This window comes from Neolamprologus multifasciatus, chromosome 1 (assembly GCF_963576455.1).
Source record: "Neolamprologus multifasciatus chromosome 1, fNeoMul1.2, whole genome shotgun sequence".
Lineage (NCBI taxonomy): Eukaryota > Metazoa > Chordata > Actinopteri > Cichliformes > Cichlidae > Neolamprologus > Neolamprologus multifasciatus.
This window is the reverse complement of record NC_140439.1, coordinates 19,646,041-19,894,129: the sequence shown is the minus strand read 5'-3', so window position 1 is coordinate 19,894,129 and position 248,089 is coordinate 19,646,041. Positions and strand designations below refer to the sequence as shown.

At 40.5% G+C, this 248,089-nt stretch overlaps 10 protein-coding genes and 1 long non-coding RNA gene across 21 annotated transcripts; 7 read left to right on the top strand and 4 right to left on the bottom strand.

Moving 5' to 3' along the window:
- The first annotated feature begins 7,344 nt into the window (after positions 1-7,344).
- Positions 7,345-9,202, top strand: lyve1a (lymphatic vessel endothelial hyaluronic receptor 1a). Its single transcript, XM_085163119.1, has 6 exons — positions 7,345-7,524; positions 7,623-7,806; positions 7,893-8,032; positions 8,453-8,632; positions 8,738-8,810; positions 8,907-9,202. The coding sequence occupies exons 1-6, from the start codon at positions 7,437-7,439 to the stop codon at positions 9,049-9,051; spliced, it is 810 nt and encodes a 269-aa protein (XP_085019245.1). The 5' UTR covers positions 7,345-7,436; the 3' UTR covers positions 9,052-9,202.
- ampd3a (adenosine monophosphate deaminase 3a) lies at positions 8,847-18,296 on the bottom strand. 2 transcript variants are annotated; one of them, XM_085163102.1, is made up of 15 exons: positions 18,179-18,296; positions 15,682-15,904; positions 15,006-15,180; positions 14,411-14,576; positions 14,092-14,311; positions 13,859-13,988; positions 12,915-13,109; positions 12,646-12,777; positions 12,391-12,554; positions 12,185-12,311; positions 11,504-11,667; positions 10,634-10,754; positions 10,229-10,402; positions 9,969-10,079; positions 8,847-9,847 (listed from the first exon to the last, which is right to left on the bottom strand). In XM_085163102.1, the coding sequence occupies exons 1-15, from the start codon at positions 18,201-18,203 to the stop codon at positions 9,671-9,673; spliced, it is 2,304 nt and encodes a 767-aa protein (XP_085019228.1). In that variant the 5' UTR covers positions 18,204-18,296; the 3' UTR covers positions 8,847-9,670. The 2 variants fall into 2 exon arrangements, with proteins under 2 accessions (XP_085019228.1, XP_085019235.1); XM_085163109.1 differs by having other exon boundaries at positions 18,184-18,263.
- An 8,412-nt stretch (positions 18,297-26,708) lies between these two features.
- Positions 26,709-29,676, bottom strand: adma (adrenomedullin a). Its single transcript, XM_085163069.1, has 4 exons — positions 29,528-29,676; positions 28,835-28,937; positions 28,602-28,727; positions 26,709-28,477 (listed from the first exon to the last, which is right to left on the bottom strand). The coding sequence occupies exons 2-4, from the start codon at positions 28,927-28,929 to the stop codon at positions 28,204-28,206; spliced, it is 495 nt and encodes a 164-aa protein (XP_085019195.1). The 5' UTR covers positions 28,930-28,937; positions 29,528-29,676; the 3' UTR covers positions 26,709-28,203.
- A 3,301-nt stretch (positions 29,677-32,977) lies between these two features.
- Positions 32,978-144,444, top strand: sbf2 (SET binding factor 2). The gene is made up of 44 exons (XM_085163075.1): positions 32,978-33,047; positions 49,608-49,693; positions 70,574-70,711; positions 74,288-74,422; positions 74,820-74,930; positions 76,030-76,135; positions 80,952-81,084; positions 82,934-83,042; positions 83,399-83,512; positions 84,929-85,006; positions 85,303-85,416; positions 86,210-86,338; positions 86,476-86,574; positions 86,727-86,931; positions 87,043-87,152; positions 88,370-88,519; positions 94,317-94,385; positions 105,854-106,024; positions 106,323-106,594; positions 107,600-107,772; positions 108,046-108,119; positions 111,028-111,223; positions 112,058-112,185; positions 113,358-113,533; positions 113,664-113,797; positions 113,892-114,093; positions 114,346-114,542; positions 114,731-114,871; positions 115,552-115,564; positions 116,404-116,474; positions 117,487-117,561; positions 119,778-119,956; positions 121,642-121,818; positions 122,269-122,370; positions 125,626-125,811; positions 126,874-127,000; positions 127,310-127,437; positions 132,693-132,917; positions 133,003-133,110; positions 133,225-133,415; positions 135,048-135,135; positions 135,206-135,337; positions 135,944-142,985; positions 143,217-144,444. The coding sequence occupies exons 1-43, from the start codon at positions 32,993-32,995 to the stop codon at positions 136,040-136,042; spliced, it is 5,706 nt and encodes a 1,901-aa protein (XP_085019201.1). The 5' UTR covers positions 32,978-32,992; the 3' UTR covers positions 136,043-142,985; positions 143,217-144,444.
- Positions 70,718-73,604, top strand: LOC146525645 (uncharacterized). The gene is made up of 2 exons (XR_014874583.1): positions 70,718-72,952; positions 73,004-73,604. It is a non-coding gene; the product is annotated as an uncharacterized LOC146525645 (long non-coding RNA).
- Positions 144,445-145,099: 655 nt separating the features above from the next.
- Positions 145,100-155,962, bottom strand: LOC146525643 (switch-associated protein 70-like). Its single transcript, XM_085163048.1, has 12 exons — positions 154,445-155,962; positions 152,320-152,460; positions 150,689-150,862; positions 150,379-150,603; positions 149,943-150,089; positions 149,720-149,828; positions 149,352-149,533; positions 148,534-148,641; positions 147,943-148,109; positions 147,487-147,685; positions 146,884-146,980; positions 145,100-146,215 (listed from the first exon to the last, which is right to left on the bottom strand). Exons 1-12 carry the CDS (start codon positions 154,538-154,540, stop codon positions 146,097-146,099), a joined length of 1,764 nt encoding a protein of 587 aa, XP_085019174.1. The 5' UTR covers positions 154,541-155,962; the 3' UTR covers positions 145,100-146,096.
- A 927-nt stretch (positions 155,963-156,889) lies between these two features.
- On the bottom strand, positions 156,890-171,569 carry ipo7 (importin 7). Its single transcript, XM_085163041.1, has 25 exons — positions 171,363-171,569; positions 169,045-169,126; positions 166,211-166,364; positions 165,944-166,102; positions 165,694-165,850; positions 165,486-165,575; positions 165,297-165,391; positions 164,811-164,895; positions 164,564-164,698; positions 164,229-164,328; positions 164,064-164,140; positions 163,819-163,935; positions 163,396-163,485; positions 163,116-163,281; positions 162,867-163,027; positions 162,182-162,310; positions 161,390-161,456; positions 161,147-161,272; positions 160,964-161,061; positions 160,727-160,822; positions 160,328-160,548; positions 159,105-159,313; positions 158,796-159,002; positions 158,590-158,706; positions 156,890-157,991 (listed from the first exon to the last, which is right to left on the bottom strand). Exons 1-25 carry the CDS (start codon positions 171,444-171,446, stop codon positions 157,894-157,896), a joined length of 3,120 nt encoding a protein of 1,039 aa, XP_085019167.1. The 5' UTR covers positions 171,447-171,569; the 3' UTR covers positions 156,890-157,893.
- Positions 171,570-173,678: 2,109 nt separating this feature from the next.
- tmem41b (transmembrane protein 41B) lies at positions 173,679-185,773 on the top strand. The gene is made up of 7 exons (XM_085163057.1): positions 173,679-173,903; positions 176,352-176,469; positions 177,891-178,019; positions 178,569-178,662; positions 180,578-180,682; positions 183,265-183,403; positions 183,490-185,773. The coding sequence occupies exons 1-7, from the start codon at positions 173,807-173,809 to the stop codon at positions 183,657-183,659; spliced, it is 852 nt and encodes a 283-aa protein (XP_085019183.1). The 5' UTR covers positions 173,679-173,806; the 3' UTR covers positions 183,660-185,773.
- Positions 185,774-186,914: 1,141 nt separating this feature from the next.
- dennd5a (DENN/MADD domain containing 5A) lies at positions 186,915-220,784 on the top strand. 6 transcript variants are annotated; one of them, XM_085157668.1, is made up of 25 exons: positions 186,915-187,179; positions 195,866-195,937; positions 196,733-196,842; positions 197,733-198,417; positions 203,061-203,248; positions 204,029-204,340; positions 205,458-205,673; positions 205,771-206,005; positions 206,352-206,441; positions 208,311-208,461; positions 208,582-208,675; positions 208,868-208,972; positions 209,348-209,479; positions 209,753-209,905; positions 210,015-210,102; positions 210,193-210,280; positions 212,914-213,042; positions 213,563-213,684; positions 213,771-213,916; positions 216,459-216,577; positions 216,668-216,849; positions 217,096-217,178; positions 217,925-218,048; positions 218,372-218,540; positions 219,275-220,784. In XM_085157668.1, exons 1-25 carry the CDS (start codon positions 187,080-187,082, stop codon positions 219,456-219,458), a joined length of 4,077 nt encoding a protein of 1,358 aa, XP_085013794.1. In that variant the 5' UTR covers positions 186,915-187,079; the 3' UTR covers positions 219,459-220,784. The 6 variants fall into 6 exon arrangements, with proteins under 6 accessions (XP_085013794.1, XP_085013801.1, XP_085013804.1 ...); XM_085157675.1 differs by lacking the exon at positions 195,866-195,937; XM_085157678.1 differs by lacking the exon at positions 206,352-206,441.
- Positions 220,785-221,386: 602 nt separating this feature from the next.
- Positions 221,387-225,130, top strand: sinhcafl (SIN3-HDAC complex associated factor, like). Its single transcript, XM_085158077.1, has 6 exons — positions 221,387-221,545; positions 222,656-222,817; positions 222,974-223,073; positions 223,160-223,274; positions 223,862-224,012; positions 224,122-225,130. The coding sequence occupies exons 2-6, from the start codon at positions 222,690-222,692 to the stop codon at positions 224,297-224,299; spliced, it is 672 nt and encodes a 223-aa protein (XP_085014203.1). The 5' UTR covers positions 221,387-221,545; positions 222,656-222,689; the 3' UTR covers positions 224,300-225,130.
- Positions 225,131-225,286: 156 nt separating this feature from the next.
- On the top strand, positions 225,287-246,852 carry scube2 (signal peptide, CUB domain, EGF-like 2). Of its 5 annotated transcripts, none has more exons than XM_085157822.1 (23): positions 225,287-226,520; positions 228,234-228,350; positions 228,496-228,621; positions 228,806-228,940; positions 229,649-229,774; positions 229,865-229,981; positions 231,212-231,301; positions 231,929-232,045; positions 232,141-232,263; positions 232,800-232,916; positions 233,097-233,219; positions 233,525-233,641; positions 234,858-234,947; positions 235,076-235,198; positions 235,740-235,907; positions 236,227-236,433; positions 240,533-240,703; positions 242,160-242,327; positions 242,824-242,985; positions 243,076-243,273; positions 243,567-243,719; positions 244,351-244,430; positions 245,684-246,852. In XM_085157822.1, exons 1-23 carry the CDS (start codon positions 226,448-226,450, stop codon positions 245,828-245,830), a joined length of 3,048 nt encoding a protein of 1,015 aa, XP_085013948.1. In that variant the 5' UTR covers positions 225,287-226,447; the 3' UTR covers positions 245,831-246,852. The 5 variants fall into 5 exon arrangements, with proteins under 5 accessions (XP_085013948.1, XP_085013956.1, XP_085013940.1 ...); XM_085157830.1 differs by lacking the exon at positions 225,287-226,520 and adding an exon at positions 226,852-227,191; XM_085157814.1 differs by lacking the exon at positions 225,287-226,520 and adding an exon at positions 227,225-227,840 and having other exon boundaries at positions 236,230-236,433.
- Positions 246,853-248,089: the final 1,237 nt, after the last annotated feature.

Here is a 248,089-nt window from a genome sequence, read left to right as displayed (position 1 = left end):
GTTTCTGTGAGCAGTTTTCCTGCATCTTGACTCATGTGTGTAGAGTGTTCATAGCATCAGCATCATGTTTTTGTTTATTTGTTTTGTTGGGTTAAAAAATAATTAAATAAACTTGTGATCATATTTATGGATCACCATAGCACATGCCATTGGCCAAATGATTTATTTATGCAGATGAAAAAAGTGAGTGTGAATGTGTCTGACGTCACAGTGTTTGTGCGCTGTGTAAAAGTGATTGCCTCTGATTGTGAGAGCGGTGATTCTGCAGGTCACCAGCTATTGAGAAAAAAAAAAAGGTACAAAAGAGACAAAATTTACATTGTAAATGAAAAATAATCATAGGAAAAAGGTTTTGTGTTTATCAGCCAAGAACAACTACTATCTCATTTTCTGCTTTTAAGAAAGGAGAGTTCACAAAAACAGAGAGAGAGATGTGTGTTGATTAAGCAGTGATGACAATAATGACAATGTCTTAGTTTGTCACTTTCAGATGAAAAGCAGACCTGAATCAATTTTCCACATGCAGCGGTCGGAAGAAAGTTATAGTTTAACATCATTGGAAATGTTCAGGCCAAGTTTCTGGCTAACTTATTTACAGCTCCATGTGTCCCTCAATCTCACAAGCGAGCTCTCACTCCTCCCTGAAGACAAGGAATGCAGCTCCAAAGAGCAATAACATGGCAGATAAAGAGACAGCAGCAGAGTCCTGAGCAAAAACTCCCGAGCAAAGACTCCCAGCAAGCAGCAGCAGTGTGGACAAACAGCATCAGAGAAGAAGAGCAAACCCATCATCCTGCCTGATTGGATGAATGGCACTGTGTTTCCAACAAGCTGCAACTTCACTGTGCATGTGAAAAGAACGTTTGAGGAGAACTGAGGAGACTGTTGGAGTTTGACATTTGCCACCTTTGGAGAAAATGGCAAGAAGAGACAGTGAAACACAGGACAAAGCTGAAGGAGAACTGCCTGCTATTGGACTGTTGAAGTGGGAGAGGACAACAGAGTGACAGCAGTGGTGAGAACACATAGGAATTTTGTTTTCAATATGGGAAATCAAACTTGGGGTTAGCAAACCTGGGGAAAAGAAAACTGACTGCTTAAGTTGGAAAATTGTGAAGGAGTCTGAAACACTGCAAAAAGAAACATACAAAATCACACACACAAGCAAAACATTCATTAACCCTACTAACACAAACACAAGAGAGCTCATGAAGATTAGACAACATCTTGAGCATGTGAGTCTGTTTATCATCTTGTCCAAGTCACCTCGTGTGATGAGAAGTGATGCAAAGACCAGTGGACTCATAGCACATCAGTTAAGAAATGATCAAATAATAGCAGAGAAGTGTGTAGGAAAGGCAGCTTTAAGAACATGCTCTGCTGGAGATGCAGCTCCACAGACATGCATTAAACCTGCCTAATAACACAAACACACATGCAATGAAGATCAGCGTGTTGTCTCTCATCAGTGTTAAAATAGTGTGAATTTAACAGACACTTGTTATCAAATACTGAATTTATCCAATGCTGACAATTGACTCTCTAGGTTGCAGGACAACAGTTTAACTTTTGTGGAAAAAAACGATTCTGGTTTGATCACCCAGAAATCAGACAATAAATTTAGTTGTTAATACAGTAAATTGGGAGATGCTTCCTGCTTGATTGATGCAGAACAAATAATTTACTGTATGAGGGGAATTCTATTTTTGTGATAACATTTTGAACATGAATTTCTGTTGTCCTGCCAACTTAGTGGGTTAATAGCTGATATGCAAATTTGTTGATTGTTCTTAGATTAAGGAAAGGTGACTGAATTCTAGCACGAGTGAATGAGATGTGTTGGAGTTTGTTGTGTGTTGAGTGGAGACTCTAAAACACTGAGTTTCCTGTTTTGATGTGCGAGTGAATCCTGTACCTAGATACACAACTCTGAATACGTCAGAACAAACTTCTTTTGTGAAGTGCATGACAACATGTCACATGTTTTATGATGAAGGGAAAAAGGAAAACTGAATAAAATGGGTCTGTGGCCTAACTGAGTGAAAAGCACAGACCTGGCTTATGTTGTGTGTTGTGCAGCTGATGGTTGGTTTGGAGTGAATCTAGCTGATGATTTTTCTTTTGTTGTGAAGTTGAGCCTGCCAATTAGTATGATGGTATGATAAATCATGCTAATGGTATGATTTACCCTCCTGAGATGAGGAGCTTGTGTCATGACTTAACAAGGCCTTTTTATTTTGTTACTTTCACTGTGCACTGAAAGTTTTGTTCGATAATCTCTGTTTGAGTAGATCTGCACGATTAGAACAGAAAGCGCTGTACGACACGTCGTCGAGAAAATTGTTACAAGTGAGCTTCTCCACATTAAAATGGGCTTGGGAGAAAGTCACTTATCTGGGACAATTAGAAAGTAAGTTCCTGCCCAAAAAGGATTCAGCGAGGTAATCCGATCTAAAGTTCTTCTTTTTCTTTTTGAAATGACGTCATTTTGCTGAGAGTGGAAACTAAATGCGACGATAGGTTCCACTATCAGCAAAGAAAGAATGAATGTATGAATGAATGAGTGAAAGCTGACAAGACTTTACTGATGTAACACGACTGTGCGAAGTTAACCCCCACCTGACAAAGGTGCAGATGAATCTATGTGTGTTTCTTTTTAAAGGTACAGTAAGATGCCAGCAACATTCGAGGTTGCGTGACAATTTAACCTTTTAAATGCCACTTTCTGTGTCTGTGCATCTACCAGGGGTGTTATTCACTACCTTGTGTTGCTCACAGAGGAAACTGTGAGAAAGAGTGTATACATCTGCGCAGCGCTAACATTTGCATTTTCTTTTCTACAGCATTACAGTTCTTCATGTGACTTGATCATGTGATTTATACCAGGACAGCTGGTTGATGTTTTTTCCTACTACAGGATTTCTGGGTTTATGTGTGAAGAAAACTGTGTTTATAGGTTATGAGTGGTGATGCTGTTGCACTGAGTTTTGGGAAAATGTGAAGGTTACTTTGACAATGTGAATAACAAGTGAGAAATTTCCTGTGTTGAAAACTAGTGTCACTTCTTTCCACAGCTATGGATGGTTAACTTTATGGTCCTTTTATAGCACCTCTGGAACCTGTCGACCTGCGTCTGACCACCGGGATGGTCAATGTGTGTTGCTAATGTTTGTTTTTCTAAGAGTACATGTAGAGGATTCGGCAGAAGCGGACAAGTGACATAAGAAAAACAAATAAGTTTTTTGAGCTCCTAGTGATACATGAGTGGAGTGACTTTGCTTAAGGGAAGTCACCGATTACATTAATATTAACTGAGTACATGGGATGATCCATGTCTGAGGCTAATTATGGAAATAATTGTAGTTTACTGATTTGAGAAAACCTGCACATGACACTTGTCTTGCTGATGTTGAATGCTTTATTACTCTTATGATACAATTGTTTACAAGTGTGAAGTTTGATTTCACTTCCAGATCTTGTTTTCCAGGCCATGATGGTGTGTATGCAGGCTCCTGGCAGAGCCGGGTGTTAAGCAAACTTAATATGCAAAACACACTAACATCTTTTATTGCAGGGTTATGGAGCTACTCCAGAGGAGACACCCTGTTGTTGCCTGAGACATGATCTAGCTAACCTTTTTTCTTTAAGACAGGAATCTAGGTTTGATGAGTTGACTCATGGGAGTGTCCATGAGTCAAGAGGAGGGGTCCAGGATTAACATGAAACAATGTTTTTTTATTATTGTTGTGTGATTAACAGTTCATTTATGGGTATTAAACCTATGCAAGTGGAGCATCCATGTTCAGATGAGGCTTTGATGGCCTATAAGTGAAGTTCACTGAACTAAAGAATGTGGTTTGATGATTGTTGACATGCTCTCCAAATAGAAGTTTTTCCTCCTAGCAAGGAAATATAGGTGCAGCAGTCAGAGTATTGCTGAAAGGGATCTCCTGAGAAATCTCCAGAGGCCCAGTGAGAAACAAGAACCATTCCAGGCATAGCTGACAGCCCAGGCAGTGGTTGAGGTCAAAGGTCGAGCTGTTTGGGCCCATCATGAGATCAGATTCCGGAGCCGCAGCAAGGAACTGAAGCTGCGTTGGAATGAGCGCTGTGCCAAGGGGGCTTTCCAGAGGCCAACAGAGGAGATTGTGGACAACAGACGGGCACCTGAAGGATGAGGGGAACGTGCCAAGCTCCATCGACAGCGCAGGGGGAGTCCAAGGATGACATCATGATTCTGTGAAGAGCACAGGAACCAGAAGCTATGGTGGTGATGACAGCAGTTTCCTATGAACATCACCTAATGCTGTGTCACTGTACTGTGCATATGATGACACTCTGAAGACTGCTGGGATCTTAACAGCAGCAAGATAACTGGACCCAGCACCCTTTCCACAGAGGGTTTTTTCTGCAGAGCATGGACAATGGAGGAGTCATAAGTATCCCCCTCGCAGGACGAAGGCCTGAAGTGAGGTGATGGGGGTTGATAGAGGCCATAAAACTAGAGTGCTGAAGAGGTCTGCAGCTTTCAAGATAACTGAGACCCATGTTGACAAACAACAAAACTAACTGGTATGTTTGAATGTCTATTCTACATACATTTGGACTCTGGTCCTATGGACAGTGATGGAAACAACTGGAAGAGACATTTATGACGCCCTGCAGAACTTAAACCACTCTGCAGAGAGACATGTGATTTGCACGCCCAGAGGAGCACCACCAAGCTGAGATGTTTTTGAAAATCTTACTTTCTTATTTTAACTATTAACTTAACAATTCATTTGTTTGCTCGTAGGATGCAGTTTGCCATTGGATGACATCAATGAGGAATGGGATAACTGCTAATACATTTGTTAAACTGTGTACTTTTACAGTAATTTAGGGTGATTGACATATGCTGTGTATAAAAATGTTTGCATTGACACTGTCAGACATTAGATGATCATAACTGGGAACTTTTCTAGCATAAAGGTCAAAAAGGGGGGAATGTTAGGTTTTGCAATGTTGATTGTCATTTATGCTTAGAAATATCTACTTATATATGCTTAGAGGTGTATAATCAATTGTGTAGTGATAGGATGTGTGATCTTTAGCAGGCTGCAAAGGCTTGGTGTAGATTCCAGAGTGTTCTGGAATCCACACCTACATCCTGGGAGCATGGGAGGAGGTCGTACCTTGTTTTATTGTTTTATGGTAGGATAAACGTGGCTATATCTGTTTTAGTCTGAGTGCCTTTTGTTTAGATGAACTGGTGGACTTTCCAGACCAGTAGGTTTAGGGAAGTCATTTATGGGGTCACGCTCTGACCCCACAAACACACACACACACAATCCTTTGTTCACATGTTTACCTATGTAAGATGTTATATGTTAATGACCCTATGCATATTCATGTAACCACAATAAAAGGAGTGCTATGGGGAACCTGGCTGAGAGTCTGACGGGGGTCAAGTGGTGGAACGACACTTGGCTCCAGGCAGGTCTCCCTCATGCATGAGTAACATGAAGAACTTTGCCTACTTTGGGTCTTGCTTTGCTGTGTAATTATATTGTCTTCAACGTTCCAGCGAATAGGTTTAAGCTACAAACCTATCAGCTGTATTTGATTCTCACCAAACACCAAACATGGAGCTGTGCATTAAGACCAAATATCTCCACTCTGTTCCAGAATAATCTGATATTCCCGTATTGGTGTTGTTCCTCGATCATCATAATCAATGCTGGTCCATTGCAAGTATCCAATCACATTGTTATGATATAGTTTTGCAATGCAAAAAAAAAAAACCTGCCAATGTCCACAAATTTTTTTTAAAAAGGGGGCAGTTAGGGTCAGAGTTATGGTTGGGGGTTAGAATGTAATTGTCGATAAGGTTAAGGGGCTATAGTTATGGTTACGGGGTCTGCGTTAGCTGTGTGGTGTGATGGTATGTATCTATCAACACTGCAAAACTAGACCATGCTTTGTTCAGATGCAACTGTGCAAACAGAGGCCATGCTGCACAGGAATACACAGGCAACATCAAATACTGCAAAGACATATTTTACTTGCACATACACAAGATTAAAAAAATAATCACCTTCCTTTATGGGCTTCATATATATGGAGTTTAAAGAAAAAGAGTTTATTATTCAAAATATATAAAATAGCCCTCTCAAGTCTGTGCAGCAACAATTCAGACTGAGCCGGCAGAGTCGAGAGGCAGCGGCAAGTAGCTGGACTGTAATTAATTTATGTCTTGACTGTTTATCTGGCATAAAAAATAACACTTAAAAAATTACAAGAATGAAACAAACACTGTCAGTTGAAATGTGCTATTATCTGAGTGAACATAAACAACTTCTGGCTATAGTGTCCTAACTGGTAATTTAGGATACTTTTGCTGGAAAAATGTCTAAATTCTTTCACCAAGACCTGTTGGGAAATTCTATTGTGTTCCCATTTGAAAGTCTTATAGTCTAATTTAGTTTAATTCAATAACAACTTTAAGGATATGCAAACCCCACTCTTAGAGAGGTGATATGTACGATGAGCATTCTTGCTCTAATCCAGATTGTCACCTCACATCTGTCAAAAACCCTGCTGCATCTTCGTCAGCAGGCTCTGCGTCATTTCCTGCCATCGGGGCTTGCGGAGAAATGTTTTTGTGGAAATGGGAGGCCGCGTGCCAAAGGCTCATCTGAGGAGACCAAAGATAATAAGCGCACACATGACGGAGAATTTCCCAGAGAGAGGAAATCATCAGGACAGAAGAGAATCTCTCCTCGAGTGTATTACATCATGGTTTTCAGAAACTTTCACAACTCTACTGCAAATCCCACCTTTTGTGCTTTCACTTTATACTTTTAATATATTGTTTGTACAGAATCATAGAATAGAATAGAATTACTATATACAGAATCTTTATTTTCATCATACAAAAAGTACAACAAAACTGTACGCAATCCTATTCAGTGCAAAGAGAGTAAGCAAACTATTTTATTAAACTTTCTTTTTCAATGTAATAAGATTCAAAAGAGAATTCTAATAAGTAAATGTGAGTGTTTATATAAAAACATTTGTGCCTGTAAAAATACTGGTTGCAGTTGAACCTGAAACATAACTTATTTATCGAAGTTTAACAACATTTCACATTAAAAATGCTGAATGGGAACACGTGTTCACTGCTTTTCCCCTTCTACTGAATTTCTGCAGATTAGTGTTTTTGATGTATTACTTATCATCTCCTGAGCCCTGCTCCCAGAACATAGGATGGCTCTTGATCTGACCCATGTGCACTACTTCCTTCTTCCTTTTCCGTTATTCTCTGGCAGTGACAGAGTGCACACATCCCAGTGAGCATGATCACCTCTATTTAACCATGCCTTTTGGCTCAGAGACACATAAACCTTGCAGCAGCAGTGATACCCAGCATTCATCTGTCTTTACTCTGACCAGTCATGAACATCATCTGGCTTTGCCTCCCAGCAGCGCTGCTCGTTACTTCAGCCTTGTCTGTTCAAATGACTGACATAAGGAACCTCAGAGGTAAGTCATTCCACATATTTTCTAATATGTACAAATATATATATATATATAAATTATTGTACTACCATATATAGTAAATATAAATATGCTTTTTCCAGTTTTCCCAGGATTCAATCAAAGTATTGCAGGAGTAATGCTGGTCACGTCTTTAAATGAGCTCAACCAGCCTAAGTATGCTTTCAATGCCAGTGAAGCTCGCAGGCTCTGCTGGTCCCTTGGACTGAACATTGCTTCAAAAGCACAAGTACAGAAAGCTCTTTCTACAGGTTTAGAAACATGCAGGTGAGACCAAAGTGAGAAAAAAAAATCACCTCAGTATCACCTCTGAGTAATATAACGAGGAGCACCTAATGTAATATTTTGTTCAGGTTTGGATGGATTGATGAACACTTCGCAGTCATTCCCCGCATCCACCCAATTCCCAGCTGTGGCAGGAATAAGAGCGGCTTGGTGCCCTGGCGAGCCAGCGTAAAACAAAAGTTTGATGTGTTTTGCTTCAACGAGACAGGTGAGTAACTTTGCACCTGCATTTTACTTATGAAGAGACAAAAGATATTTAAAAAGTGATTGTGCATGCTGTTCACTGCTTTCTGTTATTCAAAGAATAAAACAGGTCTGCTGTATAGTCGATGTAAATAAGAATACATTTGTATTAATGAATACTCTTAACACAAGCTTTGATGCTTTATGGTATTCGCATTGGATTTTAATTCGTATTCAGCAGCATTTTAGTATATTCCACATAACTAGGATGGAAAAAAAAAAAAACATTGGAGAGCATTTTTATCGAAGGTTTTTCCAAATACATACAATACACTCCTAACACTTTCCAAAATATAATCATCATTTCAAAAAGGAGGAAATACAAAAAAAAAAAAAAAAAGGCAAATAATCAGAATTGTTTGAAAATCGTCTAATGTTTGCACAGATGCAGCGATACAACAGATGGATGAAGTAACTGACAGTCCTTTGAAGAGCACACATGACGTGGGTCACACACACCACACCACAACACCAGCATCCACATCTTCCTCCTCGACTCCTGAAACCCTCGACAGTGAGATAGAACCAGCCCGCTTTGCCAGCAGCTCACAAAGCTTTACTACAGGTATGGGACTCGTAATCTGAACTCTGTCACAGTCAGTTAACACAGCACAAGACAAATAGACAGGCAAAGCCTCCTTATCAACAGTGTGTATGTTTCATATTTTAGGAAAAGCTGTGCTCATCTTCTGCTCCTGTGTGCTTCTTCTGCTTATAACAATCATCCTGGCATACCTCAAATTGTAAGTGCTTTTTTTTTTTTTAAGAACACAATGATGAAGTTTCTCTTGGTGCATATTATTACATCTTTTTCCTGTCCATCTGTTAATAAAAAACAGAAGACATTGCTCTCAGAAGTCAGACGTGAAAGAGCAGAAAGAGTACATCCAGACAGAAGAGTGGATCTGTGTGAAGACCCCTACAGAAACCAAGAAAGCTGCTGAGGAAGATGAGAGGATAGAAGTGGGCGACGACGCACAATAAATGTTATTCTGATGAGAAACTGTTTGTGATCCTCGATTTGTGTTAAATTAAGAGACAGAATGGCTGTAACATGATTTCTTTTTGTATTCTGTTAAATGGTGCATTTTAGCCACTGGAGGGCAATGTTTGTAATAAAATGATTTTAAATACTCGTACGGGTTTGGTGTTCTACACAACAAAAACTCATAATAACAGCTTTTCTGCTGGTTTACCCACTTCTTAAATCCACATTATTCCAGTTTTTACTCTTCAGTATCTCTCAAGCTTTTTTAAAAAAGGCACTGAAGCTTGTTTTAAGCAAACTGTTTGTTTGTTCTCTCATTGGTAACTCTTCTAATGTCTGATATGGGTTGTGAAAAGTTTCTATGAGATCTTGTGGGCTTCCACAGCTTTGCCTTCGAATACTTGAGCATCGTCCCTTACAACTCAATTTTAGGAAACCCATCTGCTATTAATTCGCAATTAGTTAAGTATTGCTCTTTTAGTTTTAGTTTTATTGAAGTTTTTATTCCATCACAGCCAGCCAGAGGCACTTTTTACAAAAATAAAATAAAATAAAGGTAAATGTAGATATCTTAGAGTGCAACATGCTTTGATTCTGTCAAATGTGAGGTCCTCTTTACTCGCTGTGGGAATTCATAGATTCAGCCTTCACTGCATCAACAATGAAGCTGAGTTCATTGCACAGTGTTTCGTGTCTGTAGGCCATCCGGACCTGGGCGACGTTGGTCTTACGGATATCGTTTCCTTCAGGTCCATCTTTCAGATAGTTCTCTCCCAGGAAGTGCATCTTATCCTTGCAAAAGTAATCACAACAGTAGGTGGAAGAAAGGATGATTAGATCTTGTGTGAGTTGACCAATGCCTGCTTAGACAGAATTTATGTTGTCTTTTTTCAAATGAAGGATGTGACCACACCTGGTGAGAAAACCCACTCTGCAGCACACTGTTCCTGGCTATTTCACACACATCACAGGTGCTGAACTTCCACAGCTGAGCTGCTATGGCGTACTCCTCCATCAGTGGTTCCTCAGAGGATACACAAATAGCAGATAAGCTTTATTCAGACTACAGAAATGAATCAAAATAACAAATACTGTATTAGTTGGGCAAACAATGATTTTGAATCACTGAATGATGACCTGAAAACACAGTTTCTTGTAGATTTTTTTTTTTACCTTGGTGTAGTGGAAGAGCATGGGATCATCTGTGGACAGGGACACACACAGACCTTTGTGCAGGAAGTCTTTCAGTGGGCTTTTGGAGTATTCCAGGAACAGGCCATTGTTGCTGAGTGGAGACATTGCAATTGGTACCTGAGCTAGGTAGTACAGGTACTGCAGCACTGGGCTCTGTAGGAAGTTTGACAGAGGTGCTGCTCGTGAACGTGAAAGATGGGAAAACACACACAAATGTACACACTGTCATTGTGTGTTTTATCTTAATGCTGAGTGAGTTGGTGTCCGTACTATAGCGGTGACCTTTGGGATATTCTGCAGTTCTTAAGCAATACTTTGTGAAATTCAAAATGTGAAATCTTCTTTCTGGTTTACTGATTTATAACTCGGGACAGTCGTGAGTACCTTCCTCAGGTTGAGTCCATGTGAGATGTTGTCAGCAGTGAGAAAGGCAGAGACCAGATGAGTGAGTGATCCAGCTTCTCCACAGTGGGGACGGAACTGGAAGGTGTTTAGTCCACACTCTCTATACAGGACGCAGAAGAGTATAATAAGCAACTATGTCATCACATAACAGCATTTAATCATCTTCATCACACCAAGTGCCGATCAGCTGTAACTATATATTAATATGTTCTCCCAGCAGCTTTAAGCATCAAGTAGTTCAGAACTGGCTTTCCTGTAATTTATTAGTCCCTCTTCCACTGACAGTTATACAAAGTGACAGAGTAAACTGTCACTGCTAGGTCAGGGTCTAACATGTCCTACATCCATGTCAAGTCTTCCTTCATCTACGTGTTTACGAAAGAAAAAAGGATGTATTCTTATTGTCACACAAAGGAGTTGTCAGTTATTCGGCAGGGCAGATACCTCTTATGCCTTCTGTGCGTTTCCAAAATTAGAATATTAAAAAATGAATCAGCTTTTATTTTTTATGGTCTTTACTGCTGGTACAACCTTTCTGAACATCTGAGATAAAACATTTAAATTGGGGCTTAAAGCATGTCTGCAACTTCATCTTAACCTTAATTTCTTGTCTGTGTTTCCCCATCTAAAGATTAATCATTACAGGGTAGAGTAATACAGCTTTATATCATGATATACACATATAGTTGACATGTTTTAACCGTCTTTGCATTTTTCTCTCTTTCTGTGCAGAACTCTGAATTACCTTGGGTTTCATATACTTATATTGAGCCACCCATTCAGCAGACATCAAGTAAATTCAATCAGCCTGCTTCTGATGCTTCACCGTACCTGGGGAATGATACTTACTTTCTGAGGCTGTTGAGGACTATGATGTTTGCGTACATGTGGAAGATGTAGTAGCTGTATGGAGGATTTTCAACGGAAGTCCACTGTTCTGGTTTTGGGCTCCTGAAGGAGAACATGTGATCGCTGTGTTTGGACTCATCGTCCACGCTGTCAAAGCCAGACACCTGCATCCACAAAAACAGTCATTTTCTGCTGGGATTTTTTAATGAAGCCCGGCAGGTATTAATATTAAATGGTTATTAGTCATTTGTTTCCACAAACGTTACCAATCAACAGTCAGTTATTTTTATATTGTGCAATAGATGGACAGACGTACTGGGCCACCTGCAGGTTACACCCACAGGAGCTTATACATCTGTGGCAATGGGACTAAAAACACCTGTACTTCAATATTAAGTAGTGGAACACAATACCTTTGCCCATACAGTGTATTTCTGAACAATTTTACATTTTATGAAGCCAGTTTATATTATAAAGACATGTTTTCATATTAATGCGTCATTATATTTTGATTTCCCTAATGGGTGCATCTGCTTACCACTACAGTATAGTCTGCTATATCACCCAACTATTATTACACTGCACATAAATGCATCATTTGAAGACATGAAGTACATTTTTTTGTGCAAAACTGATCCTCATAATATTAGCTGAGATCTGTTTTGGTATAACAAATCTTACATATTTGAGGAAAATGTGAAGTTCTTTGTGCTTCTGTGGGTTGACTGTGGCCTCAAACAAAGGAAGGAATATGTTCTCCAGCATCTTGGCAAAATTGGGTATCAGCTTCTTTAGCTTGAAAATATCACTGCAACATAAAAGTATATTTTAGATTTCACAAAATGCATTTACATTAAAAGCCTGCATTTTAAGCATGAAGCACTTACTATATTCTGGGCACTTGAATCATCCACCTCATGTTTGGAGAGTATAATTTGTGGTCAATAAACCACTTGGACAGACTGTACCACTCGTCAGGAGACCTTCCGTAGATGGACAGGCGTGGCTCTACGTGCTGATACTTGCTCTCCTCCAGGCCACGGGCCACTTCCTAAAAAAAAATGGTGAGAGGAAGAGTGCATCAATTTTCTTTGCATCACTCCGTCTTGAAATGGATGACATGCTACAAATGATGATAGTACCTTTATGATGCAAGCAAAATACTCTCCATTAACAACATTGTCAGTTTTCAGGAAGATTTCGCGAAGCTCACTGGCTCCCACTGGGTTATACTTCGCATTGAACTTATCAAAGCGGTGGAAGGTTTGTCTCCCCTGTAAATGTAATAAATCATAAAGTGTGATTCAGAATCCCAGAACGATGCAAGCAGCAGAAAGACAAAATCTGAAATTCTTAAATATATTGTGTTAATGGAATATTTGAATTCAAAAGAATTGACAATATTTCTTACAGCATGTACATCGAGAGAGTCCACAGTAAGGTCATAGGGGTCCTTGTTGAGGTGCTGGAAAACCTCTTTGAGTGTCATTCTTTGTCCACCCTTTTCTAAAACTACACGTTCTGCATCAGTCTGATACGTCTTCTGGATGAAGGTGAGCAGATGTTTCTGAGACATGCATGCAGCTGCATGAATGTGCGTGTCCACCTGCAAGAAAGAAACACTATGTTCAGTCTGCACGCATTAATATCCTATATTTAACCCCTCCCAGTTGGGCATGCTCAGAAGGTATTCAGGCCCAGCCATCCAAGAGGCAACTAAAACAGATGTCTGAACCACCTCAACTAGCTTTTCCTTTCCAGATGGATCTCAGAGTGGAGGTGATGCTCTGTTGTGACAATCGGAGCAGCAGCACTGAAAATGTGCTTCACTTTGTGCCAGAGATGCAGAACCAGCTCTTACTTTGGATAAACAAGGATTGGATGGCCCTGGAACACCATACCTTCACTACCCTTAAAGATATGCCCAAGTGACCCGGTGGTAAGTCTTTCCAAGTCCATAAAAGACTGGCTGGTCAAGCTCCCACGATCTCCCTGATTTCAAAGTCAGCATTGCTCCTTCTGAATCCAGTGTTCAACAATCCTCCCCTCTAGCACCCTGGAATACACTTTCCTGGGGATAACTGGAGCACAGTTAGTGTAATTGGTGAAGGTTCCCCTGAGGCTTCAGGCTATGCCTCCTCTACAAACGACATTGCTGACACATTCAGAAGTTCTTCAAAGTGCTTTTTGCCAACCAATTAAATGATAACAGCTTTTGTGTTATTAAATGCTGGACACTTTAAACAAGTGCATGTTAATCTGGGTAGTTTGCAGAGCATGCTTTGATATCTACACTCACTTTAAAGTTCAGTCAGACGTAATGGTTGCCTCACTTCCCAGAGATGGAATACTAACCTTTCTAACATTGTAGAAATCTCTGTGAGGCACACGTTTTAATTCCTTGAGCTCAGCCATCTCATTGAGCATCTCATGGAGGTTGAATTTTGAACTCAAGAAATTTAGTCTCCTATGACAGTAGGTTTTCCTGAAAATTAAAAGTGACACTCAGTTCATTCTCTAAAAAGTGCAGAACGGAAGATAACCGGTTTTTCAACCAGCATGTCTGCATAATTATTTTGGAAACTTACGTGGGTCCATGTGCAGTCATGGCAAGCACATGACTCAGCTCTACAGCAAAGGTCTCCAAGTCTGGGTAAGGAAGGTCATGAGGCTGGTTTTGTTTGAAAGCCTCTTCATTATCATACACATAAACTATCCCATCCTTCGTCTTCAGTTTATAATTTAGATCCTTGGGGATGTTGTCCATGCAGTAGGGATCCTCCCCAGCTTCTGGACATGGGCACATGTCTGGTGGTCGCAAAGGTTTTTCCATTACTTTCATATAAATTAGAACAAAGCATGTTTTTAAATGTTGTTATACATACAGCCCAGCTTCGTACATCATACCTGGAAGGACCTCATCTTCTTCGTTCCAGGTCGTGTTCTGAGCACTTCGTAGGAACTTGCTCGTCGTTCTGCAGAATCTGTGATAGGCTAGCTTTGAGTATTTCTCTCGAAGAAGCAGAGCTTTAAACAGATTTTTGGCGGCCTGATCATAGTCGTCCAGTGTGATCTGAGAGGAGGATGAGCATTAAACATAAATTCAAGTCTAATTCAATAGTAGTAATAGTGAAGGCTACACTGGATCATGTGGAGGGACACTGTGCAGTGACTGGCTGCTAGACTTTGAAGCAACAATGCTTTGACTGGCATCTAAATTCATCTTTTATACTTCAAAATGTAGACAGTTTTGCACTTTTAAGATTTTTAATTAATTCCTTCAGAGGGTGGCAGGAAGACATGCAGTTGTCTCTACTTCCAATAATTCGATTTTTTGGATACTGCACACTTAAATCATGCTACATTCAATTTGAAGATATTGTCGTTTCACATTTGCCTGAGTTTTTTTTTTACTATTTAATATTCAAATTCAAAATATTACATATGGGATGTATGTATTTTTGTAACTACACAAGTTGGCACTTTAAACGAGAGTACTTACACCAGCACAGTAATCTCCACTAATAGTAACCCTCTGATAATCAGGGCAGTTTTCTTGCACAGATGAGCTGGTGGAGCTGGGGGACATGAATGGTGTCACTAGGCGTGCCCAATCTGCATTGGCTGGGACTTGTAGGCAAAGTGACTTGGAACGAATCATCCTCAGGCTGTTCCTCCTGAAAAGTCAGCAACTTGATTAGCATTTAAGCTCACTTAAATGAACGAGTCTTTACCTAAAATCATGGTAATATGACTCATTAAAAGGGGCCTATTATGCTCAGTTTTAACTTCAGAGCCGCTTTGCATTATTTACAGTTTGAACTTTGCATTTGTGCACAATCTGTTTTAGTTCATCCCCCTTTACCCCCACCTTCCAACTTTATTGAAAACAAAAGATTTAAATAACAGGTGGGTGTGGCTTCAGTGCTCACAGTCAGAGCTGTGTGCCTAAGGAGACTATATTACATCATACAGAATCAAGACCACAAAAGAAAAATCAAAAGGAGCAGACTGAAAACTTTAGGTCTTGGCTCACGTATATCTAACACCACATAAATAATAAGCAAAACTGAAAATATACGTCTTATAAAGGGACTTTTGTTTTGTTTTTTTATACTAGGATAATTTTGCTTGCATGAACAGACTGATCTGCGGTTTAGAGTCCAAGCAGGACTTACCTCTTAAGAGTCTCCTCTGACTGCTGCTCTGCCAGCTCCTTAAGCAGTTCATGATCTTTGGCTTGCTGGAGGCCAATTGGGCAGTCCTCAGGCATCGTGAACATAGACAAGGCATTTTTGGTTTCTTCTTCTTTTAATGCTGATGCATATACTTTCTCTGCAAGCAGCTGCGTCTCTTCCTCCACCTCACTCAAATTCACCTTTAGAAATTGACGAGGCATGTCTGCAAGAGACCAGAAGCCACAGTAAAATGGCCGGCGTCTCTGACTGTAGAGTGCAAAGGAGGTCTGCGGTACTTGTCAGGACGTTAAATGCTCTGACTACTGTGTGGTGTTTTGTAAACAGGGAAATCTACCTGTGCATGTGTTTGGGGACAGAGCATTCATTATCGCAGGTCCTCTCTCGCCGCAGCTGGTAGACTTTATAAGTATTACTGCGGCCAACAAACGCAATAAGTCGTTTATATTATAGTTACATTATAGCCGTTAATATCCCTGCTCTTATTTGCACAGTTTTTCCTTTTTCTGTTTTTAATATTTTTTTAAATTTTTAATAACTTACTAACTGTAATGTATTTTTTTCATTATGCTGCAAATTGTTTTTTGAATCTGCGTGCTCCATCTGCCTGTCACTTTGATGCTGGAACACCCAAATTTCCCCAGTAAGGGACAATAAAGGATATTTCTATTCCATTCCGTTTCATTATCCAACTATTGCACAGCATCACCACCTAGAGAGTTCTGAGTGAACTGTTTGTTAAAATGTTCAAAGCTAAAGTTGATGTCATGCACAATGTTTTAAACACTTCTTATATAAAGGAATGCAGTCAGCGTAATGCAGTAATATTTAATATCATTGTTAACTGCAGTAACATTAATATTAAATCATCTAATTTTCACGACATTTTCGGCTCAATAATGATTGCGGTGCAATTATAGCTTCTTCATTCATCAAGTACTTTTCTAGATATGCATGTATTTATTTATGAAATATTATAAGTTATTTTATGAATAAATGTTGTATGAAAATGCTGCGTTGTTGTGCTTTTAATGCCTCTTAGTATATTTTAAATTTAGGCTGAATTATCACACTCCTCCAGGATAACGTACATCCCTACAAAGTGGGTCTTCAAACTGAAAAATATGCATATATGTAAAAACACTTTCTCAGTTATATTTAGAATAACATCTGGAAACTCGTGAACTTTGTTCAATTCAGATTAGATAACGTACTGAGACTTTTTACGGTACAACTTCCTCTCAAAGTTGAATGAAAATGACATTTTCTTCACTTTTGTAACCAAGAATTTCAAATTAAAGATTAAAATTTCTTTGTCTTGTATTTTTGAGAAATACAATTGTTTATATTAAGAACTCACATAAGCTATGTACAGAAATTAACATCAGTTATTTTTTGCAATGTGAAGTTTTTCTTTTTTAATTGTGTGCACTCAAAAATGGGACTTTAGTACACACACACACACACACACACACACGCACGCACCTCTAGGCAAATCAGAGTGGGTCGACCTGAAGACTTCTAAAGTTATCTGTTTACGGTACTTCAAACTAAAAACTTGACCTAACGGACAGTGTCTTGATTATCATTGGAGTGGTGAAACAACAACAGAGAAAGACTGCGTGGTACATTGTAATCTGAGACTGCTTCTGTTCTGCCAGGGTGTTTCCAGGAAGCTCATCAATCAGGACACACAGTATCCTGAATGCATCACCATCACCGTGGGCCCTTATGGCTCTACAACAACACTTTGGAAAGAAAGACTCAAAGCCACTTGGCTGATGGGTTCATGAATCATTAAACTTCCTTTCTTGCCACACACACCTAAATAATTTAGATGAAACCCATGCTTTTGTTTCATAAAAAAAAACTGTAGTTCAGTGCTTCACAACGAAGGGCAGTGAGGGTTAAACTGGGATTCCTCATTTCTGAGTGATTTCTTTTTTCAGGGCTACCTGTAAGCAAAAACTACTAAAGGCAACATATTTGTGTATAAAAAAGAATAAACAAAAAACTCATAAGTGTGAAAGACAGTATATGCATTATTTGGCAGACTTTGCACAAATTATAGCAGGACCTGGCCTGTGCTTGCAATACAGCCTAATGTTCAGTGTGCTAAACTGCCCTCGCCCATATATCAGAGTTAAATAGAGGAGTGACCTACGGTGTAGTCTTTGTAATAATTATATTAAAATGAATCAAGTTAAATGAACATGAAATAAAATATACATAAAGATGAATGCTTTTATAGACAGCACCTGCTGAAACAGCCATGAATGCTGCCTTCAAACAACACCAACAACAACGTTAGCACCAAAGTTCAACCTAAACCTGACCTCAGGCAGGTGTCAGAACACCGGCCTCAAGCTGGCCTACATCCTTTTTAATAGCGTCTGCATGTCCATCGCCTTACACGACATTACATTCTGATAGGAGATCAAATTAAATCTGACCAATTCTGCACTCTTACTCTGCTTACCTGACCGTTCACCTATGCACGCCATCTGCACCGCGTGACTGACAAAAGAGGGGGCGGGTCTGCGAGGTGGCTTTTGGGGAAAATCTGTGCCAGGGTTCACCGGAAAGGTCGATGGGTTAACGACGTAAGTCGAGCTTGAACTCGGAGTAAAGGGGGTGTTGTGCCAAAAAGTGATTGTCTGCCAAAAACTGATTGGCAAACATATGTCAAATGCATCCCTTATGGATGACATAAAGTCATCTTGAGCCACAAACAACATTCGTGTAACAAGGTAGAAGCCGCAATCAGTTTTTGGCAGTGACTTTTATATAACCTTTATTTATGCAGTTAAAAAATCTCATTAACATTAAAAATGTCTTTTGTAAGAGTAAGTTGGCCGGGAGGACAGCAGAAATGGCAGCAAATATTACAATAATTCAGTAAAAATATTTTAAGTGGGGATAAAGGACCGGATTGGTTATAATGTAAGTACAATAACACATAGTTGTAAAGATACTTGAAAAACTGATAATTTTTTAATTCTATATATAACCCCTTTGTAAATCCTGTTCACCGAAGTCTATTTACGAACATATGTAAAGATATTACACATAAAAAAAAAATACACAGAAACATTGGAAATCAGTTTCTGGCAGACAATCACTTTTTGGCACTGTTGGTCACCGCGGGAGCTCATGCTGAACACACAGACTGGTCCATAGTTTCGGTTTAAAATCGTCTGTCTGTATGCTCTATCTGCGACAGATTATTTACTGGATAAATGTGTTCTATAGATTAAATCTGTTGAGCCGCATTTTACTAACATAACTGCTTAAGTTTTTTGTTTGTTTCTTGTGTTGTTTTGGGCTCAGTAGCTTTCACTTCAGTGGGATTTACACACTCAGATGCAAAAATGCGTGAATGTCCTTCGTGTTTGTTCCTAGTCTGCTCTCATGTCTGTTTGACATTTGACGCGTTTGATGCTGCTGTCATTTCAGATAAAAGAACACGGATTAGAAAAGCATCAGTACAGGCCAATTCTGTAATTCTATCATTTGCATTATAACATGTCTGCCAAAAAATGACTGGCGATGTTTGAATGCGTTTTTCCCCCATAGACTTTTTTTATGTTGATGAATAGAATTTAGTCGCCATGATTTAGAACGTTATTCTACCAACTCTGCGTCTTACTTTATATTGACCCTGTGCACGAGAAAATGCTAACTTCCTGGTTTGAGACCGGATCTGGGGTTGTACATTTCCGGTAGCTTTACTTTGCGGTCAATTGCTACCGCGAAGATATACTCCAAAATCATGTCCAAAACTGGAAAACGGAAAGATCGCGTTAAGTTACAAAGAGGAGTAGCATATGCTAACGTGCACATAGTCAATTCAGATTTATTTATTTATTGCGACTTCTGGTGTCATCTTCTGTAGATTTTTATTCTCAATGAGACTTAATCTGGGTGAATAAATAAAAATATATTGCTTTGTTGAACACTGATTGCAGCTTCTACCCTGTGACAAAAATGTTCTCAGAATGACTTGTTATCATTCACGAGAGATATGTTTGACAGATTATAGGTCAATAAGTCAAGAATCACTTTTCTTTTCTTTCTTTTTTTTTTTGACTCACAGCCATTTCTTATTTTTCTCAAAGTGAAAACTGAATATTTATAGCAGAAATAACTTAAACAGTAAATACCGTAAGAGGAGTCTTTTATACTAAAGTGTACTTAATAAAGACAAAATGAATGGTCTAATATGTAGTAATGATATTTAGAATGTGGTGAATGAGGCATCCAATCAGAAATAAATCTACTGCTGAAACCTGGACATGTTAACCTGCACAAAACACTGAAAATAATTTTTAAACCCACCTGTTCTAAAGCACAAGGCTGGCCTGCTTACTATTTGGCTATTATGTTTAGTCTAGCACACCAAATATCCATTATAATAAGTACATTTAATCCTAACCTTTGGGTAATAATACCAACATCTACTCATTGTTTAACAAAATTTGAACTGTTTACTTTTATTTAACAAGAGATGTAGGGTTTTTTTTTTTCTTTTTTAAAAAAATATTTCAACCACTTCAGCTTTCTTTTTGGATTCTTCCCCTTTTAAACTTTTACTTGCTATTTTAATCAATTTGGATTCCTTTCAGGTTCCTGCTTCTCTTTCTTATGATTTTCTTAAGCTAACTTTCTCATTCAAAGCTGCTGTGGTCCTAGACGCTGACACCCATTTGGAGCTGCTGAAGCCTACAGCACTCTGTTCTGGTAAAAGCTGTATGATCCAATCATGATCATGCAATCACGGAGAGAGAATGAAAATGTGGTGGAGAGATGTGGAGAGAATAAAAAAATGACATGTGGTTTTGGAGAATTGTTACACCTATGCCTTCTATAGATAGTGAGAGCTGCTATGATGTGGTTTGGACACAGTGGCATTAACAAAAGGACAGCAGGTGGAAGCTGGAAGTGGAAGACTTAGAAGATGCTAAGATGGTAAGATGTTTTTCAGTGGGAGGGACAGCTCAGGTTGAGCAGTCTGGAGACAAAGTTAGAGACAAGATTGAGGATGTAGCGAAGAAGGACATGCAGACGGTAGGTGTGACAGATGATCTGCTGTAGTGACCCATAAACAGAGCAGCCAGAAGAAGATAAAGAAGAAGAAGAAGCTTACACCATAGCAACCTCACAACCATTTAACCTGTTGCGATAACCTTCAGTCACTCATAGCCTTATCTGAACGTGTTGTCATCTCAAGTTGGATTCTAAAGAAGGTACGCGCAGATTCAGTGATACCTTAAGAGATGCTGTCTGCAGTTTAGGAGTCTACCATATCTTTCTATTTAAAGGAGCCTGTGGCATCATGTTGGCAGTGCTACTAGTACTGAGAATGTGTTAAAACTGGCCGTCAACAAAGGGAGGGTTTCAGTCAAAGTTAGACATAGCCTGCTGCTCTTTTACACTATTCTGCTTTCTGTCCATTGGGAACACATGCTCTCTGATACAAACACACAGCTGTGTGTCACCTACTGTACGTTGTGCACACACGGAAATGGTGAGAGGAAAAGAGACTCCTGCTTGCATAACCATCAGAGTCCTTTTTAGTCATTAATTCAGTCTTATGAATGTGCTGGAAAAAACTGGACCCCTCCTAATATTTCACATTTTCATAAGTCAATATCCTCCATCACTACTCAGTAGATATTAAAACAATAGACAGACTGATCTTTTTGGCAGTACATTAAAATAATTTTCACATTATACAATTCTGATGCTGTTGCACACGTGTTTATTAAATAACAGCAATTGAAAACAGGTGTGGCACAATTTCTGAGCACCAGAAAAGCCTTGTCCTCAGGTAGACAACGTTTATAGGCTAGTGACTTTAACTTCTAATGTTATGAAAGTATTTGAAAAGATCATAACTCAAAGGTTATGTAAAGAGGTTGAGCCATTTTTGGTTAAGTATCAGTTTGCTTATATCTACAATAGCATCAATATTCTATTAATTCATTTGTTTTTCTGTCAATTAAACCCATAAATGAACAGCTTGTGGCAGAATGACAGATATGTTTGTTGAGACGATTTTTGAGGTTAAATGGGTCTTTTCTTTATTATTTATTTATTCTAACATCAGCGTGCCCTTGTCTCGATTTGTGTTGATGTCATTTGATAAAACAGTTACCTGATCTAGGGTTATTTTCTCTTATGGGAGGCTTATGTAGTCAGACTGATCCCCTGTATGAACTGTGAGTTCAAAGCAAAGATGATGATCATATCAGTTTGCTAGGTTTTTAAAATAAAAAAGCAACAGATACATATGCATGTAATATATTCATATTATGATTAGGAGTCTATATTATATACTACACCACTGCATATTTAAATTTTTAATGGAGGCTTTACTGATTCATTGTTTTATCTTTTAAAGTAGATTGATGTTTGTTTCCTTACATTAATAAAAACTAATTGTATTTATAATTTTAAGATATTTAGCAAATTACTATGAATATGCCTGCAGCTAACTTCCACTGTACCGCTGCACTGTGATCAATCTGTCGCTTAAATTACAAATGTTTGCAATCTATCTGTGACTCCTCAGTGCAGGAAAACATTTTGTTCTAGATCATAATAACCTTTCCGTGTGTCTGGAAACACTGGATCAAATGTCCGAGAGTGGTGTTGGTCTGCAGGCAGCATTATTAGATGCTAATGTGAAGAGTATTGTAATGGTTCTCGCACTGGACTGTGCTAATGTGGATCTGTGCACCCTCGTATTTGTGAGTCTGATTTAAAAGCACTATAATGTGGAAACATGTATCATCTCCTACTACTTGTGTAAGTCCCCTAGGAGGTTTCAGGAGGCCATTAACTGAGCACTCGCACACCTATCTCAGATTCAGCTCGCTATGTTCTTCTGTCTTTATCGTTCCTTTTTTTTAAAAAAAATGTTTCTCAGACACCTCACTGCTGTGGCTGGCTGAGTCCCCAAATTGGTTCTTTGTCAACGCCACATCTGACAGAGAGGTCAATGACACAAGAGAAAGCCATTAACCACATTGCAGAGAGATAGACATGAGCGAGGGGTGGGGGGGAAAGAAAAGGACTCACTCTTCCCTAAGCTGGGATTTGAGTGCTGTTTTAAAAGAGGTGTGTCTTCTCTTGTCATCTTTCTCAGTGGCCAGGGTAAGGAAAACAGTACAGATATAAAAAAAAAAAAAAACAAAGCACTCAACTACTAATATCAAGCTGCTCTTCTTTCAGCAATTCTATAACACTTGTCAGATAGACTTTCCCGTAAGTCTGTGTTCTATTTATGCATCAGTGGTTTAGATATGGATACACATAAACTTGTTACGAGTGACAAATGATCGCATACAATGTAACAAATCTGTATAGAACTAATCTGTATCTATATGACGGGGAGAAAAATGGATACAAATGTGAAGACCTAGCAGGAAAAATTAAAGTGATTTTTGCCGTTCAGTCTTTATAATGGTGGCCATCTCAGCTACTAGACTAGTATGTCAAATAAGTCCACTCACCTCTTCAGGCTCTGCTGTGTCTGAAGTGAGTTGAAACTGTGCTCAAGGTCTCTCAGAAACATCTAAGTCATGCTGTGCTCTTGTTGCTGAGAAAGTATTTGATTTCTCACCCACCAGCCAGCAGCACACATCACTCCATCCTTAACTCTTTCATGGCCAAATCTTAGTGCGAGGATATGAGCTAAAACCGAATCCTGAAGTCTGCCATTAATGGACCTTCCACAACTTTATGAGGCAGGTTAATTTTAGTAGTAATTGCATTCACAGCAGATCAGTATATGAATTGTTAGGTTTTCCCCCAAATGTCTCGCTCCTTTTTTAGAGGCAGAGATGTCCTCTTGTGGTTGATTTGTTGCACTGCAGGATATTTTGCTGAGAAGTGGCATGGCACACACATCACATCAGCAGTTCTCAAACTTTTCATAGCATGTCTAACTTCAAGAAGCTAGGAAAAGGGTGCCTACAATCGCAAACTCAGTCTTTTCTCCAATCACTGATGAAAAGTGTGACCTACACCACAATTGAGAACCACTGCCTTAGATAAACACATGGACCTACAAAGAAAGTAATGGTTTTCACTAAAGGGGGTATTTTTTAAAGCCTGAAATCTCATTTTCTTAATAAATTTACATAGCATCCATCCAAAGATCATCCAAGAAAGAGTCTTCTGGTTGTTATCGTGTACGAATTTTGGCCTCAGGTTCTTGTGTTTACCTGACAGTAGTGGCAAACAGTGTCCTTTTCTGCTGCTATATCCCGTCTGCTCCACGGTTTGACATGTTATCTGTTCAGAGCTGCCCTTTTGCTTACCTTCTTTGTATTGAGTGGTTGTTTGAGTTATTGCTCCCATTCTATCACCTTAACCTCCTAAAACCCGAACTCTTTCATGGCATGCATTTTTAATTTCTCTTTGCTATTGTGACTTTATAGTGTTTTGTCAAACACTATAAAGTCACATGGTAAATGGGCTGTATTTGTATATTTGGGGTCCCTAAGGACCCCAAAGCGCTTTACTAATGGGTGGCTGTAGCTCAGGTGGCAGAGCAGGTCAGCCACTAATCAGAAGGTCGGTGGTTTGATCCCAGGCTGCCTCCTCGCTGCATGCCAAATATCCTTGGGCAAGATACTAACCCCATGTTTGCCTACTGGTGATGGTCAGAGGGACCGGTGGCGCCTGTGTCCGGCAGCCTCACCTCTGTCAGTGCGCCCCAGGGCAGCTGTGGCTACAATGTAGCTTGCCATCGCCAGTGTGTGAATGTGTGTGTGAATGACTGAATGTAGTGTAAAGCGCTTTGGGGTCCTTAAGGACTAGAAAAGCGCTATACAAATGCAGGCCATTTACCATTTACCATTTTACACAACCAGTTATCCACACACATATTTACACACTGGTGATGGCAAGCTACATTGTAGCCACAGCCACCCTGGGGTGCACTGACAGAGGCGATGCTGGCGGACACTGGCGCCACCAGGCCCTCTGACCAGCACCAGTAGGCAACGGGTGAAGTGTCTTGCCCAAGGACACAACGACCGAGACTGTCGGAGCTGGTGCTTGAACCGGCAACCTTCCAATTACAAGTCGAACTCCCAACTCTTGAGCCATGATCACCCCAGTAATGACGTGCAAAACTCTTTATTTGGTGTCTGAACACCGCAGCATATTTCTTGAGTACAAAATCAAAATGAGAAACAACAATTGTGCAGCTTTGAGCAAAATGGCTCATTTGAAAGCGATTTGAAAGAGCAAAACTTAGTATCGTGGTCTGACAACCCAATATGTGATGTCCCCATATGTGGACGCCAGTTCCTAGGAGGTTAAACTCTCGCCGTGCATCTCTGGAACCAACAAGGTATTTTCACCCAGAGAACTGTCGCTCACTGGATATTTTCTCTTTTTCAGAACGTTCTCTGTAAATGGTTGTGTGGGAAGATCCCAGAAGATCACCAACAATCATGTTAGGTTTAAAGTCACTTTAATCACATTTCTTCCTCATTCTGATGTTCAGTTTGAACTTCAGCAAGTTTTTGTGACCATGTCTACAAAAATGCATTGAGTTGCTGTTATTTGACAGGCTGTTTAGATATTTGCATTAAGAAGCAGTTGAATTGGTGTATTTGATAAAGTGGACAGTGGCTGTAAGTGAATACTGCACAACTCCTCACATCGCCTCACAAGAGGACTCAGATTTACTGGTGTAACCACAAACGGGTCCAGTCCCAGATTTAGACTGATAGTGGTGGAGATTATGAGGATAATCCTCTCAGCTCAGGTTGTCAAGGTACTTTTAGAGTCGGCTTCAGAGGCCTAGCTCTTAGTCTTGGGCCTGTATCTTTTTGATTGACATTATTATTATCAGATGTGTTCGCCTGTCCCCTCTCCTCTCGGCAGTGCCTCAAACAATGAAAGTATGTGGATCTCATTGTTACCATAATTCTTTTCTGCATTTTCCAGATGAAAGTCAGTTGGATTTTGGTATTAAATTTCAAATGGTGAGTGGATCTTAGCTGACAACAAGCAGGACCTAAAATAATTCTCATGATAGCTCTTTGAGTTTAATAGCAACACCTGGAGTTTAGTCTGCAGTAAGCTGTGAAATGTGTGTAAGGTTTTATACCAGCTGGTCTAGACTCATCAGTTTGCTGATGCCATCACCATGCCACAGTCAGACTGGTGACGCCAGTGACAAAACGTCTCTGGCGTCACCAGCTGATTGGCTTACTGAAGGAGTGACACCGTTACATGGTTAGAATTCTATTCTTAGAGTGATTTTGCAGTGATGAGAAACACTTTACAGTTTTACTTCCTGCAGGTTTTTTCTTTTGTCTTGGAATTTAATTCCCAGACAAAGTGTAAGTAAATTAATATTTAAGAAATCCATCATTTGATTTACCACTAGATGGCACATTTGCTTTGCTTCAGTTTTATTGCACTATGTGTGGCTCTTTTGCTATTCTGTAATTTGTGGTTCACATTTTGTCTTTAGTTACTGTTCTATATTACTTATTAAATGTATCAATTGGCTACACTTCAAAAATAGAAAACAAATCTAAATCGTTCAAATGAAAACTTTTTACAACAAAAACTATATTAATAAAAAAAAACTGTGAATGCTCACAATCAGGATAGGCAGAACTTAAATTTCTAATCTAATAATATAAAAAAGGAAGCTTCTCACCCAATACTGTTAATTAATAATTTCATTCAGCTGACTAACCTAAGTAAATAAATAATACCAATTTAAATTGTGCCATAATATTGCAGTTATGGCCATCAAATATCTCTAGATGGCAATAGAGGACACATAACACCGCAGTGATCCTCACTTTGTTTCTACCTGCACTTTCAACAGCTGTAATATGGATTTCCACTAAATTAAAAGGAGTAGCAATAATCTTTGAGCTGATATGAAAGACCCATCTTTTATTCCCTCTGTGATTTAAATGAGTGTTAAAAAGTGCACATTTCATTGTTGTGAATACTTTTGAATATATTAAATGGTTTATGAGGGGTGAAAATGGGACATCTGAATGATTTAAATCGGGTTTGGTCTTTGTTGTGCTGGAACGGGAACGTTTTGATCGGTGCTGTGTTTGAGTAGCTTTTGGGATGATATGGAAAGAATGTTAAACCGGAACCCCCCGCATCAGCCGACTTGTGTCCCAAACATCTTCCATTGAACACAGATGTAGCCAAAGCCTCAGCCTCCTCCAGTGGCTTCAGGGCTGCTCTGTGGTGTCAAGAGAGCCAGCAAATGTGAGCTGAACCTAGCAGGAATGTGCCTGGCAACCTGTCTGCCCTTTTTTTTTTTGAGTGGGATCATAAATAGGGGGATGCAGCAAGAGAAGGGAGGGGGGCTCTAATGAGAACCTTTAAACACTTAACAGAGTCCAGGTGCTCTTTGTTTTGCTGTAACAGTGTGCCCTTAGACAATAGAGTGCCACTTTGAATTCACGCGAGCCAGGAGCACAAAGAAAGGAGAGCCAAACAAGGTTTAGATTTTGTATGCAAAATGTTTATTGAATGACATTATTGCTGCGACACAAATAAAATAGAACACATTTACAAATATATAATATACCTCTAAAACAGATATCCTATTACCACAGTTTGCAAGAGTAATGACAAATAGCTACAATGCCCATATATATTTCTTCCTGTACAAAAATAGCTCTATCTGTATAAGTACTTTACTGTAACTTCTATGTAATATTTAAATAAAGTAATTCATATATACACATACCTGCAATAAAAACAAATATAGATTGCACTTGTGTTTTTTTTTTTTTTACAAACAATAACATTTCAAGTATATTTCAGTCCATTAAGAACTGGCACATATATCACATAATCTAAGGCATTTTTCCCTTATACAGTGTCCAAAACTTGATATAAACTGATAGCTTTAGAGCTGTGGAGCCTATCTTCGTGTTTGGCATTGTGGTGAAGATGTCTTTTCCTGATGATTCATTTGACTTTAAGTCCAAATGGAAAAGTGCAGACAAGTACTGACAGTTTCATGGAACACAATGGCACAAATCCTTAAAGGATAGCACTTATCTCTTAAGTCTTAAGTCTTGGCCTTGAGGAATAAATGTGTTAAGTCCCAGAATATTAGAAGAGTCCTCCCCCTTGATCGAGAGGATGAGTCCACTTTGCCAGGTATTAGCACTCTTCCTTTTCCTCTGCCATGCAGAGAGCAGCACCTGTAGTTTGCTCCATGCTGTGCCATCCAGTGTCTATAAGCAGCTGCAGTTTTTCTTTTTTCTTTGAAAGTTGTACATTGCTGAGCTCATTGCAAGGCTCGGGCTTTGGACAAACTCAGCTGCAGCCAGTTTTGCTCTGATTCACTGACTCAGTCCTCCAGCCTGGAACAAATGTGCTGGAGCATACTTGGCTGTAGTTTGAGGCACTTCAAGAATTTTAAAACAGAGCGCACAGGACACTACTCCTTTGCTTTTGTTCCCAACTCCCTTTGCAAAGTGGTGCTCATGTCCGTCTGAGGAGGGCCTCAAGCTTGTGAACTTGTGAGTCAGCCGAGCTCCACACGGGCCTCAGCCTGCCCTTCTCTAGCCTTAGTGAGACTCTGTATGATGGAAGGGAGCGACGCCTCCGGCCATATCCGTGTGGGCTAATCTTGTGGGCAGGGGCATTCCCACCCCTTGACTTGCCCATCTGGTGCAGACGATCTGCCAGGTCGTGCACTGTGCAGGTACCCAGGGAACAGCCTGAAGACCTCTTGGTCCGGACGTGGATGTCAGTGCTGGAGGACAAAGGGAGAGGACATGAGTCTATACTGTTCAATCCTGAACTGTTAATAGCTGACTTTGGATTTCTTGAATTTATATTTACTTTATAATAAGACTGTCAGAATTGCATGATCTTACCTGGAATGTGGCAACAACGTATCCCTGATGTCTTCTGGTCTGACAAGGTGCTCAGCCTCTGCTCTCTTCTCTACTGATATGGTGTCAACATCTCGCCTCAGTTTGCTTCCTAGCCATATGCTTAGCCTGTAAGAGGAAGGGAAAAATGCCATTAGTCCAAGATAGATAATTGAAATGCTGAGTGTCACACCCTGACTCGGGTTCAAATGAAAATCATGCCTCAGTTAACTCACCTCTTTTTCAATTCAGGATTCACTTCAAGTTCCACACAGTGTGCTACTGTTGCCAGCAAACAGCAGCAGATGAAGGACTGGAAGATCAATTTCATTTTGGCTCCTGTTTGGAGAAGGAAAAAAAATCAATAGTTAGTTACTCGTACATTTTTATTAATATTTAACTATACAATTTTCCTGCTCTCCTTCTATCCATAGATAGACTCCTTCATACTGTAATAAGTGTGCTTGCTTACACAAGAGTCCAAAAGCCAAGTTATTTGCACATGTCATTCATTTATTTAGAAAGTTAAGCTAAGGTCAGATCTTGCTGGGCTAAGTAAACCTACAACCATGCTTTGGGCCCCTGGCCAGTACTGTGAAGGACACAGTCTCCCATTAAGCAGGCAAAAATAGTTCACAAACAAATGTAATTCAACGCAGTCACCTGATTAAATAGAACAAAACAGCAAAATTATGTGCAATAATGTGATAAACAGCACATGGTATGCTGCCCCTGTTGGATGCTTTGCACCTTAAAGGCAACTCCTTAACAGACGCACACATTAAGACCTGAACTGCTTATATAACCAGACAGATAACCTGTTCTTGTCTCTACACTTGTGCCCTGACCTCAAAAAAGCAAGGATAAAGCCATCAGCTAGTGGCATAACAAATCTAAGCAATGTCTATTTTAAAGGCAAGTGCACATACCTTAGTCTCTGTTCTTTAGTTGGATGAGAAAGCTCTTCTTCTTCTAGAATCAGCTGGGAAAGAGTACTCCACAGGTTTCTTGAGATTGCTTCTAGTTCTGTAAGGCAGCTGTGTCACTCTGCTAATAGCTCCTACACACCAGACGGAGAGCCTTTTATACAAAAATTGTAGGAGGGGCTAATGAGTGACACACTCAGTCTCTCATCCTTTCCCCCCCACCCCATCCAGTACACTACTGCTGCGCTGTTGTTCATGTACTACAGCAGTTAAAACTTCAGGAATGCATTTGAAAAAGCATTAAACATGAAGCATTAAAGGAAATTTAAGAGTTGCTGTCATTGTGTTCTTCTTTCATGCTTTCAGTGAGTCACAGCACTAGTTTTTTTCCATTCTTTTTCTTTTTCTTTTTGCACCTCAGCATGACTCTTAAAAATAAAATAATGTTTGTTTGTTTTTTTATTTAAGTGTGTGTATAACCAAATGGGTAGTCATTATTTATCTAAGTCAAACAGTGCACTCACTGTGCCAGTAAGCGTACAACATGTTCGCGTCAGACAGCTGCTTTCTATAGTGGGTGTTAATCACAGAAAGAAAAGACCTTTTCCTTTGTGGTTGTAATATTTGAACTTTAGTTGTAATATTTGGACTTTACGGTCACACGGCTATAGTTTTTGTTAATGCTCTTTTCAGTCCATCTGGCTAATTCTTTGAAGTGAAATTTAAGGAATGCTTCATCGGACTCCTTTTCAGGGCACTCCCTGATGTGCTGAACTTCCACGTTAGCTTGAAAATGTACTGGATGATGAATTTGAGACGTTGAAAGAGACACTGAACATAATAAGGGATTAAATAATACACGTATTCCCAACTATAAACAGAGTATTCTCTATGTTTTTGTTTGTACGAGGCAAATATTTGACTATGGGCTTACCACAAATTTATGTGGATAAATGTGAAATGGAATTTTACAATTAACTAGAAATAAAGTTACAAAAGAATTGTCACGTGTGAACAATATTAACTCAGTGTGCCAGTGTGAGTGAGTAATCTCACCTCACTTTTCACCTTAGGAATGCAAGTTCACACAGGTGATACCAACATGTCTCATCAGTTTGAACTTTATTATATTTATATCTTTTTCATTATAACTCAAAATTTGCATGTTGCTTTTACACGAAAACACGGGAAGATGTTTTAGATTTCCACAGCGTGGAAAATCAAAACTGTCTGTGGGATTCGTGAGACAGATGCTTATTACGAGCCCCTTAGGGAGGATGAAAATAAATAAATAAATCACATAAAATTGCATAAAAAATAACCAGCTGGGGAGACTAAAACTTTGTTTATCTCATCTCACTGAGCCACGGCTAGTGAAGATCTAGTGTGTGTCTGTATTTGAGATGAGCACAAAGAGGTTATATGCACCCAAGAATGACCCTGTGTGTGAAATGCTGTAAATACCAACTTTTCTCTTTTTTCAGAAGAGAAATTCCAGTACAGAAATTTCCACAAGGCACTGGATATGGTGTAAATTAACATTGCAGAGAAGGTCCAAGTATTTCTTTCAGTTTTGATACTTGTTTCACTTTCAATTATGGGGAAGAAAAGCTCAAACTGAATTAAAGGCGATGTAACGCTTGAAATTCCCCTGTAGCGCACCAGCATCCTGTAATTCCTATATCATTATAATTAAAAACTTTCTTGAGTTTATTTATAACTCAGACAACCTCATTCTTTGGTGTCATATTTCAAACTAAAAAAAAATACATAAATGCCAAACACATGTGTTGTAAACCAGCGAATGTTTTGCAAGCACTTTGCAATGATAATTGCCTCCAGCGGACAAATAATTCCCCTACCAGAGTTTACAACAAGAGATGGTGCAATCATGACAACAAAACTCCTCTAGTGCTTTTTGGCTCCTTATATAGCAATCTTTTGAAAGTCCTTTGTGATGTTGTCCTGGTAAAATGACCCGACAGTTTTTGTACAACCTTACAGTTTAATACATGAGTAGGTCTGTGTGTCAGAAAAGCCTAGCAACAGTTGTCATGTTTGGGAGGAGAGGGAAAAAAAGAGGCTGTCAGCCCCCAAAGCACAAATTGCAAAGATAAGTCGTAATTATTACCTTGAAATATCCATTGTGCTGTGTGGGGTCTTTTTACTTAATGATCATTCTTGTGCTGTGATAAACACTTTATAAAAAAGGAGTTTTAATATGTTCTGCCACAGGTTCAACTCTTTGACTACCTGTGTCCTTTTTCTAGCAGATGAACAGCACGAGGTGAAAAAAAAGGAGAAGAGAGAGAAAATTGCTTGCTGTGTTCCTGCTATTGTTGACAGCAAAGGTGGTGGTGGTGGATGCCTGTCTCTCTCACGCATATATTACTCATCGACACGTGCTACTTGGCTTGGCCTTTTCTCTTTTTTTTTTCATGGATACTAAATATGTTGCACAAACACGATATTTGACCCCTTTTTTACACAAAAACAAATAAAAAAATTAATGTTACATTAAATTTGTAAGTCTATGGAATAGTCCCTGCATGGGGATTTTTAATTTTTGAAGTTGGCGTTGGAGTTCGTAGCATAAAAAGTAAAAATAAATCAGAAAATCCCCAGTTTTAGCTTCAGACAGAGCTGACTAGTGGCCAATGTGCACTTAAGGTTAAGGGTTTGTACACACTCCACTGGTTAAGAGATGTTACATCACAATCAGCATGCTAAAAAAAAGAGCATAGCATGGATAATAAAACAGCATGTGGTGATATAGTAACATGGAAACTTCTGCTGACTAAAAATCTGATGCAAATATTTTACATTACTAAGTGAAAGTGAGTGCGTGTGTTTCTTTTTTTTTAATTGTTTGTATTTTAGCGCAGTACTACTGTATATATCTTGTCTCTTCTGTTTGCCATTTATTTTATTCCTGATGTCTTTACTATTTTTTTTCCTGCACGGTTGGCTGGAGCACCCATAAATGCGTTGTACATGTGCAATGACACTAAAGGGCTATTCTATTCTATTCTATTTACAGAGTCTCTAGCAAATCCAAGAGTGGCCTAGATAAAATTCCCTATTAGAATTGCTTGGTTTCTTTTCTGTTATACTGTATATTACTTACAATTGTGCCTTGAGCTGACTAATGCTGTGATTTGAGGCCGTTCAAATAAAAATAATTTTCCTAAACTTCACACAGTTATAGCAAAATATAGTATTCTTTTGGTTTTGGTGGCTGTAGGTTTGGCTGCCCTCGATTTATAAAAAGAAACAGTGCTTGAGGGCCAAAACGAGCCTCTACTGGAGCACAGAGCTGTATTTGTAAACTCGAGAGGGCCCACGCCCATGGATGTATCCCGCTCCTGCACGCAAGCGCAGTGACACTCCTTCTGTCAAACATGGCTGTGCTTTGGAAGAAGGAAAAATGCTGAATTGTGTTGGTAAATCTCGGGAAAAGCGGCAGACATGGCTAGATTGGCTGACTATTTTATTGTCGTGGGATACGATCAGGAGAAAGCCGGTAAGTTTGGCTCTCAGATTGAGCTGGCGGAGCTGAGGTTTATGTCCAGGCCGTCAGTCAGTGTGTGTGTGATGATGTTGATGCTAGATAGCATTGCGCTAGCTTAGCCACACGGCTACAAGGCGAGACTGGGAGATACTTTTTCTTCCTTTTTGGTTTTTACCCCCTCCTCCTCAACCAGCCACACGCTCAATCCAGCGGGCGTGTGTTTACACAGAAAGCACACGCCTGATGTTAAGTCACCAGTGGATGTTTACACACGAGGAGTTGGGATATTTGACTTGGATCAGCTGAAACTTCTCGTGGATTCAGAAAAAAAAAATCTGTCACATCCTGCCCTGTTGATCGTGAACCTGTTATCAGGTCTAAGGGGCCATTCAGCCATATAAAACCAAAATCTAGCTCCTCCTTTATCATATTTGTGTGTTTACTCAAGCCAGGTCAGGATTGCTATTGGTAGCCGGTTTTGCTTCTATGTTGTGTATTCTTTTTTTCTTTTTTTAGGGGGGGGGGGCTCCAAATTTGGGTAGGGAGGGGAAGGGGCTTGGTGTTGCACCTCAGCTGTCCTGCATGCTCTGTTTCCGGTCTGTATTTACCCGTTGTAGCCACATTTGTCAGCGAGTTGTTGTGTTGTATTTATTTATTTATTTGCTGGAAGAATGCTGAAGTGGTTCATGATGGGCGTAACATTATACAGCTGCAACAAAAGGGCAGTGCCTGCTCTGGGCCAGTGTCCTTTTCCCTCCTCTTCCCTCTCCACTGTTGTGGGACAGGAAGCTCCTCATGCTTCCACTTACAAGCTGTGCCTCAGGTCCAGCCTCGCATTCTTTTCATCCAAGACAGGAAACAGCTTTGCACACATTTCCAAGCATTCATAGATAAATCCATGAAAACATCTTGGCATTGCACGCATTGTTCGTGCTATGCACAGGGCACGAATGGTACTTTGCAGTTTATCACTTCTCATGATGCACTGTTATCCTGTGAAAGTGATGCATAATGAGCTGCCTGGAGAAAGTTAAAAAAACGGATCTAATCTGCATTGAGGATATAAAAGAAAATTTCCCGGCCACTTTTTCAATGGCATCCGTTCAGTGCCATGTGCTTTCAGAAGGGGGCTGGAGCAGCTGAATCCCCTCAGTCACCATCGCTTGCTATGCATAATAGGTAAACAGTGCTTTTCATCAGCTCTGTGCACCCCGGCGCCAACTGACAAATGAATATTTTGTGCTCCGGGGACAAAATGTTCCTAGCGTCACCCGAAGAGTCTGAATGGATTCACATTCAGATGGTCTCGCCACAAGAAGACGCAGGGGCCACGAGTTAAGTCTTTTCTTTGCCTGCCTCCTGATGAAGAACAAGTCAGCTGCAGGGAGAAAGAGAGAGCTGTAAAAATCCACTAGCATGAGTTGTGGCTGATTATGTCTTATCTCTGTGGAAGCCTCTCTGGGGGACAAAAATATTCCCGAAGTCCTGAATGAATTGTATTCCTATTGGGCGATGGTTTGGACACCAGTCCTGCAGGAACGCCCGTGTCTGTAAGCAGCAGAACTTGAAAATCGCACTGCCTTCTATATTTGTTAGGAAAATAAACAGATGAATTCTCCACAGCAATAACTTGAGTGAGAAGAGTGTTTTCATTGAAGGCATGCTATTCACGGTAATGTGCAGCAGCTTGTCTAGACGGCAGATTTTTCCTGGCCACCTCACTCATTAATTCAAACCAGGGATCCCTACATGGGTCCTCATTAACCCTCCTGTGCTGTGCTGGCATTTGCTCCACTGCCCTGACCCACTTCTCATTGTTAGATTACTACGAATGGATCTGCTGGAAATAACACAGAGCCCACAATCTGTTGAGTTTTAGGCTGGCTCACAGTTTGTAGTAAAATTCGACTCCAGCTTTTAAAATAATGAATCGCTGTTGGTTATTATTGTAATAGTATGACATTAATGCTTTTAAAGTCAGGTAAGTATTTAAATTGGTGGCAGTGGAGCTTTTCTAATGCAAGCTCATGCATGCAAGTAGGTAAGACTGAAGTTGCAGTACTTTACACTGTATTTTTTGTTTACCGTAATTCCACATGTATGCTGTTGTTTGTTACTAAGGTCTGCCTTTTGTTTTTCTTTGGAATCGCATGACCCAGTTTCAGTAACTTGCTTAAATTGCTGTTTTATTTCTTTTCTGTGTCCCCTGAGTGTCAACATAAATCCAGCTAGACTATTTGTGATATTTTCATTACCAGGCAGATGACCCAATTCATGAAATATATTTCAGATCACGCTTATTGTGCGATTGGTCCACCAGACTGAAGTGATTTAAAACAAGCAATAAAACACTGAAGTTTGGCCCTTTCTAAATCCAGAGTTTGTTGCTGTTGGTTGAACCTATAGCTGGCACACACTTTTGTCATTTATGTACCTCTGACATGTACCTAAAAAATTATGTGCAGTCGTCAGTCTGATAGCAAGGAATATAACCGGCAGATTCCTCTTTTAGAAATTGGACCTGAGTCTGTGTCCCTGGGGGCCAGTCCCATGAGCCATAAACCCTGGAATTATTTTCACGAATGAGTTGGAATGTGAAAGCGCCGCGTTTGAAGGATGCAGCCTGTATCGAACCCGCAGTGTATCCTGGCTTTTTCCTTTTGCATTAAGGCGCTGTTTCCCATTACTGGCAAAGGTTTATATAGGGTTTGGCGTGCGGTTCCCCATAAATTGCAATTTGCCAAGTGAAAAAGAGGCATCTGCCCAGCTGCTTTTCTGAAACAATTTATTGGTGGTGTATCATCACTTTTTATTGAATCAAACTGCTTTTGGAATGTGTTTCACAGACACAGAGCCCAAACTTTACGGTCTGGATTTTTGAGTTTGGACATTGGGCAACGGCTTATGTAACAAGCACAGTCCTGAAAAAAAAAACAAAAACAAAGAAAGAAGACCTTCCATAAGAGCAAAATACTTCCATCTACTGCTATCTTTTAAAGATAGGATAATGCTATAGGTACCCTGATAGATGCAAGTCTGCAGCTTTAGATGTGTGATTATCAGGCATACTAGTAATATGAATCCACGCAGCCATCTGTTTTTGGACTCCTTGTCCAAACTTCCTTGTCTGAGTCGTGGGGACAGCAGTCCAAGCAGAGCAGAGCTTTTCCAGCTAATCTGTGGAGATACAGAGGCATTCCCAAGCTAGCCGAATTGTGACTTGGGTCCATTCTTGGGCCTCCTCCCGCTAAGGTATCCAAGAAGCATCCTAGATGCCCAGACCTCCTAAACTGGCTCTTTTTGAGGAGTAGTGGCTCTCCAAAACATCCAAAAAACATCTTCACCTGATCACTGATAATACCCAGACACCCTTCACAGGAAGCTTATTTCTGCTTTTTGTATCCATACTCTTCAGGTCACTTGCAGCTCATTTCCATCGGTGAGTTTAGAAATGTACATAAACAATTCTCATTCTCTAATTCTCATCCCTTCTGCTTGGCACTCGTCTGCAAACCACCTCTCCTCAAGCTGGAGGTCACTGCTCAGTGAAGCCACAAGTACCACATCATCTGCAAAATGCAAAATTTTAATTCTGAGGCCACACACTGGAAACCTTCTGCTACTGCCTGGAAAGCTCTGTGCCAGAGTCCATCCACTTGTTAGTTCAGCCTAAGATTTAAGAGTAACAACTCTGAGCATAGTTAAAGACTAGTTTATAAGTTGGAAAAGCTTTGGGTTCCAGAGTATTTCCCCTCTTGGATTTTCTCTTTTAATGATGACCACAACATTACTGCACACAGAAGCTGTTTCTCTGATTACGGTGGGATCACGGTCAGCAGAAACACATTAAGGCTGGTTTCAAGATACAGACTAGATAAGAGCATTCCTGGCAAAACAGAAGCAAAGGTTCTCTCTTAATTTCAATGTGGTTTTACAAGAATTATAATAATAATGGATTGCATTTATATAGCGCTTTTCGGGGCCCTCAAAGCACTGTACAATTCCACTATTCATTCACTCTCACATTCACACACTGGTGGAGGGAAGTTAGGCTGCCATATCTTGTAACCTTCCGGTTACAAGACGAACTGCCAACTCTTTGAGCCACGTTGTGTTTGTATTGTAATGTCATGAGTGGGTGTGTTACAAAAGTTTCGTATGTTCTGTTCTATTAGGTTTACCTACATGTCTGATTAGGCAATCAGTGATGGCATGTATTCAGCCGGTTGCTGGGTTGATGAGATTCCCGTGATATCCCAAATGGGAATGATGCTCAGCTAGTTGTAAGAGTAAAACGTTGTTAGATGTAGATGTCAAATGTGTATCTCAGAGATCTCTATCAAGGATAAATGGCTGCTCCCAGCTTTAATAATAGTGCAATATAGAAGCTGTAACCTGGCAAATGGGAGAGTATTGGGTTTTGGTTTAATTCTAACAAACATAACTTCCAGTTATGCAAGAAATGCGAAGCTGCCAACTAGAAGATTTGATCTAAATTGTAACTATAAACTTACTTAAGTATATTTGGAAAAACACAGTAAGTTGTCTTCATATCAGTAGCGTGGAAATTTTGGAAAAATAGTTAGATGGAAGTTTTTTTTTAATAGGTCAACCAGCTATAATTCCATGGCAGTTTTTTTCTGTCCAAAACTTCCATGAATTGACTTTTTGTTGCAACATTTAACAAGTGTGTTTGTGCTGCCTTTTGAACCCACTTTCAAGGGAAGCACATTGGCCTTTCTTTAAAAATGATGTCACTTTTACTGTTAAGAGTTTTAATCTTTTGTCCCCTTTTTTGCTCAGTTATTTGATCAGGTTGGAAATGCTTTATAAACGCCATATATTGCTGCTTCTCAGGTTTATCTTAATGGCCGTCTTCCTAAACTTTCGCTTAACTTTGCCATTAGACCATTTCTTGTTTTGCTTATGTTGATCGGCACCACGCAGGGTTGTAGTTTCATCTACAGAATCACATCCTTTTTCCATTCGAGCACTATTTGACATGCAGTCATACATCCGTAGCTTTGTGGTTCCTTCTTGTCTTCTGTTTATGCCTGCGTAGTTAAGGAGCTTGTTAGAGACTGCATGAAATATAGAACTTTTCCTGGAGCTTTTTCTATTTGGAACAAAAACTTTTGTTTTTGGAACAAAAACTTTTGTTCCAAATAGGAATTTGATAATAAAACAAGTTAGGTTTGGAAAAAATGACGCAGGCAGTTCGTTCAGTGGGGCTGATTGACATGGGCCGTTCGTTTTATCATTAAGTGCATATTATCACAAAAAAACAATGCTTTTACATTTATATTACTGTGCTATGTCTTGAGCTATCCTTTGTTTCTTTTTGCATGATCATACATGGAAATGGGTTGAGGTCTCGGCTCTGGGGAGACTGATGCTATTCCACCGTCCGTTATTCATGTATGCTTTTAATGCAGTGGCGCTGTCGTTTGGGATTATTTTCATTCTGAAAAATGAAGCCACTGCCAATCAGATGCTTCCAGATGGAGTAGTATGCTGGTTCGAGATCTTCATGGCATTTTTCTATATTCATAATTCAATCAATTTTAACAGGACCCCCCCCAGATCAATGGCTGAAATTCAAATGACAGAGCCTCCACTGTGTTTTACAGAAGGCTGTAGAGGCTCACTGTTGTACCTCTCTCCTGACCTTCTCTGTGCAATTTGATGATCTTATAGCGTGACAAATGCAAATTTGGACTAAGAATTTCAAATGTGTCACTCCATGAGAGTTGTTGCTACTGATTTTCAGCCCAGTTCTCGTGTAATTACATACCCCAGCCTTTTTCCCTTTGTTATGAATGGCTTCCACTGTGATGATTTGTGTGTGAGGAACGTTAGATGGGTCAACTAAAGGGCCAGATCTGGAGTATAAAGGTGGTGATACTAAATATGAACTGTTATGATTACTGTGCCTTTTTCTTATTTTCCTTGCAGAATATAAAGAAATGAGGGATGCCTTAAAGCTTTTGCACAGTACTGAGAATTCATTTATGACAGTAAATGTGCACAGGAAGGACTGAACTGAGCAATGGGTGCATAACAGTTTGGGACGAAGACACACTGGGCCTTTATTACAAACTTTGTTGCAATATTGACATGGCTTTATCTGGAAGGCATTTATTCCTGTGTAGGTGATGTTGGATTAGTAAGTACTAGCTGTGACTACATAATTGTATCGTCAGTGCTCCACTGACATTCATGGATGTTAATTTCACGATGTGGATTATAAAGTGCTGCCATGTGTCGTTTTTCTTTGTAAATCAATAATTATCTAAGTTATGTGGTCTGTTTTGTTGTTAGTAGTAACAAACACATTGAAAATGGTGGCTGGATCTGTGTTTCTGGAATACTCTTTTTTTTCCTTTGTTTTTGTTTGTTGTTTTTTTTTAACAAAGTTTGCTGAAAGTTTGAGGTTTGTGAATAATAAATTTCAAAATGGGCTTGCAGTGACTTTCTCCATTTTTCTTCTAGTTTAGTGACAAGATAATAATGGTTACCAAGGACAGTAGAATATAAATCATCTCAACATCAATCCGCACTTCACAGTTCTTTATTTTTGTCATCTATCTTAATGAGGGGAACACAAAACAGCCAGTTGTTGAGAAGATTTATAGCGTTTCAAGTGTTTATTTTTATTTTTTATTTTTTTTTAGAAAAGTTAATTACAGGTTACACCTTTAATATCCATCTTTTTAAATATCTGCTGTTCCAGTGTATAATTAGTTACTTGATAAAATAAATATTTGTTTCAACTTTAACATTTGTGACACTGCTCCTGTAATCGTGAAATCCTTTTAGGTCCTTATGTAAATCCCGTTAGCAGAAAAATTAGGCTCTCCTGCACCCTGATTACCAGTCTTTGCATTTTTCATCACCAAGAGAGACTGTCTGTTAACAAAGTTTTGAGTTTATGGCTCTTGCACTGAGTAAGATGGCAGATGTGGAATTGACTCACTTCTGCTTTTACTCTTGGATTCGCTGCCTCCATTGATTGTTTTCTTTTGGGCTCCACATTTGGCAGCGCTTCGTTTGGAATTAAACTTTGTGGTGGAAAGAACCCTGACCACAATGGGGGAGTTCCTTCCTCTCCGTTGAAGTTTAAAACTGATATGTAGGGAAACTCCACTGGCTCCTGTTGCCCCAGTCACAGTGTGTTGAAAGGTGTTAAACAATTAGAGCATTGTGATTTTTGTGGTTATGCAAATTACAGTAAAGTTCATGGCAGGGACCATTTTCGCTGTGACATTTTAAGGATAAATATATTGAGACAGATGAAACGGGTTGGTAGGATACAGCTCGATCAACACAAAATACTGTAACACATTGGAATGGATACAGTATTGATCCTAAATAAACTCAGTGTGTATGTATTGCCATTGTTATAAACAAACGAGTCTCAAGAATTATATCAACACATTTAACCGAAGGCTGTAAAAGAAATTGCACCTAATTGTTTGATGAAAGCTAGAAAAGGGAGTAATTCTTTGGATTGAACTGCTTGCCACCACATGCACCGCCTGAATCATGAGTAAGACATTAATATAAGAGAGCAGCACAGCTTTTAGTTTTCATGAGCTGAGTGAAAGTGGAACTGGTGAGAATTTGACTGATTAGTTTATTTAGTTTGTAGAAACCCACTGGGGACCACTTGTCTGTGGAGTATCGAAACTGGTTTAAATTATTCTTTGAGATGGAAAACAAAGCTTTCAAGCTGTGAGCAGAGAGGAGGCGGACAAAACTGTAATCCACATTTGAGGAAGTTGCTGTCATATGAAAAGTTTTCAAAGATCTCTATGCAGTCCTGTAAGAAACTCAAGTGCTCCACGTGATTCACCATCTTGAATCACCTTTAGCAGATTTTCTGTATTACTTTATCAAGCTCTCTCTCACTGAAGTGGCCTATGCCTAACTCTCTTAAGGTGCTAACACAGCATTGAAACACCTTGATCCTTTTATTTTCAGCCATTCTTTGATGCTGTGTTTGGGATCATTGTCCTGCTACATAACCTAGTTTGGGCCATGCTTTAACTGTCACACAGATGCTCTCACGTGACTCTAGAGTACTTTGGTATACAGAGGTGTTTGTGGTTGACTCAGGACCCGTGGCTTGGAAGCGAGCCCAAATCATCACACCTCCACCACTGTGCTTGACAGTTGGTACGAACTGTGTGTGCTGACATGTTTGGTTTAAACCAGACATGGTGCCGTGCATTATGGCCAGGCATATCTACTTTGGTCTCGTCAGTCCAGGACATTGTTCCAAAAGTCTTGCGGTTTGTTCAGGTGCAACTTTGCAAACTTAAGCTGTGTTGTTCTTTTTTAGAGAGAAGGTCTCTCTAATCTCCGTAATTATTCGGTCTGTTTCTAATTGTACTGTCATGAATGTAACATTTAACATGCTAACTGAGGTCTGTGGAGGTTGTAGCTCTTGAGTTAGCACTGCACGGTCTGACCTTGGGATGAATTTACTGGGACTCCTGGGAAGATTGTGTTATTGTGTTAACACACAACTGAATGCTCCACACCTGCAAACTGCCAAAACCTCTGCTTTTATAGTCACACTTGCTAATGACCAGTCAATTAAGTGCATTTGATTAGCAGCACTTGGCCGCTAGGTTAGTTTTTCACAGGAATTCACAGATTCTTATGAAAACTTTCTTTTGCACTGACTGTAATTGTCTAAAGCTCCTCTCCTGGCTTTTGACCTGGGCATGACCTAAAAGGAATTTATCTTTTTGCATGTTTGTACTAAGCTTCCTGAATTAGCTGTTGACCTCAGCTAATTATGACATCAACAGTTGTCTAATCTGTGGTACCCTTCACCATGCAAATAAAACCAAAGCTCACTTCTTTGCATATCTTGAACACAGGACATCCAGAACAAGTTAGTTTCCTGATCGTGGTCAACTTTGAGGTCAAACTGGGCCTCCCTGTACTACAATGATGATGTTACAGGAAAGATTTGGCCTTTTACAGAATTTGCGTGCAAATGTTTTCATACAGGAGATCTCTATAGTAGCTGAGGATTTGAAACCATGTTTATCGTCAGGTTAACTGTGACTGAGCATCGTCGACTGTGGTGCTATTCAGACAATGGGAGCTGGTCCCCACACTGTGACTGTTTGAATAAAGAAGATTGCTACCATAGCCATATTTCTTCACATCTGGAGACTATATTGTCAACCTAAACTCTTATGGATGGAGCAGATCCAGCAGAATGTTTATGCTCAAACGATAATTACATATTCACTGTAATAGCTTAAAGTAAATCATGTTTTTAGGTTTATGCATGGAATTTCTCCTTATATTCGGGTAGTGACAGTAAAGTGACAGAAAGTGAATTAGCCATACCTGTGAACCCGTTCCAGAATGGTCCACCTGTGTAAGTGCCTGGGCCAAAATGAGGTTAGACGGTGACGTGCATGTTACGTAAACTGGCAGAGTCCACTGGTGGCCTTTCCATACATGGTAAAATGAGCATCTGGCTGTATTTTATCAACAGTAACAGCAGGAAGATAAATCAGAAAGATAAATTGAGGTTTTTTTTCTTTTTAAGAGGAGAAACATCTGCTCTAATCAAGAAAGACTAACAACTTTTTTTTCCCACTTGTTGTTGGGACTGTGCTAAATCACGCAATTGAGTAATAAATTATTAGGTTCATTCGATCTAAGTCACATATTTCTGTGTGTGTGTGGAGAAAGACTGCATGAAACTCTGCAGAGTGGCTATAGAATTTAATAATCCCTATAAAAATGATTTAGTGAACTGTGAGAAATGTATTAAAGTTAATAATAGAACGGTTAAAGCATGTTTTCATTCGTCCTGTCACAGTTTTCTGTTCAGTAAAATCGCCCATAGATTTAATCAATACCCGATGTAGAGTCAGATCCAATATCAAATCCAAAATATTGTATTTCTTGAGCTGCCCACAAAGCGATGGGGATATCCATGGTCTTACAGCACTTCCGTGCCACCTCTTACATCTCCTCTGAGATAGCGGCTCGAATCTTTTGCCCTTTGTGATTTGCATTGCAACTATTTACTGTATAGTCAATTTTAAGCAACGTTTTAAACAATAATCATATTTTATATCAAATATTATCGTGCATGAGCTTCAGGCTGCTTACATAACACTCCGGGTCATTGACAGGGGAGCTTCAAACTAGGCAGTCGAAAAGTGATCATTTCGCAATCTGAGTGTGATGACTGTTTCCTAAATATTTCCACGGATTTCTCGAGTTTCTGCATTTACAAACAAAATACCTGTTGCAATTGTGTCAGTGACCACTGACAGCACTGACTCTAGCAAATCTAGAGTTTAGTTTAAAGGCGAGATTATACTTTCCGTGTCTGCTAGTATCCACTTTGGTCCTCGGGGCAAAAAAATTGCCTGTTTCAGATGTGCTTGCCTGTTGTGTGACTGCGTGGACTCGTCCGGAGAGAATATATATTCCAATGCACCAACTGAGCATGCGCCCCCAGGCGGTGGACTTGAAGGAGACTTCAAAGAAGTGTAAAAGGAATGACTACTCAGCCATTGAGTCTCCAGCCATTTGTGTCCAAAGTGGACTATAATCAAGGCGTAAGGATTGCTTAAGTGGCCGATTAGATTTGACCAAATGATGATCCTTTTTTTACGCTTGTCAAACAAATTAGCTACAAACTACAAAGAAAGGAGTTTAAAGGAGTTTAAAGCTAAACATAAAGGATTTTAGGAAGACAACAAACAAACAAATCTTTCTCCTGGACACTTGGAATATTTTTGTTTTTTTTATAAGCTGTTACCGTTTGCCACAAACCCTTGATAAGAGTTTGCTGGGGTCAAAGTGTCAGTTTACGAGATCTATGCTTTTAATGTTTTTTCTGGAATGTGCATATCTCCTTATTAAACACTTACTAAAGGCTGTTTCACCAATATTTAGTGTTCCTAGTAAGTTAGTCCCCGAAGACTTTTAAAAATTATTACTTGTATGTATCGTTTATTTCACGTTTTGTTTTTTCTGTTTGTTTGTTTTTTCAGCCCTCTTGTTGGGCCATACCACACGGAGGTTGTGCTTTATTGAGCTGGAAATGCGCCGTGCTTTTAAACGTACACACGCGTGCCGTGGGCTTGGGCAATTTTAGTTCATGCCAAAAAACTGTAAAATAAATAAATAAATAAACAAGCGTTGATTTTGAACTGTATCCCCCCCTCGTGTCGTGCCAGCGGATGTTCAAATTAGCATGTTCGCATTCAGGCCTGGGTTCTATTATCCTCTCCAATGGGGTTCTTTATAGTTATCAGGGGGGCCGTATTTGAAAGCACGGCTTGTTTTAATACGAGAGTGCAGCCTCGTGGAATGCGAGGAATTCTGTCATTTATTTTCATCTGCGGTTGAAAATTAGAACCTGGAGGACTCGAAGCATGTGATTTCAATTAGAGGAGCTGTAAAAACCTGAAGACGTAACGGTCAGGCAGACTGGTGTTCTTCCAGCACAAGCCATGATATATCTGCACATGCTTTTCCGTGGCAATAGTGTAAACAACATCAGGCTTCTCTTTCTTTTTAGCCTGTAAATGGAAAACATCAATGCTTTCTAAGTTAATGACGCAAATTATTTTTGTCACTTAACTCTCTGACTTGGTATCAGTGGTACACAGCTTTCCTTGCTACGCTTGCACAGTGTTTTTAAAGAACTTCAGGTAGGTCCTAGGGTTTTTGCCAATGAACTTCAGGGCCAATGATGACCAGAGTGATAGCCTGTACAACTTGCCAGTCAAGGCAATAGTTTGTATTTCACACCTTTGCAGTCTTTTTGAATGAATGCATGTGGAAATTTGATACATTCAGCATTTCAAAATGAGAAAAAGCAGACCGAGGGAGTTTCTGTCTGTTTGATTGATTTTTAAAAAATGAATGCTTAATGTAAATGAGTTCATCCAGAGGCTAGCTATTTCCTGCACTGCTCTGTCGTATTCTGGTATTAATCTGAGCGTGTGTGAGGGGAGAGCGTGTTGCACAGCACATGAGACGCAGACTAAGTTGTTGATCGCTGTATGTGAATGAGGCTCTTCAGCTCGCGGAGCACGTTTTACTTTCTCTTAATGCATTAAGTAGGAAATAAACATGTCTGTGGCTGTCTCTCTCTCGCTCTCATGCAACAGCAGCTGGTAGATAGATAGCAGGACGTTACCTGAGTGTGAGGTTAAATCCATTCCCTAAGTGGTTCCAGTCAACTCAAACAGTACCATTGACTTAGGCAGTCTCACTGTCTTCTGCCTCCTTTTGTACATAGCTTGTGTGATGTTAGATTAAGGCTTCTCCCCCCCCCCCCCCCCCCCCCCCCCCCCCCCCCCCATACCGTCTGTGTTGCAGGTCTCCTTCAACTTGTTGTGGCTGAAGATAATTTTTACGACTCTCCCTGCATGTTTCTGAATTAATCTAAACATCTCAAGTGCCTAAAACCTTTGCGCAATACTCTGCATACAATTCCGAATCCAGGCCATCGGTCCCATTAAGGCCAAAGTGCTTCAGCATGATTAATTAGTTGCTGTCCTTTGCAGCGGTCTACATTTCATGGCGTTGCTGACAGCAGGCTTGAGGCGCTTGGTGCATGAATGCTGCAGCTGTAGGATCTCATGTCATTCTGATAATGTATTGCAGTTGGGTTTTTTTTTTTTTGCTGTTTGCTCAAGCAATTCTGCTTCCCTTGGCATATGACCTATTGCCAAACTGTGACACAGGGGCTTCATAAGCAGTCTGTTGAATAGCTTGCTGAGTCACAGCATTTGACTGTGTTGCTTTAGGACTGCTGAAGTGCACTGAGTCGGTCTTACACTATCACTGGTGGCTTATGTTGATTGTTTTTTTTGGGGTTTTTTTGTTGTTGTTTTTTTTTGGGGGGGGGGGGGGGGGACTGGAAAACCTTGATAAGAAATGGAAATTGTTGCACATCAAAATGTATTTGTATAGTGACGCAAACTGACTCTGATGGGACCAACATTTTTAAAATAAATAAATAAATAAAACAATTTTAAAAAACGAACATTGCATTGTATTCAGAAAGACTTAAAATAAGTGATAAAGACTAAACTCATAAACTCATCAGTTCGGGCTCACAGACATAATTTCTCATCTCCAGAAGCTTTGCCCATCTTTCACTTACGGTCTCTGATATCTGACTTTTGAACTCCAAATGGTGGCCGATTGGTTAATCTGTGCCGAGTATGCAGGAAAGTTACAGATTCTGGTCGTGCAACAAGGTCAGTTGACACTCGGCACGCCATAAAACTGTCAGGATTCAAGGCTAGCATGCTATAGCTGACGGACAGCAGCTGGTGCGTCGAAACGTTCCAAGTGGAGCTTGCCCAGGAGAGCAAGTATGGAGACATAAATAGATCTCTGACAGTAATTGTCTCTGAAAAGGCGTGAGTGCATTTCACGAGGCGTATGCATAGTGTTACACCCATATTTCATAGGCTGTCGTAAGCTGCTAGCCTAGCTGCAGCACAGGTACACATACAAACGCAGACTTTCGAAGAACCTCCCTGCTTATTCCTATGCTGAGCTTGACAGGTGCTGCTTATGGTTTGGCGCTCTTCCTAACAGCACGGGCAGAATGCATTTACCATACGATGCTGTGCAGTGTCCTCACACATCCTAAGATGGAATATCGTCAAATCCATCCAGAAATGTCCTTGTGTGGCTTCTTGAGGGTTTTTCTTTTTCTTTTTTACTGTCTGAAATTAAAGTTGCAGGTTATAAATTATGTTTAAAAGGCACATTGCTTGGTTTTGATTTCCCTAACCATTGTAACTGTTTCATATGATTCTAGTGCTAGCCAATACTTACATCATGCTTTTGATTGTGGCATGTGGAATTTTTTTTGTTTTTAAATTTTTCCATGTAGTAAATTCAAAAATATTTTTGAAGTGTGTTTTAATTATCGAGATTCTACAAAAAATGTTCAGCGCCATATGTGACAGCAAAAACAACATTTTTTATTGATTGCATAAACTAAAAAACCTCTGTAGGGCTATTTATACAGTTTAGTTAAAAGGATTCCAAAAAACGAAACACATGTATTCAATTTCTGTCTGTTTCTTTCGTACTCCTGATAAAAGGCAATTTTCTCTTGGCCAATGAATAGAAAGGGTGTCCTAACTGTCAGAGAGTGACTAAGAGTTTAAAATAACGTGAAGATGAAGTCATGGGGTCAGGCAATACATTGTGACAAAGTGTATGTTGTGAAACAGTTTTTGGCATGTTAAGTGGGGGGAATTTTTTCCTAATTAGATAAAAGCTGCTTTTTTTTATTAGCCTTCAACATTGCTAAACAAGAATGCTGCAGTCATATATCAAGTCTTAAATACATATTGTTTTTGCATAAGTGAATTATTGCATCTAATTTTGGTTTTGGGGTTTTGCAAGACCCGGCCATATGGGGTCCTGGGGGAAATCGGTGAGGGAGTTATTTCAGCGGTAAAGCTTTAGATGGTCAACCTCACTAATGGGAAGTTCACGACAACTGCTATAGATCGGTATCCAGCTCTCTGTCACCACTAACAAACCCTGCCATTCACTTTTGTTATTTTCCTAAAGAAATTGTTGATGTTGGCAGGAAAGCATATATACATATGCCTTACAATGTAATGTACCAATAAATGCCATCCACACTTAGAGTACATAGTGGGGACAGAGAGCTGGATACCGATCTATAGCAGTTGTAGTGAACTTCCCATTAGTGAGGTTGACCAGATCATTCAGTAATTTCATGTATTCACTTCACAGTAATATGCATTTAAGATTAATTATGGACTTTAGCTTGGAGCAGTGGGTTTTTATAATATGAATTTAAGTGGAGACTGTCCTCACTGTACATCTTCAGTGACAAAATTACCACCTAGGGTTTGGATGCTTTTAGTCTCCATAAAAGCGTGTAGAAGTTTACTGATAAATAACTTAAAGTATTCTCACACACACCATAAGCTTAATGTTGTCTTAGTATTTGCTTGTCCATACGCTATCACTGACACAGGCCTTCTGAGTCCTGTGATCTGCTTTGTGTTAATGTTGTAATTTTCATGTCTCTCTCACACACGCATTCCTCCTTAAACATCTTGCCTTACTCAGTCTCACCAGGACTTTTTTCATTATTCTATCCACAACGAGTTTTTCACCAACTTTGCAAGAATGCATTTCAGAGTTATTGAATTGGTTTTGGTGATAATACTGCAGTGATGCTGGAAGATCGTTCACAAAAAGATAGGTGGTATTCATTAACCATGATTTGATTCTTTTAGCACACCGTCTCACACCGACCTAATTTATTTGAAGCGTATCTTCAGTTAAAGCAGATAAATTGAAGGAACCAATTTTTTTTCCCATGTGGTTAAATATGTTTATTTAATAAGGTAGTTTTTTTTTTTTTTTTTTTGTTTTGTTTTGTTTTGTTATTTTGTATTAACTGGTATCCGGAAATAAACTAAAATAATTTACTGGTACTGTTATGATTTTACAGAAAACATAGCCACATTTGCTGACTTGTCTCAAAAAAAAAAAAAAAGGAAATACTGAAAAACAGACAACACTTCCAGTTCCTGAAGGGGTTGATTTGATGAAACTCGGTAGTTCATGTTTTGTTTGGCATGAATTGCTCCCCAGTTCTCTGATACATTTATCCTCATCCTTTCAACCTATTTGACTTTCACGCATAATATTTTAAATTTCTTTTTACAAATGTATTTTCTATTTTTTTTTCAGTACGATCTTTTTTTCAGTTCCCTTTTACAGGTAAAAAAGGGAGAAAAAATTCTTGTTATTAATTCTCAGCATTTTCTCACTTCCTGGTTGTTGTGAAAACACTTTTAAATGACTTTTCTTAGAAATCATCAGAGGATTTGGGTTTTTTTCCAGATAAAGGCGAAACTAAGTAATGACCTTTTACATCCACCATGACCACGTTACATCCTTTCATGCTGACTTTCATTTTTTATTTGTTGATAAAGAGAAATCTTTAAATGGAGGTATTGTTATATTACATATCAACATGTTGCTGAATTGGTTGACTTATATACATAAATACATATACATTAATGACTTTTTTCTGTTCAAGTAAACTATTCCAGCCTTGCTACATTAGTAGATTATTTATCTGTCATTGATTGTATATCAGTAACACAGATTACAGCTCTGTGTGACACTGAAACAGGTAACACTTCTCCAGATGAAATAAAGGTTTTGTCGTAATTTTCTATTGCTCTTTAGTTGTGCATGAGTATGTGTGTGCGCAGGTATGTGTGTGTATTGTTTCTGGATTTCTTTCATAAATATGTGTTACTTTTGTTGTATGAAAGTTCTCTTTGGAAAAAAATGTTGCCGTTGTTGATCCACTTTGGTATTGACATTAAAGCACGGGTGTGCCTTCTTGATGCCGTACAGTGCTTGAGACTTGAACAGTAATTTTACACTGTGAATATTAAACTAAAGCTTGCCCTGTTTAATCTATGTTAATGCACTAAAAGTGTTCTGTAATGATTGACCAGTCTTTGTCTTTGCTTTTACCTGCAGGTTCAGGAGAGGGATGTGGAAAGATAATTCAGCGATTTCCCAAAAAGGACTGGGAGGGAACAGCTTTTCCTCAGGGGGTGGAAATGGCAAGTCATGATACCTACTTCTGTACTCACAAATGGGCTCAAGGGTTCTAAAAGTGTTGATCTCTTAGTGCCAGTTTACACTCACCTGCTATTTAGCCTTAATTCTGTGTAGCATAGTTGCAACAAGGGGGTGGAAACATGGCTCAGAAATTCTATCATCATTGATACAAGGCAGGATGGATTCATGTTTTCATGTTGTTTACACCAAATGCTAACCCTACCGTCTTAATGTCATAACAGAAATTTTCCCATTTTTTAAAATTGTCCTATTGTGCTGAGCCCTTTGAAATCGTAGCCTCAGTTCCCTGTTCTTCCACTACTACAAGCCGTCTGGTTTATTGTGGTTTGATGTGTTGTACATTCAGAGATTCTCTTCTGCATACTTTGGTTGTAGCAAGTGTTTGAGTTACTGTTGCCATGCTGTCAGCATAAAAGCAGTCTGGCGATTCTCCTCTGACCTCTCGCAACAAAAAGGCATTTTCACCGCAGTATTTTAGATAAACTGAGCTTTTATGAGTAACGAGGGGAAAAAATCTAGAAATTTGACCCTTCCTTTGGCCTCTGTTACCACTACCTCCACAGCACGTCTCATTAAGAGAACTGTGATATTTCACCTTTAGTGTACACTTGTTTTGCTTTGATAGTTAATTCTGATTGACTGGTATCTAAATATTTCCATCTTCATGGTAACTAACGATTGTGCCATTTGAAGTGCTGACCCCACTTTGTGTTTAACGGTGGACCTTGTTGAATAACACTACATGCTTCCTGATTCAATGTTAGGAAACGTGTTTTGTGGAAAGCGCTGCATCATAAGAAACATTTGTCACAGGGAAAAAAAGAAATCTGAAGTATTTTCAGCGTCAGATGACAGATGACACCCCAGGGAATTTTCTCTTGCCCTTTGGAGCTTGTGTATCAGATATTGGCATTTCCTGTTTCAGCTAAATTGTTTACTCCAGTTTGTTTAAACCCTTTTCACAGTCACTAATTGGGTAACCCCTTTCGTCTCCTTTTCACATTTTGCCCACCCTGCTATCTGGTCTCCATTTCTGATTCTCTCTCCAGCTTCCTGTTAAGTCATGTTAAGGGAATAGATACTAGCTTGTTCCCCTCCTTTTTTCTTTTGCAGGGTGACTAAGGGGTCTGTGACTGGGGGTCTGTTTTCCTTATATGGACAATATATGGATGAACAAATATTTGCTTCTCAGCACTGGGAAAACTGTCAATCTCTGGGGTAACATTAGCAGTTAACAGTATCTTACTGCACAGGACACGAGCGCCTGCGTTATATCTGTTTTGTTCATTTATATTAGCTACTGCAGATAAGCTTTTAATGACTAAGCTAAATGGTTCAGGCAGCCAGCAGAGAGGGAAAACAGCAAAAGGACTTTGCATCCAAACGCAGTACTTGCACATGATGCTGTCCTGCTCATCTGTACATTGTTTCATTTTTTTCTCACTTCACCGAGGCAGCGCCTGCTCTCCTCAATGCTTGACTTGAATGTAACAACCAAACGGTTGCACAGCTTTGTTGCCAGATTTCTTCTTTTTCTGCAAAACAATATTAAGTTTTAGCTCATGTATAATATTGTTGATCCATGTGTTTTAAAATAATAACAATAATTTAAAAAGTAGGTTTTATAGAAAGTATAGAACTGAAAATACTAAAACTGTTAATCCTAACTACCAGCCTGTTTGGGGTACTTTGAGAATAAAGCTATGCCACCCACTTTGAGACTTCTTTGTTTTTGGGCATCAGTCAAATGAAAAGTAGCCTCCTTTGATAATCAATAAAATATATAGCCTCAAAACTTAATAACTTAAATAATAGTGAAACTTTCAAAAATTGACCAGTTTCAGTTTAATTTTGACTGAAGTTCAGCTGCAGGTCGGTTTTTTTTTTTTTTTTGAGTCAAAGTCACACTGAGCCACAGGTTCGAAACCCCTGCCTTATAAGGTAAAGATCACTGTAAATCAATACTTTGTTATCTTGTCATGAAAGTGATCATTGCCAGGATGAACACATCAATGGGGCCAGAGAGGTCGCTGCATGGTTTTACAATATTTGACTCATTCTGTGATCACATGCAAAACTCAGGTTTTATCTTTTTATTGCATTTTGGTAGGGTGTAAAGTTTGGAGCACACATGCTCTTCATCAGACCAACTTCTTCCTGATTGTCCTCTGATGGAGAGCAGGTCGACGCCAAACGTTACACCTTACCAAATGCAATAAATATATAAAACTGCTCTGCTCTTGTCAGTGTGTTTCATACATATTTCAGCCCGTCACCTGCCTCGCCTTTTGGAGTGGATCTGCATGTATTTTTCCTATCTTGTGACTCATGCTACGGCCTTTTGCTGCCACCAGATCTCAGCCCTCTTGAACACTTATGAAAGATTTTAGACCACATCTGTTAGGCAGCTTTCTCCACCCCATCCCCATCATCAAAACAACAAATAAAGTGAATATTTTGTGGAAGAATGGTATTCAGCCATCCAGAAGTGTTTCAGGGAGATACTCTATGCCAAGATGCATTAAAACTGCTGTCAGGGTTGGTCACTCGACACCTTGCTAAGACACTCTGTTGTTTTTTGTTTTGTTTTTTCCTTTAAATTGTGACCCTTTTGTAACTTCACCGCATACAAGTTGCATAATGTGGGTCAGATATCTATGCCAAGATAAACTTAGTTTATGCAAACATTTGGCATTCCACAAAAAGTCAGGTTTAGATGAGGTAAGTTTTTCATTATGATAGTCATTTGTGGAGTGGAGTTTATAATTTATTCTTTTCATATAATATATCGATATAATATAAGATTTAAAAGTTTAACATTATAGTTCTGTCTCCATCTTTTAGATGATTTACGAAAAAAGGTTTGTTTATCTTTTAATGATTGATTAAACGATGGCTGTATGGCTGCAGCTGAAATCTTTAGGATCTCTGTCACGGTCAAAGAGACGCTATTATTCAGACTTTTGTTTACGCAGCGGTATTTATAAGGCAGATGAGGACAAGTGAGGCTGTTATTCCGCCACAAACGGACATATTGTGAGTGGGCGGTTTGAATGGCATGCAGGCGTCTTCTTGTGTAACTAACTGAGCCTGCTGGTGGCCGACAGGAATGTCTCATTGGGAGTCATTATTTAGATACGAGCAACCGTGTGTCATGCAGCAAAGCTCAATGCTCCTCAAAGCCGACAAACCACATCGGTGACTGGCGTAGTTCAAGAAATGAAATGAAGAGAATGTGTCTAGACTGGCGAGTTGTTTTTTTTTTTTTTTCTTGAGTTCAAACCCTAGTTTACTCTAAGTGTGTCTGAGAAAAAGAAACCAAGGTGGCTCTGTTTTCTCTGCATCATCCCTTAAGTATCCTGTCAAAGATTCATGGAGTTTAAATTTAGCAACACTGAAACACGTTTAGCTGAATCTATTAGTTTAGTGGTTCCAGATGTCATTGAGGACCCGCATAGCATTCTTTTTGGGCTTGTGTGGGTGTGTGAATTTTTATCTTTCCGGAGTGATCCCCACCAATGCTTCTTCATTATGTGTCAGCCTGGACTCAAATTAAGACATACTGGATTCCCAGTTTGCAAAGCAAGCATAGGAATGATGTTTCTCACTAAAGGCACTGAAAAAAGGACGGGTTTTTTTTCCTCTTTTTTTTTTTGTTGCAAAAATCACATTTTGTACTTTGAAGATATGACAGTATTTGCAAGTTTAGTTTGGACTGTTGAATAACATGTTGAATAGGATTCATATGTTCAAGTCTTTCAAATCTTCCTGATTAGAAACAAACAAAAAAAGCACCCAGAGGGGTAAGCAAGGACAGGAAAGAGGGGGTTGTTCCAGAAATTAACTTTCCTACTATGTTGTGTGTGACAAACTTTGGTCAGGGGCCAAATGACTGAAATTCCAACTTTGAAGCTTTAATGAAGATACACCATAGTGTTTAACAGACCCACTCAGCAATTTGCATTTTGGCCCTGTTTTGAGCTGGTATGTAAACCATTATTATTTGCAGATTTTCTCCACTCCATGAAAAAGAAAATTGCTTTTTACAAACACTAAGGAGCACATCAGTGGATGAAGCTGAGCACGAAAAGCATTTTGCGGTCACAACAGGCCCCCAGCAGACTAAATAACCACAGATGAGGAATGCACCAAGAAAAAGCGTTTACAACTTGCGCTCGGAAAAATGTGTTTCTAATCTTTGCAGGCAAGTGATGATGATAGGAACCAGCCCAAGAACTCATCTGGTATGGATGAGCCAGGTCTGTAGATGGAGGTCAGTGCACCTAGTACATTTCCATCACCTCGCTTTTCAGAATTGGGTCACATCCTTATGCTATACTGTAAATTAGCTAACTTTGAAGGTAGTGCAACTTTAGGACCCCCCCTAGGAGTTTTCGCAATCCAAAAAAATGTTTTATTTATTTATTTTACCAAATTTCAGCAATGATAATTGCTGTCTGGGTCATTAGCAAATAAACAGAAGTAAGTAACAATTTTTCCTTATAGGGTGATTAAAAAAAAAAATTCCCCAATACTGTTGGTAGAAACAAATCTATGTTTGGTTTTCGTTAACTTTTTCTGTGAAGGTCCTCACTGAGTCGTCATGTGACAGAAGCTAGCTAAGCAGAAGGTTGTAAATATGACTGACACAGCGATGCAAAGGTTAACCTGAATCCAATGATGATGCAGAAGGCTAAATGTGGCTCCCCATGTGATTATTGATTTTTCGCTTATTCTGTTCAAAATGAATGTGGTGAGCTGTAATAAGTCTAAGGCTGCTTATTTTCATATTTCTAGAGTAATTTACTTGCACGCAGCTAGCCCATCAACATATTCAGTTATCCAATTGGTCTTCTTGTGGCTTTAGACATGCGTTTACAGACGCTGGCTTATTTAAGCCAAATAGGGAAAAGACCTATTCATTGGCAATTTAAAGGAAAAAAAAAAAGCCTGGTCCTACAGTAATAGGTAGGGAAATGTGTTACCAATTAACTTTATGTTTAATAGTTGCAGCCCTTGCTGGTCAGTGCCAGAAATACTTAGTTTAACTAAATATTTATTCGTTAATAAACTAAAGTAGTTACCGGTCATATTCAAGATGTTAAAGCATTACCCAGCACTAGTCCTGGTGGGAAGCAACACTGTCAGAGTATTACTTTGGCAAAAATTGAGACCGTCTGGTATTATTTTTGAACTACTGAGTTTTCTTGTCTAATTGCAAGCACCCTTTAAATCTCAGTGCATGTTAAGGGCCATAAGCTGCTCAGTTGTTGACACCATATTGGTATCAAATTAAGGTTTTTTTATTCTTCCTCTGTTGTTCCCTCTCAAAAAGCCTTCTGCTTCCGACACACTCTCTCCTTTCTTGTTTTATGGGCTCTATTAATAGTACTTGTAAAGTCTACACTGTCAGACAACCACATGGACTTAAAGCTGTTTGATCTGATCTATCTATTTGTGAACAACAAACACAAAAGCTTGTCCAAGCTTGCTTTTGCTGATTAAAGTGCAAAGTGCTGGTTAAAGTTGTTATTTATGCCTGCAAATTTCACCTTAAAAACCTTCATGTCTTCTACCTGTGCCAGTTTATGATGAAAAGGTTTCTCTCTGTTGTTGTTGTTGTTGTTTGTTGTACAAATGGCACATAAAAGAAATCAAGTCTGTTAAAATCGATTATAATGATCCCACTCAGACAGCCTTTATTTCTCTTTTCAACAGGTACGAATACAGGCTGCTCACTGTAATTGAAATATCAATCATGAGTTATTAATTATGCACATATTTTAAAAAAAATTATTATGTCATTACTGGCTGCAAAAAAAAAAAATCTGTTGCTAAGTAAGATGACGTTCATGGCAAGAAAAAAAATTCAAGATTCTAGTGATTAAAAAGATCTTTATATAAGGTGACAGACATAAAAAGAGAGAGTGCATATTATTATTTTGCTTCTAACGACACAGACGTTCTGGTAATTTGTTTCAAAGTTTTCTTGAGGTTTCCAACGGGTTTCCAGGCTTATGAAGGTCAGTCAAGCATAAAAAAGGCACCTAACTCAATGCATAAACCAATGTTGTGTCTACACATAACAGGCAGCTTAGCAAAGAACCAGTTCTATCCCTGCTAGTAATAAAGTGTAACAACACATCGTTTATTCCCATGTATTTTATTTAATCTATAAAAAATGCCAAAGATAACACAGTGAGTGTCTGCAGCTATCTATAAAACATGGTGGAGGCTCTGTCATGGTTTGCAACTGCATTCCAGCCAGTGCTGCTGTAGCTTTGCTCTAGTTAGCAGTGAGAGCAGCACATGCGGACATTGACCAATCAGCTGAAAGGAAGAAAAATCTGGTCAAAATGTGTACTTGCAAGTTGAAACTCGCACACAAGTTTTTTCCTTTGTATCTGTAAACAGACCTAACAAAAAAATTGTAACTTGTGTAAATATTTTTCACGAACACAAATCTTTTTTACACAGAAACTCTCATCTGTGGATGCACAAACATAAAATTTTGAGATATTTTGGTTTACAAGGTTATAAAACTCAGTTCACAGCTATGCAGTCTGATTTACAAGTACAAAATATTTATGATCACAATTTGAGCCCTAATCTTGTCACAACTGATGGACTTGCAGAGTTGCAGCTTAGGTAGAACTGCAGTAAAGTAATGTAAGATTTGGATCCACCATGTGATAACATGAGGAAAAGGTCTGATTAGCAACTGCTTTTTTTTTTTTTTTTTTTTTAGCATAGCAATTATCCCAAACACACGGCAGCTAACATCCAAAGAAGAGCTTTGGATGTCCTTCAAGACACCCAGAGAACTATTCCTGAAGACTACTTTGAAAAATGCCCAAAAAAAAAAGCTTACTTAAAAGAATTCAAGCTGCGTGATAGATTAAAAGAAGTCACGGCAAATATTGACTTTCAGGCTCCTTAGAATTGTACAAATGATGTTTTTGTTTTTTTATTTCCATTTATGCTCTCGGATGTTTGAATAGATCACTTGCATTTTCCTAGCAGTATATAAAGAAATCAGGGGTGGCTCAAGACCTTTGCACAATCCTGCATGTACAAATCATTATGTTTTGTGTACACGACAAAATCCAATCAAATAGAATACAAAATCAAGTGATTACCTCATTTCAATTATGCATTTTTTAGGCTGATGGGACTGGTCACCACCATCCACAGTGTATGAAAGGTCACATAGTTTGAGGAGTTCATATTCTAGCACAGCAGTCCCCAACCTTTTTTGCACCACGGACCGGTTTATGCCCGACAATATTTTCACGGACCGGCCTATCGCGGATAAATACAACAAAATAAAACTAGTACCGGTACCGAAAAAAAGAAGATTTATTCATAACACACGTGAAAAGATCCAGGAAAACAGAGTTAACGATAAAAACGATACCAAAAAAACCCTGAAAACCATACATTTCACACCTGAGCCTCAACTCTCGCGGCCCGGTACCAAATGACTCACGGACCGTTACCGGTCCGAGGCCCAGGGGTTTGGGGACCGCTGTTCTAGCACATGCCATCGCCTCCAAAGTGACCAGATTAGCACCTAATTTTGGATTTTGGAGTACTGCAGCATCAAAACACCAATATCTTTCAGAAGAATCCCTTCAACAGAGTTTCACAGGGGTCACTAAACCTGTTCTTGCAATGAGTGGTGACCCATCACTTTATTTACACATTGTCTTTTTTTTTTCTTTTTCTTTTTTTAAATCCTCTCATTTTTGGCTGATCTCTGACTTGACCACCTGGTATTAATTTGGTTGAATAAAATTATTTAGAGGCCCATAAAAAATCTCTTATATAATACTTTAACTCAAGTGACATTATCATCCCCTGAGAGTTACATACACAACACACTGTGCAATAGAAATGAATAGGTCTTTGTGTTTATGCTCGACTTGGGTTTTCATCTGTTTATGTGTGTTGGGTGAGGTGAAGTATCTTAACAACTATGCCTGAGAGGTCAAACACATTCCTAAGCACCACAAAGTTCAGTGTTGAACATGAGGGTGAGTCTATTACATGTAGCCTGCGGACAATGTTCTGTCAACAGACTCATTCCTGCTGTCTCCTCTCTAATTCCCAGTAGGAAAACAAAGTATCTCCTCAGAAGATGTAGCCTCAAATCAGTGTCCTTTGATCATGTGCTAGGCACACGGCTCGCCACATTGCGCTCAAGTTGGGGCTCTGCATTTTATGCAAAAAGACAAAGTGAAGTTTTAGTGCTATATAATTCAGTGCTGAAATAATTAGTCAGTTAATGAGAAATGATTGTCGGCAGATGTAACAATTGCTTATTACTTAAAATAATTTATTAAATAATAAAAATATTTGCGTATCCCAGCCCTGGTATGTGCTTCAGTGTGCATTTTTATTGTTTTTAGGTTTCTGACTGATTGAAATAATTATCGTGACCTTGGGGCATTTTTTTTCTTCCCATTTTCCACAATTAATTTAATCTTGGCTTTAATTGCATCGTTCTAATACTTTCCACAGCAATAATTTCCTTAAATTGGTAAATGAAAGACACGTACACAAATGGCGCCTACAGTGTTCCAATCAGTCAAGCCAGCATGAAAGTGCCTGAAGATGTAGCATTACAATAAATATTCAGACGACATTATGGTCTCACACTAGCCTGAGTCATCTCTGGTATGCATTTTCGTGGTCCTTAAAACTAAAATTAGATGTTTTCTTGATTGACACGAGGGTCGGTCTGTCACGCTGAGGTGAAGTGTTAGTCTTCCTCATCTCTCCACAACTCTACATATCTGCTGTTTGCCCAAAGTTGAACTTTCTTATCCCACTGACCCAATATAGGGGTCAGTGGTAAACCTAAATTCATTCTTCAGAACAGTCCTTGAAAATTCTGTTGACAGGATATGCAGCATATGCAGCACATCTAGGCTAAAAAGTAGGAATGAATAAATCAAGTAACTATGATATAAATGACTTTGTCAGGCGGTTTCAAATGTTGGGATGTGGAGTTATTGCAGCAAATACAGTTTTAATCTTTTAACCTTTTTTCCCCTTTACAAGCCTGTGGTTTGGTTAACATTTGTCCCAACGACACATTACTTTGTTACTTAGTAGTTTTTTGCAGGTTAGTGATACTAATACCATACCTCTGAAAATACTTAATTCCATAGGCATTTTAAGCAGTATACTGTATGTACCAAGGATGGTTGTCAAAAAAAAGATACTTTGTTACTAATTGATACTAAAAAGTCACGGATCGGATTAGATACTCCTTTACTCATTTGTAACGGTATTGAATCCAAAAGCCTGTAGCTAACACTCAGCCCCTCTCCTCACTAGCAGCTGAACACATAAACAGTAGCACAGCAAACTTGGCAAAGCATCTTACAGACCAACACCACAGTCTTTATGAGGAATTTTATGAAGTCAAGCCCAGGTATCATAAACTTCCCTGTCCAGTACATACTTTAACATTAGCTGTTTAGCTATTTCTAATTAGCTGATAGCCACATAAGGCATCCGTTAAGTAAGGTAGCATGCACTGTAGCAGCTAATGATGTGGGGACTGAGGAGCAAAGATTATCAGTTGGTCAGTTCTGATCATCTGCTGTGTTAAACGCAAGACATAGTGTTATATTAACTGGATACCTCAAATATTTTTGTTGAAGGGTGTTATACTTCTGAAAGTCTAAGATTGAAATCAAGAAAGGTTTACTAGCAACAAAACTAAATCGGTGACAGCCTACCTTAAAAACTCCAACTGACTTTTCCCTTTTTTTCCCTCTCTAGCTACACCTGTGATTTCTAAGCATCTTAGAAATTAGTTTGTCTATCCAAGCTGTGGTTTTGCATTGGCTATGCTTCGATACTGAGACAAGGTCTAAATTCTGACACTGAGTTCTAAAAAGTATAACTGCTATTTTATGAACTTTTTTTTCTTGTGTTTTTGGAAATTCCTTGTTTCAGTTTACAAGTTGTAGGGATTGTAGTGCATATGGTGCTCTCTGAGGCATTGCAATTAGTGTCCTGCATTCAAACAACACTAAATCACATGTGCTCCTACAGTAGGCTAATCCAAAGCTAGCTGATAACAGAGAGACACTAGGATAAATTGGAGAAAGGTTACTGTACTCTGTGTTCTGTTGTTGAAAGGCTGCATTTTTCCTGTGGCATATACAGTAAATGCAAACACACAGAGTACCTGCATGAAATGCAGAGAAGTACATGTATTGTAACAGCATATGATCTTACAACAGAGATTTTTGGGATTTTTTTTTTTTGTTTCTCTGCTTGTTGTTGTTCAAACATTAAACTTCAGGGCCCATCTTCCTTTAAAGGAATGTGACCTGACTTGACCAGACTCACATGTGTCATGTCTCTTGTCTAGAACTTTAACTTGTTGAACTCTTGCTTTTCCTCCAAATCCCTGCTGTAATGAGGAACAAGGCTTCACTTCCAGAAAAGATGCTCAAGTTATTAGAAAAATGTGAACTGCAAGTGTCATGTGTGGATAGTTTATGTCCACTGGGCCAGAGTACAAATGGGGAAATTCTAACTGAAATTTAAAATATGGTTTTAATTAGAGATATTCTCAGGAAGACGAAGTCTTGGACCTGACTGCAGCAAGACGTGGGCTGCGCCCCCCCTTAAGTAAAAGTGTTCCTTGAAATTATAGTGAAACTCAAATTTAGTCCACTGCACAAAAAAACAGAAAGTACTAACTTAAACTGTGTTTAAGTTATTTGTTGTTATAACAAAAAGACAAAAAACCTGAAAAAAAAAATTTCTCTGCTGATCCATTAGAGTTGTTAAGATATCTGCCACCGTTTCTTTTTAGTTGCTGGTAGACTTTTCTCCACTTCAATTTGGGACTTTAAAAAGTTTTAGGCTTCTTTTAAACACCCTCCTGGTGAAAGTACTGCTACAACATCACCCAACACACAAACAAACAGGGTCTTTAAGTCTTATGTTTAAGGTTAAAATGTTCACTGTAACTATTTGTTTTCTTGTCATCTTGCTCTTGTCCTGCAAAGGACTTAAGCAATGAAAATGGAAAAAAAAAAAAACCTCAATGGAAGTGTTTTTCAACTGGCAGAATCATATAGATGTGCTTTACAATGACTAAACAATAGCAACCACCTTCGTAGATTAAATCTGTAATTTATTTTTGAAGCAAACTCCTCCCGTACTCGTTGTTTTCTTTTGACTGTTATGTGTGTGAAATATATAAGAGCAATATTAACCGTATTCCTAGTTCTACTCACCTCATAGAGCTTGGCAATATGGCTAAGAAAAATCTGACCTTGATATAATATGATATGATAAAGAGACTGAATATTTATTTGTAAGACAACAAAGCCAATTTTTGTGCAAGAATAAAAATAATTTAACAAAAGGAGTACAGCATGATAACAGTGGTATGCTGGGTGAACTTTACTCCCTCTAAGAAGCAGCAGTTTCGACCCTTATGGGAAGTAAGTGACTCGTTTACCTGCACTAAGCTGCAGTTGTAGTGCAGCGTATTGAGGTTCAGAGATCTGCCACAAGTGTTAGAAACTGTTATTGAGAAGAATTGCATGCCATTTTTTTCTGCCTCAGAGAGGCGATAAAGGCCCTGATTGTCCAGTGTAATGTTGCATATCCTCTCCACCCATCTAGGAGCCAAGATAAAAGTAAAGACACTTCACAGGAAGGGTAACGTGAGTGCACACACAGCGATTAGAACGAGAGCCCTCGAATGTTTTTTACTGATAAAATATAGTCGATTAAAAACACAAAAACATGATTACTTGTTTAGCATTGTTCAAGAATATTCAATATTCCAACTATGGTAATATAGTATATAAAATAAAAATGATCTATTAAATAGCACCCAATATAGTGATATCTATGTCATATATGTATGCCCAGGTTACAGGTTAGGCAATATAATAAGCACAAATGAAAGAAGCGTACTCTGCTTTAATGCCTTAAAAATCTCTTTTAATGCATCAAGTGTCTTAAAGTTTAAGATTTTAGCCAAGCATAACTGAAGCTTTTTGTCTCATATCTAACCAGAACACCAAAGCTGTTTTGTTAAACCTCCTAGCATCTGGGCTTAGGTCAAGTTCAGTTCACTTGAGAGAAGACTCACCCTTTCAGCTATGAGGGGTCATTTATCTAACCTCTCTGTTGGTTGGATAAGCAAAACATGACAAAGCTTTACTGCATTGTTCATAATCAGCAGGCCTTGTTAGTCCGATTTAGGCTTATTGCCAAATAACTGACTTATGAAAGAATGAAACCTAATTATATCACCTTATGGATTGGCTCATGTGTGACATGTCGCACTGCACGTCAGTCTTCTGATGTTTGTAAAACTATGAGAGAGAAACTAAACAGTGCATTCCAAATAGCAGGAAGCCCTTCCAGCTAGCGGGAAAATGGGACCATGTGCACATCAGGAAGATCCACAGATGAGTAATCAATGCTTTATGTGCCAGTGAAGCTAAACACATCAGGAAACAAAGCTGGAGTTGTCAAGCAGGCAGGACTTTCCATGATATGAGCTAACCAGGAAATGGGAATACACAGGATGAAATCGAGCCACGGTACACAGGAGAGCACACATACTTTTAGATAAAATACAGGCAGAGCTTTTTGACTTGTCCACTTAACAGAAATGTTATTTCCTAATCGACTTCAAGTTTGAGAATAACATGGAAATACTCGTTCCGAGCAAACAATACATGAAAGTGATGATGGTTAATAACAATCTCACGTGCCACTGGGACCTACGCAAAAACAATAGCAGTGAAATGGTGCCAGTTTTGGGATACCACGGCTATCTTGAACCACCCACATGCTCGCTCCAAACATTCCCCTACGTGGTTACATGTGAATGAAAGTTGCTTGTAAATATGTGAATGACTACTTGATGATGACTACATCAGTGGCTGGTGACATAGCTTATAGCTGCAGAGTCCCTTACTTCCTCTCACTTATGAATTCTACTTACGTGCCTTAAATATTTATCTTTGAAATATCTCTCTATCACTCTCAGGAGTGCAGGTGTACAGACCCAGCTTCTGAAATCAGTCTCAGCGTTGTGCTTTTTCAGACATGATTTTCCAGCAAAATATTCCTATAATAATCTGAACTCCCTGTGCACAACTTGAACATATTTGAAATTTCAGGTGAAAAAATACTGAAACTAAGGGGAAAAGATTAATTCCAGTCACAGAATAATATGTTGCACTAATGAATTCTTTTTTTTTTCTTGTAGTTTCTTGTAGACTTTAGGGCTCTTTGCATAGCTCTGCTGGGTGGTTGATAAACTCTGGTAGTCTCTGTGGGGTTAAGAGCTGCATGTCCTGCAGGGAGCATGGTTGAATGGTCACACCCACAGTTTATACAGCATCTTCACTATAAAACCAAACTTGCGGATGTATTCGCCACATTCAAACGAACGGTTACCAGCTGATTTTGTTCTGGTATAAAGGAGGATAAATATTACCATTAACCCACAGCCCACCATCTCATATTGTGCCTGCACTTGACTGAATAGTATCATCACTATCCATAAAACCTCACACAGGATATGGACGCTGCATGTTTTGGCAACCCTACAACCCTGCTTTCATGATTCAGCCCCAGAGGTTGCCGGTTGCTTGGGTAGAAAAGGAGATGTTGGTCACCACATCTGAAGTACGTCGCAGATATCATCTCTTGTTGTTTTTTGAGAACAACACCAGACCTTCTGTAGCAAGTTTATTTCTTTTTTTAAGGTTTTGCATTTACTCCACGCACTGCATTAGTGTATAGTTAGGAGAGGAACAAAACATGTTGTGGTTGGAGGACGGCAGAAGTGAGAGCAGAACCTATGGTGAGTACTGATATTTAGCCAGGGCCCCTACAAGGCAGTGGAGGAAGCACCTGTTACAAAGCTATTATCTTTCTGAGCTGGACGGCCATTGTACTGATCGACAACATCAGGATAAAGCTGTTTACCCTGCTCTTTCATGCATCACTCCATGTGCTCAGAAATGTGTTTTGATGTTTTGTGTTTACTTTTTACAGATAACCGTAACAACCATGTTTACCTACTCTTGGGTTAAAAAAGGGGGCCTGTAGTAATTTGGTGCTTTAAAACCTTAAAAATAAGGCCCATTACAATTATTCAGTCCATCTGTTTTTATATGCACGTGTCTCTACACGGCACCAGCAAAATAAAAAGTTCAGGAGAGGAAATCACAACGGCGAACAGAAATATCCTCCTCCTGATTAATGTAGCCCTCCCCCACATGCTCATTATGCACATAGAGACGATGATTACAATTAATATTTTTGTGATATTAGTGGTGATTTATTTAATGCCTTAATGGGACATCGAACTAAATTTTTACCTTGATTTGCATAGTGTTTGCAGTCACATTGACAGCAAAATCCTTGAAATCATCCACCCCCTAATTTTTAGCTTTTGTTTCCCACGTTCTAATTTTAGTCTCCTTGGTGTTCCTGTCATAAAGGATGCTGTGGTAGACAAAGCTAACCCGCCGCACATCTGACCTGTGGACACGGGAGGTGTTCAGGATGATTTTTATATGCAGTGCTGCAAAATTAGGATAGATCCTGGACTGTCTCAGTTGTGAAGATGAAGTGCTCCAAGGTCAGATGCACATCTGCAGGCAGTCTAGATTTAAATGCCAGATGTGAGTATGAACCAGATCCCGGGGAGGTATCGGGGTTCTTGGTAGAGTAAATATAATCAGAGTCCCGCTAGCTGTTATGAGAGGCACAAGTAGATTTCAAAACGTACAATAAAGCCGTATTTATAAGTGTGTCACTGTCTTTAAAGAGGATGATTTAGGGAGAGGATGATCTTATGTAATAAGTATGACAGTTATTTGGAGCAAATTGTGGCTCGCTGCTCGCTGAATCCTAATGAAGCCTAATCCTTTGTTCCACAAATATTTACTATATGTCAAGCATATCTCTGTAAATATTGAAAGGAACAACCAGTTCTGCTAAAAGCTTCGCCTTTTCATTGCCACATTCTTTAATACAAGCATGAGTACCCAAGCCGGGTACCCATGCTTGTATTTTTCCCCACGGCTGTCACAAATGTAGGAACCTGACAGGTTGTTTCGGTCTGCTGGTGTCTGTTTTTCACCCAGCTGTCATTACGTTACTTTAAAGTCGGGCAATATCAAGAACTGTCTGTAACTTTTGTACGTTTCTCTGGAAGCCAGCTCGAGTTTTTGCATTTTACGTATTGAAAGTCATAGTCAGCTTTCTCGAGTGCAGCATAATATGTGCTGTACTCGTCTACCAATACGTCACTTCTCATTTATTTACTTTGTGAAATCCCAAGCTGTAATTTTTGTTTAATGCAAGACACCTCGTTTGAATTGTGAAACCCTGTAGTGTTTAGAAGACTTTGACATCAGTTTAATCTTGTTTAAGAATTCAGTATGCTGACAAGTGATTAACATGTTCATACATGACTTATCGAGTCTGGTTGTTTCTTTTTCGTTTTGTATACAAAGTGCCAGGACTTTAAACGGTTGATTTTTACTGCTCTTTTTGTCCATTTTGACATATTCCATCATCACAATGGGAGAATTTATTAGATTATGATTGTTTTCATACTACTCAGGTGGTTTTAATATCATTTTTCCCGCTTGATACTACTATTAAATAGTATGGGGAAAGTCCATGGACTTTCCTTGGATTCCGACAGGGAATTTTTCTACTCTAGAGTACATTTTTATGGCAGATTCCTGACTGAACTATGATTCAACCTATTTATTCTTGGAAGATATAGAGTCTATTAACCTACTTTTGACTGAATTGGCACCGGAGAGTCAATCTAAACTTTGGGATCCCACATGCCAAACCGTGAACATCCCATATTAACTCAAGGTGAGGCTGAAGTAGTAAGGTTTGGGTACAGGATGAACTGACAGTGGGTTGATTTATAAATAGGAATGTTTAATTCTCCAGTGGGATGTTTAGTTTTTTTCCCGTCTCTGCATTTCTATTTTCAAGCTGCTTGTGGTGAGCTGCCTGGTTTTCATTTATGCAGTGTTTTTGAAGTAAAGTATTTGCCCTCAAGCAAAGCTGTCCTTTGCAAGCTTGTGGTGGGACTGTGCGTGGCATTAAAAAAAAAGATTTTTGCTTGAAATACATGTTGTAGCAGGGTCCTTTTCCAGTGTTACATTTCTTACACATGTGGTATTTATGAAGCACGGAATTCTGTGTACATTACTGCATTAGTGTTTGCCATATTTGCTAGATGAGTCTTACTTCACTGCCTGACTTGACATTTTTACTTTTTTTTTTTTTTACATGCTGTGCTCTATCATGGTTGTCTAAAAATAATCTATCTTTAAAATGAACCATATGTCCCCTGTATTACATAACAGATCTGTAAAGTAAACCAGACTTTCAAACTAGCAGAGCTGAGGAGATCAGATGTCACCTCAGAGGCTTTTGTGATGCATCTGTGCTGCAGTAAAGTGAATTAAGTCACTGTAACCATGGAGAAGTGTTTGGGAGTTATGGTGTGGGAGGGTTTTTTTTTTCTTTTGTTTGTTTTTTTGTTGACCGTTTCATTTCCTGTCATCATCTGGGTGTCCTTGAGTGAAGGAGATGAGGTGTGTGTGGGGTGGACGTAAGCATGTTTGTTCGCTCGCAGCCATCTCTGGTTGTTTTGTCCGTTGCTCATCCTGCAGACCTGATAAAGATGGAATCCTGGCTAGGCTGCACGCCGCTGACCTTCTCACCCCCTGGCCAGCCCCTGACACCTTGCACTTCACTTTCCGTCATTGTGTTGTCTTCCTGGCATGCTTCCACAAGAATGGGGAAAGAGCAAGGTAGAGGGAAGAGGATGATGGAAGCACGTGGTGTAGGGCACATCTGCTGTTAGGTTTTCCTGGTAGCATTGTCTTGGAATTCTTTAAAAGTTGAAGTTGTTTTTTTTTTATGTGTTTCCTTTCAGTGACACCTGCTTTAGGATGTGAGAACAGTTATTTTTGGAAATGCAAATGTTAGTGTGTGTGAACTCAGCTTCTGTGTTTTGTATGTGTTGTCATTTTAAAAACCACCCATATTCCTGCATTTTCTGGGTCTCTCCCTCTGTCTCATACACAAAAAGTTGCCTATATAATTAGAGGATTGTAGAGGAAAATATTTTCCTTTTTCTCTCATCCACTTTGGGTTATTCTTGTTGACGATCAGATTAGAGGAGACAGCTCGGTCTATACACATTTTATTGCTGCGGAGAGAAAACATGCGAGAACTTTTGGATGTAGTAACCTAACCAGAGTATGAAATAATTCTCTCGTGGAGGATTTGCGGGATAGAGTTCATTTGTGGTGACGGGAACTCTTTCAAGGTTTTATGACCCTTCAGAGTCTGTTTGTATTTCTCCTAGTACAGGACTCTGAAATGTTGTGTTCATAATGAAAACACTTAAACCCCACTTTCCAGTCATGTTTCAATTGTGTCATACTGGTGGAAAACAAAGCTGACTTAAAGGGGCGATATCGTTGACTCTTTTTCCTTAGTCATCGTTAGTAATGGCGGCTGCCCCTGTTTAAGCTGGCCGCACCAACCTAAGCAAGCTTTAATCACTTGTCATAATATAAGAATGTTGCCGTGTCTTGTTCAGGCAATGCAGCTGTGTTCCTTCTTTTTTTCTCTCTCTCGCTTTTGATTGGTGCTGTGACGATGCTTAGCAGGTCAGACTGTATATCTAATATCACTGACTGAGGTGGTGAATTGTGGTGTTGGGAGTAGGTCATGCTGGGCTGTAGCACATGATGCGACGTGGTAGGTTTAGCTGGAGGGCTGCAGTCAGCTCGCCTCTGACATCAGCAGAGCAAGTGTGTCCCAGAGATCCTTTGTCATTTGAGTGAGATCTAATTTTGGACCAGGAGATGTCCTTTCTCTTAGCTGTATAAAGGCTAAACTGTTAGCACGTGTTGCTCTGTAATTGATTCCCGTGTCATGCTATAGGTCAGTGTGTAGCCTATGTCTGATCCTGTCAGTCAGTGCTTTCACCTTTTGTTACCTTCTGCTTGGTCTCTGGAATCTATCTGTCCTATATAGCAGTTACTGTTTCTGTTTGAAGAATGTAGCATAGAAGGAAACAAATGCAGTTTTGCAGGCAGACCTAAACCTCTACATAAAAGTTCGGTTTGTGGTTAGCTTCTGGATCTGAAAAGTGAATCCAGCAAGGATTTTCCCCAATTCTGAATTCCTGCTAATAGCCTGCAGGGGGTAACTCCATTCATGGCAAAGAACCCCCCACCCCACATTTTATTCACTTCCTTTTTAAAGAGGAATAACTTAAGAAAAGTCTTACTATCGGTATATCCACACTTAATTACAAATCACATAGGATTTCTTCGGATTGATGTTTTACATGCAGTTGATTTAAAATGACAACATTTGTGAAAAGCATTGCAGACCTTCAGAGATGCCCTTCCTTTCTATTAGGTTGCAGAGATACAGCATCAGTATACTCAACTTACTTGAAATAGTTTTAATCAAGCAGACAACAGTCACCATATGTGAACACCTTAGTGTAGGATCCAAACTCAGTTGTTGCACAGGCCTGAAACTTGTAGCGTCATAAGCATTGAATGTTTAAAACCTCGGAAATGAGACACGTTTTTATAAAAATGCAGCTGCGTAGGATACGTGGAATCACTTTCTTTGTAGAGTCCGAATTGGATCCAGCTACATCAAAGATACACAGTCATGTTTTATGTAGACAGTGATAAGTTGCATGTAAATTGATGTCTGTCTGGAAGCATTGGTCCCTGAATACCATGAAGTTTAAACACCAAACTCAGTCAAGTGTCTTTGAACCTGTGCCAGCCCTGAAGTGTCTCTGCAGACCTACAGGAGAGAAACCCCTGACTTAATAAACACTTATTTAACATTATGGAAGGCAATTCATCATTTCACCATCACCTTTTCATCTGCTGCCTGCATGTCACCATGTCATAGTCCCCATCTCACACATATGTTCACCACTACGGAAACACACATGGAGAAATACAACACACACACAGACACACACACACAGGATGTTATTATCTCCTGTGATCTTCTGAGCTATGTGGTCCCAAATGTGTTTGTCTCTTTTTTGACAACAATGAATGGCATAGTTGGAATACTTTAGGACAGGAGCACAGTTATCCGCACTTGTCCTTGGATCCTGTCTGGCCCGAGCATTCATGCACAAACACACACACACACACACTCCTCCCCACAATGCAGGTTTAACAGATTTCCTGTGGGCTATTGTATCTGCTAGAAGATGGCATCCTGGTCTGAACCTCCAGGTTGAACAGGCCCCTTGTCCCCCTCCCATCTCTCTCTTTCCTCCCTTCCTCTCTTAATCTCTGTTTTCCATCCCTCCCCTTTAATTCCCTTTTCTCCTTTTTTTAAATTTTTTTTTTTAGTTGACCTCTTATCATTTGCTGCCCAAGAGACACTACCTCGTGTACAGAGCCAGCTATCTACCCATCTGTTCATCTGTTTTTGCCCTCAGCTGCCCCTCCTTAACCCGGTCTCCTCTCTTCCTCCATGTGTCCGGTGATCCCCTGCGTAACCCCTGAGGAGCAGTCTAAACACCATTTTCAAAACCAGAGCCAGTTGGGCCTCCTGCAAAAACAAGAGAAGGATCAGACACAAACACTCAACTCTCTGACCAAATGCCTGCCTGCCCCTCATACTTTGGCCCTCTGTTCTCTCGTGTGCCACGTGGCTTATTTATTCCTTTTTCTTTTTGTTTTTGGGAAGATAAACTATTCAAAGTTTATCTATAAGAACAAATAATTCATCTATTTCTCCAAACAGTGGGCGGGTTTATTTTCAGCTTGAAGAATTGCAAGTGTTTATGTGAAGGCAACATCAACAGCAATTTATGTCTCTAACTATAAAGTCAATAGATTGATAAACCGGTTTTGTCTAACTAAACAACGTATCGGGAAAAGCTTGTTTTTTTCCCCACACTTTGCAGATGTTTTGTGTCAGGATTGGAGATGACTCACGCTGTTGTTGCTCTGGGACCTAAAACCAGTTTAAAATGCTTCTTATTATTGTAATGGTCTCGCTCTGAGTTTCTGTGCCCACAGTTTTCTAAAAATGGCTCAGTTTTGTCACGCATAGAAAATTATTGATTTGTGTGATACTTAAATCGTCAGTAAACAGGAATGTCTGGAAGTCTAAATAATAAGTCATTCCAGGAAGATTTTGGGAGAACAGGACTCTCTCATACCCCGGACAGTCTGAATCAATAAAACGGTGTAACAGAGAGGTCTGCCTTTCAGATGTGTTGTTTTCTTAAATGATGATTCATACAAAAATCTGAATAAGAAATTGGAACAGTAGGATAAATAAATATTTGTTGTTATTCTCAGTTTTAGCTTTGATTTAATGTATAAAGTTGCTTAATTCCTGTTTTTTGTTTTGGAGGTTTTTTTGTCCCTGTAAGTCTTGTGTGCGACATTTCCTCTCATGCTCAGACCTTCAATTAGAACAAGCACCATCGCTGACGATTTTTAAAGAAAATACATTCTCAACATGCCACTTCCTGCTCTGTGGCATGCATAGGAGATGAAATTGCAACCCCAGAGCAGGACATCCTGTCTTTGCTCTTTATGGGGGCGTTGGGATTCAGCTAGGACCTGCTGCAGTATTTCACAGTAATTTGAAGGTTTGATTGGTTTACCAGCAAAAAGTCTCAGTGACCACTGAATTTATTAAAAAAAATCAAAAGTAACCAAATGTTACTGTAAGTGAGATGTGATTCTGTGGATTCCTCTGTGACGTCATTTTACTGTTTTTTGGCTTTTCAGTTCTGCCAGCCTGGAGGCTGGAGGCTGTCCAGAGATCGGAAAGCACCCACCTTCTTCACCGTTGTGCTGACAGATATCGATTCAGACCGACACTACTGCTCCTGCCTCACTTTCTTCGAGGCCGAGGTCAACCTGCAGGTACTCCACAGTCTCTACCTTTGACCAAAATGTGGACTACATGAACTTATCTGCAGTCTCATTTCAGCTTAGAGAGTTTCTCCTTTATTCCCTGCTCAGTCTGAACCCACCACCGTTTACAGGTCCACACAAACATGTCATGTGTAAAGTGGAGTGGACAAGAACCCGTTGGCGATAGTATTCAATTTTTACTAGAATTGCAGCAGAAGCCTTCAAACAAGCATTATGTGCCACTGAGTAAAAGAGAGAAATCATAATGTACTGTTGGAGTTTTTCAGCCTTGTCAACTCACTTGATCATTTTATGTTTCATCTTAAAAACTTTTGCGAACAGCTGGAAGTGAAATACCTTCCAGCTGCTCTATCTTTGCTTTTTCCTAGTTTTTAGCTTCTTAAATGCTACATTAGCTCCCCTGTTAGCAATCAGTGCAGTGTTAGTGATGTGTTAGCTGTAACCAACATCATCTCATCATCAGTGATCGCATTGATATTTGATCAAAATGTCAGATCAGTGCATCACCTGTAACCCCTTGAGCTGCCATGTGAGCCACAGTAATAATACAAATCTACAGTCACCTGTCCTCTTTAGTAGAAAGCAGTGCATGAGATCATCACATTGTAAGCCCCTGATATCAAAATGTTGAAGTCAGTTTCTTCCTCTTCCCCAAAACAAGGTCACTGTCATTCTTGTGTGCTTTTCATAACCATTAGACACCCTTAGGGATATGAAGCTTGGGCAATGTGACTTTCTGTTTTCATTTTAGGCTTATTGATTTGCTTTTTGTTTTTGTTTTTTTGCCATCTTTGGCACTCTTCTTTAGTTCTCAGGAATGCTTGTCGCGTGGTTGATGTCTTCCAGAAAGTCAGGCGTTATTATAAAACAGCTTGTTTGCATCCAGCCTAATAAATTGTGACTTGGCCGAGGAAAGACAGGATAACCTCTGCTCCCCTTCGGCATGTGATTTACTCATGCATACAAGACTGCATTTGATTGCAGATTAGTGGTCACGGCACCAATGTCCAAAACCCCCATAAATTATTGATTACTACAGATTAGTTTCATTGGGATCATTTTCATACTTACCAGTGATCTTGTTAACTTCTCTCCCTGCCAGAGGCCCACACAATACCAAGATAATTGTTTCACTGTGTTGGCCTTTGTTGGAGGCCTTAAATGACTCTTTGTCACTCTGCCCACTGTGACCTCACATCCTTTTGCATGTGGAAGGCAGTCATCAATCACATTCCACTTATATCAGTTTAACATCTTTGAGGGAAATTTGAAATCGAGCCCCGTAAGAGAAATGTGTCAACTTCAAAATAGCAATGAGTCACTTTGGTGGAATGCCTGAATTCAGCTCTGTTGTAGTGCATCCTTTTCTCATTAGCATTTGAACTTGTTGTGTGAATCACATTATAATTACATTTGTATTAAAGCATGCCTCAGTTTGCATAACTGAGTGCATTTTTTCCACTTTGACACATCAAAGTAAAGAAAATAACCTGACAATGGGCAGAAATCTCAATGCTCGCCTCTTGTTGGTGAAGTCTGTGAAAAGCATGTTAGGGTTTACAGATAAGTGGATCACCCTCATTATCCTCATAGTGAAGCTAGCTGTCATGTTCATCCTTTCAGTTCTTACACAATGGCTTTGTGAAGAGTAGGAGGACTTTAGCGACAGGATTTCACTTTAACACGAGGATGACCTCTGGAAATTCTATTTCATGCAGACATAGTTGAATTTTGATAATGCTCCACATATTTAGCAGACATGATCGAGCCTACAGGGAGAACTCGTGCTATGCTCAAAAAACACATTTTTGAACACTTTTTTGTGGCACTAGAGGAGTGTAAACGTATGTATAATCACAGAGCAGGTGTGTTTCAACATGTAAACTTTGTTGCCAGGTTGGAAAAGTGGATTTCTTAATCTTTTCACTCAGTCAAAAATCCCACACCTGAAGCAGTATTTTAATCAGTAATACATGTGCAAGAGTCCCTGATGCCACGTGGAATGCTTCAATCCATTGAGTTATGGACATTGGACCTCTGGGGGTGTCTGGCACTGGGACATTGGCAGCAGATCATTTTGGGGGCCTTGAGAATCGGGTTGTTTTAGCTTTTTTTCCAGTTAAAATGGGTCAAGGCCTTGAACTCTTTGCTATGCTGCTGGTGATGGAGTGATTCTGAAGCAGATTTTGTAATGTTGTCAGCCACATTGTCCTGAAGGGGAGTCACGGAGTGCCTTTTTCCCCATGGTGGGGGGCATGCTTGTTTTACAATAATATTTAGATGTCTCATGTATGCCCAAGTGCCGTCCTTCTTGGAAAGAATCAGGGCTTCCAAGCAGAGCGTTGCACTGATTTTGATGTTGGCACATAATGTATTAGTTTATAAAGTGAGAAGTTAATCTAATTAATTTTGAAGCTATCTTTAGGCTTTTAAAAAAAACATGAAAACAATACAGTTTGTCTTACAGTTTAACTGATACGCTTCACTCAAACAGATTAAACTAACTGAGATGTTTGTGTCTGATAGAGAGACACTTGACCGAGATGCGTGTCTGCTTGGTGTAGATTACATGCTGTAGCATAAAGACTGACCCTATAAACGTTTATTATCCACAACACGGCCTTATCTTTTATCTGTCTGGCTCATATTAATCATTAGGTCAGGCTATATTTGGTCTCATCGAGACCATCGGGGTACCTCAAACATTCCAGCGTTCACTTTAGAGCGCTGAAGATCTTCTTGAAACGTGAGGGTGTTTTAACAGTCTTAACTCTCTGAGTTGACGTCTTTATCTGCTCAGCTAGATTTTAGAGAGCGTCCAGACAGGCAGCGCAGGAATGTATTTTGTTAAATAATTGAACCAACCCCCCCCCCCCCCCCCCCCCCCCCCCCCCCAAATTCTCAGATGGATAGAACAGATATTTTGATCCTGCACTCCTTGGTGCTGGAGATACCTAAGCCCTTGCGGCATGTTTTGACTGCCTGGAGAAATATACTAGACTGTGATAAAGGCTTTAGTTTGGAATGAGCACCGAGAGATTGGCGTATCAGTGTTGTAATGCAGCTCGTGGATCTCAATAGAGACCAGATCGAAACTGTAAATTTTCTATCTTGCACAACAGATACTAAGCGCTGTGCAGTTGTTAACTTGTTTGGTATTTTTGTCACTGATGTTTTGCATTTGCTGTATTATGATGTGATCCTAGGAGAGAAGGAGTATGAACTTCCTAAAGTCATTTTTGACTCTTCTGTAAGCAAATCTCATTTAATCTTGGTCCCTTTGGAGAAATCTTTTATTAGAATCATCGTAATTGAAGAAATTAACAGAGTGGCTCCGCTGGCTGTACTAAAATGCAACATTGTGAAAGAGGATAATTAATTGTCCAGCCTTTCATGAATGGTTTTTTTTTTTCTGCTCAGTGTAGACAAAGGAGGATTTTTAACATTTCTTTGGGCTGTATTCAATTCAGTTAAAGGCCATTTTATTTATACAGTGCCAAATCACAACAGTCACCTCAAGGTGCTTCTTATTATAAAGTAACGACTGCTCTTTTTATGTTTCAGGGATCAAAGAACATTGAAGCTGATGGCGATGAAGATGAGGAGGCAGAAGTGGATGGCCTGATCCAGCCAGCTCAAGTGTTTGCACCAAAAAGTCTCATTCTCGTGTCCAGGCTGGATTATCCCGAAATATTCCGGGTAATAAGACACCGCACGATTAAATCTTGATTTAAAAAATGTTTTTTCTGACCGTTCGGAAGAATTCTCAGAATTTTTGTCAACCTGATTTTCGTCTTGCAGATACTAATCTGCTTTGTTCTGTCTGTAAAATGGGTGTAGTGTAGGCATGCACTTCAGAAAGTACAGGAGTCTCAGGTGCATAAGAAACTTTGAGCCTTTCATTAAGGTCAGTTTGTGCTGGCGTAAGGCCAGTCATACCATCCATGGTAATAACCTTACTAGCAGACCTTACCTACTGAGGATCCTTTGCTCTTGGCCCAAAAAGAGGAAATGCAGACACTTATTAAGCACATTGATGGTTGCTTCTTTCCTTTTTCTCCATGTCTTAGTTGTCTTCCACATGTTGTTCTTACAGGGGTGCTTAGGGCTGATCTACACGGTCTACATCGATAGCCTGAGTTTCCCTTTGGAGGGATTGGTGGCCAACCTTTTTACGTTCTTGGTTCCTGTTGCTGGTGGATCTCAGGTAAGTCTGACCTAAGAGAGAATATGTCCACATATCACTGTCTAGCTCTGCTGTTGGATGGTTTTTCAAGGAGGGGTCACAGGTCCAGGACTTTGTGCTAGTTGGTAGTTAATGTCAACCCTGCTCTGCTTTGAGCCAGATTGTAAGTGGATGACTGAGGTTCAGTGATGCAGACTGATGTTTGCTTTGCAGCCAGTCACCACCATCATGTTCAGGGTTCAGGCGAAGTTCTAGTCTACTCGTCTAGTCTGCCATGAAATAAACTCTTAGAGTGGAGCAAGAAAGAAAATCTCTTGAACTTTATCTGTAGCATTTTTGAGGACTGTACTGCACTGTCACTGCATTAGGATCCCTCTTGATATCATAAAGTATTTTGGTGGCCAAATGTCAGAAGAAAAGGCTCCGTTAAGCTAGGCATAAGATAATTTATTTAACACCCGGAACAAAAACGCAGCCCGCTCATTCTGCCACAGCGGGTTTCTCGCTTTCTCATCTGATTTTGTTTTAAATGATGGATAATGTGCTGTTAGAAGGAAGAATTTGGCCCCTTCTGTTCTCTAGCAAGATGCCACTAAAAAATCTCATGTCCTCAGGTCTGCCAGACCCAAGCAGACTCATTTGTCAAAACAAAACACAGTTGAACATACAGGTATGCCAGGAATTGTGTGAATGAGGACCCCATGAGACCTTTATATGATACTGTGAGATTATATCAGAGGATACCTGCACACAGTCTGAATCAGGATGTATTTGTGAGAATAATTAAAGCACAGCTTTTAGGTGACTGATTAGAGTCTGTGTTGATCTGAACAACACGTACACACCTTGGAAATATGTTTTTTAATCTTTGCAGTGCATGAATCATTTTTTATATTGATGCAGCTGTGCACCATATCAGTTGTGTTTTTGATTAGTGAGAAAAAGACTTATTCAGATGGTCCACACAGTGTTTGCATTGAATAGAATGCATCTTCTTCATGCCCCACGGGCTCAGAGCAGTCCTGTGACTGTCAGTCGTCGGACTTCTCGACCCTGTAGACGTCGTTAAAATGTTCTATTGCTGTTGTCTGACTGTCACGCCCTTTTTTTCTGTTTACAGAAGCTATTTAGCCTGGGAGCAGGAGACCGTCAGCTCATCCAGACACCCCTGAACGACACGCTGCCCGTTACATCCAAGAGTATTGCTCTACTCTTCCAGCAGTTGGGTGGGTCAAGGCACTGTGATAACTACTAACCAGCAATCATGAGTCACAACATGACTTGACATGACTTCATTGTTGTATCTGAAATGAAATGACTAAATGTCTTGTCATGTATTTATTAACATTACCCTGCTGCAGTTTATCATGTACTGTAGACTAAATCACCATGTAGGTATTTCTAGTAGCTATTATAATCTGACAGCAGTCACATTTAAAAACATAAGTTTTAAAGCATTCAATGTCTCAGCTTATTTAGTAAAATGCCTTTATGCTTGACATATTTCACATTTATTCTTATCAGATTTTTAAATGCTCTGTGTAACTTTGCTAATCACCTAGTGGCAAACTCCACTACTGTAGGACTTTTGCGGTGAGCCATTAAGAGCTCGGATTAGTTCTACATGAAATGCATCTCAAGCACGGCTGTGCGTTTTTCTCTGTGTCCCATCAATGTTTCTGTAATTTTGTCTGGGTAGAAGGAGCCAATAATGAAGATTTGATTAGGTTTTGTGGTTTCGGATTGCATTGTTTGCACAATATGTTAATGGTCCAGACTTAAATGATTTGAACAGGCGATACGTGCTCTGGTAAAGAACTGACGTGCCTGATTCGCAATGACTCAATCATGAAGGAGTCCAGCCGTATTTAGGGAGTGTGTCTATTGTTTTTCTTAGCGCTCCAAAAAAAACCCCGCAAATTGGCAAAAGCCACGCTGTGAGCTTTCTGCATTATGTTTGCAGATTTTGGGGTTATTCCTAAACAGCGGGGCTTATTTCACTTTTTGCATATGTAAGCCGAGAGTGTGATTAAATCTAATTCACCTGAAATCTGACTTGTAATGGAAAGTTGGCCCTCATTTGGTCTCTCTTGATTAGGAGAATGTGCTTCACATCAGAGTAGATTCTGTATCCTGAATGTATTAACACCATCCTCGTTTTGTTTGGAAGCAGCAAGGGGTTTGGGGGGGGGGGGGGTGTTCTTACACGATATATGCAATTAGGGTCATGTCAGAGCATGCGTTTGTTGCCAATTTGGATACACAAAACAAAATAATGTTGACATAATAACGAATCACGACCAGTCAGTTTTCCTAAACCTGCTTCCTTTAATCAGGAGGGTACATTTGCAGTTCAGAGCAGCAAGTAGGATACAGTACATGTGTGCTGGAAAGATGAACTGCACATGTTAGTTTCTTTCTAATGTTTAGAGTCACATACGAATAGCACAATGATTACAGTTCGGTCGCTCGGTTAATAATTCTGAAAATGAAAATGAATAGACAGGTACTCTTCTGCATGCAAACCAATATCTGAACACTGCTAAACGTACCCAGGCATAGAGCAGGGCGATATGACCAAAACTATTTATCACGATATACATTTGAAAATTTGCGATAACGATATAACTGACGATATAATTGACACTAGACAAAATACTTTACAACTCCTCAACTTTATTACTGCAAAAAAAAAAAAACATCAATGTATTTTCACTTAAACAAGCAGTTTTTTATGTGCATTAAAGTTATATAAAAAATTAACAGTGCAAATGCAAATTCCTTAGTGACAGTTTAACCAAAGGCATTTCCAGTGGAAATTGGCCGACATATCCTCAGCATAACCATGTATAATATCCACAAAACTTAAAAAGAGGTTATACACACACAATAAGGTAATATTATGTTGAAGCACAGTACGTATCACTCCGCGAGGCGCCTGCCTGTGATAGCCATAATGCTCTGACAATCCATCAAGCAGTGCGGTTCGTAGCTTAGCGAAGTCGTACTGAAACATTTGACAGATTTTCGAGCGCCCTGTACCACATAAAATCGCTTCGAGGTCAGTAAACACAACCAGAATTCATACATAAGGCACACGGGATTATAAGGGGCACTATCGATTTTCAGAAAAATCAAAGGATTAACGACGGCCCGCTAACACGCTCTACCAAAAATAGTGCTTTGTTGTGTACCTGACGGATGAAAGCCAAACCAGTTCCACACCACTGAAGTTGCAGCATTTTTACAAACCAATTCTGGTTCATTCATTTCATTTAACAATCCACTTTCGCTCTTCTCATTCTGCGTCGCCGCCATGTGCGTATGTAAACAAAGGCAATGCGCATGCGCGTTTTACCCATGTTCTATCGCGATATTTCATTTTCCTATCGTTGCCCAACATTACACCGGTATTACTGTGAACGGTATGATATAGCCCAGCCCTACCCAGGCGTTTACAGAAAATGTCATATTTATGATATTTGTATCATCATGACTTTCAGGAAGAAAAGTACCTCTGACACGGTGCAGGGAATCTACACTAAACTAGGCTAAAGGCTAAAGCAATGAGATTGTTAGCATAGCTTAGGCTAGCAGAACGGAAAAATAGCTAGCCAGAAAAACCTCAAAGCCACAATTTGTCACTTTTTATAGTTACTTACTGTAATACAAAAACTGTCTGTTGGTTTGGCTGGGAACTCCTCCTACATGATTATAAGTTGCCTGGCAACCACCTACCAATGGCTAAAATGACTCATGCACCTATAACGCCCAATAAAAGCATCATATCGTTTTACTTTCATGACAGTGACACTGAATTTATCAAATACTGAATGTACTCATTCTTGATATTTTCATCTTGTGATGTTTACAGTATACCATGACTGTAATTTAACTTATAAAGTCAGGTTTACTCTATCAGAAGTTTAATGTTGGATAAATGAACAAATGTACTTTAGGCAATGGGGTTTTGAAACCACTTCAATTATTTCAGTCTGCATGTTTTGTTTTTTTTTGTCTGCAGGTTTTTTCAGGCTAAACTGTCCTGACCATCTCGTGTCTGTAAGCTATATATGTAGACACGGCATCGGTATTATCTATTCTTTATTCAACTCTTGGCAAGAATATAAAATCATAATCTTTTCTTTTTTTTAATCTGTCCTGCTGCTGTCACAGGTTGTTATATAATAATTATTTTTTTATTAAGGTGCAGGAAACTGAAAGTTACAGACATAGTTAGACAGTAGAGTTAATGATTACTCTGACCTTAAAGCCTGACTTTCCTGCATGTTGATTGGAAAGTCGGTTGATGAGTTACACGTAAGTGTTTTGTTTCCACTTATTAGCTCGTCCTTACACCCATATAAGGATCAGCTACTAGCATGGGGACAGGCAGGTCGGGACATCGCTCTGTGCGCACAGGTCATCGAGTCACCACAGAGGAATGTGTGTTAAACATGTTACACTGCACAGGAAGTACAGCCCCCCCCAACACCACCCCCCGGCCGGGAGCGAGATAAATCCGACCATCAACAGCCCGACTGTTGTTGTTTGTTGCCTTTGTCTGTTCTGTTGTTGCTGCCACTTCTTTTATTTAGGGCTCGGAAACGTGTCGCTGTTTCCATGAGATAAGCAAACACCTGAACACGAGGTGTGACTGTGAATTGGAAGCCTCGGTATTTCAGTAAAAATTACGGACAAAAATACATCATTTGGTGCCTGTTATGACTTTTTAAGTCACGCCTTTTCATTTTAAAAAGGAAGATTTTTTTCCTTTTTTGTTTTTTTGAGGTGTACGTTTCCTGTTTATTACTGAAGCGCTCCATTCAGGCAGCCAGACTCCATACCCAGCGCCCCCAGCGGCGCGGATATGTCTGCCGGTGTTCCTCTTTCCTTATCACTCCAATGTGTGATGAATTGGTCTGTCAGTTGCTTGATAGGAAACAATAACAGGAACTATAAACTTAGAATTCTTCCTGATTGTCGCATCAGTTTTTGAAATATTATTTATACTGTATGAGAGTGTGTAATTTCCTTTGTTTTTCAGAGATGACTTTTCACATACCTTTATATTCAGTGTTTCAGTAGAAACTGTCCTATTTGAATGCAGATTTATTTTCACTGCTAGTGTACAGTGCAGATTACACAGCGTCACTATAATTTTATTTCCAATTAATGCAGCTGCACTAAATAACAACAGTAGTAAAAATAATAATACAAGCTAAGAAATCTAAACAAAAGTGAATTTGCCCTTTCAGTTTAGTTCAAAGTATTCATATTTTTAAAAACATTGTATTTTCAATTATGCATTTATTTGAATATATAAATTTAGCTCAGTGTTCCCATCTGCATACATTTGCTCTGTGTGTATCGTAAACAGAGAGTGCAGTGCCCACATACAAAGACAGACTGTGGTAGCTTCATTTAGACAGGAGGTGATAAAACAAAGAGGTAATACTAATCGAAGAACTGGCACAAGTCAGCCTGCATTACTGTAACACTCTTCTTCTTTTTTTAATTGCACTTCCCAAAAAGTTTTTTTGGTAGCGTGCAATAAAAATTTTACAACTTCAGCAAGAGCAGAACCACATTGTGTTGTAGTCTTCTACAGAACTGATGCTAAAGTATTTGTTCTTGCATACAAAGCCTTAAGTGGTCTTGGCTACACTGCTGTCAGTGTTTTGCGTTCTCCTTTCATGCCCTCTGAAGTCATTCTGTACTTTTCCATCACAGCCGGAGCAAATTTCAATGAGATGAAGTGCTGAACTTTCTATATTAACATTCTTCACGTTGTTCCGCCTGACAGGAACGAGCGTACAGAATATTGTTTCCTTAGAATTTCAGTGATCCGTCTTGAAGCATTTATGGTTATCAGAGAACTTCCAAGTGCACATTGTTTGCTGTAATCTGTTGTCGAAGTCTGAAAGGCCTTCACAAATCAATTTTAGATGAATGATCTGGAAAATGTGGACGTCACATTCCAGCAAATACCTCATTTATTTCATTCTCTGTTGGGGTTTGGTTTGTTTTTTGTCATTTCAGGAATCCAAAATGTTCTTAGCCTGTTCTGTGCAGTTCTGACAGAACATAAGGTCTTATTCCACTCCACCAGCTACCAGCGGCTTGGAGAGGCATGCCGCGCCCTGGAAGCCCTCATGTTTCCTCTTAAATACAGGTGAGTATGTGTTTGATATGGCTGGATGAGACAGAATCTCATGTGACTGCAGTTGTGACTTTCTTGGCTTGTGATCTGACTGATCATTAACTTTGTTAATTTTTCATTCATTTCTGTAAAAAAAATTCTGCACCACATTAGATCACCTTTTAAAGTCACACAATTTAACCTTCTTTAACCTCTTTTTTTTTGTTCGTTTGCTTGAAATGACTCAGATGTATGGTTAATAACCTCCTTCCCTTTCTCCCATACATTTGTTCATCACTCTCCCTTGTGAAACATATCTTGTAAGAAAGGGTATTTTAAGCTAATCCGGCCAAATGGGTTCAGGGGTTCTCAAACATAACACTAAACAACAAAACATGCGAAAGGAAGGAAGACGTCAGGAGGAAGGAGACAGTAAGCCTTTTTCACAGAAGACGTCTTGAGCCATCATTGTAGTAATATTAGTAACAGTTTAACAACTACATCCACATGATTTCCAGCCATGGCGTGCCACCGTGTCTTTATGTGAAAGTACCAACATCAAGTCGATCTAATGTGGTGTAGTAGGATGCTAATACATATAAATATTTATAAGTATGAGATATTTGCTCATCTTTATTAAGTATACCTATTTAACTCACTGTTAGCATAAATATCTAATCAGCCAATCAGCTGGCATACAACTAGGTGTATTTAGGTGTGTAGACTTGTTGAAATTCAAACTGAGCATCAGAATGGGGATGAAAGGTGATTTAAGTGACATGGCATCGTTGTTGGTGCTCTGTGGGATCGTCCGAGTATTTCAGAAACTATTGATCTGAGATTCTCCCACACGACCATCTCTAGGGTTTATAGAAAAAGGAAGCGGCGGTTATAAAAGAACAGCACATTGAACACTGAAGCAACATTCAGATGACTAATTTGGCATGAACAGCCTTCATGACCACACTGTGCCCATCTTCTGATGACCGTTTCCAACAGGATAACTGTCACTAGATCTCAGTCCAATACAGCAACCTTGAGATGTGGTCATGCATCAGCAGCCGGCAAATCTGCAGCAACTGCATGATGCTGTCGTGTCAACATGGAGCGAAATCTCGGAGAAATGTTTTCAGCAACTTGCAGAATCTATGCGATGAAGAATTGAGGGGATCCCTTTCTTTGCTTGCAAGGTGTACCTAATAATGTCTGCGAGTGTATTTAGTTCCTATTAACAAATAAGCAATCAAAGCACTAAAACCATGATGCTACTCTGCCATTCCCTTGCCTTGTGTGCCTGTATCCTTCATTGTTTGCTTGGTCTAGGTTTGCCAACAGCAACAAGAACAGCAAAAATCAGCAGCGGTTTATTTGTCTGTCTAAGCTGCTGGAAGTTTGCACAAACACAGTCACACGTCTCAAAAAAGCCTTTTGTTACTGGAAATGTAAAACAGGACTTGCACAGAAGTAACGGGCGTTTCAGATGACTGGTACACAATCGTGGTCTCGAGTAATTCTGTTGTTCAGGTAGAATTAGAAGCCACTATGTATTAACACGATATGAAACACTGTGTCCACACACAGTGTTCTACATTTAAATTATCTGGGGTTTAGTGCAATTTTGACACAGCCCAAGTTTCCTGTAGATGATGATGATGATCATTTAAAATTTCCGTATAAATGTCCTCCGTGCTTTACTGCTCTCTTATCACTTGAAATAAGTTTAGTCATCCGAGCTCCATTTTCATCATTGCGTGCAATCAAACACATCCTCTTCCCTGCGGGGAAGTATATTTTAAGCTCATAGTTGACCAATCGTTGCATAATTCTTCTTAATCTTTCTTCCGAGTAAATTTGTGCGTTTTCCTTGTGTCCGTGCATACAGCTACCCCTACATCCCCATTCTACCTTCGCGACTGCTGGAAGTGTTGAGTTCACCCACGCCCTTCATCATCGGCGTGCACTCCATGTTTCAGAACGAAATCCAGGATCTGGTGAGTGTAGATGTGTCACAGACATCCAGGAATTTGTCCTACCTTCACGCACAAGTTAAAGATTAGAAATTGTTAAAAGGTAACAATGAATCATTAACAGACACTTAACTTAAAGTCTTTAAAGGCTTATTTTGATATCCTCAAAGCAGGTCTTGCTTTAAGGACTTTTTCTGTCTACTGACCAGCAAAATTTACATTTTTATTTTTTCAGATTGTTTTTGCACACTGGGTTTTAAAAGATTTCTCTATATTTAGCTGGTTGCATTTGACTCTCATCAGACATGTCTACCACACAGCGCTTCCTCCAGCAGCAGTAAAACCACCTGACCTGTCAGTGTTTTGTGTGTTTTGATCAGTTGGATGTTATCATTGCTGACCTGGATGGAGGAACAATAAAGATTCCTGAGTGTATCCACCTGTCCTTGCTACCTGAACCTCTGTTACACCAAACACAGTCTACCCTGTCCCTGGTGAGCCCAAACGCAAACTCACACATGCACACAAAAACACCTAAAACCACATTATTTAAGTGAGCACCCCAAGTTCCTTTTCTTTGAACATTATATAATAGAGTAATAGAGTGGGTTGTGTTCTGTATACGAAGTGTGCTCAGAAAGTTCCATAATGCCGGCTAAAAAAAGCAAAAAACATACCTTACCCTTTCAAGGTCGTCTCCTTGCAACATTTAAATCTCTCCTTAGAAACCCTGCTTTGCAATTTAATTGTGGAACATACACGTGCACAAAGAACAAATGCTGACAACCTGAGCTAGCTTCGATCGCTGTTATTGAGCAAAGGATTGAGCTACAACTCATGTCAGCCAGCTCGAAGACAGCTCATCAAGTCAGACGGGTATCCAGGTACATGCTTGACAGCCTGATTCATCCCTTAGGGTCACCGAGTTGTTCTGCTGTAATACTTGCCTTAAGCAAGGCAGGCAAATTGTGCATTACAGCAGTGCCCTCAGTTTCCAAGGATAGCAAAAGACACGTGACATCCCTAAGTGGGCCCCACCTGTCTCCACTGTGATGTGACAAGGTCAGAGCCAGGAGTCAGACCTGAAACACCAGCAGGTGACTTGTTAGCATAGCTAGTAGGCTAAAGGAACATAGAAACTAGTAGTTACAGTGTTAGCACTTCAGTTCAGTTGTCTTCTGCCATTTCTTGAGTAACACTTTACCTGTTGTTTTATAGACTGTTGTTGGTGATGTCACATTATTTAGAACAGAATGGGGATGACCTGTGGCTGGACGGGCCCCCTGTGTGTTTTTGTTTAGGGCCCCAACAGACTGGAGAATCAGTACTGGCTGTAATATCCTGAGACAGCTGAGGAAGAACACTTGATCTGATGTGATCATCTGATCTGTGCCACGTGTTTTTTGTTTTTTGATTTTTTTTTTCCGGCCACACTCTGAGACTCTCCTCTTCCTGAAAATCCAAAAATGGTTGAAGGCGTGTATTTTGACACAGACAACATGATCCAGTTGCCATCAGAGACTATCACATGCAGGTAGTCACAGCAAGACTTTTATGGAGTGAACTTAACTTTGCCCGAGTGCAGCGTATGTTTCCTAGAAGTCACAGGGAGACTAACTTGAAGGGAGCTCTTTGATTGCACAAGAAGTTGTTTCATCCTTTACAAAGACAAACACATCACTAAACATATGTGGAGAAATAATGCTTTAATTCTTATATTTTGTTTAATAAAATGTTTGCTTTCCTAATAAAATAATAAGGCACTTCTTGATTACCACATTACCTGGTCACTCGCTGTGCACCCGCAGCGTTCCCTAAGTTGATGTTGGAATCATTCCAAGTTATTTTCCATGAATGCTTGGGATAAACGAAAACAAATATATCGTCTGAATCTAAATTCATTTTCTTAGGTTTTACACCCGGATTTGGAGATAGCGGACAACGCGTTCCCCCCACCTCGCACCGCACCCTCCAACCTCAAGCTGTTGGTAAGTCAGCGGCGTTAACATTTGGCCTCATTTAAGTTCCTCAGTGTCTCAAGGAGTGATGTCCTCCTCCTTCCCACACGAGGAGGACAGGCTGCCCAGAAAAGGTTTCTTATCACAGGGAGGTTAGTGTTGGAGTGGGGGTACTAACTGACAGTAACCCATAACCCAAGTGAAGAAAAAAAAAAAGCATGTCTGTTGTATAATTACCTTATCAGACTGCATTTGTGGCATAGCTGCTTGATGAGTAATGTGTGTGTGTGTGTGTGTGTGTGTGTGTGTGTGTGTGTGTGTTCCAGGACAAGGAGGTGAGGGCCGTTTTTCTCAGGTTGTTTGCACAACTCTTTCAGGGCTACAGATCCTGCCTGCAGCTCATCCGCATCCATTCTGAACCCGTGATCCACTTTCACAAGGTAATAAAACCAGGTCATGAAATTCCCGGGGCTAAAATTAGCGTTTTTGCCAATATATGACCTTTTGATTAAACTCGTTAAGCAATTCCTCCCTAGAAAACACGATGTTCCATCAATCTGCCCGCGCTCCTTTAGCCAGCAGTGTGGGTGGACTCGCACATAAAGACCTGACAGATAAACTTGTCAGAGGTGTCTAATGCGTGTGTTTGTGTGCGCATGTGTGAGTACGCGTGTTGTTTTAAACGTGTCACAGAATCTTCGTGACTCTTCCTTGATGGTATCCGTTTGTTTATCCAAGCTTCGGACACAGTCCCGTAACCTTGGGCAAATCCGGCAGTGAGCCATATGAAACGTATTAGGTTTACATTTTTGTTTTGCGACGGGGTTTTTGTTTGTTCGTGTCTGTGGTGTCTCCGTGGTAACCCATCAGCAAATCACCCTCAAAGTACCCCACATGGATCGCATTATAAACTAAAGCTCTGCTTATTCGCCTGGAATCCCGGAGCAGGAGGTGGGGGGCTCGAGTGAACTGTGTTTAATCTCCTCTAGCCACAGGCACATATAATTATGTGTAAAGTAAATTAAATTCATTTGCATGTAGTCATTTCTAACTGGATTTATTTCCCTTTCTCCGCACACTGAAGAACTTGCCCACGTTGCAACAATATAAAAGTCCCCCTTGCAGAGATATTTTGTGATCATGTTCTAAAAATGGCTGCTTGTTGTGCAGTCTGTAGTAAATCCATATGAACAAGGTTTGTGATTGTGAATGCTCTAATCTGACATTATCCAGACTGCCTTCCTGGGCCAGCGAGGCCTCATTGAGAATGACTTCCTGACCAAGGTTTTGGATGGCATGGCCTTTGCCGGCTTTGTCTCAGAGAGGGGTCCACCTTACCGAGCCTGCGATCTGTTTGATGAGGTACTGTACCGTGACGCACCACCAAAACCTTAGCCTTTAACTTTAAATAGAGAGGCTCGTACATAAACACCTTTTCAATCAACTAACCCTGTTTCTAGTTTACATTTTGTTTTCTTTGTTGTTGGTGTGCTTTGCAGTTGGTGGCCTTGGACTTTGACAGCTTTAAGGAAGAGGAGGTCAACCCCGCCAAGCTTCAGAAGCACATCAGGGAGCTCTCTGAGCAACTTTATAGAAATGTAAGTCTTCGTGCAACAACCGACTGCTAAGTTTCCTCTGTTGTGCTAGTGTGCTGTGTTCGTCTGATTTCCTCATTTTAGCCTGCTCGGCACGTGTGCTGCTCCAAATCTGTCCCATTAATCCATGTTGTTTCCTGGTTGTTGTACGTTAGGAGAACCCAAACCCCCACATGGCATTCCAGAAAGTGCCTCGGCCATCTGAGGGATCCCACCTGCGCGTGCACCAGATACCTTTCCCCGTGCTGCATGAAGAAAAGGTGGAGAAGCTTATGGAGGAGGGCACAGCAAAACACAGCAGCGCACCTCTTCCTACACGAACTGAGAAAAAGTGTGTAGTACCTGCTGGACCACCTGTTGGTATGACTCACTTTAAAACCTTATTATGCACAAAAAATACATTTCACAAAAGTTTTTGCATGTAAATTTTTAATTAAAATGACTCATCAATGATCTGTTTGCTTTTTCCAGCATCCATCATGGGAAAGAGTTACTCTGTGTTTAACAGCGCTCGCAGGCTGGAGGTCGTGAGGAACTGCATCTCATTCATCTTTTACAACAAGACTCTGGAGACTGAAAAGGTGATGCACACTGTTTATTTTTCTACCTTTAAACAAGTTCATAAGGCACCCGTGCTTTGGGTAACACCAGAGCTTCAGGCCGTTTAGGAGCGGGTCTCTCCTTAGCTTTATAGTCCTATTATGTCCCAGCTGGCACACAGACACCTAGAAGCAGGAGTAAATAAGGCCTGTGATCAATCTTTCTGCATCCCTGTGCCAGGCTAAGCTGCCAAGCAATAATTACAACTGGGATTGATCAATTCCTGTCTGATCTGTTTGTCCCTGCAAGTATTTACGCTGCACAGGAATCTTTCCTCAAAGTTATATTCCACACTACAGCCTCATCTGTAGGAGTTCATAGGTGAGCAATCAGTCCAATATGACTCCAGTGTGTTTAAAATGGGATGAGTGCCAGTTGTTTTATGTATCCTTATAGCTTCATACAGGAGTTATATAACCTGAACCTGCATCTGCATGCACAGGGTAAAAGTGCATAGCAGGAATTCTCTGAACACCCCGTGAACTTGTAAGTCTTCGACATACATACAGTGCTGTGCAAAAGTGTTTATCCTCTTCCTGTTTTTTTTTTTTTTGTTTGTTTTTGGAAATCTGTTACATTTAAATGTTTCAGCTCATCAAACATAAGTAAAAATAATGGAAAAGTAATTATCCTCTAAACCTAATAATTGGTTGTGGCACCCTTGGCAGCAAAAACTGTAATCAAGCATTTGCAATAACTCTTTCACATCACTGTGGAGGAATTTTGATCCGCTCTTCTTTGCAGGTTTGTTTAAATTCAGCCACATTGAACAGTTTTCCAACATGAAGGGCCTGTTTAAACTAAGTCCAGGCTTTAACTAGGCCACTTCGAAGGTGGACTTGCTGCTGTGTTTCGGATCATTGTCCTGCTGCATAACCCAAGTGTGCTTGAATTTTATTTTTTCACATAGGGCCAGATAGGTTTGCAGGAAACGGCATTTTATATTTATTTATCTTTGCAAAAACATAATAAATCAGGAAAGAGCAAATAATTGTCATAGCACTGTAGGTGCTCCTGTAGTTGTTGTAGTGAATGGCACTTTTGACAAATACTTTATAAAATGAAGGTTTCCTGTCTTCAGTTTTTTTAACAGTTTTAAATTACTAATAGTTTCCTGTGTCTTCTGCTAATTGACTTCTCTTCACAGGTCTGTTACTTCTTTCTAAAACCCTCTTTCCCTCTTACTTCACTTTAACAGACGCTGCCGGCTGCACTGCGTGCGCTGAAAGGCAAGGCAGCCCGCCAATGTCTGACTGAGGAGCTCAGTCTCCATGTTCAGCAGAACCGCGCCATACTGGACCACCAACAGTTTGACTACATCATTCGTATGATGAACTGTGCCCTTCAGGTCAGTGACGTGACAGATAAACCTGCCAACATAAGTCACAGACTGTTACATCTGTACTGTAAACATGCACAGTAATATTCCATGCAGATAGGAAGAAGCAGTCAGCCTTAGAAAAGCCTGGATTTTTTTCCCCCCTGCAATGCGGGGGTCACGTTCTACAATCAGTCAACTAATCGAGAAATTTAAATACCTGAATTTTTGATAATCAATCAACTGTTCAGAAATGTTGTAAAGTCTTTATTTGTTCCAGATTTGGGTTTTGGTCTTTTGCTTTTAACAAAAACTCAATTTAAACATCATCTTGGATTACGAGCTTTTCTGTTATTCTAAGAAAATCAATGGTGAATAACTAAATAATGAATGAACTACACAAACCTGATGGCTTAGAGACTATGTGGCCTTGCTTCAGAATTTATAAAGCAATGCATTTTATCAAAACTTTATATGAATTAAAGGATTTTTTCCTCCTTACAATGCAAGTCTGAAATTGTACTGAGACCCTCAGTGCTGTCGTCCAGAGTGCTCCCCCAAACTGTGAATGTCAAACTTACCGTGTTATTCCCACAAAAAAATTGAGATTTATTTTAACAAAGCACGTTTTCTAAAGCTGATATACAGGAAAATGTTTTTCAGATCCATGTAAATATTTTAGTTCAGTATCACAAAGTAGACTTTATGAGTTTAAAAGATTAGCTGTAGAGAGTCTGATAGTAATGCTTAAGGTCTCACACAGGCTTAGGGACATGTTGGCGACCACTTAGTAAACCCTGGTCACGAGGGAAGAATGCATATTCCCCAATAGACTGTGATGGTTCAATGGATGTTGCTTGCAGTCGCTGTGAAATTGAATCGGTAAGACCCAGTCATGCAAGTTTGAAGACCGATAAGTGACCTTGCCTGCTGGTAACCTCCAGTCGCTAGGGAAACGTGTGCATCCCATCACTGGTTGGTGAGTGGTTGTTGGTAGTTTTAGCGTGAAATTGGTCGTAAAGACGTACACAGTGGTGCATCCAAAATGGCCTTGTGATTGTTTTGTTTCTAGCAGGTTGCAGTTGCTGGTTTTCATGGAAGATGCCATCCCATCTGCAAACACTTGCAAAACACTCCAAGCCATGGTGAAACTATAAAAAAAATGCTATGCAAACCGGAAAAGGAGAAAGTTCACCTTCAAAGTAAAAGCTGTGATCAGGCACATCTACTTTGAAGCCATATAAAGTTTGCTTTATTTGCAACAGTCTGGCCTTGTGTCATGAGACTTATGACCTATAAGAACTAACAATGCTTCTCATTGTTAATCAGATACTTTGTTTGTGTCTTCTTCGTGCCCTCCTGGTGGTTCAGCTCTTTGTCAAAGCAAGTACATAGTGTGGTTTTCTTTTTGCAGCTTATAAAAAGTCTGTAAAGCTTTACTCAAACGGAGCAGTTGGTCTTAATTGGTAGTTCCCCTTTTTTATTAGTGTGAATAAACCCATCTGAGGGATTTTAAAATTTTAAGCAATAGTCAAAAAGTACAGCATTTATAGAGTAACTTGAGATTCCAGTCATTCCCCCAAATAACAGAAAACCAATTAATCCCACCATCTGCTGCTCTAGGGACGTAAGTTGCTTCAGAGTTGTTCAAATGGAGTTTTGATGAATTTGGCCTCTCGAGAACGAAAAAAAGGGAAGAAAAAAGTAGTTTGTTGGCGTTCAATTGGTGTTTGATTGTCTTCATTTTCAGGATCAGAGACTTTATCGCTGGCCTGCATTTACCTCTGCTTTATAAAACCAAAATCGCGTTTGCACAGCCTCTTTAGTTCAATTCTATCTCAAGTATAAATCAAACGCGTCATTTGGTCTTCACCATCAGAACAAAATCTGCAAACCTGGGCTTAAAATTTTCTTTCACCCAAACTAATGAACCTGTTGAACAGATATGTTCTAGGAAAATGAATAGGTCATCTGTATCTTTAGTGCTGTCTGCAATACAAGCAAGTAAACCTACATCCATGTCGTGTTAATATTCACTATTTTCATTTGTTCTGCTCTTGTAAACTACATGTTAGACGTGAACATGTTTAAAAAGAATATAAACAAAACATGTTTGCTGAAATCGTGGCCGGCCGGATTGTGTCTGTGTGTGCGTGTTCAAAGGTCCTTCAGAGCTTCACAAAGCCAAAGTGACCTATTCTGCAAAAAATGTTCATGCTTCTTGCGTGATGACAGCCACATGCCGCCTCAGTATTTCTGGCCCGTGTGTTGATCTGACACGTTGATTTGCAGTGACATCATCATTAAGAAACCACTTACAACATTTATCGTTAAACTGTCAACTTCAGGCGGCTGTGTGACTTTTCTGTTTTCTGGTTACAATCAGAGTTTTCCTTTGAAAGAGTTAGCAGGAAGTGCTGAGTAGTGCGTGCGCCACAGAGTAGGCTAAAGGTTGAGGCGCTGGAATCAGATAAAACTGTACCTTGAAAGTATGTATTAACTAGCTTTTCTTTCTTTGGCTATCTCGTTAGGCGCGCTAACAATCTGTGAGTGTCTGTAAGAAATTTACAGTTGTGCATTTTTTCCTGTTTAAACATCTGTCGTTGGCCTTATCTCTGCTGTTTCTCTGCCATGAGTAATATCCCCCTTATTGAGGCATTTATGTTAATTGCTCGTTTATATGAGTGTGCGTGCGCATGTGCGTGCATGCGCTGGTCAATGCTCTAGCATTTAGAAGTAAAAGTTGCGCAAACCATGTGGGGGAACAAGCCCTGCTGTGGATGGGTCCTGGCATTCCAACCATTTCCTGTCTGATAGGATTATTAGCCTTCTGTGCTCTGCTCTCTCATGGCCTGCAGCATCATGATGGTGCTCACGGACACACTCTGAATGGAGGTTTACTGTGAGAGGGTGTCAGAGTCCAAGGTCTATGGGAAGAGATCGCCTCGGCGCAGAGTCCATGCGTCATTTATGATCCCAACCTCAACCGTGTGACATGGAAAAGTGTACAGTAATGCATATTAAGCATAGATGTTGTTGTCGGGTGGAGGGTGAGCTCCATCTAACTGTCCTATATGGACTGCATGTTGCCACATCTGAGCTGATGAACACTGATGTACCCTTCACCCTCACCCGTCCACCCACTCTAGCTTAATTTCTGCCAGCTGTACTTTAATCACTTTTAACATTTCCATTAATAGTTATTAGTGATTACATTGGTACATTATTTAGCTCATAAATTAGTCTCTTGCTGTGAGAAAATGCCCTCTTCTCTGCCTTAGTGGTCTTAATGGACTGCCTTATGTAACTCACTGGTCACTGGGAATCTGTACTTAGTATCATTCCCATGTTCGGATAAATGTTTCTCAAGGATGTGCACCAGTGTGGCCAGGTAAACATCAGTGCTAATCGGATATCTTGCTTTCACTATGGAATTTGTTTGTTGCTCATCCGGGTGACACAAATGTCAGCTATGTTGCTTATTTTTGCCTAATTCCTTTTCCTATTCGTAATTCCAGACGCAATTAACAGTAATAGGCTATGAGGCAGGCGCTGCTCTGTTTGCCCTCTGCCGTGAAAGTCTCATAAATGCATGCCGCAAGTGTCATCCCGCAGCTTTCCTGGAAGGTGCTAACACAGGAAGTTAGTGTTTGCTCACATCCTACAGCGTTTTGTGTCACATGCTGACAGCCTCCTTGTGTTTGTCCAGTGCATACGTGTCTGAAACAGAATAGCGGTGTTAGTCATCCTCGCTGTTATAGCTCCAGTAGGCTAAAGAATGAGGGAAAAAGGTTAGAGGCATAGTAAATAATGGAAGGAAATGGAGGCTGCAGGGTGTCCGTGCAAACAGCAACAGCTTTTTCTCCCTCTGTTCTTGAAAACCCAAATAACATATGTTAAGGACGAGTTCCCCACCATGAACCATATGGACGCTGTGAGAATGACTGAGTGCTTAACGCAGTACCTTTTTGTCAAGTGTTTGATGGACTACAAGCACTCATTCAGTCTAATCTGCTGGAGATTTCACTGCTATCTCTTCACTTTGTTACTCGACCTCAAAAGCTTTTGAGCTGTCACTTATCTTCTCTGTCTGCTCACAGGAGATTAAGGTGGAGGTTAAGTGTGGCTTAAGTGAAGCCGATTAAGTCTTCTTTATATGAAAGGTGATATGGTGAAGTATCTAAACTCCTCCCCTTTCCCACCTCCAGCCATTCTTGGACCATTTTGGTTAAAAAGGCTCTGGTCAACGCTAAATTTCTGTTTTTTTCCTTGGAAGAGTACTCATTTGTAAAATAGTCACACTCTTCTGCCTGTGCATTTCCACTTGTTGTTCTATTTTGTCTGGGGTCCATGAACTCCAGTGACCTGCAGCTTTGTCAAGGATGCTGGGTAAACAATGCTTTGGTGCCGCTCCAGTAAGCTGGAACATTTTACCACAGCCCCAAAGAAGAAAAAAAAAACTAGCAACAAGAAAACTAAAGCAGAAACTGTGTTGCTTTGTCGACGGGGGGCATTGGCTTTCATGTGTTTTGCATTTTCTCCCCTTTGTACATTCTTGCCTGTGCGCATTTTCAGGAGTGGCGGTAAGAGGGCCCCCCATTACAGACCGGTATCAGAAAGAGGAGCATTCCTCCGCCTATCTCCCTTTCCAAAATTAAGCACTCTGATAGTATGTTGTTTTTGAAGAACACAGTCATGGTTTTAAGAGTCTCATTTTCACGTGATGTTGGTCCAAAACCAATACATTAAATATGAAAACATTTGTCATACAGGGTTTTTTTGGTTTTTTTTTTTAATGACTCGGGGTTATCCGGTGCGGCACAAGGTCAGAATCAGTGCTGTTGTTTGTACATGGTCTTAAATCAAGTTTCCTCTGGCTGTTTTCATTTGCAGAGTTCAACGAATAAATCCCAACAAAGCTTACTGCACATAAGTACCAATTTCCTGTGGGTGAAGCACTTTTGAGTCCAACTCGACTCTTTTTCTTTTGTTCCCCATTGTTTTCTATGGTCTGTGTAAGAAAAGTTTAGTTTGGGCCCCTAAGCGCCTCCCACCTTCAGCCTCCCGTGTAGTGATTTTTGTCTTAATGCCATCCTTTTAAAAGCGCTGTTAGGCACCGCCTCTCTGACCTGAAACAGTCTCAGATACAGAGACTCATTGGTGTGTAAATGTCAAAGAGGGAATATTTTCAATCAATCCCTTTTGAAATAAAAAAAAAAAAAAACACCTATAAAAAAAGAAAATTGAATTTGTTTTCTGGCTGGTTGTGGATGCTTGATTAATGGTAAATAAATATATAACTGCACTTTACGCAACATTTTGGGATTTTTTTTTTTTTTTTTTAATTAACCTTGTATGGCAGTCTAGCTGAATCAATATCAATAAATTGAAGACTGAAGACACACTGAAAGTCGTGTCAAGGCAGGAATTATATAAGAATATTGAAAGCATATGTCATAACGGTGCAAAGGAGCAGAGTGAGGGGATTTGGCAGGCCTGGTTTTGAGATTTGCCCTGACATTTAACAGAACAGTGTCTTTATGTAACAGGATGTTAGAAATGCTGAAGATGGATTCTTTGCCACCCAAAGTTCTCCCAAAGTCACGTTTCTGCATTGCTAATTTGTAGCTGTTGATCAGCAGAGCCCTCAAAGGCCATGTTTCTGCTGTTGTCGTGCAATTTAAAATTGTGTTGACATCATAAAATATTTTCCCACAAAGTTATCAAACCTGATGATAGTAGGGTTGAAAAGATGTTCTCTCCAAGTTTCGCACCATGCTTTGTTTCCTGCCCTGTTCTCACTTCTCTCTTACTTTTCACCCCGCAGGACTGCTCCACCTCTGAGGAGTTCACGGTGGCTGCTGCACTGCTGCCCCTGTCAACAGCATTTTACAGGGTAAGGAAATAATAATTCTATCAAAGCATAGAAGTGTGTGCCATGAATGTAAATCTTTTGCTCCACCTGTTTTCTCAATGCCATCTATATCGTCTAAGGGATCAGTTTAACTTTTTTATGTGAAAAAGAAAGTTTCCCCAGGCTTTCTGCGGTCCTGTGAAGAACTAGGCAAACCTTTGATGCTTCGATAAGAATTAATATAGTAAGTGAGCTGCATTCAAGCCTCATATCACCATGCACAATGCAAAGTGTGGGATGCAGTGGTGCAAAGCACCCCACCACTGGAATCTTGGGCAGTGAGACGTGATCTCTGGAGTGACGAATGAACAGTTTGGGGATGGCCCCTTCCTGTTTCAACATGACTTGGGACTAATACACAAAGCAAGGTTCATAAATGGATGAGTGAGTTTGGTGTCGAAGAACTTGAATGGCCTGCACAGAACCCTGACCTCAACCCGATATAACAATTTTGGGATGAATTAATGGAGACCAGGCCTTCTCGTCGAACATCGGCATCTTATCTCACAAGTGCACTTCTGGAAGAATCGTCAAAAATGACCATAAACACAGTCCTAAATCTTGTAGAAAGCCTTCCCAGAAGAGTTGAGGCTGGTATAGCTGCAAAGTGAGGGCCAATATCATATTAAAGATCATAAGATTATATCAAGAATGGCATGTCACTTGAATTCATAAGCTTGTGAAGGCAGAAGAAAAAATACTGTTGGCAATATTGTGTAGTAGCACAACTTTGGTTTACAAAAGTGCATCTGAAGAAACCACAAGATCTCTGGAACAATGTCCTTTGGACAGTTAGACCAAAATGGAGAAATCCATCATATCAGCAGAAACACCTGACCACTGCTAAGCATGGTGGTGGAGGGGTGATTTGATTATTTGGGCTTGTTTTGCAACCACGTTGAAAGCTATTGTTGCTAAAGGTGGTTTTACGATATAATCTATCAAGGTGTGTGCTTAGGTTTTCACATGACTGCATTGATACCTGTGAACTTTATTTTTCCACACAGCTGTATGCAAATATTCACTTACCCCCTGTGGTTTCTAGCCATGCATATACTCTAGTTTAATAAGTGAAACTACTGTCTCTAAATATTTAAAACAATCTTAGATAAATTATTGTTTTGAGCTTATCAGCGCATTGACAGATGGTACCGGACTGGACTCTTTTAAATCTGTCAGCCTAAACATGTTAAATATGTTGCTCCTAAATCTCATCAAACTGAACCTGCGAGCATTGACTCCTGTTGAACAGATCAGCTCTGCTGATTACATTAAACTGGGCAGTTTCTGTCAGTATTTTGGACCATCACTGTCTGTAATTCCACTTTGGAGGTTTTGTGAATTTCTGTGTTTTGGTTTCTTGCTGGCTGTTGTGAATTGTAGATGGGCTTGTGTGCACAGCTGGTTTAAGGAACTGAACTGTTAACCATTTCCCTTGTCTTCGCCCTGCCCTAACTGCCACCGCAAATGTGATAATGCATAAACAGTGAAGTGCAGTAACAGCGGATTTCGACTAATAAAATGCAGATATATCAGCTTTGACTTAGTTTTATTGAAGATATTTTGGTAGTGAGATGCATGTCAGTCAAAATGTAACCACAAGCTGGATACAGCGTCTGTTACATGCTTGTCCATGTCAGTAAACTTTATTTTTTCCCATGACCCACACCACACACCTCTCAATCATCAATTTTACTGGCAGCCCAAGAGTTTCAAGTGGTAGTTGACCTTAACTTAACATTGCCTTCACAATAGAGAAGTTTCTACACAGGGAATAACCAGAGAAAGAACTGCTTACTTGACTTTTCGACCCCTGCTAGAAGCACACAGTATTTTAAAGCCATCCGTGGCCTTTGGTTTCCAAATCATCTAATCAACCACAACTATGTTCTTGCAGCTTACTTGTTGCTATAGGAACAGACACAACTGTCCACACTGGCTTTTTGTTGGATACCAGTGCCGTACCCTGATGGGCTGAACTGGGAACTGGCCTGCTCTGTGCCACCACATGACTTATTCAGTTCACATGCCACAGGCTGATGTAACTTTGTTTGATATTTGTTGTTTTTCTCGTTTCTCTTCAAAACCCCCAGGACTGAAACTTCATCATTTTCTCTCAGAGTCGCTCATGTAAAATTACTTCTCGTTACAAAGTGGTTTCTGTCTCAACTATGTTAACTGATCATAAGTCACAGTTACCACACACTGCAGCGATTTCCTCCCTTTTCAGTTAGAAGATTAAAAATAATGCCTTTTGTGGCACAGACAGCTTGTTAGAAGTAAAGACATTTAGAGAAAGCCATTTTTCTTTGTTGTTTACAGATGATTGGAATTAATGACAGCACTGAGCTGTGTTTCGTCCAAAGGGGGAAAAGTAAAGTGAGGTCACGAAGGAATCTGCCAAAAATGTCTGTAATCTCTGGTTTAATAAAACAAGGATCATGCAGTGGAAATGTGAGAAAAACAAAGCGTGGTAATGGAGCATGGCAGCAGCTGTCCTTTTGGGTGGGGACTGTGAGGCATGCATGATCTGATATCTCACAATTGATTTCCATACCCTGTTTCACATGTTTCTGTACATGTTTAATATTTTTATTCATTATTTCCACATTTGTGTATGCAGCTAAGAAAAATCTTGTATCAAAAAGTATTTTTGATACCAATACCTAATATCAGATCGGTCCATCTCTGATATAGTGTAGGGTTGGGCGATATGTAAAAAATTTCCAACTGACAATCGTCAGTCCGATAATCGACGATGGGTGATATATTCGCGCATGCACAGACCTTTTGATGGGCGGAGCAATGTAATCATGCACGGACTGATTTGCACGTTTACAACACAGAAGAAGTCCGAACATGGACAGACTAATTTCCGTAAAAAACATTAGGGCTGTCAGGGTTAACGCGGTCATCACGATTAACGCGATTAAAATTTTTAACACAATCAACCCATCTGAAGCGCAGAATGAACGAACTTTGGACAAACTGCCCAAAATACGTTGATAGAGACATTTCGGGGATTTTGACTCGGTCTGCGCTCCAGATGGGTTAATTGTTAATCGGTGATGACGGCGCGTTAACACTGACAGCACTAAAAAAAATATAAAGTCGCCAATTTGGGATGAAAGAGGCAAACTTAAGGATGTAACCAAAGTGGTGTGCCGCTTGTGCAGACGTATAGTTCAAGTAAAGTACTCAAACAAGACTAACTTGCATGAGCACGTACGTGTCCACCATCTGGCTGAGTATGCTAGGCTATCACCAGAGTCTGCAGGTCCATCAACAAGCATTTGGGCGCATTCTGAGGACGGTGCATTTGCTCGCAGATGAAAGAGAGTGCTGTTAAAACAGCGCTATTATTTTTTTTCTGACTGCTTCTATTAGCTCCATCATTATTAGCAAGCTTACTCATGGGCAAATAAATCAATAAATTGTCCTTGTAAAAACGATAGTCGATATATATTCATCACCCAACCCTCATATAGTGCCAATCTAAACTCAACCCTACACAATCTTAGAAAGACATGATGTAGGAGTTTTGATAGATGCTCTTACTTTGCTTTCACATAAAGACACTGTGGCATGCCAAAGCTGTAAATCATGTGGATGTAGTAATTAAACTGTTACTAATATTACTACAATGACTGCTCAAAATGTCTTGTGTGAAAAAGGCTACTGTCTCCTTCCTCCTGATGTTTTCCTTCCTTTAGTCATGTTTTTTTTTGTTTAGTGTTATGTTTGCCTGAAGATCCCCTGCACATATTTGGCCGGATTAGCTTAAAATACCTTTTCTTATGATAGCATCACACAGTTGCTGCAGGTTTCTCGGCTCCACATTCATGACGTGAATCTCCCGTTCCACCACATCCCAGGGGTGCTCTTTTGGATAGAGATCTGGTGACGGTGGAGGTTATTTGACTACAGTGAACTCATTGTTATGTTCAAGGAACCAGTTTGAAATATTTTGATCTTCATGACATGGTCCATTTTCCTACTGGAAGCAGCCATCAGGAGGTGGACATGGTCAGCAACAATACTTAGGTAGCTTGTGGTAAACAATGCTCAGTTTGGTACTAAAGCAGGCGTCGGCAGCCTTCAACATCAAAGGAGCCTTTATAGAAACACAGGCAGTTGACAGAAGACAGATGTAATGGGAGAGAATGAATTAATACATATAGTATATGTACTAATTGGGTTACGGTTAACCCTAATTATAACCCATGGCTCACCAGCCACAGGTTGCCAACCTCTGAATTAAGGAAACCAAAGTATGCCAAGAAAATATCCCCCACACCATTACACCATGACAAAGGCCTGCACTGTTGATACAAAGCAGGATGGATGTTGCGTGTCATATTGTTTACACCAAATTCTGACCCTATCATTCAGATGATGCAGCAAAAATCAAGACCAGACCTGGATCTCTTGTCCAATTTTGGTGAGCCAGTGGAGCCTCCGTTTATTGTTCATGCTCGCTGCGGACGTCTGCTGCTGTAGTCCATCTGCTTCGAGGTTCAACGCGTTGTGCATTGATGATTGATGATACTCATTTGCATACCTTAGTTATAACTAGTGATCATTTGAGTTGCTGTTGCCTTTCTGTCAGGTCGAAGCAGTCTGACCTCTAGCATCAACAAGACATTTTCACAAAAAGACTGCCGCCCACTGAAGCTCTTTTTCAGACCATCCACTGTAAATGCTAGTGATGGTTGCATTGAATGTTTAAAAATCCAGGAGTCTGTGAAATACTCAGACTAACCTGTCTGGGCAGGCTGTTGCTTCCAGCTGTTTCTAGAAGGCTTTTGTCTTAGTTCATTACATAAGTGCACCATCAGAAAGCAGCAAAGTCTATCCATAAGCATCTCCAACACAAAAATAAATCAAATGACATTGTAGTCCTGACTTCAGATAGGTGAGGTCTCACAGTTTAATCATTCCTTGATCCGTTGACTGAATATTTTCAAAATTGTGTAAAGATGTGTTCCTGTTTTTCAGAACCCATAGAACAACAAGAGCATGTCATTTATCTTGTCCTGAGTAATACTGCTTTAGTAAGCCTTCTGCAGGACTTTCCACAATTGTGTAATAAAGCTGTGATGAATGCTCACCTAAAAGGCACCTATTGTATAAATGAGAGGCTTTATAAACCACACATTTAAATGGTAAATGCGCTTTTCTAGTCCCTAAGGACCCCAAAGTGCTTTACACAACCAGTCATCCACCCATTCACACACACGTTCACACACTGGTGATGGCAAGCTACATTGTAGCCACAGCCACCCTGGGGCGCACTGACAGGGCGAGGCTGCCGGACACTGGCGCCACCGGGCCCTCTGGCCACCACCAGTAGGCAACAGGTGAAGTGTCTTGCCCAAGGACACAACGACCGAGACTGTCCAAGCCGGGGCTCGAACCAGCAACCTTCCAATTACAAGGCGAACTCCTAACTCTTGAGCCACGATCGCCCATTTAGATGAATGACCTTCACTTGAACTGCCGTAATCTCATAATCCTGCATGAGAACCACACTGGAGACGAATTTTGATTTGTTGCAATAAAGTGTAACAGTCCAGTACCATTGCTGCATGAGAAAAGGTTTTCCAAGTTTTCAAATAATTTCCACTGTAACAGTCTTGAAAGAGTCTCCTAAGCAGGAATTTTTGCAATTTTGATATAAAATGATTCAAAGATAAATGAGTTTCTATTTTTTGTTTTCATTTGAGTCAGAGTCTAAGCACACTTTAATCAATGATGCAGATTTGTCACTATGGGGAAAAAACCTTTCCTTTTGCACTACAAGCCAAACTTTGGGTAAAAATTATCCTTCCTCTGTTCAGACAGTGCACTTTAAAGACTGTTAGTTCAAGGTTAGGAGTCAGACATTGGTCAAGTTCCTGTTTGATATTCTTGGCCAGACTTTGGCAGGCTCACAGCGTGTTCATGCTTACAGTGGCACTGTCCCCACGGCCCTCGAGTCTCCAGGTCGGGTAATGTGGGAAGCTTTCTCTCTCTCTCTCTCTCTTTCTCTCGCTCTCTCTTTATCTCTCTCTCTCTCTCTCTCAGCTCATGTCCCTGAAGCTGCTGGATAGAGACCGTGTTTATTCTTATGGCTGGCCATATAATTCACACTAAAACCCTATGTTATTGACCCAAATTCTCTATTAAGTTGTTTTGCTTTCCCCTCAGCTTATCCATCCCCTGAATGTTTTGCTCACACTAAAACAGTGTAAATATTACAGAATGTCTAGTCTAAATCATGCATGTCAGTTGGCCTGTGCAGGTAAATTTTATTTAAATGCCTCACAGCCTTTGGACAGCGGCCCATTTGTTAAAGGCGAGGTCTTCTCTTATGCATTGTCTAGTGAGACGTGGGTTTATTAGGAGATGAACGGGTGTCATTGATGCATGGAAGTGTTATTCTGCCCTTTTACTGCCCCACCTGATCCCTTTCTCCTGACATTTGAATGTGTCACCAGATTAAATGCCTCTGCGTGGGGGAAAATGCAGATTGAATGCAGCAGCCGTTTGAAAACCCAAACACAAGACTGGATGACTTGCACGACAAGAGCACTTGACTGTTAGCATTCTTTCATCCAGAGTTTATGCCTGGAGGCATTTGGCAGCTCGTTCTGTCAAACTGCTCTCCACTTTGTCCCCACAAGGAAGATGACGTACTCGGTGACCCCTGACTATCTCCAAAATGCCTCACCATATCTGTGTTTTCATTTTTCTTTTGGAACATTTATGTTACTTGTACATTGTGTTTTTGCACAGTTGTGGATGCCACGATAGGCATGTTTATTAGTATGACTGTCGGCATGTGTTTCTCTGTTTGTTTGACTTGAATACGCTATTTTTAAGGCAGGCTTTTAGATGCTTCACGACTTTAGTCGCTCTCCTCGTAATGCGCGCACTCGTGCAAGAATTGCAAAAGTTGGAGATGGATTGTGTTCAGGCCAAGCGTGCATTCTCACTCAAGGCTGCTCCAGAAATGATGATTGTTTTTATATCAACAGTTCAGGAATGCTATGAATTCTTCCAAACTGCGTAAATAATGTTGCTGCCCCGAAGCCGGCGACGTATCAGATATAGCAGTCTGCATGCGAGTGCGTCCTCCCTTCAGTGACAACATTCACCATCTCAGAGACAGCGGACATGCATAACGCTGCATGGCTGATAGCCTAATTACTCTGACTTGTGCACGGCTTTTTCTCCTTTCTGTCTCCCCTTGTGTTTTTTTTTCAGCTTGTTTTTACCAAGCCCTGCATTCCTCCTCTTCACTGATCACACAGCCAGATGGGGCTAATAGTGGTATACTCCCTCCTTCCCTTCATCTTTGCTTCCTTCTATTCTTTCCTCCTCCCTTTCCTTTCTTTTCTCCTTCCCTTTTCCCTTCTTCCTTGCACATCTGTCTGGTGCTTTACAAATGAGTAAGAGCCAACCTGGGTCGAAATGACCTAAAAAAAACTCCTGATAAGTCAAGAAAGTACAGCCACTAACAAATCGCACACACTCTGACCCTCCTACACAAACTACACACTCCCTCGCAGCATCTCTTGCAAGACACTGACAAAGGCTAGCACAGTACCATCTAGGGGGCTGCTATTCTGTTCCTATTTGTCAGTATTTATTTATAGCTGTGATCAATTTAGCTCAATCAATTTAGCAGAAACAGTTTATCTACACGTGTTCTCATAATGACATCCTAATGTTGTCTGCAAGTATGTTTTCCGGCAGCTTGCATTTAAGCGTCAGGTGAAATCTGTGTCTAGTACGAGTGGTTTAAATGGAAGGAGAGGTAAACTGCGTGTCATAGTGCTCAGGCATCATTTAGGAACAGTTGATGGCAAGGCCCTGCAGGAAGAGCTGTTACAAATGGAAAATACTTTGTTTTTCTCATGAAAAACTCAACATTATTTCTATAGTAGTATTCTGACCAACATATTGGGCTTGCCACCACGTATACATTCACCATCCATTCATTATACTTGCCTCAAGGATTGGACCCCCTTTTGCCTTCAGAACAGAGAGTTTGGTCCATATTAAACTGTTTGACAACATCAAACATTTGCTGAAGATTTGTCAACTGCACATCCATGATGTGAATCTCCTGTTCCACCCCAGTCCAAAGTCACTCTATTGGAGTACAGTGTCATGTTCAGGAAATTAGTTTGAGATCATTTGAACTTTGTGGCATCACAAGATGGTACGCTGTGGTCATAAAGGGATGCATAAGTGTGGCAAACTGTCACTGCCACTGTCGCCAAAGCGCTTGTTCATAGGGGGTCATATGATTGTTGAGGTTTTCTCCGTATGTATTATTGTAGGGTCTACCTTACAATATAAAGCACCGTGAGGTGACTGTTGTTGTGATTTGGCACTGTATAAATAAAATTGAATTGAATTGAACTGAATAACATGCCATGTACCAGCAGAAATTGAGTCTCATCAGACATCAATCTTCTGTTTTGGTAGCCTCAGTTTTCCGTTCTTAGGTGATGGTGCATTGGTTTTACACTTCTGTTGCCCGTCTGCTTCGAGGTTTTGATGTGTTGTTCATTCAGAGATGCTCTTACCTTAGTTTTAACAGGTGAATTACTTGAAGTTACTCTTGTGTTTCTTCAGCTCGAGGCAGTCTGACCTCAAGCTGGCAGACTGGCTCCAGACATTTACTAGTAAACACTAGTGATAGTTGTGTGGGAAATTCTCAGGTCATCAGCAGTTCAGCAAAGGCATTTAATTCACCTTTGTGCCCATTCTGATCCTCCTTCTGAACCTCAGCATGTCGTCTTGACCATGCCTACAGGCCTCAGTGTTTTATTTTTATGCCATGTGATTGACTAATTTAGATATTTGAGTTAACAGCAGTTGAACAGGTGGAATGACGTGGTCAGTGAGTGTATATCTTAATATCATATCAGTTCTTCATTGCATGGTATATCCTGCCTCTTTAATCTGTGGGGCTGAAGGTACCTGTGGAGACACAAAGAAATGCCCCAGCCAGTGCAGGATCCGCACTACCACAGCAGAGCTAGGGTGTTCACTATATAACTGCAGTATTCATGGTTTGAGTACAATGTAAAACGATGCACCTAAAACATTAAATAAAGGGTAAAAAGCTACAAAAAAACAGTTGACCTTTAGTAACCTACACTGTTATTTCACATTCTTTTTCTAAATTGTGATCATTTGAATTTGTCTTGGCCTCTGTCATCAGCCAGCAGGATGTTATTGCTTCTTATTTTAAACACCTTGAAAACTCATGAAATCTGCTGCGCTCAGCAGAGTCATGTTTCCCGAAAAAAGCGGTTTCATTTGGGTAATCTAATATTAGGAGACGAGGCGGAGGAGGGCTCGGCCTCGGTTGTGTGTCAACATGTCAGAATGATTCTTTCTTTCAAGAGGTTTAACCTACACATTTTTTTAAACAGTAAGAGCCAGCTCTTCTTCAATTACATGTGTTATTAAGGCGGAAAACCACATTTGTCTGAATTATGAAGAAAAACCGCTGACCTGTTAACACCCATAAACCGCTAACAAGACACAGCTCCAGAAAGACTTGCGTTATCAGTGCTATGTGCTTGCAGCTGCGGGCATTAGCTCCCAGCTCTCCTGGCTTCTGGCTTCTGGCCCATTTCATGGGAATAAAACTGTTTTGGTTCTGTCTGTTATAATTACAGTAACCCCCACCTCCAAAGTTCTCATCCTTCAAAGGCAAACTATAAAGTGATAATAGAAACCACCGTGTTGTGTCCGGCTCAGGGGGAGGGTTCAGAAGCTAACCTAATAAAAGCCTTCAGCCTTACATATGGCTGTCAGACTTTGAAGGGAGGTGGTGATTGGTTTGTGATGATAATTTAATGGCACGCCGTGCTTGTATTTGGATCGTGTTGTTCGTGGCGTGATTGATTTATTTTTTTGTTTCCCCACCACTTCCAGCGTGGTTAAACATGTGTTATTACAGTACAGTATGCAGCAACGTTCATGTCTTGTGCTGAGGACGGTACAGTATGTTCAGAATCTGTTTTTGTAAGCAGCAGGTGATTCACTGCTTGGGCTACACTAGTGAAAAACAACAGTGCTGCTGTTTTTCACTAGTGTAGGCACAAGAACGTGTGCTGCTTCATCAGTAGGAGTTGTTATCTGTTTAAGAAGTTATATCTCCAATAATGCATGCAGGATATTTTAGCTCAGGCTGGGGGAGTGTTTGTATTCATCTTCAGGAGAACAAAAAGAGAAACGTTTAGGCTCTAGACCTGAGTCCAATGTGTATTTTCATGGCTTGATAATTGTGTTTAAGCAGTAAGAAGTCTTGAACCACACAAAATTATAATGATTTATTGAAACCTCTTTAAACATACTTTGAAAAAACAGTATATCAGGCAAAAACAGAGTCTGTACAGTTCTAACAAGCACGAAAGAATCACTAGCTTTATGCTTGAACACAGCCTGAACTCTTAGGTAAACTTTTTTGTAATTTCTTTAGTAGTAGCCTTCAGGAATACATTGCCAGATTTATTGAAAGACATTCAAAGCTCTTTGCATGTTTGCTGCCTTTTTTAATTCCATTGTCTCTCAAAATGATCCCTCACTGCTGCAGTAATGATGAGATCTCCATTCTGGGGAGACCACACCATGACTGATGGTGTTCACTTGAGTGTTTATTTCTATCTAGGTTTGCTTTTACACCATTGTCTGTGTGTTTGGGATCATTGTTAGATTGAAAATTGAAGATGTTCTTCAATTCTTCTGAAAAATACTGAAAAAGCAGCCAGTGTCCAAAGAAAAGTTTTGATAGCTATTCAGAAAGCTGGAGAACTATTGCCCAAGAGCACTTTACAAATTCCAAGTCTTTAGGGTTGATTCAAGACTTTTGCTGAGTACTGCAGATGATTTGCGTCCCCGCTTTGATTTCCATCAGAATTTAAAATGAAGTTGTGTGCCTTTGTTTGGCTGTGGAGCCACATGCTCCAGTGTGTTTGTCCTCACGGGAGGTGAAAAAGGATTTGATTGACTTTGTCAGGTTTTTAGTTGATACATGAATTCGATTTTATGAAAACAGGAAATGAAGTTGTTGTCCTAACATATATTTAATTGTAAACAATGAGACTGTCATTCGTTGTTTTTAAGCCCGACAGTCAAACATCTGGTGAGTGTCTTTTACTGTCGGAGCTAACATAAACTTTTTTTTTCTATTCTTTTTTTGTTTGTTTGAGGTTGCTTTTTATGTTTTTACTCCATCAGTCAGTCATTTAATAACCCCCAAGATTTAAATTCACAAGGGCTCTTTTCTCTTTCTACACAAGATTGCGTGTCTACACAAACATGCAGAGTCGGTCACAAATCCAGTGAAAAATCAGCCCCACATAGAAAACTAACCACCAAACAGCCTGCTGTGTAATCTTGCTTCTTTTCTCTTTTTTTGTCCACATTGTCCTCACTTGTAGAAGTTGGCTCCGGGGGTGAACCAGTTTGCCTACACCTGCATACAGGACCATCCCATCTGGACCAACCAGCAGTTCTGGGAAGCCACTTTCTACAGCGAAGTACAGAGCCAGATCCGAGCGCTTTATCTTAACGCCCCGGAGGAAAAGGGGGGCATCACCACCACATTAAAGGTAAAACAGGGATAGGAGGGACTGTTGCACATTTTGTAACAATTTTAAGTCTATTAAACTAAAAATCAGAGTGAGAAAATAATTTTATTATAATTTATTACTAATATGTAGTTTTCAAGCAAATATCCGAATATAAATGCAAAATAATGCTTTTCAAAGCAATCTTGGTTTTAAGTAGCTCAACAAACCGTGACATTTGGCTTCTTTAGCAACGTTACATTCAAAGACAGTATGAATGTCAAAACGAGTTTTTGAGCAGGCTGTTAAGATGTTTATTTTCTGCTTCTACCTCCTTTAGGATGCCGGTGCCGTGCCTGCAGCGGACCGAGATGAAGAGCAGACAGCCATGGACTTAGCAGCAGAACAGCTGCGTTTATGGCCCAGTCTGAGCAAATACAAGCAGCAGGAGCTCGTGAAGAACGAGGAGAGCACCGTGTTCAGCCAGGCCATCCACTACGCGAGCCTCATGGTTTACCTGCTGGTGCCTTTGGACAGCAGCAAGAACAAGCTGCTGCGCAACACCCCTGCAACTGACTGGGAGAGCGGCAGTAACAGCATTGTGACAAACAGGTCAGGAGAGCGGTTTAACATCTTAAACCCGGCTGCAACCTTTTTAATGTTTTTTGGCTTGTTCTGTATTTGCAAGGTAGAGCGATTAGTCTTATCTGGAAGGAAACTTCCAGGTTGGGTTTCATGATTTGGGAGTATGTGTGCTTCTCTTAATAAGGTGATGATAAGCATGTGGGTGGATGTGGCAGAGCTTGCGGTCTACATGATACCTTCCTATTTAGCTAAATGGATCGCAGCTCCCCTTCTGTTTCCGGACCACATCCATCCTGTGGGTTCACATCGCTACTGCACGAAACAAGTGTGCGGCTCATTTACTTCTGCTGGAAACTTTAAAACCATCAGGTTTTCACGCTGTACTCACCCAAACCAAACAAAGTAAGAGTGGGAGTGATTTCCTATGTTCTGTACCAACTGTGGAGTCAATTAAACAGGGGAAGATCCCCTCCTTGAACATCTTCCCCTGAAAACCGAAGGGTATTCATGTAGATTTTCTCGTTGTCATTTCTTGTTTCCCTGAAGGTCAGGAGGATGTAGCTTTTTGCAGTTTTTTACATTTTGTTCCTAATTGCACAAGAACACAATGTCGCTATTTTATAATGTGTTTTGTTTCTATTTATAATAAGATGAGAGAAAAGCTGCAGCCAAGAATGTATTTATGTGGAAAAGTTCTTTCAATTTCTTTTGCTTTCACCCCAGACTTGTTTGTTTCCCACAGAGGACATTTGGATTTCATCACTTAGTATTTGTGCATCCAAAAGGAAGGTTGCATCAGTTTCTCATGTGAAACATTCTCCTTGGATAATAGAGTCTGAGCCAGCGATCCAGGCATCAGCACTCAGCTCATGCCAAGCTGCAAATCACTCTCACCTTCACTGCTCTTTAGCACAGTGCATGTTTAAATCCATGTCTGTCAGCACACAACTCACACATCTAGGATCAGATCTCCTCATGGGCATGGTGGCTTGACCTTTCTCATTTTCATTGTGTCATCGTGTGTGTTTGCAGCATTGCTGGCAGTGTGGCAGAGAGCTTTGATACTGAAAGTGGGTTTGAGGACTCGGAAAGCAGCGACGTCGCCAACTCTGTGGTTCGGTTTGTGGCCCGCTTCATCGATAAGGTGTGCACAGAGAGCGGCGTGACACAGGAGCACATTAAGAGCCTGCACAGCATGATCCCAGGTACAGCACTAACTGTATTTATTCACTCTCTGTCACCACCCTGATTTCCTCAGCTGTTTTCAGAGTAAAACCTCCGATTTGTGTTTTCTCAGCTCAGGCCAACAGCAACAGAGGCCTGTGAGCTCATTAAACTCCTGGCATGTCAAAACCTGTAAATACACAGCCTGATAGAAAGCACACACATGCATGTGTGTGTGTGTGTGTGTTTGTGTGTGTGTGTGTGTGTGTGTGTGTGTGTACACATGGTAACTGACCCCAGCTTCTGACCTACAGGCATTGTAGCTATGCAGATTGAGGCGCTGGAGGCGGTTCACCGCGAGAGCAGGAGGTTACCTCCTATTCAGAAGGTGAGTGCTGTTTCTCACTGAGCTGCTGGGACTGTATGCTACATAGACCCAGCAGCTGTATATACAGTATTTATGCAGCTACATTCACATAAAAAAAAGTCTTCAAATGATTAAAACTAAATACACTTTTACTGCCTCCATAGGAATTAGGAGGGTAAACAGCAGCCAGATGCTGCTAATCAAATACACTTGATTAATTGATCATCAGCAGTTGATTCAGACAAAGCAATGCTCAGAGAAAGTGCAAAAGACCCAAGAGCTACAGCTCACACTGTGCAGGCCTTAGTTAGCACATTCGAAGTTAATGACAGTACAATTAGGGGGAAAAAACTGATCAAGTAGTTTCCAGGAGAAAGCCTAGAGTCATCTGTCTGATAGACAAACCTTAGATCAATTGGGACAGACCTTTTTTTTTTTTAGCTCCATTTCATTCCATTTATAATAATAACCTATAGAGAACTTGTCCCATATTATATAAGTTACTACAAATGGGTGAGGAGTCCACTGGTAACTGGTAATTTAAGTTTTCATCACATACTTATCATCTAACAACAGGCGCAAGCTAAAAGTTATATGCCAAAAGAACTCGTTGAACAGGCAAATATGAAAAAGCAGATCACATCTGAGGCATCTGGTTCTATGTCATAGACTGTATTTAAAAGATGGGTATAGCCTTCCTTAAATCCTGTATTTTCACCACTGGCCAGCAGGGGGTGAATCTTTTGATTGCAAAATAAAATCAAATTGTACAAAAGTCTATAGACTGCTACTTGTTTAAGACCTCAGTAAACACTTTCCTGATGGCGTGTCTGGTTTCTTAGTGAGCTCCGCCCCGCCATGGTTAATAGCTGACGTCACTATGGCTGTAGCTCAGGAGGTAGAGGAGGTCATCTACTGATCGGAAGGTTGGTGGTTTGATCCCTGGCTCCCCCGCTCTGCATGCCAAATATCCTTGAGCAAGATACTAACCCCATGTTGCTTTCCGATGCATCCATCAGGGTATGAATGTGCGTGAATGTTAGCTAGAAAGCGCTTAAAAGCATAGAAGAAAGTGCTTGTTTGAATGGGTGAGAGAATCAGTCCATTTACTGTGGTGATGTTTATATTTTATATATATACTCTATGCTTTATTGATAACTGAGAAAAAGAAATCTGGATTACTTGACATAATGCTTCCATCCATCCAGTCCATTGTCCTCCTCCGCTTATCTAAATCAGGGTTACAGAGGGGAGCATGCTATAGCTGAAACAGGATGAAAGGTCTTCAGCCTGTGCAGAGCTAACACAGACAACCACAGACTCATTTTAAACACTGTATTCTTCCGCACTGTTGACTTAATGAAGACTTTTACTCATGTCTCTTAGTTTAGTCCACGTGCTCAGTTTGGTCTGGTTTGCTGCAACTCTGCATCCAGCTAATGTCATCCAGCATTTTCCAGATGTCATCACACTTTCATATTTTACCACTTAGTCTTTTGGACCTCGCTCTACCACACGCCTGCCAGCTTTTGATAAATCACACAATTATACATGCATTAAAACATTATGCCAATGCTGCTTAGGGAGCAACCTGGACACAGCGGTGAGCTGTCTGTCTGCTGCAGCTTTTGGTTAGCTACTCACATGGTTTATGTGTCGGATAGGGCTTCCATCTTGGACTGCTAGCTGCGAGCATCATGCCAAAACATGCTGAAAGTGTGTAAACAACACCGACTCTGGCTTTGTGACAAGTCTGAATAGTAGTAATGGCAGCAATAACCCTAAAGAAGGAAAGCAGTGCTTTTAAGGTGCAGCAACAATAAGCAGCCGAGCTCGCAGCAGTAATGAGGTGCAGAGGGACTTTCTTCTTGGTCTCGCTGTTCATTCGAGGACAAGAAGCTATTATTATCTCATGGCCAGAGCTTCGCTCCCACAGGTCAGCTGTGGCCTTAATGGGAAATGTTGTGAATGATCTAACGTCCCTCCTCGTGCACATTTGTGACAATGGAACAACTGAGTGTTTCTGCTGACTGTGGAGGCCAGAAGGAGCCGAAGCAGCGCAGGGTGCAGACCTGACTGTTGACTTATAGTAGATACCGCTTTAGTAGATACTCGGCAGCCAGTTAATTATCAAGCAAATTGCGAAACAAAGACATGAGTCAGTCACACGCGTCTCTGGGAAAGCGAGTTTAAACCGAAACTAATTTCAGCCATTGCAGCTGAATCAGCATTCGCGCAAATATGAAAGGTATTTACTGTTAAAAGACGCCGCTTATACAAGTATGTGTTCCAACGTAACATTACTGCACCTTTTTTGTTGTTGTTGTTTTTTATTGCAAAATAATTAAAGGAGGGAACAGAATGTACTGTGTATCAGCTGCTTTTTGAATTATATGATCACAAAGGTCTGTTGTGATGCACTTTTTTCACCTATAGAACATCAGTCAGTTTCCAGATGTTGACATGTTGAGGACATAAAGTGAAAACCAGTCCTTACTCAGTTCAGTGAGCTGCATAAAACAAAAACATTTTCACTTAAAAAGTAGATCATGAGTTTTTCAGGAGAGTAGAAATGGTAAATTGGCCTCTGCGGAGAGTAGGAATTTGTTTTTGTTGGATGTTTGATTTCTGAACGCCGTTTGATGACTAGTGTGCTTGCAAGATGTGTGGGGTGTTTTTTGTTTTTAATTCAATGATGACGTTTGTGCGTAGCTTAAGTTTGTCCAAGAAATTCATGTGGTGCTGTGATTTGACATTATGAAGACAAATTGATTTCCTGAGGCTTTTAAATCTGATTCAGTGACGCACATGTGCTTAATTTTGAGCAACTTATTGTCAATGAAAAATGTCTAAATTGGATCTCGCATGTGTTCGTAGACAGGTGCATCTGGCACTGCACGTGATGGGTTATTATGCTTTTACCTTTCAGCCTAAGATTCTGCGTCCAGCGCTGCTTCCTGGAGAAGAGTTGGTTGCGGAGGGGCTGCGGGTGCTTCTGGACCCCAATGGCAGGGAGGAGGCCACAGGGGGCCTCCTTGGGGGCCCGCACATCTTGCCAGCAGAGGGAGCTCTGTTTCTCACCACGTACCGCGTCATCTTTAAAGGCATCCCACACGATCCACTGGGTGAGTACTTAACCACAAAAACAGTCTCAATAAAATGGAAAAATACTCATGTGTTTTGTTTTTATTGGCTAATTTTCAGTGTTAAACTAAAAAAGCAAAAGTCTGTTTTGTCAGTACGGGGCATCAGATACTAACCCAAATCCTGATGAGTTGAGACGCTGTTTAAAATGTAAGCAGAATGCAGTGATTTACAAATTTCTTAATCTCGTATTTTAATCACAACAGAACATAAAAAACATCAAATGTTTAAAAAGACAGAACATGTTTAAGGAAAATTTGAATTTGATGGCAGCAACATGTCTCAAGAAATCACTGTGTAGCATCCACTCTTCTTTTAACCACAGAGCATTGAGGCAACTGTTGTGGTGATTCATCGGTATATAAATAAAACTGAACTGAATCTAATTGAATCCATAAATGTCTGGGAACTGAGGAGAGCAGCTCCTGAACTTTTGGAAGAGGAATGTTGTCCCATTGTTGTCTGATATAACCTTCTAGCTGCTCAGCAGTCCTGGGTCTTCTTTCATTTGATGATGCGCCAAATGTTTTCACTTGGTGAAAGGTCTGGACTGCAGGCAAGCCAGTTCAGCACACACGTCTTTTACCATGAAGCCATGTTTTTGTAGTAGAAGCAGTATGCAGTTTAGTGTTCCCTAAAAAAATATGTAATCTGGATCGGAGCATATGTTGCTCTAAAACCTTTCAGCACAGATGGCACCTGTCCAGATATGTTAGCTGCCATCGGCATTAATGCACCCGAGGGACTGAACATCATGGGCATGCAGTATTGGGGTTGTATGTATAATAATGAGATGCTGGTGTGTTTGTATGCAGTGGGGGAGCAGGCAGTGATCAGAGCTTTCCCAGTGTCCACTCTGACCAAAGAGAAGAAGATCAGCATCCAGAACCAGCTGCAGCAGAACATGCAGGAAGGCCTGCAGCTCCGCTCTGCAACGTTTCAGGTAGACACTAAAGCACGCTTCTCTCAAATTAGCATGAATACACGATGTTCAATTGCTTGGTTGGGAGAGGATGAAGCCTGAAGCTAAATATGTGGAACTCAAATATTATTTCACATTATTTTCTGAACTGGATCTCGTTCGTTACTCGGTGAGCTGCAAAAGATTCTAAAAAAAAAAAAAAGCACATCACAAACTAAAAGAGTGGACAACTAATAACACTGTAACATTCAAACATTCGGTGTGGCACATCATTATAATTTTCAGCCAAGCATGTGTTTTTACTCTTTGGATGTACCGTTGTAAAGATTTTATGGCTCATTCCTGTCTTTTTACTGCCAGGGATGATGGAAGTGAGTGCAGGTCACTTGAGTTGTGTGGCCATCTCTACAGTTTTTATTGTGCAGTTCTGTGCGTGTACGTGTCTGTGCAGAAACCATATGTGGGCAGATTGGTACAGATGAGCAAATCTCTTAAATCTCTCTTAAATCAACTTGGCGAAGTGCGTCACGATGCCCCACCGTATAAAAAACACTGTGACATCATCCATTGATTGGTTTGTGGTGGCATGCATTTTTGGTCTTTTGGCATTTTGTTCTGTGTTGGAGCCAAAGTCACCAGATATGTATGAGAAGTTAAATAATTCTCCGTAGCTTAGTTATCAAAGTGCAATTACAGTTAATTAGTGCTAAATAATATACAATAATAAAATTTTATTCACCAAAACTAAAGCACAACTTCTGGGGTGGATTCTTAGTTCAAGTAAACACACAGCAGTCCATATTATGTGTAAGATTATGTATTTAAAAAGGCACAAACAACACAAACATGGTCTAGAGGTTAAGTGCACTGACTGAACTTAGGTCAGATTAGTGTCATTGTCACTCTTTCCTCGTGATTTTATGGTCTCAGTTGCTCGTTTTACCTCTTTTTTTAATACAACCTGAAGTTCTTCTTGTAAATTGAGGTCCTTGTTGGAGTAAACATAAATGATAAAGCAGCATCCCTCCGTTTCTCAGCAGACCTATCCCTCACTAGTCACATCAGGTTTAAAAGAAAAAAAACAGATGTCAGTTTTTGCCTCATTTTTCACCTTTGCAGTTTGCACTTGAAATGCTGTATTTGAATCATTGGTTGTGTGATTAAGCAGTCGGTTTACCAACTGTCTTTTGCAGCTGATTAAAGTGGCTTTTGATGAGGAGGTGAGCTCAGAGATGGTGGAGATCTTCAGGAAGCACCTGCAGAGAATCCGCTACCCACAGTCCATCTTCAGCTCCTTTGCATTTGCTGCAGGACAAACAGCACCTCAGCTAATCCTTCCAAAGCAAAAAGAGAGAAACACTGGGTTCAGGTTTGTAGTGCGTGCCAGATCACCGAGCGTTGTTTCCATGCATGAATCACACAGTCTCACACATGGTTATCTGAGATATTGTTATGAGTGGGTTTTGATGCCACAGTAAATCATTCTGTACTCCTCACAGAACACTGTCAAAGACGATTGTCAAGGGAGCAAAGAGGGCTGGAAAGATCACCATGGGCCGAGGTAGCCAGCCCTCGCTGAAGAAGAATGACAGAGGCAGCAGAATGACCTGGCATGAAGATGACGATATTTCAAGTGAGAAGCGACATATTTTAATGTGGTGACTTTTGGATGTGGAAGAATGGGAAAGGGGGAAAGAAAACTGAAGAAAATGCTGTTTGTGTTGTAGTATCGGACGATGGTGAGCCGCCACCCAGCAGCACTTTGAGAGCTTCGGAGAAGTCCACCATGGAGCAGCTTGTGGAGCAGTCGTGCTTCCGTGACTACCAGCGTCTGGGAATGGGCACCATCACCGCCAACTCGTCCCGCTCCAAGTCCGGCGAGCAGTTCAGGATCACAGCCGTAAACAGACTCTACTCGCTGTGCCGCAGGTACACCACCTCTCACCTAGAGGTTGTCTTATTTACCCTACATGTGCTGATGTCACTGATTTCATAAGTAGGCAAGCCTGAGAATCTCAAAAGGCCCGTGGAGGGGATGTTTGACTGAATTATTGTTCTTATCTGTATGCAAAAGAAACACAAACCTCTGCAGGAGGCTTTTTAATTGCGGTCATATTTGTGTGGCTTTGCAGCAGCTCACCAATGTTAGACAGATGTTAACACTTTCTCTCTCTGTGACAGCTACCCGGGACTGCTGGTTGTTCCTCAGGCTGTACAGGACAGCGGTTTACACAAAGTAGCCCGTTGCTTCAGACACAACCGTCTGCCTGTTGTGTGCTGGAAACACCCGCGCACCAAAGCCGTTCTGCTCCGCTCAGGAGGCTTTCATGGCAAGAGTGTAGTGGGGCTGTTCAAATCGCAGAACCCATCCTCAACAGGTGTGCTTACGTGCTGGCAGGCACAGATGTTCTGTTTGTAAATGATTACAGGTTTTCTGATGAAGCAACTAGTGGGAAAAAAAAACTTTTAATGTTCATATAAATCTTCCATATAAAACTCTTATCACGAAGTCTGTTATTCAAACAGCTTTTATTATAGAAGTCATTCACTTTTTTTCTCTTTTTAGCCCCTGCCTCATCCTCGGATTCATCCAGTAGTCTTGAACAGGAGAAGTACCTGCAGGCTATTCTGGACTCCATCCCGATCTACTTTAAAATGAATGGAAACAACACCCTGACCAACCGCTCCCTGATAGGCCTCTCGCCAGGTACACTTCAAGAAGATTGTAATGTTCACTGTATATTTTATGTCTCACAAACACCATAAAGGTTCATAATGATTCATGTTGGCATCTGTTAAAATGCATCTCCTACTTTCTGTCCACTGTGCTGATGGTAGACCCAGTCCCAGTTATGCCATGGTTTGCATGTTTTATTCTTAATGTATTTTCTTTTGAGAAACAGCCCACATTTTCATCAATTTTAGAACCTAAGAATAGTATATTGACCATTTCCATGGGAAGAAATTAGTGGTAGATATAAGCTGTGAACTCTATCTGAGAACTATCTTTAAATTTTTTTGAGGTAGCTCCTTTCATTACCACGGACTCACTGGTTCCAACTTTTAGGCTGAACATTCCTGCGGTTTCACAATTTTAAGATTGGCAACAGCGAGGCTTTTTCAAACTTCTCTCAGTGATGTGAGAATCTGACTCCTTTTCCTGTTTCAGTCTCTGACTTAACGGAGACAAAATGCTTCTGTTCTTTTGATTTCTGAGCCTTAAATCTTCGGCGTAAGTCAAACACCGACGGCGTCTCTCATCGTTCCATTTTCCCACAAAGACACACCCATGTCTGTGCCGAGTGCCTGAAATGAGAACAGTACATAAATGGACGGCTGCCATCAGTGTTTATCAGTGAACGTTAAAGGCTGTTGGTCAAACTGTAGGGCATGAGAAAGAGCCCAACCTTTTACTCAGGTTGTGCTGACCTCCACCATCAAGTCATGTAAATCTCCAGTAAATACAGCTTGCAAAAATTGGTTGCTACCTTATATCAGACAACTTTACAGTATGCCGCTTACAGCGTTTATTGCTCCGTTACACTGACCATAATTGTACTACAATTTTTTTTTTTCTTGGGGGGGGGGAACAAGTTCAATTTCAAAAGGGACAAGAGGCCACGCAGAGTTCACGTCTTCAGAAAAACTGCAGACTTGCAACTCCACAAAGTTATTTAGTTTTCTGCGGCTCTGTGGTGTTTTTTCTCAGGTGTCATTCTCTTCCTTTCTGTGTTTGCCTCTGGTCAGCAGTTATTTTTTTACCACCTTATCTTTGTGTGTGTATGAGTGCAATAGGGGAGAGTAACTGTTTGGGAAGCGTTACAGAGTGTGATATTATTGAAATTAAGAAGGAAATTTTGTACAATGAAAGGTTGTGTAAGAAATCAAAGGACAGCCTGAGGTCACTGACCACCCAATCCATCTCCTCTGACTTCACCTCCTTTTGCCTGTATCCTGAATAAACTCTATACACACACACACACGCACACAAGCACAAATCTTGTGCATGTTTAACGATTTAACTGAATTTTCAACGGTTTAAATAACCCGGGTCACATTGACGGTTCTTAATGGGAAAAACTGGGATTTAAGTCTGATCAAAAAGTTGCTACAATGAGTGATCCTAAATCTAAATTTGATTTAGTTTCTTAGATCTCACTCGTGTCTCACTGTTTTACTCTGTGTGTTTGTAATGGACACCTGTGTGCTGTGTGAATGTTTTTCCAGGCAGTGAAGTAGGATATCCAGGATGCCAAAGATGGCTCCTGTCCATTTAGACATCCCATTCTCAAACAGCTTTACTAGAGGAGGTGAGTGGTTTTCTCTGTTTCCTGCTTGGCACTTCATGTGCGTCCTTGCTGCCTGGTGAAATATGAAACACCAGAACTGTTACAATTACATAGTTATTTGAAAGAAAGTCAGCAAACAGGGATTTGTGCTTTCTGCTTAGAGATCTCTTCAGACACACCATACTTAAGGAGTTGTGATTATAGCGTATATTATGAGTGTTGGTGAGTAACCTCTGAAGCATTACTCCCCCAGACTGAAAGTATCAAGCAGCTATTTGCTGGTTATCTTTGGGGCCATCTGTACCTTATAGCTATAAACATGCATCCAATTTCAACTTGAAGAAATGTAATTATGTGAAATTTAAGGATTTATATCTCATAAGAGAAACTTGGGGCTACATTAACTGCATTAACTGTGACCCGTATTTCTTGCCACGTTAGCATTATTGTAACTTATCAAATAAAAGCTTAATGTACCGTCAAAGCTGACACATAGCGATGAGTGCTCGAACTGGAATGTGATTTCTCGAAAACAAAGTGTCCGACGTGTTAGTCAGATGAAGGTCAAATGTTTTAAGGCGTCGCTGAAACTTTGAGTCATCTTTTTTTTCTTCTTTTTTTTAAATGCCCTAAAAGGATGACACAAGGTTTTACTTAACCCATCACTATGTAACGTCTGCTCTTAAGATCCAGAGGATTTGCCATCCAAAACTGTGCCTTGAACTTAATGTGAATTAATTACTGTTTTATTTGCATGTGTTATCTGCAAAAGCCCCAAAAAACAAGCTTAAATACGAGCCTTTTGTCTTCACGCCATCATTTATAACCAAACCACAAACAATCTTATTCATGCATGCAACCATCATTCACTCAATCATTCAGAATAAATAAAGGCCGATCCTCATTTGCATGTTTTAGTCTGTAATCTGAAATCTTCAGTAGGATAGGTGGTCGTGTTGGTTCATTTGATGTTGACGTGATTTGTGTTTTCCATACCCCCTCGCCCTGTCTCCTCGACAAAACATCCACCCAGTGCTTGAGTACAGAGATAAACTGTTCACTCACTCAAACCAAAAGCCTGCCAGTAAGGAGAAAATCCCCAATCAAGGTATAGTGATATTGTTCCTTCTCTCCTCTGCCAGCACTCATAACAGCACCTCTCGTCTTCTTTAACACTCCTAACCTACGCAAATGCTCACTAACTGCGCCGAGCGTCACCGTGCACTGTGCTGCAAACCCCTCAGCTGTGGTTTTTCACAAACCGAAGTGGTGGCTCTAATGTGGTCTTTTCCATTGTTAATGTGTTGGCTCAGCAGGACTAACTGTGGTCAGTCAGCGGCAAGTTAAGTCTGGGGGGGGGGGGCACAACAAATGTGAATCACACAAAATGAGGCCCCCATGATCCTGCAGTGTAATAAACAGCTTGAATATTATGTAAGCCTGACCCAAAGGAGTAGGATTTAGTTGACGAGTAAAGATCTGAGATGACAATTCTTAGATATTTTGCATGTTTAGACAAGTGGTGTGTGAGCAACTAGTTATGTGTAGTTTAAATTGGAAGTGCGCTTATATAGAACAAATGTGGGGTTAATGATGGTTTTTATACTTTTCTCTCCAAATTTGAGCACAACATCATACAGCAGGGGTGTCAAACATAAGGTCCGGATTAAAAATCCAATCCAGCCCATTCAATGATTTTGAAAAATTACATTAAAATTAAATGACAGAAAAGACCCTGTTGCTATCTGATACAGAAATATAATTTAGTTTTTGTCACAATAGGCCCACATTTTTTTTAAAAAGAGAGCATTTTCTGTGAATTAACAAAAAGTTTCTGTTTTATAATTAAGAGGGCTTTCTGGGACCTACCAGAAGTTTTTCTGTAATTTCGCACAATTACTTCTTAGTAAATAAATAAGCGCTCGTTTTCTACAGCAGCATTTCTTCATAACTCTTAGACATAGTGTTGAACTTGCAGTTCTTTTATCTCACATTAAGATACCTCAGGGATTAAATGTGTAGTTAAACTTCTTTACACTGAAAGGAAGGAGAATTTCACAGGTCTGACCCACTTTAGATTGAAGTATGTGGCCCACAATCACCTGGAAATCCACCGCCAACGGCAGCAGTGGCCAATATTTTGGGGCTTCCTATTCTGTGCTCCTATTGTTATTTTCGAACATATAAAATAAACTAAATCTAATTAAAGCAAAATCATTTTGTCAGTGGAGCTCTTTTCATGGCCCTTGCTTGCGTATGAAAATGCACAATCTGTTTACAGGGTTTACATCTGAACATCTGGGCTGTATTCATTCATTCATGTTTAGTAGTATTTACTAAGGTTTAAGATTTCCATCACCTTCTGTCTGTTGGTCAAATCTGTGCTCGTTGTTCTGGGCAACCAGAGTCAAAACGAGCTAGCCGCGTCAAGGACAAGAGCAGTACTTTTTATTATGTTTCATCTTAAGCCTGGAAAAAATAATCATTTAGAATTACTGTTCTAACTTTGGGCAAAGCTTATTTAACTGCAGCTTAATGAGGAGACATTTTTAAGATAATCAAATAGAAATTAACTTTTATTTTTCACTAATTTGATTTAAAAAGTTGCCAAGCAGACTATCTGGAAACTATTACATTTCAGAAGTGACCACCCCAGCAGTGGTGATGACGTTGTTTGATTTCCTGTTAATCTCTCAATCATAAAAAGTCTAACCAACAGTCAGCAGGTATGTCAGTCAGGTGGGAACAGTTACATTGCTGATCTTATCTGAAGGAAAAGAAAACGGACAGCTTGTGTTGTAAACTTTAATTACGAAGCCCGTTGGTTTAAACGTGCTGAATGAAGGCGTCGCTGAAACTTCACCAATTTATGCTCTTGTATAATTGACCCGGCTACAGTAGCTGACAGTTGTGGTTTGATAACTCCGCAAGTGCAACCGAAAAAGGCCTGAAACTGATTATTGTGAAAAATCACGTCCTTCTGGCAGTGGTTCATGCTGCTTGGAAGGCGTTGCATGCTGTTTTCAGAGAAACACCATCTAGACTTGTTGACTTGCTAAAAATTCCAGCAACTTCTGTTTCTAATATCCCAGCACATCCGACTCTCAGAGCAGTCGCTTTGTTCATGGACTGAAGGAATGAAGGTGTTTACATAATACCCGTTGTACTGCTGTGCATGTAAACGTAGCTCGCATGTCATGCGCTGTTCATCATTCGGTCTTAGTTTGTTTGACAGCATGTGTACATCTCTGGCATTCGAACTAGCCGGCTCATGCATGTGTGTGTGTGACTTCTGTTCGCGTGTGTGTGTGTGTGTGTTTGCAGGCATGTGGGCCAGCCTGCGCTCCAGCAGCAGACTCGGTCAGCATCCGCTGGCAGCCGACGTGGGTGCCAGACTAGCAGGGAAGGATCTGGCACCCCCTGCAGGGAGCCACAGTCTGCAGGCTCAACTCCTCAAACATCAAGCAGCCCTTTACATCTTCGGGGAAAAGTCACATCTAAGGGTGAGAATGCAAACAAAGCGGCCGGAGACTGAGAGGACATGTTTGCTATGAGTTGTTGTAGTATATCGTTTTATTTGCCTCTCAGTGGCCCTCTTTATGGCGTACACCTGCACAAACCTTCTGCACAGCCTTGTGCAATCCCCGTGCATCTGTTTCTTCCATTAGTTTTATGAAACCTATAATGTTTCTTACACTGTCATATGTGTTAAATTATGTTTTTATTGGGTGGTGGTGTAGTAGATGTGTAAATGGGTATAATGAAGTCCAGTAGAACACCACTTTTAACAGAGACCCAGCAGTCAAAATATAGTTAAATTAAACATTTCTGAGTCAACATAAATGTTGTAAAGTCTGTAGAGGTGGAGTTAATGGATGGTTCAGTGACGTAGAACCATCACTGAACCATCTTTTCACCTGTGATGCCACAAGTCTCTGTCAATAGTATTCGTAGGCCGTTGATCAGAGATTTTGACAATGAGGCTGTGCTGTTTAAGATTAAGGGGGATCTGCCGAGTCTTACCAAAGTCCACCTGGATGAGTGGATGAACAGTTTCTCTCACTGAAAACGCTGCAGTTCACAGGAACAGATTAACTTTCCTTACCTGGATTATTGGCATGCATCAAGACACGGGTTTTCTAGCTCATGCTACTTGCTGTAAAATGGATTTGTAAAACATTGCCGTTTGTCTGGAGTTTTCAGGCCAGGTTGTCTTGCACAGGAATAGTTTGATGTATCAAAGGATAAATGTTGGTTTAATTCATGTGGAATTATAAGGAGAAAGTCAAAAACTAGCACATCTGATGAAACGGTTTGTGTTTAAACTCGCAGAAACACTTAATCTTATACATTTATGCAGTTTTCACTTTTTTTAATCCAAGTGTGCTGATTCAGTGAAATAGTACCTTTGCTGGGATGACTCAATCAGTTTACCAAAAGCCTACAATTACAAAGACTCACCTGTGCCAGTACAACTTGTAATACGAAGCCTCTGAGAGGTGTGTTATAGTTTTGGCGTCTGAAAGTCTGCTGGTGTTGTTTTTGGGTCCAAATGACGTAAATTTTGTCATCAGGCGGTGAGCGCGAGGCTCCGTGCAGACTTCACAGATCTGTAACAGGAATGACTTCTCGCCTGTGGAGTGTGCAGCTACCCGTGTCCTTGTCTGCAATCTCTGCTTGGCTAGCTGTTCTTTCATCCAAAAGACACAAGTAGAGTGACTTCTGATCTGCAGGAGAAGCCACTGACGTCAGCACTGCTCCCCTCCTTTAACAGTTACAGCATGCAAGAGGTTAAAGGCAAGTCTATAAATGCGAGGCGAAGTCCACCACAGTGCAGGACAGTGCACGAGTGCGTCACACAGTTCAGTTTGTTTCTCTATTTTTCATTCACGCATCAAGAAACATATTTCACACACCGTTGAAAGCATGCCGAGGGAGCCGTGTCGACTAAAAACATGTTGCGCTTCTGCAGTTTTGCACGATTCGCAGCTTTATAATTTCTTATCTATTACACACTGGGCTCCGCTCAGCACCTCAGTTCATCCACGGTCCCTGAAATGAGCTGTTTTATTTCCTTTAACTTTGATATAAAGCAGCGTTTTTAGTGTCGTGCTGTATCTGTTTTTTGTACTTTGCGCACACTGTTGCATTTTTCTCTTAGTTGAAATATGCATTCCTCTGTCTGCAGGGCCTCCGAGTGGACTCCTCTCTGAACTGTGAGCTGGTGCCAGTGGACTTTGCAGACACACGGCAGGTGAAAGCTGCTTTTAAAAAACTGCTGAGGGCCTGTGCTCCAAGCGCCACCTCGTCTGACTCGGAGGACTCCTTCCTCAAAGCCTTGGAAGACTCCGAATGGATCCAGCAGGTAAAACACAGGTGAAACACACAAAGCATACCATTTTTATGATCTGCAAACAGACAGCATTCAGGTCTAGAAACCATCCTGATCTAATGTCAGGAGTCTGACTCTTAAAAGCGTGTGAGAATGACCCATCGGTCCACTCTTTCTCTTCATCCTGTGTATCAGATTCACATAATGGATAAATTATTTAAATCCTCTCTGAAGCCATTTTCCCAAGAGAAACAGATTTACAGGGATGCAGTGAGAGGAGACCCCCTTATCTTGTTGTTTATCTGATTGACCCCCAGCGGCCTTAAATTGAACATATTCCACACGGTTGACAAATGCTATCTGTGAGAAACAAGAAGGCAGTCTACTGGCAGACCAAACATGGCAGTATATGCACAGAGAGGATAAATGTTGGGTCTGTGTTTAGTATATTTGTTCACATGCACATATGTTGGCCTCCCGCAGCTTCAGAAGATCCTGCAGCTGGCGCTATTTCTGGTGGAGCTTATGGACAGTGGCTCATCTGTTCTGCTCAGCCTGGAGGACGGCTGGGACATTACCACACAAGTGAGAAAAATGCACCAACGCCATTTATAAAAAATACATAAAGAAAACAGGACAGATGTGAAGAAGGGCAAAATATCCAGAGGGAGGTTTAAAACGGTGCAAGATTTGTCCTTTAGGTATTTTTCCACAGATATCAATTTTCTAGATACAAGCTGGAGTTTAAAAAGTTGTTATTAAAGTTTAATTACTAACAGAAAATAGGTGACCGTTTACTTTATTACGAGTAACTTTTAACATTTGTTTTCAAGTGTAGTGGTTTACATATTTGCCCAACCAGTGAAAGATCCCCATCAGGGTGAGCATCTCTCATTATCAGCCTTCATCTGCACTAAAGTGGAGACAAAGTATTCAGCGAGGATGAAAAGAAGCGCAAGAAATGCAGAAATGCAAACTCATGGGTGTAAAAAGGATCCAGATGCAGCCGCACAGTCCATTCAAACCGCTAAACACAGGGCGAGTATTTTGAATGCCATTAACCCTTCTGCAATCACGGCAAACTAGAGATCATTCAAAAGTACTACTTATAATCTCAATTCATATTCTGAATGGACTCATTCTAATTTAGCGTTTTTCTACTCCACCTGAGTGCTCTACTCAAAGCACTTTATACAGCTGAGCTATTAATCAGTGTGTTTTGCAATATTACGGCAATATTGTCTCTTTGACTCTGATGAACAAAGTGCTTCAGTGCTTTGGAGTCTCCTTTTTAAAAAGAGGCTAAATGTGAGGGGGAGAGGGTACCTCTGAACTTCTTATGTATCTCCTGCTGTGATTCTAGACTCACAAATTAAGACTGAAAGCAAAAAAACACATTTGTAACAAATGTGATTTTTGGATATTGATCACATTTTTAAGGATTCCCCACGGACACCCACGGCATCCGTTCAGACTGCACCTGATTCTTCTGGACGTTTCACTCAGTTTACTGACTGGTGGATCCGATTGGGTTGATAAAGTGAAAATGTTTGAAGTCTCGAGGCCTTATGTCATTGATTTGTGCTGATTTAATTCATGAAAACTCATAGTTTGTTTAGATCCTGCTCAATTCTCGGTGTCCGTTCGCTTCTAAACTCTGCTTTTCTTCACATGTTTGCTCTCTGAGCTCATATTTTCCATGCTGACCTGCTAAAGTCCACATTTTTGGTGTTGCAAGTGTGTGTCCCTCAGATGTGTTTATGGGGTTTGTGCAGCCCTGAGCTGCTGTTTAAAAGTATAATTTGTGGATCCCTTATAGCAGGGGCACGTGTTTCGGCCCAGAGCATCTTTCTCCACGGGCCACCGGCTCCAACTCGCCAGGTCCAGATCGACCATAGACACCCAGCAGGCAGGATGCAGAACCATCCTCGCTGCCTTTCTGAATGCTTCTTTCTTTTTTTCGGTTTCTTCTTCCTATCTTCTGCCTTTATACGCCCTCCCCTCTTATTCCACGCTCGCTTTTTAAATCCACTCTTCAGTCTGTTGCAGGGGGGCTCATTTCATTGCTGGGTTGCGGGGGGCTTTTTCTACCACTCAGGGCTGGATGTTCTTGTAAACCCACGGGGAAACCATACACTGTTCTTCCCGCTCATTCCACACGCGTCAGGGCTCATTAGCCGTCTTGGAGAAGACGCGGGCAGGGAAGTGGGCCAACCAGATTGCATGTGTAGACAAGCGATTCTCAACTGGTGTTTCGTGGAGTGAGCTCAAGTGTGCCTGAAGCTCCAGCGTTATATAAATGTTATTGATAGCAGATGATCATTTTAACATTGCACTGTCAGATGAAGGGTCATTTTTAGATTTTTAGGGCGGGATAGAAAGCAAAATCATGCCATCCAGATTTTTTTTTTTAAACTAAAGTGTGTTAAATTGCAACCATCCATGACAAGTGGAAAAAACTAAAGATATGCACAGATGTGGTGAAACAGCTGCCACTTTACTTTAGTAATAAGATGTTTCAACAGCTGATTTATCACAATGTAAGGGTTTTAACTTATATATGATAAAAATATTAAATAAAAGTAGGTCGTGTTGTAGGTTGGTTGGTACTTGGCAAATCAGGGCACAGCATTAAAGCCATCAGGCGCCCTTCATGCCACCAGAACAACCCAAGATTAAAGGTGGGATCACCACTTAGACCTCCTTTATTAGTGTCTGTGGTGAGGCGCAGTGTCCTGCTAGAAGAGGCTGCAGTCATCGGGGAGGATGTTGTAGTGGGAGGTACCTGTTAAAGCAGCATACGAGGGAATGAGGGTTCCTCTCCTTTGTGGCTGATCAGTCTGTATGCTAGCAGATACAATAAACACAATAGAAATCTGAATTTTAGCTATACCTATTTCTTTTACCTTCAGATTGTTCATGTCATAAATTCAACAAGGTACTGGTGATTTTGGTCCATATTGACATGATAGCATCACACACTTCCTGCAGATTTATCAGCTGCAGATCCATCCCGCTGGCATGAAGGGGCCAAAGTGCACTAAGAAAATTCCCTCCACACCATTAAATCACCAGCCTGAAGGCAAGGCAGGATGGATCCGTGCTTTCACGTTTTTACTGCAAAATTCATACCCAATCGAGACATCGCACCAGTCATGTTTTTCCAGTCTGAACTGTAGCTTTAGTTTCCTGTTCTTATCTGAGAGGAGCAGCACCCGGTGTGGTCTTCTGCTGCTGTAGCCACTCCACTTCGAAGTGTGAGATGTTATATAAGGATGACCTTTTGCATGCCTTTTTTTTTTAACAAGCAGTTATTCGGGTTACTGTACATTATCACACACTTCCACTTACTGAAGATTTTTCTCCTTTTGGAAAAATTCTCTGTAAACTCTTGAGATGGTCGTTTAGGAAACTTGCAGTAGATCAGCAGTTTCTGAAATACTCAGATCAACGCGTCTAACAGTAACAACTACGCTGCTCTGAGTCATTTAAAATACCCTTTCACCCACTTCCGATGCTTTGTTTGAACTTCAGCAGGGCATCTTTACTACATGCCTAAATGCACTGAGTTGCTGCCATATGTTTGGCTGATGATCAATTTTTCTTACTTACTAAGAAAGGCTAAATGCATCACACAAAACGTTCATAAAATGTGTTTATTTCTCAATATTTCCAGAGGAGCAGCTCTGGCTCAGATGATAGGGCAGGTTGTCCACTAATCCCAGAGTTATCTGTGATGTGAACAACATGCTCTTACACTGCAGGGTGTTTGTTTTCATTTAAGTTGAACTTGTGTATTGAGGGTTTTTCCTTAGCCACCTTCTCTCTTCCTCTCGGCAGGTCGTGTCCTTGGTGCAGCTCCTGAGCGATCCTTTCTACCGGACTCTTGAGGGTTTTCAGGTCCTTTTGGAGAAAGAATGGTTGTCTTTCGGCCACAAGTTCAGCCAGAGGAGCAACCTGAGCCCCAGCAGCCAGGGTAGCGGCTTTACGCCCATCTTCCTCCAATTCCTGGACTGTGTGCACCAGGTGAGTCTCACTTCTGCCATAGGTGCCACAGGTACGCTGAACCCCTGATCTCTGCCCCTGCTACGTGACTCTTCTCCACTTTTCCCCTCATGACTGGATGTCATTCATTGCTTGTTCGTGACCTCATCACATTCCTCGAAAAGTGAAAAGGTGAGCGAGGGGTCAAAGCGAACAATTCTGCTGTCAGTAATGGTGCATTGTTTTAGTTTAGCACTTTCCAACACGGGACGTGTAATCACAACAACATATTGGACTCGGTGAGTGAGCAGCGAGGCTGCTGCACAGATGCTCCATGAGTACAGTGATCAGCATTGAGCTGTATGTATGTGTTCACGTGTTTCGGCATTTCTTCACATTTTAGTGCTTGTTTACAGCCGCATGTGGAAGATTACAGTTTTTTCGGGATTGAGAGTCTCTAGGAAGGCTTGGGTGTGCTTTAGGATTTGGGGGAGTGGGCTAGGGGGAGAGGGGGCTCAAGTTAAGAATGAAACACACACACAGATGATTTCCGGAGAACCGGGTCTGTTCTGAAATACTAACTTTACAGAGTGCAGTGGGGGGTTTTTTGTGTCTCCTCGGGTCACACAGGCCCACTCCCATACACTTACATCAACACATAGTTTCGGCATTTGTCTTTTGAAACTGAAGGCTTGGCAGCTAAGACGGTTTGGCAGGAACCCGGGGGTCTGGAGAGCTATAAACGAGGGATGAAGCAGGGGATTCGGACAAGAGCTCAAAATAGAAGTGCCTCATCTCCAAAACAGCTGTTGTTTTTGCCAGCAGACCCAGGTGGCCTCAAATTTTCGACACCGTGATTGGCCACCTCGCGCCGCTGGATGGGAACCGTGGAGCAGCAGTCATGCTGGCTGTGTCTGTGTGTCTGACGGCGATGATATCACTGACCTTTGCCCTCACAGAGGCGGGAGAGGTTCTTTCCTGTTTCCGATTGGTCATTTATACACTGGATAGATGCGAAGTCGCTACACGGGGACACGATGCAGCTGTCGCCCACACGCTGACCTCCTTCTAACTGTCTTTATCCATCTTTTCATATCCTTGCAGATTTTGGAGCAGCATCCTCTGGAGTTTGAGTTTAATCAGTATTATCTGAAGTTCCTGGCTTATCATCACATCTCTAACCGCTTCAAGAACTTCCTGTTGGACTCTGACTACGAGCGCTTGGAACACGGTCAGTGTCCTTTAACCAGAGGGGATCTTTTATTCTCTTCTTCTCTAAAAATGCTTTGTTACACAGAATTATGAACCTATGGTGGTTTCCTTAACAGTCACAACAATTTTATTGATTTGAAAAGATTCTTGGCCCCTCTTCGTCAACACCACTTCCCTGGGTAGCAAGATTCTGGCTTTTCTGTCACTGTAAATAAAGGAAACTAGATCTCTGATATGAATGCACACAGCTACCCAGGAAGCTGTTACATAAGTCAAAACAGTAATGGCTTCACATCCTCGTCAGCTTACCCTGTGTGTTTCTTTGCAGGCTTGTTGTTTGAGGATAAGGGTGATAAGCAGGCCCGGAGAGGCATCTGTATCTGGGATTGCATCAACAGGATGCACCGGAGGAGTCCCATCTTCTTCAACTATCTGTACAGCCCCTCTGAGAATGAAGTGAGTGTTTCCTTCAGCTGTCTGTCCTTCGCCTTAACCTATACATCAGGCAGCTACAGCTGATTCGTGCAGCTGTGGATCCAGAGAAGGATGTTTAGTAGCCAGAGCCTTCAGCATGAACATAACATGACTATGAGGACAGCAGTGTCACACACCTGCTCTCCTAAACTTCTGTTTGTGAAGGCCAACCAATCAGAAAAAGTGAAACTGGTCTTAAAAGAAGACGAGCACCGAGTGTAGGCTCATTATGAACTATGAATCATTTAAAGTATTCGAGGAGGGTCCAGATATAAAAGCTGGAAAGCTTTAAAATATTTGATTAGGCTACTTAAAAATGTTCTCACCTTACTTTACCATGTAAATCTGGGGTGTCAAACAAACCATAGATAAACAATTAAATGACAGACAGTTCCTGCTTTTTTACTGTCTGCTATAGAAATGTATGCTTGTTACAATTGGTTTACATCAGAAACATACATAATTATAGGACAGTGTATGCATGAGCTAACAGAACTTTTTGTGTCAATTTGCACATTTATTTCTTACAATTTAAGCCCAAAGAGTCGTATTGACACGCTTTTCTTTAAAATCTATTTGTTTGTTTGTATATAAGATACTTCAATGGGTTAAATGCGTAGTTAAAGTGCTTTACACCAAGAGAAAGGTGAGTTTCACTGGTCTGACCAGTTTAAGATCAAAGTGGGCTGAATGTGAAGTAAAATGAGTTTGACACCCCTGATATAAATGATCAGGATACTTCACCCACTGCAGGATAAAATACGGGTCAGTGATTCCTCTACCTCCACGTGGCATCGCACGAACATTGCTCGAGGCTTATTTGCCGTATTGGATTGGATCGCAGCCACCAGTTGCTAGGGAACTGTGTATTCTCTGGTTGGCAACGGTTCCTGGAGCAGGTCATCCAAGGTTAGTGGTTCAATCCCTGGTTGCTCCAGTTTGCATGCCAAAGTATTCTTGGGCAATGTACTGAACCCTGAGTTGCTCCCTATGCATTTATTGGAGTGTGTGTAAATATTAGATAGAAGGTACTTGGATGTAGAAAAAAGTGCTTGTATGAATGTGTGTGTAAATAAGAGAAAGCATTGTTAGTGCTCATGTGCTGATAAAAAGCTCTGTACAAGAACCAGACCATTTAACACTTTACCATTTACTTTGACAGCAAACGTAAGCAAATCACCCTCAAATCTCACCTGCTTAGGTTGCTAACAGATTGCCACAATTGCCTGTAGTTTTTCATGTTTGTCTGCCAATAAACGTTAACTACTAGCCGAGCAAGTGCGATGCTAACAAGAAATGGTACATGGAACGGGTTGTATAACAGCACTTTATACAACCTGCCTCCTTTATTCAAGCACCTTTTAAGCCTAAGTGCTTTCTGTCTAACAGTCACACTCCATTGAATGCATGTGAGATCAATTTGGGGTTCAGTATGGCCCCGGGAAACGTATTAATGCAGACTGGAGCAGAAACCAGGGATCAAACCACCAACAACCTTCCAATTAGTAGATGACCTGCTCTACCTCCTGAGCAACAGGTTTGCCTTCAAAGTAAAAGTTGCTCCTCAGTGCTGCAGCCAACATGTTTTTACTTTGAAGTCAAATGGTCTCCATTCCTGGTTTGTGTCACAGTTTCGGGTCGGAGAGCAGCTGGGGACGGTGTTTGTAGACAAGTCCGTCACTTTGTGCAAACTAAGATGGCAGCAGGGTGCAAGAAGCCAAACCAATCACAAGGAGGTGTTTGCCAGCTGTTTGTGGAATACATGTTTTTCCCTGGTGACATTTGGTTGCTAAGGGGCTGCAGGGCTGCATGTCTGGTGCTTTAGAATCGTTTTCCCAGCATTTTCTCAGCAACCAGATGCTTGTAGACGAGTCTGTAGTCCTGTGACTGGAGCCTTGTTCCCTTAATGGAATGATGGAAAATGTTGGAAAGCTACTGTCACATGTAAGCAAAACTTTAATCGGTAACTATGGTATTGTTGACCTTTAGTTTATATTTTCTTCAGAGACTGATAGAAAAACAAAGTTCCTGTAAATGACGTGACACACTGAGAACTGGATCAGATCTCCTCACCAAAGAAATCCTCGTCATCTGTAGGTCTGTGGTTACACCACATGCAAACATAAATATACAAAAATAAGATGAGGATTAGTGTTTCAAGGTTGAACGGTGTTAATAATAAAATTCTGCCGTGTAGCTGACTGAAAACAAATGTTCCAGCCAAATCCTGAGTACTCACGGCAAATCGTTCACCTGTCCTATCTTGTAGCCTGTGCACTGATCAAACATGTTTATAATGATATTTTATTTTTAAAGTACGCAACGCTCAAACGTGCTACACTTGGATGTTTTGGCTCCTCTGAGCTGAATGATTTATTGTCAGAGTTTTTGAGGCTAAAACACTGAGTTCATTTCATCTGCGGAAAGTGGAACGTTTCTTTGCCATCACCATCGCTAGTTCAAGGCGCCAACGTGAAAGGATCATTTTAATATCACAACTGCCTGAAGCCTGGACTACAGTCAGTAGACACCAAGAAAGCTTCATGGTCCAACATTTTCGCTGATGAAGGTTGATTTTCACACCTAAAATATGTTTAGTTTAGTTGTGTTCGCTTAAGGCTCATGGGGCAATGTCGTCAACCTAGGTAGGCGGGCAGATGAAATTAGCGACCCACATCAACACCCAAGTTTGTGAATGCACTAAGTCGAGAACGACCCGACATAAGAGTTTGAAATTCATACCATCTGTGTATCTACCAGGAGGCTGAGGGACTCCACAGGTGGTTACACTATGTACCTCCATCCTGCTCTCATTGACAGCGACAGGTTAGAGTCTGGGTGTGGATGTCATGGTGATTTGTCAACTTCTCAATGAATAAAACATTTTAAAGATACTCTGTTTATAGAGAAACATTCATAGCATCTACACCTGGAATGGGGTGTCGTGAAAAGACGCTCCTCCTCACAGAGGATTGGTCAAAATTTAATTAAATTTGTACACAATGGGTCTTCATTCAAGCTGTGCTACTTCCTTTTCCAGACAGTTTTCCAAGAAGCTACTCCTCCTGTTCAAGTATCGGTCAGATTTTAGTAAAACTTGCACACACCTAATAGGTCTTCGCCCACATTGTTGCCAAAGTGAACATTATGTGTCATTTTAATGTGGATAACCAGTCTGATGACCTGGTTTTCAGCTTTTGGTCCGCTTCCCATGCTTGGTCTGAAAGTCTGTCCGAAACAAAGGGAATCAGGGTGAAAACATTTCTTTGTTTTTCTCGTCAGACCAAAGGTTGGCTGTTTGGCTGTTCACAGCCGGACCAGATGAAATAAAGTTCAGCAAAGAATTTGTTTCGGACATTTTTTTAATATAAATCTTGGAAAACGGACTTTTCACTAATGTTTAAAGAATAACCTAATATATGACCAAGAATTTGGTTACAGTGGCCAACGTGAGTTTGGAGTTGACACTTATTAACTACAGAGACTGAACAGTCAGATTATTTTGTTTATCATTTGCTGATTTTGATCTCAAGTTGAGTATCATCATAGGAAAGCACCAAGGAGACAGTCATTACACATTATGTTGCCACAGTAGATTGTTGGACTTTCCAGGGTCAGCATACTGCTGCGTATCCAGACTTCATACAAACTAAACACACAAGTTGAGTTTTAGCAGCGCTATGTTGGCTTCAAGTATCCTACAGAGTTGATTTAAAAATCCTCCCATGTGTATATTAAATCCTAAATGGTCTTGAATCTTCTTTAATCTCTGCACCGCTAACCTGTCAGTGATGCAGCTTTCCTGGGCTATGTCCACACTAATGCGTTTTCGTTTGGACCGTCTCAGTGTGGACCTCCCGTCCACCTCCCGTCTCCCGTCTCAGTGTGGACGGGAGGTCCACACTGAGACGGCGTTTTCCTCAAGGAAAAACGCAGCGTTTTGGAAACGCTCTCGAAAACGCATACATTTCAAAACGGAGCTGTGCCGTTGCAGTATGGACACTCGAAAACGCAGACTTTCTAAAACGATGACGCATTTTAGTCATGTGATGCAGTCATGTGGCCAATTAAACAAAGATAGCGGAGAGCATTATACAGCAGTTGTTTTGATTGCTGTCAATTTTGACAGCCCTAAAAAAGATTAATTTGAGTTTGTACATGCTCCAGGTAGCTTTTCTTCAAATTCTTTAATTCTCACTCGCTTTTGCGCATGCGTTTTCGGTCGTTTAATGTGGACACACAACTCTGTGAAAACGACTTAAAACGCTAGTGTGGACGTGGAATGTTTTCAGACGAAAACTCGGTTTTCAAATCTATCCGGGCTAGTGTGGACGTAGCCCTAGTTTATGCCCACAAACTCTGGAACAGAGGGAAGCAAACTCTACTGATAATTTCTAGAACCTCTTAAGAAAACATGAAAGGCTGATGGGGAATTGTTGTTGCATCAACAGGCGAGCTGCTGGTGCAGACACCCAAGTTTATGAAGACCATAACTTGATCTCATCCATCCATCCATTCGCTTCCGCTTCTCCTTTTCAGGGTCGCGGGGGACGCTGGAGCCTATCCCAGCTGTCATAGGGCGAGAGGCGGGGTACACCCTGGACAGGTCGCCAGTCTGTCGCAGGGCCAACACACAGAGACAGACAACCATTCGCACTCACTTTCACTCGCACATTCACACCTAGTGACAATTTTGGATTATCCAATTAACCTATCCCCACAAGCTGCATGTCTTGTGGGGGACGGTGGGAGGAAGCCGGAGTACCCGGGGGGAACCCACGCAAACACGGGGAGAACATGCAAACTCCACACAGAAAGACCCCGGCCTGATGGTGGAATTGAACTCAGGACCTTCTTGCTGTGCGGCAACAGTGCTAACCATTGTGCCACCGTGCTGCCCACTTGACTTGATCTCAGATAAGTTGAAATCTCAGTGACCTTTAGCTTGAGGTTTTCTGAAATTACCTAGAATCTTTGAATTCATACCATAGTTACATCAGCTGGGAGGCTGAAGGGTAGCACTGGTGGCTGTACTTACTGAGTGCTTTTCTAACCTAACATTCACACGCTCACAGTCCAATCAATGCACCTTGGTGTGCTTTGGCATGCTGGACTGGGATAAAACAACCAAATTCGTTCGATTAGTAGCCAACCCTATAGACGAACTATACAAATAAAACTGAATTAGAATTAGATTAAATTCTCCTTATCCTTATCCTGTGATGTCTGTGTTTCAGGTGATCCTGAAGCCTTCTATCAGCATCCTCAGCCTGAATAAATGGGACTTCTTCACAGAGGAGACCCTGTCGACTGGGCCGTGTTACGACTGGAGGACGATGGCTGTGAGGGTGGAGAGCTCGGAGGAGCTGCACACCATCTCCAACAGCAAGAGGAGGATTGTCTGGCCGTGTTACAGCAGCGTGAGCCGCGCCCAGCCGGACGCCATCACCAAGCTTCTCACTGTAAGAGACCCCAGCTTTTGTTTAAAATGTTTGTTCTGTTTGTCATTTTGTGGGTAACTTTACTCGGCTCTTCTTTGTGCTGCAGGACATCGAGAGGTTAGAGAGCGAGCTTAACCAGGCCCCGGAAAAATGGCAGACAACTCTGGAAAGAGTCAGAATGAGCATTCAGGAGGACCTCAAGCAAGAGGGAAATGTGCGTGCTGGAGGAGTCTTTATGACATGTTATGATTGAACATAGAAGGGCAGTCATATGCTTTGCATTTGTTTAATTGTCTAAATATTTCTTTTCTTTTTTGTTCGTGTGTAGCTCTGTAAGGATTCGCTGTCCATCTCAGGCCTCATTTCCACACCTAACCTGCAGGCCTTCCAGCGGCGCTCCATGCTGCACCTGCCAGACAGCGCTCTGGTAGAGGACCACAGCACCGCCACAGCCAATGGGATCAACCGCCGCGCCGCAACACTTTACAACCAGTTCACCCCCAAGAGCGAGGAGAACAGGTGGGTCGTGAACTTCCTGATTTCCGGAACAAATTAGAAGTCCACATTTGTTTCGCTGACAAGCTGTTGCCGAGGGGCCAGTCCAGTTTTGGAAAATGAGTCAGCGCTCTGGTACGCTGTGTGTCATGTTTTGTGAGAATTGTCTGTACTCTATTAAACTCTGGGTGTGTAATTTTACAATTACTGTGAGGTTAAAGTACAGTCTTTTGGCTCCAATATCTGGATCATTTCCTGAGGTGGACACACGGTCATTAAAATCTACTTTAGGTTTAAAAAAATGAGTATATTTTCAGTTTAATACGTGCTCCTCCTGATTCAAATAATGTTCAGACAGGCTAAAGTTTTAACAGATGAAGCAAGTAAATCAGAAACCAGATATTACTTATCAGTGAGCACTTTCCATGTTTCATCACCTTCTCATTGCATCCAAATCACAAAACATGACCTACATTAGTCTGATGTCTCGTAGCACTTCAACCTTTAAACCTCTGTGGACACAAAAAGCAAAGCAGGTTGTTGCTTTGCATTAAGCTGATTATCTAAACAACAGCATTTAAAATTGTGCCGTAGCTTCAAGAAAGCTCCAACGTACGCAGTAGAGCTGGTCCTAATCACTCCTAACAATCGAGTGATTCCACCCAACGTGCTTTAAGAGAAATTTGTGGTCCCACAAATTTGTCCACTTTTTAGCAGGACAGAGGGTGAAGAGGGGTTTTCGCCCGCCCGAGATCCTGACAGCGCGTCGCTGGAAGCTAGTGCCGAACACAGCAGGATAGCAGAGTTCACCGGGAACGGGAGAACCGCAAAAACAAAACAACTATCAAAAAATAAAACACGAAAAGCACGGACAGTGGCTGCAGTGACACCATTCATTGTTTTTAACACAGCCCTCCTACATGGTTGGCTGTTAGACCGACAACAACACGAGCAACAGTGGTCCACAGACCGTTTGTAGCACATATTTGAACATTGCCTCCATCTGACATCAGAGCTCACTGCAGGCGGTCCCCAGAGTGGACCCGGAAGAGGTCGCTCTTTACTCTGCTTTGCTAAAAATATGCGCAACGACTATTTTTGATGGAAGCTGCGTCAGGCGGACAGGAAGTCAGACACAAAAACAGTGAAAATCATAAATAAAACACTGAATTTTCACTGCAAGGCTTCAGGTATCATGTTCCCTGGTGCCCTGGCGACTCCCCTGAATGAACCGTATCCACTAACTACACATCACATAAACGTGGAGGACACTGAAGTCAGCATATGGTTTCATTTATAGGTATGTGTAGTGTGTAGTGGAAGATAGCAAATTCATGAACAGATGAAAACGAGGATGAGGAGAAAGGGTGCCAACTGTTTAGTTGCGGCTTTTTGTGAAGCAGCGTGTGCTACTTCTGTCGGAGATATGTGCGGAGTTAGAGCCAGGAGTTTTGGCTAATGCAGACTTCATCCAAAATTTCATGACTACCTCTGTCAGCTGCTCTCCTTGGGACTCTGATTTATAACCGCATGTGGAATCGGTTAAAATCACAATTAACAAAATACCAGAGTTCTTGTGATTTCTGCTTTTAAGACTAATGTGAGGTTAAAAGTGTTGACACATAACATCCAAACTTACAACTGTTATTTTTGTAGGTCTTATGAGGGCGTCCTGTATAAACGTGGAGCACTGCTGAAAGGTTGGAAGCCTCGCTGGTTCGTGTTGGACATTACAAAACACCAGGTGAGCAGGTTGCACTACCCTGCTGTAGTTTGAGTGACCGGTTGCAGGTTTAACAGTCTCGTCTTTGCAGATGAGGTACTACGACACCGGGGAGGACACGAACTGCAGAGGCCACATCGATCTAGCAGAGGTGGAGTCCGTGATGACGGCCGCGCCCACTATAGGAGCGCCAAAGCACATCAGTGAAAAGGCTTTCTTTGACGTGAGTACACATTTATTCACTGGTCTACATATTATATTTTATCTGGAAGTTGTTTTTATATTATACAATTGGATTAATATGGTCTTGCATAGAGTGTTGCATTATGGGTGTCTGTATTTTCCCAAAATGTTTTTATACTTTTATACTTGACGTGAGTTCGCTGCCTGCACTGCAGCATGTCCTAGATGCTTTAGTCTGATTCCCTCCTGAATGACTGAGCTCCTACCGCTGTCACTAAGGGAGAGCTACGCCATCGACAATATCATTCTTTCGGTCGCTTCTCAGAGATTGAGACCAGGTGAGGGTAGGAACGTACAGTGAAGGAAATAGCTTTTTGATCCCATCGTGAATTTCAGGGAAGTTTGGTCACTTTTGAAGAAAGCTGGTCCATCCGTCCATTTTCTATCCAGAAAAAAAACACCTTACATAAAAGTAATGCATTGATTTGCACGTCATCAACCGAAATAAGTATTTGATCCCCAACAATCCAGCAGGAATTCTGTAAACGTGTTTAAAAAGTGTGCAAAATTGGGATGAAAATTTGTGACATTGTTGCCCTTTTTGCTGCCATTTAACCTTTTGTCCGTCCACCCATTTGCCCTCTAGCTGAAGACCAGCAAGAGAGTCTACAACTTCTGTGCCTCAGATGCTTCCAGCGCTCAAGTGTGGATAGACAAGATCCAGAACTGCATCTCTGATGCGTGAAGTAAACACGACATCAGAGGCAGCGTCGGGCGGTCGAGGGCAAACGCGACAGCCGCTTTATCCAACTTTTAGATGTCTTTAATTTTGGGGACCAAACAGTGAATTAAGTGCCTGGTAGTGGAGGATGGATACTCTCCATCCACCTATCTGCCTGCTACTTAGCAACCTGTCATCACTCCACAGGTGAGCTTCAGTTGGAATCGGGTGACCAAATTTGCCTCTGCTGTCAGCGTGCCGCACTCCCACCCCCCTGACAGGGATAAAGTAAACATAAGCTGAGGTTTTAGGGGACTGCACTACCAAGGACATGTTATCCTGTTCTAGATGTACATAGATCAAAGCAATATCACTGGCCAATCAAACTGTGGGTTCAGTTTTTGACTTAAAAAAAAAAAAGTAAAAAAAAAAAAAAGCTTGTAAAAGAATTTCTATCATATTTTACTACGAGGAAAAAGTTATTGCTGCTTACATAAACGTATGAACCGCCAAAAACTCAGAGATTTTTAATGCACAACATTAAAAAGCAATTTGTTTGCACTTAGCGCTAACGTATGCACTCATCATCAAATATACTTTCTGACAGATGCGGACAGCGAGACTAAAGGCATTACTTGGCAGTGTGCATGTGTCGTCTCCTCATGACAGATTAAATGGAAAGAATTTGCACAGTGAGCTCAAATGAGTTACCTGAGATTTTTTGTTTTGTTTTAATTTAAAAATGTGACGTTTCCTCTGTTTTGTCGAATGTTCATTGACTTCTGGTTTAACACTTTTGTCTCGTGTAATGTAAATTATTATTTTTATTAAAAGTGTAACTGTGTAAGTGTGGTGGCGTTACGTTTTCCTGTAAATACCTACATGACATGTTGCTTTATATACTGTATGTACTGAACATAAGTATACTTTTTCTAACTTTAATTCTAATGTGACTGAGTTTTTCTTCAATGTGTTGTTACTGGTGCACAAAACCCCCCGAGTGGCCTGTTCTCTGTTTGTGGTGACATGTTTTTCTGAAAATGAAATGGACGTTGTTGTTGTTGTTGTTCGGACAGGCTCTGTGTCTTTTAAGGGCTTTTTAAAGAATATATATCATGTAGAACGTGATGGTTTTCAGAGTTTATCGTCCCATCTGTTTATGCAGCCTTCACAGTTTCATTACAAAAGAAGAAAAACACAAACTATTCAGCCATATCACCGGCGTTACTGTATCTTTGTCCCATGTTTTGTGGTTACGCTATTTTTTCTGGAAATAAATCAAACATACTTGAAACTACCTGTTCCTTTTGTGCTCATATATTTTTCTACCTAGTGATGAAGTAAAGGCAGGATTAAATTATGACCATTTCTAATTTTGAACTTCCTAATCTGAACATGTGCGCGAGATTAGTGGGGCCTATTGTCTAGTCTATTGGGGCCCTAGGGAAAATTTACAGATGGCCCCTACAGCCAGTGTTTTATCACCAATATCTCTTAATATAGGAACTTGTTTGAAGACAGTGAATCTTGAAACTAGAGAATTTTCACTTGTTTCATCATCAAGATATTTTACCTTGAAATAAGGGGAAAAAATGAAACAAGTGAAAATTCTCTAGTTTCAAGATTCACTGTCTTCAAACAAGTTCCTATATCTTACTGGAATGTTGATTTGTAGCTGATTTTGTCTTATTTTAAGTGTAATGAGATCTTGTGACTAGAAATAAGACAAATATACTTGGTAAGATTTTGAGTTTTTGCAGTGTGAGGAGATGCGTGGGATCAAATTAGCTAATGAATCCTCTCGCCCTATCACAGCTAAGCAGAAGACGATAGCTAGATAGTAAAAGTTATGTTATTCGAGTGTCTCTTTCAGCATTATATTTAATAGTAATTATCCGCTCCACTCACTGCTGTGTTGCTTTTGTTCTCCTCCTCTTTTTCCTTCTGTTTTTCTTTGGTCCCAGAAGGATAACTCGTCTTCATTTTCACAGATTGGCTTTCACTGTTTTCATTAGGTTTGTTTAAACAGAATCATTCACGCTACTTTCAGCTGAAGAGAGTGCAGTCAGGTGGGGCCCCCTTGAAGGGAGTCAGGTTTCTCCTATTTGTGCAACATGCAGACTTTGCACTTTGCCACTTCTGCACTAGTTTAAACTTTGTTAACCTCATGCCCCCTAGACTTCAAGCAGTTGCCTGCCTTGTCTGGATGGAAGTGGTGCCTCTGGGACTGGTGAAAAAAATAAATAAATAGAAACTCACCCTGAGTAATCCCACAGGCTTGCCAAAAATGAATGTATAAACTAGGCACCCACATTGGCTCAGGTACACTTGGCCTCGAGCTGAGACTGAACTCACACTGTCAGTAAAAGGTCACAATCAACTGCATTTTCCAAGAGGAGCACATGTAACTCTCTGTAAGCTCATCTTATTTGTCTTTTTGTTTTGTTTATTTGTTTTATGTTATTATTTGCATCATTATCTGAGTGGGTATTATGCTGTGGCGAACAGGAGGTGGAGGCCAGGTTATTGAACCGCAGGAGAAGAAGGAGGAGTGGAAAATGAAAAGGGACAGGGAAACACCCAGGAGACCCCAAAGAGTGCTGAAGATCCGGAGCCAAAATCTCGATGACAGCTGTGTTTCCATGCAAGCAGAGGGAAGACTGAATGCCCACAGCCAAATGGGGGTATTTCTTTACCAATGCAATACAATTTTTTTTTAAATTATGGATATGTTTGCACTGAATCAAGGTGACATTGTAGTAAATAGACAAACTCCAATCTGTGCATCAGGAGCAGCTAAGGCTTCAGTATCTTGCCCAAAGATACTTTGATATGCAGGTTGGAGGAGTCAATCTCACATAGAAACCTCTGAGCCCTGACTGCTCCTAATTGCCAGCAGGGGCATTTTTGGTTTGTTTTGTCAGGGTTTTAGGACATCGAAGAGGAAAATAATGTTTTAAATCAAGTGATTTATGTGTAACCATGGAGTAAAATGAGTCAGCCTTTTGATTTACTTCAGCCAGATTCTTTTCACCCCATGTTTAAAAAAAGTGTTTAAATGTCTTATTTCGTTCCAGACTCCCGAAGCTCTCCTTTCCTCTTTTCCTTTCCCCTCACTCACCAGCCAGTCGAAGAAGATGCCAGCACCACCCTGAGTCTGGCTCTGCCAGTTTCTTATTCTTAAAAGGGAGTTCTTCCTTCCCAGTGTCGCCAAGTGCTGGCTCATAGGGGATCGTCTGGTTGTTAGAGCTCCCACTCTAATCATGTCAGGTCAGATATAAATCGCCTGCCATTTTTTTATGTCTCCTCACATTTACACCATCCATCTGTCATAAGTGTCCGGAAAAACAATGACTCAGAGTTTACTTTATTGTGTAACTGTTTTGTATTCTCAGATGATGTTTACCAAAGGAATATTTTTGGGTTTATATGTAGAAGCTAAGCAGCCAGCAGTGTAAGACTGGATTGTCTGCCATCTGCTAGCTAGTGATGATTTCTCTGTTAGCTGAAGCTCATATTTATCTGGATTACAGCTGAAAAAAAGAAAGGTCAAACTTTCCCCTCACAGGATTCCTGAGAGAAAGCATCCCCTCTCCGAAAAGAACATGGGAGCACAATTTAGGTTTGCAAAGTTGCATCTCAGCAAACCACAAGTGTTCTGGGACAATGTCCTTTGGATAGACGAGACCAAAATGGAGACGTCTGGCCGCCATGCACAGTGTATTGCACATAGAACCAAATACAGCAGTACAAACACCTCATACAAATCTACAAGCATGACAATGGAGAGTGGAGGATTTGGGGCTTGTTTTACAGCCACAGGACTTCGGCACCTTGCCGGCATTGAGTCAACTACGAACTACTCTTTATTTAAAGCATCCGGGAGTCAAATGTGAGGCAATCTGTCTGACTGCTACAGCTGGTCTGAACTGAGTTATCTAACAGCAGCAAATCTACAACAGAATTGCTGATAAAGAAAAGAACCAAGGTGCTGCAATGGTCCAATCAAAGTCGAGGCCTCAACATGACTGAAATGCTGTGGAGGGACCTTAAAAGAGCTGTGCATCAACAAATCAAGCCTCGATGAACTAAAGCAACATTATAAGGAAGAGTGGGGTGTCAGAGACTCGTGCAGAAAAGGATTACTTAGAGTTATTCCCACTAAAAGCTCTTTTAAAATCAACTGAAACATGGAGCACACTTAGTTTTTCACATCATTTAATAGAGTCTTGTGTTAACTTTCCATGTAACTGTTAACACATGGCAATCGAGTCCTAGCACTCGCAGTATGTTCCCTTCAGGATAAACAAAAATAGATTTGGTCTTCTGGCTTTTCATTTAGCACTCGGCATTTTAACTTCTTCTTTACTCTGGTTTTATGACTTATCTGTGATGTCAGAGCATCAGCTCTGTCAATAAGGTGAGTGCTAACACACCACAATCACATGATGAATTTCATAGGTTTGTAAACAGGTTTTCTAGAAGTACAGTGAGTACTGAATGCTGACCTTAGCAGTGAGTTCAAGGTAAAAAAAAACAAAACAAAGCTGCTCATCATTTGTTGTCGTGTCACACATAGGCTAGAGTCACAGGATACAGGAAGAACTATTTGTAATTTCTGTCCTCATGCGAGCACCTCATCTTCAATAAAGGATGTCCTATCAATCAGCAGTAATCAGACACCCCTTCAACTGATGTTTTCTGATCTGAGCCAGCAACAGGGCTTGGAGAGGATGATGATGATCTACGTCTCACTTGCCAACAATGAATATGGGACTGGGCAGGAGCCCCAGCTCACGCGCTGTGGCGCCTGGTTGGCGGTGCAGAACAGGACTCCTGTGGTCCCTCGAAGGTTTGATTCAGAAAGGAAGCTGAGGTCAAAAGAAGAGCGGTGAGGCACTTTCTTGGAGGGAAGGGGTGAGTATTTGTCAAGCAATGCAATCTCCCAGCTGGCTTGTACTGGCAGCAGGTGCAGAGCTGCAGCAGGCCAACATCTGGACAGAGTCTATGACACATCATATTTAGCATTTTGCTTTGGGTAAGGGGATTAGGACCTTGGCCCGCTAATACTGGGATGCAGCGGAAGTTATCCAGCAAGATTGTGTGGAATGGCATGATAGGAATCATCTTCTCCAGAGATAAAAATGGGGGGTTTTACTTCCTTAAGACCGGATTGCACCAAATTCATGCACATCAATTGAATAAGTATTTTAGGACAAAAACTCCGAGCTGTTATATAACGATAGCATGAGGTGGTGTACATTACTGCCTGTGCAAGTGATTTCTTTCTCAACGTTTGAGACAAATTACTGATGAAAGCCTCTATTACCCCTACAAGCAGCAGTGTTTTAAATGCATTGCTGTGTAACAGTGATATTGTGTAACTTGGCTGCATGTGTCTTGAGTTCACTGTGATTAGTCTTGGTTGGCTGGAAGCGTGCTGCTTCCACATCAAAAGTGGTCTATAAATTAAACATTGCACGTATCTGTTGGTTTTGGATCGCGCTCTTCGTGTTTAGTCACAGCTGCAGTAAATGCTTCTTGTCCAATAAAACATCTCCAGAAATAAGCCGATTGGCTTTTCCGCAGGCCCCAAAAATACCCCAGTGACAGATGATCCTGATTTATTTTATTGCTCCTCCAAGGCTAATATCCATGTAGCCCTGTGGCTGCAATGAATGCCTGCTATGTAGCAATTTTTACATGAATGTCATGTCATGTAGGCAACTTGAGAGTTCATTCGCCGCTGCTGGGGGTCCTTCCCGCTTCACAAACTTGCGGGCCTCTCTGCGGGCACCTGCTCCAAAATTCAGCAGAACACTTCCAAACGCTGATCTCACTTAGCTTGACACACATCATCGAGTCCCACCCTTGGAAATCAGGGTGATGTCAACTGCGGGTAGCACATGGGGGTCTAGATTATCCAATGCATGAATCAACCGAGCTCCAGATGATCTTATCCAGACACCGCCCACTCATCCATGAATAGAAAAGCACAATAAACATTTGATTTGTATTGTTAAGGGCTGGTGTTTGCTTTCGTGACTGTTTCTTTGGCCCATTTTGAGTGATTTATCTGAGGCCCTGATGTTTTTCACTTGCCTGTATAAGTGACCCACAGTTTCTCTCTGCAGCTGAACCCTGAGCCCATTCAGCTATAGAAACGCTCAGGGCTGAGGTCACTGTGGGAAGCCATCTAACCCAGAAAACAGGCATCTGCCAGACATTTTTTCACCAGCAGACAATCCCATAAAATGTTCCAGTTTCAAATCAGTCTCTATGAGGACGTTTTGGAGAGGAATCAGATGGATTGGTTATGGGCATTAGGGTGCTATTCGAACACATGAGCTTGAGGGTGAGACAGCTAGAGATAGCCTTTACTTGGAATGCAGAGGGCTTGTGCAATTTAGCTACGGAGATGAGAAACTCACAATTCTGAGAATAGTATTTGCAATAAAAAGCAGCACATTTTTCTCAGATTCTGAGATATAAATACTTCTTAAAAAACAAATGTGGACACCAAATCTGTTTATCACACAGCAAACCCTGTTAATCGTATATCATCATGCAAGACACCCATAAAAGCAGAGTCTGTGTTGTGTTTAGTTTTTTTCTACAATCCCGCTTACATTATTAGCTCAGAGCCTTGACTGATCTGTTTCTACACCTGATCTTATCAGTGACCTGCCAGTATAGAGATATGTGCACGGTGCTGACTGTTAGACCAGTGTGCAGGTCGTTATCTCATCTCCTGAACTCAAAATGAACTCCCCGTTTCCTTTCAGAAGGACAAATGAAGGCGAGTTGCTTTTTTACTGGAAACTATAAACGTGCATTGTGCAGGCGAGCTGCCTGGCTGGCAAGACGAGAGACAAACAAGTGCCCGAAATGACAGTTTGATGCCGAAACAATGTTCCTGCAATGCTGTCTCTGTTTTCACTGAAACATGAGGATGAAGAAGACAAAGGTGAGCAGTACGTGTAAGAACAGTGGTTCTTTGTTGCACAAACTGATGTGTTTTGACACCGAGATGCAGACCTCACCGCTGCATGTCATGTGCATCAAGTGGTTCGTCTTCTTTAGTGGTTACTGGAACAACGAAGTCATGTTGTAAAGCACCTACAAGACCTGTTACACGATCAGACAGGTAACCAGGACGAGCGCTGATCCAAAGCATTCTCTCTGATATTCATTTCAGCGTCTGCACCAGCCGAAGTGGAAGTTTCTGGAGTGATGCTGCGGCTGATAGTCGGCCCGCTCCGTGACACTCAATCTGCAGTGCATCCAATCTGCGTTGCTTTTCACGAAGTCTGAATGAAGCTACCTAACTGAAAAGACATAAAATAAATAACAACAACAATAAATGGGTTCTGTTATTGTGTACTGTTTGTTTGTGTAGTCAGGCACTGGCTCCATGCGGTCTTAGAATCGCAGCTGGGTGAGAACGACATGTAATGTCTTTGCTACCTTTGGCAGTAGTTTGCTCAGAGTCCAATTAAATTCATATTTGGGTGGTGACTCAAGTAGTTCAGCATCTTTATCTATTTTGAATCAGGGATGCCTGAAACTACAAACGGTTTTGGGCCGTATTATTTCACTTTTACTTTCCACGCCCTAATATTGTTTTCATGCTGAAAGCTGTGAAGGCATGCCCAGGTGATGTGTTCACCAGGCTGCTCAACATTCGTGGAAGAACTGTCAATGCTCCGGGCTCACTCACCAGTAAAGCTTCCCAATCCCACCCTGAAGAAGAATCACTATGGCAATACCTAATACAAATACATGATATAATATGACATATGTCCGATATACAAGCCCAGACTAACTGAATACAAAACCAAAGCTGAAATGCCCATGATTTCCTTTAAATGGGGCGGGCGGGGGAGGGTGTCACAGGAAATTAGTTTTAATTTTTCTCTAAGTAGTCTCAACAACTAAATATCTCCCCCTGAGTAGTTTTGCTGTTTCTCTAACAGCCAAAATAACATTTTTACAATGACAGCAGGCTTATTCCTTACAAGCGACAACCTTGAGGAGTGCAAGGAGCACGGCTCCGCTTAAGCCTAAGCAGTCCCGGTTTAAAGCTCCCGTCCCTCCTCAGCGTATGACTGAGGATCGTGTTCATCTGCTGACACCTGCTGGATGTTGTTCAGTATCACTGCAATCAAGTAGAAAATGGAAAGCTTGTTGGGTTCTTTAGTTACTTTTCTACATTTATTTGTAGAAAGCCTCTTCTCAAACTGTGAAATGAGAACAGCCACGTCCACAGTCGTGAAAAAAATGCTTTAATTTGTTGGTTATAACAGACACAATTAACTCATCTACAGCTGATGACCTGGGACAGTATAGCAAACATTTCTGCCCACATATCCTCCTCCTTTTCCTTTTATGTTACAATAAGTCTTCTAACAAGTCAAAATATTTTTTTTAAAAAAAAGCAAAGTACTAACATGAAATACAGCACATGAGATGAGAATAAAATCTAAATAAAATCTAAAACAGAAAACTCAAATGAATAAAATAAAAAGGTGGATGTTAACCTGTGATCAAATTATCTCAGCTCATCACCTCTTTTAATCACCATCAGGAGATGGTTGTTATTATTACCTTTTTCCAAGGTAACAAATAAACTTCTGAGGCTTGGATTTGATTTTTTGTTACAGAAGAAAATTACTTGAAGCTCTACATCTACAAGTGAACCAGAGAAGTAAACCATTTTTTTTACTTTTTTCACGTGGTTTGGTGAGTTCATGTTATCAAGCGCCTTTAGACTTGTTACATTTCATTACAGTCAGAGGCTGTGAAAGAACTCACTGCCTGTTCACTACTTTACCTACTTTTTCTGTCTGCCATGTTCGAGTGTGTTTATTTAGTCTTTAATTGTAGACACTGGGATAAAAAGTAGAGCAGAAGAGTAACTTGTTTGCATCCTAAAAGCAAACCCACAATCCTTGGACAATAAAATGAGGACGCATACCTTTGCATGACAGGAGCTGACACAGAGGACTTAAAATTAAGATGATACAAACGGGAAAAAAGAAAAAACACCCTTTTACATATCGGGACATACTAAAAATAATATTCCTTAGGTCTTAAAATGAGGCAAATACAACCTCAGATGCACAACGGCACGTGGTCTGTTACATCGTGTCATTATTCATTTAACAAAATTAAGCCAAAATGCAGAAGCAGTGTGTGAAAAACTAACTACACCCTTACTGCTTTCATAGGAACCAGCAGCAGCCAGATGCTGAAAGTAAAATGCACTTGATTAACTGATCGCCAGCAAGTGTGAGCACCTCTATAAAAGCGGAGGCTTTCAGGCTTGCACTGCAACCAAGGGACCTGCACATCTTGCAGTTATTGAGCCGACCATGAACTCCTCTAAGTGCATTTTGGACTCGTTTCTGCTAAATAAATAACGACAAGATGTAATCTTCGTGTGCTGTTGTTCATCTCAGGCTGTATTTATCTAATTTTGTGACCTGGCAAAGATTACATTTTATTTTATTATGTGCAGATAAGTAAAGGTTTTGTATTTAAAAGCAGGGTTCTTTCTTCAACTCTTTACTATTACATGAACTATATAGTACAATAATGCTCACTGTGACACATATAGTCCACTTTGATCTTGAGCTTTAAAACTTATGAAAACACAGTTAAAAGGTCCAAATCTATGCACTCTTTCCAAAGTTGTCCAGCGGTCTGAATTGGAGTCTTTGTCTCTGGGGCCTTATGTTTGAAACTCCTGCTCTACAGGATGCCAGTAATTTGCAAAATAAACAAATTAAAGAGTGTGCACCTATTTTCAGTCTTGTAGAATATATTTAAAATGTCATCATTTGCAGTTAATGGTACTGGATACAGTCAAATTAATCTGGATTTATCTGTGAAATGGATTACTGTCAACATTTGTGTCAATTTGTGAGCATTTTATTATTTTTATTGTTTTTTAGGTATATGATTACCTGGCCTCCAAAAAAAGGCTATCACTGATAGTGTTTCTTATACAGAAACTAGCAAAGCAGTGAACAGTCGGGTGACTTCGGACACAAACACTGAATTATCCATGTATAAATCACTGAGTCTGAGCTCCCTGGTTCTTACGCTCCTGCCACAACTTCTTCTTCAGATCCAGCTCAGTGTCAGTGAACGATGCAGGACCCCAGTTAGTGATCTTCTGCGGTTCTTTGTGACCTAAAAGAGAGGGTCAAAAGAAAAGAGATGAAAAAATTACAGCAAGATGTACTGACAAACCGATCGCTGGTGTTCCTCTTTTTTTTCTGCCGAGTAAGAGAAAACATTTGTGCCAGGTGCGTCAAACTCATTTTATACAGCTTAGTGTGAGCTTGGCTCTGCTAGTCTGTTGCATAACCACTGAATGATTCGTCTTTCTGATAACGGGCTTTCAGAAAATATTAATGAACCATCCATTTACAAAACTGACAAAGAGCAACCTGAGATTATTTCAACATTTTTTTAGTGTTTTGACATTCAGTCCACTGACACTACAAATAAATGCTTCTGTCATAAATCGAGGGCTCCTTGGCTAAGCGGCCTTACTTCGGTGTGGTCTGGCATGCCGCGGGTAATTTTTTTATTACCAAGAGTGCCGTAAAACTGACAACGACTCAGACCTCTGGCTCGGACTAAATTAACAGTTCAGAGAACCATTCTCATAACACGACCCATTCTTAATGTCTTGTCCTGCTGCAAAACACAGAGAAGAGTCCCCAGATTTTTCCATACTTCTCTACAATGTGAGAGCTCGCCAGTCATTCATCAGGCTGGACTGAAGTCTTAGTCGATGCTACCTGTGGCCGGTGGAAATGGAAATGAAATTTATAAACAAAGAGCCCTCCTACCTGGCTGGATAAGACGCACCAGCCCCTCGTGCTTGGCCACCTTGTCTTTCCAAGTCTTAGTCTTGTTAGCTGCTCGCTCAAGTTTCCTCGTCACTTCCTGTATGTGAGGTAGGAAAACAGAGGTGTTTTATATGATTAACTGTTTCTGTTCTCATAAAAAAGATTTTCAAGTGAATCTGTTTTTTTGTTAGGAGACAGAGTTCGAGATGTGCATGTGCAGAGGAAGGAAAGTGGATATATTGTACAAAGGATGTTGACAATGGGGCTGCCAGGCAGGAGGAAAGGAGAAGGAGACCACAGGCAAGAATCATGGAGGTAGTGAAGGAGGGTGGATGTGACAGAAGAGAAAAAGAGTGATCAGATGGAGGCAGGTGATCCTCTGCGGAGACCCCTAGGGTGACCAACAAGAAGAAGAGGAGGAAGAAGAAGATAATCTTAACACAAGCTTTTCCATTTCGCCTTTACTAGGGGTCAAAGCCATGCATGAACATATAATGTAAGTAGGGCATTTTGTTTTTTAATCTTATTTTAAAGAAGCTTGATCAGACAGTAAGGATATACATAGTTTTTGAGATACATGGCCTCTGTCTTCTGAAAGCTGACCTCATATTGCTTCACTGCTCCCTGCCGCTCCCTCTGCAGCCTCTCCAGCTGCTGCACGGCTGCTTGCAGGTCTCTCTCCTTGGCCAGCTGCTCGGCCATTAGCTCTTGCTTCTCTGCCTCGGTCTGAGACAGCGCCCTCTGCTGCTGCTGTTGGATCCGCTCCAGTTCTGCCCTCTTGGCTGCCTCCTCTTCCAGCAGGCTACACATGAACACACACCAAGCATTCCTAAGATATTGTTTTCACTTTTAACAGACAGATGGATGGAAAATCAAATAAATTGACCACATAACCACAAAGTGACTGAGTTAAAAACTAGTAGGAGCCTTGGTAAGATTTCAGGTCAGTTAATCGGGTTCACATTGGCTCAAACGGGGAGCTGACATCACCAGATTTACTTCCTGTATGTATCCACATGCCGTGTAGCACGTGTGTGTGTGTGGACGTGTTTTCGAGACCTGGCCTGCAGCTTCCGCATGGCCTCCTCATCGTGCTTGGCCTGCCTCTCATCCTCTAAGGCCTCCTCCAGCCGGTGGTACATGTCCTCCAGCTCTCTGACGCGCTGCAGGTACTGCTCCAGTTCACTGGACTTCTGGGCCACCTGCTCCTCCATCTGCTGACGCACCTGAATGAGTCAAGACACAAACACACGCACAGTCATCCACATTTTTAATCAATGGGCTCTTTCACTCAGAGCAGTTATCTACACGTCAACTGTTAGTATGCTCTACTGCTAAACAAATAGTCTTTATTGCTCTACAAAGGCATTTGTCTGTCTTGTTTTTCAACTTGGGGGGATGATTAACTTGTTGGCTCATCTGACACTCAGACCAAAGATGAGTCAACATCCTGCGATGGATAATTTGAGCTTTTTTAGCCTTTGTTTCCCTTAAAATACAGACGGCTTAATCAGACACTCAAAACGAAGAGACAGAAAGTCACCGTTTACCGGACACATTTCTTTTTCTTTCTTTTTTTTTACTTAGAAAAAAAAATACATAAAACTGTGTCACCACGCAATCAGGTGTTGTGAGAGGCACACTAGTTACCATCTTCTCTCTCTCCAAGTCCAGTCTGTAGCGATCCTGCAGATCTAACTGAGTCTGCTTCCTCCTCTGCTCCTCCAGCGCCGCTTTAGCCGCAGCCTCTTCCATCTTCTGCAAAACCCCCAAAAAAGAGGAAAGAGTTGCTCGACTGGAAGCCACATTAGCCTGCATGGAAGTTCTTGACTGGTTTTACTTAAAGCTGAACTTCACACAAGTAATGCTAGCATCTATTTCTAGTGCAATTAGCGATAGGTATATTTTGTTAAGTAACACCAGGGTGTGTTTAGCAAAACAATAAAAAAAGAGCCATCTGGCAGAGTAAAAGCAGAAGTGAGAAAGTATAACTTTTCTAAAGTTCTAAAAGAATCATACGCCCAGGCCTGCTGCTGGATGCAGGTGTCCATGACTGACATGTTCACAAACAGTAGTTTGCATAGCAGTTTTGTTTCCCTTTTTCACTGTGAGTGTCACATTAAACTCTGTGTTCTTAAAAAAACCCAACAGAATACATGGAAATAAATAGGAAGTGGACAGCACCATGATTTTCTCTGGAACTTAAGTTACACTGTAGCAGTGCTTCAACACATTTCATTCTCTCCTGGATTAGTTTCAGGACCCCAGAAACAACCCCCCAAAAAAGAATCTATGTAGCATGAAACAGGTATGAGTTATCTGAAATATATATTTTGTTAGGTTTATGAAGGTTTAAATCTTCTAGGCTCTGTTCATTGAAGAGCAAATGTTACTGTAACCAAGGCAGTCATAATTCTTCCTCCCGCATGACAGGGCTTTTAGAGTTTTTAGTTGACTTAAGCACAGACAATTCTCATGGCTTCCAGCTCTCTCTGTTTGCTCTCATTGGCCGCCTGGAGTTGCCTCATCCTCTCTGCCAGGTCGTCTTCCTCCACCTGCTGCCTCTGCCGGAGCTCCCAGCGCCTGAGCCGGGCCTCGCGGTGAGGAGACAGCAGCCCCAGCCTCAGCTGCTGGATGCACGTTTGAATAGCTGCCACAAGACAGAGTCACCGGCTGAATTATTCCCACGACATTTAGTCATTATGGATTTAACGTTGAGTCAGACACTGACATTCAAAAATTCAGAGGCAACATTAAAGAAAATGAAGAGACAGTGATGATGAGACCTTTTTATGATGAGGGAGTTACAGAGGGCCGGAAAATGATGAGTCAGTACCTTGAATCCATTCCTGCTTCTTCTTTTTATCTGACGCGCTGATCTCAAAGCTTTTGTCAGCACACTTTATAATAAAAAGGCATTTCTTCCCTTCTTTATCTGCCAGCGACTGCAGGAGAAAGAAATATTAGTCGCTGCTATGAAATTTCATCTATAGCGGATGCTCATCATTTTAAAGTCTTTCGTTTAAGGAACATGTAGGACATGCAGCTCAGCTGTTTACCTCCACGCAGCAGCTTTGGTCCAGAATTATGTCTCCTTTCTTCTCCTCGAGATCCTCACACACATAGTACGACAGTGAGGTGGGTCGGAGGACAAACCAGCGCTCGGTCCAGTTCTTCCTGACGTGCCCTTTTTTCATCATGTATCCCTTCAAAACACAGTGTAGGAAAGAACATATGAATACAGTAGCTACACTGGAAAGGTTAAAAAGTCTCTTGCCAAGGGCTGTCTGGGAGGGTTAGTGTAGCCAGAGTTTGCAAAGCCACCTAAAGAATAATGCAGTGAGAGATGAGGGAATTTGCATTGAGGAAGCTGCCATTTTTATCTCAGTGGCAGCAAAACCGTAAAAGCTCACGGTTCAGAGAGATTTTAGATGGGAAATCTGAAGCTGCAAATATGAGAAATACACAGAATAACAGATCAACATCCTCTCTGACCTCCTTGAGAACGTCCAGTATGAGCTCATTGAAGACCTCATTGATGCCCATGGACAGGATCTGGCGGTTTAAACCTTTGCTGAAGTAACCCATTCCCACCAGTTCAATCAGCTCCCAGGCAGTCAGGAAGTTCTTCGAGTTCTGACGCTGCTTATATTCTGCAAAGCTCTCTTTACTCCAAACAGTCCCCGTGGCTTCCGTGAGCTTTCGCAGGAAGTACTCGATCTAAGGAGATATGTAGAAGCTTTACTTGAAACTCAGAGCTTTGGTAGAGGGAATGGTTAAACATTTCAGACTACGGGATCCTCACCTCTTCCATGACGATGACTAGCGGGTATCTGTCCTCTGACAGAAAGTTGAAAATGCACCACACTTTGAAAGCATCATTATCTGAGATGAGCAAATGTTTTGTGTGTATATTTTTCTTGTAACAAAGTGTCCAGCACATCCTGTTGAACTCCATTATGTCGAAATCACCACACACCTGAGATTAAAAACGCAGAATTCAGTCAAATTCAAAGTCGGAAGCACAAAGGATCAAGGGTTTCGTGTTTACAAATGCTAAGCAGGAGACTGCTTAGAGCTTTCAAAACCTCGAGTCTGCAGGATGTGAGGTGCAAACGTGATGTAATTAAATGCCTCATTTTTATTCAAGTCAGAGCCTACGAGAGAAAAGCGAGAAAACAGAGAGAAACCGGAGCAGTTTCCTGGCTCGGTTTTATCAAACTTTTATAAAATGCACGTTTGTCGTGCGTTTGCCGCTTGCTAAGCTGCAGAGCGAAGACACAAGGATCCACTTGTGCCAAGAGTACGTGAGGATGAAACTCATTTTATTCACAGATTTCATTAACATTCATTAAACCATTATTGCATTGATTAAAAACAAAACAAAACACATTGCTACTCTGTGTGCACTGAGCAAAACAGACCATGATTAGTCATCGTTTTCAGTGCCACAAAACCGTGTGTGAAGTGTGTGTTGGCAGGTTTTTACTATTTTTATTGTGTAACTGACTACTTTTTTTTTTTTGCGCGTTTTTAATTTTCGTCCTACAAAGCCTTTTGAGGATTGTTCCTGGCAAAGTGTGATATCCAGTGTAAATAAAAGCTTTGGCACTTCTTAGTGTCGACAACACGATGCATCAAAGGGCCTGTTTGCAGTTAGCTTTAAAATGCATGACGGGTAAGCAGTTCACAAGCGCACAGCATCAAAAACAATGAGCAATATTGGGGTGACACATTTGACCATATGTCCTTTTTCTAGACATGTCATGCTTTGAGATGTATGCAAACGTACAGCAGCTTATTAAGATTTTAATTTATTGCATGGAGGGCCTTCAAGCTGGTGTTATGTGAGCAGTAACAAAATGTGAATACAACTTATCAGCTGGACAGCTTGGAGTCACGGGTTTAAATGACTATGTGGAGCAGATGTTTGCTGGTGAGACACATTTTAAAGTGTAAACAAGGTCAAAAACTGCTGAATACTAAGAATTTGTATCATCAAACAGGATGACGCATTTGTCATCCGAGTCTTGTCTCAGAAGTCTCAGCATTCTTGCACAAGATGCTACAGCGAGTGAGTCAGAAACCCGTCATGTTAAAGTGAACACTGCATATTCCAGATTTTTTATTTTGGTGCATAACTGTCTTGACTGGAGAAGACAGTAGGGAGAGAAAGTGAGGGCAAATGATGCACAGGAAAGTGGTCTGGGGCAGGCTTAAACCCAGGAGTCTACATAAGCCTCACCTGGTTAAGCCAGGTGAGCTATAGCGCCACCCTGTGATCAGCTTGTGTTCGCAGTCATTGTTATTCAGCGAGCACTGAGAGAGTGTTAACATGTCATAGTGTTTAACTGACCAACTTCTAGTTTTCACATCTCTTAGAAGTCTCAAGTAGCCATACTGAGAAACATTTGAACCAAGGCTCTTTGCTCCCACCTTGTCAAGAATAAACCTGTTGAGGTAAGGCATGTAGCCCTGGTTGGAGAGAGGCCCTTCATCGTTATCTTTGAAATGCTCTTCAAGGGCCACAGGGTCATGTGGGATCTTCATCACTGTGCACAGATTATGAGACAGCACCTGAAAAACACAACGATAAATGGACAATAAACAAAGGAACAGATGCTGCCGGGCTTTCTTGGATATTTTTATGGCAGTCTTGAAAAAAAAAAGTTCTCCAGGTTTTCTGAAGGTCTTTTGATATTGGCTCCTTTTTCACTCCTTTTTCATTCAGTCTTTGTATGAGACCATTTTAAGAAGAAATTTTTGTTTGTTGTTGTTTGTTAAGCCACTTACTGGTGACACATGACTCAATCAAGCATAAAGAAGGCTCTAAACTCGATGTGTTGTGAACCACTGTTGTGTCTACACCTAACAGACAACTTAGCAAAGAACCCATTTTAAGATAATATCTTTAGGCACTTTGTTAATAGTGACCTGTCAGTGCCAGACCCAAAAACTATCTACAGCACATCCAGTTTCCTGAAGCCTCATCAGAAATGGTCTCAGTGGATGGGTGGATATCAAGAAGCCGTTCTTAATCAAGGGAAACTACAAAAAAAATCTGTGGTAACAGATCTTATTGAGCGATGAATCCAGATTTGAAATGTATGTTTCAAACCATCATCGGTATGTATGGAGGAGGCAAGGGGAGAGAGGTACAACAGTGAGTGTCTACAGTCATCTGTAACACAGGGTGGAGGCTCTGTCATTGTGTGAGCTGCATTTATCAATATAGAAATATATTGAATCTGTTACATGCAATATAATCTGGAAAGCATCTGATTGGCACTGGATTAATTGTTAAGAATGACAATAATTTCAAACACAATGCCAGTGCAGTAAAAGCATACCAAAGTGGTTGTGCTTGGATAGGATAGACACAATGAAACACTATGAGTCATGGATTGGCCTCCCCAGAGCCTAAACCTCAACATTATTAAAGCAGTGTGGGATCATCCTGATAGAGAACAGAAACAATGAAGAGCTTTAATTGTCCTTCAAGAAGCCTGGAGAGCTATTCCTGAAGACTTCGTAAAATAAATGAAAATAAAGCTGCGTGAGAGAGTTCAAGTCCAAGACGGATATTGACTTTTACGTTTGTATGAATTTTATAAAATGTTTTTGCTTCCTATTCCGCATTTCCACGTATCATTGCACACATTTCAATAAATTGCTCCACCTATTTCCTATTTTCCTACAAATACAAAGATGAAGGCCAGCTTTTGGACAGTACATTACCTCAACATATGTCAAATTACACTTCCTCAAAATAACACACGCGAGGTTAAATGAAAGGTTAGGCTTGGGTTCACTCTCGCAGTTCTCATGTTTGCAGATATGCATGCAAAACACTTCTAACATTTACAAGCACTGCTGACCAAGCGTTAACTCCAGTTCTTGAAGATGAATGTTCACTCCTCGGAACAAAGCTTGTCCCTGGTGATTAGTGCGACTGCGTTAATGCACCAGGGTACAAAAGGTTTTATGGCTTTGTGTGAATAGTTCAACAAGCAGTGTGTATAAATACATCTCCATAAATAGGGACTTTTTCAGTTTTCCTGGCTGTGCTGCAGTGTCCATATGTTAGAGATGAAAAACCCTGCAGGAGCCTTGAAGTCAGACAGTGTCTTTGTCAGGCTGGGCACACAGACAACAGAGCCACCAGGCAAACAAACTTAGGCCCAGGCTGTCATACAGTAAAACACCACCTCTTTCTACAGTAGAGCAGCCTGAAACTGGATTTTCTTTGACAGTAAGAGACGTTGATTATATGTTTAAGCCCAAGTTTGTAACAATCCCTGCACTCAGCATAATTTGTGATTGAGGGAAACACGTATAAAATTGAGTGAAAGTACACGGATTTACTTTCACTAAGTTTTAACTAAGTAAAACCAACTCAGCCGCGTTTATCACACATAGAGTCAGAAAAAAACCAGTGAACAAAGGAAATGTCATTTATTCAGCGGTTACGTTACTGAGTAAAAATAATGGCAGAGTTTAAGTATTAGTGTCCTGCAGAGGAGGCTCTGAACTGGAAGAAGAAAAAAGAACCGAAACGCACCTTTAACTGAGACTTGGAGACTTTTCCACGCTGATCCACGTCCAGGGCTGTGAATGCGTGCCATATGGATTTCAAAAGCTCCTCTCGCAGCCACATTGTATCCCTCAGCAGCACCGCAGGAGGTGTCTGTGTGTCTCTCCGTCCGTCTCCCTCTCTGCGTATGTTTGCGGGTTTGAAACTATCCGCCTCTCAGAGAGAAGCGCTACGCTAGAGAAAAGGGAGAAGTGTGATAGCGCCACATGTTGTTTAGTTTTTTTATGCGTCCCGCTGCTAATGGAAGTTTGTTCAGTTGACCCGACTAATTAAAACCAAGTAACACGTCAACAGTTTATTTAATCATGAATAAGTAACTTTAAAGTGAGCCTGCTATGCTCTACGTTGGTGGGTGTTTGGATTGTGTGGTCGTTCGTGACTTCAAAAATCCACGTGAGACAAAAACGCACACTTCAGGCTGCTTTAAACACTTTTAGACAATCTTTTTCCAGTCTCGGCTCTCTGTGATGTCAAGAAGAGCCGTTATCCCTGATATGGTGACGTCAGGGACACAGCTCTGAGTAACCTTGCTCCTCCCGCCTACTGTCCAAGCCTTCTGTTTAACATGTGCAGCAAGACAGAAGAGAGCTAGCTTGTTTTTAACTAAAATTAAAATTAACCGATTTGGCCCCTTTTTTCTAATTGTTAATGATTTGTAGAGTGTCCCTGCCGCTGGATTGGGAGCATGCTGGGAAAAGTTTGAGAGCCTAAAGGAGGAGAGCATAACCTCCACTTCCTACTTCTACATGTTATAACTGCCTACCTGGACTCGGTGCTGCAATTTGATTCCACATATACTTTTGATGGTATACAAAAGCAGGTTAAGTTATTGGACGTTCATACTGATACTACGTGAATTTTTTTTTTTTTTTATCTCTTCATTATGTTGTGTTATTCTAATTTGTGTTGAAAATGTGCTGGTGAGGATGACTCCCCCTGCAGACCAAATCTATTCCCATGTGTTTGATTTCTTAGGTTTTACACCAGATGCTCTTCCTGATACAACCTCAAACAGATTTCTGTCTCCTCCTGGGATTAAACAGGGGATCTTTCACTCATTAGGTAAGTGTAACCTGCTACACTAACTCAAATCTAGCTAAGGTTACAGATAAAGTAACCTGAACCCAAAAGAATACTTCAAATCCAGGCAACTTCGAGGGCAACGCTCAAGGACGTCTTCAGAGGTTGCTCCAGTATTTTGTTTTTCACATGGGGTGACCTAAACTACTCAAGGGGTTAAGAGCCTCAATAATTAAGATCATTTTATCAGAAATAAATACAGAATTAAAAACTTGTTTTGGGAAAACAAAGCAAAGCAAAAGAAAAGAAAAACAACAACAGGCATGATTTCCCTCCTCTAAGAGAGGGAATCTAAAATAATTTTGTAATGAATACTTGTTTTGGAAAGTGTTGAAAGAAGCATTTAGATACAAAGAAGCATAACCACCCAAATGAAAATCAAATAACATAACAAAATTTGTTACTTTGTAAAAGTAAACAAAGCATATTTACTTTTACAATTAGTTTGTTAATATGTAGCTACACCACTTTGATTTTTTGGCTTTAGTCCATAGTTAATATTTACACCTCATATTTATCTGGATCTCATTTTTGAGTTATTCTAGTTGCACGCCCTCCAGTATTACAAAACTGACAATAAAGTTGACTTTGACTTTTGGGTAGCTTAAGCTAACAACCTAAGCGCTCGAAACAGTTACTGGAGTACAATGCTGCCCTCCAGGATTTAGTGGAGAAAAGCAGAAATGAATAAACATTTACTCAAGTAATTGTACTTAATACACCACCTCTGGTCCAAGTTGGTGCTGTTGGACTGTATCTGACAAACCTTATCAAATAACCCACTTTCTGATTTGCTTCATTTTACTGAAGGTAAGATTTAGGAAAATCAGGTGTTACAATAAAAACACAAAACTTCTTAAAGGAAGCTAATTCACAATCCTGTAGACATCCAGAATCTCAATAAAGACCTCTGCCAATGCCTCATCAGGCAAGCTCAAGTAACATTTTTACCAAGTTAACAATTACTAAAGCTAAGAATATTGGCTTTCACATTTTTATTATATTTTTGCAAGGTCACAAAACCATTTCAGTTCATTCCCCCCCCCCCCCAAAGTATAGTTTTTATTTTTGCTTTAGTTAAGTAAAATGGGGTTTTTTCAAATTTGAGTTACCTAGGATAACCTTGTTTGAGTGGTTACCAGAGCATCGTGCACATACTTAATTAAAAAAAAAAAGAATGAGCTCTGATCTGTGATCACCTGAGAGCGCTGCTTTTTGAGGGGTAGTCATCCAAGGAAAAAAGTTTAACGTTATTTACTCATTCGTCATGAAACACATTTCTAAAGCAGGTAAAGACACGAACCTTGATAAGGAGACACTCGTCATCATGAATTCCCTTATCTTTTTTGTTTTTTTTAATATGTTGTTGTATATATAGATGGTTCATCCATACACCAACCAAAAGCTTGAGACCTTCACGATAAGTCCAATTGTACATGCTTCAAAGATGTATCCAACTGCACTGTCAGTGCTCACAAACACTCGTCCTGCAGCCAATAGTGAACACCAAGAGCATTCTCTTTTCCTGAAGTCGCCCACTGATCCCCTCTGTAACCAGATTATTACAACCTGCCATTACAGAAATCACTTGCAAAGTAACAAAGTTACAGCTGTTTTCATTTTAAATAGTTTTCAATTTAAAAAAAATTTGCAGTCTGATACAGAGGGCTAGGAGACCTGAACAATATGAAAGTGCTAGTATTATTAATTTACAGAGATCAGGCATCACATAGTGCTATGAATTATCCAATATGCTACATATGAATACAGCTGTTGATACCTTACAAATGCCTCTGGTTGCTTTTTTTCAAGGCTACTTGAAAAATAAACAATAACCTTGGCTTGTATGTACATAAACATGAGTTTTGTTTATGCTGAAGATAACGTTGATTTCACCACTACCAGAGGTATAATCTTATTAGGCCAAATGGCCATGACAGTGATAATGAAATATTTAGTCCCATTATCAATTCTAACGGTTAATCCCCCAAATTTTGTGTAAGTGAGAAAAAAACAAAAAAACAAAGCCAAAAAGAGTTGCTGTCATGGTATCCCCCCTCCACGCTGGGCTCCAGAAGACAGCGCTGTTCAGAGCTTCTTCATCATCATCATCATCATCATCTCCTGCATCGTGCTCAAGTTCTTGGTTTGTTTTTTCCCCCCAGCCACTGGTTGCATTTTGGTGCAATTTCCCCCATTTGACAGATTGAAGAATGACTGAGAAGAACCAGTTCTGGAACCACTACTTAAGGGAACAACACAAGCTTTTTTTTTTTTTTTCCTTTTTTCACTTCACTACAATCAGTCACGGAGTAATAAAAAGTAGAACAGATGACTCAATTCATTCCTGGAGCAGTGCCTCCAAAGTTGAAAGTAGATGGCACCACTGGCGCTGTGAACTTGTATCCGCCGTGTTTCTCGATCATCTTGGATTCTGTAATAAGATGGGCAATATATTTTTTTAATAAAACAGCAGAAAACAGTTGTTTGCTCAAGATTTACTGCTGTCCAGCTATGCAGCTCACCCAAAACAACCAAGTAAAATCTTTATCTTTTTACCATGGTACCTTTTTACAGGTACCTTTATTTATTCCCACTGGGCAGCCTTTAATATTTATTTGTTTATGCATTCCTATTAGGCCCCCATGAAGAAGGAAAAGATGGTCTAACCAAAGAAAGTCTGGAACAAACTGCTTGGCCATCACTGTGGTCCATTATCAGAAGCTGCAATGGTGAGGAAGATGCCATTTATTACTGAAGAGGGATTTTAGGCATGTTTTCTTTCGTGTGGTGAGCGTCAGATTTTTTTTATGCCATGCATTTCTGAGCCAATAATGGCTTTTTTCAGTATGTCAGTCTGAAATGCAATTAGATGGAGGCAGTGAATGCTAAAGTAGTTTTTATTACAGGTACAACTGCATCAACAACAATGAAAAAGAAAAAGCAGCACATACAAAAGCACTTTATTTTCAGACTTTAGAGCACCGCAAGATTTAAATTGGCAAACATGGGTAGTCTTAGCCGGGCCTCACCATGTGCTGCCCGTCTCTGATCTGCAAGTGTGGCGATGTCCTGAAGCTGTTTGCCCTGTTCCTCATCGAGGGATTGTGTTAGCGCCTGGTACCATGCTGGGTCACGGGTCTGGAGATCTGCACCACATTGAGGTGACATCAATTAGTGAAAAATACATATGCATATAGTGGTTTGTTTTTAGGCCATCGGCAGCTTGTGGTCTTACTCTGTAGAATGACTTTGAAGATCTGATATTCGTCCACCAAGTTATCTTCGTCATCTACGGCTGTAGTGTAGCCCTCGAGTGCCGTCTCCTCTGCGTCGTCCTCCTCCCAGTCCTCGTCGTCTCCGTCCTCGCCTGCATGCTTTGCTAGCATCTCCAAGTATTCTTGGCCCTCTTCGTCAATGTCATCCTCGTCGCTGCCCAGCTCCGCTATAATTACAGACGTAAGATGACACATTTGGACATTACCTCCCTGATTAACGCTGAACGCTTAGACACATTTTAAAAAATAAATAAAAATCTTCATCTTACCATTATCATCCTCTTCTTCCCCATCCTCCTCGTCATCGTCTTCCTCGTTCTCATGCTCTGCTCGACAAGCGTACGCCCTCTTGAGGCCACTGAAAAGCAAGATGGCTGCTGGAAGAAGCTGGCTGGCCACCTGGTTGATGGCCTGAGGCCTGTGCTCGAGGTCCATGAGAGCACATAGTCCCAGAATGCACATCTTCCTGTCATGGAGGCTGAGAGAGGAGTAAAAGCATTAAAAGGCGCCGAATCTTCTGAGATTCAACAAGGATGAACAGTCAACACAAGATATACTGAGATAAGATGCTTGGGCCAGTCACTTTAATTTTATACTCTAATATTTTCACTGCCAGCAGACAGACTGTTAATAGTGATTTCAAGGTAACCTTTAAATCAACTAAAATAAAAATAGTCAGTTAATTCTGGAAAAGACAAATATTTTTCCTAAAAGGTGACTTTCCCTCTTTTTTCCCCCTCAGTGTCTCATCTGCATATCCCTCCAGTCACGCAGCAGCTGCACTGACCCGACATTTCAAGAGCCATCGGTCAGATGTGACAGCAGGGCGCTACATTAACTGCCATGTTGTTCTACACTTACTGAGCACCAGCATCAGTGAACCACAGGAACAAAGCTATACCCAAAGGTTCAGGAGTCTGGAACAACAGTTCTTTGTTTGTCAACGTTTTGAAATTCTCCACAAGCAAATGAAAAGCTCTCTCCCTTCCCTTGTTGGGAGGCTTTTATTGCAGTTTCAGTACCCAGCTCCATTAATGTAATCTCAACTCAGTATGAGGGGGGGGAATATGCAGCAAAACAAGAACTAACGCAGCCATAAAAATCAGCGAACAGCGTCATAGACAGAGCCTGATGCTGCTTGTAGACAACATCGTGATTCATTCCCAGTCTCTTCTTCACAGTGAGAAACACAGCTTATTAATCCAAAGTACCTATACTATTAAAAAGTTCTTTTACAAGATCAGTGACAAGCTAAATGGATAATAAAAACTAATAAACATATGTAGCTATAAGAAAACAAAAGTGCAGGGCTTTGTTAGAAATGGCCCTAACAGCCTGTTTTAAATTTACGAGTAGTCATTCGTGCTGATTAACAATGATTACTATTCAATGTCAGTTGGGGAAATAAAAGCAAATGTGTTTTGTGCATCTTCAATTGCTAACTGGCGCACACCTAAGCTGCGATTCGCAGTATTAAAAACATCAGTCTTACCCCAGGAAGCAGTCAACGTCTTTCAGCCACTGGCTTATGAAGTGGTTTGTGATTGGTTCTGTGTTGTTGGGAAAGCGGAGATTCTCCAGAGTGTTGAGGAGCAGAGGAGGGCTGTAGTACAGTGCAGCAATGGCCACCTGGAGGCACATAGTCCTCAGCTCGCTGGTCTTCACCTCCCGCGTCAAACGCTCCAATGCAGTCGTCACAAACAAAGGCACAACCTTCAAGGGCAGGATGAAGTTTAAAAATAAATAAATAAAAATACAAAAAAAATCCCAAGCAGGAACTGTACAACAAAATCTACTTTTACATTTTATTTCACAGCCAAGTGGTGATGCTCTTTTTAATGTAACAGCTCATTGTTCTGACGCGTAGATGCAATCTTTATTTGACACTGACCTGATCAATGCCACGGCCTTTGCACTGCAGAATGATCACTTCTAGGAGCTTGGCTGCGTGGCACTCTGGGTCCTCACCTGGATCGCCCGTCAGGATCTGTGTGAACACACAGGATGGTTTAACACCAAAATCGTGCTCAGCAACTACTTTAGCCAGAATTTAAAAAAAAAAAAAAAAAAAAAAAAAAAAAAAACCCAGCCCATCTCACATTATGTATAATCAACTGCAGCACCTTACCTTCTTACACATGCTATAGATTATCTCCAGGTATTTAGTGTCAGAGAGGAGGGTGTCCGTATCAACTGTGACATAGTTGTGAAGGAGAGGCATCATATCTGAAAGAAAGACAGTTATTCACTCAGCTGAACAGACAGACAAAATTACACAGGGTGTGAAAAACTCGTTGGAAAATCAAAGTACCTGTGAAATAGTCAAAGCCATCCTGCTGGAAGACTTCATACACAAGTGGAAGGAGCTGCCACATCTGCGGTGACACCTGCTGGCAGGTGAGGCTGTGGGCCAAGGACAGGATCTCCTCATAGAATTCTGAGGGGAAAATCAAAAGTGCATCACTGGAGGTAAACGCGATCTGTTTACCACAAAGAGTTTAAGACCAGCATGCGGGAAGAATGTGGAAACACAGGAAGAACCGGTCTCACTTACCCAGTACATGCTGCTGCAGCACAGTGCCGATGACCTGCAGGCAGATGCCCTCGAGCTGCTGGGTGATCTGAAATAGCACAAAACAAAGAAAATTCAGAATTCACTTTCAGGTTCACTAAAGAAGATGCAGCTGTTGAGATCAAAACTATATTGCTTTTGCGTCACATAAGCCTCTTAATTTAGCACGAGTAGTAAGTAAAATGATTTAATAGAAAACAACAGTCTTTCGGATCCAAACCTTGTTATATGTGGAAATTTGAATTGAGAACACAAATTTCCAGATCCACTTGGAACCTTTGGACTATGACTCCCCAACTGTACTAACTGTAACCTGGGACAACACAATACCATCTGTGCTGTTAGGTCCTCTAATGCACCTACAACCATTGAATTGGTTACATTTCCATTTTCCAAATCCACAGGTCAAATAAAATAATACCACTTTGGTGCAGCAAAGCAATGCATGTTGACAATCCTGAATTACAGAACCATTACGCAATTTAAAAAACCCAGAGTGCTTATTGACTGAGCAGCAGTAGTCCTGCGTTTCAGCAGACATGGTGGCAGCGTGCCCCGGCTCTATTTCTAGCGTTTGCCTCAGCCTCTGAGTCATTTTGAACATGGTGAGAACAGAGCGTGTTCCCAGGAGTTGGTGGGTGGCTCGAGTGTGTTGGCAGGAACGCTGTAGCAGCAGACCCAGAGCCGCTTCCACAGAGGAAGTGGCACCGAGATGAGCGATCAGCCGGGAGGGGTGTACATGTGGGCAGCGGCTATGGTGGCTATGATGCTAACCTCTTTGTGGTCCTCCACCACACTCAGCAGTGTGTCGATGGTGTTGAGGATGCCCATGGCGGTCACAGCCTTGTCATCCCCTCCCTCCTCGTCAGGGCCCGTCTGAATCACCTGGTTGAACGTCATGGCCTGCCAGAGAGCAAACAGGAAAGAGCATTACGACTGTGTCTATGATGAGCAGAGTACTTTCTAGTGAACCTCATAGCAACACATGAATCATCAGGCAGGAGATTCGAGCCTTCATATTAATCACTTCTGAAAAGGGAAAAGCAACAAAAACAGGAAAGAGGGGAAAAAAATAAAAGATTTTGTTGTAGCTTTCTGTTAAAAGCAGCAAAGAGGAACCGCAGTCACTTTGCAAACATTGCAAAGTGACTGCAAAATAAAGAAGCTAAAGGGAAGAAAAGTCAGAAACATGACAAGACACTTAACCGCGATACTGATTCTTGATTCTTCCTTTCCCAGGGATATTATATATTTATTAAAAATCAGGCCACTGGTACTTTATCTGTCATGAGAAACTTGCAATTAATCTTCAAATTCTTTAAAAAAAAAAATTAATACAACATTTTTTTCCTTATGGGATGACAGCTCTCCTCATTTATTGCGCTATAGGAGCAGTTTTATGTGGCATCTTTGTGAGATTATGCCATGACAATGTAGCCTCCATCATGTCTGCACTTACCAAATGCTGTGTCATCTCCACTGCAATTGGAGTGACCTCCTCACTGTATTCACAGATCATCTTCTGTATGACATTAGTGAGGTCGTCATTCTCCGTCTCTCTGACGATGTGCAGGAGTGCCTGCATCACTGGCCGAATGAAGGGGGTGATGTATTCTTTGGCTAAAAACGACACAAGGAAAAAAATTGTTAGATGGGAATTGAACTTTAGTGTTTTAGTATCACAGGCTCCATGAATAGATTATCTTACCCTTCTCCTGATTGCTAATGAGAACCTGTAGGGCGATAGCGGCCTCCACCTTAACTGGCATCTCATTGTCATTGATTAGACAGTTGCGGGTCAGCTCGAGGGCCGTTTGCAGATTCTGGTCATTTTTGAACTTCACCTCGCAGAAGTAATGCAGCACCCAGCAAGCCTATGGGAAAAGGTGGCAGGGCCACTGATTAAACACATCCTACATAAAGTTATTCCGTGCTATTATCACACAAGTCTGACGACTGGTGATTATGTGGATTATGTGATCACTTACTCTGGCTCTCATGTATCCCAGTTCACTGCGGAACAGGGGGAAGACGTGATTCTGCAGCATGAACTCCATCTGGTCTTTGTATATCTTTTTCTGCATAAAATGAGGAAGAAGAAAAAAAAGTACGTTTCACGAGGCAATCAAAACAGTTTACACTTGCAGTGGTTTGAAGAAAGAGGATGCTCAGGCTGAATTCAGATGATTGACAATTACACAGCTTCAGCACTGATATTTTGCCCACAGCTAGGAAAGTATTAAAATGGACTGTAATAAAGCACAACCGAGTAAAGAGCAGTTTTCACCATCAGTGCAATATCTGCAACTGAAAACATGAGTGAAAGTGGAACTAAATGTCTTTTAGTTTGTGCCTAGAAAACAGGATTTACCAGATAAGTGGAGAAAACGGGCCAGAGGAGAGACGTTTACCTTGAGCAGGATTTCAGCCAGAGAGCCTATCATGTGAAGGGCGCCGTCCTTTTTCCTGGGGTCAGAGGTGGGGTCTGTGAGAATCTGGTAACAGAAGCCCATAGTCTTTTGCAGCACCTAAACAGAGTAAGAAGAACGTTTTATTATTTTTTGGACCTCAAATACAGATTATAGAGATAGTTCTTTTTTCCCCCCCCTCTTAAAAGGGTACAAATTTTTAATACAATTAACAAAAATGGCCTCACCTCTTTCCTCTTGTTGCAGGCAGTGAAGAGAAGCGTCTGGGCTGCGGTTGTTGGAGAGATAAAATCCTCGAATACATCTGACAGACAGCACAGATTGGAGTAATTGTTAGTCATCACTCATGCACGGACTCTTTTGGATTTCAGGCATTGACCGTCTGAGCTTACCAAATTTCATGCGGATGTACTCGTATGGATCCTCCTGCCAGAGCTCCTCATCGCTATCTGTGTAACACATGAGGGGGAAAACCACGTCCTGAATGATGCCCTGAAAGATCAAAGTCACAATGGTCAGCGAGCATCAACACAGATGTCAGGTTTGTTCTTGGACAGAAACGGTACATCAAAGTTCTCATGGCAATCATTACAAATGGAAAGATGCACTTTAAACTGCAGTTATCAAGGTTCATTCACTGCTCTTTTTCAAGGTGTTTCAGAAACCACTAACAGTCTTATACATAATTGTGAAATATCTAGCACATTTAAGCATTTTGAATTTTTACCTGGATGTGTTGTTTGAGGTTCTTCCACGTCAGAGCGTGCGCTATGCCCTGGTTGATATAGTTGAGCGTCTGTTGGAGTACTCTGGGAGCCACATATTGCTTTTCCTTGTATTGGTATAACACTTTCAGCAGCACCTAGAGGCAAAGTGTGCAAAGAAACTCCTTACATTTGTGGGTTTCACTCCAAAAACAAAGTTCAATTTAAAAGGTGAGATGCTGCTGCTCTTTCATCTTCCAAAGTTCTTACCTGCTGTGCACCGACTGCATATTCCTTTAGGAAAAGTTCAGCAAACTCTGCGTACTCTTTGGTTGTGTTTCCTGGGCTTCCATACCTGCAAACAGAGTATGAATGTTAAACCGAGTGGCAATCTTTAGGGCTGAAGCATTAAAACACCATTAAATAGCACATTTACAGCCTGGTACAAAAAACTGGTTAGTTTCTTTCCTCATAATAACTGGAGGTGAGAATTTTTTTTGGGACACTGTAACGCTTAAAGTGAAGGGTGAGGAAGATTGATGTAGCAACACAAGCAGCTCTGGTGACTGCTGTCTAGTAGGATTAACTTATACTAATCCAAGTATAGATCATCAATGTCGCTTCAAAAATGCTGAGTCCAAACCCAGTGGGTGCGTCTATTTTATTTACATTTTTTTTTTAAACATGCAGTCTGTGTGTTAAACTTGCTCCTATGATTTGCTGAACAAGTTAAGGGAACAATTATTGGATTTTTACCTCTCAAAGAGCCGAGCCAAGATGTGGAGGGCCCACTTCTTACACTTCCACCATGGAAGCTCAGGCCGCTCATCTTCATCGATCTGCATCGTCTCCTGCAGCACAGACAGGAACCAGTATCGCAGTCAGCATGCGGAGCAGGTAAATGTGAACACCTTGTGGAAACTGGAAATCTTTTTCCCTACTTACCGGAGGCACATCTCTGTCTACTACCGTCTTCAGGATTTCCATCCACTCTGTCAGGTTCTGTCTGTTGATGAGCTCCAGAGGAAGGTTGTACTGTGGAAGGAGACAAGGAAGCCAGTTATTTACTCCAGTGTCACCAGATATTAAGATGTGTGTCAAAGAAGGAGAATTAAAAATAAACAATGATTTTACTGAACAAACCAAAGAATACCTGGAAGAGGGCATAGAGGATTTTAAAGATCTGTTTCTGTATGAGGACAGAGTCAGTAGAGTGGTCAGGGAGCAGCTGGATGAAGCGTTCTTTCAGCATGGGCATGAAGATGTGCATGGCGGCCACCAGTGGTTGACGCTCTTCTGGTTTCTTGTACCTGTTTCATACACAAGGTCCACAAGCTCAATGTTAGACCCAGGGCGTGTGGTATAAGACCATGTAAAGGTCAACACTGAAAACTCTGACTTACTCGTAGTTTTTGACAAGCTGGTAAAGGCAAAGCAAGATGCCCAGCCACCCTGCACTGTTGTCTGACTGCAGGTAGAAGCCAATCTTGTCCACGATGGCCGTCCACTTGCCGGGGTAGTCATGCTTGATCATGTGGTGAATACATGTTGTCAGCTGGACCCTGAAAAGTTCAACAGACAACTTTCAGGTTGGGTAACTGAATGCAAGAGTGACAAACTCTCCTCAGCTCCTCCTCTCGCTCTACTCATCCAGTGGGGTTTGTGGTTACCTGATGCGCTCGGGGGAGTGGATGATGGCCTCCACTATGTTGTCTCGAATGAACTGCCTGTCCTCCTCGGGGATGTTATTAACAGGCGTCTCTGTGCCTGAACCGTCTCCATCGCTCCAGTGCTGGGTTATCATGTTCTTAAGGTAAATCACACCTGGACAGACGGGGAACACAGAGGTTACAGAGCACAGCCCAGAAATGCAACACACACAAACAGTGATCAACATCACAAAAAGATTACATTTTAGCACAAATAGTTAGGCAGCTTCCAAATGAATGCACGGAAACCACGTGGAGAATGAAGAAGAGACTTAAAGGAACTCTGTTTCAAGTTTTGCTCCCTGAGGCTCTTTCGGTTATCTTTGAGATGTAGTGAAACTGGACTTTTAAGGAGTGTTGACAGCACTTCAGTGTATAGGAAAGAGGTGTGACAGGTTTATAAAAAGACAATAGCTGATAGCTTTAACTTCAATGAAAGCAAAAACTCTTAAACTGAAAACATGATTCTACCATAACGTTTGAGAGACACTCCAGAGACTTATTCTGGGGAACAATATATGAACTTATGAAAAGGACACATGGGTATATGATCCCCAGAAAAGGGGAAAGGCTATATATCTGCTATCTTAAAATAAGATAGCAGATATATAGGTATAAAATGGACAAATACACAAACTAAGACTTCAAGGCACAGACAGATTTTACCAAAGAAGAGCAGTCTCAAATACCAGAAGGAAAAATAACATGGAAAGCAAGATTTTAAAATCATACTTCTCTTCATGATGGGATATCAAAAAAAAAAAAGCCACCAACTTCATGCAACCCCTAAACTCGCACCCATCATCATTATGGTACATCACAGCAATGTGAATTGAGCACCAAATAAAGCCTATGCTGCAGAAATAAATTCCCTCTAGAGGTCAATTTTGAATGTAGCACCAGGGTGTCAGCTGGGTTCACATCTACAGTGTGGGGGCCTCACTATGAGGTTTGTGGCTCACAAGGAAAGGCATCTGAGAGAGCGGAGGTAAACAAGAATGCCTACAGCAACTGCGAGTCAATCATAATCCACCCCATCAATGCTGATGGAGCACAGCCCTCCGCCCCCTTTCACCGATGACTACACTGCACAACAAAGTCCCAAGGAATGTGTCATAAATTTAATTTATGACCACGAGGAAAATGTGTTTACACAATATACTTTCACCCTCTGTATTTACTTGGTAACAAATCTTGAAACACAACTCACGCTGCACATCCTGTCAACACGTATTCAAATACAACTCAAATCTACATTCAAACACGATGCCCAGAGACAGCTGGCTGCCATCAATGCATCTGATCAATCTATTAATGGAAAAATAATTATCTAATAACTGTCAATCACCACTAAAGCAGTGCCACTCATATTTCAAAAATTTAAAAAGCATTTTTGTTGTGTTGGACAGCCTACCAGCATCAAACCAGACAGGCTGCAAATAATAATCTGGCCAACCAAAGTGACTACATGCCAGAACAATAAATCAAGACGTTAGTTTGTAATCAGCGTTACTTTTGATATTAGTCCAAAGCTTCTGTACAGTCTGGACCGCAAAATAATGTCTGACATTTTTTTTCCCCTTATGGCTAAAAAAGTAATTTATAATACCTGAGCACAGATCTATAGCAGCTTAATTTGCTGGAAGAGCCATTTATTCTTGGGAGGTGTGTGCACAATAATTAAGATGCCATGTGTGCACTTTCTGTAACAACTCTGGCCCAGATTTTAACTTTGAGGAAGGTGTCAGTGGAGGGAAAGCTCTATGTTCAGAGAGCAGCATTTGACTGAAGCTATATTTAACCAACTCCACGTGTGCACTGCACTTCAGCGTGGTACTTTAGCCTCACAAAAACAAGTGTGAATCACAGATCATCACTTAATAACTCTACCTTTAAAAAAAAAAAAAAAAAAAAAAAAATTATATAATCGACCTCTTTAACTTGGGAATCGCAGGTAATAGATGTGTTATCTTATTTAATGGAGTCTGACAAATTTAGAGTAAAGTGTAGGATAAAAGCAGTAAAAAAGTCAAACAGTAGCAAGGTGGATTCAGTGTACACTAAGGCAGCGGTCCCCAACCCCCGGGCCTCGGACCGGTACGTGACTCGTTTGGTACCGGGCCGCGAGAGTTGAGGCTCAGGTGTGAAATGTATAGTTTTCAGGGTTTTTATCAGTTTTCAGCGTTATTTTGTTATCGTTTACTCTGTTTTCCTGGGTCTTTTCACGTTTGTTATGAATAAATCTTTTTTTTTCGGTACCGGTACTAGTTTTATTTTGTTGTATTTATCCGCGACACCTTAAAGGCCAGTCCGTGAAAATATTGTCGGGCATAAACCGGTCCGTGGCGCAAAAAAGGTTGGGGACCGCTGCACTAAGGTATACATTGATGGATTGCAATAACAGCTTAAAATAAACCAAACCAAAACATTAAATTAATTTTCCTGACCAAGTCCTTGAGCACTCGCTCAAGGACTGAAATAAACAGAAATTGAAGTGAGAACATTTTTACAGATGCTTAAAATAAATAAATGTAATCACGTCTTTTATTTGTGGATTTGGTTTCAAGTCACAAACTAGTTTGACTCAGAAAATACACTACACGTATGAACAGAACATTAAACCCGATGATGAGTCACTTTTCTTTCAAAGAAAAGAACTACGATTAATAATAATTATTAACAAATGCAAAAACGTTTGGCTGTTTTTGTTGTTGTTGTTGTTGGTTTTTGTTTTTTGTTTTTTTTAAATCCTACGACTGTATAATTATTTGTTTGCTGAGAAAGTTCTGACTCACCTGCTTGCCTGACAGGCAAATCCAGCTGATCAGTCATGGTGACGCGAAGCAGCGTGGACACAAAATTTACCCGGGCGTGACCCTGTAGGCATTGGAAAAAAAAAAAATATGTAAGCTGGTTATAAAGACAAAACATCTCCCCTCTCTTTGTTTAAAGAGTCATTATTTGCCTTCATTATTATTATTTTAGACAAGATAGAGCTGACAGGAAAGGAGAGACATAGAGCAGGCAGAGGGACACAGAGGAAATGGCCTGGGTTAGAATCAAACCCTCCCACAGTAGCCCTTCAGCATATGGGTAGCCTGTTTAACCAATGCCCCATCATCTCTCTTTTAGTATTGTTTCATGTGTGCTGGACTTCAAGTTAGTTTTAATTAATCTTTTTGAGCTGGCATTTAAGTATACTTGAATTGGTCCAAGTCTAACCTGCAGTTTGAGCACACACACTATGTACTCAGATAATCATACATCACTGTTGCTGAGTAACTGGAAACAGAAGTACATGACTTATTGTTACAAATCTGCAATATTATGATCTTTGAAGGATTTTTAAAAAATAATTTACTAAAGGGGGAGGAAAAATATCCCACAGCCAGAGTCAGTTTTACAGCATCAGACAAGACATTTTTCCCAACCTAAAACATGATGAAGTACTAAAATAATCATCACCAGAACAGAAGCGACACCAGAGTGGTACCTGCTAACTTGTACAGCCAAGAAAAGCATGATCAGTCTCTGATAAATACATTAATGCCCTGCAGCTCAAGGGTCACTGAATTTGATTTATCTTAAGCTTCATTCACTGTTCAACTGACAATTCTCCATGAAAAGCAGTGAGAGTTTATGACTAAGCAAAGAACCACATTTAGAAACCACAGATTTACTCCATCCTCCTCCAGAAGACATGACTTCTATTGAAGAAAAAAAAAAAAAAAAAAAAACTCCAAGAGGTCCAGCCAGCTTTGTGAAAATACTCCGAGCTCTGCCATTCAAGGGAAGCAACACTAACAACGCTTACGTGGGTGTAAAGCAAAACCTTAGCCCCAAGCATTGCCAATAATACATAACTGAGACATTAGCGCCTGAATAATAAACAAACTCAACCATTTCATTCGGTACGCCCATGCAAGCTAGTGCACTTCCAAACAACAAAAAAAATGATTATTCCATGTTATGCTTATTGAGTTGGAAATGTGTCCAACTCCATCACTATACGGCACCAGTTAGGTCCTCAATGGCACATGAAATTAAGACGCTTTGCAGCAATAACTTTTATTACAAACACCTAAAGCAGTCCAGCAAATCAGTTTGCTACGAAGTGCCAGGGATGGTGGTTTAATTTTACAGGATGGCAGGACTCTGTCCCGCATTTAATCCCCATTAACAAACCAAATACGCTCTCAGAAAAGTAACTCACGAATTAAATGACCTTAAAAATGTATCCAGTTGTTTTATACAGATTAATTTCCGTATATCAGAAATAAAACTAATTGTTTGTGTGACCAGACATTTTTAGTCACACAGTGCGGATGCTGCCTCGACCAGGATAGTTGCTAACTCTGAACTTTAGCTCATACGGACCTCGGAAAACCTATTTTATTACACATTTCACGCAGTAGATGTGAAGCCCACGATTCTATAACGGGCGAAGCCAAGACAAGCTGTACTAAAATAACCGATTATGTAAATTGTATTGCGTAGTTAAATACTGTGAACAGTTCAGGGACTGCCAGTGACACGTGAGCAGCTGCTATGTAGCGTAGCTACAGCAGCTCATCCAACAAGTAGCGAAGTTAGCTAGCTGATATTAGCCACCTAGCTAGACACCAGTATCCCGCTGTTAAATACCCTGCCTTCCACTTGCCCTGCATTTGGCCAGCCTCTTTTGTCACCCAACAAGCCGCTCGAATCGTTCTTCCGCCGTGTCAGCCTTGAATTTAGTCGAAATTGTACAGAAACGATACGAGCACAGCTCACACTTATCGCTTCGGCAGGGCAACAACCGTTAGCTTCTGTAGCATTAGCGGCACAGCTGGCTGAAGATGAGGCTAATAGTGACGCTGGTTACTGCCACACGAGCGTGTTATCACCTAATCACAAAAAGGACTGATCACATCGCGTTTATCACGCAAAAAAAACAGCAACTAAAGTCTGGGCAATCAGACAGTCTGCTAGCCGAGGGGGATGTGAACGCCTGAACTGCCACACTAAAGGCAGTACAGCCCAGCCTGCGTGATCGCACCATCTTGATGTTGTGAACGGCCGAGGCCCGACCCAACCAAGACCGCGCCACAACTGCCTTCATCTTAACTTTTACCTCGTTCAGCTGTCGCTCCGCGGCCTCCCGCAGATTGGGGTCCATCGTACCCCTAAGGGCCTCGACCAAAGCGTCGGGATCCATCACGAAAACTCTGTTTACGGCTCGGATTTCAATATATCACAGCTCTATCAATTCCCAGTCACTGCGCACATGGACGCACGGCTCTCCGGTTACCCGGCGCGAAAGGAAGCAGTGAATGAAGTACCCGGATAGATCAGCGCCAAATTTGTGCAAGACGAACTTCCGGCAGCGCCCGTGGAGCTCTGGGAGGTGTAGTTTCCAGCTACATGGTATCATATCATCTACTGAAATTCAAAAAAATGAGGAAGCTGACCCACCTACTGGCTGCATTTATTAAACGATTGAATTTTTTTTTTAGTTTTAACGCCTTTTATTTCTTGATTTCTTTACATAAATAAAGGTCATTTAAGGCTATTCATTGTGAAAGTCCCAGTTGCAAAGCTTAGAATGATTTGCATTCTCATTTGATAGTGTGAAATAAAGTTTCTATGACAGAATGCATGCGTGTGAATGAGAGGGAAGTTAAATGAGTTCAAATACCTGGGGCCAAACATCAAAAGCAATGGATGGTGAGAGTGTCAGGGGTGATGCATGACAAAAGGATAGTAGCAAGAATGAAAGCAAAGGTTTACAAGACTGAAGTGAGACCTTTTATATTGTATTTTTTGATGACAGTGGAACTGACAAAAAGACAGGATGTTGGGTTGGAGGTGGAAGACCATGAGATCCAATATTTTTTCATTGGGAAAAAAGTATGCCAGAGGGATATCCTTGTTTCTCAATAAGTCACATCTCTAATGATGGAGACAAAGTTGTAGAGGCAAGTTTGTGCACGAGCAGAAGAAAGACAGTTGGTATGTTGTACAAATTATATTGAATAAGGAGCTCCCAGGCAGGATAGAGTAAAATGGATGCATATGGTATCATTTAATGACCCCTAAAAGGAGAAGAAAAACACACAGAGGATTTGTGAACTTTGCTTGAAACTTACATTGGGATCCCACCCAAAGGTGTTAATCATATGCAATGATTTTCACTGCTATGATTTTTATTTGAAGACATAAGCAAGCAAGATTTACACCAGCGTGGATTCAAAGGATACTGAACAAGAAAGAAGCCCTCGCTCCAAAATCAACTCCTTCAAGCTTGATTGAAATTTGCAGCTGCCCACATGGACAACCCAAATCCCTTCTGGAGAAATTTTTTTTTAGGTCAGACGAGGCAAAGATTGAGTTATTTAGCAATAAAAAGAAGAGGTATATTTGGAAGAGTTATGCTTGGTGAGGCTTTCAAACTTAAAAATACTCTGCCAGCTGTCTTGCATGGTGGTGGTAGCATCATGTTGTGGGGCTGTTTGCTGCCAGTGGTACTGGTACATTGCACAAACAGGATGATATCATGAAGAAGTAAGACTTCCTCCAAATTCCAATTCCAAACTTGATTGATTGATTGATTGATTGAAACTTATAAAAATACATGCCTAAGATGAGTGTCTGTGAACTTTTGACTCCAACTTTAAATATAGTTGGTCTATCGAATCAAAATAAAGTATGTGCAGTATGTACATCTGTATGTTTTTTGTTATGTTTTCCTATTGTGATGTATGTGTTTATTTTGGATTTATGTTTTGATTGCTTTTACTTCTGGAGTGCAAGTCCTTAATAAAATCCCGACTGACAACTGTTTCTCTATAATTTTCTATAGTGAAGAACCATCTGTATAAATTATATGGCTGTCTGCACCCTCATCTTTGTAATTTTGTCTGAAAGAATTTAATATATGATGTTATTATTTTAAAGGCTTGTTCATGTAAGATACAGATACAGAGTGTGAAGAGTATAAACTGTAAAGTACCTTAAATTTGTATTTTGATTGATCATACTTTATTCATCCCGAGGGAAATTGGGTTAAGGCTGCCAGCCGTGCCAGCGCCGTCTTACCCTACCGACCATACATACATTACACAAACATCACATGGGGAAGACAGGTCAGAGGGGTATAACATGGAAAAAGCACAACATGAGGAAAGATAAGGAGAAAAAAAATACCCCCCCCCACCCCCCCACCAGACGGAGCTCCAACAGGGAGATCAGTTTGAGAACAGAAAAAAAACACCTCTGCACATTTAACCTACTTCTTAGGTGTTTCTCTTCCAATATGAAACACTTTAAATATAAAACTGAATAATAATCAATAAAAAATGTCTTTAAGATATGAAAGTAGACTTCACTGCAGATGTGGCAAGCCTGCCGCTGGGGGCGCTGTTGTAAATGGTGGCGGTTTGCTCCCGAATGTGAAGGTAAAAGGTCAATCAGTGTAACGTGTCATCAGGCTGTCGACATACCGGTGTCACTCGATCGACTTGCCGGTTGTTACTCCACTACATCTCGGTACCGCTAATCTTAACGTTATCTCAGAAAATGGCCAAAAAGCGGAGAGAAACCAGAGACACGGACGGCTTGTCCGTGGCACAGGAAGATGTGAAGGCTAATGCCAGTAACTCCAAAGTCCTGAAAGGTAGGTTCATGGCGGTAGCTAATTGTTAAATGTGAACGAAAAAGAAGAGGAAAGCAAATAGATGGAATAGACAGATGAAGCAATATGACCACTCGACTGCGTCCTTTTAACTTTGAGACGTTGCGTTTTGCGAAGCAGCCTGAACCAGCTAGCTAAAGTTAGCCCTCCTTGATTTCGACGCTGTACTTTGTATCGCCAAACCTTATAAACAACACATCACAAAGTTAGCCAAAAATCCACCTCAGCCCCATTTAAGGTGTAATAACTTAAATGTTTAGTCAGCATGCCTACATTATCCTAATAGTTTAAATTACTAAATCTTTTATCAACGAAAAGATAAACTGTTGGTTAACAAAGATGGTTGGGGAAGTATTCATCTCCTCTAACGGTAAAGTATACTTTACCGTTTTCCTCTAACGGTAAAGTTAGAGGAGATCTCCTCTACCATTAGAGGAAAACGGTAAAGTATACTTTACGGTATACTGGATAAATAAGTTCTATTTATCCAGTATACTTTACTATACTTTACCGTTAGAGGAGATGTCCTCTAACGGTAAAGTATACTTTATACTTTTAACGGTAAAGTATACTTTACGTTAGAGGAGATGAATACCTCATCTTTTGGTCATATCCTTATAAGGATATGACTAAATATCCTTATAAGGACCAAAAGTACTCCATAAGATTAATCATAAAAGCTCTTACTTCCAGAAAAATGTGCGGAAAGTAATTCTAAAGTTATTTCAGTTTAAATTTTTTTGAGGGGCGGGGGGGGGGGGTTAAAGTTCTATTTATCCATTTTGTGTAAATGAAGTTTAATTAACTGTGCATTGTTAATTAAACTTAATTCTAACTGCATTTCAAAAGCTCATGTCAAAAAGCTATTATTAAGTGTAATGTATCGATTTGCAATAACTGTAAATGAAAAAGAAAAGTGCAAATAGTGAGTAAATGTACTCCACCATCACTTAAAGCAATGTCAAAAGTAGCTAAGGTTACAGGGTGTATGTGAACTTTATTACATATTAACAGGTATTGTACTTACCTTGTACACATGGCGCGTGGATTACATATGAGTGTTTCCCTTCAGTCAAGGACTCGCATGAGTTCAGAGCTGAAGTGTTTTGTTTTTTTTTTTTATGAACTTTGTTCCTTCTTGTCCAATTGACCAGCTTAGGTAAGAATCGCAACAGAAAACAAAACAAACAAACATAAAAACGTATAGAAATGCATTTTGAGTGGGTTGTATATTTTGGTTGATTCGGTTTGCCTGGATCCATAAAGTGGACGTAGCCATGCTGACTTAACACATTGCTTTGTAGAGTAAAACCCTTGAGTTTGGCATTTGGCTATGGGCTTTTTGGAACTGGAAGTGACCATATTGGACGAGAAGATAAAACTGGGGAGTGCCAAGTGGAAAATAATGAAGGAGTAAGGAACCACCCACACTCTGTCAGAAAGGGCTTATGAGTTGCTGGAAAATCAGCTGACTTTGGAGCCTGGTGTCCTGCTGGCCAGGTCCTTTTTTTTTAATTCATAAAATGTATGCCTTAAATAGACTCGGTCTTAATTTCCACCAGACAAGGCATCAGAAGTGCATAGCTGTGTCCTGCCGTTAAAGAGGAAAAGTGGCACACAGCTATGAGGTTTATTTGCATAAGTGCTGGGAAGTGATAACCACGCTCATTCTAAAGCCATGTGTGGACTGATGAAGTGCTATGTTTGTCTCAGATCACCTCTGAATGTGCTGCAAGTGATTACATCTGTCCAACTGTGATTGGATCAGACAAGATGCATCTTAATGGCAGGAGTGACCAGATGGCAATACTGCTTTCTGACGTCATTCTCAGTTGTGTTTTTATGTCACACAAACTTTGTTGAGAATGTATTTAACTGCACCTTTTTAAGCATAATCTTTATTAGTGCCAAGTATTTGATTGAAGCTGATGGTAAAGTCAGCTTCAATCAAAAACTTACAAATTTTAAATATTAATTGAACAATTAAAGACTATAACATTCATATTTTACTCTCAGGTGTCAGCTTATCGTCAGTGTCATAAGCTATCATCAAATATGTATGTGACATCAGACTCAGTATGTGTTGGCAGACCATCATAGTGTGCTGCAGTGTAGTAGTGTGGTTTTAAATGAGCAAACAGCACAAAAAAAGAACTTCCTCTCTGCATATATCAAGATCTCACAGTTAGATATTGCAGTTCTCCCTTTCTATAAAGTTTATGCTGAAAGCATCATTAAAGAGACAGTCTCAGCCATAGCCACGAGTGTCTCTCTCTCTCTCTCTCTCTCTCTCTCTCTCTCTCGATTCAGTTCCCCGTAGTGGCTTAAATGAGTGATGCTAATTATACAAAAGCTTACTTGTAGGATGTTTATCTGATTATAGTTTACTCTATGTTAACCGGGTGTTTGACTTACTTTCTCTCTCCACAGAGATTCAGCATAGCGCAGGGGGCTCAGCACGCATGTCTCTGCTGATTCTGGTGTCCATCTTTACCTGCTCTGCCTCAGTCATGTACCTTGTTTACAGGAACTTCCCAGAGCTTTCTGAGTAAGTTGCCCTGGTGTGGTTGTTTCAGCATGAAGTACAGTTTACCCAAAACACTTCTCAGATCTGAAGGAGTGCATTTTACTAGACATTGCTTTTCTGTTTAATAGATTAATTTCTGCTGTTTCACAGGTAGGGTGTATGTAACTTTATTTCCATTCAGTGGCACACAGGCTTGAAAACTGAATGGTGATGAGTCATGGTTAAAAGACAAGCAAACAAACAATAAACAGCTTGCTGAGTACAACACAGCTTGAGCTGTAGGTCGTCTTGTGTTGAAGGCAAAGCTGTCATTATCTTGATGACTGTTTTCTGACCAGCTAATGATGAGTTACACTTTCTGTTAGTAGTTTTGTTCGGTACCTATTCATAAAATACTCTGTATTAAAAAAAAAAAAAAAAAAAAAACTGTCAGAAATTGCTTTATAACTAGTTGGGATTGTCTCTATAATATTTTGTGGTCTTTTCCTTACTGAGTGCCCTCGGGACTGCTATACAAATGCTGTGCAATTAAATTGAATTTGGGGCAAAGGAGACAAACCACATAATGTTTGGATCTTTATTCAATGAAGTTAGGATTTCAGCTTAAATGTTAATGAAAACAAATGCATTTAAAATGTCTTTTGAAACCATTGTCTGCTTCAAAAGCATAATCTCCCTCAGTGTTTAGCCGCGACATTTGGAGATTGTTTTAAATTCTTTGGGGAGGCTTTACTCTGTTTAGAAATGTAAATAAAAGAAAAATAGAGGGACATAGCAGAGTGGAGATACAGTAAATGGCCTCAGGCGTTGCTTTGAACTCAAGCCTCCACCATTTTTAAGTGCAGGTGAGCTTGACTGTGTTTGTAATGCCTTGCTAGTAAAATAGTTAATCAAGTGAAGAGTTAACCAAGACAGCCAGGACCAGTGCACTCCTGATATACTTAGTTATTAGGAGCTCTGTACTGGTGGATTTTGGCAGTTTTTTTAGGTAAATGAAAAGGCTAAAAATGAGATAGTAATTCTGACATAGTATTCAAGTCCAGAACTGCTGAGATATGATTTAGAAGCAGTAAGAGAATATGTCAACATGAAATTGGCAATGGAAAACTGGACAGATCCAGTCATTAAGTGAATGGGTTAAATGCAGAGAGGAATTTCCCCATGGGGATCAGTAAAGTATAAATTATTATTAACTGCTGGTAGACATCGTTCATTAGAAGAGTTGGACCCATAATAGTAAAACATGCACATAGAGTTTTTCTCTGTTCTTGTACAGCTTCAATTTTTAACATACCTGCGAAGAAACGCACTATTCTCACCGGTAGTGCTAATTCACAAACCAATTACATAATCATTTGCTGATTTTTATATATTAAAAATGATTCGAAAGGGTTTTAAGTAAATTGTGACTGACACAAGATTTTTTTATTTATTTTTTTCAGTGATGAAATGGAGAAAATCAAGATCCCCAAAGACATGGATGATGCTAAAGCTTTGGGAACAGTATTGTCTAAATACAAAGACACCTACTACACCCAGGTGTTGGTGGCCTACTTTGCAACATATGTTTTGTATCCTTGGAGAAAACATCACCCTTTATGTAAAATATGTACTTTACTACTTACTCTGAACTACTTTGCTGAGGTTCAGGCTAAGTAAAGCTGTCTGGTTTGCATTGATAGTTTGCACTAGCTATTCAGTTAACTTTGTGTTACCTGAAGTTATTATTTTATTGTCTTTTTCTGGCTACAGCTTCATTAGTTTCTTGTGACTGAATCCTTCAGCTGGCATTCCTGACAAAGTATGACCATGTATGAACTTTCAGAACTGTCAGTGGTATCTCCCACATGTAAAACTTATTATTAGAAAAAATCTGAGTCATTCTTTCAGAGTGTCAGCTCTAAGTCTGCTGTAAAAGTCAAGCAAGCAGAACTTTGTATCCAATATTGGATGTCTCTGAGGATAAATCTAGTGTGTGCACACAATCTCATTTTAACTGCTCAACCTACAGATAAAGTATTACCATCATTGTAGTGGGTTTTTCTTTTAGGACTTATGTGGGAAGAGGAATCTGGTGTGGAGCTCATTTTTAAAGAAATACACCTTAACACTTTTACCAGCCTCCAGACTTTTGCAATCCCTGGATCGATCTTCCTCAGCATACTGTCTGGATATCTTTATCCGTTCCCTCTGGCCCTTTTCTTGGTGTGCTTGGTGAGTAAGAACAGTATGAAATTTGTAAGAAAAAAACATTGAGTTTATTTATGTAAGGATGTCAAGCCACAGCCTTTTGTTAAATAGATGGATGATTACATCTCTTAGTTTTTCATACAGTGGAATTATAATTTACAGTTATGGTTTTAATGACTTTAAAGAAGGGGGGGAAAGTGGTTGATTAAATGTCCCTTAGCAAGCTGCACCACAACCAGATGCTTTTGGCAACCATCATCATCAACCTCCTGCATAAGTCTGGCTGAATGTTTGACCACTTTTCTTTGCAAAATTTTCCATCTTACCACATTTAAATTAGTTGATTTTTAAGCACAATCCAAACATTTTCAAAAGGGTTGAGGTCAGAGCTTTGGGAATGCTCTTCCAGAAGTTGAACTTTATCTGTTATAAAACCAGTTTTGGTGTGTTTGGGATCATTGTCCTGTTGGAACACACAACCGTGTCAAAGTTTCAACTTTGTAGCTGTTGATTAGAAGAGAATTTGAAGAATTTGGAAGTAGTCCTTATTCATCATTTCATCTACTTTTTCCAATGTACCAATACCAGTGCAGCAAAACAGCCCCAGAGCCTGATACTAAGGCTACAGCTGATATCGTGTTCTTAGCCTCACCTTTACTCCCTCCAAATATAACTCGTGACCAAATAGCTTAATCTTTGTTTGATACGATTGTAATACTTTTCTCCAAAAGCTCTTTTGCTCGTCCATGTGGGCAGCTGCAAATTTCAGTTGAGGTTTTCAACAGTTTGCAATTCATGAACATTGGTTTGGTTGTTCCTGAACATCCTAGCCAATATCCTCTCAAGGCCTTCTTCCAGACCTTGGTAAAGTGGTGACTCGTCTGATTAACTTGTACAACTGGAATCTACAGTTGTTTAGAACTGGCTCCAAGAGACCTTCCCAACTTTTGTAAATCCAAAGCTCACCTTCTTAGAACTTTACTGAGTTCTTTTGATTTTTTTTCCCACCATTGCCACGATGTTTGTCAGTGCTTTGGTCTGACCAAATAATCCTTTTTATGCTGGCAAAGATCCAGTTAATCATGATCACTACTTAGAAATCAATAGGCCTTAACTTTGTCACGTTCAAAGACACTATAGAACCTTCAGCACCACTTATTAGCTTTAGCTTGTATGTATATTTTCAACCCTGTATGGATTAGAAGAAAATCTAAGATAAATTAAAACTCGTGGACACAATTTTTGTTTTTAAAGTCATTAAAGATGTATGCTGTACAATAATTTCACTCTGTGGCCTAAAATGATCATGAAATTCATGCCCATGATGAATTTATGCAACACTTCCAACCACAACTGTAAATGTAGAGCAGACAGCAGTGTAATCACGTGGCTTTTTGTATATTTTTGAAGGGAAATTCCACATTTAAACATGCAAGGATAGAATGAAAATGTCATGTTTAACATTGTCACCAGTTTAACCTCAGTACCTGCATGAACAGCATATGTGACTATGTTGCATCATAGTCTGCTGTGACCACTTGGCTGGTTGTTTTTTCTTGTGGACTTTTTTTTCCCTGTAAAAACGCGATGCATTCACTCTAGTGGTTTAGCCTTGTTCACATTATACCATGATGTTTTTGCTGTTACAGCCAAGAAGGGCTTTGGTTAGTGTGAAAACCCAGAGACCTTTTCTTTGAAACTACATGCAGCTTTTCTTAACACCTCACCTCTGCTGCTAGCATTATGAAAGCGATGGAATATGGAAATTGTGTTGCATTATAGTTAATAACTGTATTTAGAGATACATATTTAATTTGTGAAGGACTCTAAACGTTTTATAAGTCAGTTACCAGAAGAGTCATTTCTGCTTCCAGCTTTGAGATTTTTTTTTTTCTGTATTATCTTCCTCAGTCACTCATCATTTTCTGTCTGTTGGCAGTGCTCTGGCTTGGGTGCTTCGTTCTGTTATATGCTGTCATATCTGGTGGGCAGACCAGTGGTCTACAGATATCTCACAGAGCGAGCACAGAAATGGTCTCAGCAGGTAAGAGCTTTGACAGGAAAGAACCTTTTTTTTGTTTGTTTTATTTTGGTTTTTTTTGTTCTTTTCATATATTTATGCATTTTCTTTGTGCTTTGCTTTAGTTGTACTGGTTTTGAATTGCATTTAAAGACCCACAAATATATTGCCAAATAACAACAACAACATTTACCTCAAGATGCTTTATACTATAATGTAAAGACTAGAGATGGCACGATACCACTTTTTTATGTCCGATACCGATACCGATATCATAAATTTGGATATCTGCCGATACCGATATGAATCCGATATAGTGTGTTTTTTAATCAGTAAAACTGTTTTTTTAATATCTTGCTGCTTTTTGTATAAGTTCATACTCAAGTTAAAAAACAACAACAACACTAAAGCTATTCTGTTATACCTGTATGTAAAAAAAAAAACCACACTGCACCCAAAATATTTCATAGATCAGCAACACTGATCAATCTAATAAAGTTAAACCTACCCCATCCTCCCTATTCTGGTATTTTAAAGAGTACTTAGCAGAAATATTAAGCAACCTAACTAATAGGGTTGCAAACTCCCAGCAAAAGAAAATAGGGAACCACCCTCTTCCTCATGATGCTTAATCAATGTAATCAACTTTAATTTGATGCAGGGTGAAAAAAATTCACAGAAATAAATTATTTTTCAAGAATAATTAAATAGATTCAACATCTTTCTTCAACAGAATTACAGACTGCACAGATGGTACCTTCCCAAAGGAAAAAGTACTACTACTAAAAAGTACTAGGGTATATTAGACTTAACAGTTACTATATACAGTAATGGACTTCTATACATTTTACATCAGATTAAAACTTTGGGTGTAAGATTCAGATAATTATAAAATAATTAAAAGCTAGATATTTTAAATGAGAATAAGAAAGAAAAGTATGTCTTTGTGCCCCCTTTTGCCTCTTCATGCCCTATCGGCCCCCCTGGCTAAACTTTCCTAGATCCGCCCCTGCACAGTTACCAGCCGTCAGCTGCATAGAAAAAGATCCTGGTCTAGAAAGTAATATTAAATAAATTCTAACAACAGCTTATCAAGCTTAATAGTGCTGCTGTTGTTCAGCCGCTGGTTTCCTCTTTCTGGTGAGAAGTCGGCCAAAAACAAAGAAGAGAGACGGACTCGCGACAGAAAAGCCGATCAGCTGATCATGAAGCAGTTTCATGATTGAAGTAGCAGCAGGAGAGAGAAGAGGCAGTTGCTCTATATATCGGTTGTTAAGCTTAACGCGGGAATGCTTTACAAACATTCAGAGATGAACTTACACACTTGCTTTACTTCTCTCTGAGATAACTTCCTCGGAGATGAAATGTTTGCTAGCAGGCTACAAATACACACAGCCGCTCTATCACGTGACCACACTGCTCCGGCTCGCCGTGTCGCCAAGTTTTGTGAGGTGCTTTTTTGATATTTAATGGATCGGATTACATTTTTTATTTCTCTCCGATATCCGATCCAGTAATTTAGGTCAGTATCGGACCGATACCGATACGTAATATCGGATCGGTCCATCTCTAGTAAAGACCCTACAATAATATAGAGGAAGCCCCAAAAAATCAAACGACCCCCTTTAAGCATGCACCTGGCAACCATGGGAAGGAAAAACTCCCTTTTAACAGGAAGAGACCTCAGGAAGAACCACGCTCAGGGAGGGGTGGACATTTTTCACAATCGGTTTGAGGGGAGGAGAGGAAGACGGTACAAACGACCTGCTGTGGAAGAGGACCAGAGAATAATAATAACTAATGATCAAAGTGGTTTGTAAGCTTGTAATGAGTGAAGAAGTACTTTATGGAAAGCCCCCAGCAGCCTAGGCCTATTGCAGGGTAACTAAGGGAGGATTCAGGGTCAGCTGATCCAGCCCTAACTATCTGCTTTAGCAAAAAGGAAAGTTTTAAGCCTAATCTTAAAAATAAATAAATAATAAATAAATAATTTTTTTTTTATTTATATAGCACCTTTCAAGACAGAATCACAAAGTGCTGCACATAAGATTACAAGTCATAAAAAGATTTAAAAAGAGAAAATAAAACAGGCAAAAAATTAACCAAAAGCTATTTTAAAAAGGTAAGTTTTGAGTTGTTTTTTAAAAACAGCTACTGAGTCCGCAGTTCTTAATGTTTGGGGGAGAGAGTAAATAAAAATAAAGAATTCAAACTGGTAGCTGTTTCCGCAGAAGAGGGGTGTGAAAACTAAAGACTGCCTCCTGCTTTTAAATACCCCACGAACCACAAGGAAGCATGCAGTGTGAGAGTGAAGTGCTCTATTGGAGTGATATGGTACTATGAGGTCTTTAAGATAAGATTGGACTGAATTAGTCAATACTTTGTATGCGAAGAGATGGGTTTTAAATTTGATTTCTCTCTCTATCGTGCTATACATGTTTTAAATTGCTTAATGAGATGAGCTTTAATATCCCCAGTATTACCCGGTATTCCACAGCACAGCAGTCTTCCAACATGATTTTAATAAAAGCTGATCATTCATTTATTGTTTGTAATTTCAGAAATATTCTGCTCATGATTTTTCTTATATTTTATTTTAATGGCAGGTTGACAAACATAGAAATCATTTAATCAATTACATCATCTTCCTGAGGATAACCCCCTTTCTACCCAACTGGTTCATCAACATCACCTCACCTGTCATCAATGTGCCTTTGGGGGTTTTCTTCATCGGTACCTTTCTTGGTAAGACTGTTTTTCTCTCTACTGCTGGATCCATTTCGGTAATGTTTTCCACCAATGACTAACCTTCATTCCACACTGATCAACAGGAGTGGCTCCACCATCCTTTGTAGCAATCAACGCAGGTACAACACTGTACAAACTCACCACGGCGGGCGAAGCCGTCTCCTGGAACTCCCTGGCTGTGCTCGGTGTACTAGCCGTGCTCTCGATTTTACCTGTCTGCTTCCAGAAGAAGCTGCAGCAGAAACTAGAGTAGAGCCCGTCACCTCACCTCAGCAACTCATCTGCTGGCTGATCCCAACATCTCCCTTACCTTGCCTCAGGAACATGCAGCGGTCACTGAAGCTGCTCCGCATCCGTCTCGTAGGCGGTGGAGGAATTGCCAAGCACTCATCAACCACAAAAATGCATGCAGTGGTGGGTTGTTCCTGATGTCAAGTAAAGTACAAACAGTCCACTGCTTGCACAAGTTGTTTTTGGTTTCTGTGACTCATGGTATAAATATTAGAAACTGTTTTTTTTGTTGTTTTTATTTAATGCACTGCTTGTTATATAATTGTATGATCTTCTTCAGACAATAAAAGGTGCCGCTTGCAGGATGCTTTCCTAAAGTGCAGGTCACAGTTGTTCCACATGGCCTTTTTTCATGAGGAATAACGTGCCTGTGTTGTCTTTTTAGGAACTCTGTCATCGAACAGTGCAATCAGCATCTTGTTCAGATTATTCTGGACATTTTATTTCTAAATACTCAACAAACAGGCACTTGGACAACAGCAGAAGAGTTGCTACATCCTGTTAGTAGCACCTTTAACACCCACTCCCGTTTTAATATTTATTTCTTCTGCATTTGTCTACTTAATAGAATCTGATTAGCACTATAGCAATAATTTTCGCACTACTTCTCAAAGGGGATTTTAGTCTTTTCAAAGTGCATTTTGACACAGGGTCCGTGCTCTGGCGACTATACGCAGAGTTTGGACATACATTAATATGTAGAGAAAAGGAAACATGTAAGCACTGATCTTCGTAAGTTTGTGTTTTGTTGACATGTGAGTAATTCAGTGATCTTCCTAAAAGTGTGCCTGCATCTTCTGCCAGACAACTTCCCTTTTTCTTTCATCCATGTTTCCATATTATAATCTACTTTGCTACTGAATGCTTGAAAGTATTTAAAGTACAGACTAGGCCAATGTAATATTTTTTTCACAGGACATCCAAACTGCAGGGTGTCAAACTCAGCATCTCTAGCTGGTATTTTTATTTAAACAGTAAATGTAGATCTCACTGGTGCACTGAACAGTTCTTGAAAGTCAACACAGTTGTCTTGGTTTGTAAATTTTAAAAGTCAAAGGCTGAGATTGTTTTTTTTTTTTTTTTTTGTACTGTGATCATCTGTGTTCATCTCCACCCTACGATATCTAACTAGTGATTTTGATATTTTGGATGATCAACCATTGAGCTCAATAAGACTGCCAACAGACTGTGCAGTGTCTGAGCCTTGCCTTGCTTTTACTGCTTCCTTTTCTTCACCTTGGGAAATGTGCTGTGTTGCCTGATTTATGTTGCTAGATTGTGTTGTTTAAAGTGTTTTGAATGGCTGTTTATGTCCTGTTATATAAAAAAACAAACAAAAAGCTTATAGATTATATTTCCCTCTAGATTTGTTGCCTGTGTACCAAGGTAACTCATTGCTCCTGCTGCTAAAAACCTTCTGGACAGTTAACAGACGCAGTGAATGTACATGTAGGTAACAAATCTTAACCTAGATCTCTTAAAAATGCACATTTAGAGTTGTGCATCAGGAGATTTCATGTTTTTGCTTATGTCTTAATGGACATTGTATCTACTGTACTACTGTATGAATATTAAACTCTCAAACCCAGATTATAAAAGACTGCATAAACATTAATTGATGTAAAAGGAGGAAACAGCGCTACAGTAGTTAAATGGTTTTTATGGTTACAGTTTTTGAAACATCTGTAATGGATAAAGAACCTTCGTTAAGTAAAGTAGCAAAATGCTGTGAAATGATTCCTGCTGCAGCTATGAGTAACCTCTTATTCCCCTGTAATGCTAAATATGCCAACAAACGATAGTTGGTAACTTTTTCTAAAATATTTAAACCTTACACCTAATTTCAACTTAACCTACTATACCAACTGGTTAATCCCCCCCCCCCTCCCCAATCGTCTTACCCAATCAGTGACAATGTGTGATGCTTCTTCTGTATCCCTCTGCAACATTTCAAAAAGCAGTATTATTCTGTACTGTGCAGTGATGTATTGCAGTATGAAGTGTTTACAGATTTCACATTTTTGTTCTGTTTTTTTAAATATGTATTTATTGAGTCATTAAAATCTTTACACAATATGAGTTCTGAACATAGTCTGTACAGTGCACATATTTAATAATACTGAAATATACAACAAAGAAAGCAGTCGTTAGTTATTTAGTGCCACCAGGTGGTGACATTGTAACATAACTGTAAAGCAGCATGGCCTGTTTGGTTAAAATAACCTATTAAGTGTAATCTAGTTTTGCATGTGTAGCAGCGGTAATGTTTTTTTAAAATATAACAGATGGAAACGTTTAACTTTGATTTAACAATTAACAAAAGCATGACATAAGTGTCATAACACTTAGAGGAATGATAACGCAGTGATGTTCTTTATTAAATCAACTTACATTTTGTTTAGTTACTTGTATCAGCATCCACTGTTGCAGTACAGTTCATTGTAATGTTACTCTACAAATATTTTCGCACCCTGACATATTCACACAATACTCATGCGGACTTCTTTCACTAATGTACTCAACAAATTAAAATCATAGAATATTAGAAGACCACACTTTGATGCTTCCATGAAAAAGTACAACTAATCCATTGCTTTTTACGATGCATGAGTACACTTTGGCTCTTGAGCAGTACACCTAAAACCACAACCTTGGCGTAGCACATTTATGCAGCTGGTTCAGATGATGGATACATAACTTTAATTCTTTCAGTTTTTCTGGGAGGCAATGCCAGATATCTTTCCTTGCCCAAGGGCACTACCTTTGAGCGTCTCTGGGTTCATAAATAAATTATTAAATGAATAAATTGCTCTAAATGAATACCGTAACTGAATTTCAATTGTGTCAATTGAAATATTATTAATGTTAAATTATGACAGAATTTTTAGACTTAAACCATCGCTCGTTCATGATTATATGTCTAGGTATGAATATTATCCATGCGCCAAGGTGATGATTTAGTATCAATTTTGATCACTGTAAATAACTTAAGTGTGGCTAACTGGAAATCTTATTATTCTTAAAAAAATACTACTAGGGTTATAGTTGTTTTCTACTATAGACTTCCTCATAATCAATATGATTAGCATATATAAAATATGCTGTTATATTTGTTTCTCATATAAAATTTTAAATTTATATTTATTTATTTATTCTTGGCTTTTATTCTGAAGGCCAATTTCCCCCTGTATGAAGGTTTATTGTGAAGGCGCTCGAAAGGATGTCCTTTGCTGCGAGCTGAGCAGGTTAGCTCAGTGTCGGTAGTGATTTTCGAGCTTCGCAGCAGCGTATCGACGGTAATGGCACGGAGAAATCACTTCTCCGAGTTCCTTTAATATGCTCCCTGTTTTAGGGATAAGGGTACCACCGGACCAGTCTCAAAATGACCACCGGCTTCAGCTCCTGTTCCTGCCGGTTCGCAGATTATTTTGTGATCTGCGGACTCGACACCGAAAGCGGGCTGGAACCCGACGAACTGTCCGGTAAGCACATTAGCCATCTGGGTAAATGTCGGGCTGATGCCGGGGCAAAAAATAATAATAATAAGAAGAGAGGAATGAACGGGTATCATAACAAAGAGTCGGCGTTGATAATGAGACTGTAATGCTTTTTTTGTGCATGTCATCTATGAATTCGGTTAATGTATGTTTTCAGGGTAAATACAGAGCGATCCTAACGCCAGGCCTAGCTCATCTTCTCCCAGCCTGTTTGTTTGTATTGCTCGATGAGGAGCGAAGGGGATTACTGGCTGGTTATGCCTCGTTTAAAGCGCTGACATGCATTTAAATTCAAAGGCTGTCGACAGAGTCCTTGCTGCATTTCACACTCCGGGTGTATTCGTGTGAATTGATGCTGACGCTACGCAGCATACACATTTTACATAAGGAAACGCTTTGCCTACAGTGAAATCAGGCTTGGTGTTGTTGTAACACTGATGCCAGTGTAATCTAATTGCATGTGACGAGGCTGTCCTACTGTCTCGTGGCTTTCACTAGAGGAGACCAGGTACTCAGGTAACGACACAAAAGGTTACCGGTCAGATCCCACCTCTGACATTCTCATCATCTACCAGAGACTGAACGTGTAACCATCCTCTTCCTCCTCTTGTAGCACACCCAGCTCTTTACAGACTATTACATAAATAGCTTAAAGATCTAATAAGAGGACAGCATGTAGTTACACACCTTGATACTGCTTTGCTTAGAGACTGAGGTCCTTTTTTTGTTATGAGTTTACCTGCATGAGCATGGCTTGTGGATGAAATAGAGCTTTTTGTGAATATATGTGCATGTGAAACTGTGGATGAAGAGTTCTTCGAAAGCCAGGGCTCTGATACAATCTGTGGACGATGACAGCATGGCCACAGTGCTTTTTTTATTTTTTTAATTCTGAGATCTCCATCATTTTTCTCTCTCTTGCGGTAATATTGTCAGGGGTTTCCAGAGCACCTGCCTCTACTGAAGGGAAAACCCCTGAATGCTGAAAGAAAAATGCCAGTCCAGTCAGCTCACATGATGTCTTTTAACACGATATTTACATTCTTGAGCTGTAACGTCACCTAGCTGTAAGCTGAAGGAGAGTGATCGAGTTGAGGGGTGTAGGCTTCTTCTCACTTGAGGCACTATTCCAATTAGTGAAGCCATTTTTAAACCTGATTTTTAGTCTTTAGTTGCACTTGTCTTTTTTCAACTTGACCTTTCAGTCCAGTGATTAAAAGGGATCAGTTTCAGTGAAGAGTTGATTTTAATCTCTTTTTGTTATTTATTTTCTCTCCCGTATCTGTGTGATTTATTATGACTCAGCAGGTAGTGAGAGCCCCGCAGAGTTGCTGTTGTGGTTGAAAGAAGCGTCTGTTCTTCTCAGATGAATAACCTAACCAAAAATCCTTTTAGTTTTCAGAGCCTCAGCACCCCCAACTTCCTATTTTCACTTCCTTAAATTAAGTTCCTTTTTTGCGTCTTTAGCACAAAATTCACTTTGAATTGGCAAAATAAAATTAGATACGTTCCCTGTTTTGCATTTTAACTGAGCCCAACCATGCGCCAAGCACGAGTTGTCTGAAGCGTCCATACTAATGCGACGATTTGGCCTCCCATCGATACAATAAATCTACATTTTACAGTTCCGATTTAGAGGTTTTCAAAACGTGCAACAAAGCAAACACTGTGAAAATGACAGCCATGTATTAGTGGGGATATTGCTGTGCTGTGTGATTGATTTCCATTCTTCAAACTGTGGTTTGGTACCATTGTGTAGCAGCAAAGCTACGAATTAAGAAGGCCCTATTGTGTAATTGACAGCTGTGTTGTTCTTCACTCAACGCTCAAGACACTAAAATTACCCAGAGTGGGTAACAGCTCATTTTGGACACAAGCGAAAAGACACAGATGAATATATAATTTGCAGGTTGGGTTTGCGTATTTTTAAATCACCTGCATATTGCGCCTGCATACTTAATGCTTCGTGCGTGATGAGGTTTCTCTTAAGGCCTTCTGACTAAACTGAAACTTTGCTTCGACATGCAAACCGGGACTCTGAGGTCAAACTTCACTGATGTTGTTCTACTTACTGCATCTTGCTGCTGTTTACTGTAGACAAGGTTAGGGGCTTGCCCTTATCAGCTGTTTCAGTCTGAGTTGAAAAGAGGAAATGGTGTGGAAATTCCATTGTTATGGCTTATGTATAATCATGTCAGCTAAACATGTGCTACAGGTATACCTGGGGGTTTACAGTTTTGGTTAGTTGGTTAGTTGTCCCGAAATATGTGTATGTATATACACAAAAAGATGGCAAAAAGAGTTTTGGCTTTAACCCAAGGAAATCTGGCCATCTGAAAAAGACGAAAGAAATCATGGATTAAGAGGAAGAAGACGAAGTAGTCACAACTTTAAATAAATAACCTTAAAAATTTGAATGTAACGACACAGCTGTATGTCACAGACCTTAAAAGACCTCAAAAGGTGATATCCGAAATGAGTATATGTTGACGTTATGAACAAGAAAACTGCACATATTTAGATTTGAGAAACATTTTAAATGACTTGAAGGCATCTTACAAGAAAAGATTTAAATGAAACTCTGCATGCCGGTTCCTCTTTCTCAATATGATCCAGTGGTGATTCACGTACAGTCAATCCACAAAGAATGACCGAAACTTTCTTACAGCGTGGTGTTTGGCAGCTTAGGGAGGACCTGATTAGCATATGTATGACCCTGCAGCTTCACAGGCCACGCTGGAAGCACAGGGAGCTGAAGGATATAAGTACACATGCAGACAGGCTCCACCTATTCAAATGCTAAACATCTCTTTTGAATTTCCCAGGCAGCCTCTCGCTCGCTCTCTCCCTCTCTGTGCCCGAATTCGACTCGGCAAACAAATGAGGTTGAATGGCTCAACATGAAAGCTGAAAGCTTTAAATGCAAAATGTCGTCTTTCATATTTTCACTCAGAGCTGTGTATTTCTGGACCTGGCCAGTATTTTAAAATATCCCTTTGAAAATGCATCAGTGAAGCTTTTGATGCAGTTTGAAGAGTTATTAGAAACCTTGCGATCCTCCAGGGCAAAGTGTACAGCTAAAATTATATGGTGCTCAATATAGGGGACCTCATACAAGAACTGGCTGTACAAGCTGGCGATGCTGTGCCAAGTGATCGATCCTATTATTGATAACACCTCAGTTTTTGTTTTAATATATCAAGCAGGAGGAAAGCGCTACTTTTTGCCCGCAGGACTGAAAATTTGAAATGAGTTGTCTCAACCTCACTGTTGGAGATATCAAACTGTTCTGGTAAAAAAATAAAAGGCTGTAAGTAGAAGTTTGTAGGCAAATGCTTTGAGGTTAACCGCATATATCCCCCCTGCTGTGCATATTGGCGTGTAGCATGCAGTTACGGAGCTTGGAGCTACAAGAACATTCACAGCATCTGCAACTTGATGGTGCAAAGCTGAAGAGACCCAAGTTTCTTTTTTTTTTTTTTTTAAATATTAAATTACATTTACAGTCTCTTTAAAATAGAATTTCAAATGGAAACGCCAAAAGTTGAAGCCTACTCCCCACTGATCATAATATCCAAGAACAGGTGTTATTTTCACATTTATCTTGATTTAAAATAGCAAATATTTTATCCTTGTGCACAACTGTGGAATGGCTTTTAAACTCCACTTGCTGAATGATGAAGGTTTACATTCTTCCCGGTCATGGCAGAGTAATTAAACCTGCACATTCTTGTGTAAAAGGTTGTTTTTCCACCAGGTCAAATTTCTCCGCAGTCCAATCCCCTGGCTGCTAGCAGATGTGGGCTGAAATTTCAGGCTGCTGCGGTGTTAGACCAGGTTTTATGGCCCTACGGCATCTTCTCGCCACTCTGTAGCTAAGCTGCTGATATTAGCCTGTCTGGTATTTGTAGGTTATGTGCCATATTTCAGCTTCATTATCAAAGGTGAACTAATTTTGACCATTTAATCTGTCAGAGACAGTTTTCCTGAGGGAAGAGGGAATGAATACTACCTAGCAGTTACATTGTAGCTAATAACACTATTACTGGCGACTGTACAAGAGTGTATTAATGTTGAGTGGTGAGTGATGGTGGTTTTACTGCAGTGTTCAACACGTGGGAGTTAAAATTCAGTGGTTATTGAATTTCAGCTTAACTACCTTAAAGACTGTGATAAGCTCTCCTTTGTATGACAAGTTGAAAACTTTACTATGGAAAAAAAAAATGAAGCCTGTCCTGGTATAATATTATATCCAGGGAAGATATTTTTATTGATGTTGGTGTAGATATTATATTAAAAGTTTTGATAGTCTGACAATACTGGGTTCGAGACATCTTTCTACAATAAATAAAGACTTCTGCTGCTGTCGTAGCGGTTCTGGGTCAGTGAAGGCAGCTCGTCTGGTTTCCGAAAAGAACATGTAGTTGTAAAATCACCACAGAGGGTGTTGTGTCTGCTGGTTTCTTCCCTTACTCAACACAGCCATTTACAAGTATAGATGTTACAAAAGATGGAAAGTGCCAGGGCTACAGTAACCAATGGGTGATATAACAATAGGGGTTACCATCTTTTATATACAGTCTGTGAATTGACCATAGTTTAATGTGATCAGATGATGTGTTGACAGTTAAAATAACTTGTCTTTTATTTATGCGGTCAGCTTGTCTTTTTTTTGTATGTTGTACTACTGTGTAATGGTAGTGTTTTTATTAAAAGGTCAATTACTGTTATGGGAATTCCTTGACATCTCGACATTTTTCTTAACTTAAAACACTAGCATAGGGTGATTTTCCACCTATGCGATGACTAAAGATCACTTAATGGTAATTTCCACTGGTCAAAAAGTTTTGTAGTCAAGTTCCCAGTTCTGTTATTTATTTATTTTTTGTTGGATTTTTTCATTAATAAGTCCCTAACCTTTCATTAATTTTAGACCTTTTTTTATAGGGTTGTATGAGATGTGAATAGGGTACCTTAATGTATTTTAATCTTTTTTCGGGTAAAATATATGCAACGTTAGTGATAGTGTTACAAAACTGCAAACTAGTGTTCCAGAGTTAAACACTTTCTTACCTCCAGACTAACTAAGAAACACCGTGCTGGTGTTTTTGGCTAATAGCTTTTAAGTCATGTTAACAATTAAATTGAATGCGATAAGACAGCAACTTTGGTGTCGGCTTAGAAATCATCCCACACTGTAACAAGTGAGGGAAAAATTGAACTTATGCTTTTGTTAAACTCACAGAAAGCACACAGGGGACCATGAGCTGTGATGGCAGGGAGTTTAGGCTGTGAGTGAGCTATCATGTTCTGCCAGTGCCGGGCCCGCTAGGTGAATGAGTGTCGACGTTATTGCTGCTGAGCTGTTTTGACGTGTCAGCAGTCTGTACAACACTTTGTGCTGCAGGGAGTTTAGTCGTGTTTGAATATAGCTTTACAGTCAGGGAGGTGCATCCCTTTATGTCTAGCCTAGTGAACCGTGCCATAGTAGGAGTGTGTGTGTGTTCGTGATCACAGGAGGGATGCAGAGCTGTGGGTGGTCCCTGGCTCGCAGGATGAGGAGCTCAGTGACGCTCTACTCCCACTGCTACCGGTCCACACTCTATTACATCACAGTCCATTAGCTGGAGAATATGACAAAGGAAGATGATGTTTACACTGTAGCGTCTGTTGGTGTTTATGTTAACAAATGGCTTCTCCAGGTGAGGCAGTTGGCTTGTAATTAGTTTTAATTATAAAGATGAAGCTGAAGTGAACACCTGTCTCAGGCAGCTTCACTTAAGCCTCATGATGTAACACAACAGCCACATCATCCTATGTGGACAGCCGTGGAAAATGCAAATCTGGGAATGATATTTTTAGTTTTTGATAAAGCTCAAATTTAATATTGTGAAACTGTGGCTGTTTCCAGCCACATGTTAAAAATAGCATTTAATTATGGCCTTTGCATTTACATAAATGGAGATTTTTCTAGAATTGTAAGCTTTGTAAATTTGCCAGAGACTCTTTGTTTGCACTGTGACATCTAGGTCATGACAAGTGATGATCTCAACCCTAACCCAGAGTTTTGGAGAAAAGCAACAAACTTGGATTGACTTGAATTTGGGAAAACAATTAAAAATGTACATGTTCTGAGAGCATATAGTCAAGGGGCATCCACACAGGAAACGACTAGCAGTGATGTGCCAACCAAAGACAACAGGAAGTCAGTGATGTTCTACGACTTCAAGTGAAAGTGAAGGGAAATGGGCGGGACCTGAACTAAAGTTTAATCAAATTCGATGTGAGAAGTTCAAGTTCTACTAGTGAAAGTGCAGGATACTGCATATTGACTTACGACAGGGTGGTAATTACATTTGAGGGTTACCTAGGCAACTGGAGCCTAGAATGTCCACTGATGACTGATGATCAACGACAAAGTGATGAGCAATGAGTGCATCGCTTGCTGTGTGGACGCCCCTTTTAGAGTCAAAAGTAGGGATAACTTAGAACTCACAGGGTTAACTTTTACTTCTTGGAATTTAATCTGAGTAACATTACTCTTCCTTCAAAGCCGCCTTTATTTAGTAAAAGCTTTGCATGTTTTTGCAAATGAAACGTTAGACCCTCATATGTGTTTTCTTTGGGAAAGACTGTTATGCCTGCTTTATTTTACACACCTCTGCAGTGTTTTGTTGTGGCTTCCTATAAGGCTTTGCTCATCTGTGCTCATGAGTTTCACAGTCAACAAACTTTTCTGTAGTAGCTTAAGAGCCAGGTGTTTGTTTTTAAGTTGATTTTGTTATTTAAATTAAAAGAACATGCCATCTCTTATTTGCTGCACAGCCAGATGCTTCCAGATGTTTGTTGTACTACTGAACGGGTTAACAATCAGCTTGAATCCATTGTGCTCCATGTCTGTGTCTGCGTTCTGTCGTTGAGTTTGACCTACATTACATCCTCATGAGTAGCAGATGCCATTTTGCATCAGTTGTGCTGCATTTTACATTTGCTTAAGGAAAATCAAATGACACCTAAGTGCTTTACATAAGGTTGTTATGAATTATCACCATATGTAATTATTTTTAATTAATAATCTTACTGCCTTCAGTTGCTGGGGTTTTTGTAGTCTGAGATGTGTTCCTGGCCTAGTTTCTTCCCCGTGGGCTGTTTGGATATGAAAGTAACCAAGAGATTAAAGCACTTAATCCGTAAGACTTTTATTCCCTTGCCAGGATCTGTGTGTCTGTACTGAGGACTCTAATGTGAACCTGTTTGTCGCAACACTTTTATTAATGTCCGATTTAAAAAGGATGAGACTTTTGAATGCAGCGGATACTTTTGCCATCTGATGTTTCCTATTGATATAACTTTAATCCATCATTTTCAAAAAGTTTAGCTAGGGTTCTTGGGAAAATGCTAATGTGCAGCAGAGCGAATTAATGCAATCCTCCAGACTTGAGAAAGCAATCGTTTCTTGTCTGTGTGCACGTGTCATTACTGAGTCATTTTATAAAAGCTGTGTAAACTGATTTTCATGGATCTCACAGGTCACAGTAGCCTGAAAAAAGCTTTATTTTGAAGGTGATGTTGCTAGAAAACAGTCAGTGGCATGTTTTGGGTTTGACATGCTGCTCTAATTTGCTCTCATTGATGTTTATTCAATGCAATGCATGAGAAAGACAGAAACGATAACTGGCTGGAAGGACTGCAGAGGGTCTTTTTTTTGTGTGCGTGTAAAATATAAAAATCTAAACTGAGCTGCAGAGCTGCAAAACAAGGGCGCTCATTCATTGTAATCTAACCCATGACTCTTTGCTGATAGCATCTAAACATCGGCGCATTTTGCCAAACCATGACATGTTTTCCTGCATGAAATTGAATATGTTTTAGAGCGGATCACACATATGGAAATAATTCCCAAAAGGACTTCAGAGGGTCTTTGTTAGGAAGTATTTGGAGGTTTGTATTAATCCACATTCACTGTGCTCGGTGAGTACTGAGTGCAATGTATGTGGACTGTGTAATGCTAATGATGAATGTGTCACCCACTTCAAAGCTGTGACTCATTATTGTGGTTATTTATTCTTTGTATCCGGCCACAGAGATAACACTTGCTACATTTTTTAATTGTTAGTAATTGACAGCCTTATTCTTACATTCGTGGAAAAAAAGAAAAATGCTACACCTTTCTGCTGGGAGTACTCGTGAATAAAAGTTTAATACTGTATGGCTCAGTTTCCCAGACATGGATTAACCCTAGCCCACTTTATTTTTTTTAAGCGGAGGCCTTTAATAATCCATGTCTGGGAAACCAGACATGGATGTACTTGGTAAAGATTTCAACAGTTAGACAGTAGTAGACTAACTTTGTCAGTGTGTGCATGTTAGTTAAGGGTAGCGTTTGGCTGAGAGTGCTGCTGCTAACTTGGTTGTTGTGGATCCCTGTTGTTGCAGCCGTATGGATTTGCATGATCCAGTAAAGACACAGCGAAACACAGCATCCTAGTGTCATATCCCCACCAGTTGGCTTGAATTAACATACCCACCTGTCCCCAGACGCAATAATGTCCTCCGAGTGTGCAGCTTGTTCTCAGCTGCGTGATCTGTTAACACAACATAAGAAGTGATGCGCTACCCATTAAGAAGCAGGCTTTTAATTCTATTTTTTTTATTTTTATTTGTTGTGTAGCTTTATGCCAGTATATAGAAGCTACTAAATTCAGAGATGGGGCCAGAGGAAAACTGGCAAGGGGAAATGAAGGTAACCTTCCCACCACACACACTTCTCTTCCTGCTAACTTAAGTTCAGCTTGAACCCTTAAACCCTTTAAACCCGGCACACTTTATTTTCTCGGCAGCCCTCTTTTGTTGCTGCACAGCTGTTTTCAGTTGTTTTCTGTACAGGTGTGGGGACACGTCTTTTCTGTTTTGTACACTCTTGATTTCTCTTCTCCCCCTCCTCCGTCTCCCTCACCTCCTTCAGCAGCAGCTGAACAACGAGCTGATGTTTGACAATCACTGCTTCTGTTTCTCTCACACACACACAAATTCAGTGCTGCCTGCACTGCCATTGCTTGGTCAGTGTTTACTCTCCCCCTACGCTCTGAATGACTTTTCAGTACTGCCTTGGTATGTGCATCACTTCTGCTTAGCTCTGGGTTTGAATCAACTCAATTTGCGCTTCTATGACTGATTATTTTCCGTGTCCCTCTGTATTGCCAATAAAGCTGTCAGGAAGCATCGAGATATGTTAAAGTTGGCTATATTTCATTATTTTTTTACGATCTAATTTGAATTATCGAATGCTGCTGTTTGAGTGTATTTTCCTGTTTACCTTCTACAGCAGGAGGCTGGCAGCTTTATTTGATGCAATACAATTTTCCTCTCAAGACAAATATGCTAATGTGCTCTTTCCTCTGGAGCTGCATCTGACATTTTTAAGCCGACTGTTCTGCTCTTGCGTCTGCATCTGGAAATCTGGTTTCTTAACTGTTTGTCTCCTGTTTTTTTTTCCTTTTTTATTTTTTTCTGCACTTTCTGTTTGTTTGACTTTCAGGTGAGAATTTTGAGCAGAGTCCACTGCGGAGAACCTTTAAATCCAAAGTCCTCGCACATTATCCAGACAATGTTGAGTGGAATCCTTTTGACCAGGATGCAGTGGGCATGGTATGGTATGATGCTGATACAACTTAAGAACACTTACATTTTAAACATTTTTTTGGCTTTCTACCAAAGGCAAATCACCAGGCCTGCGATAAAAATATTTTACTTGGGTATAATATTGAAAAAATAGAAATGGCCATAAATAACAAACAAGAGAGAGATTTCTGTTAGGTAACACATACTCTTATAGGGCATCCACACAGGAAGGGACAAGCAGCTGTGTGGGAGACATTAAAAAGTCATTCAGAGAGGAAACAGACAAAATAGCCTGCGTCTACATGAAGTGGGCTGATCCCAGGTCAAAGTTTTTCTCAACTGATCTCAGCTGATCGATTTAAGGGACCTCTAATGGGAGTAAAGGATGTAGCTGGCATATGACAGGGTGGTAAAAACATTGAGGGTTTAGGTAAACATAGCGTGGAATAACTGCTAGTGATGAACTGTCAGTGAAAAATTGATGCGATGATCAAATCACTTGCACCCCTATGGTTTTTGACCTTGGAAAAATCCTGATAGGCCTTAAGAATAAGATAGATCTGTTAAGAAGCAAATCAACAATTCTCCATATAAAGCATGTATAAGTATTTTTTTGAATGCAGTGAACTGTTTCAGTGATATGAAGATATTGTATAGTAATTTTGTTTTAACTTTTAAATAATTTTTGCTGTTGTGTCTGTGAGTCAGGAGATTATTAATTTGAATTAAAGACACGCAACGGGAGGAGGAAAGCGATCCTACCACAGTCTCTAAAGCTCGGAAATGAAAACATTATATCATGCCTGTTTGATCTGCAGGAAATAATTTGAATCTATCCAGCTACAGTTTCATCTCCATGATGAGCCCTTTGTCTTTGTTCAGCTCTCTGAATCCTCTCCTGTATATCCTTTTTGCAGCTCTGTATGCCAAAGGGTCTGGCGTTCAGGACGCAGATGGACTCTCGGGAGCCTCAGTTCCACTCTTTTATCATCACCAGAGAGGATGGCTCTCGGACCTATGGCTTTGCCCTCACCTTCTTCGAGGAGGTGACCAGTAAGCAGATCTGCAGTGCCATGCAGACTCTTTACCACATGCACAACGCAGAGCAGTATGATATCTTGCACACTCCCACCTCCCCACAAGGACCCGAGGACCAGAGACGCCAACACACCCCTTCTCGTCCCATGCTCCACGCCGCGCCCGCCATCTCTCGTTTGCAGCGTTTTAACTCGTACGACATAAGCCGCGACACGCTATACGTGTCAAAGTGCATCTGCCTGATAACACCCATGGCCTTCGCTCAGGCCTGCAGCAAAGTGCTGCAGCAGCTTCATCAGGCCGTCTCTTCCCCACAACCCCCACCCCTTCCCCTAGAGAGCTACATCTACAACATCCTCTACGAGGTTCCCTTGCCACCTTCTGGGCGATCCCTCAAGTTCTCAGGCGTCTACGGGCCTGTGGTGTGCCAGAGGCCAAGCACATCAGAGCTGCCTCTCTTTGACTTTGCCATCAGTGAAATGTTTAACTTGCTGGGGGTGGAGAACGTTCTTCAGCTGTTCACGTGTGCCCTGCTAGAGATGCAGATACTGCTCTACTCACAGCGTAAGTAGCTGGTCTGCTGGCCTCAACACATGTTCATCATCCACGTGCATAAGTGTCAAATATATATGCAAATATACTGTAGTCGGGCTTGAATTTAACATTCGTTCGTACAGTTCATTAAAATTGGACATGTTTTCTAAATAGCTGAAAGGACAAACTAATTGTAAATGATATGAAACATCTGCTTCTCTGCGGGTGGTGAGGTCATGTGATCCTGTTAGTAAAGTCGTGTCTCAAGAGATCTCTCTGGAGCTGGGGGACATGTCCCTGTCATCCCACGAGACTAGGTATTATCTGAGGAGCTTGAAGGAAACAAAGGAAACGGAATACTTAGATTGCTAATCACACAAAAATGATGTTACACTGTATATTCATTCTAGTCTTTTCAGTCATATTTAGTCTCACCGTCTCGTTATTATTAGTTACAGGAAGAAAATGTAAAACATTATATGGTCTAATAATAATAATAATAATAATAAGGCCTATGTTAATCTTGGTCAGAACTCATTTTCACAACATATTGTCCATATCAGAAATCAGATGTGTTTCTACTATAAACAGCTGGCTGCCATACAGATAAAGTTATTAGAAAAATGTTCTGAATTCCCTGGTAGGCAGCGTAGTACCTTGCTATTCACATTACAGGTATAAGAAATGTTGTCAGAAATGAAGGGAAGAGGGCATTGTTTGAGAGAGAAATTTCCAAGGTTTTGGAAGCCTTGCTCAGAGGAATCTGGTGTTTGAAACAATTGTTTTAAGCATATTATACCATCTCTTGCAGGATAACCTTCCTTAGTCTATCTATGTATCCTGTGTCCTTGGGAAAAATGCTCAACTGAGGAATTTAAAAAAACTACTTCAGCAAGGTTCAGTAGTAATACAAATCAGTTTAGAGTCCACAGTGATCATCTCACATTTAATTACCTAATTTTATAGGATCTGTTAGCAAGAAAGCTGTAGTTTTTGTTCAGTGTTCACCATTGAGAGAAAGTGCGTGCGTGTGCACAGAGAAACTTGGCGATCCCTTAAGGATGGATCTGATGTTCTGATGGGATTCATTACAATTGCAAGCGAAAGCAAATGGTTTACAAAACTGCAGGGCCCACAGGAGGGAGAAGCTCTTAATGGGGAAAGCTGTGGTGTTGCTAGGCAACCCGGAGACAGGGAGGAGAGAAGTGATGCAGGATGATTATTATTGGTTGGAAGTGACATCATGCCTCTTTTCACCCCCATAAGGCTCATCACTGCAGAACATGTGAAGGGTGTTGTGGAGAGTTAAGCCTTGGCAATCTGCCACTGAGGAAGAGCTGAGGGATTTTTACGAAGGGACACCACACACCGAGGCGGGGGATGCTCTGCAAATAAGGAGACGACAGTGTGTGGCATGTGCTAAAAATAACACTGAAATTCTGATTAAAGGAAAAAAACAGCGTAGATAGCTTTTCCACAAAGCTGTAGAGGACAAGATGTTCAAATACAATCTGTTCCTTCCTGTCCTTCTCAGACACTAACACTACTATGTGTGTTGTTACTACAATTAAGATGGCACTTTTTATGTTTATTTCTTGGTCATTTTCTGACATGAGGTTATTGAAGTCGAGTGTGACAGGACAGGTGAAGTCAGAGGGACAAAAAGGTGTGAAGGAGAAATGCACAGATCTGAGGTAGATTAAATCATGAAGGTTGTAGAGTCCAGCTCAGAGTTCCTCCAGTCATTATGTTGAAGTGTCCTTGAAGCATAGAGTAAAGCACTGCATGAATGTTTGTGTGAATGTGACTTGCAATAAGAATGTGCTTTGAGTGCTCAGTGAGAGTAGAAAAGCACTATGTAAGTATCAGTCCATTTACTATTTAACAAATCAAGTTTAAAAACAACAAATATGACGCTACGCCCCTGTCTGCACGTTCTGTGTTTTAAGGCTGCCGCACTATTATACAGAATCACGCTGGGCTTTTAGCAACACACAAATAATCATTAAACAATGCCAGCTTTCCAGTGTATCATAGTTTTCATAGTTTTTTCCATGAAAAATCTTGTAGTCTTTGTTATTGTGAGGGGACCGAGTCACTTAAATCGAGAAAATTATATCGGTTTATACTTAAAATATTTAGTGTTCTAGGCTATTCATATTAAAAACTGAGCATCTGATCTAGGATCTCTCTCTTATACAGTTGTGGTCAGAAGTTTACATAAATTTGGGTGTGAATGTCGTGGTACTGCGAGCTTTTAATGATTTCTTTGAACTGTTCTTTTTCTAGGGTGGAATGATTGTACAGTATACATTGTTTTAATTTATATTGGATTTTCTCTAATCTACAGTCTAAAGGGTCAAGATTATGAATACAGGTTCAAAGGTATACTTGCATTCACCTTAATCTTCTAATAAATGGTGCACAAGATTCTAAAATGCTTTTAAACTTGACAAGACCAAGGTCTATTAACTTCTTGTTAGTCGTTACAATATATTTTCTCTGTGCCAGCAACAGAATTGTTTGACAGAACTCATCAGATTAAGCAATACTCAGAACAATGAGAAAGTCCAAGGAAATTGGTGAAGATCTAAGAGAAATGTAGATTTACACATTGGGAAAGTCTCTTGGAGCCATTTCTGAACAACTGCAGATTCCGGGATCGTCAGTTGACTCTGTGCCAGGAACTCTACCAATTCTGCCAAGAAGACCGGTTAAATATCCACCCAGTATTCTTCTTTATAGCTACCAAGAGCGCCTGGTTGAAGTGCAGTTTGCATTTGACATTACGTATGTTTGACCCTGTGGGAATAAAAAAATGAATAAAAAAAATTATAATCCAAATAAATTCAAACGTGTGCACCCAGTTCATTTTTTTAAAGTAGTTAAACGTGTATTCTGTACAATCACTCCACCCTGGGAAAAGAAATCATAAGTCTAAAATACCTTGACATTCATGCCCATGAATGTCAAGGTATTTTGTGCCCATGACCACAACTGTAGTCAGGCTTGAAGATCAACTGGTTCATATCATCACTGCTGACTGATCTGTGCCTACTGGCAAATAAAATGACATTTACCAAAATGAGTGACCGATGTTATCTGTTGTGTGACATTAGCTAAATATTTAAAGATGGTATGGAGACCCATGTCGTGTGGGTATGTCGTGTATATTTTAAACCTGCTGTACTTCATAATTTACCCTCACTAGGCAAACTCTTCCGTCACAGCTTCTACCACTGCTCAGTGTGGCGAATTCTAAACTGATGAGGTCATGCAGCTTTAGGTGTAAGCAACAATGCTTGACCCTTTGTTCAAGTGGTTTCTTGTCAGTGGCCTAGTTTAAGAAGGAGATGGGTGATGTTAGTATTCATGTCCCCATCCTGGGAGAGGAAGCCTGCTGAGAAGAGGGATGAGGGAGAGGCCCAGGCTGGGGTGAGAGTCTCTCCTCATGGACCAGCACATGACCAAATGAAGGAAAGGTATTTATTTTGGCACCATACCGGGGGAGGCAGAGCTGCTCCCGAATCTGCAGTAGGTGTCAGCGGGATAGAAGAGGAATGCAGATGAGAAGGACTGGACACATATTTACATGTATACCAGTTGGCTCAAGTGCAAAAGCCTGAACTCGGAGGAGTGCTGCTGTGTGGAGTCATGATAAAGGAATTTAATGTTGGCCAGAGTGCCAGCTGGCAAGCTGTGTCACACTTCAGAGTCTGGATCCTCCAAAAGACGCCACAAAAGGCCCTGCAGTGGAGTAGGAAGGAACCAAAACTTAATGTGTGATCAGGCAAGAGAAATATGCCAGTTTATCTCTAGTTTGGTGCCTTAAAAATGCTGTGTGTAATAGGCTGTCATTTAGATTGCAAATGACCAAATGAAGGAACAACAAGGAACAAATACCATACTTAAAGTGATTCAGGTCTCAGTTGATAATAAAGCACCCAGGGCTGCTCAGGATACATACACTGTGCTCTTCAGAAGTCATTCCCAGTCATTCTGGTACAGCGAGTTTTCTCCATAAAGGTAGACAGGATCCACATTCTGTGTGTCATAACAGCTAATTCCTTAAAGGTTGGTAATCAATCCAGCTCATTCCTGTAAGTACAGAACAGAGAATAACAAAAGAGTTTTGTAACAAAGTACAAACACTCCAGTTAGGTCACTCACATGTGCCGTTGATACTGAATCTGCCCTCAAACTGCCACCATCAGCCAAGTTTTACCTTTTGACCCCAGCCAATAAGTGATCAAGCAGATGAAAGGTCATATATAACACTGCTACTGCAAACATGGCAGGATTAGCTGTCACGTCATGTGGTGCAGCTGATGGATTTCAAACTCTGAGAGCAAACAGAAGACAAGGCAATAACAATGTAATCCTATTAAAATAACATTCAAACAGTCATGTTGCGTAACCTCTGTCATATGCTGTTTACTGGCTCGAGTATTGTTTAGGTTTCAGATATGGGGGAAGTGTTGTGCAATATATTTTGTTTAGTAAATGCATAAAAGCATCATCATTTGGTCAATTTCCTAATGGGGAAAACGACAACGATCAACCAAGATTTTAAAGATTTGATTGGTTATCAGATCAGACAATGAACCTGATGTCAGAGCTGTATTTGCTAAAAAAACACCCATCTTTATCTTTTGTCTGTTTGTGTGTAACAGATTACCAGAGGCTGATGACGGTGGCAGAGAGCATCACAGCCTTAATGTTCCCCTTCCAGTGGCAGCATGTGTACGTTCCCATCCTGCCCGCCTCCCTTCTCCATTTCCTCGATGCTCCTGTGCCGTATCTAATGGGCCTCCACTCCAATGGGCAGGATGACCGCACCAAGCTAGAGCTGCCACAGGAGGTACATTCAGAGAGCAGTGTCTGAATTACTGAGTGTAAACCTTCGTCATGTCTAATATTTGACTGTGTTACCGCTCCAGAAACCAAATCTTTAATTTCATGGTTTTATTTGTTATTATCTCACAAACTGTGTTGCAGCTTCTGCACTGATTTGATTTGTGCTTTGCTGCTTGATATTTTTATTTCATTTCAGCCTTATGTTCTGTTGGTGTGATGATGTGTTGTTGCAGTAATAATGCTGCTCAGTATGAGAAAACATAAAAGTTCGTGTTTGGTGCAAAGCATAGACGCACTAATGCCATAGCAGTGTGGGTCTAGGTGAAGTAGAGCCGATCGTGACCGGGCTGTGGGATGGCTGAATGATGATCATCCCTTTCACTGATGATTAATATCTTGTAAACAACCAGATTCTGGGTCAGGGCCTTGCGAGAGACTGGTGACTTGTTCAGGGTGTAACCTGCTCATGCCCTATGGCAGCTAGGATAGGTTCCTCCCCACCGCGACCCTGAATTGGAAATGAACTGAATTGAACTAGACCTTTTCTTCGTATAACCTACACAGTGTACTAAGTATAGCAGAGTATTTCAGAGTCAGTTATTGCTCTTTTGATCGTGTCAGCTTTATATTTTCAGTCATCAGTGACCTTTTTAATTCAGGGGCTGGACTGTCCAACTGAATGAAATTTATAAAAACAGGATCTATAATATTACAATACTATAACTGTCTGTAAAGCTTTGTTAAATTTAATATAATCATTACTCTGCTATTTCTCTTATTCCAGGCAAACTTGTGTTTTGTGGACATTGATAATCACTTCATTGAACTGCCAGAGGAGTTGCCACAGTTTCCCAACAAACTCGAGTTCATTCAGGAGATCTCCGAGGTGCTCATGTCCTTCGGCGTGTCTCCAGAGGGAAACATTTACTCCAGCGACAGCCAGGCCAAGTACCGGGGCTTCCGAGCAGCTGATATGGTCTCTGACAAGCGTAACGGCAATCTGGCCTCACCCCTCAACTCCTACCTGCTGAGAGAGAATGAGACAATTGCCAGACTGCAGGCTCTGGTCAAGCGGACAGGTGTCAGCTTAGACAAGGTGAGAAATGATGTAATGTCGTTAATTAAAACGGGCTGCAAAAATAACCACGTGTAACTCACTGGGCTTAGTTACATCACCAAGACTGATCATTTAAATAGGTAAAAATAGGAGCTTTAGATTGGGCACCAGGTCTACGAATATATTTATATTAATGAATTTATTGACAACTGGAAATTCATTTGAAAAGTTTTAACTTTTAGGACAGGAGCTCAGCTTAAAATATTTAATGGTCCCCTTCTTGGTAGAAAAATCATTGCAGTAAAAATACATTTTCTTCTGGAATTAATATATTTCTATAAGTAGGTAATTAACTCTTAGAATTTATATTGATGAGTGAAATCTGAGTTAAAGTGCATCTATAACCATCAGTTATTAGCAGCATCGTTGCACTAAGGGACAGCAAACATAAGGTGGCGCCCTCTTACACCACAAACACAACATGTTTTGTCAGTACACAAAAGGAGGTGGTTTGCTTTTTAAAATATTTTCTCTTCCTTTTAAATGCACCAACTCATTTCTGAGTCGTGTGACTATTTTTCAGCTTTGCGGTACATGAATAAGATGCACTCAGTCTAAAGACTGACGGATGAATTCAATGGATGCTTTGAGAAGGCCTCTGTACAGCGTAAGCAGCTTATGCTGTTGTGGGCAACATTAGCTTTCCTTGAATGGATTTGCGCATCGTCAAGGTCTGACCTTACTTATAATTATTCCTATCTAAAGGCAGGTTGAATTCCTATTAAAGAAACAAGGCCCTGATTAAATGGCGTTCCAGGTCACGTCAGTGGATATTTTCCTGCACAGTGGCAGCCCTGCTCAGTTATTTTAGCTGCCTGGCGCTGGCATCTGTCCAGCTGACATGTTCAGTTAAAATGAGGTCATAAATCAAGACTCATGTCCTTGGCTATCTTTCCCATGACCCTACTTCTTCATCACTATAAATGTGATAAAAGTCACAAGAGGTGACGTGAAAAATAGATGTGCTTCTGCTTCTTTTCTTCATTGAATGAGCGTTTTCCTTTTTTTCGGTCCCTTCTTACTTTGTGTTCTTTTGTATTGTAATCGGTCAAAACCAGCATTTACAACAATGTTTCTTAATGTTTATGCACATCAGCTGGAGGTCAGAGAGGATGCCAGCAGCAACAAGGATGGGCGGGTTCAGTGTGACGAGGAAGAGTTGAAAATGCACCAGCTCAACATCCAGGTGCGCGAGGTCTTCGCTAACCGGTTCACCCAGATGTTTGCAGACTATGAGGTGTTTGTCATCCAGCCGAGTCATGACAAAGAGTCCTGGTTCACCAATCGAGACCAGATGCAGAACTTTGACAAGGTAAAGTGGTATAGCTGCTTTGTTAGCAAAGCATAGTAATGATTTAGCATAATATATATGTAATCTTTATATCTTGTACTTGTGTGTCTGTGTGCAGGCTTCCTTCCTGTCTGACCAACCAGAACCCTACCTGCCCTTCCTGTCACGTTTCCTGGAGACGCAGATGTTTGCGTCCTTCATCGACAGTAAGATCCTCTGTCACGATGACGAGGAGAAGGAGCACACGCTGAGGGTGTTTGATGCTCGCGTGGATAAGATCCGCATGCTGAACGTGCGCACGCCCACGCTGCGTACTTCTATGTATCAGAAGTGCACAAACATCGAAGAAGCAGGTGAGGAGGAAAAGGAGGAACATTAATCTATATGGTGGGATTGTTTTCAAAGCTCCAAATGTTTTAATTTGGCTCTCTTAACTCCTCTCATTCTGAGAAAACTCTTGATAGGTTTGCACTTAATAAAGTTGCAGGTTATTCATTGAGAATGAACAGCTTCACTGGAGTGTCTTTAATTTAAAACTATTAAAAGAAATGAACCTCTGAATGTTTGTGATTGTAATTAAAGAAGCATTTAAAACTGCAGAACTCAATAATCTGCAGTGTAGTCATGTACGAATCTGACAGACCTCTGGAGGTTTGCTGTCTTTAGTTACCTGACTGGTTGTTGCTGTCTTGCTTGCAGACACCCTGTTAAAAAAGCGTCTCGAAAAAGCTGACTTTATCGCTCCTGGACCTCATGTCATTGAGCCGGAGAAGGCCGAGACCGAATTTCGTAATATTTGTTCTCATTATCTCAACCAATCTAGGGTGGTGGTTCTTTCAATTATGTGTGCAATGTGTTAAGTTAGGTTGGCTCATAGAGGAAGTATAGACTTCCTTTAACCTTGTATTTGGAATAAGTCACACTGGCAGTGGTTTATGCAGGAAAGCTTTTAAAAGCATGGACGGATGCTCTTGCTCATTCTGCTGAGTCTGGAGAATGTGAAAAGAGAAAGGGGGTGAATAAGAGATGAAGCAAATGTTACCATAAACTTCCATCCATCCATCCATTCGCTTCCGCTTATCCTTTTCAGGGTCGCGGGGGTGCTGGAGCCTATCCCAGCTGTCATAGGGCGAGAGGCAGGGTACACCCTGGACAGGTCGCCAGTCTGTCGCAGGGCCAACACACAGGGACAGACAACCATTCGCACTCACATTCATTCGCACATTCTCAACTAGTGACAATTTGGATTACACTGACAGATTACACTGATTGATTACACTATCAATCTGTCAATCCTTTCCGTGTCCGGGCCGGGTGAGGTTTTCCGTGTTGAGTCAAATTAAGCCGCAGGCTCCACTCCTGGTGGTTACCATAAACTTTTCACATATTACTGTAAAATAAAAAATTCCTCTATGAGATCCTCACTGCATTGCACACGTGACAGTTTTTCCAAACCTTGGTGATCTGTTATTGATTTTTACTGATATAGTTGCAGGAAAAAGTTTTCTAACCCTTTTGAGATATTTGTGCAAGAATTAGCCCTTACTGAGTAACTTAGGAAGCTTATTATGAGGTTTAATGTCATGATTTACGTCTGTTTTGCCATCACTGGACATCTGTGATGGCCAAATTTAATTCAAAAGGACTCGAAGCAGGCTCCAATACATAATCGAAAGTCATTTTTGTCAGTAAATAAAAGACAGTCTCTTTTCCTCATTTTAATTTTAAATCGGGTCAAATTACTCAAAGTATATCTCAAAGGGTTAACAAAGCCTTTCCTGCAGCTATAATGTAATACGTACAGGTAAAGGGTTGATGATGAGTCCTATACAGGAAATTACATTTATGTGAATTCCAACACCCAGCCAGTGTTTTTCCACCGTTTTCATGCTGCGCTTTTGCAGCTTCAAATATCTCACACCCCCTGGGGGTTTTTTTGGCTTTTGTTTTTGTTTTTTTTATTGCCATTTGATGGACAACAGGAAGTAGTATTATTTTTCTCTCTGTTTCTCTAACCTCGTGGGAGCTTTTCCTCACACAGCCCGTGTGTGTGTGTGTGTGTGTGTGGGGGGGGTGTTCTTAATAAAGCATCAAAAAACTCACTGTGTAAAGCTGCATGACTCCGCTGGTTCTTTTGAAGACAACAAAACATCTGCTCTGAGCCTTTTTTCTGTCATTTCTCTTGGTTCTGTGGGTGCTTTTTCTTTTCTTTTCTGCTGTCATCTGGTTTCTAAATTTGAAATGAAAAGTTCTTAGTCATTATCTGAATTTCACAACATAACTTGACAGGGTTGGTATAACAATGAACCTGTTCTATTTACTCCAGTTGTTCTGGAATTTTGAAGTCAGGATATCCATAAAATCATTTTATTGATGATCTGTTTCCATAAATGGCAAAAATCGATATCTTTTAGTGATGGGACTGTTTTTTTTGTTTGTTTTTTTTTAAAAATCTTTTCATTCCTAAATGATTTTTTTGTATTAGATGCTGGAATAACTTGTAAAATTCTTCACCGGATCATCTTTTAAATTCAAGAGTAAGATAGAACAAAGACATTTAATCAAATGCACACATCTCAGCAGTAAAAGTAGGGTGACTTTGAAACATGATGATATAATCCCTCTGCTGACTTGTGTACCCCTCACACACCTCCACAGAGAAAGCCATTGAGATGAGAGTCTCAAAGATCGACCACACTGCCCTGCACCCCCACCTGCTGGACATGAAGATCGGCCAGGGGCGCTACGAGCAGGGCTTCTTCCCCCGACTGCAGTCTGATGTGCTCTCCACTGGACCCACCAGCAACAAGTGAGTATTTGTAGCTCACTACTGTCTCTGTCCCCTTGTGATTAGTGTATATTTGAAATAAACCTTTTGATGTGTGGGTTTGATGGCTGTTTTACATTTGTTTCTTTTTCTGTGTTACAGATGGGCCAAGAGGAGCGCTCCGGCTCAGTGGAGGAGGAGGGATCGGCAGAAGCAGCACGCTGAGCACCTTTATTTAGACAATGACCAGAGAGAGGTGAGAGCGCCCCCACAGTGATTTCTTTCATCAGCTCCTTCACACAGATGGACTGCTTGAGCTTTGATGTCATTTTGCATGATCTCTTGTCTGTTTGCTCTTCCCATCAATGTCTGCTCTTACACCTGTTCTCACACATTTCATTTCTTTTCTTTTTCTGCTTGCCTTACACTCATGCCCTCACACTCGCAGCATGTAGAGTGTTTGTTTCCGGAGCTCCAGCTCCTGCTGTTTCTTGACTACTACTGGCTCTCGCAGTCCTTCAAGCCCTGTCTAAAGTCGGTGACTGTGGACGTGGTATGTGTTGGTTGTCTGTAGAGCGCAGTACCTGTCCACACATGTGGTCTTTTCCTCTATCTGCTTTCCTCGCGTACAGCAGCTGAGCTTTGTTTGAGTATCAGTGTTACTTTTGTGTGTGTCAGGTGTGGGTTTAGGAGGTGGAACTGATAAGCAGTGACGTAATTAAAATGCAGCTTCATTTTATCCATTTTCTCCAAAATTGTGAGCTATCTTGATCCTTGTAGTTTAAACTGTAGGACGTGCTTCGATTTAATATTCCCATACAGAGTGACACCAGCTCTGTGTCTAACCACAGAGCTTTTTGTTGTAGATGTAGTGACATGAGCACACGTTATTGTACTCGCTAACTAAATCCTCTCTGTCTTTCATCAGAAATACATCCAGGAAGCCAGAAACTTGGGCACAACCATCAGACAGCCTAAACTGTCCAACCTGTCACCGTCTGTCATCGCTCAGACTAACTGGAAATTTGTTGAAGGATTGCTAAAGGAGTGCAGGAACAAGGTTTGCCTATCACCAGTTTTTGGTTTCACAGATTAAAACTCATCACATATAAAACTCAGTTATGATTGAAGTTTGGGATGAAGCTCTCTTTGGCTACTTTAACGCTCTTTAAATGCTGTTAATGCAGTGTTATTTAGAGTTATGACCAATATTCAAAACATTAAAAACCCCCAAAATAAAGCATTTTCTACCTACACGAATCGTCTGTTTTTAAGGTATTTCTTTCGGCTGCTCAGAAGCAAATATTAGGTTTGAATTGTTGTCTCTCTGCAGACCAAACGTATGCTGGTAGAGAAGATGGGGCGCGAGGCTGTGGAGTTGGGCCACGGAGAGGTCAGCATCACCGGTGTTGAGGAAAACACCCTGATTGCAAGTCTCTGTGACCTGCTGGAGAGGATCTGGAGCCACGGGCTGCAGGTTAAACAGGTCAGGAAAGAAAAAGAAATGACTGCAGTCAGCATGCACACCCGTTTTAACATACAGTGCTCTCGGGGGAAGTGTAGCACTAATGCCGGTTTTGTCTCTTTCTTTTAAGGGTAAATCTGCCTTGTGGTCCCACCTGCTACACTACCAGGACAGCAAAGAGAAGAAAAATGCAACTCCAGGTAGTTTAGGGCCTCCAGGTAAGAACAAAAATCCTTTCAGCTGATGATCACAGTCATTTAACAAACCGATGGCTTCTGCTTCAGTTACGTTTCTTTCGTTTACTCCAGGGTTCATTCATGACACCGAGAGACGTAAATCTGACGGCGGCGGATCCGTTATGCCTCCCCTGAAAATCTCCCTGATCCAGGACATGAGGTGAGGCATCTGCAGAAATGTGCACCTCAGCGAAGGAATAAAAGAGGAATGAAATAATTTCATACTCAAAGTACTCAAAGATGTTCTGGAAATGGGCACCTTCAGACCAATGTATTGTAGACTGATACTGCCCCCCTGTGGTAGACCATTGAACACAATATTGTTATTATATCCCTTTAATAATAATCTGGGCTGATCCTGTGTATCCTCATGCGTCCAAAATTCCAATATCCTGAAATAACACACACACATAAAACTTGCGGATTTCACTGTGGGTTACATTATTACTATAGTCTCTCCAAACAAAATACTATAAAACCAGCAGTATTTGCAGGAATACCATTAGTTTAATATAATAGCATTTATATTTAGAGAAGGATTTTCTTATGACTTTTACGATATAAACAAAAGCATGAAGTAATTCTGCTTAAATGCTGTGATGTTATTTTTCTAATCGGAATTTATTTATTTATTTTTTAATCCCTTAAATAAAATAACCTATAAATACGCATCCCACATAATTATACAGTTCATATATACATGTGTAGACTCTCATATTAAAAACAAAAAAGGCATAAAGGTGAGTATTTTGTCCGTAGTAGTCATGTTATACAAAAAGCAGTTTCACCTTTGTGGAGCCTGTGAGATATGCGACTGCATAGATGGGGAGAGGACACGACATACAGAAAAACCCTCACGTAATCACCATCCCAGACCCTCAGGCCAGCCTTGTTGCCCCAATTTGATCAAAAAGTTGTCATCCGGTCTATTATTTTTAAAAACCAAGAGTTTTAACATCATCGACAGCTCTATATCTACATGCTTCAACATGCGTGTATGTGTGTGTCTGCATCACTTTCGTCATGTTTACCCACCATAACCAGCCAGGGTTGAGGAGTCTGGGGTTGTGTTGTTTGAAGACAACACAGCGTAAGTGTGTGTGTGTGTAACAGCGTGTTACTTCCAGCCTAATTACCAGACCCCCCGCCAGTCTGACTGAGTGGAAAGGAGAGGAGGGGTCAACTTGGGGCACAAACATGCAGCTCGACTCCGCACTGGTGGACGGACCCTCCTCCGCATTCACGTAAACGTCTGACGGCACAGACACGGTGGCAAAGAGGCAACCACCATCATAATACTTCATTTAATCCTAACAGGGAGTTAATCTCACATTTTTAAAGCTTCGCGTGTGTTGCAGTGCGTTAATAATAACATTTCATCTAGTAGGTGTTTCCCACTGTTGCTATGGCAATAACAAGCACAGAAAACTGGGTTACTTGACGTGATTGGGCGTGGAGGGTGGAGACGGGGAGGGGGGTGGAAGGTGGAGAAGAAGCGCGTATGGCACAGGTGGAGTGGAAGGAAATGTGTCTGGACGTCAGAGACGCGATAGTGGCTTGGAGCGATGGCGCGGGGGCGAGACGGCCACGGCGGAAACATCACATGGGGCGAACAGAGACAGACTTCGGTCTGTGTGTAACAACATCAGTTACAGTTTTATTTACACAGAGCCAGGTCACAGCATCTCAGGACACTTTGTATTTAATTATCTGTCAGACTGGGACAGGCAATGCTGAAATTTTTATTTTTTATTTAATTAATACAGCCTTTTCATTTGTCAGTTTCTACAATGTTGATAGTTTAATATTCTTTTAGGGTGCTGAAGCTTTTTAAACGTCAACATTTGTTTATTTCGGCTTCTTACTTTGAGTTGAATTGTTGAATCTGAATCTCTTTAAGAAGATTCTGCATATAAATCTGCAACAACTATGTGAGTGTGAACTTTGGCTACATACAATAAAAAGGTCTGTACAGAGAGCAAGAATGCATTTCTAAAAATGCTATTGTGTATTAGCTATTTAGCTTTCTATTCACTTAAAAAAAAAGGTTTTCATATAAAGAAATGATTGGACTGAGCAGGAGGTCTTCGGCCTGATATAAAGTATCTCTTATCCGGAAAATATTTAGCTACACCAGGAGCCTGGAAACATTTGTCCATTGCCCCCAGACAGTAAATCATCAGGCGATGGCAGCTTGGTTTCCAGATTGGCGGAAATTAATTTAAGTTTACACAGTTAAATTTAGACAATACACTTGTGTGTTCACCATTCATATCACCTTGGTTGTTCCACTGAGAGCAAACAAGATATATTCATGTGAGATATCAGACTTTTAGTTCTTCTTCACTCTTTATGTGCTTACACACCTCTCTGCATTTAATCATGAATTATTATTCATCTCTGGCTCTCTTCGTCCTCTCACTCCAAACCTGTCACGGCAGATGGCTGCCCTTCCCTGTGCCTGGTTCTGCTGGAGGTTTTTTCCTGTTAAAAGGGAGTTCTTTCTTCCCACTGTCCTCAGAGTGCTTGTTCATTGGGATTGTTTGATTGTTGGGGCTTTCTCTGTATTATTGTAAGGTATTTATCTTACAATATAAAGCACCTTGAGGAGACTTCTGTTGTGATTTGGTTCTATATGAATAAAATTGACTGGAATTGTTGATAGTATGTTGACGTATTGTCTGCCCTTGCACTTCTGTGACACTGCAGGAATCTAATTTTTCTATGTCTGATAACTAGCATCAGTTCTTCCTCCCTCTAATCTCTAAATCTGTTGTTATTTTTTATTTGCAGGCACATTCAGAACATAAGCGAGATTAAGACAGATGTGGGTAAGGCCCGAGCCTGGGTTCGCCTCTCTATGGAGAAGAAGCTCCTTTCCAGACACCTGAAGCAGCTGCTTTCAGATCACGAGCTTACAAAGTGAGCAAAAGGACACAAACAGCAGAGTTTATATGTGCTTCCATTTATCGCAGGGTCACTATTTGTCAGAACAACTGCAATAAGTCACGCTGATGCAGATTAAGGATCTTTGGATTTGTTTTTCTTCCTGCTGTGTGTGCTCATCTGACCTTCTTTCTTTGTTTTGTGAAGCAATGTCTGTGTCATATGAAATGAAGATGTGATCTAACCATTTATAATGCATTAAGTCTCTTGAAATTTCAGAGCATCATGCTATAGTTCCTCTCTACATAAATAATTCACAGTTTTCTTCATAATTGATATCTGAGTACTAAAGTGGGTCAGGGGATTTCTGTCTGCCTTTTTATTGACCTTACAGTGGTATTTATTTCACCTAATGCTAAACAGTGTGCACTTTGTCATCCATTTACCACAAAAATGATCATGTCTTGTGCTTCTTGTATATACCAAGGCATTATTATCTTTTAATTGTAATCATAGCGGAATAATTTAATTTCTCTAACAATCTTCTTCTTTTTAGGAAGCTATACAAGCGCTACGCCTTCCTGCGCTGTGACGATGAGAAGGAGCAATTTCTTTACCACCTCCTGTCCTTTAATGCTGTGGATTACTTCTGTTTCACCAACGTCTTCACAACCATCAGTGAGCCTGACCCTGTACTCCATGAACAACCAGCTTTTATGGATTTCAGTTCATTGTGTAACCTTTGTTTTCCCTCTGTCTCTCAGTGATCCCCTACCACGTGGTGGTTGTTCCGAGTAAGAAGTTGGGTGGCTCCATGTTCACAGCCAACCCTTGGGTGTGTGTTTCTGGTGAGCTGGCGGAGACCGGAGTCCTGCAGGTCCCCAGAAATACTCTGGAGATTACTTTTGAGGTTGGTATTAATTCTCATATAAAGGCTAATTCCACTGCATTACAACTGGGTTCTTAATTGGATAATATAGTAAGTAAATTTGCAAAAAAGTAAGAGTTGCAATTAGGGAAGAAAGCAGCACAGATGGAAAGAAATATAACTCTGTTACTAACCATATTATCTAAATCAATGTTTATCAAATTTGGACCCCAGGGACTTGATATCGGCTGATATCTGCAAGCAATAGCTGAAGGGTCCACAAAGTAATCCACTTATAATAAAACAGTGGTCTATCATTAAAAAGTGCATGTATACAAATGTGAACTGTTTGCACTAATAAAACAGTTATTGCTCTCTCTAGTAGAAGCTGATCATCTGTCATAAATAACTCAACAAATGTCATTTCTCCCAAACTGTTCTAAGTGCTGTGTAGCCTGAGTAATTGGCAGCAAGCATGTGACTCAAAGGCAAACCAGCTTTATCTGGATTACAATGATGAGTCCCTAGAAACTCTCCCTGATAAAAGACCCCTGGGCACACAAACTCTGAGACTTCTGATTTAAATTGCTTACTCTAGGAAAAATGTCCAGTTTCACAGCACTTCATGCTAAAATGAATCAGTTGTTCTGCTGGATGAGTTGCACAGGTAACAATTTGACTGCCGTCATTGTTTTCTCTGCCACACTGTTTTGGTGAAATGGTGTTTTGTTTCAAACGTTTCTCCTCCAACTGTGCAAAGAAGCCAGAGATGTAAACACAGAGTTGTTCAGCTCCACTTCAATAAAGATAGCCACAGGAAATATTTCATACCTCGTGCAATAACTCTTCACATGCAACACGTTTTTCTAGCAAAGAATTATCTGCTCTCTCATCTCGTTAGCTATATTTCAACCCTGCACTGTGTACTACACTTTAAACTCTCTGTATACTCAGTCAATTTAATGCCACCTGACATTTGCTGTGCTTGTTTTTATTATATTTAGCAAGCAATTTTTATTCTGATTGATTTTTCTTTATTTATATTTTTAAGCTTATTTACTTTATTGTATTATATTCAGCTTTTTTATTTAGAATTTTACTTCTTAACCTCCTGTATTGTAGTCACACCTTGCCTAGTACTAGTCGAACGCCCTTTTGTCTGCAAGACAATCTTTAATCTTCATGGTATAAATTCAACAAGGTGCTTAAAAACATTCCTCAGAGATTTTCCTCCATTATAACATGATAGCATCACACGGTTGCTGCGGATTAGTCAGCTGCACATCTCTGATGTGAATCTCTCGTTCCACCACACCCCATATTTGATTGAGATCTGGTGACTGTGGAGGCCGTTTGAGTAGTCAGTTCAAGTGCATTTTACAACACAGTGGTCCCTCATTTATTGCGGGGAGTTATGTTCAAAAAATAACCCGCGATAGGTGAAATCTGTGAAGTAGCCAACTTTATTTTTTAAAATTATTATAGATGTTTTACGGCTGTAAAACCCCTCACTACCGCAGGAGCCTTTGACGGTGCAAAACATTTCATTGACATTGTTGTGTATGTTGGGGAGAACACTTACAAACATACAGTACGTCACTTCAGAGTAACACTGCTAGTGATCCAAGATTTATGTAAATTTGACAAGCTGAACGCATTCTGTACTGTACAGGAGACACGGCACGGAGGAGACTGATTAACATTGCGCTGTAAAAAAATTAAAAAGCATGCAAATTGCACACAAAAAAAACAAATCTGCCAAACGGCGAAGCCACGAAAGTTGAACAGTGTTATAGTGAGTGATCAGTGTACACACTTGGTATCGGGGTCGAGATAGAAAATATCCTTCTAACTATTATACCACCGCCAGCAGCCTGAACCACTGATACAAGTTTGGATGGATCCATGCTTTCATGTTGCTCATGTCGAATTCTGACCCTACCGTTTGAATATTGCAGCAAAAGACTCGTCAGACCAGGCAACATTTTCCATTCTTTTGTTGTCTTCTGCTGCTGTAGCCCATCTGCTTCACAGTTCGACATGTTGTACGTCCAAAAATCACTCGTCTGCATACCTTTGTTGTAAAAGTATCACTATATGACTTATTAATTCTTCCTTCTCACCTCAAATCCGTCCGGCCATTCTCCTCTGACCTCTGGGGTCAACAAGGCGTTTTCACCCACAGAACTGGTGCTCACTCAGTAGTCTCTCTTTTAGGCTCTAAACCTTAGGTTGTTTAAGAACAACTTATCTAATAGATCAGTTTCTGATATGTTCAGTTTTAACTTTAGCAAGTCATCTTGACCATGTTTACTTGCCTGAAAGCATTGAGCAGCTGCTGCCACGTGATACTTGGATATTTGCATTAACAAGAAGTTCTACAGGTGTAGCTAACAAAGTGTGTATCATTGAGTTATTTTGGATTATTGAAAGTGTTTTGATATATATTCTATTTAATGTTCTGGCTTCTCTAACACAGGAATTTCATGTCTTCTGGAAAAAAGACTGTATCTTATCTTAGAAACTCTGTAGTGTAAATGTGATTTTTGGGTGTTTGACATTAATCTGGGTCCTTCTGTCTCAGTGCCAGAACCTGGGCAAACTCACCACAGTGCAGATGGGTCATGATAACACAGGGCTCTATGCGAAGTGGCTGGTGGAGTGTGTTGTGGTCCGCAACGAGATCACGGGGCACACTTACAAGTAAGCATTACCGCCTGGTGGAAAAATGAACCCAATATCGATTTGTCCAGTTGGTTGTCAAAAAATCGACTCTGCGTGCTCATCTTGCAGGTTTCCGTGCGGCCGCTGGTTGGGGAAGGGCGTGGATGACGGCAGCCTGGAGAGGATCCTGGTGGGAGAGCTGATGACCCCCAGCTCGGAGAACGATGAACGGATGTGCCGCACACCTCCCATGCAGCAGTCCCCGGGAATGATGAGGAGATTTGTTACCATCTCGCCAAACAGCAAACCAAGTGAGTTTGTAGAGCTTTTTGTTCTACAAAGAACAAAAAAAAACCCTTTGATGTGGGATTTAACTGTTCCTCACCTGCTAATGATTAAAATCTTGCCTTAAAAAAAAAAAACGGCCCAAAAACGCCTGAACGAGAAAACACAACGACAAATTGTTTTAAACCTGGATTGGGAGTTACCTTCATGTGTCTGCTTGTGTTGTCTCTCAGTATCTTCGTTGAACTTTTTTTTTTCTTTCTTTCATCCAGAGCTAAACACAGGTCAGATCCAGGAGGGAGTGGGAGAGGCCATCAATGGGATTGTAAAGCACTTCCACAAACCAGAGAAGGAGGTGAGAGACGGCAGTCTAGACAGGCCCAAACATGTACTTCTATTATTCATCACAAATGGGGAAAAAAAGCAGCCGTCTGCTCCGGTGGCCCCAGCCCCCCTCAATAACTGTTCTGCCTGTATTATAGTTCAAATATAACAAAGAGGGGTTTGTGCTGTTTTTTTAATGATCTTATTTAGCTTGTTATTATTATTATTTTGACCTAGAGTGCTGTCTGTTAATTTTCCTCTTCTGGAGGAACTAAAATAGAACTTGAATGCTGATAATTATTACATACTCGGACAGGTGGAGAAGGAGAACTGCAATTGAAGATTTTTAAAGTGTGTTGTAACTTAGCTGCTGATTACAGGCTTTAAAAGTCATTCATTATAGTTTCAAAGGATATTTTACTGGGAATTCCCCTTCACTTTTCCTCTACCTCCTTAACACCCCAACAGAACAATAATGTTGAAGTCTGCTTTGTATTCTCCCGTGTGTCCTACTATACTGTGTGTGTATGGTCTCTTAGTTTAATGATGATTTAAATGTTTTGGAGTTCTCATTCATTTAAATATGACCACAGAGAAAGCTGTGGAGTAATGATCCTTTCCATTGTGTGTTCCTGCAACATATTTGGAAGGTGGTTTGGCATTTTAATGGGATAGCTGATCCATTAAATTGGCATTTTCAGGAAAAAACAGTCAGCAATTTTGAGGCAACTTGAAATGAGCTCTAAATGCATGCATGTATTTTTGCTCTCTCCACAGAGAGGCAGCCTGACCCTCCTGCTCTGTGGGGAGTACGGCCTCGTCTGGGCTCTGGAGCAAGTTTTCCAGCACGGTTTCAAATCACCGCGACTCTTTAAAAATGTCTTCATCTGGGACTTTTTGGGTAAGGACTCAAGCTTGTACTTGCATCCTGCATAACTGAATGACAAACGGTAAAAAGCCTGTGTCCCAATAAAGAACAACAACCAACTGCAGTAATCTGCAAAGTACATTGTGGTGTACGAGTACTTTGGAAATGTCTGTTGATGTTGATCGATTGTTTCTCTCTTCAAAAATGCTTTAATTTCAAAGAGGCCTCACATTTTTTTTGTTGTTAAAGTAGACCAATGTTTTGCTGTTTCCTTCCAGGTTTAGTGTGTGTTTTAAATACTGTTAAAAACTGTTAACTGAGTGGTCTTCTTTGTTTTACCAAAAAAAAAAACACAGAAAAGGCACAAGTTTACTTTGAAAGTGCTGAGCAGCGTGAGGTGACCCCGGATGAAAACTGGCAAACCAGAGTGCGCCACTTCTGCCGCTTCATGCGCGCCATCAACAACGCTCCCAGAAACATCGGCAAGGACGGGAAGTTCCAAATGCTCGTCTGTCTGGGCGCAAGGTAGAAAGGACCACGTATGCTGCTAATGTTTCATCTAAAAAGAGATAATACACATTCATTAATAAGAGTAATTGGACCCATCCACATGTGACTGCCAAATTGGAGAGGTTATGTTAGTTTGGCTTGTTAGCGTGTATAAGCGTTAAAAGAAAACATCCGCACAAAAGATGAGATGCAAAAGTCCATAAACTAAATAAAAGACTCAATAAACATTTAGAACACTGTTAATATTGTTGTGGACAAAAAGGAAGTTGAGTGTTCAGAGTGGATGCAGTAAACGGTCTTTCCTGCTGTAAAGTCTTTGGACACTGATACACTGATGTCTCAGCCTGTATGGACTGAAGTGCAAATGGTCTCTGCTTTGAGAATCCTTGAAGCATCCTTCATTTGAATAGTTTTCTCTAGAGCTTCCTCTCCGTTAAGAGTTTATTATGTACGAGTTTTCAGTCCTCTGCAGATGTACAGCTGTGTTTTTACCCTTTTTCTATGATTCTGTGCTGTGACACTTGATCAGACTTTGAACTTAAAAAAAATAATTGCCAACACGTTTACAGTAGAATACAAAAACTAGGCTTATTTCATCTCAAGTGAAAGGATTTGACAGCCTTGGTAGAGGTTTTAAGCATAGTGTAATGTAGTTTGCTTTTATTCTACCACAGCTTGTGATTTTTATTGGAAAACTGCATCACGTGTTAAGCTGCTCTGTTAACTCCACATGTGTCATCTTTTGTCAGGGACCATTTGCTCCATCACTGGATCGCTCTGCTCGCAGATTGTCCGATCACTTCTCAGATGTATGAGGACACTGCACTGATTAAGGACCGCTCGCTGGTAAACGCTCTGATCAGAGTACTGCAGACTCTGCAGGAGTTCAACATCACCCTGGAGGCTTCACTCGTTAAAGGTGTCGGCATCTAAAGCCAAACCAGTTTCCCACCCACTGGACTTGACCAGGACGATCACTGGGGACCACTAAAAAGAATAACTGAACCTTTTATATGCAGGAACAGGCTTGGACAAAGGAGACTTTCTGGCTTATATTAAAGCTACTGTTAACATTTGCCATATATTAAGTGCAATGAGCCTTTCCAGATATGTTGTTATTTTTATCCTTGACGATGTTGCCATTAGATGTTTAAAAATATGTTTTCTATTACGAACCATGATTTACACATTATTGACCTACTTGTGCTATAATGTTTTACTGAAAACTGAATATTTTCACCGTTATCGTGAACTGCTGGCGACGGCTATATTTAAGGGAAAGCGGGGGATCAAAACTGTTAATATATTTTCAGAGGGGAAAAAAAAACAGTATTATTTTGTTAAATTGGTCAAGTTGCTTGCTCTGTTATCAACTCCGAGTTCAATGTCATAACGCAGAGCTTAGAGCAAATGATGTGGATGTATGCTTTGTAAGTGTGTGTATGACAGGGAAGTTTGTAGAGCGTTAGGTGATTCACCACGTGGGCTGTTACATTCAGGCCTTTCCCTGATAGAAGTACAAGTATGCAAAATCTTACACAAGGAGCACCTTCAGCAGAGATGAAGATCCCTGTTGTGTGTGTGTGTGTGTGTATGTGTGGTTTTAAGCCTGTATTCAGCGATTAAGAAAAGTAACCCCAAAGTTCTCCAAGAGATGCTCGACCCTGCTTTTTGTGCGACCTGGATCACAACTACAACCTTCATGCTAACACCTCCAACCAGCCCCTTTCTCCTGCCATCATTACAGCTCTTACACTACATTTGCTGTCTTCTGCAAACATAAAAAACTGTGATTATCTGAGTAGGCTTCCTGTGATGGGAATGATCTCCTGCTTCCCATGTGAGGAGCAAAAAGGACTGCCTCCCCCCCCCCGTCGTCTCCTGATTTTTATTTTTATTCCTTCGCATCATGTTTTCTTGCTATGCAATATCCACGAGAGAAATTAAACTCCCTGTAAACTCCATATCAGGGCGTCTTGAGATGGTCCCAGGCCCTCCTCCGTTATAGACATTTCACTTTACTGTGCAGAATAAAAGACTTGGTATGTGATGGACTTCTTACCTGTGCCAACAACGTCTGGAATGACTGTGTTGTACCCATCTGTGTACGACCCGACACATGAGCATCTTGGGAGATATATATTTTTGTTTTCCAATACAGTTGTACATTTATTGATATAGCGGTGTAATGTAGTGTTTACTAAGTGAGCAGCAGTGTACAGTGTAAAAATATATTAAGAATAAAGCATCTGTAATGCATTCAAATGGGTGATTTTGTTTTTCATTAACACATTTATATTATTTGCTCCAGGAGCTCTGGAGTTATACAAGCTGCTAGAGAGAAACTTAAATATATGAATTTGGGCTTTAGAAATTATATATATTTTTTTTAAATAAAATGGTACATTTAACAGAATTGTTCATCAATCAAATAGTGATAATAGTATATTTATTAATTATAATGAATTTATTTACTGCCCTGAATTCAAGTAAAGTGCTTACACTAACTAAAATGTGCAATAAAAGGAAGCTTAAATGCATATTTAGATGTATAATTTAGACGAATGAGCTTTTTAGGTCCTGCAGTCGTGATTTGATAGCTTTTAAATGGCTGTTGTACATTCATATTTCCGCTGAATGCCTTTTCTCGGCTGAGAAAATGTAAACAAACTCTTTCGCGCCATATCAAAGAGGTGTTTTTCTTTAAAGGCTTCGGCCATGTGCCTTATGGGATTTTGAGTTTCAAGACAGTCCGTTCACATCTAACAACGGCACAACGCCTCGCTTGTTCACTACGCTTCCCAGAATTCATGTCTTCCGGCGAGTACGCGAAGGGGTCAGCGATTGGTTGGAATCATGTTCAAATCCAACGGCTGCACGCCTTATATGGTCATATAAGCTCTGCGTTTTCATTCCGTTTTTTTATGCAAATGTATTCTAATGACCAGCTGTATGCAGTTGTAGTAAGAGCATGCGCAGTGCGGGAAAGGAACACGGCGAAGATTCAAAGTTTTTGTTCGGTAAGTGCAGTCTTATGTCTCTTCTACTGATATTACATTTATGAGATTTTATTTATTCGTTATGTACGTGAAGAGTAGTCGTAATGTGGTGCAGTGGTGACCTGACGTGTGCTTTTCCATATGTCACGCGCCAAACGTTTAAGACTAACAGTCTCGACAATGGGGATAACGTGGAAGTGAACGAGAGCGTGGCGTGGTGCTGGTAGCGAAGTAGGCTAGCTGGAATGCTAAGGGCTAACAACAATGAACCATATTTGGCGCTCTAGCGGGCAAAAGTTTGAATTTAAAGGGAAGGATGTGTTCGTTGCAACTTTTTGCATTTTGTTAAAATTTCAGTGACATTCACTAAATGCACTGAGTTGATAAGTATGACTTATTTAGAGATGCGCATTTTAACGAATAGCACGGTAGCTTTTTGTTTGTTCACTTCAGAAAGCGCCGCGTACAGCCCGCTTTTTGTTTCGGATTCCCAGCGCACACCAATCTCCTGATAAACAACGTGTAATCGCTCGCAATCTCACTTTGTTAACGTTTGCTAGATAGTAAAATATATAATCCATGCAGTGATGTTTAGAAAAGTGGTGTTAATGCCTGCTACCGTGTGTAAAATGCTGCTCGTATGACGTCCCCACGTTAACCGAGCTGTGTTTGAAAGTTTAAGATCCCGACTCGACCCGCATCCGCGTGGATGATCCTCAGATCTTCTTTATGCAATAAGATGATCGATAACATGGCGATATAGCGTGCGTTTAGTGTTCGTGCTGTCTTGTTTTTGTTTTGTTTTTTTGGTGTTTTGGTGTTCCCGTGACTTGACTTTAAATTCCTCCACGTTACGGCTTTAGCCAAATGTAGTTGGGCATTTTCAGATGTTTGCGCACTATTAGTTTTATGTTTCGATTAGTTTAAAAAAAGTGATTTCTTGCAGGATTTGTTATAATTGTGAGGTTGTGGACGGGTTTTCTTAAATCTGTATGTGTGCGCGTGTAGGGACCGCCCCCTTTTAGCAGTAGAAAGCACAACTGTCTGCAGACATCCACGGTCTTAGAAAAGGAGGGACTGGGACAATTACCGATCGTGTGCTCATATTTTTATTCCTCCTTCCGTTTTCAGGATTTTAACCCTAACACCGACCAAGAAATAGACTATGTTTGGCTTTCACAAGTCAAAGATCTACAGGAGTAACGAAGGCTGTTGCATCTGCAAGACCAAGTCCTCCAGTTCTCGATTCACAGACAGCAGTCGATATGAGGAGACATTCAGGCTGTGTTTTGGGTAAGAGCTCGCATTTATTCATATTGAATTATCTGTGCATTCGTTTTTTGAGTTTTTTTTTCTTTTATGCATACTTTATTAATGACTCATGTATTTTTTTTAAATGTGTATACATATATTTTTTATATTTCTTGTGTAATTTTTTTTTCTTTAAAGGCTCTCTGAGGATCGTGTTGGAGACATCTGCAACGCCTGTGTCTTACTGGTGAAAAGGTGGAAAAAGCTGCCTCTTGGCTCCAAGAAAAATTGGAACCATGTAAGTTATATCCATTTATTGGTACTGTTAGTGCATATTTGTCCCATTCAATGGACTGCTGACTTGTTGTGTCTAACCTAATTCAGGTGGTGGATGCAAGAGCAGGTCCAGGCTTTAAGGTGACAAAACCCAAGAAGATAAAAAATGGAGATGGGAAGAAGAAAAGCAAGCTAAAGAAGCTGCACAAGTTCAAGAGACAGAGTGAGTCATTTTAAAAACATTAAACTGTGATCTATTCTTAGTAATCTTGACAGATGCAGAATACATTTTTCTTAGCCCTCAAACAACTGATTTTAAACACTTTAGCTGCAGCTCATTCTCACTGTCCATCAGTCTTGGGTTTGTTATGTTTGTCTTCTCTGGCTAATTAAAAGCAACTGCTAGCATCATCTGGTGGCTGTTTGGGTTAGAGCACGCTGTTTAGCTTCAGGCTCATCTCAGGGCTGAAAGTTAATTAGAATTAATTGGCAATTTGGGTGCTGGATAAATGTCATTCACTGATCAAATTTTATTTAAAAACTAATAATAATATAATCATGTGTGACTGTGTAGTAGGACAAAAAAGGCAAATTCATTCCTCTAAAATCCAAAAAGTGATGACTTGGTGTCAAAAACAGTCATTGAATCATGAAGTGTAAAATTTTTGATCAGTTTTAGAAATGGTGGCTAACTTTCTGCTAAATAAGTGATTGGTTAAATTTCTGTCTTAAAATATTTAGAATTCAACAGAACCTTACCAAACAAATATAAATATGATAATATTTAATATATTCCCTTTTTCTAAGCAGACTCTGATGCACACAGCACGACCTCCAGCGTGTCTCCTGCCCAGTCTCCCAGTTACAGCAACCAGTCAGATGATGGCTCAGACATAGAGTCCAAGCAAAGACGCTCAGCTCCCTCTATCTTCTCCTTCTTGGACCGTTCCTACTGGAAAAGGCAAGCTACTCGTTGACTACACTGAAGAAATTTTTTTTTTTTATCTTTTTCAAAAAGAAAAAAAAGATTAAGCATTGTTTAAGTAACTTTTCACCTTTTAACTTTTTAGACAAAAGGTGTGCTGTGGGATTGTCTACAAGGGTCGGTTTGGAGAGGTGATTATTGATCCCCGGCTTTTCAAGCCCTGCTGCAGTTCCAAAAAACAGAAGACACTGACATCGCCGACGCAAGTGGCCACACACTTGCCGGACACACAACACCCAGAAGACATAAAAGAAACCTGGTGAATGCTATTGTTGTTGTTGAATTTCCCTGTTGGGGTTATCCATGGCATCCACCTGGATTTGTCTCCAGTGGTAGACCTCTCATTTCTGCTCCTCCTCTTTCCTATAGGCAGTTAGGTAGACCTTTTTTCCTTTGTAATATTCCTTTTTATATAGGTATTTTTTGACTTTTTGTAAAGAATTGATTTTTCTTTCTTTCCTTCCTTTTTATTTTTTATAGAAAGCACAAATGGAAAAAAAACCTTAAGGGCATTAGTGTTATTTATAGGATGAGGAGACAAATTTTGCTAAGGCTCTGCTTTTGACTCTGGATTATAATTTTTGTTTTTATGACATGATCATCCTTCTGTAAATACTTTGTCACCTTTTTTATACATATCAGGATTGTTTTGTTTTTTATTAGTTGTCAAATTGTGTGTAAATGAAAGACACCAGCTTTTTTGTGAGTGGAGTGACTTCAACATTTTGCTATGTTTTGTCTATTAGTGCAAATGAATCTTTGAATTTTTGTTTTATTTTTAATACAAAAATGGCTTTTTCCTAACACCGGGGATCACTAGTATAACTGTTCTTTATCGATTTAATGATCTTTTAATATGTGTATATAGATGAGAACACGTAATCTTTGGACATGTATACAGCTTTAGCATGCCACAAGTTTGAAACACTCCATTTTAAATTTGTTCAGCAGTGTGTGCACATTAACTGATAGATGTGGTTCGACCATGCATGCAGTACATCCCTGTTTGTTGTTGTGTTTTTGTTTTTTTTTATGTTTGTTTTTTAGTGGATTTTGTAAATACAATATTTTGGCTGTTGGAACATCGAAACTTTTTTTTTTTAAAAAACAATAACAGGAATAGAAAACCACTACGTCTGTTTAAAAAAAAAAAGAAAAAAAATGCTTTTGTGTGTCCCAACATTGTTAAAACATGTACTTTAACAACAACAAGAAGAAAAGAACAGGCTTTTTTACCACATGTTCACATCTCTTTGATCAGATACATTTCTCTAAACACAACAGTGAGCAGCAACATTCCTCCTCCTGTGTGATCTTTTGAAGTTGCTTTACATGTTAGCCCCCATTATCACCATTCAAAAAAAATTGCTTTTAATGAAATGTGTTTGTCATGGCTGCGACTGTCAAAGTTCAAACTATGCAGACGTTTTGAATGTGAGAAGTGCTCTGGGGCCGTCCGTCACTTTTGCTACTTCAGGTGTAAAGCGATGGATCCTTGCTCAACCAAAATTGGCTTGTGAAAAGCATCCATTATTTTAGCAATAATGTTGCATTTTTTTTCTAATTGTCCTAAGTCAATGTCTCACGATCATTCTTGTCTTTGTCATGTCAAAAATAATGCTCAGATTGCAGTTTTTTTGCCATACTGTCTCAAATTAATACTGCAGTGACAACGGTTGCTTTTTTTTTTTTTTTACATGATTACAAGTGGTCTCAAACTAAAAGAATTGACAGGCAATGCTCTGTAAAGTTGCTTAATATATTATCTTCTGCGGCAGGGTTGTTAAATGCTGAACATGTTTATGATTCTTATTAAAAGGAGAAATGCTGCTTCCTTTTAAGCTGGAAAATAAGCTTTTTTTTGTCCTTAGGGAGTTGCCATATTTTTTAAGAGGTACATTTTGGGATATCAGATGTGCCTTAAAGAATTATTTGATCTTTCCGTTATGGTTCTTATGTAATTTATGTTTATTTATTACAAAAACTTTTGTAACTGAAATTTTTAGATAATTGGTGTAGAGCCTTTCAGAAATTTTGTGCGCTTCCTTTGAACATGCAATGTATGTTTTGTTTTGTTTTTTTATACTGTACCACAAAGTAGATCTGTATTACAATAAAAAAAAAAATAGAAAAAAAAGCGGCCTGTCATATTTTTCTGCACCAGCAGGTGGTGGAAAAGACCTACATTAACGCTGATGGAGCTTTTGGTCCCTTTGCTGTTTGCAGGGGTTAAAGGTGTTCTTGTTTATTGGCTAGATTGGGATTTCACTTATATTGCACAACTGGAGTTGCATTTTGATAATTGAACCTAAGTCACAGTAGGGAAAACTACGGCTGTAAAAATCAGTATGGTGCAATCTTGGCAAATTCTACCATCGTTAGCTTATTTGTCCGATGGTAAAAGCTCATAAATGCATGTAAACGTCGATACTAAGCTAACAGCCCTGCTGAAGCAAGTGTACGTGCTCCACTCTTATTCAGGAGGTCTGTAGCTTTCACAACAACGCCTGACTTTAAAGTTAACTATTTATTTGACTGGTGAACAAGGCGTCTTTCGTGTAGCGATTATCAATTAGAACTAAAAATCGTTCGTTGCCTAGCAACCACGCTTTTTTAATTAACGTTCGCTTCCAGGAGTAGCTAGTTAGCTAATATTTAGCTTAATGCACTCGTAGTATATATACACACAGCAGTGCACGTAAAACATTACAACGGCAGTGAAAAAAGCCTGTAAGTATTTAAAAACTTAAGTCAACTTAAAGTCTAAACAAGACTTGGTGTGTCACTAACAAAAACGCATATGGCAACAAAGAGTTTCCCAAGTAACATCTGGTTTGCTATCTGACGTGTAAGCTCTTATGTTATGTCATATATTTTATATTACATATGTAAAAATTGAGAGAACTTAATATGTAGCTGAGTCCACACTGGAAGCGATTCAAACCGATTAGGCCACTAGAGATCATTGAAAGGCAAAGACATTAAGCGACTCCGGGCGAAACACCGAAGTGGGTGGGACTTCGGGACAAACATTTTTCATTTCAAATCCAAGGCGAGCAGTAAGGCGACTACCAATGAGAATGTAGAATATTGTTGATTGACACATGACCTTGTAGCATATTTACCACTAGGTTACCTCTAACCAGAGCCCATGAGTAAGTAATTCCAACTGCTCTGCCTCTAGAGTATTTATTAGAGGGTTACCGAGGCAACCGGCGCCTGGAACGACCACAGGTCGTCATTTTCGAAACGATGCCCTACGAGTAAATCGCTTTTAGCTAAGCAACAGTCACTGTCGACTGTCGCTCGCCTCCGTGCTACCATACACAGACACCAAACGCTGTTTAGACTTTAAAGCCACTCAAAGGAGCTTGTAAATTAGCATTTACTATAACACTTCCGGGCATTTCTTTTTTCAAAATAGAAGCCTCTGCAGCGCGCTGCCGTTGTGGTGCTTTTTACACACACTTGACGCTTCCGCTTTTCTTTGGCTTCCCTCTATTGACTCAACTCTGCTTCAAAAGCGTTTTTTCCATTCTCACGTGCTCGCGCGCGCACGCACGCTCTTATTCTCACTCACTCACTCCTTTCTCTTCTCAAAAGCGCCTTGTGAAGCGGATTGACAGGCTAGAATGAAAATGAGGCGGACGCTCGCTCGCGACTTCAGTGCTTACGCGTCCTTTTGAGAAAGACCTCTAAAGTTGGATCATATCACCATGGGAGCTGTTTGGGCTGCAAGGGACTTTTGTTTGTTTTTGCTCCTGTTAAATAGTCGCCAAAGCGCAGCGCTTCCAGAGTTTCGAGGTGGGACTGTAGTGAGTGTGTGAGCATGTGTGTGTGTTGTCTTTTGCAGTCGTGGAGACTTTACGCACGCTTTTCCCAGGAGTGCGCTCCATGTCGTCTCACCAGCAGCGACTTTTAGCATTTTCTCCTAATTTCTAACAACTTTGTAGTATAGGAAAAAACAGCACTGCCGTGGCAGGTTGCGCGTTCCGTGTGCATAAACGTTTCCAAAAAGTTTTGTTTTTTGGCATGTTGTTAACGTTCAGGTTTTCACAGGACTTCTCTCCATTTCGACTCATACTCTTTTATTTCGTTTTTATCAGTTAAATCTGAATTTTCCGGCTTCATTCTCACAAATATGTTGGCTTTTTGTTAATTTTCTAACGTGTTTTTGATGATAATTCATTCCCGTAGATCCATGCGCAGAGGGAAGTGATGGCTGTCACATTGACGCTATTTGTCAAACGACCCAAGACTCTTATAAGTGCACGTGTAAAGCAGGTTTTAAAGGCGATGGAAAACAGTGTGAAGGTAAGCATTGTGTAAATGTTTAGCCACAGATTTCTTTTCTTCCTATTGCAGCCACACCTTGTTCTAATTGTTCAGAGCCCAAGATGTTTTAGCATTATTAGCTTTTTCTCCCCACCCCAACCTTTATGTGTTGTTTGTTTGTCAGATATTGATGAATGTGACCTGGAGTACAATGGGGGTTGTGTGCATGAGTGCAACAACACACCAGGCAATTATCGCTGCACTTGTTATGATGGGTTTCATTTGGCACACGATGGACATAACTGTCTAGGTAAGATTAGCTTTAAACTAAATAAGCAATCTTTCATGGTAGATGGGGAGCTTGTGTCCTCAGCTGTGTAAACTTATGCTTTATAAAATGCTGAAGACTGTCTGTGTTGGTTTATGTAAGTGAATACCTCCCACCTGAAGCATTGTAAGCTGTTTACTTGTGTGATCGATTCACTGTCCTGTAGATATGGATGAATGCCAGTTCAACAACGGTGGGTGCCAGCACACTTGTGTCAACACAATGGGCAGCTATGAGTGCCGCTGCAAAGAGGGCTTCTTCCTCAGCGACAACCAGCACACGTGCATCCACCGCTCTGTGGGTGAGTATATGTAACACAAAGTTTGAAATAGCTAATAACTCATCCACAAAAGATTGTGTGTTTGTGGATGCCTGTGTGCCCTAATTGTGTAAAACTAGTAAAAAAAAAGAAAGAGAGAGAAAGATGTAGCAGATTCTCCAAGAGACTGATGACACAATGAGGGGTGACAGGTTCAAGCTGGCTCCTGTCACTGAGCTTTCATCTGAAACAGCAACATGCTGTGGGAAAAAGGATCTCTGTGTCCCACAGAACAAAATAAGTCAATAACTGCAACACTCTGGTCTATGCGGTCAGTGTCACAGATTAGTCTGAAGCGCCTTTGTTTTGTCTCCTTCACTGAAGTCGACTCAAATGTGACTACTTTCCAGTCCATCGGGTCTTGACAACCCTTTTATATCCCAGTGGACCTATCCACTCAGCTGTGACCCGTCCATATAAATGCTGCTACAAATCACCATTGAATATGTTGTTTTGTTTTTTGTTGTTTGGGGTTTTTTTGGGGGGGAATGAACTTTAGATTCTTGTTCCCTCTGTAGAGGCGCTAAGAATAACGCAGCAGTGGATGTTTTTGGCTTGTGTAGGGGCGTGAGAACAATCAGTGTCTTTCAAGTTTCCAGACTAATCTCTCAGTATGTGCGCCTTTGTGTGTAGCTGGTCAGTCACTGTAGGAGAGTTTCATTGTGTACCTCTCTCCCTCTTTCTATCCAGAGGGCCTCAACTGTATGAATAAGGAGCACGGCTGCGCCCACATCTGCAAGGAGACATCCAAAGGGGGTGTGGCCTGTGAGTGCCGTCCAGGCTTTGAGCTGGCCAAGAACCAGAGAGACTGCATCTGTACGTGCACGCTAACACTCGCAAGTGCATCGGGCTTCTTATGTTGAACTGATTATTTGCATTCATAGTTGCACGTTGTTTACCTTACAGTGACTTGTAACCATGGCAATGGAGGCTGCCAGCACACCTGCGAGGACACTGAGAACGGCTCCATATGCAGGTGTCACAGCAGGTACACTCTGCAGCCTGACAGGAGCTCATGTGTAGGTAAGCAGGCTGACACTGAGCTGAGACGAGGAATGCAAAACAGTGTGAGCACAATGCTGCAGTGAAAGAAATGCTGGGATACACATCATTTTTTTATGATTGATATGTTATTGAATTTTGGAGGAAGAGAGGACAGTATATGCCAGTGCATACACACTGTATATACGTTGTTGTTGTTTTTTTTTGTTTGTTTTTTTGTTTAAAAAAGCATGCTTAGGATCAGGTGAGCAGGTGGTAGGTGTACATGCATAAAAAGGAGGTGAGACAAAAATTTATCTCCATGAGCTGTTAATATGGTGAAGATATCTTTGTCATTCCAATCCTGCCTGGTAAAGATAATGTTTCCCACTCCACAGCCAGCCATCCAGCAGGCACATTAGACCACTCTGTCATCTAAAACACATCACATCAAATATCCTCTATTATCTTTAATGTCCTCACATCATTTTCCAACCAGCGTGCAAGGTTGCGAAGTGATAAAACATTTTTCCAAAGATGCCAAATAATAAGCCATTACATCTGAGTACATTAATCTAATGGTTAAGCCTTAAAAAAAGATGGCGTTTTGAAGGCAGTCATGCTCTAAGTGTCAACTGACCCAATAATAAAGTAACGCTGTAGGCTAGATGAACTTTTTTTATGACTTAATTGGAGTCATGCTTTCAAATCTAGATTATGTTTACAGCATTTTAAAGCTTTAACAAAGAAACACAAAACATGTATACAATGTTTTAACCTGACAATAATTGTTTTTACATACATATATACTCATTTATGTTCAGTATGAAGCAAAATAGATCTAGATTTCAGCCCAGGGTGGGTGAAATCCAGGAGCTGCCTACACTATTTTTTTTTTTTTTTTTTTTTTCTTGAGTTATGAGGAGGCTACCCTTATGAATGGATGAAATTAGAGGATCCCTCTTTCTCTCTATCAGTTCTCCTGTTAGGCAGCGTGCATTTTTCCACACAGCGGTTGTAAAGGATAAGGATCAGCCGTCAGATAGCGGGTAATATCTCTCCTTCCAAGCCAGCAGTGTGTGTGAGGTCTGAGCGTGTCACTGCGACGTTGTCTCCGTGATTCACTTTTCTGATCTTCCGTGTTATCTGACACACACCAAGCCAACACAAGCTGAACATCTCAAGTGTCAAAACACATCTGCGCCCTGATGGCTGGCATAAACACTCACTGAGGATAACAGTAAAGCATTACTCTGGTTTTGTGTGTCACAGAGCGAGATGAAGCCACCACAGAGTCCTTGGACCACAATGCCACGTCCTTTACAGAGGTGGACAAGCGGGTCAAACGAAGGCTGTTAATGGGTAATAATAAGACTCCCGCAGTTTTGAATTTGTGTGGGTTTTTTTGTTTTTTTGTTGTTTTTTTTGGGGGGGGGGGTTACGTGTGAAGCTTCCAGGAAGCCCTCAGGAGTGGGGAGAGGAGTTTATTTCTAGCAAACTGATACATTCCTCAGTCTTTTGAGCAAACTGTGAAATGGCTGCATGCTCACTTTCTCACCGCCGACCTCACCTGAAATATACACGTATGTGACAGTGTGGTACATTTCACATTTTCCTTCCATTTGGAAAGGAAAGCATGTGAATCTTTTCTTCTATGTTGAGTATTCAGCAGTTGTGTGATTCTGGGTCACTCAATACATGTAAAACATTGTGTGATTGGTACTTTATTAGGTATGCAGTCTCATCTGGTGAGACTGTACGGGTCAGCCCTAATCCAAACATCTCAGTGACGTTAGACGCACAATATTGTTAAATTCTGCACGTTAATTTAACCTTTTAAATCAGTGGACAAAATTGTTTAAAGGGTACTTTACAGGAAATCATTTTATTCTGCTAAGTTCTAGTATTTTGTCACAAACGGAAAGCACAGCATTCCCCACTAGGTGAAAGGTCTTTTCCATGCAGTGATAAGGCGTGTTGCATTTTTAGAAACCTGCGCTGTGAACAATGGCGGCTGCGACTGCACCTGCAAAGACACATCCACCGGTGTGCGCTGCAGCTGCCCCGCTGGCTTCACGCTTCAGCCAGATGGGAAGACGTGCAAAGGTCAGACTGCCGTCTTCACAACGAGGGATAGTATCTTAATACGCTAACACGCACGTGAAAATGCGTTCTCAGAATCTCGCTCGTTTCACCCGTAGATATCGATGAATGTGAGGTCAACAACGGCGGCTGTGATCACTCCTGCAAGAACACCATCGGCAGCTTTGAGTGCAACTGCAGAAAAGGTTTTAAGCTGCTGACAGACGAACGCTCCTGTCAAGGTAGACGTGGCTCCTGAACTGCAGGAGCAGTAAAAGGAACTTGCATGAACGAGATAATGATGACATTTACAATCTCTCTCTCTTGTTTCTTTTTTTTTTTTTTTTTTTATCACTGAGTGAATTTAGATTTTTCTAAAATAAAAATATAAAAATTAGTATCATGTTGAGTTTTTGTGAGTGTTTCAGACTTCTACATCATTAGTGTGATTTTATTCAACTTGAATTACTTGACAATTATTTCATGGTTCAGGCTTTAAAGAGTTGAATACATCAGGGAGCATGTAAAACCTTTTTCTGGGGTTTACTTTTGTTTACCTTTTTGTTTGGCATGATTGATGACAATGATTTCTTTTTTAGAAGTCATTTCTATGAAAAGCTAGTATTTTTGCTTTTGTTTTTTTAATCTGCTGTAGTGTAATGTACCTGTCGCACTTCACTGAGTAGGAAAATGGTCGTCATTAGATGGGAAATTCCTGCTGGCGAAGATTGTAACTGACTGCCCTGCTATTATGTCATCTGCCTGATTTTGATTACAGATATAGACGAATGCTTCTTCGAGCGCACATGTGATCACACCTGTGTGAACTCTCCGGGTGGTTTTCAGTGTCTGTGCAACAAAGGCTATACCATGTACGGACTGGCCCACTGTGGAGGTGAGACTAAGTTGGGTGGAGGGCACTACACATAACAAGTTCAGCATAACACACAAGTGCTTGATGCATTTAAATGTTTTATTTGATTAAGCACACAGATGTGAGTGGTTGCTCATTGGCGTTTTTGGAAATCAATCTCTGAAATGATAAAGAGTGACTTTTTTGTTTTTTCCATCCCAGATATAAATGAATGCAGTGTGAACAATGCCGGTTGCGAGCATGGCTGTGAGAACGCCGTGGGTGGATTTGAATGCTTTTGCCGTCCCGGCTATAAGCTACATTGGAACAAAAAGGACTGCATCGGTAGGTTAGCACCTGTCTCTGAATGACAAGCAGGTCTGTTATTGTCACGTCTCAATGGAAATTGTGCAGTGATGAAGTGTGACAGCAAACACCTTTGTGGACAAAAACAGGAGATACTTTGAGTTGTTCTTTATTTATTTATTTATTTATTTGTTTACTCTTTAATTTTCTTGTGCTTGAGTAATCCATCCAAAATGCTACAAAGCTGTCAGGATTTTGGACTTTCTGTGCTTCTTCACCTTCATGTGCATCTTCCTCCTTCTTGCTTTTGAACATGTTTGAGTTTTGTTGTGGTTTTTATCTAGCGGCTCAGGGTGTATCACCTGCACAGCCCCCATCTAAACCTACTTTGAACTGTAGCAAGCAGGAGGGAGGGGATCGCTGCTTTCTGACCTGCCAGTCTCAAGTACACATCAGCAGTGGTGAGTTGGTTGAGCCAGATCTCTGTATAGTGTGAGCTGCGGTAAACCGGTGTGTTGGTTTAATAACTGAGATATGTTTTGGCTACGTTATATATCATCTGTCATGCAATCAGTCTTTATTTGTATGGGCATCTTTCATGCAAGTTAGTGCAGTTCACAGCGCTTCAGATGACTAACCAGTAGATAATGAGAACAAAGAGTGATAAAGCAAAGCAAATAATATGTAATATTATAATAAATTAAAGAGAACAAAAACATTAAGAAATAGAAGATAAAATGACCTATCAATAGATTAGAAGCACCTAAAAAAATTGAGAAAGATATGACATTAAAGATTTAAAAAAAAAAAAATGAAATGAAATACTAATAAACTAAGAATATCCAAATAAAATAAAGCTGCATAAAAAGACAGCATGTATGTAGAATATACATTAATGGTCTTATCATTGGGTGGTGCCGTGGTCAGCACTGTCGCCTCACAGTGAGTTCTCTCTGGGTACTCTGGCTTCTTCCCACAGTCCAAAAACATGCATGGGTACATCTCTCTGTGTTGGCCCTGCGATAGGCTGATGACCTGTCCAAGTGGTACCGCAGCTCTCACCCTATGACAGCTGGGATAGGTTCCCTGAATTAGATAAATGGATGGTTTGTCTCTTTCATAGTTTATTTTTTATCATATTGCCCTCTTCAGTTTACTTGTTGACTCTCTGCGGACCCCAAGAAAAGTACTTGTTGCTGTGGTAACAGCTAACTGGGGTGTGAATAAAAAAAAACTTTAACAAGAGCTACTTGCTGATATGAAGCAGATGGCTAGTGTTGGGTTGTCAGAGTGAAGCAGCTGCAAAACATGTCAACTAATCCAGCAGGATTAGCACTGCTACAAGTCCTACATTTAAATCAGGATATTTTGACAATTGGAGGTTCACAGGTTAGTTAGAGAGAGATAAAAAGGACCGGGGTGGATTGGTGAAGAAGCTTATGATACATCGAGGATGCTTTTTGTATAGTCGGTGCATATTATGTCTTCAAACAGCACAATTCAGTCAGGTGGAAGTGCAACTAGTCAGTAAGCTCAACAGTTGTAGATTTAATTGAGTGAAAAGTCTGTTGAGGGACTTCATGTTCATACATGCTGCCTGTCTTTTGTCTTAGTTGTTTTTTTGGCCCTTACTTTTGTCAGTGTCGGTCCCTGTGTCACGGCCTCGTGTGTTTTCAGGGATGGAGGATTCCTACACAGTGACCTGTGGAATGCCTCTGCCCTGCTTGGCTGATGCACAAAAGAACAACAGTGGCTCATATTGCTTAGGCAAGTACAGGATTTACATCTTTTTTTTTTGCCCGCTCTGCCAAAGAAAACAGTAACACAGGAACAGGTAGGTCACACTTTACTTGTCTTCACTTGATAACGATATTTTCTGTCCCCCTGTTGTGCAGGTCGAGAAACGGCCAGCCTTGCCCGCATTAAGACAACGGCCACTTTTAAGTCTGGCACCGCAAGGTGCAACTTAAAACGAAGTCAGGAGAAACTCAGGGAGAGCCTAAACTCAGCGCGCTCAGGTACAGCGCCACGCTGACTCAAAGCACAAGACTTAGAGTTATATCGTCTTTATGTTGCTGGTTAAAAAACATTTTGGGTTTACCGAGAACTGCCAACATCTAAAGACTCTGAAGCAGACCTTAAAGATGCTTCAAAGAAAACCAAAAACCAAGAGCAAATGTGAAAGAAATTTGTGGGGAAAGTGATGTGGTTTTGAGTGTCTTCCACATCTCAGCACAGCACTTTGTCTGCCAGTGACAGGGAGGATGTAATTAGCCACAGGATGCCTTTCAGTTGTGTCTGACCTAGCTATCAATCAAACACGATTCTGATTGTAGGATTATTTTGCTTCTACAAAAGGGGCTCAGCATGGTACATCCCTCACAGACACTGAAAGAAAACCAACATCTCATTGCCATTGCATCCTTTTTGTTCTAGTAGCTTTTCAGTGTGCATGACCAAAGATTATTGTATGTGATTAATGTTTCCTGTCTGTTAACAACTGTGCAATTTTTCTCTTTGTTGTGCTTGCTGGGGGTTTGTTGTGTCCCATGTTCACAGAAAGGAAGTTTCTCTTCACTGAAAATGTCCAGTTCAGCTACGTGAGCCTGCGCTGCACCTCATCCGGACAGAGAATGCGTAGCCGCCATGGCAGGAAGGCCGGCGAGGAGGACGGCTCCTCAATCACTGCTGAGTTTGAGCTGGATGTGAACCTAGAGGAGGTAACAGGTTGGTCTGTCTGTGGTTTCTGCTTGCCTGCCCGCCTGTCTGTCTGCGACCTGTGATTATGATTCTTAAATCTGTCTTTCGCCGCTCTGTTTGTCACTAAACAAACCAAGCTGTGTAAAAGTATCTCCTGTTTTGACTTGGCTCTGGTGATGGGTTCTAGATTTGGGGCAAAGGGTGTTTTTGTTTAATTTCCTTGATTTCTGCGTTAGCGGTGTGAAGTAAGCTTATGGGAATCTAGGCATGAAATCGCAGGTTATTGCAGGTGAACAATAGGAAATCTTGCTTTGGAAACTCTTGCAGTATCGAGTGCTTTTCTCAGCAGAGGGTTGTGACGTGAACTGCGTGCGCCGCCGTTCAGAGAAGAGGCTCAGGAAGACCATCAGGACCCTGCGGAAGTCCATCAACCGGGAGCAGTTCCACCTCCACTTTGCCGGAGCAGACTACAATCTATCCAGGAGTCCGGGCCAGCTGGCAGAGCTGCCAGGACACTGCGTAGCAGGACAGATGTTCTTGGGCAGAAAATGTGGTGAGTTGAGTTTATGTGTGTAGTATTTATTCACTGTAGAAATCCTGTTAACGAGCAGAGCACAAACAGTTAATCCAGGCAAAACTTCTATTGGAAACGTTAATGATTTTCATCTTTCCCACCGCTTTGTTTTTTGAGGCAGCAGCACTTGTGAGCATACCCCATACACACAGTAGACCCATAGTCATGGCTTTAAGTAATTGAATTGGCCCAAGCCAGTGAGATATATTTAGACAGGCGGGTTTAATGATTGGATTTGGAGCAGGTGTGGGCCAGATGAATGCCATATTTGGTTTGCAGACATTCTGTAATGAGCAAGTTGGAGGGGGAAAGCGAGCTTGTGTGGAAGAACAGAGAAGCTGTTGTTGGCCCTCCAAACTGCGAGATCTTCCAGCATCTCCATGGGATAACATTAGGGCTGATGGCAGGTCTCCTGCTGCCTCTTGCTTGAATTTTATATACAACCTGCGCTGGAGAAAAATGCTCTTTAAATAGGGCTGCACACTGTCGATGGTGGAGAGCTCAAGGCAGGCTTGTGTTTTCTCTGGCGGTTGCAACTGTATGCCCCTATTTTCAGGCCTCACAATGTGTTGGCTGCGTGCTGGACATCTTCTCAGTATCAGCGAGGGGAAACTTGTGCCTTTCCTCCTAAATTGTGATGTCTAAATATTTATTCAGGCAGTATGCGCTTTGTTCAATATATGCGTCAGTGTTGAGGATGTTTTAACTTAATGTAGGCCCAGATCTTTATCCCCAGATCTCAGGAATATGGCTGATGGCCAAAAACATGTGTCAAACTATAGCCGCTCTGTAGTTTCATGAGATAATGTCTGTTGAGGGAAAGTCATAAGTTTTGCTTTCCATTCATCTCCCTGTAATTTTTTTTTTCTTTGGTCTCATCATTAACATTTAAGCTACGTCTGCTGTTAAGCTTTCCTGACATGATTTATTTCACATCTTAAGTGTCTTTATTCCTTCCGTCCCCCGCTTTGCTTTCAGGTCAACATTAGGCAGTCTATTGGTTGTGGCAAGGGTGTAGACATGTAATTTGGGAGAGGAGGGAAAAAGGAGAGGGGGGCTCTGAAAGGCATTCTTCTTAACCTCCAGCTCTTTAAAGGAGCTATATTTTTCCCTCCTCCCCCATCTTTTGCTCTGGCTTAGTTTGGAGTGCAGTTTAGTCCTTTTCAATTTGCCCACTCCATTGAAAACCCCATTTGAGGCTCTTTCTCTCTCCTTGAGAAGAACACAGTCTTCTGTGGATTTGAAGAAAACACTGTGCACAGTTTAAAGCGTGGCAGCTCCTCCTCCTCTGTGCTGTGTTTGGGTTATTGGTTGAAGTAACGTTTATATTCCGGGACATTGGTTCAGTTTAAATAACTTGTGATGTTAGCTTATTAATAACATGATCATTTTGAGTCTAAAATTTATTTCAACTCTACATTATTTATGTGCAGGAAAACAACCAAAGCATACTTTATAAGAGGCTTCATGTGAACGTGTCCACCACTGGTCCACACGTTCTCACATCCATGTGAGTGTCGCAGTGAACTTGTTTGTGTGTTTGTTTTAACGTTGGAGATTTTTAGGAAGTGCTGTTGATTCAAGCTGGCACTTTAAGTGCTGTCCCCCCCCACTACCCTTGCACCCCAACTGGGGGCCACTTTGCATGACCCCTAGCCACTAAACTGCTAAAGAGAATTGACTTCACCCACACCATGGGAATCAATTAGCATCAGCTGTTTGGGCCCCTGCTTGATGGGCGTGAGCAGTGATTGGACCAAGTAGAATGGGGGGATTCAGAAACCTGACCTCTTTTATTGGGTTCAGCTCCTTACTACTGTGATACCATAGTGTTTTCCTATGTCATCAAGTAGGCAAAAACCAGGGACTTGAATAGAGGTGAAAGGTCTTTTAAACCTCTTTGGGGCCATCAATTCGAGAACTCTATAGAAGCGTTCTTTGCATTTGAAAGGCTTCAAGTTTTTGTTTTTTTTTTCTCGTCTTTTTCACTCTCACTCTGTCTCTTCCCTCACAGCTTCCCTCTGTCAAATAAAAGCTGTTAGAGGACAATGCAGTGATGGCTCCTTGTGGTCTTTTAGAATAAACAAAAGGCTTCAAAAATGAGCTGCTCTTGATAGAATTACATTTTCTTTCTCCCAACGAAAACCTAACAGTCTGCAGAGCCACGTATAATGGATCTGTGTGAAAGCTTTTATGTGTCGAGCGCTCTCTGATATTGGTTCTTTTCTTTCAGCCCGGTTGAAGGCTACATATGAGGCACGTTTTGCTCGAAAGTCTCAGGAGTTTAATTGATTTATTCTTGTGTGAGCTCAGCTTTAGTTTTCAAGTGAAGTTCTTACGGCTATCAGACAGACACAGTAATTGCCAAATTAATTACAGGCATCAGTCTGAAAGGGAGGAACCAAAGCAAAACAGTGTTTTAGCCCCTTTAATCAAGTGTTTGCGCTTTTATGCGATAAAAGGGAAGCTCTCCCTTTGATTTGCGGCTGTGATTGCTTTTAAAAGAGCTGAGGGTGCTTACGTTGGCATTTAAAGTTCCTCACTTATGCACAGCCATGTTGTGTCAAGTATTAAGACAGGTGTAGGTGCGGATGCAGTAAAGGCAGCACTGGGAGACGCTGTTGTTCTTTTGTCCCCATGATTTTGTTTTTGCATGGCTGTTTTAGGTTGGTTTGCAAATGTACTTTAATGGCATTTGGACTTTTTATGTGTGTGTTTCATGCAGTCCAAAGCAAATAAAATTCATAACTTCAGATCAGTTTATTTGTATAGCTCATTTAGGCACAGCAAACACTGAACAAAGTGCAAACGAATCATGTAAAACAGATCAATAAAGATAAATGTTAAACAGACAAATAAAAGTTGACTTAAAGGGAATAACCAACAATAAGGGAATGTAATTAAAAAGCAAAAGTTTACAAGAAGACACAGTTAAAATGAGACTTGAACTTGAAACCTGCAATAGTTACACTGTGTTAATGTAATGCATAAGCATTTTCATAGCTGACATCTTATCATACAGTTGTAGCTAAGATAAATGTACTTATCTCTCCTTTAGGCATCATGTAGGTTATCCTTTGTTAGTATCAAGCCGTACTCTGTTTAGTGACACAAATCTGACATTTGAATCCAGTGGGCATATTTCACAAACATTTTACGAACATGCTCTTCTACTGTTTTCTATTTGAAGACTCTAGAACTTTATATAGGCTTCACAACAGCATCACTACTTTGCATGATGCAGTCCTGATATGTTACCTGCGCGTTGTTCACATCTGATTGTGTGGTGCCATATAAAGATGGTCTGTAACAGTACAGCCTAATGCACCACTGAGCTCAGTGATACCTTTAAGATGGCAGGAAAATGCTGTCAACAGATAATTGTTTGGGCTCAGCTGCCTTTTTAAAGCTGGAGCTCACTGCTCTTTACTGTGTTCATCCAGTTCAAGTATTTACATGATCCTCTTTGATTACACTTGAGAGGCAGCTGTGATCTGGGTTTCTTTAATGGTCTCATCATTCACTGTAGCTGCGGTGTTTATTGTGTACATCTACGCTGTGGTTAGGACTGCTTGATTGTGTGTAACCACGGGGCAATCTGCTATATTTGTTGATTCATGTCTGCTTATCGCATTGTTCTTTTTTACCCACACACTCTTATGGTGTGGTTATTTGTCCATGAGCGCCACCTGACCTGATCTGTCTACTAAATTGACTTTAATCACAAGTTCAAACGTTAACGTCTGTTTTGGATGGCTTATCTTTAAGTGTTTGTTTTTAGTTTTTGCGGAAATGTTCCATCATCCTCAAACAGTTACATTTGTTTGTAATTGACTCTATATCACAGAATTACTGTCTGTGTTAGTATTTAAAAAAATATGACTTTTCCGCCTCAACTTGGCATAGCACAAAGATAAAACTGTTAGCACATGCTTAGCAACTCTTTAGAGAAACTTTGTAGGCCGACATTTGCTTTGTGTGCACTAGAGACGAGCATGCAACAGTGTCTCGCTACAAGTATGTCACAGAACGGCTAAACTTTAATCTCTCTTGATGTCCTTTTCCATCTGTGTCTTAGTGAGCTGCGGTGTTGGGACCTACTATGATGGCGATCAGGGACGGTGTTTGTCGTGTCCAGCTGGAACGTATCAGGACGAGGAGGGACAGATGTCCTGTGAGGTGTGTCCTACACCTCAAGGAAGAGAAGTCTCCAAAGTGGTGGGAGCTCGAAACATTTCAGAGTGTGGAGGTAAAACACCATATTTTAACATTTAAAAAACATCAAACAATAAAATTTTATAGTTTTACTGTATTATAAACTGGTTTGTCTTAATTTTTTATGATGTGTCCTTTAAACATACTTTACTGCAGGCAACTTGACATTTAATGTCTTGTGTGTTGACTTTGTATGTGTTGAAATCCTGGAGATGTCACAAGACCGGAATCTACCACGAGGGCTTTTTTAAGTGCTTTGGAAGATTTCTGAGTGTCTGTCTGTGGACAGATTTTGATCATGTGCTATCAAAACTTTACAGGTGCCAAGTTTCAAATTAAAGACAGGTTCACAAATGGGTGTTTTCCACGTTTTCACAGATTGAGTGATCCTACAGCCAAATGTTAATGCTAATTTTTAATTTTACAAGCAGTTAAAATGGTCAAATCAACTCACCCAATCACCCATACAGTGCTTTTATCTGTAGCTAAGCACTTTCTAACATTCACACACACTCAGTTCTGTATGTTACCCAAGGATGCTTCAGCATGCAGGCAGGAGGAGTCGAGGATTGTTTCACCGACTTTCTGATTAGTAGATGACCTGCTCTACCACCTGAGCCAGTATTAATCTGGTTTGTGCAAAAACTAGTCACTTTTAGGGCTCAGAAAGCAGGTCACAAATAATTACACTTTCCAGCTGATTTCAGAAGCAATAGTAAATTCTCTTTTTTACTTTATGGTGACATTTAAATGCCAAGCAGCTTCCTGTCAAACATAAAGCCCAGGGGCCAGAATCAGCCTGCCAAAGACTGACCCACTGCGCAGCTTTGGAGAGTGTGAAGGAAGGGATGAATCTGAGACTTTTAACTGCATTTTTTAAAAATGTTTTTCAGCTTTCCCTACTGACACAGACCCCTCTCGAGGCCAGTCTTACTGCACCAAATTAAAAAACAAATAAATAAACAATGAAAAAAGAGACTGTGTTATTTAATTACCTACTAAAAAATTTATATTTTATAGATATTTATATCAAATAAATAATAATAAAAAAAAAGCAACAGCCGCAGAAAATTAAATCTAAAGTTGTGAAGGTACAAAGGAAGCAGTGGTGCCTCGATAAAGATCTCGCTGGCAGTTGTTTTGCTTTGTGTAAATCTGAAGATGCTTGAATATGAATTAACTTCTTTCAGTCCAGAATAAAAAGCTCAAGGAGCCACCATGTTTTGTTCTCCTCCTGTGCTGTTATCAGAGTCACATCTCGCCTGACAGACTAAACAAGACGAGCTATCACACATCCACTTTGTACTAGTCACCCAGGAGTTACACGCAGTGAGAGGTGGAGATGTAACACAGCATTTTTCCATTAGTATTTTCTTATTTTTGCTAAATAAAAGTAAAGCAAAGTTGCTGCTGTTGTTGTTTTAAGTGGACAGAGCATTTCCTGCTTCTAACAGTGTGGCTTGACCCAGTGAATGCTTGTGTGTGTTCAGGTCAGTGTTCCCCTGGTCAGTACTCCCACGATGGCTTCATCCCCTGCCTGCTCTGTCCACCTGGAACGTACCAACCAGAGGTGGGGCGCACCTCCTGCTTCCCCTGTGGAGGGGACCTGGACACCCGGCGCAGCGGGGCTGTCTCATTCCAGGAGTGTGAGACCAAAGGTATGAAAGATTTTAGTTATGTCACTGGATATAAAACCTAATAACTTCTGCCTGGTTTATTTTAGCTTTCGCTTTAGTTTAGCTTTAATATAAACAAAGGGTTTAAATGGTTCTTTTGGAGCCGAGAACGTTTATGAAAGCCTGCCAGACTTGTGAAATAAAGTGAACCATCTGTTGTTTTGGGGATTTTAACTCTTTTTGTGACTTCAAAACATTGTGTAGCATTTGCAGGTGTTGATAGGGACTCTGCTGCCCTCTGCAGCTGTTGTATGGTTTTTACCAGGCACAGAGAGTTTCCGTTCTAACTCAAGCACAGAGTTTTTTGTTGTTGTTGTTGTTGTTGTTGTTGTTGTTGTTGTGTTTTTGTTTTTTTTATGTATAACGTTTTAACTGAAGATTTTTCAGGTATAATGTAGGATAAGATTTTTTTGTACCCCGAATGTTGGTGGCACTAAATCAGCTAACAGCTCTCTATCGCTGGCCTTTGCTCCTGCAGTGCAGTGCTCTCCAGGACATTACTACAACACCAGCACACACCGCTGCATTCGCTGCCCTATGGGCACATATCAAGGGGATTTTGGTCAGAACTACTGTGTCACCTGCCCTGGAAACACCACCACCGACTATGATGGTTCCACTAACATCATGCAGTGCAAAAGTATGTATATCTGCATGGGGTGGGGCGGGGTTTCAGTTTCCAATATTAGGATTCCATTTCAGATATTTTTAATTTTTGTGTCACTTACAGACCGACGATGTGGAGGAGAGCTCGGGGATTTTACAGGTTACATCGAATCTCCCAACTACCCGGGAAACTATCCTGCGAATATCGAGTGCACTTGGATCATTAACCCTCCCCCCAAACGCAGGATCCTTATTGTTGTGCCTGAAATCTACCTGCCTATTGAGGATGAATGTGGAGACTACTTGGTGATGAGAAAAAGCTGTGAGTTCTACTGTGTTTGTGCCATTTAACTAACAAATAAAATATAACAAAGGGGTTTTAGGTTGGATTTGCTTTGGTTTGGGCTCAAGTTACGATTATGATCCCTTTTTTTAAGATGCTATAATCCTCAGAAGTTATGAAAACAAATGTCTGCTTACAATATAGTCTGTGTGTGCAGAGCAGGATGAATCGGCACAGTGGTAGAAAAACATCTCTTAATGTCATAAGAGTGGTTTTCATATTCATCAGTAGTTACGTATTAAGGCCTTTCCTCTGTGCTTCTTTCCTCACAGCTCTCCCCAACTCTGTGACGACCTACGAGACGTGTCAGACGTACGAACGTCCCATCGCCTTCACCTCCCGCTCCAAGAGGCTTTGGATACAGTTCAGGTCCAATGAGGGAAACAGCGGCAAAGGCTTCCAGGTTCCATATGTGACATATGATGGTGAGATGGTTTGTCTTGGAAATAAGATTAGTACTGTAATTCCATGTAAGTTCACAACCTGGTCCCACCAAACCAGCGCACACTATATTGTCTCTCTCATTTTTCCAATATAAATTATTGAAATCCTCATTTTCATTCAGCATTTATCTTTCAGAAGCAGAGCAAAGTGTTTTCATTTCATTCATGCAGCCTTGTGGCCTGGCAGGAATCTTTTTTTTTTTTTTTTTTTTTTAATGGCCCAGAAGAGACAATTTGTGCTGGGTGCCATTACAACCTATAGTTATTTGAAATTGGTACATGGTGGATATCAGGATTATCAGAGACAACGTGGAAAAAAATGTCTGTGGGTTTTTGTCCGTTGTTGTTTTTTTTGTTTTTTTTCTTTGGGGGGGAACAAATACTGTGTGCCTCATTCGTTTAAGAGAAAAGAAAATCTGCCCCTACCTGTAGAAACTGTGGTTTCCATTAAATCTTCTGTAGGGTTCTACATTGTTTTTGTTTGTTTGTTTTTTGAACAATCCCTTTTAAATTTGATGAATTGAGAAAGAATAAACCGATGATACCTCTGAATATTGTTTAAATCTAGTTTGTTTTTTCTTACTAAGCTATTTCTGAACGTTATTTGTTTCAGAGGACTACCAGGAGTTGATAGAAGACATCGTCAGAGATGGAAGATTATATGCTTCAGAGCATCACCAGGAAATACTTAAGGTATCGGGATTTTATAATTATATTATACAAATGTTTAACAGGGAGCACTTTGGTCTCCTGCCTGAGTAGGTCTAAAATACCTAAAACCATTTGTGTAAGCTGTATATATTTACATTTATCCATTACTTTCATCTTTTAAAGCATTGCATTCCTGACTTATTTAACCTGCTCATTAAGAGTTTTAGCTGTTTTATCTCATGGGCTATTTTCAGCTGACCATTTAGACTTTATTTGACAAAGATCAGCTGGCCAGTTTTGAGTCCTCACTGTGTTAGTGGTTTGGCTCCAGTGACCATGTAGCACCCTCTTTTGGGAACAAGTAGAAATACAGAGTATCACTCACATTAACCCATAAGAGCCCAGACCCATTTTATTGTCAAGAAAACTGTGAGAGAGTAAGTGTTGAAACTTTAATAGGAACTTCCCTCTGTGTGTAAAGGGACGCCTGTGTCACTGTGGTTTCCTATGGGTAAAAATTACATACTGGAAGTCTGTGAAGGTTCTCCGTCATCCAGGTCATCGTAGTCTAAGGAGCTTGGAAAGAAAAGCGTCTGGACTTCTTTAAGTTGCTTGAAGACTTTTCACCTCTCATCCGAGAAGCTTCTTCAGTTCTAAGGGTCAAATAGTGGAGAGTCCCAGATTTAAACCCAGTGGGAGTTTCCCCCCCCCCAAAGAGGGACAAAAGACCCCCTGATGATCCTCTACCTAATCACATGTCCAAAATGTGAACATTGGCATTTTGGACAGAGAGGACAGATGGTTTGAAAGAGGAGTGAAAGAAGCCATCTATGTCCACTGTGAGCGACCATCTTTGAACAGAGGTGGTGGTTTACGACACCAACTGTCTGCCATCTATAATCCAGTTTTGAGATCCTTTCCCAGACACCTTAATGCCCACTCACATCCTGGGCCATCTGACCTCAGGAAATCACGTGATAGGGTGGGGGCAGGTTTCACAATGAGCTCACCCGAAACCCTGATTGTGACCCACACCCGTTTTCACACCTTGGCTCATGTGATTAGGTAGAGGATCATCAGGGGGTCCTTTGTCCCTCTTTGGGGGGAAACTCCCACTGGGTTTAAATCTGGGACTGTCCACCATTTGTCCCTAGAACTGAAGAAACTTCTCGGATGAGAGGTGAAACGTCTTCAAGCAACTTAAAGAAGTCCAGACGCTTTTCTTTCCAAGCTCCTTAGACTACATACTGTAAGGAATTCTTTTGGATAACACACTTCTTTTTTTTCCCCCTCAGGACAAGAAGCTCATGAAGGCACTGTTTGACGTGCTGGCTCACCCACAAAACTTCTTCAATTATACAGCGCAAGAATCGAGAGAAATGTTCCCCAAATCCTTCATTCGTTTCCTGCGGTCCAAAGTCCTGAGGTTCCTTCGTCCTTAAAAAAAAAAAAAAAAAAAAAAAAGAAAAAAAAAAGTTGCCACAAAGTTCCAGGATTTTTCATAATAAGCTTAAATTTGAAACTGCACCCTCTTATGTGTTTTATCAATTGACCCCTGCACATTCTAAGGTTACGTGTTGGACAAGAGGACCGCACCTGATGAAACGATCCCAGTGGAAAAGTGAAATTTTTAACTGAGGAAGTGGTACAAACCACAGATCTATATGGGCTTCCTCGGAGAGGAATTAGGAGATCTCATTTGGAAAATACTTCTAACAGCAGATGAATGACATTATACGGCCCTTTAAATTTTAAAGTTGGGATTTAAATTCCAAGTCCAAATTGGGTATTTGAATGTTGAGAAATACTGTACATGGCGGCATTATGGGACTCTTTAATTGCATTTGGATGAAAAACAAATATGATAGACGAACAGATATATGCTGAATGTCAGTAACACTGTATATAGGTTTAGGTTTAACATTTAGTTTTTTAACATGGCCTGCACAGGTAGGCATGAAATACTGACAGAAATACTGCAAAAATGTCAGGAACAAATAGCGCACACAAGTTTTCTTGGGGAAATTAGCACTGCAAAAGAAGTAGCCCTGCCACAAAAGCAATTATTCTGATGAATGTCTTGTATATGATGTAAAAAGTTTTAGGTGAAACGCTAATGTTTTGTAGATGCTACATACACTTTAATGGTATAGCATGGCTGCGTTTGATGTTGGCTCACGTATTTGGTCTTCTAAGGTGTCTGGATGAGCACTGCTGTTCTTTAAAAAAATACTTTTTCCTTTCCAAAACTAGTCACAAGACAATGACTGCTTCAGCTAGGTCACTAGCAACCAAAGACAACGAATTACTCTGCAGAGAAACGGAACAATTTGTGATGCCATGAATACATGAAAAGTTCTGTAAAATAGAAGTAAACTATATTTACCTCTCCTAGATGAAACAAGTATGTATATTTTTATGATTTTGTACATCGAATGTGCTGTAAATAAAGATCGGAAACTGATTTCCACCACTTTCAACCACTTTTTCTTATTTCTGTACAAGTGCATGTGTTTGTATATGTTTAACACCTCCAGAGGAATAATAAAGTTGGTCTTTATTAAGTATTATTATTATTATTATTGAGTTAGTAGGTAGAACTTTTGAGATAAAATGCTTGCAAGAAAAAAAACATGATTTTTTTTTTTTTTTTTTTATCAAAAATGATATGGAGACAGGGATAAACTAGAGTAATTAGAGTAACAAGGTTGCACATAATTTGGATTTATCTTGGATAATAAAAGATGTTTCATCACTGAAAAAAAAAAAACACAATCTTCCATCGTTATAAAGGCCATTTTACAGTTGCAGGACATTTTCTATCAACCCCATGAATTTGAAAAGAATCTATATGAAAAAAGTGGTTCGAAAATATTTATAATTCAAAATAGTTCTCGAGCACAAGTGTAAATGCTAAAAAAAAGATAATTATAAAGAAATTATAAATCTTATCTTATCTTATCTTATCTTATCTATGATTTATCTTAGCGTTTTAATTGAGTTGAGATTTTATGCATATAGCGCCAAAACACAATGCACTTTAGAATGTAAGGTAAAGACTACAATGATAATATAATAATTGTCTTCCAAGAAGAATGACCCGCCTGGTGTTCCCCGGACCAGAGTTTGATACACCTGCTGTTTACCAGCGTGTCTAACCGAAGGGTGTAGTGATGGGTCGTTTGCGAACGAAATGGCTCTTAGAGCCGTCTCTTTGACGTGAACGACGCGAGCCGACTCCTTATCGCGAGCCGTCACGTGGGTTTTTTTTTTTTTTTTCTCTCAGCCTCTCTCTCGCACTTTTTTTCCGCTTCACTCCGCACGCGAGCCTTGTGCTGGGCAGAGGGGGAGGGGCGGTAGTTACACTCAGTAGCACAGGAACAGAGCCGGAGGGAGAGAGAGAGAAAGAGAGCCAGGGACAACAACGTCACATTAGAAAGGTATAGTAATCATCCACAACTATTTTCGGTTGCAGATGATAAAGGATTCAGAAAGTTTATTCATGCAGGTCCATATGACAGAGAATATGCATCTTCTTTTTGTTTTCATATTTTAATTTATATTTAATTGTGTTATGGTTTGCTGTGTTTTGTGTTGTTTCACTTTAAATTTGTAAAAGGAAAAAGCTGAAAATTTAAATAGTTAAAATTTGAAATGTGAATAGTTGATTTTTGTATTATATGATTTATTTATTACATTTT

What these genes read in the sequence shown, in the direction of transcription:
- tmem41b (XM_085163057.1), top strand. Translation starts at nt 173,807, where the DNA reads ATGGCCAAAAAGCGGAGAGAAACCAGAGACACGGACGGCTTGTCCGTG. An exon ending in TAACTCCAAAGTCCTGAAAG is followed by an intron (nt 173,904 to 176,351) that starts GTAGGTTCATGG and finishes CTCTCTCCACAG; the next exon opens with AGATTCAGCATAGCGCAGGG. An exon ending in CACAGAAATGGTCTCAGCAG is followed by an intron (nt 180,683 to 183,264) that starts GTAAGAGCTTTG and finishes TTTTAATGGCAG; the next exon opens with GTTGACAAACATAGAAATCA.
- LOC146525643 (XM_085163048.1), bottom strand. Translation starts at nt 154,540, where the DNA reads ATGTGGCTGCGAGAGGAGCTTTTGAAATCCATATGGCACGCATTCACA. An exon ending in TAGTCATCGTCATGGAAGAG is followed by an intron (nt 150,604 to 150,688) that starts GTGAGGATCCCG and finishes ATATCTCCTTAG; the next exon opens with ATCGAGTACTTCCTGCGAAA. An exon ending in ATGCGGAAGCTGCAGGCCAG is followed by an intron (nt 147,686 to 147,942) that starts GTCTCGAAAACA and finishes GTTCATGTGTAG; the next exon opens with CCTGCTGGAAGAGGAGGCAG.
- lyve1a (XM_085163119.1), top strand. Translation starts at nt 7,437, where the DNA reads ATGAACATCATCTGGCTTTGCCTCCCAGCAGCGCTGCTCGTTACTTCA. An exon ending in GTTTTGCTTCAACGAGACAG is followed by an intron (nt 8,033 to 8,452) that starts GTGAGTAACTTT and finishes ATGTTTGCACAG; the next exon opens with ATGCAGCGATACAACAGATG. An exon ending in ATCCTGGCATACCTCAAATT is followed by an intron (nt 8,811 to 8,906) that starts GTAAGTGCTTTT and finishes AATAAAAAACAG; the next exon opens with AAGACATTGCTCTCAGAAGT.
- ampd3a (XM_085163102.1), bottom strand. Translation starts at nt 18,203, where the DNA reads ATGGCGTGCATAGGTGAACGGTCAG. An exon ending in GTCCTCAACAGCCTCAGAAA is followed by an intron (nt 10,755 to 11,503) that starts GTAAGTATCATT and finishes CGTCCTGTATAG; the next exon opens with AGAGTGTGGACTAAACACCT. An exon ending in ATGGACTCAACCTGAGGAAG is followed by an intron (nt 10,403 to 10,633) that starts GTACTCACGACT and finishes AACTTCCTACAG; the next exon opens with AGCCCAGTGCTGCAGTACCT.
- ipo7 (XM_085163041.1), bottom strand. Translation starts at nt 171,446, where the DNA reads ATGGATCCCGACGCTTTGGTCGAGGCCCTTAGGGGTACGATGGACCCC. An exon ending in TAGACAGAGATGTGCCTCCG is followed by an intron (nt 165,392 to 165,485) that starts GTAAGTAGGGAA and finishes TCTGTGCTGCAG; the next exon opens with GAGACGATGCAGATCGATGA. An exon ending in ACCTCAAACAACACATCCAG is followed by an intron (nt 164,329 to 164,563) that starts GTAAAAATTCAA and finishes TTGATCTTTCAG; the next exon opens with GGCATCATTCAGGACGTGGT.
- sbf2 (XM_085163075.1), top strand. Translation starts at nt 32,993, where the DNA reads ATGGCTAGATTGGCTGACTATTTTATTGTCGTGGGATACGATCAGGAG. An exon ending in AACAGCATTGTGACAAACAG is followed by an intron (nt 106,595 to 107,599) that starts GTCAGGAGAGCG and finishes GTGTGTTTGCAG; the next exon opens with CATTGCTGGCAGTGTGGCAG. An exon ending in ACTCCGAATGGATCCAGCAG is followed by an intron (nt 121,819 to 122,268) that starts GTAAAACACAGG and finishes GGCCTCCCGCAG; the next exon opens with CTTCAGAAGATCCTGCAGCT.
- dennd5a (XM_085157668.1), top strand. Translation starts at nt 187,080, where the DNA reads ATGACCACCGGCTTCAGCTCCTGTTCCTGCCGGTTCGCAGATTATTTT. An exon ending in ACGGGCTGCAGGTTAAACAG is followed by an intron (nt 209,906 to 210,014) that starts GTCAGGAAAGAA and finishes CTTTCTTTTAAG; the next exon opens with GGTAAATCTGCCTTGTGGTC. An exon ending in CTCGCCAAACAGCAAACCAA is followed by an intron (nt 216,850 to 217,095) that starts GTGAGTTTGTAG and finishes TCTTTCATCCAG; the next exon opens with AGCTAAACACAGGTCAGATC.
- sinhcafl (XM_085158077.1), top strand. Translation starts at nt 222,690, where the DNA reads ATGTTTGGCTTTCACAAGTCAAAGATCTACAGGAGTAACGAAGGCTGT. An exon ending in ACATTCAGGCTGTGTTTTGG is followed by an intron (nt 222,818 to 222,973) that starts GTAAGAGCTCGC and finishes TTTTCTTTAAAG; the next exon opens with GCTCTCTGAGGATCGTGTTG. An exon ending in CCAAGAAAAATTGGAACCAT is followed by an intron (nt 223,074 to 223,159) that starts GTAAGTTATATC and finishes AACCTAATTCAG; the next exon opens with GTGGTGGATGCAAGAGCAGG.
- scube2 (XM_085157803.1), top strand. Translation starts at nt 227,753, where the DNA reads ATGGGAGCTGTTTGGGCTGCAAGGGACTTTTGTTTGTTTTTGCTCCTG. An exon ending in TGACAGGAGCTCATGTGTAG is followed by an intron (nt 229,982 to 231,211) that starts GTAAGCAGGCTG and finishes TGTGTGTCACAG; the next exon opens with AGCGAGATGAAGCCACCACA. An exon ending in ATCACCAGGAAATACTTAAG is followed by an intron (nt 244,431 to 245,683) that starts GTATCGGGATTT and finishes TTTCCCCCTCAG; the next exon opens with GACAAGAAGCTCATGAAGGC.
- adma (XM_085163069.1), bottom strand. Translation starts at nt 28,929, where the DNA reads ATGAAATTGATCTTCCAGTCCTTCATCTGCTGCTGTTTGCTGGCAACA. An exon ending in AATCCTGAATTGAAAAAGAG is followed by an intron (nt 28,728 to 28,834) that starts GTGAGTTAACTG and finishes TTCCTCTTACAG; the next exon opens with GCTAAGCATATGGCTAGGAA. An exon ending in ACGTTGTTGCCACATTCCAG is followed by an intron (nt 28,478 to 28,601) that starts GTAAGATCATGC and finishes TTTGTCCTCCAG; the next exon opens with CACTGACATCCACGTCCGGA.